Genomic DNA, 288358 nt, shown 5'->3' on the forward strand with positions numbered 1-288358 from the left:
AATTAATAGTTAAATGCCTCCAAATTGTGAAAGCTTTAACCCTTTGGTCCCTAAAACCCCAGTTCCCATTGGTGCTAACTTGCCTTTCATTGCAAGATAACAAACCTTCGCTTCTCTTCTGTGTCCTCACCTTCAGCGTGGGTTCTCTGCATAGCTCCCGTCGTGGTCAATTATCTGGCAGGAGAGGCCCCCAGCAGCAGAGACTCTTGCTTAATTGTTGTTGTGGGATCCTTGTGCAATGTGCAGTCACTGGGGCTCATTTACAATTCTGACACATCCAGTGTGCCCTGCATCAGGAGCCCTGTGAACTGGACAAAAGTCAGAAAGTGGCAGTGCTGTTCCTGGCCAAGAGCTCATTAAGGTAGACATCTCCTGCTAGTGAACATCACACAGATGACACAGACAGCTCACTACAAATGAGGAATGTTCTTTTGTTCTGCCTTACTAGGGCTTTCTGATAAAAAGAATTTGAAGCTACTCAAAGGACCAGCTGTGATATGAAGAGAACAGGTTTAAAATAGCTCTCAGGGGCAGTAAATGCTTAATGATCAGATCTTTCATTGCTCTTGGAACATTTGAGGAAACTCAGCCAGCTAAAATTTTTGTTGATTACTTTAACAGAGGCCCTTTGTTCATATTATCATGCAGAATAATTAAGCCAATGCAAGCAAGTCTGCTTAGCTATATACATAATTAAAATGTTAGGCTGTGATTAAACAGACTGTGTTGGCACAGGGAGCACCTATTCACTCCACAGAAGAGTTCCCTTGCTGCCTTAAGCTAGTTTTCACCCTCTTTTATTTGTTATTATTTTGGAAAAAGGAGTTTTACACAAGATAGGTAGTAGAAGATTATATGCTTCCAGTGAGGAATTAATGAGATTTTGCAATGGAGAAAACGATATGAGTATATCCAACACAGTTAGATTATAGGGCAAAATTTAAGATGCAAAAAAAAGAGCAAATCAATCTTTTTTTTATCTTATTTAAAAGCTCATTTTAAAGGGGTTATGTCAAATTTGCTCATTTCCTCCCTGATTTTGGCATCTCCCATGCCGTAGCCAAACCTTCAAATGGAAAAGTTTATGATTATGTGGCACCTGAAGCTTTGTGAGAAAGGAAACCCCTTTGATCTGTGAAATATTTTAATTAAATGCACTTTCAACTTGCGGGACTACCTGGTTTAAGTCAAAAGCTTATTGTCAAACATTCTGAGGTCTATCAAGTATAATGACCAGCTTTCTTTTGGGATCCTCTCTTAGCTGGCAATTAGTGATAGTAGCAGTTATGCTGTTGGTAGGGGTTGACTGGCTTTTCACAAGAATTTGCAGAAATAGGCCAGGATCTTTTCTGATTTCCAGGGCAGCAGAGCGGGAATTTTACAGTTTCCCTCAGCTAAAGCACCGAGAGTTCTTAGGAAGCATATTTTGGCTCTCCTTCTTTTTTCATCACAGAATCTTGCAAGGGTTTTTCTCAGAGAAGAATAGGTACAACAAGAAAGTGTTCTTAGCTCTAGGACTGGAAGGATGCTGGTAGAGAAGAGACACCTGGGAGAAATGAGGTTATTTTGATACAAGGGAGAAGTCTATTTTTTTTTACTATTATTTTGTTAATATATGTTAGGTAACATTATAGACTCTTAGCAGTGGCTTTGAGATACGTTAGCTGATGGAGGCAGGAGAGGTCCTGGGGTTTCCCTTGACTACCTTTCATGTTTTAGACCAGAGCAATCTTTATTATACACATCTTTGGATGCATAGCCAGAGATGGAAATACAAGCTAGTCTGCTGAGTTCATCCCATTGCCCTGAAGTAGAGCTCAGTGACCACTATTCTACATTTCTCTTCTCTACTCTAGTCTCTACTAATCGTCAAGATGAGCAGTCCCCTGGAAACCTCTGTTTGGAAATCTGTTAAGATTTCACAGGTTGTTCAGCAGGAGGAGGAATTAATAGTTTGCAAAGGCTCTGAAAACTGCAATTTCTAAAGAATATGTGAAGGCAAGAAAAATCTTTCTCCATGCATTTATAACAGACAATGTCATATTTTTCCTATTTTTTGCCTGTGCCTTCTGTCCAGATTGAAGTGTTTATTCATTGATTGGATCAGGTGTCCTTCTAATGTGCAAACAGGCAGATTTACACAGAATTTGACCTGATAGTTTCCTGTGAAATCCTACCAGATGAGTCTTTTGAGTTTCATGAGTTCAGAGTTCATCGTGACTATTATGAAGGTTTATAGGGGAACAGTGGCAAGTGGTGAGTTTCTGGTATGCCTGAGCTGAGTAATCCAAAATCTGGACAAACCCTTTGCCTGTTAATGAATTTTTGGCTTCAAGAATCTTTCAGCATATTGATTTTGATTGAGCTTCATTCTAGAGGTACTGTTCTAGCAAATGTTCCTTTCAGTATTTTAGTCGTAGGCAAAAAGATACAGTGTCTCTTAAGAAAGATACTACTTGATGGAGAGGAAGAAGATCTCCAGCTTTCAACATCTGATATTCAAATGCACTTTTGCAGTTGTCAAAAGTTTCTCTGCTCCTCTATTTCTCTCAGGTTTGCTTAACTTCTTGCTTGAAAAGTAAATTAGTGACTACATTTTCTTAGGCACTCTATGCATTAACATGAGCTATGGTCATCATGAGCATGATAGTTATGATAGCTCTGTTTTACTAAATGTGATCTCATCGTGGACATCATTTGGATGGGGTAAATAATTCCCAGCACATGCTGACTATAAAGAAATTGGGAGCTTGTTATAAGCTGATGTCATGGGAAGAGCCCAGTCTCTTCAGCAGGGACTCATCAGTGCACAGACTCAAAAAACTGTCTAACTTTGAATTAAGAAGAAAAATCAGGGAGGGAAGGGCTGTTGTAAGCTCTTAAGTCCCTGTAGGCGTTAGCCATTATTATCAATGGAATCTTTTGGTTACTTATGGTTGCAAAAGAAAAGAGGCTTGAGGCTGAATGTTCTTTGAATTCATCAAAAAATCTGCAGTTTTCCAATCTGTAATTTATTTACTAAGTCTTTCAAACAAAATAGCAGCAGGGGGGTTATTTCCAGAAAAATAGCATGTTTGCTGAAGCTCAAAATAACTTTTTTTGATGCAGACTTGGTTATAGCAATTTACATAGTGTGAAGTGAGTGATGAGGGCTACTGGTAGGAGTTGGTTGCAACTGGTTTGCAGTAATATAAATGACAAAGTTACACTTAATGGATAATCAGTTCTGATTCTGAAAATCCTCTGGTGGTTTTTAATGCTGTCATTGGACTCTCTGGCTATATATAAACCCAAAAAACATCGTGAGACTTAGCTTAGGTGAATATATATTATGACATTCAGAGCGAGGAAGTATTTTCTAGTAGCACATAATTGAGAACATGATCTCAGGTACCAAGACACAGCTTTCTGGAACATATAATCACTTGGAGCTGTACAGGTGTCTCTAAGAATACTCTTTTTATTTTAACTTTTTTTTTTTTTTTTAAATCTAAATAGCTGTGTTTACAATTTAATCTGCATTTTTCTGGAAAGAACTTTGTGAGGACTAGTTACTTGGTGATTATTGTCCATTTATGAGATAGTTATGCATCTGCAACATACTTCTATGTAAAATCTTTTCATTTCACTAGTGAAATGACTGGCCCAAGAGCTCACTTTTCCTGTTTGATGTTTCTCCAGAATGAGAAATGCTGAGTACCTGAGTACCACCCTGAGTACTGTACTAAAAGTTTCTGTAGGAGCTAGTTCATTCTTGATTGAACTTCAGCTACCTCAAGGTGCATATTTAACAGTGTACAACCTGGCCATGCTGCATGGCACTTTATACAGGAAATGACAACAAGTATCACATTAATTTTAAGCTAGATTTTTAATGGGAAAGTATGAGTCTTCCCATTTAGAGATATGGAACAAAAGTACCCCAGTACATAAACCTTAGACGCCACTTGACTCTATTTATGCCTCTAAAATTAGGACTCTAATTCATTGTCCCATCCTAGCTGTTGGCAGGGGAAACAATTGGTCTGGGACAGAACAGACAAGAGGAGTAGTGCTGACTGAGGGACAGTAAATGGCTGGCAATCTGTCTGTGAAAAGTATAAAATGTGCCCTTGGTTCACACTGAATACTAGAGGACACTAAAATGTATCTAATTCCAGTACAGCACATACTAGTATGAGTTCTTCAGGGAGTACTTCTTAAAGGGATTAGGAGTTTTACTTCAGTGGGAACAGAATGAAGTTCTAGTTTATTGTGGCCTTGACACACCTTATTTTGTGGTGGTGTGATCCTGACATAATAAATAAATAAACAAATAAACCAGAGAGGAACAGAAGTAGATCTATAGGAGATAGAATTGATTTTGGTGGAGACAACAACTCACTATGCGTGCTGTTTGAGAAGCAGTTAGCTACACTTAAAGCTTAGTGTGATGTACTCTCTCCTGAGCTCAGGTCACATGAGAGCAGATTGGGAGTTTTCACTTTGGGTAGTATGGAAATCAGGCTCACTGCCCTCTCTGAACATGCTGAACTGTCATCCAGTGTGTCTACATTAAAACTGTTTTGCTGGGTTAAAACCAATTATTTGTTTTTGCTTTGGATGCTTTGCATTCTTGCTCACAGTTGGGTTGGTGTTATGTGAGAAGGGCAGGGTTGTGGGTTCAGGCTCATATAGTCATGTAGCTGCAGACATACTTTACCCAAGAAGTAAACCAGTCCAAAACCTCAGATCAGAAGATGAAGATATTTTTCAAACCCCAAACAAAGGTAATAAATAGAAATAAGGATTAACTGTGTTAATTTTCACCCCTCCTACAGTAAATCTCCAAAATCTTGGCTTTTATTGTAACGGATAACACAATAGGCACCAGAGCACACCAATATTACGCAAGTACTTCATGTGCTATCAATTAATTTGGAAGTATTCATCATCTGAATTGTGAAATGGTTTGACCTTTTTTTTAATGGAGAGTGTGTGAAGATGAGAGTGTTAGACTAACATGCTCTTTCTCTCATACTTGAGTAGGTATTTTTGTAAGTAATTTCAGAGGAACATAGCAGTGAATTGGTGCTTCTTGATGCCCAGCCCCTCTTGACTGACGGAGTTAAGTGGAGTCAGAGATGTTCTCTTACATCAGAGGGGAATAGAAATGAAGCAAGAAATAAGATTTAGCATGCTGCTAAAAAGTGTTTGGATGTTACCAAATCAAGAGAATACATTCAACTGGGATGCAACTGTGCAACCCTGACTGTAACTACTAGGAAGGCTGATGTCCCTAGATGGTTAAGCGTGGAGAAGGAGGCTGGTACAGGAAGGGATCAGGGCAGAGCAGGTATGCATGTCCTCATGGAAAGAATTCTTGTAACAGATGCCTTGCTAGAAGGTAGCCAAGATGAATATGCAGGCTGTGATGAAATAACAGAAATTAAATTCATGGAGACTTTCCAGAGACATCTTAAATTTCTGATTTGGTGTACTTACTGGTTCAGTGATTCAGTGGTGTGGAACCACTTCCAAAAATCATCTTTCCCAAGGCTGCTACTCTCCATTTTAGCTACACTGCTAGCCATGTGACAGTTCATGTTTTATACTTTTTTCCTTATGTTTCTTAAGGCAATCTCTTTTTAGTCATTGGCACAGATTGATTCCATCAACGTTTTCCCAATTATTTTGTTCTTCCAGAATATGCATTTCCTAGAAAGCAGTATGTCCTGTACTATTCTCACAGTTGTCAATGCTTGATTTTTAATTTACTTGGTTTCCATTATATAATCATGCTGAGTGAAAGCTAAATTAAACTGGGTATTTCCCAAAGGTCACACATACCTCTCAGCAAAAAATCTCTATATTGTAGGTCCTACGCTGTCTCCCCAGCATATGACTGTTACCCAGCTTTCGAGTCCTGAAAGCAAAGTCATGGCTCTTGAGATGAAACAATTTAAATGAGCTCCTAGTTTCAGCGTCCTGCTGATCCTTTGAAACTGTGTTACCCAGGTTGTGGTAATTTCTTCAGCTTTTTCAGTTTAGCTTAAATGAGTGCTAGTGTAAGTGGGTTTGCAAAATTATGCAGAAGTTATTCCTGAGAAAAGACCTAAAAGAATGAACTGCTTCAACTCTAGGGATGCAAGCTTCACATGTCTGATTTTCAGATATGATGAGCAGTCAGAGCTCTGCCCTGGTCTGAAATGGACTTAAATGGGAGCAGCATCACCATCCCTATGGATTAAACACTGCAGCATCTTGCAACAGTTAAATAATTGAAGCAAACTTATTTGTGGCGGTCCACACAATCCTATGACTTCACTGGGACACCCATGAGTGCACTTCACTGAGCTTCTCAGGCTCAGTTATAAGTGATGATGGTTAAGTCAGAACTGCATATAACCTATGAATATCTCTTAGTTTTTTTTTATAAACTGGCATCTTAGGTGCAATGCTGAAGCCCTTGTGGTTCAAGATCACACCTGAAAGGATGTAGGTTGAGTGCTGAAGCCTTACTTTGCACCCTGCTAAGCAGTTTTGACCGTGACTCTCTCATAATTCACTGCCTGATTCCACAGCAGACAGCCATGCACTGCACCCAGCTGGGTGTAGGGGGGCAGGCCCTCGTTGAGCTAGCAGGAGCAGGACTGCAAACATCTTGACCAAACAGGATCATACACAAAACATCTTGTTTTATTATCAATGTCAGAGTTTATTAATTTATCAAACCAAGTCAAAGTGATACAAGTACATAAATAAGTACCGTAACAGATGTACATCCCATGAAGAGAATGAAAAACATGACACTGTGAATCTTGTTGCCTTAAGTGACCAGAAACTACGTTTTACTAAATGATGCTTATGACTCTTTTTTTTCTTTTCTTAAAAAGTGTTTTTTATAAAATAAATACACAATCTGGATTCCACCTGTCCTGTTACAAATACAAAAAGCAGATTGCCTTCTTCTTCTTAAAAAAAAAAATTACAAACACTGTACACTTTCCACTTAGTCTTCTTCCACCAGCTACTGCTACAAACTGCTGATGCCCATGAGGTGAGAAATCAACTGCTGGTCTTCTCAACAGTTCACTCCAGTTCCTCAGAACCTCTTCCTTACAACGTCTTCACCAAAGGAATAAGGTTAATCCGTGACTTATTAGAACATTTATAATAAAATTTTGCACTTCTGCAGCAGTCTCAGGACCTCAGTTAGGATACACTGCACCCTATCAAACACCAGGACAGGATTAATGGAGGCAGAGGCTACAGTCTGTGGTACAGTGGTGGAACAGTTCACTTGGCTCACAGTGAGTCAGGACTTTTAAGGGCTAGGTGCTAGTTAAGCCTGTGCACCACAGCTGATATCAGGGCTACAGGTGCCTGTGCTGAGGTGCTGGCAATGGGGCTGCAGGACCCTCTGAGGAGATCTGCAGAATGCTGCTGGGCAGCAAGGGGTGAGGGGAAAAATGTGAGGAAGAGCCCCAGACACCGAGAGCCAGGCAGGAGAAGGGAAAAGGCTCCAGGCCCTGAGCTGAGATTCCTGTGTGGACCATGTAGGGACCCGTGGGATTTTCCCTCCTTGCAGGGGAGGCTTGGAAAGAGACCCTCATGGTTCTTACTGATATCAAGTAAGACTATTTAATTCTTTCAAATCCATGCAGTTGCAGGAGCAGCTCCATTTTTAGTGTGTTTTCCTGTTATGCAGTGGATTGTGTGGAGTGCTTGGTAGGGAGGGAATTATTCCTAAGTATCTGCTCTCTGTGCAGGCTAGTGACAGTGGGGTGGTTATATACAAGCAAGATTGCTAAAGACCTGAGATCAACCTGAAGCATTCTGCTTCAGCCTTCCTTCCACCTCTGTCTTCCTGACCTGCTCCTCTGCATGGAGAGCCCTGCATTACTTCCTTTTGAAGCTACAGGCAGCACAGGCAGGGCCTGGGCAGCATGAATAAGCCTGGCCCTGAAGCCTGCACTGCACAGGGAAGCTGCCAGGGTTTGCTGCTCAAGACAAGGATCCCCTCAGGATGGTGAAACTCTGCCTGACACGGGCATTTGGCGTTCAGCACTGAGCTCTGCCACACCTCATGCCTTCAGAAAGGGGTACACCCTGCAGTGTTGTCCCTGGCAGAATGACAAGCCTCAAAATCCTTGCTGTCACTGTTAATTTCACTCCCTGTGAAGACCCAGCCCCTGGCTCAAACCATTTTCATAAAGGTTTGTTTCCTAGCGTGTGTTTGAACAGCAGTAGAGTAGAAAATGGGAGCAAAAGCAGGCAGAGTCCCTTGCTTCTTGGGATTTAATCTAACATTGCAGCTGTGAGGCAGTGCGGTATTTTTGGTGACACTTCAGAGAAAAGGTTTTTCAACTTTCTGCAGATGAAAGCCACCTTTCTTAAACACTCTGTAGACATGCAACAGCAAAGTTAACAGAATTTCTCAGGGTTGATTTTCACAAAGACAACTGTTTTCACAGAGCTGCTGTGCTCTCAAGGCTTGCTGTAGCTGTTTGGTGTTGGTCATGGGAGGGAGATGTCCCTGAAGCATGAGAATTCAGAGGTCACCCTCAGAAAAATGCACAAGGCAAGGTTTGTTACAAATCCCAACATATAAATTAAGTGCTGTCACAACTCTTAAGGAGTTATTAATCGGGAGGCTTAAGCCTCTAAGTGTTTTGAAAGTCCTGCAAGTACTTTACCACCTTCTGCCACGCCACTTTAGAAGGCTGTTTATCAGCTAAGACCATGTGTTAATAGGGCCCAGAAGAATAAAGTTATTAAGGCTGTGATAGGGAGCTAACACTTCACATTTTGTAGAAGAGTGGGTGGAGGAAACAGTGAAAACCACTCATAAACGAACATTTGCTCAAATTGCTACAAAAATATACTGACTGCCACTAACACCTGCTGCTCAGTTTATGGACTCAGTTTGCTGTACTACAAAACATCATCCCAAAGGCAGGCTGCTTAGGAATTTGTTAGGTCAAACCTGTTTTTTTATGTCTCCAACTCAAGTAGTATATCACTTGTATTCTTCCTCCACTACCAAAAAAAATGTGCAAGTCATTTCAACACCAGAAATGATACAAATTCAGCACAGGAAGTATTGATCTCCATAGCTCCTGCACATTAGGTGTCCTTCTTTTCATTAGTTTAAATAACTTGCCAAATAATAATAACAAAAATGTTCTGTTCTCTCTTTTTAACTTGTAAAGCAATGCAACTCTGTGAAAGTTCAGTCTTTCTTTCTCCTTCCCCCACCAGTAATACAGAGCCTCCTAGTCTTTTGGAGGAGATACTTTAATGGTTGACACAGACCACTACATATAAAGCAGCAAATTTGCTGTGCATGATGTGAATAATTACTGCATTATAGTTTTGGGTTTTAGGGCAACTGCTGACTTAAGCAAAATAAGCCTGCAGTCCAGCTGCAGATCCAAGTTTTCATAAGTTTTCTTGTGTTTCTCCCTCCAGTGCTGCCTCCCTTAACAGTGACCCTTTTCAGACTTTTCGAGGTACAAAACCTTTACCAAATCCTCAAGCTCAGTCCTGCACACTCTGCTTTCACACATTTGGCTGATCTGAGCTTCTCCCTCGCTAAATATTTTCCACTGGCCTGAAAACAAAAACACAAAGGAGACAGATACTTAGAAAAGGGCACTCTGCAGACCAAATGATTCACAATGGTCAAAGAGAGAATGTCCAGTCCTCCCATGGAAAATATTCTGAGTATCTTACAATCATGTAACATATTCCATGCAAAATGACTTTGTTAAAAATAATAAACAAAGACCAGAATATTATTCCTTTCTTTAATAAAGTAGTACTGTAAGTTGGCCTTATTTATCCAGCCATTTGTGATGCTGGATACTCTGCTTTATGACAGTGTGATAAATTTTACTCTGATAGTAAACCAAAGTATTTAAAAGTTGGCAAGCAACAAGTGTAAATGTTTCAGGCACTGTGAACTCTGCCTGGGTGTGCATAATACAAACTCTTTTTGCTGGATATTAATATTTCAATACATTTTTGATAATGTTAGTAGAAATAAATGCCTGCTGTCCTGGTAACTAGAATACTGTATTACAGAGAACAATGATAAGCTTATGCAAGGTTGACAGCAAAAACTTAGAAAACTTTATATATAATAAAGGTGTCTGCTTCACACTAAGGCTGTATTATCAAGAATATATTATTCCCAGGAAAAAGAATTCCTTGACCTAATTAGATACCTTAGAAAAAATGACATCTTGTAATGCCAAAGAACTGGGAACTAAAAATGTCTATAGCTCAGTTCAGCTATCAAATTAGGTGTCATGTCCCAAGCTGCATAAAATACAAAAAAACCCCCAAACAACCAGAAATTGAATCCAGAGTGAGAAAATAATCAGATGTCCTTTCAAAACATGTATTTTAATACTGAAGATATTGCTAAGAACACAGGAAAGGCTTCTTTCAAATTTTAACACGTATGTATGTAGGATTATTTTCCCTTCTAAATGGCGAAAAAATTTGGGGTAACTTGATAGGTTACTTAAACCTGAACTGTGCTGCTGTGCTAACATCAATCATAACTCAGACATGGTAGCATGAGCAGAAAACAGCCAATCATGTATTTAAATAAAATACAGGAGACTAAGACAGCACAGACATGAACTATGTATGTATTTTAAATTGCTGTATTTTGATATTGGAGACATACTGAAGGAAAAGTGAGTGCATCTGTTTGATTGTGTTGGGTAAAATAGTATGTTTTTCAAGGCTATGATTGTATGGAGAACAGAAACCTGAAGAGGTCAGAATTTTACTTACTGGGGGTTGTCCTTGTTATCTGCTTGAAGTAAGGAAGTTCTTCAAATTCTCTCTTGGACATTTTTTCAACATAGTAGTGATGCAGAATCCCTTCAGCAAAGAAATGAGAAGTGCATGTTACTGGAAATGTACCTGTTGTTTTCAGCCTGGGTTGTTTCCTGCCTTTATGTACAACTACTGCCATGTTCAGTCACCTTGTGAAATCATTCTTACTGATTGCATGGATTTTCAGCCTATTCTTTTTCATTGCTTGCTGTCCCCCTGTTGCCACCACCATTCCCCCACCCCATTTGCCAGCCATTCCCCCTGGAAATATTTCTGTGGATTTACAACTGCAGAGAATTTGTGAGGAGTGTAAGAATTAGTCAATTCTTTCCAGCACAGCTAAACCCTTCCTTAGTATGAGTAAATCTAAGATTACAACAGAAGCCAAAATCCCAGTGTCTTGGAGGAAAACCCAATGCCTGTCGTGAGCTAGTAGGCAACATCACGGTCATATCATCACAAGGCTTTGTGGCTTCTTGAACAGAGATGGTAGTTACTGTCTAATCCTCTCTGACTCCTCTACTTATGCTTTGGGCTTGGCTTTGTGCTTTATAGTGCATCCTAGTCTCTTCTCCCAGGCAACCAGTACCAGAACAAGAGGACACAGTCTCAGGCTGCGTCAGGGGAGGTTTAGGCTGGAGGTTAGGAGGAAGTTTTACACAGAGAGAGTGATTGCCCACTGGAATGGGCTGCCTGAGGAGGTGGTGGGGTCGCCGTCGCTGGGGGTGTTCAGGGCGAGGCTTGACAGGATGCTTGGTTGTATGGTTTAGTTGATTGGGTAGTGTTGGATGATAGGTTGGACACGATGATCTCGAAGGTCTCTTCCAACCTGGTTAATTCTATTCTATTCTATTCTATTCTATTCTATTCTATTCTATTCTATTCTATTCTATTCTATTCTATTCTATTCTATTCTAGAAATGTATTGTTTCCATGTAAAGGGCTGCACTATCTGAGGGTTTCCTGTGAGATTTACATGCTTTTTGCTTAAAGTAGATTAAGTAGGGAGGCTGGAGGTAATGTTTATTATACTAAAAGTTCAGAATTTTACAAGTGCTGGGGCTTGTGAATGCTCTCCTATTTTTACCAGTTAGTCTAGTAAAAGATGTTGTTTCCACCCTTAACAAGTTTTTTTCCCATATTCTAGACCATGATGAGAGTAATATCACTAAGGCCGACTGATTTCAATGGAAAGCTTTAGTCCATCATAAAAAAGAACCTCTAGGTACTTGATTCAAACCCTGATACCCATTTCTCTGCAGTAAATTACACAGGGTAGTACCAACAACTTGTTGGTTGTTGTGCTTTTGCTCACCATGAGAGGTAAGAGTTTGCAGAATTAGAGCTTTGTGTTATTGATGGGTTTTGTACATCAAAACTTGAGTATGCTGGAAGTGGCTGTAACAGTCATATGCTACAGAGCCAGACGAACAGCGATCTCAGGGTGCTTGGGTTTACAAATTGGCCTGGGATTTCAATGGAAAATGATACACTGTTCAAAGGAAAAACAGGCCCAACTCACCTTTTCTAATTGTCCACACATGTATTTCTATTTGAGGTGGCTTTTCAGTCTCTACTGCAAATTTTCTGATGGTTTCTCCTTCCTTTGTGAAAATGGATTCATAGACAGGAAATGTCTCTTTCCCACAGAAGTAATCCTTGTTGTCAAAGGTTTGACTTGGCACTTCTTCTATTTAAAAAAAGACCAAAACACATACTAGAGCTGTAATCAAGTCCTCTAGAACTTATTTGGCACCAATAGCCACACACGTTTAGTTTAAAAGCAGAAGTTTTATTTGTATGGCCACACAGATCTGTCCCCAGTTAAGCTCCAGATTGTTCTACTCTGCTGGGTTATGATGGTCTGTCCATGGTGGCAAGGCATTATACATATTTATAATCCACTTTCATAAGGAAATAAGCTGTGTAAAACCACCTGGTCTCCAAGACTCCCACCCACCATTTTTAACTTGTTGTCCACTTTTCAAGCATATTTGAAATAACAGTAGAAGTCTCAGAGTTAATTAACTGAATGAAAATCGGTGGTTGGGCAGTGAAGAGACCCAAGTTAATGCTTGCTGGGGAGAAGGGCACGTAGAACCTGCAAGGTTTGCATTTTGCTCAGCAGCAGCCAGCTGGCCAGGGCAACCCTGGGCGAGCCACAATGCACACTCTCTATTGTCCACCTGGAAAGGTTGTAGAAATTTCAATTATTCTGTTGGTAAATGGAAGTTGGACAACAATGTGAGAGAGATGATGCCACTCAGAAACTCTGACTGCTGTTTGTGGAAAAGCCTAAGAATTAATACATCTCCACAGGCCAAGACAAACTGCAGGAGGAGCTTCACCTTTCTTTAAAATGGCACCTAGAACCCCAAAGAAAAGAGACAGTAACTTTCTTTTTGCTATTCAGTTTTCTGTTGAAGCCTGTTAGCCAGGTTTTTCTGACTATTCTTGTCTCAACTGAGCCAAATAAGAGCTGTGGATCTCTTATTCACAAGTATCCGAAAGGATCTAGATGCATACCCATTGCCTGCTTACTGCCACTGCATGGAGCTTATTCCCAGTAAGTGTGCATCTGATGAAGGACTTCTAAATACAAATGAACAACTCATTTCCTCGGAGTATTTTTGCCCAATGCACCTCCAAACAAACATAGAAATGGGCCATACAGATTGGAAAAGAAGTTTAAAGGCATGAGAGGCAACTGGACACCCTTTAGCCTTTAGATCATATGCAATATAGCTGATCATTTGGCAGATTCACATTAGCAGAAGCTTCACTAGCCATAGGCACTGATTTTAGGGAGTAATGCCTGTGTAAGTTTAATCATTAGTGTAGCACACAGACAATGCTAAATTTGTGGTAAGTTAGTATTTATTTTAAGGATTAAGCTAACTAACTCACACCAATCAATTTATAATTAGGGCTTTTGAATCCTTCTGATAAATTTTAGAAAGAAGAAATTATATTAATGCAAAATTCACAAGCTAGAAAATTATTTGAAGGTTCTGTGGGCACTTCAGTCAGGGAAGGATGGGAAAATCTTTTGACAGTAATGAACTTCATGTGTATGTTTCTGTAATAATTCTCTTTGGAAATGAGTGTCAGGAAGTCATGCTAACAGGAGAAAGAAAGGCTGGGCAGAACACATGCCCACAACAGCAAGCCCCCCAGCTGCGAAGGAGTAGTGAATAGCTCTGCCAGTCTCACACAGAGACTCCTGCACACACATTGGCACAGCAGGCACAGCTATTGCTGGTTTCATCAGGTCTTCCTGTGACCAGATGGCTTGAACCAAGCCCCTTAACATGCACAGCAAAAAGGTGGTCTGTGATCAACTTTATTTTACCTGGGCAGACTTTACAGCATTTTCCTTCTACTTTCTGAGGGTATTTGCAGGGATATTGTTCTGGACAATGAATTTTCTTACATTCTTGTTTGGTGATGTTGCAGGTGCACAACACACACTCTACAATCCCAAAGGCCCGGAGATTAGGATGCCAAGATTCACCATGTGAATACGTTTTGCCATTTGAAACACAAACTACGAAAGAAAAGAACAAGAAGCACAAAGTTCATTTGATTCATGCACATTTGTTTAAAGCAGTGTCTCAGTGTCTCTGGCCCTGCTGGTCTCTGCTTGTTAACTTTAACTTGGAGTTCCACTGCTTAAAATGAGTCTGAGCCTGTGATTACCCTCTTCTGGGCAGTTTTGCTTTGATTCTGACTCCTCTGACTCTGGAGGAGAACAGTGAAGGTGGCCAAGTCAAGTATTTGACTTGCTTCTGCCCAGTGTACACATTTCATTTGTGCATCACTAAGCAGCTTATAGAACTCACTCCTCCTCCTCATCTCAGTCCACACACAGGACACAACCTGTTACACTGTCTCTGGCTTCTAGAATAGAATCTGTAGGTGAGAAGATCATGACATTTGCTGCTGAGTCATCTGCACAGCTTTTCTTGCCACTAGCTGAACATAGCTTTTGCTGGGAGACCCCTGCTAGCAGTGGGGTGGGTTAGTGTCACCTATGGGCTTTTACAGCTTTTGCATGGGAGTTCCTTTTACACAGCACACAGAACAAAGAAAGGGAACATTGCCAAATGAAGTTTAATGTCCTTTGTGGAAATACCTATGTCTATAGGTACATAGAGACATTTGGCTTTGGGAATCACAAGAAAGCATTAACAAGACATGGAAGGGTGCACATGGGGCTGAAATTCCATTCCAACAGCATCTAAACACCTCAGAGTATTTATCTATCACTGCCCTTGAGAGACAGAGAAATATAGCTGCCAGGAGGAGAGTGGAAAAATCCATGTCTGGTGGAAGCCAGTTTGGGTCACACAGCAGTTAATGGGAATTATATCACTTTACACCATGTTTGCATTTGTCCTATAAACCTTACTTCTTTCTTTTAAAATATTTTATAAACACAAAGAAAAATGCAAACTAATCCTAACAAGGCAAAAGAAAGGGCACTGCCTGATTCCTAAAAGCAACTAAAGCAAAGCTGGGCTATGTTGTAAATATTTCCAATTCTTCTAATATGCCATCATTTTTATTAATGCTTTTATTTGTAAAATATGTTCTTCTTTTGCCTGTAACTTTCAAAAGCAATTTAATTTTTATCTGTAATCTGAAATTTACATCTAACTGGTACCAGATGTGACCAACTGGCTTATACTGTACTGAGTTACTGAGATTTATGAGGAGTGGGTTTTGCCATGTATTGTCTTTCATGGGGTTATGCTATCATTTTGTTTATAATTAGCTACTTTTTAACTCTTTCTTAAGACACATTTTTATTTTAGAGGTAGGGACCAGTTTTTCTCAAAAGAAACAAGTAAAGTGTTATCTGTAGACTTAAAAACATGGGAAAAAATATAAATGAGAAAATTGGAAAGTACTCAGCTGCTCAGCAGGCCTCTTACGTGCTTAAACACTGTTATTATCAGTTACATTTATGCTTATATGGATTTATTTTTCCCAACTAGAGTTCTCCAGATCCTTTATGGACATAAATATTTCATGATTTCTCCTTGACAGTGGAAGGGATAACACAAGACATTGTGTAGATACATATTCTCTCTGGTTTAAGGGTTTGTTTAGCACAGAACAGTTAAATAATTACTCTGCGGTAGCAGATGAACCTCCAGTTGAAGCCAAAACATGGCAAATAACTTCTAGTTCCCTGATGCCCTGTTTTTTAGTGCTCTGCATGTTTCAAATGATAAATCTGTATCCATGCAACTGCATGGTGTTTGCATGTCAGGAGAGGTTTGGGGTTTTCTTTAAACTTGTTAAAATTCGTCTCAAGGGGCTTGTGCATTAATTAGTAAAACACTTGTTAACTGCACAAGAACAAAAGAAAATACATGGTCAGCATTCCTGTTTCCATCATGAGGATCTCTCAGACACTCTCCGGGCAGTGAGTGTCTGAAGTTGAGGCAGTTACTATATACTGCATCTAGAAATATGCTGTTCATCTGTATGCCCTTTATTTGCTGAAACAAATCAGTTAGAAATTGCTTTGATGATGTCTTCTTGGGTGAACTGCATGTCAAAGATGTTGCACTGCATGGAGATTCCTGCTCCTAGAGTCAGCATCAAACACTGGCATGATCTGAATGTTTTTTCATGCTTGTTCAGGTGGATAATAAAGATCCTATAGCCAACATTCCTTCTGTTAGTTAATACCTTAAAAGATTAGTTGGCCCTAATACAAGGGCTTTTAACTCTTTGTGGGGAGTTTCAAGGGTATACTGATGGGTATTTGTGGATAGATGCTCTTCTGAAAATGCATTTTTACAGCTATTTCGTTCATGGCTTCTTAGGCCTGTTTCTGCAGCACTCTGCTCACTTTAGTACACCCACTGTGGGAACTAAGTATGTTGCCCTTTTTATTGCACAAAACTTGCTGTCCCACAAACTGAAAGGCTTGCCATACGGGCTCAAAGTTCTGCTGTCCCCATAATGGAGTATGTCCCTTTGGAAGGCACTTCGAAGATTCTTAGAGTGAGATTCATTACCTTGGTTACCTTTGCCTCTTTGCAGGTCAGGCATCCAGTATAAACCAATGCCTAGCCTGCTTCAATAATAGTCATGGAGGAGGAAAAGCTCCCCTTGCATCCCACTGTCTCAGACAACCAGCCTAAGCTGTAGGAAATCATAATATTGTCTTTCTTGAGAATAATTTGCTAAGCCTTGGAGGCAGAAAAACTCTTGATACTGTGGAAAGCCTTATGGTAAGATATTTGTGGGCCAGTTTAAACATGCACTGTTTACAGTTAGTAAAGGTACAAAATAGGAGACAGTGGAAGAAAATAACCACAAACAATTCCCTAGAGGACAAGTTACTGTCTGAATGAGTTAGTGAATCTAAATGGTGGTGTCCCTTGTGGCACAAAGCACTCATCTCTCTGGTGATGATGTGTGGTGCCTTTGCAGACTGAAATGCACTCCTGTATCTGTAGGCACCAATGACCTCAGTCAAGAGCTGATTTCATATCCTTTGTAGCTTAATGTTATTTCTCTCCCTGATTTGCTTTAGGTCTGTTGGTACCAGTGTGCACTTCATAGATTCTGCGGGATGTTTTGAGAAGTCTTTCTGAGCTACGAGTGATGGATTCCTTACCCAGCGCCACACTGTAAGAATATTTGTCTTTACCTCGTCCATGCTTGTGCTTGTTGTTGATGACAATTTGTACTATTGTTCCTGAAGCTTGCTGGGGATCTGGTAGGACTCCACGGTTACTCCTGGAACTGGGAAATCGTGGAATGTTGACTACCTGCCTTGCAGAGCTGGGTGACAGGTCATAATGGGAGCGATGGTATGAGTGTCTCTGGAGGCAGAAAGAGACCAGGAAAGTAAATGTCTCATTCCAGTGAGCATGGGGAAAGAGGCTGTACTAGAGGCTGAACACAGTGAGAAGGGTGTTGTCACTATCATCAAACATCATTAGATAATTCATTTGACGCATCAATGAATGGCATCACATTAAATAAAGGCCATTGAGGTTTCGTGGATAGTTAACGTGGTAACAAAGTCATCTGTGCATGTGGCTTACTCACCTGGCTGTGAATGTTAGTGTAGGTGTCTTTGTCTAAGTTGGTCATCTGAAGTCCTTAAACAAGTCAATGTACAGAGAGGCAATTTTAGAACCTGACCTGTTATGGATCTCTGTATCATGAGGAGATGAATCACCACCCTGAAGTGCCCATTTCCCTCCACGTTGTAAAAATGGTGTTCATAGCTAGATATCTGCTTTACTGGTCCCTCTTCTAAGATTAGAATTGTGAGCCAGTTCAGTTTTCCTCATGGAAATTGTTTTCTACTATGGCTCCAGCGGCAGAGCACATCCAGAATGACTGTTCAGCTTCTTGTCTGCTTGCAGCTTTAAAGCAGCTTTAAGGCCAGGATCAGCCTTGCACAGACTGAGCAAAACCTTACTAGTCTTACAGACTGAGAAGCCTCATTTTATTTACAAATGAAAGTAGTAGTATTATGCAATATGTTTTACAGAGAAAAAAACACTGCTTGTTGTCAGAGTATTAGTTTCCAAAATACCCATGGGCATGAAAGAATAGTTTATATTACATCAGTTATTTTATAAAGGCTAATTCTTCTCACTCATCCAAAGACCTGTTGGTTCATGTATGTAGTTAGTGCACCTAACACTTAAGAGCTTTTCATGGTCTCTTCAAATGCTGTTATAAAAATAATCTCTTGAGAGTACGTTGTTAACAGTTGGCATTAGCCCCAGAGGTAGTGAAGGCCCTAAAGTAAATATATAATGTCTGTATGTTTGCAGTTATGTTTTAAAAGCTATGTTTGCAGAGCACACAAAAGGCAGTCAGATTTTATTCTTACAGAACATATATAACCAAAACCAAGTCCAGAGCCCAAAGGGGCTCATGGGAGTTTATAATTCAGCCCTATCCATGAATTCGGGTTGAGTTTATTAAGGGGTGTGCACAAATAGAAGGAGCCTATTTTGGGCTATATTCACAGAATCCAGGATGAAGCAGTAGATACTCAGACCTCTTATCATCCTTTACTATTTTCCCCCATGTACTAGCACACACTGCACAGCAGGAAAACATATCTTTAAATTGTAAGTCAGACTTACAGCCTCTCTGTTGGCTGGCTGCCGGAAGATATCTCCATCAGAATGTTCCCATGACAATTCTCCATCTCCTGTACATGAAGCAGAGCAATATCAGTTAGGGGGGGAATTAAGCAGCATGTGGGGAGATACTTAGGGGAAAAGTCTCACGCATCTTTAAAAGTAACTTGAGGGTGGAGGTATAGAAGTCAGTCTGTAGTCTGACCGTATCATGCCAGACCCTGTAGAGACCAAAAGGAAGATGCCTTCTCAAATGTTATGGAAACTCAGGATGAAGACTTGTTACCAGATTTATGAGGTTTAATGATACTATAGGCAAAGTAATTTCCAGCAACCATTTGCTATTTGATCTCATGCAAAGGTGAGGAGATGTGACTTAGCTAATCTCTCACCAAAAGGCTAAATTGTGTGACCTCCCATCTACTGTTGGCTGAGGGAGACCTCAACTACAATGCTGCATTTGCTCAGCTGACACGTAACTTGGATGAGAATTGAATCCCGAGTTATTTTTTGCAGTCAGATCCAAGTGTAGCCACTAATAAATAGCACTGTATTATACATATGAAGAAAAACTGAGCCATCTTTTGTCCTGCAAATTCCCTGTCCCCATATCTAGATGGTTGGGCTTTTCCCTCTTATTTATGCTTCATTTAATAAAAATGGAGAAGTCATGATTCATCCCAGGTACGATTAGGAAACAAGGAGGTGCTTTTGTCTTTGTCAAAGACAGACTGTTCCATACTTCTGTGATGCTTCCAAGAATCAATGCAAGAGCCTTGTGGAGCCAGGCTCTGGTTCCTCATAGCCAAATATGTGATTTTTGGAAAGTTGGACAGAAGAAACCCTCAGTTTCTATTGCTATTCAGGAGCAGTCTTCAGTTAGGGTTTTTTGTTTGGTTGTTTTTTTTTTCACAGACAACATCATAAATATAAAGGTAAATAAGAATAAGCTATGGTGGAAATCACACCAGGGAAAAATCAGTTGAGGCTACAGAGATAATGCAGCTTTAAGAAGTTTTTAGGGCTGTGTTTAGAGGTGTTCCTTGATAAGACAAGCAATGGAACCTGATTCTTGGAAAACTTGTACAAGAACAGGAGAAATCATTTAGTGTAGAGCTGATCTGGGAATTTATCCTAGTCTTGGAATTCAGATACAGGTGCATATAAAACCACTTTGTTAGTGGCTCAAAGCCTCACTCTAGATGTGTCAAGCACTGCACTAGAATGCAGAGCAGTGCCACCACATAAGGAGCCTTACATTAATGGCACAGATTAGGGGCTTGTGTCTTCAAAACAGGATAGCTGCTGCAGCAGTAGTAGTGAGTGACACAGCCCTGGGAGATCCATGGTGCTGATGCAAGTATGCAACCAGTTCTGGAGTTACCTCACCCAGATTTAACTCAGATCCAGCATGGATCCACTACCTTAGAGCATAACATGTATTAGCATTTTACCCTTTATGCGGTTTATGGTAACTTTCCCCTGAACTTAAGGGGATCCTGACATAAATCACCATCTGAACCTTAGTGCTTGGAGCCTTCTCTAGTCAGTAGTAGATGAATGAATAGGAAAATCAGTACACTTTAGTATATTATGTTAATGTATTTGGCCATGCAGGGAGCAGAAACTGACTCACAGTTTCTTCCCCATGAGCTGTGCTAGATCTTGTTTAGGTTTGCATTTCCTAAGAATGGCAGTGGGGACATAAAGCAGCTTGTGCCATGTTGAAAAGGACAAAGCTGCTTATGAGATAAATCATGATTTTAGAATAAGAGTAACAGACAGTAGAATACATTAAAAACCCCTGCATAAGTGGAGACACTGGGTTCTCTCTACTGCATAAACTGATTTAAACTCACCTCTCATATGGAATGAACTTGCTTCTCATAATCACTCTCTGGCTGAAGTAACTGATTTCTCCAGTGCAAGGTTTGTTTACAGCATAGCTACCATCTGACACTTTGCACTTTAAATTCAGTATGATTTTTGTAACTGGAAGAAGTTGGTTTGAAATACAGCTCAAGAAATGATCAGGGAACAGATACCAGGAATAGGATGATTAGCAAGGGTTTACTTTAATTGACCATCTGTGTATTACATTTAAAACAGCATGTCACTGAGCTTCACCTTGGGAAGCAAGGACTATCGCCTTGCCTGCCTGAGATAAGAAAGCTTTATAAGCAGCTTGCCTGGCAAAATGTTTCAAGACTTTTAAAGATACTCTGGAGTAACATGGCAAAGCAGTACAGAATGAGGAACAATCTCCATGCAAAGGAGTACTGCACAGGGATCCTTATCCTTGCTGTGATTGAGCTGATGTGTTTAAGCAGCACACAGCCAAGAGATTAGTTCAGGTCCTACATGGTGCCACAATTCAGTTAATTACCACTGCATCTCTGCAGGTTAAGTAGCTTAGACAGCTTGCTACACTGACATGACATCACAGTTGCTACCCAGGAACTTGTTCCTTCAGCATGTGCTGCACTCTTTCTGTACCAGGTTGCATTATTAAGCACTACTGCACTCTGAGGTACCCTCTTTTTGGCTCAGACCCTTCACTGCTCAGAGCTTCTGGTCCAGTTTGTCTACTCAGTAAACTCTGAGGATGGGGACTGTGGGATTGTGCTGGTTTATGTTTCACAACACCATATGCAAAATTATGCAACTAACAATATAATAGTCTTTATTTGTACCATGCAACAGTACTGAGTTCAGGCAAGCAGAATCTCAGAAGGATATAGCTGCACACATCTGCAAGCTGAAGAGTTTTTCAAAGCATCTTGGCATTGCTGGTATCAATAGAGTGGCCCTTCTGAAACCCATGGGTACCTTTAAGATCTGGCCATAGGTGTTTAGATAGCCTAGAAGAGGCAATTCAAATGCCTCAATACTGAGATAAAATACATGTATAATTACTCAGACATTATATAGGAGTTTAGGCAGGCAATTAGGTTTAGACATTTAGAAAGCCTGGAAAGGCCCCTAGAATCAAGTTTCCTGTGTGTACAAGATCTAAGATGGAATTGCTAGTCAAAGCCACCTCAGTATGGACTGACAACTGATTTAAACTGCAGTAATTGGCCTTATCTGCTGAATTGGAATTGCCGTGTCTTTCATAACTGGGCCAGGTTTTGGTAACCTATCAGTTAGAAGCTCTCCTTTTACTGCAAAGCTTTTCTATCCAGAGCAAAGCCTTGATTTACCTTGTTACAGGGATGCAACTTTATCATCAGTGCAACCTCTCCCTGCTTCAGTTTAGGAGAATAAAGGTAGCAATGTCCCCCTGCTGGAATTTAAGGTTTAATTTCCCAACATGCACTGGATGGGAAGCTTGCAGACAGTGTCCTGAGTGACAGTGCGGGTGCACAGACAGGGCAAGGAGTAAATTAAGAGCCTGTCCTTCTGCGGTGGTACTCAAACTTACCTCTGCAAACTGGACAGCAGGACTCTGGAACAGACACTGGGAAAGAGCAGGTTAATTTGGGACACGTCTTCAGCCCACAGTACACATTTCCTTCCTGATGGTCAAACACAAGGAGAATTTAGGAGTCATTCATTTGCCTAGCATATGCAGTTTTTATGGGCATGCTTAAATCTAGTACATGTGTTTATATAAATACCACTCTCATATGCAAAGGCAGAGTACCAGAGCAATGAAAAGTCTGAACAGACTCTTTAAAGCAATATGGAAAAAGGGAAGAGGTGAAAGTGTGTGGGGAGAACTGCAATTACTGTAGGCTGTAAATGCACCTGATGTTGTTGGTACTAAGATCATCCAGTGTAAATTCTGCCCCCTGCTCTTCCTCTGTTGTGTCTTACCACAAACTGGAGGAATAGCTTAGCAGGAACTAAAGGTCATAAAGTCTGCTCGGTATTTGGCCTGTTAAATTTGTAGGTTATGTAGAACACAAAGATGATTTGATCAGAGGAAGTCTGGAGTTGCCAGTACTTGAAGTACATACTGAAGAAGTGGCTGGATTGAGAGCGTTACTTTGGTTCAGACACTAGGTCTGAGGAGTCATGGGATGACTGACCAAACATACTGGATTTGAACTGGTGACATCTCAGGAATGGCTCTGTGGCCCAGTGCCACTTTACAGAGCTGTCCCTTCCCATCCTGTGGGATCTTATTTATCAGTTCAGTCCAAATGAATTCAGTTTCAGTCAGTGACTTAGTACCACATTTTCCAGTCAGGTTGAAGTGAAATGTTCTATATATGCACATACATGGCAATATTTTACCTGATGCCTTAGCACCGTAAGCTCACTCACAGCCGATGCTTGGCAGGGTAAGTTTTGTCCACTGTGTTTGAGTAAGCAGTCACCCAGCAATTCCTGGGTGCTGCAAACTGGCCCTGAACACTCTCATGAGTTTCAGCATTAGTTCTCAATTCCCAGCCCTTGATATGTATTGCTTATATTTCAGTGCCTTGTCTTCTAGAAAAGAGAAATAAAGCACAGACAGATCAGAGCTCTGTCAAATCATGTTACTTACTGAGCAGCTGCACTGGGCACACTGGTTTGCTTGCCTGTTTTGGAAAAGCCCTTCTGCCACAAACATTTCACCATGGTGGTAGGTGGTGCCGTTGTATTCACAGGATTTCCCAGTGATTTTACTGCTTACTGAGAACAGGGAGTCCTCTGGAAGCAATGGGAAAGGAACACTTGATGCAAATGTTCTTGGCAATACACAGTATCACAAATACAAGGGAGGAAAACCTTCCCTTCTCCCTCATTTCCCTTTATTATACAAGGACAAGCGTTGTCATATTACAAAGTAGAAGAGATACTCTAATGCTGCTATTTTGCTGAACTCAGTAATTCACACAGTCAAGTCAAGATGTCCCAACTAATCTTAGGATATTGATGATCCACTGCAATGCCAGCAGTGATGGCCATGTTTCATGCTGCTGGCTTTTCTCTTGCTCTACCTGCTGTAGCTTTTGGTATTAGGACAGACAGGTGGAGTTTTGTGCCCACCTGTTCTGTTTACCTGACTTTTTCATGCTCCAATGTAGAAAACATCAGATCCTGCATACATACAGGATCCCACTATCAATAGCACTGTTCTAGCATGGTTTCCCCTTCTTAGTGCTGGTATAATTTTATCAATGATTTGGAATTGTGCAGCCCACAGAAGAAAGTGCTGCAGGTTGGCCATCCACAGTCACAAACCTGCTGGCAGAGGGGCAGAGATACTAGTGGTGGAACTGGGTGTCAAGAGAAAATTATGGACTATGCAAGTGTTTCTTCCTAGTGGCCTTCACAATTCATTGCTACTGGTTTCAAAAAGGGCAAAACTTGTCAAAGAACAGTTCAAAAGCCACCCAAAAGCTGATTTTTCTGACATGCATTTTAGTATCGGATATGCAAATGAGTGCAAGATGACAGTCTCAGTTCAACACTGAAACCTGTTTCAACTCAAAAGCATGCCAAATTCAGCACCAAATGGGTTAAATGTTTTTGTAAGACACAAAGCTATCCATAACCTTATGGTAAAGCATCCCCTAGATTGTTTAACAATTAGTAGTTGACAAACTGTGCAGAGGGATTATACTTTACCCGTGCAATGTACATCACTTGATACCTGTTGGGCAGTGGATCTGGAACTCTACAATTACATTCACATGAATTTAGCATCTCAGCATGGGAAAAACATTTCAAACAAGAGCTGGAAGTAACAGTGAAGTGTTTGTTCTCTGCAGCCTGAATCCCTGCAAATTTCTAGGAATGCAGCTGAAATTTCATTCAGTGGGTTTGGGTTTTCATGTAAAAGAAACCTGACCTGAAAATTCAGGTTTTGCTCTAGCCCCTTTCATTATCTATCAGATAAACCTGGGGAGATTTTTGTGAAACTGTGCCACCATAGAAGCACATTTTTCAGCTGAGAGCTCAACTGAAAGAGCAGTTTTCTGCTGGAATGCACTGGCATTAAACATTGACATGTGGAGTTTTCCATAAAAGCATATATTTAGTTACATTGGTCCATGAGATACTAATAATATTTGGAATGGTAAATGTCTAATCTGGCTGTGAAACATATATGTGCTACAGCATTTGAGAGTGAGTGGGTCAGCAAAGAACATTCTGTAGGAGAATGGCAGGAGTCAGCCATTTAGAATACATACATAGAATAGAATACATACATAGAATAAACCAGGTTGGAAGAGACCTTCAAGATCACTGCGTCCAACCCATCAACCAATCCAACACCACCCAAACAACTAACCCATGGCACCAAGCACCCCGTCAAGTCTTCTCCTGAAAACCTCCAGTGATGGCGACTCCACCACCTCCCCAGGCAGCCCATTCCAATGGGCAATCACTCTTTCTGTATAGAACTTTTTCCTAACATCTAGCCTGAACCTCCCCTGGTGCAGCCTGAGACTGTGTCCTCTTGTTCTGGTACTGGCCGCCTGGTTCCTTGCCTGACGTTTCCTTTCTCTTCAAGAGAAAGACATGGTATCTGCACTTGCTCCTTTAAAGCACCAAATGCATCGTTAGAATTAGAATTAATCAGGTTGGAAAAGACCTTTGAGATCATCGAGTCCAACTTATCATTCAACACTATCTAATCAACTAAACCATGGCACCAAGCACCCCATCCAGTCTCTTCCTAAACACCACCAGTGATAGTGACTCCACCACCTCCCTGGGCAGCCCATTCTAATGGCCAATCTCTCTTTCGATGAAGAGCTTCTTCCTAAGATCCAGCCTAAACCTCCCTTGGTGCAGCCTGAGACTGTGTCCTCTTGTTCTGGTGCTGGTTGCCTGGGAGAAGAGACCAACCCCCACCTGGCTACAACCTCCCTTCAGGGAGTTGTAGAGAGCAGTAAGGTTTCCCCTGAGCCTACTCTTCTCCAAGCTAAGCAACCCCAGCTCCCTCAGCCTCTCCTCATAAGGCTTGTGCTCCAAACCCCTCACCAGCTTTATTGTCCTTCTCTGGACACGTTCCAGCAAGTCAACATCTTTCCTAAACTGAGAAGCCCAGAACTGGACACCTTACTCCAGGTGTGGCCTAAACAGTGCTGAGTACATGGGTAGAATGACCTCCCTGCTCCTGCTGGCCATGCTATTCCTGATACAGGCCAGGATGCCATTGGCCTTCTTGGCCACCTGGACACACTACTGACTCATGTTCAGCCTACTATTGACCAGTACCCCCAGGTCCCTTTCTGCCTGGCCACTCTCCAGCCACTCTGACCCCAGCCTGTAGCTCTGCATGGGGTTGTTGTGGCCAATGTGTAGAACTCGGCACTTAGATGTGTTCAATCTCATGCCGTTGGATTCTGCCCATCTGTCCAGCCTGTCAAGGTCCCTCTGCAGAGCTCTCCTATCCTCTAACAGATCAACACCTGCCCCCAGCTTTGTGTCATCTGCAGACTTACTGATGATGGACTCAATACCCTCATCCAGATCATTAATAAAGATATTAAAGAGCATGGGGCCCAGCACTGATCCCTGGGGGAATTATTTCAGTGCAATCAAGAGTGCCTAATGATACCTTTCCAAAATCTTCTCCATAGTACAGACCTTTCACAACACCTGTGCATGGCAGAGAAATACAGTGTTGTTGGCACTTTGTGTATGTTTTGCTAGTAATACATATTCTGGAATGGCAAAATAGATGCTCCAATGAAGACACATGGCTTTGAAAGTCATCAGCAAAAGATTCAAATGACAAATCCAGCTACTGTTCTGTTAGGCACAAATATTGGAAACCATGAATACAGAGGTACTTCTTAGAACTATGCCTCATTCTAAAACTTCTGTCACCATAGTTCCTTGGGCTTTCCAAGAGTTATCTCATGGAAAGCAGACAAAGAGATTACCAAACCCTTAGTTATCTTATCCCTTGGGCAATTGAAAGAGCAGTAGAACTGGAAAGAAATGAAAATAAAAGGAGAAATTCAAGGAGAATACACATGATTCTTTCCTGGATATGAGGCCCTGCTCTTGTAGCCACTGCAGAATATTGCTGTGCCCATGTGGGATGCCTGGCCAAAAGCTGAATTTTCAAAGACCAATATTTGAATTACTCATTGTGACTCTTTAGAGTACTAGATGAATAGAGTAAATTTTACTGCACTTTTATCTTGGTTTATGCCACATTGCTCCGATCCTTATGAAATCACTGAATGCCTTTAAACTGTGGCTTCTAAATAAGGGAAAGAAGATGGTGATATTTTTATTGCTTGGAAAATGTCAGTGGATAGTTGCAGTAGGTCATTGTTTTCATCTACATTTCTTTTAAGCTGATCATAAACGTTAGGCCTGTAATAGCTAAGTCATAACATGAAGCCTAAAACACGTGTGCATCTGCCTCTCTCTGGAATATGGGATGGAATTATATTGATATTTTGAAGTCTTATTGGGTGAAATAATTGTAAGTAAAGTCAGTTTCAATTACAGAGAATATGACCATGGTTTAGGTTCTATATTGCATGTACCTGTGGATATGATTATCTTTTAGCTGAGTGAATGAGGCTACTTGGTTGTATACAGTAAGACTTAGAAAGTTTCCAGATCAAGACCATATTACAGTTATTGCATAAAATATATACAGTCATATATGGGAGACAGCATATTGGAGAGCACAACTGATTCTCTCCAAACACAGCATCTGTCTAAGGCTGCAAGGAAGCTTTGTTTATACTACATGTCTAAATATAACTTCTGTCTGGTGCAGCTTCTCCCTCTGTCTTTGCTAGTGTGTGACACTTTCTACAGCTAGGACTTGCCTTGGTTTCTTTTTAAATGCTCTTTAAATCATATCTAATTAGAAGAGTTCAGACTCCCTCATGATACCATATTATCCTGTAGCATGTGAAATTAGAATCATTGTGGGTTGTTTTAATAAGTGCCAGGTTTGAACTCTGAAAAATCCTAGCATTAATACTGATATCAGCATATATTATATTGTGCCTTAGTTAAGATATATTAGAATTAATTAAATGCAAATATGCTGCATTGCTCAAAGCTCTATTTGTAAACCTTGCCTCTTAATCAGGATTGTTCCCAAAGCTTTATCTGGCATTTTAATGGTGCTGACTAACATTGCTTTAATTAGCTGCCTCTGTAAAGTACCAGGCAAACCATCTGTGTGAATCCTTTTAATTAACTGGGTTCAATCTGAGCTTTTTCTCTCTGGCATTGATAGTGTGTCAGTGGAAGCAATATAAAAATAGAGGCTGAAGATGTTATAGCATCAATTGAAAAGGAAGCATCTTTCTTCTGTGGTTGGCATTTATGCTCAAAGGGCCCAGACTTCATTGTAGAAGTTGACAGATCATGCTTACATTTGCCGGCAATTTTAGTGTCATCCAGCCAAGGCCATGAGTGAGTGGTATGGATAGCACTGATCTATCACCAACAGTAGCATCAGGTAATGTTAAGGGGCTAAGGTGTACAACCTAGGCTTCAGGTGACCTGACACAGATTTGAACTTTTCCTGTAAGTAGCTTTAGAGGTTGAATCTGGCTGAAGGAATCTTTCAGGTTTAATAAACAAACAGAATACAGCTGTATCAAAGTGGATTGGCTTCAAGATGATTTTTTAAAGCAGCCGGAGACTATGGTGGCTATGCTTGAATTCTTACATCCAAGTGTTCCTCACTCAAATACATGATTGTGTCCAGCTTCTGTTGTCTATCCAGCTTCTGTCTTTTACTGGTGTACCACATTCACAAGGTAAATCCTGCCTTCAGTAAAGCCTATTGAGAGGTTTCCTTCAGGGTTCGGTCTGGATGCCAGCTTGAACATTGATTTTTAAGATTACATTTGAGATTGATGCTTGTACTAGGAGGAACTGTTGATTTATACAAACAAGATCTGTATCAGTTTAGATCTGTAGTACAGCCTGGTATAGAAGTTCACTCTGAACTAGAACTGCATGTTCCAGTATTCCATGAACTGTAGTTCAACTGACAGGGTGTGTGAAGAAACAGCACGGTAAAAAGTTGCCATGAGGGGATGCCAACTAGCACTTTCCTGATAGTCTGGCAAAAGAGTTAGGTATTAATTTGATAAACCACAGACATTTTATGGAAATTTTCTGGGTCGGTGAAAATCTATTCCAATCACAGATTTTTCATGGAAACCTGGCTGGGTTCCTGATGGTCTGCCCATGGCTTGAGGTTTACAACAGCCAAGGACTGAGGGCAGCCATACTTTGTACACAAACCAGGGGCTTTCTGGCTTCTGGGGCTTTCCAGTATCCTGGGAGAAACAGATTGTGTGTCTCATGGATCACAGTCAGTTTTGGAAACACTACCTTTTAGCTTTTTCTATTTACAACTGTTCCTTCCTAGACTGTTATAAAACTTGGTCCTGAGATGCTTTACCCTTACTTGGATATGGAACAGAAGAGCATCAGTTATCTACAACTAATCCCTTGAGTAACTTAGACAAATTCCATGGGCAGTTACTGATGTTTAGAACAGTGAACACTTCTGTAAAAGTGTCTATGTGCAGAGAGTGAAAAGCAGGAACCAGCTGTGAGCAAACTCATCTCTTGGGAAATGTTAACTGCAGGGTGACTAACCTGAGGAAGGGCTTTGGGATCCAGGCATTACTACAGTCTATTTTTCACTTCAATCCTTGTGGAAAAGTCAGGATCTACAGGCATAGTTGCTAACAAAGAATTTTAGGACACTAATAAAGTAGCAAACCCACCTCAAAATCAGTGCAGTCATGGCATGATCATCAGTACTAAGTATTTATGTGTGGCAACTGACCTTCACAACAAGAAAATCAATTGCTTTTAAGTGGTCTTTGCCATTGTGGACAATGAGATCAAGCATCTTGGCGTTCTGAAAGTCACTGTGCTGAGCTTTACTGATCTGCACCAGAAGCAGGTTGAAGTGGCAACTGAGTGTACTCCTGAAATGGAGGTTGTGCAGATTAGAGGACAAACGCGTGCAGGCAAAGTTTATGCTGCTGCACACCTCAGTAGGCTCTGTTAGGACCCTGCACAGCACCTCAGTCAGGGTCTGTGGGGGTTTATTTCATCTCTATGAGATACTTTGTTGTACAATATTCTGGCCATTCTTGTGAAGACTTTACTTTCACCCTCACTATTGCTTATTTTAGTATCAGAACATCTGGCAAAGATCATTTTTTAAAAATCTTGCAGACTCCTGGCTTGCTGACTTGGGAACTATTTTTAAACTGCCACATTCAGAATCACCTAGTGTCATTTACTGAAAAAGACAGGCTTTTAGCATCCAGCAGGAACATGAGGCGCTCACCCTGGCTTGGGTTTTGCAGTTTGTCTGTTTTATTAACCACCCTTGTAAAAACAATCAAGTGCTAAACAATATGAAGTTAATCATGAGATCTAATGCCTTCAGAAACTTACCATACTGGGAGCTGTTCTGCAGATAGTCTCTCTAGTCTTTTGTAAGTAGTCAGATGATAGACTATGAATTTGATTCCAGAGAGGGTTTTATGAAATGCATTTCCTCAATCAACATGGAGCGTAAGCATGTACAGACCGAGAGTCTGATGGCTTGTTTGGGAACCCTATTCACTAGACAAGCAACTGAATTCTGCTGTAACTCTGGGACTACGGTTTGCACTGACAGCTCTCCTGCATATTCACTTATACTCCCAGCGAGTTTTGCTACTTACTGAACACTTGGGAGAGTCAGTTTATTTGCAATAGGTACTTCAGAGCTGGTGCAGGACACTGGTTTTGGACATCAGATGACCAGTTAGCTGCTGTTTCTGTAGAGAAATCAGCACACCCCAAGTTGTAACATAATGTTGTCTGAGGCTGCATTACTTAACATTTAAAATTGGCATAGGAACTGCAGGTTACCTATTCAGAAGCAACACAAAGAGCTGGTGAAGGTCAAAATAAAACACAGTTCCAGGAAATATGTGCCCATGAGCATTTCTAATGCCAAAGAGGAACAAGACTAGAGAAGGAGTAGTTCTCCCCACTTTGCTTACCGAACGTTTTATGAAACCAAAATCATCTTAGGTGCCCTCGCTGTCCAACACAAGCAGGCAGCACTTTGATGACCTAACATCAAGTTTTGGAAAGCTGTTTGCTTGGGTAGGACTTGCACATACCTCTAGGTCTCCTTGATAAAAAAAAAGGTTAATGCTCCTCCTTCATGGAGTCCAGCTCTTTTCTCTACAAGCAAATTTATTCACTAAGTCAGCAGAGAGGTAACTGGGGGTGACTCTCACTTATTGTTTTTACTGGTGTTTTTCATAGCAAGGTGAAAGGCTGACAAGCTGGGCTTCCACTGTGAAGGGGTAGTTCTAGGAGCCCCCAAATACTAAATGAAGTAGTCTGGAATAACAGTAATGGGATAACTTATTCATGTGCAGAAAATTACACTTCTAGTTAAAAACCTGCAGGTGGAGGTACAATTTACAAAGTGAGTTGAAAAACATCCAGGCAGCAATGTAGAATAAAATGCTAACTTGCACTGACTGCAGTTCATGCAAGGAGCTGCAAGCATGAAGGTGGGGGAGAGGGAGTTGCATTAAGACGATGGGAGCTTCCTTTATATTATGCACCTTGTTACCTCTCTAGTTTTATTGAGCTGTTCCCAGAATGCAGGTTGCAATTGCCCAAGGCCAACTATGTAAAAAATGCTGTGTTTTCCTCCACCACTGCAATGTGCTCTTAACATGAAACAGGTTGTCACCCGCAGGAGCTGTACATCTCTCTTAGAATGGAAATCACTGCGTATTTGTATATGGGGCAACACCTCCCCAGATTACCCAGCCTGAGTATTGCTGTTCATAGGAATAGCTCTATCCCAAGCCAGACACATGCAGAGTAGGAACTGTGCCTCCCACTCCAATTTTCAGCTTTTATTTGAAAGCAGAGTTGGGACTGGCAGCAGCAAAAGCAGTTCTTGTCATTTTTCTGCCAAACCACCATGACAATGGGCTGACTCCTGGATCTTTCCTCTTGTCTCTCTTTTTTAATTAATTCCTGGTGCAGAATCCTTAAAGTTTTAAAGGGTAACTACATGCCCTAGGGTCCCACCTTGAATGTGGTGAAAAGCATCTTTTATATCACAGTATAGGTTAGTCCATTTATTTCAAGTGGGTCCCAGTGAAGCCAGGGAATGACTTCTGGAAGGAAACAGTGAGTAACTCTAGAGACAGGATCTTAAGTAAACAAGGTGTAACACTTTCATTTCAATTTTGGGGCAGCAATATTGCAAATTAACTCAAAGCACATGAGCTGTGCTTTGGTTCAAAATGTTCCCTTCAGCAAGTAATGCTTTTGCACCTTGTGCAGGAGAAACTAAACTAAAAGGAAGCTCCTGACAAATGGTGTGCTTCATTCTCTATGGTGTGTGCTAGTAATGCCCTGTGTCGCTGGTACATGGGGAAAGCAAAAAGTGATATGTTTAGTGTCAGACTGGTTGGCAGCATGTGTGGACTGTCCTCTCTAAGCTGTGGATGATTGCTGCCTGCTAACTCACATACTTGTCCTTCTGTGTCACCAAAGCCATAAGTAAAATACTTGAGAATCTGAAGCTCCTTTGCAGGTCCTACTGAATGCAAGACACAGGCTTCAGTCTGACATCTTATAGAAGCAGGCCCAAAGTGAGTGACTGCAATTAACTTTTACAGCCAGATGGAACATGTTTGAATCCTCTGTCACCCTGACGTACAGGAAAGAAGCACAGAAAATGTAATGACCTTGAAATTGGCTTTGTGAGGGGACCTGAGCTAAACTCCCCTTTCTACCTGTAAAATGCTGTGTGCCTCCTCCTGTTGCTGGAACAGCCATTTTGACAGTGAGATAAGCACATGTAGATGTGAGCAGTCATGGAGCTGCTCTGATGAACAGTATCTGCACTAGCCTCCTTTCACCTAAGGAGTAAGAACTCTGTAAAAGTGGTAATGAGTCCTTTGACCTCTGCTGCCTTGGTATCTGTGCTCCAAGGGGTTCAGCCAAAGCTCTTCCCAGTCCTGGCAAACCCTAAATATGCTGGTAAAAGATAAGAAGCCTGCCTCTAGGCAGAAATGCTCTGTTAGGCTCTTCCTTCTACTACTCAATGGAAAAGGGTTATTATATATAAGAAACAGCTATACAGTATGAGACACATATTTGGAATGGAGGAATAAGCATGTTGATAATCTGATCCTTACAAATTCAAAACAGAGCAGCCTAAGACTTTAAGAGGTGAGAGAAGTATCCTGCAGAAAGAGATTATGTAGCTTGCTAGGACAGTGACAGTCAGCAAGATTTTGATCATACTTATATTGAATAAATTTGGAACAACTCTGTTAACTGAACTAACCTTGATGTTATGTGTCCAAACCAGGCTGTATTTTTTAAAACATACTTTCAAAAAACATACTTTGAAAATTGATCCTCATGTTTATATGGGAAAAAGATCACATAAATAATACTCTTTAGTGTTTATGCAGTACACTTATATAACACTGAGCACTTGCCTATTTTCCTGCATTTCCAGTGAAACTAAAGTACAGCGACAACAGTAGGTTTACCTTGTACCCAGAGATCCAATTAATGCTTATCTGCTGATCCATTTGTACCAGAAGGGCCAGTGCAAATAAGCAGATAGCCAGGAATCTGGATTTCCTTCCCCAAAAAGTCCTTCAGTGCCTGTGTCATGCTGGGGCTACTTGGTAAGAAAGGCCCAACACAGAGAGTATAAAGAAAGCAGAGAAGGCAGGACATCTCTCTATTGTAGATAGCAAGGGACATGGTGGAACGCAAGTGTCATGATGATGTGGGGTAATGCATGCTTTGTTTTTTCCATAAATCTGACAAACTTCCCTCAGTGTTTGTGGAAGCCTCTTGCACACATTTGCCTCAGAAAGGCAGGAAACCTATCAGAGCCATTGACTTAGTTACCACATATTCCTGACTTGCTCCCAGCACAGCTTCAGGGCTGGACAACTAAATTGAGCCATTAGTGCCATCAGCATATGGTGGGACAAAGTGCTACCGCAGACTGGCTGTTGCAGGTCAAAACCACCAGCTGATGAAAGGATGAATGTTTTTACCACTAGCACGTGAAGAAGAGTAAACCCTTCATCATCGGAGCTAAAGGCTGATTCACTATCTCCAGAGAATACAGGAACCTCAGATAAACAAAACCCTACTGCACTGTTTTGGTGCAAGATTATCTTCTGGGGTCACCTAGTATTATTTTACATAACCTTTGTGGCTGGAAGTCCTTGGGGGACTCTATGTAAGCTCTATGTAAGAAAGCACATGGATTTTTTTCCTATTAAAAATTGGTTTGTTTAATTTCTTCCCTCTACTTTTGTTTCCACTCTACATGAATGTGTCACCTCAAGGTCTGATCTGAAGTCCATTGAACTAAATAGATTTGGAGCCTGGCCCAAACACCTACTCGGTGTGGTACAGCATAAAGGCAGTTTTCTCTTTCATCTTCTGTCTCGTATTTCTACCATACTGCTTAGCATTTCTGGAGAGGGGACTATATCACAGTCAATTACTGCATCTGTTTTCATCGAAGGCTGAATAGAAATCTTTTGATTGACTGCAGTAGACTGTAGATCAACCTTCAGTCCATCTGCATTTAGCCTCTTCCCTCAGTCACACATCACAGTTGAACTTACTGTAAATCTCTGATTAATAGAAACACAGATGATGTGTGAAGTGCAGTGATGTTGTTTTTAAAGCAGTAGCTGAGGCTGCCAATAAATTTGGATTGAAAATTTGTGCACTATCCAAAAACTCCAACCACAACCTCTAAACAAAATCCATATGGGTCTCTCAGAGGTGCAGGTGTCAAAGATATTAAGCCACAAAATGCTTCATATTGAAATAACTTCAAGGACAAAGTTAAGCTCCAAAACCTCCAATGTAATTCAGAGTTAATCACAACAGCTAGTCTTTAATATGGCAGGCAGTAGAAAGTGTATGAACTTCATTGCTTGAAGGAACTAGTAGCACCTTATCTTGAGAATATGAACTTTCATACAGATTCAAAGCAAAGATGTAGTTTCAGTTTAAACATTCAAAATGCTGTTGGTTGTTTTTTAGCTTTTTAGGGCTGAAGTTGAGCTCTTCACATTATTTTACTGTATTTTCTGCACCTTAATTTCCTGTGTTTTCTTTTATAGTGGCATAAAAAAACTGCCCAGCAAAACTCTGAAGGAGTCATAAAACACTTTCTAGGTTGCTTCACGTTTAATCCTGCTCTAAAGCTGAACTATTGTATGAATCAACCACTCACTCTCCCAGCCAAGGAAAGAGTGAATCTTTGGTGCATTCCAAATCCCCTCTGAAGCACCTTTGAAGCTCTTGGAAGTTATCTTGGAAAAAATCTGAGCAGTCTATCCTATCATGTCAGTCCAAAGAATGGAAGTTCTAATACTGTCATCCAAGGGGGAAGATACATATATTTTCAGTGCATTTTGGATGATGTTATACAGATCTATTGTTTGAATTTTTATGCTCAAAAAAGCAGAAATGGAAACAAGTGATAAACTCAGTCTGGCTGTGATAGCAGACATTCCTTATGAAGCTAGTAACAAAGGCAGATCACAAAATAAACTGAATTATCTGAGAACATCTCAACAGGAAAAAATTAGACATCTCCCAAGAACACCTATATAATTGTATTTCCAAATCAAGCTTACTTCCAAATAAACAATTTGTTTGATCTATCTGACAGTATTGGGACTATATAAAAACCAGAGCACCTCAATAATCTCTGGTGCTGTGTAACATGCTGTGAGTCTTTCATATTCCAGATAGGAATGTCCACTTTGTTTGTGTATGTGAAGGAACCATAAAAAAGCACAGTTCTGTAATTCTATGGTACATGGAACTCTAGTGTGGAGGTGGGCAGTGAAGGAACAGCTGCTGGACCTGAAGTTCTCAAGAGATTCAGATGCTAAGGTAAAGTAACAAGGGAAGGTAGATTAGCGGTGAATAATAAAGAGGAGCTGAGCATGCAGAATTTCTTCCATGAATTGAGGCTTATATCAGATGTGACAAATTGGACAGGATGCTGAGAATGTGGCCACTTTTGTTCTAAAATCTGAGATATGCCTATAGCTCAAATATCTTGTTTCTATCAAGGGACTATTATTTAAGTGCTAGCTGTCTATTCCTTTGCATCAAGAAGATGGACCTTGTAGGACTCATTACTAAGGTGGTTATGAACTTAGACCATACATCAGTTACAGAATACATAGATTTTATTCTCTGAGTGAGAATAAAATGGTTTCAAATGGTCAAGATTTTCTGGAGTCCAGCTTTCTATACTGTCTCTCAGACAATTCAACTGCTTCCCAGAGTGTAAGTAATCTTGTATAAATGAAGAATAAAACCAGCTGTCACTGCTTTCTTGTTTAAAACATCTCACATCTAGGCCTTTAGGAGACACCTCTGTAAGATGCCCTTTTTAATATATCGTCTCAAAATACAGCATGTATCAACTTTCAGTAGTTGCAATATTTGCTACTGTCACATTCAAATTTTAGTAAGAATCATGAAAGAAAGAAATACTATCTGCATATAATTCTTCTTATGAAATTTTTTCTGTGGCCTTCTTCCTTAATCCTTTCACCATTATATAACAGAAAGGAAATCTCAAACTCAAGAGATTGTTTACACTGCTGTATGACCAATGGTCTCAAATCTTTTTATGGGGTAACATGGAAAGTGGGTGTTTTGGCAACACAGTTCATGGAGAAATTCTGCTGCCTGGGACTTATGCAACAGAGGGACAGATTAACATACAGGATTTCTGTGTTTGCAACCTGTCAGGGTTGACAACCTTGAAGATTTTTCATGGTAGGGCAGAGACCTGATCCTGTGGACAGTAGAGAGTCCTGAAGTCTTGCAAGTCATATGTGAGGTCTGGATCCATCTCCAAATTCTCATGAAATGTTAGCTGTTTGAACCATGCATAGTGCTGCAGGCCCCTCTTTTAGAAAGATGGTATGTGCCCTTTGCAAGGTTGCTTATAAAAAATATTCATCTTGAGCATTGCTATAATGGTATGTTTTCAGCCTGGAATTCACAAGTGTTTCTGACTTCAATTTCAAGATGTAGCATCAATCATCAGAATTTTATATGGGAGGTAACTGTTGTTTTACTAATAGCATGGAAAGGAGCATCTGCTCAGTAAGAGACCACCTGAACATCTCTTAAGATTACCATGCTGATATGTTTTTGGCTCTTTTCTACTCAGGCCTCCATCTATTTAAGGCAACTAAAACTCCTTGCAACTTCTGTGAGATCTGGGCTGTGAGTTTCTCACTTGGTGGTACGAGAAGCATAGGTGGTAGCAAAAAGAAATGTATAAAGAATGGAAGAGTTTGGCACAATATGCCTTCCTCCATCCCACAAAATATTTGTGAGATAGATTGGGTTTTTCTGAATGGAAAGGTGAGACAACTAGAACTAAGAGCCTGGGAGCTCTGGTGTGTCAGCTGGGTAGAACCCAACACCTCTTCAGCAAATGGTTTATTGTATATGCATTCTGCAGTGGAAAATCATTCCACCAGAGCATTCCAACTGCCCAGGTGGAAAATGTTGGTTGTAAAATCAGTGCAAGATGCATTGTATTAGACATGTGCTTCTGCGTTTACATGTAGGATGTGTGTCATGTCAGGTGGTGTGCATACTTAACACCTCACAAGGCAGAGTCTAAGAGTGCAGTGTGTTACCTGGACTAACCCTGTTACTGGAAGGTACTGAAGTTACTGGGAATGCACTGAAGGTGCATTTTTCCTGCTTCTTTAAGCAAGTCAACCAGCTAGTTCAAAGATACAGGGACTCCTAAGTCATGCTGCAATCTACTGTGCAGACATAGCCTTATTTATTTTTAGATGATGTTCTCAGACCACTATGGTGAGATACCTGATCTGGTCCATCTTTGTATTTAGTCCAGCTACCTATATAGGTACAACCTGGGCTTTTTGCTATCATTTCAATACCCAAAGATCAACAAAGAGTACAGCAGAAAAGTGGTTTCAATATGATACAAAAAAATCATAGTACCAAAGGAGCTTAAACTTAAATGTGTTACTAATCATGAACATTCTTGGAAGCCAGTGTGTTTAGTAAAGGCAGCAAGCTTAAAAAATACTTGAGCCAGATGGGCTGATTTGTTTATCAGTGTGCAGCCTTATCGGCTGAGAAATCAAACCAACAAGTGGAATATGGAAACCCTTTCTAAATCCTGCAACTGTGCAGTTTTCCTTCTGATATAGCTTCCCCCATCTTGATTTACATATTCCAGAGTGTACTCAACAATGTTAGATCTTTAACTAGACTCTGAATGTTTTGATTCACAATCATTCCATGTAGAAATTATCCAATCTGCAATAAATGTTCCACTTAAAAGGCACTGTCCATAGTAGTGCTATAAAAGACAGCTGCAGCTACATTTTCGAAGAACTTGTACATGAAGTGTATTTTCATGACAGAAGGAAGAGAGTGTGAAGCCCACTCTATTTCAAGAGCTTATCCAGCTCTAAGAGTGAGAGTGAATTTTCTCCCTGACTCTCTGAATCACCTCTCACTCTGACAATGGCCGCAGCATCCTCAGGAGTTCAAGCTCAGAAACACGTGATAGCCTTTTGGGTCTCACTAATGTGTATCCAAAGTCCCAGTGAATATGAACTTAGTATTTTTAGTTACATATCTGTGATGATAAGAATCTAATTCAGAGAGCAAAATACTTTCCAGAGCTGCAAAAGGAAGGAATGTCTAGTGCTGTATAAGGCACAAGGTCTAGAAAGAACAAGAGTTTAAAAGCCCAAAAATTTATCAGTGAATCTGTGGTAGAAGTTGGTGGGACAGAACCACTGGTGAAAAGCAGAAGATACTTCATAACCTGTGTCTGACAACTTTTTAAGATTCATGGTAGCCAGTGCCAGGGAGACAGGATACAAACACTGCATCTCTTTGTGTCAGCAAGTCCAGTGTCACTATGGATCCAAGGAGACATTAACTCCAAGGGGAGAGTGATGCCAACTTCTCTCAAAAGAATCCCTTCAACAGCTCCTCCACTTAGGTAGTTATGAAGTTCAGTTTCCAATGAAAGTTGTGCTGCCTCTTGGCATTACCTCTGCTTTATTAAATAAGGAGACTGTAATTTGGGCAGTTAGACTATACAAGGCCTGCACAAAGGCAGGAGGAAGAGCCCCAAGTCACTGTGACTGACACTGCTCAGTTCTGAAATGCAGCTCAAGAAGCTGAGGGGGCACACATGTAACAGAATATAATGATTAATTATGAGAGTAGCTCAAATGGATGGCTAATGGCCAGAGCTCTGGCATGTTCCATTAGAAAATAACCAGGGAAACCAGAGAAGTGATTTCCTGCATATCATGGGATGCTGCACAAAAGACATTCTATGTCAAGACAAGGGAATGGAAAGCTGGCATAAGATGTGCAAGAATGCTTGAGATTCCTATGCATATCAGGCATGAACCAAGATACGCAGAATCACTGCAGGAAGCAGAATGCTAATAACCCCTGAAATCACAGGAGAGTCCTTATCCTTTTTCGCCTGACACTGGGACAGATCTATCTGAATTACAGATCCAATTAGGGGAAAAAAACCAACCTTCATCAGACTCTCATTTTAACAAGATGCTTCCCAGCTAGCAATTTATTGGCCTACCATATGCAGCAGATAGACTCTAGGAGCAGTTAGGAGAAGATAATGGAGCACAACTCAGGAAAGGGTCATTCTTCTAGGTGTGTATCAGTTTAAACACACAGTACAAAATTATAGTTGGAGACTGTGAATAAATAGGAAAGGTTTGAGAGTTTACAGGGGCCCTTACTCTTCCTTCTAGATTATTGCAGAGTCTTTGAAAATCTTTTTTAGGTATCACAACATTTACAGCCTCAGGAACAGGAAAAAACCAAACAGTTCACTGCCAAATCTAGAAGCAAAACCAGTCAGTCTAGAAGCATTTCTGTTTCTATACTAAATACTGTACAGAGATATTAAAAAAAAGGGACAACAAAAAACTCCTGATCCCAAATGCCTATTACATACCAAGAGGGGGATTTCTGTGACTTAAGATGTCAAAGAAGAAAAAGAAGAAAGCACCTAATGTAAGCTATCTGCCTGTGCTTCTTTAATAATCTGTGGAGAGAGACAGGCACCTCCAGGGAAAAATTCTTCTCATTCTGGGTAACAGGATGAATCACCCTCTGGGGACAGCATGTTTTCAACAGCTATAAAGGGTATCTAGATGAATCCCTTGCCAACTGAAGTTTAGATTAGCTGGAAAAACAGACCAGATTTTGGGCACACTGGCACAACAGTCCTTCTTTTGATCTGAAAACACAAAAGGGCTTTGTGTTCCCAGCAACTTACCACTTAATCTAACAGTATTAGCTGGTCAAATAAAGCACACTACCTTACGATCTACCTTTCCTATATATTAGACCATCACAGGTAAAGCTCTACCATCAACTAGCTGGCAAAGTGCTAGATCTAAAGCTGCATGGGATGAATTCCATCCCAGGACACAAGAAAAGTGTCATCATGGCATCAGATGAGTTACCCACTTGAAATGCTTCTTCCTCATCACAGATTGAAAAATGATTCTAAATACTTAGACTGGATATGGCTACACATATCTGACAGACAGATGTATATAATTATCAGAAGGACAAATGAATTCTACCAAAAGTTGATGGGTGGGTGCCATTTATCCTCCAGTAAGTGCAATGAACTCACTCCAACCCCAGTTTAACAGCAAACTGACTTGTGCACTCGTGTCCCTCCACCACTGCATACTGCCTCCTGCTCACAGGTCTTGGTCAGAGACCAGATGTTTTCCTCAGACAATGAAACTCTCTGGAGAAAGTGAAATAAAACCCCTTTCTATGATGCTGCATGAATGCTCTTTTATAAGTGGAAATGAGGGGTGCCACTAAGACGGACATTTAGGGTAAAGCTCCAGTCAAATCTACCAGCCATTAGGCCATGTCGGGAATGTTGTAACAGCCTTGTGAAAGATCCTGCTTAGTCTCTTTCATACAGTGGCTCTTAATAATGAGCATATAATAAATGTACAGTCTGGAAGAATTTACTATACAGTATCCAATTGGATTTATATAGTCATAAACTTCTACAGGACTGCTTCTATGATTTACAACAGTCTGCACTAATTATGAAGCTATGCCTGGGTTTGAGATGTAAAAGGCAAATGTTACCAGGCTGCTTGTACAGTGATACTGCACAAAAGTACATTTGCCACTGCAGTTCTGAATTGCTTGTTAACAGAGAACCGTTGCAAATAACCATGTATTTTAGCCTGCTCCTACAGAAAACACTAAAGTACAAGCATAGGAAGATGGGAGTTTATTGTGATGGAGATTAAAGATAAGGGAAGAAATGGGAAGCAGACAGTCCATATACTGCATCAATGAAACTGGTGCTACTTGCTGCCTGGATTATAGGGGACTAGATTTGGTAGCTTATCCAATCCCTTCCCAAAGCTATACTTCTGATTTCTTTTTAGAAATCACCATAGGAAACACTGTAGCTTACTGTAGGACAAACCTAAATGGATATACAAGGACATTTACTTCACAGAATTTTTCCAGCACAGACATTTAATGCTGCTGTTACTCTGCACATTAAGTAACTATTTCAGAAAGGACTGTGTAATAGGAATTACCTGGGCATCGTGGGCAGCAGAGCTGTGGTACATGCACAGGGGAAGGACAGTGTAGACTTGGGCATCTTATCCTGCTGCACAGTACATTTCCATTCTGCAGGGGAACACAATACAATACTTCAATGAGATGGGCTGTCTTACCAGTTTCCACATTCTTTATTCTGCATCTGGGTATTTTAAAAACATGCCTTTTTACAACATCCTCATGTTACTCACACCAGGGTAAGACCAGACTACTTTCACTTCCTCTGAATTTATGCTGGAGATCAGAATGCAGCAGAAATCCATACAAACCTTAAATCAGAGGAAGTGCCTAAGAATGGACTGTAACAATCTTCATTTGTGTTTTTCTTTTGAGCAGATTACACTTAAGAATTGCATTTCCAAAGCTATGACACAAATAATGAATGGTAGGTCTCTGAGATATCCCCTACTGAGGGTTAGTTCAAGACCGCAACAGACAATAGCATCTGTAATTGCTCCTGAAAACTGTGGAGAGCCTTTTGTTTGCATTTTATGGGTTCCCCAGCAGACAAAATCCGGCAGTTGGTAAGCAGCCATTTTTCTAAGAAATACAAGCAAGTCTTGGGAATACTGTTCATTATTCATGTCATTAACATAATATGCTATTTGACCACATCTAAGTTTGATTTATAATTAAAACACAGGGAATTTTCATTCTCCAGTGTCTGTAACCAGAAAAGACTATCCATTTAAAATTCCCATTTCCCATCTATAATTCATCCTCCTAATTTAGTTCTGAGTTCTTCATGTTTATGGCAAGAAAGATCTTTCAGCATGAACACTGATACTATGCTATGACAGTAGCTTTAAGTGGTGTCAGGAATAAGCCCACTATGTTTTCATATGCCTTCTGGAGCACTGAAATGTTTCCAGTGGAGGTGCAGACTTCCTTAGCTAGCACATGTATAGGTGTTTCTAGCTATCTCCTTCAAAATAGCCCATTGACTCCTAATTATCGATCTGCAGATCACAGGCTGGAACCACTGTTAGATCATTACTACCCACAAACTACATCTGTGCATCTGCTTTGGAAAGAGACACCAAAAATGATATTACCATCTGTTTCTAATGATGCTTGAAATGAAATATATTGATTTTATAAGGGAGGAGCAAATTTTAGGCTATAGACCCTTTTCAGGATAGGAACTATTACTGATCTGCACAACTCCTTGCCCAGTAAACAATGATCTGAGAGCCTGTAAAGCACTACCATAGGAGAAAGGCTGGCCTGGCTCCACGTTGCTAACCTGACCACTTCCATGGCATCACTCTCTTTTTCATTACTAGTCCTGTAAAATCTCCTGAGGTGGATGTTTACTTTCTGTGCATGATCAGCTGAAGTGGGCCCACAGGAAATCTGGGGAGGGACATCTCCCCCTCAACTCTGCTCTCATGAGATCCCACCTGGAGTCCTGTGTCCAATTCTGGAGCCCCTATTACAAGAAAGATATGGACATGCTGGTACACATCCAGAGAAGGGCCATGAGAATGAGCAGAGGGCTGGAGCACCTCTCCTATGATGACAGGCTGAGAGTTAGGGTTGTTCAGTTTGGAGAAGAGAAGGCTCCAAGGAGACCTTCTAGTATCTGAAGCGGGCCTACAAGAAAGCTGGGGAGGGACTTCCTAGGGTGTCGGGTAGTGATAGGACCAGGGGGAATGGAGCAAAACTAGAAGTGGGTAGATTCAGATTGGATGTTAGGAAGAAGTTCTTCCCCATGAGGGTGGTGAGACACTGGAACAGGTTGCCCAGGGAGGTGGTCAAAGCCCCATCCCTGGATGTTTTTTAAGCCAAGCTGGATGTGGCTCTGGGCAACCTGATCTAGTGGAAAGTGTCCCTGCCCATGGCAGGGGGGTTGGAACTAGATGATCCTTGAGGTCCCTTTCAGCCCTGACAATTCTGTGGTGCTAGGACAAGGAGTAACAGTTTTAAACTTGAGCAGATGAGATTTAGACTGGACATTAGAAAGAAGTTCTTTACCTAGGAGGGTGATGAGACACTGGAACAGGTTGCCCAGAGAGGCTGTAGATGCTTCATCCCTGGAAGTGTTTAAGACCAGCCTGGATGAGGCTTTGAGAGACCTGGTCTAGTAGGAGGTGTCTGTCCACAAGAGGCAGGTTTGAACTAGATGATCTTTAAAGTCCCTTCCCACTCAAGTCATTCTACAATTCTATGATATGAATTCCACAGGCCTACTTCCCTCCTCAGTGCTGCCGGCACTACTCCAGTTTGTAGCAAGACAGAATTATTATAACTGATCTTGTCCCTGGTAAGACTGATCTTATGCTCCGACTCACAGTGAGATTTGGGAGACCAAGCCCTGCTTAATTCCCGAGAACAGGTCTTCAGCTCCTGTAGGCCTCTGTGAGTCAGAAGTGAGCACTTCTGAATCAGACTCTTCCTAGCTGTGTTAGCAGTGCTGAGTGTGAAGAGCATTCATTCTAGTCCCTGAAGTCTGCAGACTGACTATGAACACAAGCAAAAAGCTGCTATTTAGAGAATAAAATAATGATCTAGCAAATTGTGAGCGCTCCAGTTTACCTGATAGTAAACAGTCTCTACTGTGTATTAGTGGGGAGGAGGAGTTGTAAAAGCAAGGGGGAACCGGGTGAGAACACTGAATGATGTTTAGTTTTATTCTGGTTTAAGTATGTAAATTATAACTTACAAACATACATTACTATATGCACACAAAACCAGGAAGGGGCTGGTTGGTTTGTTTTTCTCTAATCTCAAGTTGTGTTTAGAGATGGAGCAGAGAACTCTGCCTGTTGCCTGGCTCATACGACTTGTTTTGTGCAGAGATCACATGGATCATGATGTCTGAGGCCAGCAAAGAAATTCTGGTCACACTGGTCCCCAGGGAATCTTTTGCTTTTCTTTGTAGTATGAGGGTCTCAGTTGCCCCTTCAGACTGTCCGTATCCATTGCCTTACTAATTTAATGCCAGGGAATCATAGGCAGGTTGCACTTATGTCTCTCTTATTTGCTGTCTGTGGCACACTTAACTTTCACTTCTTACACTGGGACATTTGGTTTAAGACCTGTGCTTGTGCACATCAAGGCATGTGTTCTAATACTTTATCTGTTGAGGGTTTCTTGATGATCTGGAGCTTTTACTGTATGTCAGTGTTCTGAGGGCATTTCTTATGGCCAAAATAAAGCTCAAATGAACAGCTGGATGCTGCAGTTGTTATATGGGGTCCTCCTTCCAGGCAACAAGAATCACATCCCAGAAATCCCTCAGCATCATCACTGCTGAATTAACCCCAAGGTACATTTTGCACCCTCACAATACAACAAAGACAAACCAGAACAAACAACGAAGTGGAGGAGTGCAGAATCACATTCAAGATGCATGAACTGATAATTAACACCAGCAGTTTCCTTCTCTACTGACCTTGTTGCCCTGAACTGTCACTCCAGTCTTCCATGCCCATGTGTGAAGCAAAGAAGTAAAATATACTCATTTGTTGGAGACTTACAGTGAATGGGGATGCCTGGATCACAGCAGTGTTCTTTAGAAGAGCATTCTACGCACTTTCCCATCCCTACAGACTAATATATTCCTAAAAATCATTGAGCATTGATTTGTATCCAGATCTCCAGGGTTTCCAGTGAATTTCATCCCCACCCAAGACAGCCTTCCAGCAATGTAGTGAATGTTTTACCACACACAGACTGAAGGAGTTCTCAGTTCTGCATATAGATCAGAAAATGTGAGTGGAAACTCCTTTCTGCTATAATCAGGGGCTTTTCCATTTCTTCTACACTGCTTTTTCTCTTATAAATGCATTCTGCTGCACACATCTGAGATCAAGCCAAACTTGTGGGACTACTGTTTGTGCATCTCTGCACTAAATTGTAGTAGCAGATCCCTCGGAGCAAATGCTGCACAAAGGCCTGATATTTTACACTTACATGGGGGAAAATGGCCAAGAAAACCTTATTCTGCATTAAACACAGCAGACAAAACTCAGCATCTGGAGTGCCTCATGTGTTAGTGATTAAGATCCCATATTGTTTAGTCATTTTAAAGTACTCCAAGGGATATATCCTGCCCTAATTTTCCTGCCCTCCTCAGCTGTATATGACATACTTAGGGGACCTGTGACTGCTGTGTCTTTGTATCAGGCATCAATTGTTGGTAGCCAAGGACCTGTCCTTTCACATCCTACCCAATTCTTTTGTGCTTCCCATACTATTTTCTCATTTTGCACTCTCTCATTCTTCTTTCATAGATGTTTCCAAATGGCAATATCCAAGCCTGTTTTTTCAGCACTACAGGGCAGCAGATGCTTTGACTAGAAATGCTTCTGAAGGTGTGAGCACTGTACATACATCAAAACACTACCAAGTTCAGGTTCAGCATAATCCTCCATATTGGTGGAGCCACAAAGATTTAGTTAGTGAGGTCCAATTATTCAAGATGTAATGCTCAGCACTGTCAAAGCTTCTGGGCTAGTTGAGAAGCTGTTTTGTCTACCATTCAAGTACTATTTGCTAATATTGTTCTTCTCGGTTAATGTTTTCCCTTTGCTAGAATCACCTGCCTCTATTTCCTGCAGGATCCACTACTGAATATAGGTCTAGGCTTCGCTGAATTGTAGGTACATCAGAAAGGATTCTAGTCAGTTAAGCAAGTAGAAGTAACTGTAGGATCAGTAAATCAGCAGTCCTACCTCTGAGCAGAGACAGTTAACACAGTACACAAGGCCATAAGGTTCTAGATAAGGATGCCATCTTTCTCCTACACGATACTTCTTATCTTGAAACACACAGTATGTATCTGAATCTGTAAAACAGTAAAGAATTGAGAGTGCTATGAATCAACGGCCCCATTCGACCCTTAAAAAAATGGCTTCAGGTGTGCAGTGTTTTTTGTACACCACATTTGTAAACAGTACATAACATTTTGTAAATAATTACTACTTTTTCTTTCCCTGGATAATCAAGCAGCAGAAGTATCCATAATTTCATGTGCTGTTGTTTCTAGCCTCTCAAACCAAAACACGTAACACAGCTTCCTATCTTTTCCACAATGTATCTCCTGCACTGACAAAATGTCTTTCATACAGACTAAGTTTATCCTTTCACTTGCTAAACCACAGGGTAAGATCCTGTTAGGTAACAAAATTAAAGTGCTTGATTGCTTAGGCAGGTCTATAGGAAGTTAAGCATTTTCACTGTAAAACCCAAAGCAAATAGCTTGGGACAGGAAACCCCCAGGTTGTACAGCAGAGAGATTTTGAAGAAGGGGACCACAGAAGGAAGGTAAGTGCACAGCATTTACACGTCACGATCAATATATCAGTAGCTCCACGTTTTAACAACCTAATAAAAAAGTTTGTCACAGTATTTCAGAACAATTTGTGCTGGCCTACAGATGCATCAGCACTGAAAATATTTTAAGATCTTTCTGCTCATTAAGCACTTTGAATCTTACAGGTGCAATTTTGCAGATATCCATCTAGCTGTCAGGCATTGCTGCCCTGTCTCTCTGTCATGTTACAGTTTCATGCTGAAAACTCAACTCTCTCCAATAAAGGGCATTTCTCATCTATTTCTATGAGATAGTATCTTCCTGTTATGTTAATTATGTCCAAATTGAGAATAATTCATTACCCTTGGTATAGATGTCAATTCAGGTATCAAACCTGAATCAAAATACCAGTCTTCCAAGTGATAATCTAAGCAAGGGACATTCCTCAGATTTACTGGGCTAAAAGCAGGTAGCAAGAGGGAGGGATTATTAGTAGCAACTGTGAAGTGATCTGCTTTCACTTCACACAACAGCATGACAAATGAATTGCAGGAAATAAAAAAGCAGATGGCTGAAGTGGAGTTTGGTTAACTTCTCACACTGTGCTTTCTCTGAGCAGGGATGCCTGCATATTGTTTTCTTGTACGTTTGACAGAGAAGATGGCCTCCTTTGGGACTCTATTTTATTTTATTTTAATCTACTTCCTCAGAAGCAGAAGCTGCTGATTCTGAAGATTTTAACTACTTCTCAAGGGCAAATGATATCTTTTGTAAGAAGGCAGCCAAAATCCAGCCTGTGCAGGTGGAGAAAGTATTCCAGACAGCTAGAAGCAAGGCTGTAGCAGTGAACTACACCAATAACTCCTAGACTGTTTCTGCAGTTATTCCTCCTTGCCATGCTTTCTGAAATGTGTTAACATCTCCCACGGATGACAGACTTTGTAGAAACATCCCCTTTGTTTTGTTTGTATTCTTTTTAGTTCTTCTCATCAAGTTTTTGACAGTGCTTACACTCTTAATTTTCTCCAAGGATGTATCTAATCCAGTTCATATGAGGTTGTTTTTGGAACACAACAGACGAGTCTTGGACGAGCTTTACACTAACTGAAAACTTCAGCACAATAGTCTTACACATGGGACAAAATCCAGATAATCCCTCAGATGTTTACAGAGGTCACTGAAATGGAATTAAGCACTCTTGATTCAGGATATGTGAAATAAAACAGATTCTCCAACTGATCTCTTATGTTCTTTATGATACGATGGAACCTGTACAGCTCTAGGAAAATGTGCCCCAAACATGGGTGTGCCCTCATTCTACTAAATGGCAGATCAGGAGGAGGAAGAATGTTAGAAGGTTTTGAACTCAGATCCACAGTTTAGGACATTCTTGTTGGAAGACCTTTTCTGAACCACCTCTGTCAGAAGTAAAATGTCAGAAGTGGGTGATTGTGACAGCTTTGCTTGAAGGCTACTTACGTTTTACTTGTTCTAGTTTACCTCCATCTATGAAAAGGAGACAGAGCACACCAAAAAAGATAAAATTGAAATCTTCCAATATCCACTTCTTTCTCATCTTTAGCGACAAAAGGAAAAGTTAGGAGCCTCCAAAGTAGAGAATGTTGCACTGTTGGGAAGAAAAGATTAAATTAATTAAAGTCAAGTCTTATAAGATAGTTATCTTCTCTGACATGATTTCACCCAGCACACAGAAATCCTAAACTGCAGATCCAAAAAAATTGTGTCTATCATGGATCTTCACTTCACGGAAACAGCTTTGGCTTCAGATCATTTCATTTTTGGAAAAGGGACCACATTCCCACTCATGAAAGCTGAAAACTTTATTACTTCTAATAAAGTCCTTATTTTACTCCAAAGCAGAGCAATCTGGCAAGCAAGCAATCCAAATCATTCTCTTTCACAAGAAACTAGTTTGGGAGATGTTCCTGCAGAGTGGCTCTTTTGGATGTACCTTAGGAAACAGAGGTGCCAGTTGTAGTGTCTTCGCATCATCACAAAATTAAGCTGGGGTGGACCTGGTGTCTTGGTGGCCCTGTGCGGTAGAGATCCAACGCTCATGGTTCGGTGCTGGCCACACTGTAGTCACTGGGAATTTTCCTCACTGCATCCAACAGGCTTCCACCATTACTCAGTTCACCCCTCCTCCCCTCACCCAGCTACCATTGTTCTGGGATTGTGGATAATTAATTTTTCTAGAGTTAACCCTTCTGTTGCCTTGATGTCTGAATGTAGAATAGGGGAATGGCATGTCATCTTTGTTCTTGTGGATCTATAACGTTAAAATTCCACACATGGAGCAAATCTGAACTTATTCTCTGTGTGGTACAGAGATGGTATCAGACCTGCTGCATGTGCCATTCTGTCTATCTTGTCCTGGCCTTTATAAGATGACTTGTTTTATAATGCAAAATGCAAGGGAGGAAATACTTAGAGAAGAATGTATTTAATTTTGATAGCCAACCTAGGATTCTAAATTAAGAGATATGTTAATGCCCTACTGCTTACCAGAAATCATTGCAAAAGTGTTATCTCCCTAGAGCACACTTGTCCATAATTACAGTTTTGGAAGTATTTGGGCTGATTTCAAGAGCCTTGATGTTGACTCACAATTAGCTTTACAAAGTGAAAAAACAAAAAGAGATTCACTATTGGAAAAATAAACAATCTGCTCTGTAAACTACTTTGATCTCTTCAGATTTCACGGAAATAATAGATGTGTGCTTCAACTCACAGATAACCAAAGCAGAAAGAATACTTGCATACCTACCATCAGAATAAAGTGGTGGATGACTTAGAGAATTTAACCAAAGAGTAAGTTAACAAGCACTTAACAAGAAAATCTTCCTATTAAGACTGTTGATCCAGGGTATTGTAACAAAGGGTGGGTGATCTGATTTTATCAATGTTTTTATTGCCGCTATTGTTTAAGGGTTCCCTGCTCTCTGAAACCACAACTAAAGTGGACATCTTCCTTAATTAATCAAAGCTGTACAACTGTTCTGTCTATACTCGGTAAGCTCATTCAAAATAATACAAGTTGCATCTGAAAACATTCCAAAACCCCCACTACTTTAAAAGCACACTCCCTGTGCAGTAACAAAATACAACCTTCCATGTATTTTGGAAGCCGAGAATATTCCAATTTCAGAAGAAAAGTTTAAGTCATTTTTTCCTTTCAACATGTTCAAATCACACAGGACACTTTTAAGCCAAACAACCTTTTAAACACTTGTTTAGAATTAAAACCTCATCATTTTTAGTCCCACACTTTGAGAACAACAGTAGCACATCCCTGAGACTAGCAAAAATGTGAATGTTTAAATATTTTGGCCTTCTTGGGGGTTGCTTAAGCAAACAATATTTCTAAATGGAGCACAGTTATCCTTTGTGCAGCACTTTACCTGTCCTTTAGACTGGCTAAAACTCAGACTGAAAGGCTCAGACATCATCCACTTCACATGTCAGGCCTTCAAAAGGAAGCACACTTTAAAACCTGTACTGCTTAGGCTCAGAAATGCCGCACGATTATGTGAAATGGAGGAGTTAATAACAGGAACGGATAGAGACTTTTGATGTCTTTCTTAATTCTCTTTAATTTCTGTATTGTTGTTACCCCAAATATAAACGCATACTTCTATTAGCACACTCCCTTCATTTCCCCAAAGGGCAATGTCCTAAAAATATTCCTGAATTTAAATAATATCAGTTAGGATTAACCTGTTAATTATTGGTGTGTCTTCTGCTTAAGCAGAAACAATGAAAGCGCTCCACTCCTAACACCAACCGCTCCCTGAAATCAGGCACATCAGGAACAAGTGGCAACGCCCGGCCTCACCACGTTTTCCCATGAATGCAAAAAAACCCACCCTCAAACAGCAAGGGAGACTTTGCCGGACGACGCTGTGCCCTGACCGGTGCCACCATCCGCCGCCGGCTGACACACAGCCAGGACCGGCAGGCCCGGGTGGGCTGGCCCTGCACCGCACGGAGCGGGCACACGCACCTCCAGCCGCTCTCCCTGAGCCGTTATTCCCGCAGGCCACGCTGCGAGCCCTTACCGTCGGGGGGTGGTTTTGAAGCAAGCGAGTCTCCAAGCAAGCCGTGGCCAGAGGCTCCTGGCTCCGCCGCTTTAGCAGCGCAGCCGGCCCCCGGGCGCCGAGCCCGAGGAGCGCCCCGTAGCCCCTCCCGGAGTCGGGAGGGAAGCTGAGGTCGCGGGTTGCCGTCGGCGGAGTCCCAGTCCGAGCCGCCGGGCTTTCCCGACCTAGGTGCTGGCGGTGGGCGGCAGGATACCGCTCCCCGCCATGGCAAGGCGAGACAAGCCGCGCTGACCGCACGGGAGGCGGCGCGGTACCACCGTGGGGCTGCCTGTGCCGGGACCCCGGCCCCCAGGGCAGCGCCTCCGGCAGCTAGACTGCGTCTTCTTCGGGTCTTGCCTACGAAAGAAGAGCTCACAAACCTGGGACAGGGCTGGAGGTCGTTCTGCTTAGCCGCGGGCCCGAGACACCGCCGACAGCGGCTTCGGCTGCGGGAGCCGCGCGGCTCCGCTCGTTCCGCTGCACCGGGGTACGGGGGCGCTCCGACTAGACCACTCTGTTCCCCGCTCACGTTGCCATAATCTCCTCCCGCCGCTCGCACGGTCTTTTAGGTCTTCCCTTCTCTCCTGTAGTGGTGGTGATGAGAGGGCAAGAAGGAAACCGACGGGTCCTCCAGTAGCCGCCACCAGCAGCTCCCCGATGGACGGGAGGATCCGCTAAACCCCAGCTCCGGGGACGCTATGGGGCGGGCGCTCCGGAAGGTCCCGGGCTGTCCGGCCTGGGACACCTGCCACTCCTGCCCCAGCGGGGAGCGCAGCGAGGCCCCGCGGCCGGAGGATGCTCGGCAGCGGGTCCTGCCCCGCAGCCCCGCCGGCACTGGAGCGGCGGGAGGAGCACTGGAGCAGCCCGCGGTCCGCCTACCGCCCCGGCCCCCTCCTCTCCCGCGCCCCGCTCCCGCCGCCCGGCACGGCAGCGTGACTGACACGGCCCGGGGTGGAGTTTGCGCCGCGATGGGGGGCCGGGGGAGAGGAGCTCTCTTCGGGGCGGGGGGCTCGGTGCCTGCCCTGCCGTCTCCCCTCCCACCGTGCGGGAACCACCTGCGGGCGGTAGGATCAGCGCCCGGCGGACGGGAGCTTGCTCAAGCAGAGCACGGCTCTCTCCCCGGTAACCCAGCCCCACGGGCAGTTTTCCTGGGGAGAGTACTCTACATCGAGATGGCTCTTTAATGGTCTTTCCACCGGCGCGGTGCCCTCTGGAGCGGACCCGACGAAGTTAGCGTCTCCAGCGGGATTTGTCAGACACCCTCTTCTGATACACTTCGCTCTGATTTATTGTCTTAGAAGGTTTCAAGGTCACATTGAGATTCTGGTGGAACTAAATTAAACCCATGACTCATGACATTATATGCTTGGTCAAACATTCTTTTTCTGTCTTCGTGTAGCCCCTGTAACTAATAAGAAGAGATCAGTGAACCCTTGATAAATGATCTGAGAAAAAGGGTGAGGTATGAAAAGACATCATGCAGAGAAACAAATTACAACCTATTTCCCCTAGTTTGGGATCAGGGTGTTTGGGGAGCACTGCTGGGAGGTCATACACCTCCCAGGCTTGGTAGGTATTTTCAGAAGGCTGAAAATTGAGCAGAACTTTCATTTCTTCCATTGTAACTCAGCTTGATGAAATACTGAAAATACAGTGTATGGTGAAACCTTATACAAGCATGAGGAAAGGATAGTTGACTTACTAAGAGTTTTGTAATGTGACTTTATGACTAACTAGGGTTAAATATTAGTAAAATGCAACTTTATAGCTCTTAATATTAAAAAAAGGAAAAGAGAAAGAAACTTTGTTCTGTAGCGAAGTGTTTTGAAAACACTGCTCCATGCCTGCTTCAGTGTCACAGACCCTTTCCTTGCTATGCAGAGGCAGTAACCCGTGTTCCTAAGGAAAGAGCATCAGTAAAGCTCTTAGTCTTGGATGTGGTGGCTGCTGGTTCAGGCTGATAGCTTTGGAAGAAACTGTATGAAAGAGGTTTTAAACAAATGGTTTTAAACAAATGGTAACTCTGAATCAGGATAGTAAACTTGCAACTGAAGGCAGAGAATCTGAGCTGTGCATTCTCTGGTCCTGCAGAGGTATATCCATGCTCATGGAGAGGAGAATTAAGCATGTACACATGTGCTTCTAAATTGTGGGGCCATAGTAATGCTGTTCCTTTATATGTTTTGTAGAGTTAGATTGTGCAGGCTCAGATTGAAAACTGAACCAACCCTGTCCCAGTCTGCAAACAGCTAAACCCATAGCAAGTAAGAGTCTTTCCACTGACATAGGGTGAAGGGACTTTCCTAGGAGCTGCCTTTGCCTGTCTGGGAGCAGTAGTAAATCTCACCCTAGTACCACTTCACTAGTGCCACTGATCTTGTCTCAGAAACTGAGTTCAAACACCACAAGGAAATGTAGAAGTGAAAGGTGTAACACCCAAGGGAAATGAAGTCAAATGAAATCAGGATTTGATGATTCTATGATACTGTGAAAGGAAAGGAGTTTGTTACTGGAACAGTTCGGCAAGATGTGGTAGTTTGTGCACATCCTTTGATAGCTCTAAATTTAAACCAGATTGCATCATCAGGGATGCTGCTTGGATTTAGTGCAGCTATACTCTTCACTTTTGTCTCACTGTCCTTACAGGATGTTGAGTGACGCTCCATGTGGTAGTGTTTCCTCTAAATCAAAGGTTAATCAATTCCCTACAGTGTTGGAGCTAAACTGATATGATATCACATTTTAGAGGAGTTATGAGATATTAAAATGTCCTTAGTAACGTCATTTCTTTACAGAGAAGGAGCATTGCACAGGCTCTCAAAAATACAGTAGAATGTTTTGATTTTCTGAATTCCCATATTACCATTGGATCTTCATCCATGTGGATCTTTAGTCTGTGAGGATTTTGTTCTGTTGTGGATGTCATTGATTAGAAGCTGTATTCTCTTTATGGCTAGTAGTGGCCAAAATGAACATTGGGATGGTGTCATTTTCACCATCCTGGGGAAGATGAGTTGCTCAAAACCAAATACAGAATTTGCAATTCTGATGAGAAAAGAGTTTGCAAATTTTTGAGAGTAGGAATCCACAGATACTGATGGGCAAGCTTGATAGTTTGGGTTTATCACACATATGATTTTGGTAGGTGCAGCTTTAGGCCTGAGCAGAGCTTAGTTTTACTCTGCAGACATCCTCCACAACAACTTACCCAACACAGCTCAGCTCCCCATCTCTGTCAAACCTCTTCTAGACAGCAGTCTTCACATGTATTTGCTTCTCTGTGGTGATACAAAGTCCAGAATGTGCAGATGAAGACAACAGTAAACATTGCAGTACTCTTCAGAAATAGTGTAGTAGTAACGAGAGGTGAAATATTTTCTATAGACTCTGTGACCTGAATTCTTTTACAGAAAGAAATTCCTTTTTTGGTCTGAAAAGTGCCTTGGGAAAGTTGCTACAGATGCCAGCACTTTCCACTGCATCTGTTAGAATGTTCAGAAGTTGATGGTGTCTGAAGGCTCAGGTGTAAGACCTTTGCTGAACATAGAGATATACAAAATGGAGCCCCTTTCCTACTCTTTGGCAGATTTAGATTGCAGAGGATTGGCTGAGAGAAGCTTTTTCCCAGGTGTGGGCTTAGGATTCACTGAATGGGCAACATGGTGGACACCCAGACTTCCAAGGGCAAGGGTGTGCTAGTGTTACTCTCAGTCCCGATCTTGCTTCTCAGGCCATGCTGTTCATCAGTTGCTGTCCCTGAGGGCTTTTGAGTGGTGACACAGTTTAAAGTTGTCAGGGTCTGCTTCTTCCTTGATTATGTACAAAGGCTGCATCTGTTTCTTGTCATACCTCTTCACATGGTATGCTGCCACAGCAAGTATTAACTGTTGTTAGCTCAAAGGACAATATAACACATGCTGGACATGGTGCATGAATGAAATGCTCACAGATGGTGTCTTGGTGAGTGACCCTTGCTGAGCTTGCAGGGTTTGCTAGTGCCTGTGCATCCTGCTGGTGCTGCACCTATGCCCAAGCTGTTTCTCTTCTCCCAGCTGTAAGTATCCCTGAGGAGTAAATGCAATTAAAAGCTTGTACTCCTTGTGTCTTTCCACAGTCCACTGTGCTTTGCCTTGTCCCACAGCTAATACAGCCCCGTGTGAGGGAGTGTGTCTCATTCCCCTTTGACCATAGCACTGATAAGACTTAGCAAACACGTTGCTCTGTGCCCTTCTCAGTTACTATAATTTGTGAAGTTCAGGGCTGCTGCACATGTGCGACACGGAGAGCTTCAGAGAAGCATCAGATAGGTGGTTGTTACTCTTCATGCTACCACACAGAACTGACTGCTCAAATATGCTGTGTGCTGGTGTCTAGAGAGGAAAGAATTGCTCCCTATAGAGTGAGTGCTAGAGATTGCCCTAATAGGATGCCCCAAGTTTTTAAGAGCACAGAGATTTAGCCATGTAATTCTCATTAAAGGTAATGGAAGTTAAGTAGATAATAAACTGTGACACTGACAGCAGAAGTCTATCTCCTTGTGCCGTGTCACAGGATCTGAGCAGTATGTAGGTATCCTGCCATTATTTCTCAGTTTTCGTGAGGGGAAAGGGGAAAAAAAAAAAGCTAAAGCATGCATGCCAGCTTGTTTATACACCATGTGGATTTTCCTTAATTGAAACAGACATTGAGCTGTGAGAGATGTTAGACACATGACACAACTTCCACTTACCTCACTGTCTTCTTTTTTATTCTCTTTGCTTTCAAGAAAAAATATTATCTATGGTCAAATTTTCACTTCTGAAAAAGTATCAAAGGAAGTTCTTAAACTAATGAATTCCTTTATTCTTGCATTCAGTGGAGCCTTTTGGAAAATAAATCTTAAGATGATAAATTTTTTCCCCAGGATTTTATAAAAATCTCTAAATTACTTTTTGTGGTTTGGATCAATCCTCCAACCATCATACTGGGAATATGCTCTGGGTGTTCATCAAGCAATCTTCACATGTACTTTTAAACAACAAGGGCTTCAGATGTGCATGATTTTGTGATTATGGCATAGGAGGGTCATGAGCATTCTCCACCCTCCTGTTCACTCTGTAGCACTGACTTCATCTGTGGTGGAGTTTCAGTCCTTTAGCACTAGAAATTAATTTACTTGTTTAGCAGTGAGACAGATGGATGTGTAAATCTGAGATTGCAGTACAATTTGCTAAATAAAAATAGCACACAAAGGCCCAGTTCCTCATTACCTTGATGTGGACATATTCATCTGAGACTGAAGAGTGGCTGAAAATCTTTCATTGGTCCTTCAAAGAAAGCAAATGTCACTCAATTTCACTTCCAGATACACAGGCGAGAATTCACTTGCCAGAGCTGCCAGGAGCAAGCATGAAGGTAAAGAAGAAGGGAACCACACAGTTATTCATTCCAGCCTAGAGCAAATGACACTTTGTTTGGTGTCAAGAATATCAATGCATAGGTATAGGAAAAATATACATGCAGGCAGAGGTGAGGCCCTCCTGAAATTTGCAGTGATTTTAAGGTGGTTATCAGCAGCTGTTTCTAATCTAATGTAATCTAATCTAAATAAATCAGTTTCAGATAATTGATAGCTATCGCCACTACAGCGTGTGTGATCCTGTGATTCTCTCTCATACCTGTAATGTCAATTTTTGTGAGACAGTTTTTAGGAATACAGAAGGTTTTGCTGCCTGAGCTTTCCCATGGTGTGTCAAAACACCAGTACTCAGTGCATTACTGAGAGTGAAATAGTAATGAGGTGTCATTGCCAAGATACGTAGAAACAATTATTGCTCAAACTTCCAAAAGAACCCAAGGAATCTACACAAGCTACAATGAAGATGTGAAAGGACTGATCTTTGTGACGTTCCCACAAAGTTTTCCTGCCTGTCTTGTCTTTCCATGTACCTTCTTAGAGAGCTGAATTTCCAATTCAGTTACATCTTGCTGTCAGTGGTGCATTGTAATCTTTGACAGAAACCACTGATTTCTAATTTATTCCCTTTTAAAAGAATAACATTATATCACCATGACAGATTTGGCCTTTTGCCTTTTTTGTTTCAGTATTAATACTTGTAATTAATTTCTTCTGCATTATTTCATCTTATATTGAAGTGTGATGGGTGTCGTAAGCACAACGTCAATAAAATAGTTGAAAATCGAGCTGTAAATCCCTAGCAGATGCCACATGTTTGAAGAAACTTGAAAAGGACATTTTTTTTCCTTGAGATATCATGTCCAAATCTTCATTCTGAATTCTCACCTCTAGACTCTTGTATGAACAGCATTTTGTGGACTGGAAGCTGCACAACACACAGTTACTGCTTCTAGCACTTTACTTCTAGTACTCTAGAGTGTGGTACTACAGAGTGTGCAACAGCATCTTAGTGACTGTTTCCAACAAATGAAAAGCAGCATTAAACATTCCTTATAAGTGATTATTTCAGAGTGCTTGGAGGAGCTTCACCTTCTATATTTTTGCAGTACCATACATTGTTAGCCATTGGAATGTGCTGCCCAGGGAGGTGGTGGAGTCACCATCCCTGGAGGTGTTCAAGAGGTGATTGGACGTGGCACTTGGTGCCATGGTTTAGTCATGAGGTCTGTGGTGACAGGTTGGACTTGATGATCTTTGAGGTCTCTTCCAACCTTGGTGATACGGTGATTCTAGAAAAGAGCAGAAGATGGCATTGTTCACACAAACCCAGCAGAGGTTCTTCCCTGCCATTGGAATTGTTGGGTGGGGTCAGGCTTGGTAGAAATATGCAGGAGTTTAAAAGAGCCGTGGTGATTTGCACTTGCTGAGGCTGTAGTTCTGCAGAAGGAAAGCCTTGACAAATCTTACAGATTCATCGCACCAGGATAAAGAGCCACTTCTTTACAGCTGAGATCCACCAGATAAACCCAGTCAGTCCTGTCTTCCGAGGCATGACAAGAGGAGTCGAGGCAGACTGGAGGAGGCTCCAATTGCAATTCAAACAGACTTTTATAAAGCTGTGATTAGTGCTGCTAATCTCATTTTGGTGAGCCAAAGACAATAACAAGGAGGTTACTGAACACCTCGGGTATTATGTAATTCTTTTGCTCAGAAACTTGCTGGTGTGAGATTGCTTTTGAAACCCATTAGTAAAACTGAACTTGCCAAATGAGCCTTCTCTAGGGAGAACAAAGTCAAATGTGTGCCAGCATGGAGCCAGAGCCTGCCAGGGACTGAGCACTCACAAATCCCATTGCTACCAGCAAGAGCTGAGGACCAGCAAGAGCTGAGGACCAGCAAGAGCTGAGGACACAAAGTCCTTCATGTAACTGAGTCCAGTTGTAAAATAGACTCATAGCTGTGGACTTGTCTTCACATTGACAACAACATTGTGTATTTGTAGCAGACCTCAACACATTGCACTGAACTGTGATGCCAGTCTTCTTGGTTGTGACTGCACACCAAGGAAAAGCTGTGTAATCCTCTGGATCCAGCATCCAACTGACTGTGAGTGGTACTCACCAGCAGTGCACTCAGGCCAGACTGTGGGACCATTTGTCTCTCTGGTTGAGTTCATAGAGCCAGTCTTGATCTTTTCTTCAGCAGAAGGTGGTGATCTTTTCATATGAATAAAGTTGTAGGGAGGCAAAAAATAGCTGAGCTGTGTCAAAAAGCCACAATGAATTTTCAGCACAGGATGGGAACAGTGGAAATTTCCAAGGGGATACTGCTGAAATTAGAAATGGCTCTTTGAGAATAACTATCTACAGAAAAAAAAAGGTTTAAAATAAGGAGAGGGGAGGGATTTTCTTTTGTCATTAAAAATATCAGTATGAAACACATGGAGAAAAACAAACAGTGAAGACACTGTTGCTAGTGGGCTGGCTTTTTAAGTATTAAGGAACCTCACAGAACAAGCGTTTCTTTTATTCTTTTCATCCCTGCTCCCTGCTTGCAAGGTTCTTGTGTGAACATGCAGCAGTTTCCAAGGCTGTGAAATTATCAGACCTGGACCAATGCCAGTACAAACCAATTTATTGGGGTCCAGCAATTAACTAAAACCTAGAAAGCTTGATTAATTGTGGCACTGCTCAGCAGGGAACATTGAGGGAAAAAAAAAATCAGACTAAACTTGATGCAGTGTCTCTGCGCTGTATGTAAAGCAAAGTTTCCTCTCTCTAAGTACTCTTAGTATATTATTTTGCACCCTGTACGAAGAATAATTGCAATGCCATTTGAGAAAATGCTTGTCGATTGCTTTCTGGATAATCTTTTCACAATAGCTCTTATCCTGTTCCCATTTTTTGCTGTTGGATTTGTATCTTCTCGTAAGGCAAACAATTGGATATATTATTTTAAAACGTTGTTTTGTTAAGCTTCTCTCTGGAAGAACATCTTCAGAATTCAGCTCTGATCTGTTTCTTTATATTTCCTTAAACATTGATGTGTTCAAGAAAGGTGAGGTTTTGGTAAAAGTTCAGAATTATTTAAGATAGAAAAAAAAAAAGGCAAACAAAAAAAGCTGAGCTAAGAACCATTTTACTGGGGTAGAATATGTTGACTTAAATGAAATTCCGTAGTTTAAGTAGATAGACAGGAACTTATGCAATTAGGATATTTAAAGGCTGATGTAGAAATGTCTTATGAGAAGCAATTACAAGGTGCAGTGAAGGTGTTATATGATTTCATTATGATAGTGTTAACAAATAGTGTCCACATTGGTTGTTTTATTGTAGGGCTTGTCACAAAGCCCTGTGTAAAACCCAGAGTTTTAAAATCTCATTTCTAGTTGCCTTATTGGTATAGTAATCACTTGTAGTAGAGATTACTGAGAAGAAAGTAAATATTCCAACTCAGTGTAATGCAGGGTTGCTGTGTATGTAATGGGGAGTACAAAACACTGGACCCAGAAGTTTGTCTTAGTTCCTCTTACTTCAAAGTAATTCAGTGGCTAGTAATGGAAAAAAATAAGCTGACCAAGGATAAAAAACTAGTGGTAACAGAGTAGTCACACTGCCCAACGAAAAGGAAAAGAAAGATACATGCAAATTTTTTTACCTTTTCAACATCATTTTGCATCCTAATCTGCATCCAGCTGCAACACTGTCACATTCCCGGATTTTAAAGAGTGCAGTCCACAGACAATGCTAAATCACATTAGGCAGCGGTGATAACAGAGTCCCTGCATGCATAATGTCCAGACTGGACATCTAGCTGAGGGTGTAGCATGATTTAGGGCATTCAGTGAGGAAGGAAGGGCTGTGTTTATTTGGAATTTAATGTATTTTTAAATAAGATATTTGCAGTGGAAATCAGTTTGTCAGAGGTCATCTGATTGAATCTACAGCCCTGGCAACCCTTCACAAAGGCTGCCAGAAATGACCGAGTTGCTAATGTTTAACTGTGAATACCCAGCGGGGGTCTTCCACAGGGCTGAATACAGTCAATTATGTTATTTTTCTAAATATTAGTGACTCAGCTGTCTCTGCTTGTGAAGAGTTGCCAGGGTCACAGATACAATCAGACAGATCCTCCCCCCTTTCGCTTCTAAGAGATGGGGGAGAATCTTTTAAATCTCAGTCCTGAATTAGAGGGAAGGGCTCTTGCAAGGCTGTCCTTTTCCTCCAGACTGGCTGTGAATGGTCTTGTGGTTACAGTGTCCAGACACGGCAATGTGTAATTGCTTGAGGGGAGCACTGTTGTGTGTAAGCAGCTCCACTGAGGTCATTGAAATAAGTACAAATTTCACAGTTTAGCTCAATAGGTACTGTGGCTGAGATCTCCCCTTTAATACTTTTTATTGTTCTTTCTGTCTTCTCTCCCCAGCACCTCCCTATCTGCTTTTGAAGATCCAAATATCTCTTTGGAAGGAATGTTTTTATGTACCATAGCAATTCAGGTTTCCATTTTCCCCTGGAGATCTGTCAGTGAGGAGCACAGTGGTGGTTAAAGAGAGCTCGGCAGAGGCAGATTCTAAGTAACATCCCCCGTCCAGAATGTTATTCAGCTGAGACCTGTAGATGCCCCAACCCAGCGGCCCCACTCCTATTCCCTTGCCACAAAAGCTTTTCCAAAGCTCAGCCTTCTCCAGCAACAGCATCCCTATCCCTGTGGTCCACAGCCCAGTGTTTCTTATCTGATCCACAGCTTTTGGCAGAAGGAAAAAAATCCTTCTAGAGCATGTTGAATGCCAGTGCATCGTTTTGGCCCAAGTTTGAGGTAGTGCTTTGGAGTTGGCAAAGTTTCTTAATTTACTGCTGTTAAATTTTATCCGACTTCAGGAATATTATGTGGATGTGGCCAATTGCCAGCTGTTCTGAATCCACTGCAAATACTTTGCCAGCATGTATCCAAGTATAATCCAATTTTGATGTTTTAGCGCTGATATAATTTCCCTATAAGTACCTTCAGGCATGGCATGTGAGCTGTAGTGGACAGGAGTCCAGCAAACAGTTGTCAGGAGCCCAGCTCCTAGGAGGTGAGACCTTTATTCCTTTGGGTTTCTGTCTCTCCTAGCAATGGAAAGCCCAGACTTGGTTTCTGGGGACCACAGATGTTGAACATTTGACTTGTTGAACATTTACACTATTGTGTTTGTGAGGGAGGACCTCAATGTTTCTTCGGAATACACAGAGAATCAATAAATGTAATTTGGTCTTTGGTGTCAGCACACTTCAGACTGAGGTACCAGTGTTCCTGGCCTGCTAGAAATACAGTAGCTAGATAAAACTGCAGTAAAAGCAGAACTGGAGTTTCAAATGCTTCAGTACTGCAGAGAACTTGACTTTGAAGAATTGGCCTTTGTGGAAAGGGTACCTTTGTAGCTCACTCTTGATAAAAAAATAGGGGGGAGACCAAGCCACCTTCTAGAGTGGAGCTGGAGTTTCCCTTGGCTGGAGCTCCTCTAGGGAGAAAGAAAATAACCCAGTAAGGCAGAGGAGGCTCACTGTGTTTAGACAGCCTGTCCTCTTCTGATCTGCATGTACCCCTCAGGAGGGAGAATTCCCTAGGAAGGTTTTGATGCCTGGCTGATTACCAAAGCCAACATCTCCCTCCTGTAGGAGGATATAAGTTGGGACAGCATCTGTGGTACTCTAAATCAGAGGAGATGAGCTCAGAGCTCAGCTCCTCAGAGCTCTCATTTTCTAATTGTTTGCCTTCTCCCTAGATTGCTATCATAATGGGCACATACTGAGTGTAAAACTCTGTCCTTGGGCAGTACCTGAGGACTCCGTTGTGTAAAACTGGAATCTGGGTATCTCTAGCTTTGCAAAGTTATGTGTGGTCACACATATTTTGGTCACAGAAATGATCAGGTCAACAGCCCTATCTTGCACTCCAGCTCATCCAAGTATTCATCAGTGAGAACTGATGCAGATGATGATGTTCATTGCTATAAGCAGCTGAGCCCTTACCCCCCAAAGAGAGAAAGGAAGATATTTCTATCTTCTGTTCCAGCAAACACAGTTTATTGGTCTGTTGACACTGGCACCTGTTTCTGTTCATAAGGCTTCAAGTGCTTGTGCTTATTATTCTCTATTAGTCAATAACTTAAATTGTTAGCATAATTGTATAAGCAACAAAATTTTTTTGCCAGTGTGTTCAACTTGGTTTGGGAGGGCAGAATTCCCTGCTGATTCTGTCACCAAGGAGCTCCACCCTCTTCTGTGCCTTCAGAAACACAAATACTATACTAATCATTGTGAGATGTTTTGCAGCCAAAATCATGGCAATTAATTGCTTTTTGGTTCTTCTGTGCCACAGGTTTTGACTATCTGACAGAACTGGCTTAAGGAATGTTTAACAGTATCTGATTGCATGATTTAAGAACAAGGAAATAACCATGTGAGGGTACCATGAGAGCAAAATTAGTACTGCTGTAGCATCCTCAAAATCCTTATCATTTAGATCCAGACACATTATTAAGAGGGAGAAGGAAGGGAGGAGTTCCATCAGTTCAGGGTTATATGTTGCACTGCCAAAAATGTATCTGCCCCATCTGATGGTGGGGCATCATGCCTTAGCTCATCTGGTGATTTCAGGGCTACGGTGCTGATTTCAGGGCTGTTAAACTGCAGTATCTTACCTTCAAAAATGTGTACATTTCAGGTGATATTTTTTAGAAACAGAGAAACAACAAAGAGGAAATGTTTGGTGTGGAGGTACCTACACATTAGCCTCAGAGCAGAATTACGGTAGACCTTGTTTCCTGAGTTCCAGCTTGGTGTACGACCAACTGAGTGATATTTCTACTTGATAAACATGGTCTTTCATGTATTTATGCATACCTTCAGGTACTAAGGGTCTCAGAAGGATCCAAACCTCCAAACCTCCCTATTCCTGAGTTAAGAAATGGGAGAACAACATATGAGGTCACAGCCTTATTTATTCTTCTACTGTGACCCTGTAACAGAGAAAGGAGAAGCTGCTGATATTAAAAAAAACCACCCAACAACCAACAAAAAACCACCAAAACAAAACCCCTCAGAAGCTGGGGAAAAGTTTTAAAAAGATCCAGTCCTTTATTTGCTTTTCCTTTTACAGGCTACCTTCCAAATTTACACAAGGCTAACTCTATTACAAGGAGTGGATTAACACAGAAAGGTTCTCTAAAGCAGACCTGTTGGAGTTATCTTTAATATTGAAAGCAGAGCGTTTGTTTTCTTTAATATGGAGGGCAGTACCAATAAAAACACCAGTGAAAGAGGCCAGTATTACTAGATCACATGTCTGCTTTTATCTCACAGTGGAGTTATAGTAGAATGATTTTTGCTTGGAAACTTTAAAGCTGGACTGCATCCTTTCATGCTGAAATCATATCTCCTGCAAGGATTATTGGAGGATATAATGTTTCTTTCAGCTTCTTATTTTCTCCACTCCTGAACTTGGACTCCTGACCTCAGCTTTTCTCTGGTTATGACCAAGCATTGGCCTTCAGTTGAATAGCTGAGCTTTTTACAGTCAGATCAGCTCCTGCTCTTGTAATTTCAGCCTCATTTTGTGACATCGATATTGTAGATCTTAATTAAAAGTCAAACATTTTATATCTTGGGTAATGACCATACAGGAACTGCCAGGTTTTTCTCCCATGTGCATAACCATCCACAACACTCAATATGTGTGACTGAAGTCGGAGGAGTTGTGCAGACTTTTTGTGCAGGCCCATGTCCTGCTTTGTGCTGCCTCTACAGCACCCTTCTGCACCTGTGGCTTGCTCTGTGCCCTCACAAAGACCAGTCCATGAGTGGCAAGTTAGCTGACTCTGGAGCCTCACTTTAGTTGAAGCAGCTAATCAGGCAGAAATCTTTGGGACTCTGCAGTTAATTAAGGACAGGGTTAGATTTTGGGTAGGAAAAATACCTGGGTAGCAAAGCGGCTGTGCCATTGTCTCTTGCTAGCACCAGTTGGGGCTAATTGCTCTGGATTATCTCTGTAGATAAGGTTAGATGTACAGCAGAGCACTGAATCTAGACAGCTTCTGTTCATAGGACTTATGATTATTTTTTTTTACCTTTAAATTCTTTGTTAATTGAATATGATGTACCTTGTGAGTTTTCTCACTGAAGAGATGCCAGGGAAATTGGTTGTGCAGCAACAGTATTAGCTCAACTGTACAACTACTGATCTTGTGGCCAACAAATTTGAATGTCTTTGAATGTCTGAGACACCAAACAAGATGTTGGAATAGGGTCTTATAATCCTACATCTGAGTTTGATTTGATCATAAGTTATCACTGTAACAGCTACTTCATGGACATTTCTTACCTGCTTTGAGTGTCAATGTAAGCATCACTAGATACCTCTGCTGTATTGTGCTATAAAAGCTTCACCTTTTGTAAATAAGCCACAGCCTTACAGTATATGAATTGCTTTCTGGTGAGAGTGGGACTTGCAGAGTATTTTTTAGAAACACAGATCAAGAGGTTGTTATTTCTGGAGCCTTTCAGGTTGATTAAACTATTCTCACAGAATCACAGAATATAAAGGGCTGTATGGAACCTCAAAAGATCATACAGTCCAACCCCCCTGCCAGAGCAGGATCACCTATACCAGATCATACAGGAATACATCCAGGCAGTTTTGAGCATCTCCAGAGAGGGAGACTCCATAACCCCCCTGGGCAGCCTGTTCTAGTATTCCATCACCTTCACTGTGAAAAAGTTTTTCCAGAACACAAAATATACCTGAAGATATGGGACCAGTAATGAAGTTTTTGCCTCTGAATACAGCAGACATTATCTTCATCCTGAGTGAATTGTCTGAAGTGTTTCTGGTATAAATGGAACCTGAATCGGTAGCCATCAAAGAGCGTCAGGTTGCAGATGTTATCAATATTCGAATTGCCAAGGATGAGGACAGTTTGTGGAGTTTTCACAGATACAAATTATGCATTTTGGGGAAAAAACCAAACCAAACCAAAACAAAAAGAGATGTGCTTTGCAAAGCCATTTATGCCTTTTGATTGAAACCTGACTGTAAACTTCTTAGCCACCATCTTAGGCTTACAAGTTCATAGGAGGAATTACCTTCACTAATACACTTGTTTGATTTATTAGTGTAGCCTGCTGGTGGCAGTGAAAGTACAGTAAATGGGCCTGTAATTCACTGTGTCATGAAGAAGTAACTTATTAAACAAACATAACATAGAATATAAACCACTTCAAGCACTAAAAGGAGGCATTAACCGTTGCTAATGAAAATTGAACTTGCAGCGCTGCCATTCTTATGAGGGGAGATGTACAAACACTGCCCCCTTGTGGTGCTGAGCAAGTATTGCCCAGGAAATAAATAGTGCCGCCATTACTTGTCCATCTTACGTGTAGGTTGTGGTGAACGTTCCTTGCAATTAACAGCAGCACAGAGCGTGCAAAGCCTTGAGTTATGCCCCACCATTGTACAATAACGAATGGAGTCTGATAAAAGCAAGCCAGCAGTAGGCAGAGCGGGTTTATTTTCCGAGCACACTGAACGGTACAGAACTTGATCCCGACATTATTGGTACCCCAGTGAGTGCCTTACTTTTACACCAGTGCTACTGAACTCACAGTCTGACACCCTCATAATGTTAGAAAATAATGAACACTTTCAATTCCCATTGCAGATGGGAAAATCTGGAGTGCCTCTGTGCAGGTGTGACAGAGGCAGACAAAACCAAACCATTTTTCCTTACGCCTTGGCACCTGGACTTCCATGCTGCCTTTGGGAGAAGACTTTCCTGGGTTTCAGGCACTGCTCTGGAAAAACCTGCTTCTTTTTCTCTGTGCTGTCATGCTTTATGGGCAGTCTGAGGGTTCAGTCTGCAGGGCTATGTAGTTTGCCTGCAAGAAACATTAATTATAATTTAAAAAATGAAGACTCATCACTGTGCACTCCTCAGCCTAACAAATGTAATTGCCTTGTGAGGATAATAAGACTATTTATGCATGTATTTGTGTGGCTCCTTTTAAATGCTTTAAAAATCATTATTCTGTCAAGACATTATATTTTGCTTGTAGGGTTTTGTTTGTTTGTTTGTTTTGGGGGGTTTTGTTTTGTTTTGCTTTGTTTTGTTTCAATCCCGGTGTGTGATAATTGAATACCAACAATATAAAAAGAAGGACATTTGGCGGGAATGCTGCTGGAGACTGGCTATGTAATGAGGCTGGTTTTGTACCTGCTCCTAGAGGGACACTTCTCAACGACACTGGCACAGCATGTGGAGAGAAGGTAACCCAAGGGACCTGGGAGACTTGCTGAGGATTGCCTGGATTGTATCTTCTTGGACAGTAGGCTCTTTGGGGATTTGTCTCTTAAATCCTGGATATAGAGGATTCCATCTGTTGGGGTGTGTTTGGTGAAGCTAGTTTGCCTGCTAAGAATTTTTCTAGTATAGAGATGGATCACGTGTTAGCAGGAACAGGCTCAGAATGTGTAACCATAATAACCATGACTAATTTTCTTCTGCTGCTCTCTAAAGATAGAAGGGAAAGGAAGGAATCCTTTGAGTAGTGAAGTGCCTACTACCTCACCATTGGTTTTAGCCTCATTTCCTGAGCTCATAGCTTTCTTCAGTCACAGGGGCATGTTCAGTGTGAAGCTTGCACTTTGAGCTTCGGAATACCTCCGGCTGAAAACTAACCATGGAGGCTTTTTTAGGAGAGGAGCCCAACCTCTCCAAACATTCACATGAATGCTCTGTCTGCAGCTTTCTGTTTCTTCAGTCTTTTCCCCTTCTAAGTGTGTCCTTACAAAGTTCTAGAGAGGGTCTTCCTTTGGAAATGTCTGTGGAGATGATCTTTGGAAAATCCTGAGTTACTAACCATCAATTTACTCTGCTAATGTAACAAGCAGATGTTTGGCTGAAGCATTGGCCAAAGTAAAAGAAGTGGCAGTGAATAAAAGCACCATTTTTCATTAAGAATATCAGTAGCATGATACAAAAAGTGCCAAGTTTTGAGGAGAAACAGTCTTCATCATTTTTCTCTTGTAATTACTTCAAATACAGCAGAGTGGTTTTTTACTTCAAGTTTGTGGGTTTTAAGAGCATTTATTTCCTTTGGGAGTTTGTCTCTGTTTTATTAACAGCAGATTGTTTTTTCATATTGTAGCATTTATGGGGAGAAATATGTACTTTTTATGCACACTGGCAGTATATTATTAATAAAATACTGCTAATGACAGTGAGATACCAATTATCAAATTCTAGAAGAAAAACTTGAACAACAACAAAGAGAATAGAAGAGTGTGTTAAAATAGTAACCTAGACATGATCTGCAGAAATGACCAGCTCCCTCTCTCATTACATCATCCATGATGCCCATAAGCCTTGTGTTCTCTATGGAATGCTCTATGTGTACTGGTCAGGACTGTGTTACGGGCTATGGGAATGATTGCTTGTTATATAGTTTCACTTGTCTCCCAGAAAGTAATGGAACATAGTGAGTCGTACAGCTGCAGCCTGTGTAATGGGTCATGCTGTTGGATGTGCATGTTTTGATAGCTTCCTGAGGCCTGTGGGTATCTCTGTACTTTAACTGAGGACATTTTTCAGCACTCAGCCTGGCATATCTCCTCCGCTGCCTGTTTCTCAGACTCATGCCCTCGGCTTGCGCTCTGAGCGCAGAGGTTTACCCAAAGAAAGATCATAGCATGTCTGTGAAATAAATCACACTGAAGTTGAGCATGTGCTTGTACTGAAGAGGAGAGGGAAGGGAGGAAGCATAACCTTCTTGTACATGTAATGGGAAACACTTCCCAGGGTGTCCCACTGGCCTGGTACAGCTTGCTGGCTAGTGCACATTTGTTTTCCCACTTTCCAGACTGACCTGCTTTGCTGGAAGGTCTCAGGGCACACACCAATATGCCTGTGAGATGCTGGCTGATAACACTAAGCACTTATGCAGTGACTCCCTTCCTGTATGTTTTGTAGGATTCCCTTCCCTGATGTATGGAAACCTTTATCTGCTTCCCATACCTGTCACCTGGCTGTACCAAAATATGAACATTTGAAACCAACAAAAGCTATTGTGAATTCACAGTATTTTCACAAGTTCTGTTCCATAGCTGCAATGTGGCTCTTCAGACACAGAACTGAGAAAAGGCATCACTCACTGGGATGAAGCAAAACACAGGTTTTTTTTGCCCTTCTCTGCCTGTAAAGCTGTCAGTGGATTGCTCAGTGCAGTCTTTAAAAGAACAACTTTCTCTAATTACAAGCAGACTTGTACTGGAAATGCTATCTAGTAGTAAGAGTGAGGCATATGTGCAGATAGGACACCTACGTCTTTCTGGACATTTAAATACATCCTGTTAGTCAATAAGCAAATCTCTGTGCCTCTTGGCTTCCCCTGTGGAGAAATGGAATGGAGGTGTTGTAAGGCTTCATTTAGGCACCATCTGTGAAATGCTTTGAGATCCCTGGGATGGAAGAAGGGTCGTAGTGGATGTGTGTGCTGATATATCATGGAAACCAGGAATGTATTTCGGGGTGTGAGGAGGGATTTATGATAGTCTGCATTAGATCATTAACTACAATTTGCTGTAATTACAATGTGGATTTGTTTGCATCAGTTTCATGCACAGTCTTGTTCCTTTTCTATTAGTTTCAGGAGTCCAACAGGGGATGGTTCATTTCCTACACTCATACACATTGAAGAATTTTCAAAACTCAAAGAGTACCAACAGTGCTTTAGTGATTTCATGAAACTGTAATCTTTTTTCCCATTGGTTTTATGAAACTGTTGAATTACGACAGATGGATTCATTTATCTCAAATGTGTCTTTATATATATATTTAGATGGCTCTCATCTCTGTGGGACTTGTGTGCCTCCCAAGTATTTCAAAATAGAAAAAAGCTGTTTCCTTCTCTGCTTTGCTTTCTGTCTCACCCATAAGAGGAATAGTTTGATTAGTTTATGGGGCTTGGATTTGTTGGGCTGGGTTCTAGCATTCTCTGCATGTTTCTGTGTGAAAGAGATGAGGCTGAGGGGAGAAGTTGTGCATTTACTTCTGAAGCTCTGGGTTATTTGTATCTCCATGAGGTGAAATAAGTTCCACAGTGCAAAAATATTGCCTGGGAAAGGTGAAACTCTCACAGTCAAGTCTTACCTCTTTGTCAGTGGCTGCAGTGCTGCAGCTGGATATGGAGGGAGATGATGAAGGATTTTGAGTATCAGAAGACCAAATCCTGTACTTAGTAAGAAACAAGGGTGAGTGAAGCATCAGGCTGCTCTCCATTGCCAAGCAGACATCTGCTGTATTTCACACTGGCTGTGGTTTATTTCAAAGCACAGGGAGTTGCAGTAATTAAGCTACAAGACACAAATTCATGCATCAGTGTCTCCAGGCATGTACTCATGAAGGTGAGTTGCAGTCTTCTGGCCAGTCCCACCTGAAAAAGCAAATTTCTGCTGACATGGCTGTTCATCCATCTACCCACTAGCAAAAAAGAGTCTGCAGATGACCTGAGGCTGTGGGACAGATGCAGCCAGCTGACTAAGCAACTCCCTTGCTGCTGGGATGTGAAGGAAATGTTTAAGACAAACCTGAGCACAGAGCTGAAACTGCACAGTCCAGAACAGCAGGTCCTAACATGCCACCAGACAAATGTCAGCATCATTGTCCATTTCCCCTTGCCCTGAACGAATAGAGGGCAGCACCAGAGTATTACAGGGCTGAAGTTCCACCATGATGCTGTGAGCAAGTGCCTTCTGGGGACAAAAGATCTTGTTTAGGAGTGTCTTGTGAACATTTACATCATCTGATAGGACTTTCTTATGGAGTTTAGAAGAGCCTTTTCCAACCCATCTACCACCAATACCTACATGCCTTCAAACTATTATCGGGACTTTCAGCTGCTGTGTGTTGAGGCCCACCCAGGCTAGCTTTAAGCTTTTTGATCAGGGCAATGTGAACATTATAAACAGGGTGGCATGGATGTTATCAAGCTTGCCAGGGACTGTGGTGGAATTTTGAGGTTGATGCCACCAAATCCTCATTGTTAGTGGCATCCCTGTAAGGTGGAATCCAGTTAGCTCAGTAATGCCTGTTAAATGCTGACTTCACACTTTCCTCCTGTCTGTTTTGGTCCGTTTGCCCAGTTCATTCACCACCTTTTCTCTTCTTGCCTCTTCTGCTGCAGGTTGGAGGAGCACCACAGTGTGCTGGGTGACAGAGGAGATGGATAGAGTTCTCTGAAGTAGCTAAGACCTAGGAAGAGGTAGGGCCTCATCTCTGCTGCTGCGCTTCTTGGCTGGGGGAGATGTTCTGTGAGTCTATTTCAACATGATGACACATGCTAAATTAAGAAATTAGCACTTGCCTTAGTTTACTGGATGTTCATTTGGTGTCCTCACTCTCTGCTCCTCAGGCAGGGCACAGGGCCAGCTGCAGTGTTCAGATCTGAGCCCTCTCTGCTCTGTAATGCACCGTGGAAGGTGCTACACATAGACAGGGCACACACATCCCCACACTGCCCGAGAGTAGTTAAAGCATATACCAGAAACACTGGTCTAGGAACAACCCCCGCGACACTGCACCGTGCTGGGTACTCAGCCGCTCACGCCCAAGGTAGGGGACAAGGCAGAACTGGCACCAGTGCTCGTCTGGTCCTCGGTAAGGCGAGAGCTGAGTTGGCAATGAACAGTGGTGCCCCCGCACCACAGGATGTCACTAAGGAGCTGGAGACACTGCTATATTTAACTGCTTGTTACAGCTTCTCACTTGTGTCCGTTACTGCCCGTCACCGCAGCAACCGCTGCCAGCCTGTGCCTTCAGGGTTCTCCTGGGCGTGCGAGGCCACTGATCCCACCGGCGACTCCCCTCAACCGCTTCCTCAGGAGCCCAGCTACTCTCCCGCACCCGCCGCAGCCGCTCCTGTGCATTCTCCGCCCCACCCCGCACAAGCGGCGCGGAGCCCGGCACCAGCATCAGCCGGTCGCGGGCAGATCCCCCCGCAGCGGAGTGAAGACAATGACTTCCCTCTTTTTAGTTATTTATTTCCCCGCCTCCTCCAAACCAACCTCTACCTTTCGGGAACGGCACTGCCCCTCATCCCACCTGGGCATCGGGACAGCCTGGGATGTCGCTGCCGCCCGGGGGACCTGCGGGCAGCTGGGGGCCGGGAGTGGCCGGGCTGCGGGGGCCGTGGCCGCGCCCCGCCAGCCCCAGGCTGCATCCAGCCCCGGAGCATCGCGGAAGGAGGAGGGGGGCGAAGCCGGGTTTCACTTCCGCCTGGCTGCAGGAACCACAAGCCCCCAGAATATATTAGAATAATAATAATAGAAAGGTTCCCCCCTACACCCTTTTTTTTTGTGCCCCGCCGAACAGAGGGGCTGGAGGGAGGAGGGGGGCAGAACACAGGGGAGGCTGGCGGCAGGCAGGGCACTGCGGGGCGGTGAGCGCCGCGGCTGGGCCCCCAGCATCCAGCTGGCAGCCGCGGCCCGCGGGACGAGCGCAGCCTCCCTAGCGCAGAAGAGGCCGGAGACAAGGTCTGTCCTTTGCTTTTCTACCTTGCGAACCCAGGCTCAGCTTTGTCCTGCCCGGAAAGGCGGAGGCAGATTCCTCGCAGACGGCTTGCTCAGCCTGCAGCCTGCCGGCCGCGGCAACAAAGCCCGGGCAGGGGCTCCGTGTGGGATGCAGGGAGGGAGGGCCAATGGAGAGCCCCTGAGGAGTTAGTTCCCCGGTTCTCCTTGACAGGTTCCAAATCTGTGCCGTCCAATCAGCCCTAACCCTCTCTTCTGGGGGATCTGGTTAGTGTGAGGCTTCAGGGAGGATTGTCTACGTGGAAAATGTTCCTGCGTGTGCTGGGTGGTGCTGGCTGGGCCTGGCTGCTGTGGGGAGGAACAGGGCGCAGTGGTGATGGCTGCCTCCAGCTCGTAGGTGCTGGGAGCCTGGCAGGGTGCAGGAAGGGAGGGTGTGAAGCCAAGGGCTGTGTATCTCCCTCATGGTGTGCTGCCCGGCAGCACAGCTGCCAGCCCCTGGGGCTGGGCTGGTTTATTCCCATGCCAGATGGACCTGAAGTGGTTCCCCTTTCCAGTACCTTAAGACCAGTTGCTTTTCATGGGTGAAACATTTCCCAGCTTTTGCCTTGTTATTTTTAAGGTGAGGATGCAGTGGCATGTCTTGACCATCTTTGAGTGAGTCACTTCCAGACTCACAGCCAAAGCTGTAATCCCTCTGTCTGCCTAACCATTCTGGTATAAGGTGTGATGCTGTGGTTTAAGGAACCATCACCAAATGGCTGAGAGCTTTGAGATTGGAAACGGTGAACAGCATACTGGAAATGGGGACAAGCATTGTGATCTGCTGCTGATACAAGAGGGAAGGTTAGATTGGCCCACTCCCCTTGGATGAGGTGCAAAATCCCCCCTTGCCCTTGTTATTGTCACTTCGGTGCAGCATTTAGGTTTTCTCTTCTGGCAACTCTGCACACACTGTCCAACAGAGAAAGTGAGTACTGAGGTCATGCAAAAACTTTGTTGCTGCAAAATTACCCACACTTAATCTCAGCAGGAATGACTGGAGCACATACCATCTTTTTAGCTTTTTTTACAGAAGTTATCTGCTCTAACAAACTATTGTTCCCCTAGTTTTCTTCACTAAGGTGAAACTTGTGGTCTGGGTGCCTTCAAGTAATTCTCATTTGAATGAGAATTGTCAGGATCATAGTGTGTAGCTCATAAAACAGATGTATTGCCTGCTGTGCTCTCTGGAATATGTTTTGAAAGACACTGTATCAGAATGAGGAGGGCTATGCCAACGGCTCTCATGGAGAAGGCAGCTTCTTAACTAGTGATCACAAATGTGCTGATTCTGTTTGTATTTATCTTCATTTGCCTTGTAAAACTTGTTTGAGAATACCTTGAGTTCCAGAGTGCTTTGATGCTTCAAACCTGTATAACTGCAGATGAGCCTTGTACTTGTATGTCTTGGCAGAGGCCTGCTCAGTTTAATATTACTTAGGTGTACAGCAAAGTATGAGGAAAGGCTATTGCTTAAGGCTTAAGGCTACCGAAAGATTGTGGAGAAGACCCTGGCCTATCACTGCCATGTGGCTGCATTACCTCTTTGCATTAATTTCTTTTTGCCAGGCACCAGAGTGATAGCTGGTGGTTTTTAGGCACTGCTTGCCCTCCTTTCTTAATCTTTTACAGAAACTACAGTCACATGAGGGAAAAGAAACTGCAAGTTGTTCACTCTACATAGATTTACAGAACTGAAAGAATGGCACAGAAGAAATAAGAATCAGTGAGATAATGCATCCTGAGAGCTGTGTGTGAAAAAACGAAAACCAATTACTCCATCAGTCATCTTGGTTATTTCCTTCCATGAAGTCTGAAGGTGTGCTGGAAACAATTTAAAAGTTTGTGTTCTGGAACATGCGTAATCAGGCTTCTGACAGAGCTGAGAGAGTGAAGTGCCTTATCAGTGGTGCCACACTCATCCTCGGCAGGCATCCAGCTGCTGAGAGAGACTGATGTGGGGTTAGTTTCAGAGAGTTTTAATATTGGTCTGTAGAGCAGTTAACCTTTTGTGCGTGGATGTGTGAAGGAAGGAAAATAATTTTCTTTCATTCTGCTTCCCTCTGAATAACTGCTGCTGAGATCCCTTCTGCCCATGGTGTGACTAGAATTTGTGGTAGAGAAAGGTTGTAACTATCACTTCTCGGTCAGCTGGAGAGGAAAGCCCTGCTTATGCCTAGTTAGGTGGTTATGTAGATTTGCTGCTGTAATGTGGTTAACAGCTGTGACAGTATAATTAGGTCTAACTCAGTTATATCTTTTGTGTAAACTGAGTCTTGTGAAGGTAACATCACACTCATCTGTGAGCCTGGGGTTTATATCGCCTCCTACAAGACCCTTGCAGCAGTGGCAATGCTGCTTGAATGGTATTGTGTGGATTTCTCTTTTAAACTGGGTTTAGTCTACAGAAGCCAAGTAAATCTGACTATTTACATCCATTAGCATTAAATTCAAGATCCTTAGCTGCCATGAATATTTATTTGTGTCTTATCTGGCTGTAAACTGCCGTTCGTGACGGTTATTTTCACAGAGGTTGTGCAGTGGACACTCACACACCAATACACCTCCAGATTTCACATTCCCTGGTATTTCTAAACAAATTGTCAGTAGTTGGCAAAACAGCTACATGAAAGCAATCAATGAAGAAAGCGTGGGCCCAAAAATGCCTTTAGGCATCAATAGATACCACTTTAAATCATCAGAACTATTACAGTATATGTAGGTACTCCCAGTCTCTCACTGTGCTCCCTAAGATTAAGCAAGTGCTTTAAAATTGTCATCCCCATCAAAGCCTTGGTCTTTCAGATAGAATGAGATTCATCTTGAGATCCTACAGGATTTTTCATCTCATTTTTCTCTCCAGTAATCTTTCTTCCAGTGCATGATGTTCTAGAAGGTTGAGGAAGTGACCTATGAAGGTTATTTAGTCCAACCCACTGCTCAGCAGAGGACTGATATATAGCAGGTTGCTCAGGACTACTTGGTTCAGTTAAGAGTATCTCCACAAATGGAGATCCTACAGCCTCTCTGATGCCATTTTACCTTTTGACCATCCTCTGCAAAACTAATATCTAACAAGAATTCCCTGTGTTTCACATTGTGTCTGTTACCTTTCACCGTACACCTGTTAGAACAGTCTGTCTTGTCATCTCTGTAACTTTTTGTTAGATACGTACGTATTTAGATAGAGAGTGAGAGCAGCAGAGATGTGAAAGGGGTCCTTTCTCATAGATGCTGCTGGTTGCAGAGCTTGTAGAGACAGTTTTGGAAAGTGGTAGTAAGAGTGTAAGAGCATATGTCATGCTCCAAGATCTTCATGTGTCTTGCTCTGCTGTGAAGATTGGCACAGTTACAGCCTTGCAATGAACCTGTCACAGTCTCCTAAATCCTGCCTTCAAATCCAGTGTTACGTGACAATCTGTGGTCTGTGTTGCAGGACTGGATTAAGTGCTGAATTTACATGTCTTCTTCCACCTCTGGGGTTTTCTGAGCCTCTTGCAGTTTCAAGTGCTTGGAACCATTTGTTGGCATGTTTTTCCTCTAAGGGATTAGTTTCATTTTGGAGTGTATCCATCCAGCAATATTTGTGAGGCGTAAGACATTTTCTTCCCTGATACTGCGCTGTCTGAGTGTGCCCCAAGCAAAGTCACAGACCAGTGTATCAGCAGTTTCCCAAACTTCAGACCTTGGATACTATCAATTGGCAGCTTTTTTTCTGTAAGGCTATGTGTCACCATGAGCATGAAACACTGCAGAAGTGATTTGTTTGTGTGGGGAAAGGTTTGGATCACCTGCTTTGGCCTTGCATTGTCACTGGCACCTTTGGAATGTATTAGCCAGAGTGGAGATGAAACCCTGTATAAGCTAAAACCTTCTTTGTAGGTGAAATAAATAACACTGCTGAAGTTGGGATGTCTAGACTTAATTTTCACCATCCCTCCCATCTCCTGGACCACAGCTCCTGTTCTATAATGTCATTGTTGGAGTTGGTTAATGAAGTCCTTTCTAATAGGCTCAAGCAGATTAATGCACTTTGACCTACACATGATGATGGATTAAAAATTGGTTAAACACTGATTGACTTCTCAGTAATAATTCCTGTTCTAGTCCTTAATGGCTAATTTATGCAGAGGTTAGCAGAGAGCAATAATCAGACATTATGTCCTCCATAGTATGACAGAGGATCATCTGGAAAAACTGACCTGCTGTCTGGCAAATGGTGTGAACTTTCTGCTATTATAGTAGCCTAAGAACTGCCATGTGAGAGTAAGTCTGAAGGTCACTTACTTTGCTGTTCTAGACTGATAGGACTCATCCTGGGTGACCTGGGCACGGTCTAAAGACCATGCCATTGCAACTTGCTGACTAGTCCGTTTTCCCCCAGGACAGCTCACTTTTGATTTCAGCACATATATTAAGCACACAGCTTAATATATTTGTCAGAAGATTGTAATTATAAATTGAAGAACACTTTCCAGCAGTAGTGATATGACATCCTGGAATAGGCTGCGTAGGGAGCTTGCAGCATTTTCAGTGCTGAAGGTTTTGGGAGTAAGAAAGCAGTATTGCCAAGGATGTGAGTATTCAAGCTGGGGACTCAGGTTTGCGCCATCAGCTAAACATTGTTGAGAGCTTCCATTTCCCACACAGGTGGTAACTTCTGCATGCTAGCAGCACAACCTCTCTTCCTTGCCCATCTCCCAGCTTGTGCACTGATATGGGAGGGGCTAGCATGGAGATGTCCTGGCTTCCAGCATGCTAGGGTTCTTTGGAAGACTGTATGCATTTCTCATCGCTTTTTGAATCTTAACTAGGTTCTTAGTCTAGGTGACTGCCTGGTTGATGAGTTCCAGGTTTTAGTTGTCTATGGCGCAGGCAGAAAACATGTCCAGTTGCTTTCATCTGCCAGCCTCTCAGTGGAAGCTATGATTCTGTAGCCTGATGAAGCACCAGTGTAAGGGGTACTGCAGTGAGACAGAGAAATGTGTTTCCTTCAGAGCGATGCTGGCAAAGGTAGTTGCACAAATACATTAGAATATGAGTAAGTGTAGCAGGAAATTTTGCCTAACCTGGAGAAAAGGAGGCTGAGGGGAGACTGTTGTTCTTTATAACTCCCTGCAAGGAGGTAGGGGTCAGTCTCTTCTCCCAAGGAACAAGCAATAGGATGAGGGGAAATATCCTCAAATTGTGGAAGGGGAGGTTTAGGTTGGACACTAGGAAAAATTCCTTCTCCAAAAGGGAACAGGTTGTGCAGGGAAATGTTAGCATCACCATCCCTGGAGGGATTAAAAAGGCATATACATGTGGTGCTGAGGGACATGGTTTACTGGTGACCTGACAGTGCTGGGTTAATGGTTGGACTCAACTATCTTGAAGGTCTTTTCCAACCAAAATGATCTTATGATTCTGTAATTCCTTTGAACTCAGTAGGAGGTTTTGCCCTTCAGTTTTGCTCCACACCTAGCCTTTAATGTATCTCATCAATCTTTCCATTGCACAAGGGCCTCATCAAAGTTTGATTAGCTCTTCTAAGGAAAACAGTTTATTGCTGAGAAACAATGAATCAAATCCTTCAGATTAAATTAAAAGTCAGGAAGAACCCAAAACCAAACAAGGCAGCAAGATGCTTCACATCTGAAAGAAGCCCTGAAAAGGCTGTCACTAAAACAACATCTCTCACATCCGCACGGGCCGCTGCAGCAGGGACTCCCAGACCAGTTTGGTCACTCTTTGGAGTATACATTGGCTGGACAAACTTCTCTGAGAAAGAGGACTGTAAATACATTTAGTGCTGAGATCACAGGACTGTAATAATCTGATTTGGATTGTGTCCCTTACTCTCCCATTGCCTTGCTGTGAGAGGCAGGAGGGTTCAGTTTGCCTGGTCCAGATAGAAAATTATTTTTATTTATCAGTTTGAGATCTTTGTAAAAAGGATGCTAAGTAACATCCTCAGACAGCTAGAGGCAAATAGTACTAAGGCTTTATAAGTGCAGCACATTTTGGCCTAACAGCTCTTTAATTGCTATTTCACTGCAACTCCTTAATAGTTGCAGGGACTGAAATGGAAAATCCTCCCCTTTCCTATTCAGAAAAGCACTTCAGGGAGGCTCCTGCCCAGCCAGTTGTCCACCACAGAGTGCACTGGGAGAGCACATGTCCACGACAGATGACATGAGGTTTCGTCACAGTGTGGGATTTCATTTCTGCCATACCACCCGCAAATCATGGCAAGCGTGTGACAAATGGGACAGCAGCCTTATGCCTGTATTCTGGGGTTTTCCTGTGGGGTCAAAGGAAGTGTCCATTTTCATTTGCAGGTTATTGCTCATATTATTAATTAATGAGGGGGAGAGATAAAGAGGTCACTTGGTTTTGTGCCTCTTTAATTTTTATCGGGGGAAGGTTATGCCTTTAAGAATTGTTTACGTTGAAAATTTTCCTCTGCTAACAGCTAACGATATTTACCACTGATCTCAGCTGTGGCTGGACTATCTTTGGCTCTGAGCCTGCACAGGAAGAATAAGGGAATAATAAGCTGAAGGGCTGGTTTTAGGGGATGTTTGCCTAGTTGTTTTCTTCATGATGTGTTTGGTGCTTGTTTCCGTGAGAAAACTCTAGGTAACCACAGGACAGAGGAAATTCTAGTATCTTGGGAACCGAGGAGTGAAAGATGAGAAATCAGAGGGAGAGATTTGCAGGCAAGGAACTGTTTGTGTTTTTACAGAACATTCAGCACTTGCCTGCAGTGCTTTAACTACAGTGTATGTTTGTGTTGGTTTTGTGTTGTGTTTTTTTTTTTTCCTTTCTTCTGTAGACCACCCCAAATTGGCTGCCTAGCAGAATCTGAGAACAATTAAATGATATAGTAGAAATAAATTAAAAATAACACTCTTATGGACATCATCCCAACTCTGTGGCTATAAATATACAGCACAAATGCAGCATAATATCTTCACACAGTGTTTTACTGTAATGTTTGTGTTTGTCGTCTTCTCTCATTTTCTGACGAGTGTGAGAAGTCTTAGCACTGACAGGAGGTGATGACACTTCCCCTCCAGCAAGCGTTATCACCTCTCTGCATCTGCTCACCTTCTGGAGCCACTTACAAGGAGACACCTGCAAAAGTGGAAAGAGCTTTCCCCAAAGGTAGTGTCAAGAAACACTGCTAGCTTAACATTTTTCTCTGTTAAACAATGCTGAGTATTGAGCGGTGGGTCTTTTCAGTGGGCTGCAATCCAGTGGCAAGGTTGCAAATTCTCATTTGGTATAATTTTTAGGGTATCTGTGCTCTGAAGTGTCTAATTGGAAGGAAGCTGAGTGAAAATTGGAATTCTTGAAACTCAACAGTTCTAAAAAGCGATCCCTAAGCAACTCTGATTGAGGTTATGTAGGGAACCCACTTTCAGTCCTCGGCCCTGGGGTTTTTTCACATTTCATCTGTCAATCACAAAATCCTTAGCTTTGCTCTGAACTCCTCTTCCAGGAAAGGACACTCATAATTCAGTGGAGTTCAGTGGTTTTGTGACCCAAAGCATTCTTCAGTTTATTTCACAGTTTTCCCCAATTCCAAAATGTTTCTGGAGAACTTCTTGTTTTCAAGCAGTTCATTTAGAAGAAAATATGCTGAGCAAGATTCAGAAATAATTATTTGCTTTCTCTGCCCAGATATGGTTTCTTGAATTTTCCATTGAGGCTCAGAAACTATTGGTATTTATTCAAGTAAGATGATGAGATGACTTATTTTCAGTTGGCAATTAGTACATTGGCTTTAGGGAATGAAAACTGTGTTCTGTGGGAAACAAGAACAGCAACATCAACAAAGATTTTTGTCTGTTCCTTGTGCCAGTTTGTGTTTTGTGTAAATCTGTAATTCTCAGCTGCCTTACCATCATCCATGTCTGGAATCTGGGATGTGTCTGTGGTGTGGAGTGACTTGCCTTTGCTTAACTGTTTGTCAGGATTGTTTCAGCATACGGTTTAGGCTACTAAGGGCTTATTTAGCCTGCCAAGATCCATTCTGGTGAATCCATGGCACTGTCCTCCCTAGATTTTTGCACTTTTGCCTTGTAATGACATGAACCATCTGTTTGAAACCCAGAAGATTTTTTTGTACTGGTCTTTGCTTTCTATGTTCCTATCCTGGGGACCTCAAGGGGGTTTCAAGTGGATGAAACCATGACTGCAATTTTCTAGCATAAATGCAGTGATAAGGAAGAGGTACATGGGCACATGGTATCTGTGTAGATTGGATTAACTCCTCTTTTCAATCCCTTTGGGTTTGGAGGTAGAAATAATGCCCCTTCCCCCCTTTCCCCACCCTGTTTCTAGGATGGAAAAAAAACAAGCCCTTCTCTGCCTTTCTTGAAGAGAGCTTGTGAGGTAGCAGGCAATCCTTCATGTAATGTGCCTTATGGTTTTTGATAAACTGACTTCTTGTAGCTTTTTCAGATTAGATTTGACTGATGTATGTGATGAGTGGAGTAGAAACATTCTCTTGATGGTTAATAACCAGCCAGGAAACAAAACTCAGCTTAGCATCCCTGTCCAGGGGGCACAAAGTGTGAACTAGAAAATGTCTGCAAAGGCATATATCCAGAGATTGGGGATTAATTATTAATTAATTAATTCAGAAATCTTAATTAAATCAGCTAGGAAGACAGACATCCAAACACTTTGTTCATTATTGATGTAAAGATACCAAATACACATTCAGTGAAACACCTTAGTTAACGTGGAAGTAACCTATGTTTACTAGAAAGGGCAAAATGTCTCCTGAGATACTGCATAAGATACCCTAAGTCTCCATCTGAACTTCTCTCTGGAGAGTCCAGTCTTTGACTGCTTTTTACTTAACTCTGAGGCCAAAATTAGGAATGGGGTGAAGTTTTGCCTCCTGAGATCAGGACAGTCTTTTTTTTGAGTCCAGGTAAGCATGTAGATTTTATGCTTTTTTAAAACAAATTGAACCACAGCTTCTGGATTTCTATTTGAACTCTGTTCTGGATCTCCATGAGAGAGTCGAGTTGACTACCAATGGATATACCATTTGTGCTTACAAATGATTACAGCTGCAATTGATTGCATGCGAAATTAGAAGCAATTTAAGGGAAAAAAAAAAAAGAGTCTAATTTTAAGAACTTAAAGTCATTTGTCCAGGAGTGTTTTAATGCCTCTGAAGAAGGATTGTTCGTTTCCTTTTGTTGTGTGACTGAAGTTTGAATAAGGTGCTTAGGGAGTGCAGGTTGTTACAAAGGAGATGGATTTTTTTATTGCTTGAATTGCTGGTGAAGTACATTTTGTGTAATGAAGCAATGATTACCTAAATTAGAAAATGAAAAAAATGCTGTTGTGTCATTTGGTAGGAGGCTGAGATTGTGCGGACAACTGAAAGCTTGCTTAAAGGCAATCTGTGACCCACTCCGTACTATTCTTATGCTAATGTGAGAATGGGTATCCTGGGCACCATCTGCTGTCCCTGAGGTCCTGGCCTTGGGCATACAAAATTGGTTTGCTTTATTAATGCTAGGCCATCCAGAACAGCAGTGGTGCATTTATTATAGTCTATGAAATCAGAATTTCCAACTATAAACATACAGTGATAATTGTCACTTTTAATAATACACTCAAACATGATAGCTACTACTTTTTTTCAGCCTCTTCGGGAAAGATGCTGTTTCTCAAGCTGTAGCTACATTCAGTAAACCCAAGAGAGGCCTCTCTGGCTATTCAGGGAGATGGGTTTTACTTCCATTTCTTTATATACAGGATGGGTTCATTGGCTGTTGCTGTGTTTCAACTTTTGGAAATGCCCCCTAGAGAAACAGGATTGTCTTCATAGAAATCAAAAGTAACAAATAGGACACACGAGGTGATTACTTTTAGAGGTGTATCAAATGTCCTCAACTAGTCTAATTAAGCCAGCTGAGGTTTAAAGGATACCAGGCATCAGTTTTGCCTATGCTTATTGGCAGAACAAATGGTTAAAATGTCAGTTCTAAGTACCTTAATAAAGGCTTCTCTAATGATGATTCTGTTTGTGCTTATTAGCTATATAGTCCTTTTGCTGTCCATGGTTATAATTAGATAGCAATTCCTCCTTCTGTTAAGTATGCAAGTACTTAGATTGCTCATTATCAAGTACCCATGAAATACAAGTCAGCATAGTCCAACTGGTAGCCAAGCAAGCTAGGTCCATCTGACCTGCTGCCTTGGGTGTGTGGTCTTGAACAAAGCAGAGCACATGAAGCTCAAACTGCTTGTCTCCTGCTTCATCCTTGTCAGCAGTATGAGCAGGATAAGCTGACACCTAGTCTCATGCCTTCTATAGAAAATAGCATCCTCGCTCCCATTTTACTGGTGAATAAAGTGAGGCATGGCTAATGCTGTGCCTTGCACCCCCAGGCCTGAATTGCTACTGGGAGTGTTAAAGCTGTGCCAGATTCAGCCCCAAAGTGCTCACAGTGGGAGTGTAAGAGGAATGGAAGATGTGAGAAGTGTGGGCAAACGGTGAGGCGATGGTAAAGCAATGTGACAGGCAGTGGGCTCAGCTGGTGTCAAGCTTTTTGTGGTGTCCTGGTGAAAGGACAGAATAGCAGAATGGGCAAGTAGCAGGTCGCCGAAGGCTGCTGGGTGATCCAGTGAGCGTGTAATTTTGGGTTTGTGAGCTTGACTCTCAATTTCAACATGATGTGTGTGCAGAATTTATTTATGGTGACCTCTGTGATGAAAAAAAATAGCCAATGAACCAATCATCTCCTGTTACCTAAACAAGCAACAGGGAGAACAACTTTCAGTAGCTGCTTTTGCCCCCTCCCTTGCCTCCAGAGGTTTCTGTTGTTTCTTTCAGTTATGGGTGAAGGATACTAGCACTCCAGGGCTAGGGAAAATGAGAGTTAATTGCACCGTGGAAGAGGATTGTTGTGCAATGCTTGTTCTTTCCCATTACTGCCTGAAGTGCTTGAGAGTAGAACAGAGTGAGCAGAGGTTTTCTTCAGTACCATCCTTTCTTATTTTGAAAGCACTGGAAGTTAAAATCTGGAATGCTTTCCCTTAAATAAGGAGAAGGTGGCTCTTCGGTCGCAGTGTTCATGTACATTTTGCCAAGGCCAAGTGAAATTCAGCAGAGGTGGATCTAATACTGCATCTATTTTAGAAAAGAGAATAATATTTAACAGTATATGAATGCAGTTCTTCAAGTGCATGAAGCTGTTTATCAAAAAAATCTAAAACCCACTGGTTTTTACTTTAGTCTCCTTGATGTAAAAACTAGAGGGAAGTCCGTGGGACATGCATAGAGAAGAAAGTATTTTTATCTGGAGGACTAAGTCAAACAGTGGGATATGGATGATTGTTATAGAAATCACTCTGGGTTATACACATCCTTGAATCCATCTCTCACTTTCTGGACTTACTTATGTCCTGCATTTGGAAAAGAGTTCTTGTTTAAGAAACTCTTGTCTTAGTGGAGTGCTGGTGTAAAACAGAGGTGAAGAAAGGGAAGATGTGGCATTCTACAGAGTAAGGAGGGGGAAGCTGGCAAAAATGCCTCCTTCAGTTTTTCTCATCTGAGGCCCTGAGCTTGTCCTGAGATCAGGACATGCTTACAGACTGCTGATTGCTCTGAAATTTCCCAGCGATTTGAGAATTGTGAAGTAGGGCACTTACTGGCAGGAGATACGATGTTGGTCTGTTTGCTGAGGCCAGGTGTTCAGCACATAGTTGCACCTGCTTGGGAATGTGGCCCTATAGACTCATATGCAGACTTAGCACAAGCACCAAAGCAGGTATTGCAGATTCAAGATCCCTAATCTATCAGGGCAATTTCATCTTGCATCAGGGACTAGTATTTGAATCTGTGATGTCTCAGCTCTGTACAGCAATCACTGGGTTTGCATGTCCTGATTGAAAAGACTCCCATTTAAATGTGGATGATGCTTCAAATTGATTCTGCTGTATTAAAACACTGGAATAGGTTTGTTTTCAACTCATTGTAGGAGGTACTGAAATAGCAAAACCTCAGAAAGTGCCATGAAGCAAAATAATTGTCTTCTTATCAGATGTGTATACTACCTTCAGCTCACACACAGCTGGCACCAAAAAGTATCTGCAGGGGGTGTTTATATATATGCACAGTGGAGAGGGCTTAAATAAATGCGTATTATGATCTGGGATGCAAGTCTTCTTCAGTTCTTGACCAAAAAAATTCTCTGCAAAGATAATAATTATGGCAGTACATGGTGTGAACAGTAAAACATCCAAGTTAAATTCTGGTATTCCTAGTTTGTTCTCTTGCCAGATGTTATACTGACAGGGTTGATTGAGCACTTTTGAAATTGGTTTTTAGCTTCTTCCCTTGCAATAACATGTGCCACTCCATTGGCAGAGTGCTAGAAATCAGAAATGGCCAGAAGCAGCTATTGCTAGAGATTAGGAGTTGGTGCCTGCACATGTCAGTGCTGTGTTCCTTATGCTTTTCATTGTTGGTTGGATAGGAAAAACAGTCCTCTTAGCATGCTGGTGCTTACATGAGGCATAGGGATATCGTGTCAACATTTATTGAGGTGCTTTGAAAAGTTGTGAAATAACATTTCTGCAAAGGACACAGAAGCTCCTGGAGACGCTGCAGGGGTGCCAGACAACTTTTCAAGCATTCAGCACAGCCTTGAAGACTTCCATCTTCAGGAAGACCACACGTGCACATGTGTGCAGAGAACAGCCTGGGAAAGTCTGTGTCCAAAGAAGTTAAAATGAAATTGGGAAGAGAGATATACTTAGAGGTGGTAGGGCTGCAATGAGCAAGGCTCATTCTGTACAAGGCTTTCTAAAGTGACAGTTTTAGTTAGGGATAGTGTAATTATTTGCTTTTGGAATGCCTAATATTGTTCCCTTCAAGCTGAGTTAACCTAATGCCACCACATATTTCATTTGTTCCCTTGTCAGCAACTACTGGATGTCTTCTGTTCTCCTTGTTATAGAAAGCACAGTTGAAGAGGGCAGAGGACAAGGATGTCTCTCAGAGACACTGGATGCTGACTAGAATAGAATAGAATAGAATAGAATAGAATAGAATAGAATAGAATAGAATAGAATAGAATAGAATAAACCAGGTTGGAAAAGACCTTCGAGAGCATCAGGTCCAACCCATTACCCAGCATCATCTAATCAACTAAACCATGGCACCAAGTGCCTCATCCAGTCTCTTCTTAGAAAACACCTCCAGTGATGGTGACTCCACCACCTCCCTGGGCAGCCCATTCCAATGGGCAATCACTCTTTCTGTGAAGAACTTCTTCCTAACATCCAGGCTAAACCTCCCCTGGCGCAGCTTGAGACTGTGTCCTCTTGTTCTGTTGGTGGTTGTCTGGGAGAAGAGACCAACCCCCACCTGGCTACAACCTCCCTTCGGGTAGTTGTAGACAGCAATAAGGTTGGCCTTGATTGTCTTTGTGTGTCTGACTTGATCTAAACTGAGCCATGAACTTGGTTCCTAGGTAGGAGTTTCAAGATGCTGAGGTCAGTATTACACCAGTATTTTGGAAAACAGACCTTTTCTCCTTCTCCATAAACATTTGCTGCTGCTTGGTGTGATGACTCAGGTAGGAATCAAAGCCTCATGGTTAACCAGGGACTGGCACAAGGAAGTTAGAGCTCGTCCTTGCATCCATTTTCAGACTTAACATAACAGTTATATATGGTGGATACGCTCTGAAAGCCATTAATGATAACAGCATAGGAATCCAGGAGGATGCTGAGCAAAAGTCCTTCTGTTAGAGTACCTGAGATGAGTACCTGGCCATGTTGGGAAGACTGTTGGTAGAAAGGAAGAGCTGCAGAATGTTCTTTCCGATCACCAGCTTCTCTTGTCCCAAGATTTATGAGAGCACTCACCATCTACCTGCAGATTAAAACATCTTTCAACCTTAATAAACACCCTGTAGCATGATTTACATCCTTCCATTCATGGTTCTTTTGTAAGCAGTAGTTTATAGCAGAAAACAGACAAAAAGAAGAAGAAAGCTGAAGAAATCAGTAACAGCAAAGGAGATGGGAAGAGCCAGTCTGCTGTTTTCCTCCTGCTGGGTCTGTTCATCTCCTGGTGCTGCTGGGACACCTTCTGCTTACAGGCCCATACTACATGTACTCAGCAAGAACACTTTCTCAGCTCTGTGTGTGTACCAGGCAACTGATTAGCAAGGCCTAATTTAAACTGGTAGATGAAAATGCTTGCAACTCTGCATATGCTTCCTCAGGAGAAAGGAATGTTTTCTTATTCCTGTCTTACTTTATATTTCACAGCTGCAGTTTGTCTTGTTTTTCCCCTGCCTAAGGCCCAGCAAGTGCTGCAATGCACAAGGGTTTAAAGTATTATTTATTCTAGGGCATCAATGCCTGCTTTGAAAAAGCTCTGTGTGTTTAGTTTGTTTTACCAGATACTCTTATTAGAGCATCATGGGGAGTTTGCAGGGAGAAAAGGGAGGCACTAAGTATCACTATCTCTTCCAAACTCTGTTATATAAAGATAAGCCTCTCAAATTATCTTAAGCAGGGTGGATTGTGATGGTCTTTGCTTCTGTGTTCATTTTTCTTTCGCAGTGGCTGTCCATCCCACTTTCTCCACCTTAGTGTAACTCCATCTCTGATTGCACTGCTAACTGAATGTCCTGAAGTTACCCAGCACAGGTGAAAGTGGTAGGAAAATTACCTTCCGTTCATTTCAGTAGGAATATGATTAGTCCTTAGCTGCACCACCTCCAGGCAAAACTGATTCTGGTTATAGTGTAGGCAGTGAACCACCAACAAACAACTACCAAATTCTCATCTCTGGCTTATGGTCCTCTGCATCATTATGGCAATGGCATGTTGCTGCTCTACATCTAAGGAAGCTTCTTAGAAAAGGAAGTAGACATAGACCTTGGATCAAAGTCTCCTGAGAAGCCAGACTTCAGGCTACTTGATTATCTCATCTTGAACCTGAGGAAGTATTGATGGGTTTAGTAGAGCCTTGATGTCCCTGTCACACAAGCAAAGGGTGCTAGGTCTCCTGCAGTTATCTCAGTCTGCAGGAAGTGAGTGTGACAATTCCAACAACATGAGAGGTTTCCTCTGAAATGCATTTTGTATAGATCTGTAAGTCTGAGCTTGATTACAGAAGGTGGGTCTCCCTTTTGTGATAATTGGGAGAGACTGGGTAGTAGGCTGACTGTCTCAACAGCATTGTCAAGGGGAGAAAACATTTCTAATACCTTTTTTATTTGGAAGAAACCTGTACAAGAAAATTTATTTCTAATGGGGATATGCACTATTGAGTCCCTTCTGTGAGTTACCATCAGTCTGATGAGATTGTGTGTTTTTCCTAAAATCCTAGCTCCAGAAGTTAGGTGATTTATGGGAAGATTCTCTGTTCTCATTTAGAAGAAAGTTTCTAGTTTTCCTTGCTGTGAAGGGAAAAAAAAATAAGGCTCAAATACATAGCTGCAAAAGGCAGAAACACCATAAGGCAAATAAAACATAAAATATCTAAACTGATCTTGTTTCCCAAGCCAATCTCATTATTTTTTAAGGTCTGAATAATGATATTTGAATGCCCAGGTTGGCTTTGGAGACAAGAGACACGATTTTCACAAGTGCTAAGTACCTTACTCCAGCTGTCACACCTATAAAAATCATCCATTAAAACCATGCCTGGGGTCTGGTAGCCAGACATAGCCAGTTTGGGGGGTGGAGGGAAGCCATGCAGCTAGCATGGTGTATCCAGGGCTTTACTGTACCTGCAGTGTGGTGTGGTAAGTGTGAGCGGTGCAAAGCAAGGTTGTCTTCTCTGAAGGCAGAAACAAGAGATAACAGTAGAGGCTTCTTTGCAGAGTCTTTTTGGATTTTTAGGATGTAAAATATTAATGTAAAAATATTTTGAACTAGTTATGAAATCAGCATAGCTGAGGTTTACATCTAAGGAGCAAATTAGGTTAAAGGGAGGGGGAAGTGGAGAAAACCATGCAATAGCAAAGGGAGGCCAGAAAGGATCTTCCTCTGGGGAATATCCTGAAGTAAAACTGAGGAAATTGGGAATTTTGTTTTCATTGGAAAAAAAGAGGTGTGTGGTTACTGGTGCAAAGTCTTAATGAAGACAAATCCCATCTTGCAGTGTTATTTTATTACCAATTTTGCTGTTTTGAAGTTTTGCTTAAGAGCCCAGCTCTTGGATTCAGGGGAGACTCTCAGCTTCCCATAAGGAATTAATTTCCTATGTTTCCCCATCCATGGAAGGGCAACTGGAAATCTGAGCCAGCTGCATGTTCAAGAGGAGAAACCTCCCTTGGTCCCCACCTCCAAGATTGATGTTTGTTTGTGTGCATTTATTTGGAGGCCTGACTCTTGATTTTCAGGTGCTGGGGGTTAGTGATATTCAGCTTGTACCCCAAGGCCACTAATGGAACCTCCTTCTGCACTTCCCAGTGGAATTTACCTCATGTGGCACTCTCAAGGTCAGGAAGGCAGTGCTGCATCTCTGCTAGGTTTTCATCTAAGGATAACAGCTTCCCTGTAAATACACTTTTGGGTCTTTGTGCAGTGAAGGCAGGCTTTTTTTGAAAGTGCAGGTTCTAGGCCAGCAAATTAGCAGAGATTATAGAAGCATTCAAAGCTTTGAATGTGTCGTAGCTTTAAAATAGCCTAAAATTTTATAAGAGAAATAAAAGGAGAGAAATTGCCTGACAGTATTTTAGGAATCAGTATATTTTGTTTGTCAGTTTGGATTATTTTTATAAGCAGGTCTGGCATGAAGCATGGGAATCTCTGTTTGAGTTATTTGCAACAAATCAGTAAGTCACAGGTTCAATCTTTACTTTGATATACCCTCTATGTTTAAAAGATGCTATAGAAGAAATCGTTTTTTTCAGCAGGTCCTCTGGGCTTTGCAGGTCTTTTGAAGAGGAAATAAGATGACTTGGCTTTTGACTAAAGATGATAGAAAGTTGTGTGTGTGAACAGCAGTAAAAAAAAGAGAATCCTTAACATGAGTGATGAGTGCATGAATATATTGTACCTGCTCATTTTCCCAATAAATACATATACATCAAGCCCAAATGTCTCTCTGTGAACAGTGCCAAGCCAAACCTTCCTGACAGAGAGCTCTGAATAAGCTCCTTTCATTCCACCATTCTACTTGTGCTTTTCAGTGAAATAAGCTGATATTTCCATCTACATGTTCTGCTGTTACAGGAGGCCTTTCTCTGTCTACTGGGGATCTTCCTGAATGAGGAGGGCACACAAATCCCTCTCCCTGCAAGTAAGAAAAGAGAGCTGGCAGATGAAGCTGTGTCCCCACAGAAAGAAAAGTATTCTTTTTTCTGTATAAAGGGGCTTAAAATGGGTTAATTAACACTGACCCCATTTAAAGTGATGGCTTCTATGCCAGCTTGAGGGAGGGGAAGTTAAGAGTCTCCCATGTGTTGGTGAAAATCTCTTTCAGTGTATTTCTAACCCGGTGCTGGGCTGGACAGGCAATGAAGCCTGACAAATCCAGCAGCTGTTTTGCCCCACAATGAGCCAGCTGGTTTAAAATCCAGGCTGTGTCACTGAGTCCCTTGCATATTCAAAACCAGAGTGTATTTGCTTCTCTAATTAGTGTTTCCCCTGATCCTTGGAGTATGGGTTTGTGACAGGGGGCTTGCTAACAGAAGATGAAGAAAGGTTTTGTGCTTCCCCAGGCTCTCGGAGGAGAAGGAGAGCTGCATGGCAGTGTTGCTGGGTGGCTGAGGCTGAGTTTCAGGGATGGAGAGAAGCTGCTCCTGCTGGTTGCAGACAGGGTTTGTGTCAAACCAGAACTGTGTGTTCTGAGCTGAACTACAGCAATGTTTGAACTCAGTGGAGGATTCTGGTTTAGAGATGTGGACTTTCAGGCTAAGCTTTTCCTTGGGCCCATCTCTCATCAGGTGTGTCAAGGAGGCTACAAAATTGTGACCTCAGTGGTTATGTCTGTAATGTGGGGGTCCAGCCTCTGTGATTGCAGCAGAGATCCCACACAGGTGTGTCCTCCACCTCCTCCAGGAGGGAGATGGAAACCTCTTGTGTGACAAATGTAATGCAGCTAAGTGTCCTTGTGTTTAATGACTGACTTAGCTGAGCCCTGGTGATTCAGTTGTCTTTTGCCCCTGTCTTTTCCTGACAAGGTAACTCAGTCTTCCTAACCTTGCTGATAAGCCTTGGACACTTAAGAACAACACAATGAAGGAATTGACCTGATTCTCCCAATCTCCACAAGGGATATTGCCTCTTGGTGTCCTTTATCGGTAACTTCTTCTGGCGATACAATCAGTGAGCTGCTCATACTGAAGTATTATTAGTAACTCTGAGAGGTGTCACATTGCTTTGGGTGGATTTGCTCTCTCTTCTGCCTTACTGTAGGAGAGGCAAGGCAAACCCTACATTTCCAGGGAAACAAAAAGTATTAAACTTCCAAGAAAGCTTCTTTTTAAAATGAAGAATGATAAATGAGGGAACTGCTGAGTGGGGCAATTTGTTCCATGGAAACAAAGCATTGATCCTTCCAAGACTCACCTTTTTTTTTTCTTCTTTTTACCTAATTTCAGCAATATAAGTGGGAGTGGATTAAACAGTGACTCAGTTTAACCCCTTGTTTGTAGGGAAGGTGTTAGTGTCTCAGAAAAGTGCAGCAGATTAACAATAGTTTGCTAATATTTCATATTATCATTGCCTGCTTTTAAAGTTTGAGAGAATTAGAGAAGTGAAGACTCCCATTAGAAAGCCTGATCACTTCTTTCCTTCCCGCTTTTACTTTGAGACAGAAAGGGGGAATTCAAACAAGGAGCTATGAATAATAGCTGAAAGACCTTACTGCATACAAAGCAACAGGCTGGACAGTAAGAATTATGTGTCAAGAGGTGTCTTCAAGGAAAAACCACACAGCAGGATTTGAAGAGGTAGAAAACTTTTACCAATGCTGACAGCTTTGGCAGCTCTGAAGCAAAGGCCATGTGGAGTGCAGTCAGTTGCGAGGCTTCTGGGCTAAAGCATCTGCTCTTTGAGAAGATCCCCTTTTGCACATCATTATTCTATGTGATCAAAAAAGCTATAGTAGGGGGTGAGGAAAGGGCTGTTTTTCTGCCCAGAAACTTCAGAGCTTCTTGTAAGTGACACTGAAGTAAGCAAGAACATGGCAGATCACTTTTATCTGTGCTGCATTAGCTGCTGAAAAGAAATTGTACATGTTGTTTAATTAATTAAATTTCCAATCTGTGTAATGGATTGTTTTCTGGAGAGATACTGTAATGGCACCACAAAGTGTCCTTGAGCAAATTAAAAAGACATTACTTTGAAAGGTAACTGCTCTGAGCCACACTGGGATTTCTGGGAAATGCCTGGGATGTCTCAGGCAGAAAGGCAAGTCCTTGTTATCAGGAGGGTAGTCTATGCTCCTGAGACACGGAAGATCTGCCATTCCCAGGAGAGCCCTGTAATGTGGCTTTTGGTGGGGAATTCTTCACCCAGCCCTCCGGAAGGGAAATGGGAGAAGTTCACAAGGCTCAGCTGCTCCCAAAATCAGAGAACGGTCTTGCCCACACACTCAGGGAAATCCATATATATGCTGCCTTGTGGACCTGAACCTTGAAACCCTGTGAGATGATTCCCTCTACTCTTGGTAGCTTTGGAGTAGGCCTGTAAATGCCGTGTTGCTGTATTGAGGATTTGTAGGGACAGCCAGCTGGGGCGGAGACTCTAAAATGTCTGTCATGCGTCCCACAGCTTCCTTCTTCCTATCTTTCTATGTTTTCCTTCCAGTTGACTTTTGTTTCCCTTTGTCCAGGGCCTTGTTTTCTGGCCAGCTGACCTCCTGCAAACCCACTCTCATTAGTGGTGTAAGGGTAAGTTCCCAGAGTGGCTCCTTAGAATTGTGGACTCTTCATGTACAGCAGCAGGAGAGCTACCAAGATAGCCTGAACCCAAACAGCTCCTCACACACCTGAATGCTGGCCACGCTGCCAAGGTGTTTTGGACCTGAATTTGGGTGTTAATTTGCCTGTGTAGAAGAGCATTTGGATCAGACCTTTGGTTCAAGAATCTTGGAGAATGGAAGCCATAGCCTGTTTCCATAGCCAGAGGAGGTTTGTCTGAGACACTCGATGCTTTGGATCAGCCCAGAGTTAGAGTATGAAGCCCCAGGAGAAGCTGAAAGATAGTGCTAGGGCTAACTAAAGCTTATTTCTTTTGATTTCATACCTTCTCTTCTGTGGATGCTGGAGGGAGGTTTTTTATGTGAGGCTACATTGCTTGAATGCATCTGGGACATGCCCCAACTGCCATGCCAGCTGTGCTCTGCCCCTTGCAAATGGGGCAGGACCTGTATGTGGGGGGTGAATGTGAAAACTGAACATGGGCCCTGAAACAGCAGGAACCACAGGATATCTCCATAGTGATTTTTTGTTTTGCTCTTGTGCTTGTGCACTCTGCCAGGTGAATTCAGTTCATAGTTGTCTGTCAGCAGGTGTGCTTCTGTCCTTCTGCTTCCTCACTGATGGAGGACCTGCACATCCTGGGGAATACACATTTATTGCTGAAGTGTTTAGGGGTTTAGAAATTACTTTCTAATTCTGTAGCTCTCAAATTCCTTGGGTACCCACACCTGTCCCCCTCCTTCCCTGCCCGCTCAGATTTGCTTTGATGAAAGCGGCAGCACGTGCCTTCAGAGCGCCGGCAAAAGGGAATTTCCTAACTGAAGGTGAACTGCTGGGGCGTGTGTGGTCTCACTTTAGCAAAGAGAGTCTGTTTGTAATAAAATTGTTCCTGTGTAGTTCAAGATGTTTTGATCTAAAAGTTCAAGCTGCTTTATGGCTTCCATTCCAGCTCCCTGGATTGTTAGAAAATCTTGACATGTTTACAAAGCCTGGTGTAACGTGAACACAGAGCAGTCCAGAGCAGAACGTACCCCTCATTTAACTGGGATGCAGGGGCTCAGGGGAAGACTGGCAGTGCGCTTGAAAGATTTTCACTGTCTGTAGGTGATGTTGCTGGTCATACAAAGAGAGACAGGGATATCTTGAAGGTTGTTAGCCCTGTAATTTTCACAAGATGCTGGAAAACTGGAACCAGTCTTTGGAGAGGAGTGCACTGGGTGGACATTCAGCGTATGGTCCAGTGGACTGTGGTAGCAATAGCACATCAGGCAGCTTTGATGGTGCATGTCAAACTACTGGTCTTAGAATTAAAATGATTTTTCGTTACCCCCCAAAAGGTTTTGGTAGAAAATGATGCATAATTGAAAGAAAATAACTTCTCTATTCTTTTCCTGAGTGCTCCTTTCCACCACACCCAGCATTTTTAAACTCCTGATGCAGTTGCATGAATAAAGCTTATGGTTTTTTTAGGGATGTTTTCTTTTGCATTTTTATTTCCTGACTCTCATTGGGGAAAAAACCCAACCAACTTCTCTGTAAAATTTCCAAGGCAAAATGAGCAAAAGGCAACAGTGGAATTTTGCCATTCTGTAAGTTTTCCAAAATTGGTGATGCTCAGAAAGGTAGAAAATAAAGAGGAGACAGTAAAGAAGAAGAGATTAATTCTCCTTACAACAGTATTTGTATTTAGGAGTAGAAAAGAGAAGAAGCTTTGAAAAGTTTTAGTTGTAGAAACTTTAACTTTCACTCCTCTCCCTCCTCCTGTCTCCCCATGTGCTTTTCATAGGTTTTAGTGTTGGGGATGTTTTCAAGAAGGGAAGCTGGAAGACGAAAGCGGTGTGAGTTTCAGTAAGCTCTAATGAGAAGCACCTTGGGTGTGTTTGTCTTCCGGTAGGGCAGCTTGCTGTGCGCTTTTGCGCTGGCTCCTCCTGCATCTGGCAGCACCAAGGGGAAGCACAGCATCCAGGCTGGTGACGCCATCAGGGAACATGCTGTTTGGATTTAATCTGTATGCTGGACATGACTGACAAACAGTGGTTAACCAGAGCTAAAGAGAGCATTGCAGACATAGTTGAGCTAAGGGAGAAGCAATGTGAATCTAATTTGACTGGATTGCCTATCACAAGGAATATTTCTCAAACTCTTTCTGAATCATTATGGGGCAGAGGGGTGTAAAAGTTGGGTGAAGGATTGCTATAAGAAGAAAAGTCTCTTCTCCTGAGGAATAGAATAGAATAGAATAGAATAGAATAGAATAGAATAGAATAGAATAGAATTAACCAGGTTGGAAAAGACCTTTGAGATCATCGAGTCCAACCTATCATCCAACACCATCTAATCCACTAAACCATGGCACCAAGTGCCCCATCCAGTCTCTTCCTAAACACCTCCAGTGATGGTGACTCCACCACCTCCCTGGGCAGCACATTGCAATGACTGTGGAGAACTTCTTCCTAACGTCCAGGCTAAACCTCCTCTGGCACAGCTTGAGACTGTGTCCTCTTGTTCTGTTGGTGGTTGCCTGGGAGAAGAGACCAACCCCCACCTGGCTACAACCTCCCTTCAGGTAGTTTGGTCACTGTTGAAAGGAGATATGGGAAGGGTTCAAGGTGCACTGCATTGTCTGATACCAAAGAAGTGGTCAAAATGTTCGACTTTGCAAAAGATCAGTGCAAAATAGGTTTTGTTTCTTAATGCTGTGGTGAGACAATCACCATTTTGAATCTAAAGGCCACTCCTTCTCTAAAAGCTTACTTTATATTGTGATGTGTCCTACACTATAGACTGTTTAGGACTTCCATGTAATGCCATAGATTAGCAAGAAGAGAATTATCATCTCTTTTGGCATTGTCCTAGGCTTTTCCAAAAAAACCACTACCATCACCACCAAAAAAAACACCCCAAACCAGGAAAAGCACTAGTGAGAAGAGGGGCTCCCTGCTGAACTCCCTGATGAGGATTTTGCATTTTATTACACTTACGTTGTGAAAAGTAAATTTACCCTAAATAGGGAGAACGAATAGGCTGATTAGATTTTGTCCCATCTCTTATCCACATGATTTGCCTGACATATACGAAGCTGTGACTGGAGCAAGTTGAACAACTCCTAGGGAACTCTTATTGAAGAAATGAGTTTTCTATCCTCTTTTTCCCCCCTCTCTGTAGTTGTTGTTGTTTTGCTTTGTTTTCTGTTTCTGTAGGAAGAGTAATTTTCCTCTCTTTTACTTTGGTTTGGAAATGTGGAGGAGCTATACCTTGTGACAAAGCCCTAAGGATTTGAAATCTGAACTGCACTGCATCCAGAAAAAAGCACTCTATTTTTTTAAAAAGCAGGTTTATTTTCATGGTCTGGTTGACACTATCTGTCCAGTTGTTTTGCTGCTGTGTTATTTGGATAGTAACGGTTGCCATCATGTGTGGTTTTGACCCATGAGGGGCTATTTCTTGTTTGGGCCTTCTAATTTCAGGAAAGAGACCTCATGTTGCCAGCTTCTTGTACTGAAAGCTGTGGAATACATTGGCTAAGAAAATTCCTTAGGCCTCGCAACGGTTTGTTTCACTTCATTAATTGGATGAAGATTGCTTCAGGAGCTAGTTCTGCAAGGAAATGCTCATCCTTGCAGATGCAATGCTTACTCTCTGATACTATTACAATCTGGTTCCAGCAAACATTCTGAGTTTTCTGCTTTCAGCAAACTCCTTTGCCTGTAGACATAAAGCGGAAGGTGGAAGAAACGTCAGCACAATTCAAGTGTGGACATCTGTCTGCAGTGTCCTGTTATGATGGAGATACTGAAGCCAGGGCCTGGATTGAGAGTTGCTCTCACAATACCAATTTTGCTGGCATCTGCTATGGTTTGGGGTGATTTACTGTATTTACTGTGTGGTGCATTTGTAAGCAGGATATGCCAAAATTAGCACCATTATCTTCCTGCCTTTTCCATTCCTCAAATGTATTACTTTCAGCTACAGCAGGGCCTTGACCAAAACTGGTTCTGAATTTTTTCCTTTTCTGGTAAGAAGGGTCAAAGAAGAGGGTGAATTTTTGCTCTTTCACATCCTGTATCTCTCTTTTGTTGCAGTTTTTGTGGGACGACTTTGTTTTGCAGATTGGGATTTGAGAGGCAGAGTTGATTTTTCAGTTCCAGGAACTGGCAAGACAATCCTAGGGAGATTTGACCTTACGGTGCCCATGTGCAGAAAGCTCCATCGCTACTGTTGCTGAATTGGGTGCACAGACAGTCCATGCGGGCACGGGGTTTGTGGGTGGTGAAGAAGAGGTGGAGTTATTTTGTCCCTTTTAACAACCCCCCAAAATTGGGAGCAGACAGAGCAGGGGCACTCCTCATGCCAAAGAGAGGTGAGGTGTGGCAGTAACTTGTCATTCTCTGTGGTTGTTACTGCATGTGACTGTACCGTGGATGTCAGCCTTGTCAGGGGCTAAATGCACGCCTCACTAACTTGTAGTGTATTTGGACTGACAGGGTTTTCCCAGTTTATTAGAGTCATTTGAAGAGGAAGCTGAATGCATTTTGCTAGTACAGTGTTTTGGAAACCTCTGTGATCCTCAGCCACACTCTTACACCTATGAGTAAATTCCCATTTAATACAGGCCTTCCTTTTCCTTTCCCAAGTGAGTAAGCACAGAGCTGATGAAGAGGGCTATCTTGGACTCTCAGGCTGGCTTGTCATTTCTAACAGATGAAAGGGTTGCAAAGTGTGCTCTTCCTTCAAGCTCCAACAGCAGCTTCTCTCTTCTCCTGACTTCCTGTGCCATAAGCAGCTTCCTAGGTGGACTCGTGAGCCACCCACCTCGTTCACCTGTGGACCTGTGAGCCACCTACCCAGCCAGTTCAGGTGTCCATGAACTGAGGAGATGAGATCCGACAGAGCCATATTTTCAGATGAGTCCCACTAGAAGGCATCCCAAAGAGCTCCAACATGGGCAAAATGTTGCGAGTTCCTTGGGGAAGGGTTTTTTATAGCATGTAGAGGAGTAGGACAGTGAGTCAAATTTCTGCTCTTGAGCTAGACAGATGTTAAAATGTTCTGTTTTGTTTCTTGTACTTAGGAGAAGGGGAGGTAATTAGATGCTGCTTTGGAGGGACATGATGGGCAGTGATTGAGTGGAGGAGAAGGTTCCTGCACCTTCACCCAATCTAGAGTCTGCATGACAGAAACAATAGTTTGGCTTTAAATTCTCTGAGAAAAATTCCCAAACACTCAAGGTAGGTTCTTTGGACTGCCTACTTGCTCTGTCTGCAGTGATTATCTAAATAGATCTGTCCAGACATTTCTAGAGTTTCTTTTTCCCTGGGTGTGCTGTGCACAGTGCTCAGCTCGGCTGTTCACAGCTGACTAAATCCTTTTAAGAATGAGTCACTCCTAAATGAGAGGTGACAATGGATATGCAGACAGCAAGAAGTCAGGAGTGAGATAATGAATATTAGAGAAAGGCTAAACTAAATAGGGAATGAGCAGCATAAACTTGCAGCTCTTATAAATAGCACTGCAATGCAAGGAAGGGTTTTATTTAGAAATGAGGTTCCCAGGGAGAATTTAGATTTCTTGACCCATTAGGTTATGTTGTTGAACTTGTCCTGCCTTACCAGCTCTTAACAGAGAAACAGGTTGGCACAGGTTAGTATTCAGTGGGGAGGTTCCCAAGGCAACATCTCCCTCCATATTGATTTAAGATGTGACATTAGTGACTGATGAAATGATGCTTTTCCCTCCCAGTCAACCCTGATGGACTGGTGCAGAGTAAGATAGATGGGATGGGGCTGCTTGTCTCAGGCACTTGGCGTTAACGTTTTGTGTGGCGAAATCCCCTGTTGGCTTGTGGCTAAGCAGAGCACTCCTGCTTTGTGTGCTAGCTACTGTGATGGGCCAGCAGTGGCTGGTTTTCAGTTCAGAGGTGGCTCTGCTTCAGTAGAGATGTAAGTCACCCTGGAGTTTGTTTTAGACATTGGTTTGGGGTGGACATTGGCACAAGGTTATTGCCTAAGGCAGAGATTTGCAAAGAGCTGAAGGGAGTTAATTATCCAGATCCCATTAAAATGCAATATAATTATAAAGCCCCATTAAAATGCCATATAAGTGTATAGCTTCATTTTATTTTAGTTATTTATATTTTGTGCAATGCACAATGTTGGTATTTTTTTTGCATGCATCACTGTTAGAAGCACTCAGCAAGACTAATGTCCCTCCTGGTGCTGAAATTTAACCATTTACTTTTTCCAGTTTAACAGTATAAAAAGCAAATGTTTGACATTTAAGAAAAATAGTATCTCAACCCTTCATTTATCTCTACCTACATCCCAGAATCTTTGACATGACTAACAGGACAAATCACTGCTTTTGCCTTAAAATTAGCAGATCAGATTGTGAGGCATTTGGGAATCTTGAAGTAAAATGAGAAAAGGACCTTATGGATGAAATCACAGCAGATAAGTGGATGATTATCTGCTGGAGTTGTCATACTTGCTTCCTGTGGCTTTCACTCATAATTGAATTAAATGAAATGTAGCTGTACATGGATAGCACAAGCAGAAAGGTATCTGAGCATTGGTGGCTATGGGAGAAGCAGTGAAGGAACTGAGAGAATTTTGCCCGTTAGTAACTAAAATGGCCCATGGAGATCAGGATTATTCATTTCTTCTCTGTAGAAATCCAACGCCAGAAGCAGAAGGGTGATGGGAGGGAAAGAAGTTACTTGAGTGTGTAAAAGGCATTGGAACCTCAACTGGTAATTTGGGCTAAAGGTTATCCTTGGACATTTTTTTGGCTCTTTGGTGAAATATTATTTTCAAGCTGGTCCCAAACAGTACTTCACAACACTGTGAACCATCAGCATCCCAGACCAGCTTCCCTTTGGGGAGTGATTCATTGTGACAGATTGTCAGGGGGATGCTAGCAGAACAAACAATTGCAGGAGCTGGGATCATATTTTCCTTTTTCTCTTCTTGCTACTGGTATTTTTACCTCTGCTTTCACTCAATTTAGAAAAAAAATGTGCTGGTGTAAGGAAGATGTGGAGGGGGAGGACTGAACTCATGAAAGCCAGTAGGGAAGGTGTTCACTCCCATTACAAACAACAGTAGCTTGTGACATGATGATTTATTCATTGAGGAAAACATATGGTATTAAAAGGAGGTAGTAGAGCTAAGTTTTTCATGTGTTCTGATCTCACTGACCTCTGACCAAATGGCTTTGATTTTCTTTGCTAATTATGGTGTTTTGTCTGATGAAACGTAGAGCTTTGGAGTTACCTGAATCATTGATACTGTCTTAGACTAAATTATGGTCTGTACCTGGATTATTTTTTTAGTTTGATGTTTTCCTCAGGTGCATGCAGAGTTTATGGAGAGGCAGCTGCTGGTTTGTTATTTTTTTCCCCCTTCAGTTTTGTTTGTTGGTTGTGTTTGTTTGTTTTTGTGTTAAAGCCTAGGTACAGATAAAGTTCTTCCATGCAGGTCCTCTGTATCTTCTGGCTCAGCTCCATGCATCATCCTTCGCAGAGAGCAATGAAAGTTTGCACATCTCATTTTATCTAACTTCTGTTGATACTGCAAAGGTCATCCCTTCCGACTCTCTGAAGTTTTCTCTACCACCCTTCACCTTCTCCCTTCTGTCATACACAGGATGCTCATCTTCCTTTTCCTGATTCCTGACCATCCACTCTCCTGAAGCTGCTTCCAGCCAACCCACCTGATACTAGGAAGTCAAAGCCAGCTAGGAGGCAATGAGGAACCACTACACTCTCATTATCTGACCTGAATTAACCAGAAAAGCTGTTTAGCCTTTGAGGGGTCTTTGACCATTGACCGTTGGTTTTTGACTCTCATATGGGAGATTATTCCTTCAAGATCCCCAGTAAAACTTTGCTTTCTTCCTTCTTACCCTGCTCCAAAACTCCATTTACCACAGCAGCATTTATTAAAGATCATTCTTCAGCTTCTCTAAACAGTGGACAGCATTATTCCCATGTTTGACCTAAATCCTCCTCAAACTTCCTTACACATCTTTAGCTGTACCCGCATGTTAGTTCACGCTCTGTATTTTGTTTATCAGCTCACTGGGGAAAGGTGCTTGTGCTTATTCCATCCTCTGGTGTCCTGGCTTGGGAGATGAGTCTTGCAGGCCCCACAGCAATGCTGCTGCTGCTGTTTATTTCAGAGTTGGCTGACAAAGGCAGTGGACTCTTCAGTTATTTGGGACACACAGATAAATGCTGGTTCTTCCTGTGCAACAGCATCTCAGCTCTTCTGGAATGGGCACTTACTTCTGTTGCATGTTCTGTACTGCTAATTTCCCTCTGCTACAATCCATCTTTCAATATTAACAAACATTAAATATTGACCCATATTTCGTTTCACCTCTGTAAAATTACTGAAAATGTGTGAGCCATGGGGTAGATCTTTGAACAGTATAAATGGGCATAAGTGGCCTACATCCCTTTATGATCATTTGACAATTGGGACTGGAGCTCATGGGACTGATGCAGAAGTCACCTGAGAAATGGAGGCAGAGGGAACTGTTTCATCCTCACCACATGGTGAAGAGCAAAATCCCACTGCTGTGCTGACCAGTGACACAAGATGGGTTCTGTCCTGCTTCAAAGTGATTAGCGAGTCCTGCTGTTGTCAGCGCTTGAAGAGAGCTGTTGCCAGGCTACTTGACCAGTCAATAATGAGTGCTCATTAATCTATTTTCCTCTTCTTGGTGACAGTTGTTTGATAGCCTGATCAATTTTATGTTTATCATTTGTGTGGTGACCTCCTGCTGCTTTACTGTCTTTTTGTTTTAAGGAAGAGAGAGCAAAAATCTGAGACCTTCTGTTTGTCCCCCAGCTTTGGGGAAACACCACACTTGCTTTTAAATTTTCAAGATCAAGATTTCTTGCAGTGTTTTCTGTGACAGCCCTGGAAGTATAAATACAGAAACCACAGACAGTTCCCTGGAGACTGAAGGCCTAATATGTGAATAATCTCACCTCCTACCTCATAGTAATATCATAGTGGGGGAAAGAGGTGTATTATACATACCAACAGCTCTGCTTAAACAGTGTCTAGTCGGGTGTGTGAAGTGTGTGTGTAAACATTTGAAGGGTAGGTCTCAAGTCATCATTGTGGGAGAGATGACACAAGTAAGGTGATAGAACATTGTGCTAGCACTCACTAGGGTTTTGAAAATGCCCTAAAGCCAAAGCACACTGCAGATGGGCTTGTAGCTCATGCAGTTAATGCAAGGCATGGGTCTTGCCAGAGCTCAGAAGCATTGCAGTTGCTCTATGTGCTGATAGTCATGCAGTATACCTAAAGTACAAGTTATCTAATCAGCTAATATCTAAAATGGCACTCTCGTTCTGCTTTGTCCTCAGCAAGTGTCTCTGGACTGTGAAATCATTCTGAAAGTGGCAAAGTCCAACTAGATTGCCAAATTGTTAAAATAATTAAGGACACCTCAGCAAAGCGATTGTGCTGTTAAAGCATCATCTTGGCAGTGTCGTGTTTTCTCTGCTGGCATAGCTGGAGCAGTGAGGGAAGAAACAGCCAGGTACTCTGGGCTTGGAAGGTCTGAGACTAAAGCACTTGACCTTGTGTCCTTAGGTCTTTCAGTTCATACAGTCGTGTCCATCATATATTTATGTGTGTATGTCTGTGTACGCACAGGGGTGTGAACAAAGTGTATATGTATGTGTATATAGAAATGTGTATTTGTGTGTGTGTGTCTATGCATAGGTACAGCAGTCAGAGCACTGTTGAGTGAAGTTATACTCATTCCCTTACTCTGGGCAGGGTGAGGAAGGGAACAGGGGTGCTTCTGTCAGGGCAATGGGGGTGCTTGTCCCCTCTCAGTCTGTGACTTCAGCTCTGGATTTATCTGGCGTGGAGGGAAACATCCTGCTCGGCTTGCAGGATGCAACTGCATGCACCCCTGGGAGAGGCCTGATGTTGCAGTGTGCTGCCTCTTCTAAGGTGGCTGGGGCATTCCGCTGTCTGGAGTGATTCCCTCTGACATCTGCTGGACCAAACCACTCCCAAACCCAACCAAATACCTTCTAGAGTCAGTTTTAATTTTCTGGTGTTGCTTGTCCAGACAGGACTTTGTGCATGGCTTCCTGAAGAGCACTTGGTGTGTTGTTTTGTACAGGAGCTACGTAAGAGCTAGTTACATCAGTGTAATGACATTTCAGAAAGCAGCTCCTTCAGATCAATTCTAATGAGTATTTCTTCTGAAATAACTGGATGCAGAGGTCAGACAGTGATACACATTCAGTGCTGGCCAGCTTCCTGTCTGCTGAACTGCACTTTACTCTCCTATCGCTTCCTAAGTGCCACATGACAACGTGGAAGCTGAAGCAGAAGGTTAGTCAAACAGGACAGTAGTTTTTAATGTGAAAAGCAGTAGCCACCAAGGCCTAATTGTCGAGAAAGGATCTTTTTGTAGATGGAAGCCTAGGGAGGTGCACCTCATTCTCCTGTTTGGATTCTGACTAACTTGGAATGCTTTTGTGATGGAGAAGTTATCATAGCAAATTTGTTGGTTTCTGGGAGGAGGAAATACTCCTGAGTCTGTGCTCTTCTAGGTCACTCAGTCTTACATCTGTCCTTATGACAAGTGATCTCTCTGTCACCTTGAGGGTCACCATGGCTTCTTCTTGTGGCTTTGTGGCATGGTCTGATTGCCTTGCAGTGTATGCTCTTCTAAAGTTGTTTATTGTCATGAACCAACCCACAGAAGGACATGCACAGGGGTATAAACCGAGGAATTGTAGAACAAGACAGGAGAGTTTCACTTCTAGATTGTATAAGGAGTCCCAGAGTACAAGGAACTGAACCCAGCTACCTTGTCACCCATTCCAACCAAACCATCCCTCCTCACCATAAACCTGATTGGTTTTGCCCCAAGGCTTGAGTTATGGCCTTGCCCCCTGAGTCTGGGATTTAGTGATGTAATTTCAAAAAGTTCTGATTGATGGAAAACCAGGGAAATATTAGAAGATCCTGCCATGTACTAACAAATCACTCTGTTGATTTATCTGCAATGTAAATCACTCTAAATAAAATGCTCTGATTTATCTATCTTTACTTCATACTTGTAGAAGGAGAAACTGATTTAGTGATGCTGAGCCCAGCCATAAACCTATAACGTTCATAAATCCTGGTGCACATGTGTTAAACTGGGATTTACAAACCCCAGCCAGACTTTCTGATCTCACCCCATAGCTCTGATAACAGACACCTCGGAAGTTTTGTCAGTTGTACCAAGTCTTGCCAGATGGAGGACACTATTGACATGACCTGACCAGGGATTTGCTTTCTTGGAGCCTGGGGATGCTCAGCACTTTTGCATTTGGAGATGAGATCAATAATCATTGCATTCCCGTCCTTGATAATGAGTCTGTAGAAAGAACAGGAGGATGGATATGGAGAGTCATTTCTGATGGGTGCATGGGGAAAAGGGGAGAGCGGAGCTTTATGCAGCTGTCTGCAGTAATGGCTGGTTCTTTTATTGCCTGCTGCTTTATATTTGGGCGAGTCACAGGAGATCACGACAGGGAAGAGTGAGACAGGATTTAAAGTGAGAAGGTATTGCTACCGTTCTTCAAGCTGACATCCCGAGTTATTCAAGATGTGGTATCTCGCCTTGTGGTTCTCAGAGTGAGGCTAATCACTTTGTAACTGAACTAGGCAACTGTGAAGAGAATTTAGTATCCTCCCCTAAACCCGCCCCAACAATTTACTTTCAAGTCTGTGCCACACAGGGTAAGTTTTGTGAGGTATGAAATACAGCCATGCCTTTGCCTTGCAAAGCTGTGAGCTCTCCTTTGGTTTTACAGCAGTACTGGGATGTAAGGAGCCAGAATTAGCAAGTTCTGTGTTAGAGATGTGCAGTTCATGGTCTTCCATGAGGACATCCAAGGTGCAGGAGTTTCTTGTATGTAGCAGTTGCTTTTAAATTAAATTACTTAATTAATAATTGCAGGTATGTATTGTTGTGCTTTAAAAAGGAAGATGACTTTGGCTGCTTGAACAAAATAGAATTTTAATTAGATTAGGAATTAAATGACACTCCCCCTAGCCCCCCCTACACTCTTCTCAGTGCTAGGTAATGTCAGATGAGGCTTGATTATAATTATGGTGTCATAAGTGTTAAAGCTTTCTAATGCACATAATGGTGCTTTAAAAATTACCTCCTGCAAACTGAGATTTACCAAGTTATTATGGTTTCTGTGTGTTTAGATTAATCAATCATAAACACAGCTTCAGGAGGGTTGAGGAAACTATCTAAATAGAATGTTCTCCTGAGACTCATATCTGGACAGGTTGACTGAATTTCTGTGACTTAACGACCCACTTTCCCTCTTGCCTGCGGTCTGATCCTGCCTGTGTGACATGCAGCAGTTGCTGTACGAACTGCTCTGTGTGTGTGAATACAAATGAACTTTTCATTCCCCTCCACAGGAGTATTCGTTCTGAAAAGACTGCTAAATATTTGCCTATCTTTTGGACTTGGTGCTTGCTCACCCACCAGCCAGGCAAAGCAGCCCTGTGATGGAGAAGGACTTGCTGAGATCTGGGCAGGTTTTCAGCAGATGGTGAGGATCTTGATCTCAAGGCTAGTGCCTCAAACTCTCTGCTCCACTGGGGTAGGCTGTTTGGCTTCCAAATTGCAGAGGGCCAGAGCAGAAATGTTGTAAAATAATGGCTAAAGAGGTAAAAAAAAATAGGAGAAAGTCTTCTGTGAACATTAAGCTGTGTCTGTCACTGATCATTGTTGTCATTTCTGGTATTTGCTAGGAACATTCAGTGCTGCAGAGAAATACTGAATCTTTTCTTACTCCAACTATCATCATCACTGCAAGAGGCACTGTTTACAGTTCTGCTTTTGTCTCTAGAACTGATAACTCTCTTGCTTAACAGTTGTTGGGAAACCTAGGACACTGCCACTTTTACTTATCAAATGTTGGAATGAAATCCTGGTTTTCATGAAATCAGTACCAAAATTTTTGCTGATGTCAGAAGAGGCAGTGTGTGTCTGTGGATGCTTTCTCTTTTTTCCTGAAAAAGCCAAACTTAAGACTAGTTTGATCTCAATTGTTGTAATTTAAATCACATAATTATTATACAACAGCTCTTAGATCCCAGAGGAGACAGGATCATCGTGTAAAGGGCTGGACAAGTCGGTATTGAGCTGTGGACTGTGCCTCACAGACATTATGATCTGAAGTCACGATTCAGGAGGATGCTTAATGCATGTCTAACTTCTGAGCCCACAGATAGCTCCTGTGACTTCAGTGAGAGGCCTGGCATGCCTAACCTTAAGTCAGTGATGAAATACCCAAACCACTTCTAAATTAAGACCTAATACACAGACAGTCATTCTTGAATTTTAAGTTCCTGTCTGGCTGCTCTGACCTTCTGCAAGCCTGTGGTTGGCTGATAACTATGATTTTGTAGATAAGACTCAGCCAGTTCAGTTTTAATCTATTGGTGATTGTGGCCTCAAAATTCAAAATACAGAACATCCTTAAACCTCACAGATTGTGTCTTACTCTTGAGGATTTAAGAGGGAGAATGATGTTGAGAAGAGCACCATATGTGAGTGTAAAATATACCTTGGTCACTTTCTAACATATCTAGCAAAACCAGGGCAGAGTAGAGGGTCTGGTGGAGCCTTACCAAAGTGCCTGAGGCACGTCAGGGTGTGTGGGGCTGCTCTGTGTTGTACCTTGCCAGCTCTTGGGAGTCATCTGCTTGTGGCTGTGGAGAAGGAGGCAGAGAAGTGTGTGGAGGGAAAATATATGCATACTGCAATCTTGCAGAAACTCTTTTTCATTTTGTCTTTAATTTCTTCTTGTTTTGTTGCTTACAATCAGTCTTGAGATCAAAGCCATTTTGGTGGGACTGACAAGCACCTTCATTTTTGTGGGAAAGAAGAGAAAGAATTCCTATAAGTTATTATAAATAACTTTATACTGTGCCATCCCTTTTAACTGAGCTTGCTCCAGTGGTTAAACTGAAGTTGATCATAATTTTGGACAGGCTTTTGCCTTCTGTTCTTTGAAAAATTAAAGGAACTGCCTCCTTTAAGTGAGAGTCTTTAGGGCTCTTCACCAGGCAGCATCTCAGTGGTCTCATTTATGACTGGATTAAGATACTGACACCATGTATTTCAATACCTAATGAAATTCTAGGTGATTCCCAACAGGTTTCTAAAATGTCACAGGAAATTGCCAGTTTGTGGCTGTATCATAGACAGAGCCCTGTTGCTACAGTGTACAGAAGGTGGGAGCTTGTACTGCACCAGTTGCCTTCAGCCACCCTGATGTTGCCCTTTATGGCACTGACACGTCTCCCAACAAATCCCCTTCTAGGTTGGCTGCAGGTGAGGTGGAAGGGGAGTGTGAAAGGAGAGGTAAACTGGCATTTCTTTCACTGTGTCTGTGTCAGAAAGGCTTCTGTTTATTTTTGAAATGTTTACAAATAGAAAGCTTATATTAAAGATGGACATGGATAAAGTTTGGAGATGGTAAAGGTGGAGGTGTTCTTGTCTCCCACACTGAGTTTCTTTCTGCTGTGTCCCTTCCCACATATTTTTTATCCATTTTCTTGATTTCCCTCTCCTTTCATTTTCCTTTTATATTTTCATCTCATGACAAGTAAAAGTTATCAACTCGAAGCACTGTGCATACAAGGAAACAAGAATGAGTTCACTGGTTTTTTGGTCATGATCAGTAGGCATTCAGTGTCACTGCCAGGCTTTCAGAGGAGGGTAGATCTACAGGCAAGGATATCACTGTTTCCTTAATGAGAATGTCTATACAAAGCATCATATAACCCAGCACATAATCCTGCCAGGTCAAAGGTGGACATCTGAATCCTCAGCTGAGATACTGAATGAGTGAGGGTGTTGTGGCCTTTTAGAAAACCACTGTGCTAGAACTCTCTCAGCTTTGAAAATAAACCCTTAAAAATGATTTTGCCTATTTCAGGCCAGCTGAGTTTCCTTCTTTCTTTCTTTCCACAGTATGTTGTGATATGTTATAAAAGATTTTAAGAAGTAGGTGCTCTGCTTCCTTTTATGTGTTTGCCCAGTTTCTGCATTCCATGTCTCTTGGGACCATAAATTTCAAATACTGAGGGAGAGTGTTTCTTGGGAAAAAAAGAGCAAAATTCCTTTGAAGAGTTACAACTAGAGATGGAAGCATTTCTATTCCTTTTTGATTCCTCCAAGTTCTGTTTACAGAGACTAAATAGAGACCAGAAGAAGACTTGACCACTTTTCTTATTAATAGTTTGTTTCACTGCAAGAGAGTGCATTTGGGTAGGGTTATTCTGATACCTTTTATAGAGAGTGTCCTGATGCCTCACTTTAGATGTGCTACAGAAAAATCCCAACTGGCAATTCATACTGAGAGCAAGCATGGGTCAGGTGTCTGTGTTTGTGATGGAGGGGCACAAATGATCAGGGAGCCTGGATTCACTGAGATGCCATTTTTCTCCTCTGGGCATTCCTCTTTGCAGAGCTTGCTGCATTTGTGGCCTAGTTTTAATGAGAGATTTTTGACAGCAGTGGTGGATGTTGACATTTTCTGCTATTATTTTTTCCCTTCTTTGGGTTTGAGCTGAGCACCCGGTATAGCCAGGAAGCTTGAGACTGCCTGATTCAGTCCCTCTGACTGTAGGTACCATGTCCTAGAGCCTGCTTTATAAACTCCCCAAGTTGATGAATGGTTTCTTTCCCCCATTATTTCTGTTAAAAAGTAGCTTCTGCCTCATTCTTGTTGTAATGGTAACATTACAATTTCCAGTCCAAATTTACTTATTACCTTTTTATTCTTCTTTGTTTATTTCTAGTCACTGATCCTGACTATCTACTTTTCTTCTTTGGTGTTTGCCTTTGAGTTATTTCTGGACTGGAGTGGTGACCCCTCTCAGTCTCTGTTTGGTTGAGCTAAAAAAAGCTGGCTACTCTGGTCTCCCAAAGAGGAATCTCCTTTATTCTGATTCTCCTAACAGTCTTCATCAGTCCCTGGCTTCTCTGGAGTTCAGTATGTGTGTTGACGAGGGGCCCACACAACACCCTCTGTTCACTCTGGTTCCTCAGTTTGTGGACTGTTTAAAATGGCTTTGCTGATCTCAAGAGTCACATGGGATTTTCAGTAAATACACAAATTTGGTTTTCAAACCAAAACCCCAACCAGCATTCACCAAATGCAAAAGCAAATCCTTGTCTATGCAGAGTAAGGAATGGTAAGTAATTATTTGAAGAGCTAAAGGATGGAATATTTATTGGGACAGTTTGGAAACTGAAGGTATATAAATAGTCTGCTTCTGTTGCTCAGTGAAAGTGGGACCAGTTATTGCCACCAGTCCTTTATACCTGTTTGCTCTACCTCAGGTTTAGGGGTCTGCTTCTTTAGGTAGGATGCTTTCATGTGAAAATGAGCAGAACATTTAAATACACTATTTATGGGTTCTGTCTAAACTTTGATTATTTTCAAATCACAGCAAAAGCTCCCAAATCTGGTGCAATCCATATCAGAGCAGGATCTGCCAGGCAGCTTGGGTGTGCACAAGGTGGCCATAGTGAGTCCAGTGCAGCAGGTATTTGTGCTGTGCTGCAATGGCACTTCCAGAAAGCATCTGATTTTACTTAAAACTGTTCAGCAAAGTGTGCAGACAGGGTGGGGAGCTAAAAGGGCAAGCCTAGCAGGAGTATCCAGCTAGCAAGAAAACCATAACCAAGGTATGAAAAAAAAAAAGGTGAGGTCTGGGAAAATCTGTCCCTGATCTGCAAAAGATAGTGAGCAGAGTTACAGTGCCATTGAAAGGTTTGGGAGGTGCAGGTAACAAAAGCAGAGCTTTGATGCAGCTGGAAGCCATAGGTCAAAATTTCAGTGACGGTAGCAGAGAATTTGATGGTACTGTGTGGCTTTCTGCCAGCTGGAAATCGGGCCTAATATTTGTTTGCCCAAGTAAAAGGGTTCAGTCAGTCTTGCAGCCTGCCTGCAGAACAAAGGAGAGAGACAGATTTAATGCTCATTCTGTTAATTGCCCAATGGCTATTCTTTCAGCACAGATCTGTGTTTATGTGCCAGAATAATTTGGGTTTGTGTCTGACACAGGAGATCTGACTTGTGGAAGGACTTCAGTCTGAGCTGTTGTTCTTGGAGGACTGGGGAAATGAGGGCACATCCTCCCTGCCCTTACAGTCTGCAACTGAAGACACCTTTCAGGTAGGAGCTGTTTCCTATTGGTGACCAGAGAGGTGAGTGACATGTAAGTCAAATTTTAAAGCAAAGTGAGAGGGGAAGAAAGAGAGAAAAAAGGGACAGAAAGGTCCTGAAGGGTTTTCTTCAGCCTGACTTAATTTGGAGGTGACACTTCATATGTCAATTTAAATTAAGCCATTTCAAAAAGCACCCATCCCAGAACCTCTGATGCACTCGGAAGATGGCATCTGTGGGGCATGTTGGGTGACTGACACATTTGAGGACAGAGAAGGAGGGAGCTGCAGGAGGAGCTGAAATGAAGTGCTTCATGGCAGAGCTGCTTTGTCCCCTGACGTGTATGATCACGTGTAATTAGCAGGATGTAGTTCAACCCTGTTTTCTTTATCACGTGTTGGTGCCTGGTGTTTTGGTGTGTTAAACTCAGGCATTTTGTACTTATGTCATGGTTTTCAGCAACAATCCTGATCTGAGGATGGTTTAAGTAAGACTCTTATCTGGGTGTTGAACGGTTAATGTAATAGAAAGCTTACACTGGCATCTGCAGCCCTGTCCCCTCCAATGCAGCTGAATAGCATTTCATGATGGCAGGGAAATAATTCAGCAAAACCAGGCCTTACTCCTTGGGCGATGAATGAAGCTCAAGTGAAGCAGAGGTCACTTGTGTTAATCTGAAGCAAATAGGATTGTGGGACTGGGGGAAGAGGGTGAACCTCCTTTTATGTACAAATTCTATGGCTCAGAGGCTTAGGAAACACTTCATAGTAAACATTTGCAAAGTCTCCATGCCATTAGCCTTATTTGAGAGGAGAGACAAATGGTTTTCCTGCTTCGTTTTGTGCAGGTCTCACATTTTGGTATGTATGCAAATTGTGCTGGGTGGCAGTGTCTCATACAAATAAGCTTGAAATGCAGAGGCAGCCGTGCAAGCAAAATGGCTTGCTGTTCCCTGCAGCTGCAACGAGGACCAGGCAGGGAGAGAGCTTAATTTGTGAGGAGGCATCAGGAAGAGAAAAGCAGGAATCCTCCTAAAATGCTGGCACAGTAGCAGAAAGTGCTGCATCCATGCTACAGTGCTGCCCTGTGTTTCTGATGGCCTGAGGAGAACATTCAGCACTGTTTTATTTTTCTTTGGGTTTTGGAGCATCCTGACTTCTGAAGGCATGGGAATACACAAGCAGCTCCAGGGTGTGCAGAACTGGGATGAGGAGATGAACAGCACCTCTTTGAGATCAGGACCAAAATGAGGATGGAAGATGATACAGATATGAAGCGCAAGCAAGGAAGTTTTGCAGGGATAGTGACTGTCTGTTGTAAAGACTGTGCAAAGGCTAGAGGTTCCCTTGTGCTGCTAATGTTCTCTGTCCCAGATCCTGTGTGGGGCTGTGAATCAGGTTTTTCCATGCTGTTTAACAGCAGTTACTGATATGCCTGTATAGGATCATCCCAACTGTAAGTCTTCTGTATCTTAACCCCTTTGCAATGTTTCTTTTATGAGTTGAGTAGGCATCAAAAACTTTAATTTCCAAGTGACGAGTCCCCTAGTTCTCTCCTTCTTAGGCTGTGCTTTCCCATCAAATGTACCAGGAGTGAATATGCAGCAAGTTAGACTGAGTTTGGCTTTCTGAATCTGCAATATCTCTTTGTTAACATAGTGACAAGACCAAACGCTATTTAGTTGTAGTGGTGGGTGACAGCAAAACAGAAAAGGAACTGGAAGCTGATAAAAATTCTTAAAGACATGAACTTTCCTGGATTTTGTTTGCAGCCATACCTTTCTGGAGTTTGACCCTTACGTGCTGGAGTAAACCGGCAGTGCTGTGTGCCCATGGAAGTGTGACAGGGACTCTCAGAAAGTGTGTGTAGTGTGGTCCATCAGGCAGAGGACAGGGGGACTTGGCATTACTGACTTCTCTGTGTAGGGGCAGACAGCCACAGCTTGCACAGACTCCCTGCTTTCAGCTAGGTGAGCTGTGAGAAGAGCGCAGCTGCAGATCTGCACTGTGCCTCACTGAATCCATTCCCTTTTGCTCTTTGATCTCTTTTCACACTGAGAAACAGGCAGTATGACTGCAATGTGATGCTCTGGCTGTAGACTGCATTGTCATGTTGGAGAATGAATTGCCTCAGAGCCCTCAGTCTGTCTCCTGGTCTATTTCCTGCTAAAACCAGGAAGGCTGGGATTGCCATGTGATTTTGAAGCTTAGATCTCTGTTGTATGGAGAAATTCTGTCTCTGTGTTCATTCTTTGCGTCTTCTGATTCCTCTTTTCATCCATTATCTCAAATGCTTTTGGAAACTTCATTTTCAAAGCACTGTACTGTCTCATGGGCTGCAGCTCACATGAGCTTCCTTGTGTGGGCATCATGGTTTAGTAGGAAATGCGACACTGGTTTGAAATGTTTGGCAGACAAGATAGGGAGAAACACATCTGTGAGTTATTGAGGGCACAAGTAATATCTTTTACCTTCAAAGACTACAGATATTTTTTCCCTTCTCATCTGCCAAACACTTCGCTTTTCAGCATTGTCTGTGTCCAGAGGGTGTTTCTCTTGGCTGGGAATTATCTTGGACATGTGGCCTGTGTGAAGCTGCCTTGGGCATCTCCTGAACTCCATGGCTTCGTGGCTCAGTCCTTCCGCACGTGCTAGCTCGTATCGACTTTAACATTTCACCTCTGGTCACTCATAAACGGATTCTGCAGTGGGAGACATTGGTATTTCATTTTGTAACTGTTCACTATCCTCATGTGAACTGCAGGTTTCAATAAGAACCTGGGCTGCACTCCTCCTTTGGTGTCTGAAACTCTCCTTTCCCCAGAGGTGGTGGGCTGCTGCCTGTGCTTGTGATACCTCTGCCCATGCAGAACAGATGAGTAATGACAGTACTGGTTTTTTTTCTAGGGAATTCTTGATCAAACCCTCAAACCTCACTGAAGATGAAGCAAGTTAAGCCCAGCTTTTCTCCTGATTGGACCACTGCCCTCTAAAAAACAACCTTTAGAGCAAAAAATTCTTCTACTGTAGTACAGCATTCCCAGTAGCTGGGTACTGTTAGGTTTTGTGTGTGGAGGTCAGATCTTGGGTTAATCCTTCATTTGCAGCATCTCTAAGTCAGAGAAACTCTACTGCTCCAGTTACTAAATTATTTTGGTGCTGCATTGCTTTGGTCTAAAAATGCTCCCCTTACTTATTTCCAGCCTCCAGTCTTTGTTGTGCTTCTCACAGAATCATAGAATTGTTAGGACCTCAAGGATCATCTAGTTCCAACCTCCCTGCCATGGGCAGGGACTTCTCACACTAGATCAGGTTTCCCAGAGCCACATCCAGCCTGGCCTTAAAAACCTCCAGGGACAGGGCTTTACCACCTCCCTGGGCAACCTGTTCTGGTGTCTCACCACCCTCATGGTGAAGAACTTCTTCCTAACATCCAATCTGAATCTACCCATTTCTAGTTTTATTCTATTCCCCCTAGTCCTATCATTTCCTGACACCCTAAAAGGTCCCTCTCCAGCTTTCTTGTAGGCTCCCTTCAGATACTGGAAGGCCACAATTAGGTCTCCTCAGAGCCTTCTCTTCTCCAGACTGAATAGCCCCAACTCTCTCAATCTGTCCGTATAGGAGAGGTGCTCCAGCCCTCTAATCATCCTCGTGGCCCTTCTCTGGACATGATCCAGCACCTCCAGATCCTTCCTGTAACAGGGGCTCCAAAACTGGATGCAGTACTCCAGGTGGGGTCTCACCAGCGTGGAATAGAGGGGGAGAATCACCTTCCTCTACCTGCTGGCTATACTTATCTTGATGCAGCCCAGGATGTGATTGGCTTTCTGGGCTGCAAGTGCATACTGGCATCAGCACCCCCAGGTCCTTTTCTTCAGGGCTGCTCTCAAGCCAGTCGCTGGCCAACCTGTATCAGTGCTTGGGATTGTCCTGACCCAGATGCAGGACCTTGCACTTGGTCTTGTTGAACCTCATGAGGTTGTCATAGCCTCACCCCTCCAGCCTGTCAAGGTCCCTCTGGATGGCCTCTCTTTGCTCTAGCATGTCTGCTTCACCACACAGCATGGTGTCGTCAGCAAACCTGCTGAGGGTGCACTCAATGCCACTGTCTGTGTCACCAACAAAGATGTTAATGCTTTAGTTTCAAAATAAAAAAGACTCAAGCACCCACCACTCTCAGAATTTTTCACTGCAGTGGTACACAGTGACCAAGATTGAGATGCATCTCAACCTTCTCATTACTATGTTGCAGGCACTGGTCTCATTTCAGCTCCTTTTGCAAGATGGATTATTGGAACTTTAAATTCTGGGGTTTTATTTTGTTTGCTGAACTCTCTGCCACCAAACATTGCCCTTTATAGAGTGAGCACCAGAACTGACACTGCAGCAACCTGGTAATGTTGGTTAGTCACTTTTATCATCAGGAATGCACATAACTCAAATGTCATGGTGAGAGAGTTTGGAATATAAGCCTCCTGCTTTGAGGTGGCTCTTTGCAGGATGAGTATCTGTTGCAGGCTCAAATTATAAGATTGTTTCCAGTGTGAAGGTGAAAAAATGAGCAGGAGGAGTGGGCAGAGAGGACAGAACAAGGAAGCGGGGCACTGGGTGCTGTGATCTCAGTGAAGGCTAATGTATATCTCTGTACAAGGCAATAAGAAGAACTTGTCCTACAGGCCATTAATTATGAGTGTAAAAGGATGAGTTTGGCTTCATGTCAGGGACAGCCACAGAAGGTGAGCACAAATCTTAAACCTGTGTGGCTCAGAGATGAAGTGGCTCTGCTCTTTCCAGAGATTGTGTCAAGGAGACTTTATCTGAGTGTGATTTTGTTGCACTTTTGGATGTTTTTCATCCACTGTACTCCCCAGTCCTTTGCTCTTCATCTCTCAGCAGCCTTCATATCACTTGTCACTTAGATTGACATGTTCCCACTGCTTCTTCTTCATGGAGCTTCTGTGTGTGTAACTGTTGCCCCAATGAGGGTAGGTACTGCATGGCTTGCTTTCAGTGGGCAAAGCAGAGGCTCTGCTAAGTCTCCTTGATATTTTGGGGAGCAAAGTAAACAATGGTGTCCATCAAATGCTTTTGACTTGGGCTTCTCTAATGAAATAGTCCTTCGTGCAACGTGTGCAGGCTTGGGATCCTCTGGCTTCTCTCTTGCAGAACTGGATAAATTACCCATGCTTGTCCCACAGTGGCTTTCACTACAAGTGTGGTGATTAGGGGTGAGATCACTCATGGTAGAACCATTCTTTCTTGCTCTCTGCAGGATAACTGGGAATCTGAGCCTTGGGGCATTCTTTGCAGCTGCAGTCCTTAGAAACTGACATTCCAGGGGGCCAGAACATCTTTTGAGGATGAAGCCAAGATATGTATGTGCTGGATGTGTGGGGTTTTTTGCACTCATATCTTCATACCCAGCTATCAGAGGCATCACGAAGAATCTCCTAAGATCCCAAGTGTTTCCTTAACTGTTATCTTTTCCCTACCAGGAAAACATGTTCATTTTACTAGACAATCCTTGTAGCAGATTGCAGAATGAATGCACCTGATTTATTTCCTGCAGCTGCTGAGAATGGAGAAGTTGGGGTATCAGAGAAGGCACAGACTTCCCCTGCTAGGGAGGGAAGAGGAGTCAGTTGTACCTATGTGCTTTGGGTCTGGAGAGCTGCACGCCAAACAGTGGCTTTGTAAAGGTTAATTAAAGGAGAAGGTGCCAGCAGGTGGCACTCATGAATGCGCAACATTGTGTCAGGGTTTTGCAGGGTCACGATCACTTCTTTAGGGCAAGTGTAGGAAAAAGTGCAAAATAGTGCAGCATTCACATGTTGAATTCACAGACAGGTGGCCAGTGCTGCAGTAAGGAGGTAGCCCTCAGGCTGGTGTGCCCAGGAGGTGGGGAGGAGGAATTGCTGTCTGTTTAGAGAGAAAACTGATGGTGCCCCTGGATTTGATGGCTATCCTCATTTTATCCCTCACATCCAGCCTCTTTCCATTCAGAGCAGCTCACCCTTCCAGGTCTTGTCAGCATAACGACACTGTAAGGGAGGTGTAGTGACATAGACCTGTCAGTTCAGTGGTGGCAGTTCTGGACAGACAGGTTACTGCAGGGTCAGAATGATTTTTGTGTGGAAAATTACAAAGTACAGCAGTTAGTAGAGGAAAGTGGAGTCTGAAGCACAGTGAGTTATTCTGCAGTGCTAATGTGTATGGGACTGGCCTCTCCTTTTCCCTTAAGCTGGATAAGATTGGTCTGTTTCTGTTTGTCTTATTTACATAAGGTTAGGGTAGCTCATGGAGTGGAATTACTACAGATCAGACATTGCTTCTGGGCCAGCACTCCTGAAGATGAAGGTGGAACAGCACAGGACAGGGCAGAAGCAAATGTCACCCTGCAGCTCTCTTGAGTTAGAATTTGGTTTTGTATTTCTGGAAACAATTGAGGTAGGAAAATTCCTACATCATACGTGAGCTTTTTTGAGTTGGAGTCGGCCTTTTTGAACCACAACCAAAAGAATTCCAAGGCTGTGAAGGTGGAGATGCTTTTTGACATTAAACCACTAAACAGCTCCTGAGTGGCCTGCCTTAGCTGATCCTGATTTGTCAGAGGAGTAGGACTTGATGATCTCTTAGGTCCCTTCCAGTCTCTACCATTCTATGATTCTATGAAACAGGTAAGACTTTGCTTCTCCTGTCTTCTGAATCCATCCATCTGGTCCTGGATAGACCACTTGGGTGAAAGTGAAGCACATTTTCTTACTCTCTTTCCATGAGGACTGGTGTTGGCATCATGACTCTCCACCTCTCCAAGAAGTCCTGAGGGTGGCAGTGCCAGGAGACAGGAGCTGGAGTGTACAAGACTGCCTGTCTGTGACAGCTGTAGCTCCGTGGGCTCTGTCAGGCACTGGCACTGCCCACCCTGGGACTTGCAGTCTGCCCAGTGCCCCTCTCCTTGGACAGACCTGTTCAGCTGCTGTCTGGTGCAACAAGTGGCCAGAACTGGGGCTTCATACTGCCAGCTTTAATTCCTGATGGAGAAAGCAGGAACATTCAGCTTCCATTAGAAGACAAAAATGGCATCACAGGCCATTTGAGGGCACATTTTCAGCAGAGTGAAGACAAGGTATGGGTTCTATTTCTGAGCCAGAAGAGCAGTCTATTCCTGGTCCGTGGGACTTGTCAGCCCTGCAGTGATTTGTGAGGCAAAAGAAAGGCTGCAGAGCTCCTGCTGCCCAGCTCTGGTGAGAGAAGGTGATAAGGAATTCATTGTGCAACCAGGAGATAATTGGCAGCAGTAGGATGAAGCAATGCCAGTCCCTTTTGCCATAGCAATTGTCTAGACTGCAGGTGACTTTGCTGTGCAGTCAGTCTCTCCTGTACCATGCACCACCTCGAAAGGACTGCAGCTGCCATGTGGGGTGGCACAAAGCCTGTGTGTGGGATTAAGTGTGAAAATCCATTTTGTTGGTGCAAGGAGGAGACAGGTGGTGAAGAAACTGAACCTCCAAAGGGCAAGTCAGTCTCCTCTCCCCTCACAGCAGACACTGGTAAGTGTAGCTGAGACTGTACACTTAACTACTTGTGAGGAGGAGGATCTGTGCTCTTCATGCCTCAGCCTGAACGGACAAAGAAGATATTTTATGGGAGGTGGAGCCCATGTCCTATGTGATAACAAGCTTCTTATGTGATAACAAGCTTCTTATGTGATAACAAGCTTGAAGGAACAGGGCCCAGGTTCCTCTGATGACATCTGTGCAGATAAGTGAACAGAGCTTTTGGTTTAGTTAAAGCTGTACTGCCTATGTCTTTCTCAGCTTCTTTTGCATTTCATCCTGCAGCCCAGGTTTCATGTGTCTGTCCTGTGCACAGGGAGAGTAGAATGAGGCTGGCTGTTGATGCCTCCACTGTAGCTTGACCTGCAGTTTTTAGCTACAAGGAGACAGTTTGGTTAGGGTGACTGGGCTTTGATAAGGTGGTCCCTTGAGACCTTCAGCCCAAGTTAATGGGAGCTGAAGTGTTAGTGATAGGTAAACCCATCTTGCTGGGCAACAAAGGTCTTTCTTCTCCAGCTTTGAGTCTCTAGCCATGTGTCACATAGTCCTGTAAGGAGTGTGTCCTGCAGCTGTCCAGCCTAAACTGTGCCCCAAGGAGTTGCTGTCTCCAGAGATGGCTGCAGGGCTGTGTGCAGCCCTCTGAGGTGCAACAAGGAGCATTGCCAGAAGGATGATGCTTCTCTTCCTCTCATGATGAAGAATTTTTCTGACAGTTTCTCCCCTGCTTTGCTGAACTTCTGGGATTTTCTCTCCTCGCCATGGGACAGCTGTGATTCCCAGAGGGGCTCTCTCTATGGCTGTGCAAGATAACTGGCCAGTTTCCCTGGTCTGGAACCAAGGACTGTGCCAGACAGAGAACGAGGAGAAGCCAGGGTAGCAACAAGATTAAAAATATATATGAGCAAACATCTTGTTTTGACTTCAAGGATGCACTGAAGCAGAAGAGTCTGGGTCCTGCAGAAAGCCAGAGGCAGGCTGGATTGGCATTCAGACTGGCAGTCACACAGCATACAATGCTGGTAGCACAGGAAAAGTGAGGGCAGGAGCCCAGTCTTATTTACACTGGTGTAAACTGGAGCAATGTAATGGAATCACCGATTACATTTGACTGCATCCTGTTGTATGGAGTCCAGCATGGATACTCAGCATCAGGACAGTAGGATGCCACTAAATCCAGTGCCAGTTTGCCTCTATTCTTTTGCCAGTGGCCTCAACGCAGATGATAGCTTTCATTGTAAAGACTGTTGGTATGGAGCCATTATCTACCATATGACACCAGGAGCAGGGAGGTGGATACTGAGTATGATGACCCCATCCTCGTGGATTCCATGGGGCACCAGCAGAAGCTAAATGTGATTGTCAGTGAAGGTGTCAGTGTGATACAAAGGTGAAATGGGTGCTCCAGTGAACCATGTTGCTTTTTCTTTCATGAAAAAAATAAAGGTATTGAATTTGGATTTCTATTTTAAGGGTGATTGTTCTTGGCTGGGTGGGGTCCCGCTTCACAAAGTGATTTCAGATAGTTGAAGGCTGTCAACACACCACAGTCATTTTCCTCTTATGCTGTGAAGGATTTTTTGGGAGGAAGGTTTATGATACATCCTTGCATTGAAGCAGTTCAAACTGGCAAGGCAACTTATCAGCTAACTGCAAAGGCACTTTCATGACAAGGAAACCTATCTTGTTGCATTGGCACATGTGCAAGCTGAAGAGATGAAGACCTGTTGTGAAACTCATTCACTCATGGAGGAAGACAGTTTCATTGTACATAGGCTAGGTTTACTAGGGACCATAAATCCCTGAGCACTGTATTTCACAGGTACCAGGAGAAGGAAATAACTCATGAAACATGGGGATTAGTGGAATAATTGGGCAGCTGTGCAGGTTTGTAGCTGCTGTGATGCATGAGAGCACCTCAACACCATTGCTGGGACAGGGATTCCCTCACCCCATGGGACCTTCTCATCTGCCTGGGTGTGAGCAGGCCTGGGGTGATAGGAGTCACTGACCTGGCACAGCAGCAGAGCGGAACAGGTCAAAAGCTTCAATCAGTCCCTGTCTCCATTGGCACTGATGTCACGTGTTTGTCTTGGAAATCAAGCTCTCCAGCACCATCCCATATATTAGCAATTCCAATAACAATAATAATTGGATTCAGTCCATTGCATTTAACATTTTAATGTCAGCTGGGGATTTCTTCCTGATCCCAGCTCCTGATTAGGTGACATCTTTAAGCACCAGATTAATAAGCCTGACTGTACTCTGAACACCCGACTGGCGCATCCAGGGGTGAGGGCTGCAGTGTAACGCTCTGCACTGTTGTGCTTTATATATGTGACCGAAGCTGGCCAGCAGGCCACAGGCAGTGTTCTTGAAATGTTTGTCTACATTTGTGTCTCATCTGAACTGGATGGAGAACAAATCTTTCCTAAATTTGCTGTGAGTGTCCTCCTATCCTGTGGGTGCATGCTAGAATCAATGCTTTCTTGAGTTTTTTTAACAAGTCAGTCACTGGAAGTGGTATGAAAAGGTCTCCACATCTAAGACTGGTCTCACCCTATGGACCATCTTGGGTTCAGCATCTCATGAACATATCTTTCCTTAATCTTAGGATTAGATTCTTAGTAGAATCTAAGTAGAACACTCCTGCCCCCCAACTTTTGCCAGAAAACACATACTCCGCTGCCTTCTGGACTCTGAACTTAGGATAAAGAGATTTTTTTCTTCTGGGATTGTGGACTTCTGTTTTCAAACTAATGCTTGGTCCTGTCTGTACTATGTCAGACCAGACCTTAGCTTCCTCAGTAACATGAAAAATAAGTCTATGGAATGAATTTTTCCTTGTGCTTAGCTGTGCAAACAGCCTTCGCTGTTCCTTAGAGAGTTCTCTCTGTGGCCAAACAAAACCCAGAGTTTGGGAACAAATACTACTGAAACATCATTTCTCAGGAGCACTTCTAAAAGCTGTCATATTTTACTGGCAGTGTCCTGATGAATAGTGAGCTACAAGTGTGTACAGTTACAGGGGAGAAAGGGAAGGGAGATGCTGGGAGGGTTCATAGGCAAGGAAAAGAGAAGAAGGATGTGTTCTCTGAAGAAGGAGTTGCACTGAGGATGTGTTAGAGGCAAGGTTGTATTTTAAGCTCTAGTAGTGCCTCTCAGTACATGTAAATTTGTTTCTGGCATGGTCTCCATTTACTGTCATGATTTGGTCAGTCTCACAGAGGTAAGTCCTTCAGTCCTTCCTCTGAACAGCTTCCTGAAATCATGTGTGAAGTGCCTCACTAGATGGGGTTTTGGAGGAATCTTTTTCTTCAACTGTTGTATCACAAAGACAGTCTCAGTCCTGCTGCTTTCACTGGTATTAGGCACACTAAAGAGAAAAGAGGCACTTTTCCAGCTGGTGCAGTTGATGCCTATCTGCTATTGCTGAGACCTGTTGATTCTTTCACCTAATATCAAATGCTTTCCCTGGTCAGCAGCGAGAGAGTTTCTTGCATTTTAACTGTCTGGGTCACAGCCCCAGTAAGTTTGGGAAGGTTATTTTCTAGGTCAAGGTACACATTCTGTATCACGATTTTTCTCATTGTAAGGTTTCAGTCTAGCAGGCTGGTATGGAAATGCTGTGAGATCACAGACAACCCTTGTCTCTAGCCTTCCCGCTCCTGGAAGGACACTGCTTTGAGCCAGCATGGTAGTAACATCTAACTGTCATGAGATATTCGCCAGGCAATGAAGTCTTCCTTCATGGAATGGGAATTGCATAAAGGCCTTTTTCTTCTCCATGCCCTCTGGGCTGATGTTATCTTGATGCCTACAGTACCTCTGCATTGCAACATACGGGTAACCCAGCATTCTTTAGTACTCACAAGCCATCATGCAGTGCTGTGTGCGTGCCATCCATAGCACCTTTGTTCATATTCACCCATGACATCACTGGAGTTGCTGTACCTGTGAAATCAAAGTTCATACTGATCTAGTATGAGGTTAATTCTTAGATTCACAACATTTGTGGAGGCATCCACTTCAAGAGAGAAATGAATGAAGAGAAATAAAGATCTGCTTTCATTTGTGGGGACAGGGGAAGGAACCACTAAAGATGAAAGCAGTCACAGCTGTCCCATCTGTTTGAAGAACTAATTCAGACCCTCCCCTGTGATACCATAGCTGAGAGTCTAGGAGCTCCATGGGGTGCAAACCATTATGATTTTTTCTGTGCTGTAGGCCAACCAGAGGTAGGTCAGCCCAGACTTGGAGGCTGTGTGACAGGGTTATCATATGAGGATGTCCAAGCTGCCAGAATTGTTTGCATGGATACAAATTTGGGGACCCCCTGATAGATTTGCTGTTCTCACACCCTTGGGTGATGCCTTTGTCATAGCTTCTGGTAGCTGTTATACTAAAGGAATGATGACAGTTCAGAGGGGTGAAAACAGGATAGAGAGGATAGAGAGCCTTCTTCAGGATGTGAACTTGTATCTTCAGCCTGTTTTGCATTGCATTGCTGCTCCAACAGGTTATCTTCCTCCCTGCCCTCATGGAGCCTGTCTTGGGGCAATAGGAAAATTCTGGACTTCAGTGGCATCAAGCTTTCCTCCTTTCTCCAGAATACTCTGAAGGTAGCTGGAGATGAGGGATGGCAAAGTTTTCCTGGCAGCTGCTCAGCATTGCTTCTCTTCCACATCAGACAACACTCATCTCCTATATCTTCAGTCCAGAATCACCCCCGACCTGAAACCCTCTGGTGATGGGAGTGCAAAAAAGAGGTCTGAAAGGTCTTAGCCTATTCTGTTCCCAAAGAACAACTGCATTGAGTGGGGAAGAGCTAGAGAGGAAAATTTTTTATTGTAAACATGTCTGACCAAGAGACAGGCATCCAACAGTGGCTTCAGTTTAAAAGCTGTTAGTGCCATTTCATTGTCTAACAGCCTTATTGGCTTTAATCAGTTCATGTTCATAACTCAGGTTGGGAGCATTTGGATATTATCTTCATCTGGTTTGGTCTGGGATGCTGAGATGCTGTGAACAGTCACACATTATATATTAGCCTCCATATTCAGCATCCCTAAAACCTTAAAACGTGAGGTACCAGCAGTGGTTTACCCATTTCAAATATGTACATGGAGGTGGGAGCTGAGGTCGCCTTGCTGACATGTTGAGGATGCCCCTTCTTACTGCACCTGAGGGAGTTGGAGTAGATGACCTTTGGAGGTCCCTTCCAATCCAGACCATTCTCTGATTCTGTGATGTGTCCTCAGCACAGAGCTGAGCTCAGGTGTCAAAAGCAGAGGACTGTGCAGGCAGGGCTGCTTCATGTTGCCTCGGTGCTGCAGTAATTAGTCTTAATGATTACATAGAGGTGAATGTAAATTAAAACCCCAGATCCTGGGGGAAAAAAAGTGGAGAATGACTTTTGTAAAAATCTAATGTGTTGGCAAATGCTTTTTACAAAACGATAAACATCTTGGAGAATGGTTTCTGTATGTCTCACCTAGACACCTAGACCTAGCTCTAGACCCTACAGATTGGAAACTGAGGCACAGTGATTTGTGACTGTGCCAGTGAGGAATTGGTGTTGAATGACAACTGTTTTTTGAGAAGATAAATTTGCTGCATTTGCCCATCTTGCTGTGGTGGTTTTACTGTCAGAACGTGCCCTTAAAGCATACAGCAGCATAGCTTGGTGTAGCTGTTCCTAAATGAGAAGTAATTTCTCTCCTCTGCTGAGATACAGTGCAGGGTATTGTGCATGGTCACTTACCAGTAAATCTGGTGTTTGTGCTAGGCCATAGCAGCTTGCTCACACTCCCCTAGGTCTGAGGCAATCACTGCCTCTCACAGTCTTGTTCTGTGACACCAGAAAGGGATGGAAATCTTTCTATGCTGTTTAGATACACAGGATGAATCTTGGTTTTCTCAGGCCTGAGAGCTGACTGAGTTCAACATCTTCAGCAGATAAGATCCATCAGGCTGGTGGGTCATCTTTGCTTGTGTTCAGTCAGATGTGATGGAGGATAGGAGATGTTTAAGTGCAAACCAGACAGGATTGGACTTTGCAGGGGTCTCCTGAAAAATTCAGAGTTGTGTTCCTGTTTCTGCAGGAAACTGGTGTGTTCTGTTTACAGGCTGGGTTTAGGTTGGGCTTCTTATGTTTAAGCTGTTAGTCCTGATACTCCTGTTGGAAGGTGATTTAAATTGCAGTTTACAGAGAAGAAAATCCCAGAGCAACAGCCTGGGAGTAACACTGGGGATCTGTGGGAGGTTAGTGCACAGCTGCCACTTTGCCTCAGTTCCCCCTCTGCCTAAACTGGAGGAGCAGTGCTGTTGGGCTGGATGGCCTCTCGTGGGGAAGAGTGGCTAATTACAGCTGGGGTAGGGTTCAGAGCACAGGCTTAAGCAGGATCTGCTTGAATTGTTTCCCTCTTGCAAAACCCTATTCCGGGATAGGGATCTCCTGGCAGACATTCCTGTCCCTTTGTTCCTTCCTGAGAGAGGAAGGATTTGTGAACCCACTGCCTAATATTAATCTGAGAGTGTTTCTGTTGTATGTAATCAACTATATCTCTGTCTTAGCTTTGAATTTTACACCACATACATCCCTATAGTAGGAGAGCACTACATTCAGCTTTACCAGTTCCTGGAGGTGGATTATATCCCACTTGATTGTTTATAACAGTTGTGAAAATTCAACAACATTTTAATGAGGTGTAGCAGTGATATATTAAGAAATATATCTATGAAATGGAGTCTTTAGAAGTTGATAGGAATTTAATTGTCATGTGTTAATATTCTTGTTACATCTCAGTTAAACCCACAGTTTAAACATTCATTTGAGTAGGTAAAATATGATTTGGGTAAAAATATAAACCAAAATAAAAGTACAGCTGCCTTCAGTATGAGGATTTTATTAATGAAGTCTTACACTGACTTAAGCAAGTGTTTACAGTAGGTATTTTTAAAACAGATGAAGATGACATAAAAGAAATGTTCTGTCAGTTACTGCTGTAAGATAAAGAGTTATCTGTGGATGTAATTTTCATCTCCTCTTAGGAATGATTCAGATTTCATTGTTCTGCAGAGAAGTTTTTTCCAGAAGTGTGTTCCTTCACATGAACATGGTCATTCCTCTCCAAGGACCTGCTCTCAAGGATTGGTAGTTTGCTGTCTGAGATTCACCATCCATGAAGGTTTCAGACTGCAGCACCCAAATCTGCTATTGTTGCAGCCAGTGGTAGATAGTTTGTTGAGAACAGGATGAAACCCATGCTTCAAAAGGACAAGGTAAAGGACACAAAGTTTCCTGGGGTCAGAGGACAGTGTATGTGTAGATCTTGGGGGAAGACACTGTGTTCGATGATCCCCCAGGCTCAGTCTTCATTAGTGACAAGAGGACATCTGTGTCCTGCTGTGTCATTCTTGGCACCTGAGCTGAGAGGATTCTCAGGACAGTGCAGTCATGCAGGAATTCTCTTGGAATGAGCTGCAATTGCTTCCAGTCCCTGCCCTGCGCAAGGCTTGCAGTAGGTGTACTTCCCAGTGCCCTATGGCATGGTGATGGGAAGGCACCTGCAAATGTGGGATACTAAGACACAGAGTGATTCAGTGACTTACTCTGTAAAAGACAGCATGTGAAACCAGAGGCATGGTGGGAAGGCCTCTGTGTGCCAGCCTCACTGTATCACTTCTCCCAGGCTGTTACTGCCCTGTTCACCTTCACTATTTGAGTTATTCCTCAGGACCACTCATGTGTCCTCCTTGCTCCATCCTTGCCTGGGTCTCTGCAGGTACCAGATCCCACAGCTGAGCAGTTGAGACCCCCTTGCTGCTGGCAGGCAGCCTGCCTGGTTCCCATCGCTACGTGTCAGTAGGTGGTTCCTGTCTAATGAAGCTCCTTTCTGAGGGAGGCTGTCGACGTGCTCCAGAATCGCCAGATGGTCCCCTTAGTTCTTCTGCTCTCATGCTCCCTCAGAAACATTAATGATCCCTAAACGTCACTCTTGGAGGGGTTCCTTTTTGTGACAACCTCATTACATGGTTATCAGGAGCTGCCACTATCCAGGTTGTCACGACAACCTGCCTGATTCAGAGCTGCTGGGAAAGGTCTGAACCTCAGGCAAATAACCAGGCCCAGCTCCCAGGAGATGCTCACCCGCAGCCAATCACTGGGGTGCTGGGAAACCATGATCATGGGCCCCAAAATGTAACTGTTAGCTTTCAGTGTCCCTCTGTGTTGCTCTCCCCCTGGTAATCCCCAAATCAGGTAAGGCAGTCCTGCTGTACTACCAGTTCAGCCCACTCTGGAGCTTGCCTGGGCTGAGCATGGCTGGGGGAAGGGCCCCCCAAGCCCCTAGCCTGAGACAGCCTTGGTCAGGTGGTCAGGAGCAGGAGCCATGATGGCCTTGGAGGTCCAGCACAGGCAGAAAGCTGCAGGGTGCTGTAACACCACAGAACTGTTAGGAGGCAGAATAGGTTGCTTCTTACTGGGGTTTTGTTAATGGGGATGGGAGTTAGTTGTTAGTGTTAATTTTATCCTCAGGACAAGCTCTCTGGCAGCTACCACTACCAGTGGGAGATTAATAGGGTCCTTAGCCCCTGTTCCCATTAAAATCTGATCTCCAATTACCAGTCATGCCATATTGCTCAGACTGTGTCATATTTGCCAGCAAGGTGTGAAAAATGCAGCAGAACCAGCTCTGTCCAGATGGAGAATGTGTCCATCTTCCTGCCCTCCTGAAGCACAGAGGGGTTTGTTCAGTGGCCTCATGCCCCCACTAAGGTATAACTGAACCACCTCTGGAACTGTGTACCCCATTAAGTAACCTTAATGGCTGCTTAATGATCAGTATTGCATAGGATTGGCCAAGGCATCCTGCAGATGTGCAGCTGTAGAGCTTTCCTGAATTCCTGCCCTGCTTGAGCACATTTCCCAAGAAAGCAGGATCAAGGCAGCTCTTTGAAGGGATTCTTTTTGCTTGAGAAGGACTTTTCCTTTTTAAACTTCCTGGCTAACTGTACATTTGGTTTCTGAAAATCATAGAATCAAAGAATCATTAAAGTTGGGAAAGACCTTTCAGATCAGGAAGTCCAACCGTCAACCCAGTATTACCATGACTACTAAATCATGTCCTGAAGTGAAATGCTTTGCCTCTCTTACTGAGATGTTTAGCCTTGCACACCCCTCTGCTACAGGGAAAGGTGCTGGTAGTTTCAGTCAGTGTGAGTCTGCAGCACTGCAATCAGTTTGGGAGAGTCTAACTAATCATAGATCTAAGTGGTGAGGTCACATGGCTTTTGGCTTCTGAAGTCCTCAGGCATCTTTTGAAGGAACAGAGGCTATGTGTTGCTCATAGCTAAGACTTCTTTCTCTTGATTTGCTGCCTTGGCTACCTGGCCCTTTATTTCCATGAGGCTGCATCTTCAGGAAGGAGTTGTCCCTGGGCCACTCTTGGCTGGAGATGGCCAACAGAGGGGCTTGGGAGCTTGTGCACAGCCTGGCAGAGGCATTCCAGCACGGATGGCACTGATACAGACAGCCCTGTCTTTTTTAGCACATAAAGAAAAGTTGTTTGAGCTGGTGATGGACCTGATCCAGCCAGGTCCCTCTGCCTGCTTCTTCAACTCTTAAAGCACTGGGCATTAGGGCTCAAATTAGGGCAGCTTCTGAGGTTGCTTTTGCAGGATGAGACCCTTGTTTGGAGACCTATCTGGCTCCTGAAGAAACAGGGTTCAGGCATGCCCTGCGACTTTGGAGGCCAAACCCTGTGGGTGTGCAGATTCTCGAAGCATTTCCGACTAGCTTTGGCACCCATGTGGTAGTCACACAGGACTGACATCCAGCAGGGACTGCCTTGCTTTCCCATGCCTTATGAGGACAAAGCCAGCACCCTGTCCACATCTGGGTCAGGTCAAGCTCAGCTCAGCAAGACTCTGCAGATCTGGCCCAGCCCAGCCTGACCCAGGCTACAGCCCCACGGGGCTAGTCCAGCTTGTGCTACTGATCCTTGTGCCTCAGGACTATGTGGGTGCTCTGGCCATACAGTCACTTGGCTTTTATCCTCTCTAAGCAGTGTGCCCATTGCCTGCACACCTGGCTGCTCACAGTGTGAGGAGGAGTCCTCCAGCTCTGACAGAACTCCTCCTGGGGTAAAGGCCAAGAAAATGCTGTGGTTTGGATAATTTCCCCTTTCTGGCCATTGCCTTTGCTTTCTCTCTCTGTGTCCTTTCCCAGGAAGGCATGGGACAGGCATGGGGCATCAGCTTCCTATCAGGCATGGAAGACTTGGCTTCCACCCATCAGCTTAAAGGTAGCTGGAGAGTCCAGGAAGGCTAAAATAACATAGGTTCAGGGGCTTTGTGGTCTCCAAAGGCCAACCTGGAAGGCACAGACTTTTAAACCTCCTGCTGTGATTTTGAAGAAAAGCTTCACCAGGCGCAGTCAATGTTTGCAAGGTTTCCTGAGTTCCCTAGAGAGTCATAACTTTGGACTAGGCTGAGAGTAAGGGATCTATCTTGCTTTTTCACTGCATGCAGTCATGGAGTCAAGTTTCTGCTCTTTCACAGGGGAAAGGAAGCTGAAACTCCTCACCTGCTCTCGCTCAGCCTTTGGCAAAGTCAGACAGAAGCCATGGCAGCAGGCTTGGTGTCTCAGGGCATCTGCAGTTTTCTTACAGTGCTAGGAGTGCTAGTATAGTGCTAGTAGTTTATGCAAGAACTATGTTTTAGTTGGACTTTTTAAAATGAATGAAAGTGACCCACAGGTTCAGTCCTAACATCTGAAATTGCCTGACTTGGTGCTCTGTCTGCAACTTTTCCTTCTTCAGAAGCCCAAGAGCAGGGCACATACCTCATGCTGCATATGGGACTGGTCAATAACCAACCCTTCTGTGGCTGGAGATAGCTGGATACTGCATGTCCACTGCTTGTCCACTACCTGCTCAGTCTTTTCCAACTCCTTAGGCTGTTTATAAAGAGCAGTTTTCAGGGGCTAGGGTGGTTTGCAGGGTACAGCCCTGCAGGGCTAGGTGAGCCTCTGGGGACCTCTGACAGCTTCTTCAGCTGCGTTCCCATCATCACTGCAGGTGGGGGATATCCTCCCTATATATTTGCACAGACTTTGAAGGGGGAAAAGCTGGGCCAAAGCCTTCAGCCCTCTGTAAACTACCCCATTTTGGATCAACAAGGGGTGCATGTCCTCTGTAGGGGTTGCCCCTTTGGCTTGTCCCAAGCCCCATGGATGCACACCATGCTGTCACCAGGGTGGACACTACAAGTAGCAAAAGCACCTCTTCCACTCTCAAGAGACAGTGGCCTCACCTTGGAGGATCCTGAGAGTCCTCTGTCCACAGTGATATTTCTCTACAGGGATGGAAACAGCACTGACAGCAGACTCCACAGCTTAACTGTGATCACTGCAGAGCCAGCTAGCTAAATGATAGATTTGAGTCATACTAGAGAAGTTAACCTTGGTGAGACCTTAATGTACAGCAGGAAGGGACAGCAGTGATTCAGTAGGGGCTGCTCATCATGTTGGTCTTGACTGGGTGACTCAGTGTGCTTTTGCTTCTGGAGCACCTGTCCTTTGAATGAGCTGTAAGATGGTAGTGTGACCACTCATGGTCAGAGAAGATCACATGCTGTGTGGTGGGGCTGAGAGGGTTTGCTATCTTCTCTTGGGTAGTTACATGACCTCCTTTACCTTTGGCAATAGCAGCCTGCAGGAATGTTCATTTCTTGCCTGTAGCTGCTGGATAGCACTTTATGAAACATACTATCATGTGCCTCTCAGGAAAAAACAAGAGGAAGGTCAAAGATGTCCCCATCTTGGGATGTAACAGCTGGTGGCACATGGGCAGGAGAATGGCTGGCAGAGCTTTCTGCTGGCCCCAGGACCAGTCACAACCCAGGTGAGGGGCTGAGCTCAGAGCAAGGCTCCTGCTCCCCGCCAGGGCCACAGGCACTGGGGCTCTGCTGGGAGGTTGTAAAATCAGTCACATTTATCTGTGAATTGTTGGGGTTTTTTTTGGAAATACTGTAAATGCGAGGTCATCCTCCTCAAAACAGGATCTGTTTCGACTCTTCGGGGAGAACAGGGAGACCTTACTGCAGCCCTTCAGTACCTAAGTATTCTTAAAGAAGAAAGATGGGACCAGTCTTCTCAGCAGGAACTGTTGAGATAGGATGTGGGGTGATGGTTTTAAACTAAAAGAGGAGATTTAGGCTAAATCTAACTAAGAAATTTTTCAATTTTTTTTTTCTTTTTATGCTGAGAGTGGTGAGACACAGGCCCAGGTTGCCCAGAGAGGTAGTCCATTCCAGGTCAGGTTGTTTGCGGCTCAGAGCCTCTGAGCAACCTGCTGTAGCTGAAGATGCTCACTGCAGCAGGGTAGGACTAGATGATCTTTAAAGGTCCCAGCAGGAGCAGGGCCACGCTCTGCTTGGGGAAGCCATATTCTAAGTGAAAGAAGGGAAAAACACACGTTGTGAAGGAGATTTTTCTCCTGGTGCAATTACGGTTTTTTGCAGGGAAGCGTCCACTGTGTCACAGTAGTAGCTGCAGCTGGTTGCTCAAAACTTGCGCCTGGTGGTTTCTCCCACATTGGGATGCTGACAGGAGAAGCCCACAGGCTGTCACAGGGCACACGTCATTCGGGAGAACCCGACATTTCACGGTGCATTTCCTGCTCCCCGCGGACGAGAACCAAGAAACAATCTGATGGCCTTCAGGAGGTAGCAGGCGGATGCTTGTGCCCGCCTCCCAGGTGCCCGCACACCTCTGCCGCGGCCCAGCAGCCGGAGGTGGCGGGGGGGACCGTGGCAGCTGGGGGTGTCGGACGCGCAGGCGGGACCCCCCCACGCCCCCGCGTCGCGCTCGCCCCACGCAGCCGCCTTACAGCACAAGATTTGCCCCCGCGCCTCGAGGGCCCGCCGCAGCCGTGCGGGCGCAGCCAATGGCGGGCGGCGGGTGACGACACGGGCTCGGGGCGCGGCGGCGCGTCCCGGCGGCGCGCGCGGCGATTGGCGTGCGGCGGCGGCGGCGCGGTGGGGCCGGGCGCGCGGCAGATGGGCTGCGCCCGGGGGGGGCCCTCGGCGGCGGCGGCGCGGGGCCGCGGCGGGGGACGGCCGGTGCAGCATGACAGCGGCAGCTCCAGGTAAGGCCGTCCGCCGGCACGGCCTCGCGGCGGGCTGCCAGCGGCCTGCGGAGATTCCGCCCGCCGCAGCCGTCTGCGGAATGCGGTGACCGTGGCTATGTGTGCAGCTCCCCGTCTCCTCCCGGTGGGGGAGGCGGGGGGCCTTTCGTCGGGCTCGAGGAGCCGAGCGGGGTGTGCGGCTGCAGGGAGGGCCGGGCTGCTTCGGTGCAGGGGTCTTCTGCGGCTGTGGGTTTCATCCGCCGGCGGTGACACCTGTGTTACCGGGCAGCCTCTGCGTCGTCTGTAAATGGAGACCGGTGTCCTGCGGGAGGGAGCCCCCGGCGTGGCCGCCAGCCGCAGAGTCTCTGCCGGCTCTGAAGTTATGTCAGCGCCGGCACCGGCCATAGAGGCTGCCGTGGTGCTCCCCATCTCCCAACAATGCAGCCTGGGCTGTGCGGCAGCAGATGAGCAAGTGATCCCCGGCTATAAATAACTCCCACGTTTCTGGTTTTGGTTTTTTGTTTTGGTTTGGTCTGGTGTTTTTTTTTAAAACACTTTTTATGGGCAACACGCATCAATCCCACTGACCTCTTTAAGTATGCCGGCCAAGTTCTTCCCGAAATCTGGTGAGGAAAGGATCGTCTCTCCCCAGCACATGCACGGTGGTGCCTGATGCTACAGCGAAGCTGGTCCCTGTGCTGGGTTGTCCCTTTGTCCCAGACTTGTACACCAGCCAGGCGAGGAAGTGCTCCAGCATGATGTCTGGCTGCTTCAGGGTCCCTCATCTGATGGAGGATGTTCTGGGCACGAGTGCCCCCTTTTTGGTCGGTCAGGCAGTTTTGAGATCCAGTTTGCACCAGTACCAGAAATGATCCCTCCTTTAAATACAGTGGTGTATTTAATGTAGACAGTTGAGGGAATTCAGGCAGGAAAAGCTGTGGCTTCAGAGTGAACAACATCTGACACAGATGGTGGGCCTGGGCTGGGAAGAGCAGGGCTATTTCTGGACTTGCAACCCCAAAGGGGTTGAATCTTGTCTCTCAAAGTCGGGATCATGTCTCTCCCCACCTGGCTCCATTTGCTGGGGTGACAAAATTTGCATTAGGGGTGAACAGCCTGGATATCTGTGTGGAGAGTTCAGCAGGAGCCCATGAAGGCTTCCTTGCTCTCATCTCCCTGATGCCCCAACTGCCCAAATTTGATGCTGGGCAGAGGTTTCAGTAGAAGTGAGCCAGATTTTTGTTTTCCTTCTGGGCACTGTCGGTGATGTTCAGCACAGGGAACCAGAAGCCTGGAGATCAAAGTGGGGTTTGCTGAGCCACTTGAATCACCCAGTCAGGAGGAGGAGGAGGAGGGCTGTCAGGAGAGCCAAGGAGGCCAAAGGACTGGAGCCAGGCTGCTACCTGCCTCCCTGAGAGGAAGAGGGAGGGAAATGCTGCAGCTGAAGGGGATGATGAGCTCTTCTCCCCAGCTCCTCCTCTAGTGTGAATCCACCTTCTCTGTGTCTGTCAGGAGGGGGGCTGGGGACAGCTGTGAGGGGCAGGAACAGCGTGGTGGTGAGATCCCTGTTCCAAAGCCCCTGGGGGACACCGGGGCTGGCCAGGATCCCACAGTAGGGGTGGGAATGTAACCTTGGCCAGCACGACTGCCTGGAGTAGCTTGCAGTGGTAGGACATGGTGGAGGGGACCACAATGTCTCCTGAGCAGGAGCTGGTGGGTCCTGCTGGCTGGGAGCAGGCCATCCATGCAGAAGTGGCACTGGGGATTCTTGAGCACTTTTGCCCCATCTCTGAGGCATATGCCTGCAGAGGAATCACATGCATCAAGGAAAGGTGTTTAGTCACAGGATACCCAATAGTGTGAGTGGAAAATAAATCAGGAATCGAGGGTAATTCATTTTAGGCCTGGGACATGGGCTGATGGGCTCTTCAAGGCCAGGAAGTGAAGGCTGCTTTCACAGGTTGTGTGTGTGGAGGGGAAGGATTGCCCTGAGCCTGGGTTTTCTGTGGTTAGCACAGGGCTGGCAAGGGACAGCAGAGCTTGTGGCTGCATTGGTTGGAGCTGCCCTCCTGCAGTGCGAGACTGGGCAGAGGAGCTGGTGGCAGGCACAGTATAGGGGGCTGGGTTTGTGGGGTGGCTGGTTTCATGGGTGGAGGGCTCCAGGCAGCTGCCTCTGTGCTGCAGAGGAGTTTGTGCTCTGAACTGAGACCTGCATGGATGGCATTTCTTCACTGAGTGACTCTGGATAACTAAAAGTAAGTCATAGTAGCTCCTGCGAGCCTGGTGATCCTGTTACAGGATTAAGTTTCCAGCCTTATAGGCCACCACTTGCAGCAGCAACAGTTTGGGAGGCAGCTGTGGCAGTAGTGCTGCAGGAAGCAATAGCCAGGATGAGCTGCTTCGGTTGTCATAGGCCCTCTGCTTGGACCTTGTTCACCTCAGGGCTTTAGCACAAGCTTGTCAGCTTCTTGTAGAGTATCTGACAGGGGCTTTTTGCCCTTTAAACAAACAAGCCCAATGAGACTGTGTATTGCAGACTGGGTATTGCAGAAGTTGGGAAGTGTTTTGCTTTTTGAGTACAGTGAAAAGGATTCACTGGGCATTTTCTCTGTAAGGATCTGACCAAAACTCTGTATTTAAAAGTATGTGGAAGTTGGAGTCCAAATTATGTGTCCCGACCCAGCTCACAAGGTCTGGAAAAACAAAACTTGGCACAAGAGGTTGTCTTCCTCTACACCCCATATTTTGTTGCAACTTTTGTGCATACAGTTACAGGGATAGGTGAGACAAATTCAGTTCTGCAACATATTGTTTACCATAACAAATGCAGCTGCTGTGTTAGCCATCTCCTGGCTTGGCAGTATTTGCTCCTACAGGAGAACTGGCTCGTGGTGTTAAGTCCCACTTCAGTCCTGTTCCCTCTGCCTGGAAATTTTCTCCTTTGTCTTATAAAACTTTGTGGATTCAGTGTTCTGGGATCAAAAACAACCTGGAAGCTGGGGTTCTTTTAGATCTGCCTTCAACTTCTCCTTCATTTTAGTCATGTCTGCACAGAACTGGTCACAGGAGACACATTGCCAGATTTGGCTTCTGCTCCGGTTGGACTCCCTGTGACTGGGACATTAATGCTGCTGTCAGTTTGTGCCTAGCTGGTTCGAGTACTAATTTCTGTTCCTTGCTGTGTTGTACAGTGGACAGGCAGGAGCCCACTGTGATCTTCCTCTTTCATTACGTGCCTTAGCTCTGGCAGAAGGTGCTTGAAGCTTTTCTTCCAAGAACTTAATGGGCAGGGGGAACAGAGTGAGTGGGTGGGAGAGAAAGAAACATGAATAAACTTTCACCTCCTTTCTACTCACCAGTACTGTTTTGTGATTAGCTACCATTTCCTATTTTGCTTTTTACCTTTCAGACACAAGTAGTTGAACTTATGTATCTTCTGTTTCCTCTATTTGCTTTGATTTGCCTGATCCTTGAGAAACAATATTAGGCTGGGTGGTAATTGCTAGGTCTCAACGGGCTGGGTCAGCACAGGTGGAGATGCTGATGTGATTGTCTTGTCTCAGACCTTCTGTTGCTGGTGTGTCTCCTGCTCCTACTGGTAATTCTGTAATGGAAAAACAGGACAAAAGTATCTGTGGTTTGTTAGTGGCTTGGGCTTTTGGAGATCCTTTCCAGGTGAATGTCAGCATCTGCAGCTGACAGCAAATGTAGGGTGTGCTTCGTTTGGGATAGACATTGGACTTTTCATTTTGCATCTTTAATTGGACAGATGCAACTTAGCTCTGACAGTGCCCTGTTTATGAGCTGGCCTGCTGGATTTCCTGGGACAGGAGGTTGGGCTGCAGTGTAGCCTTTGCCTCCTCAGTCAAGCAATGTGGGACATGGCGAGTGGGTATCCCTTGCTCTGGGAAAGCAGCGTGACATCCACCCAGTCATTCTGACTGACTATCATCCAAGAAGCTTGTGATCTTACTGATGTGGTCTCATGGCCCTAGCTACTGGAGCTCTTGACCCCAGGAAGCCCTGGGCCAGGGACAGGCGGGCCTGCAAGTTTCTAGGTCTTCTGGCTCCTGGGCTGGGAAGCTTTTCTTCTTAGCTTACACCACCAGCCATACCTGCAAGTCTGGTTCTTGGAGCTCTGGGCTCGGTGCACCTCTGGGTACTCTGATGTCCAGTCTTTTCTGGAGGCAGACTTCCAAATCATGTCCCTCTTAAAACAGGGGCATGTCCTGCTCACCTAAGATCTGCCACAAATGTTGCTTAGCATGAGCAGGTGTTACCTGTTGGTTTGTCTTGTTCTAATGACTTACCATCACAACTGTGTGCATCAAGAATTCAAGGGTAAAACAATGTTGTTATATATTCAGTGGGCTAATTTCCCAATGTTACTTTTTTTATTATCAGTTGTTTATCTGGTAGTATATTGACAGATGCAACTGACTCTTGACTGATCCAGAACAAAGCATTTCTCTGCCCTGGAGTCTGTTGTCAGTGACACACTTGGAGTACTTTGCACTGTTTCCATGTGGCAGCACTGGGTTTGGGGCTCTCTGAGCAGTATAGGTGCAAGACCCTTCAGTACAGTACTGTATAAGGCTTGCCAAGATGGGAAGGACAGAGTCTGTTGGCTACACCTCCTTTCCTCTGTCTGCTCAGGTCTTGTGTATTTTTTCATTGCCATCAGAAGCAAATTAAGGCAGTTTCGATCCCAGAATACGTGTTCAAGGAATCCTTGGGAAAGTGTTACATGTTTCTTCATAATTCTAAGGCAAAAGTGTGCTTTCTCAGAGAAATGAAAACAAAGATTGTGATACAAACCCTTCTGAAAGTGATACCTTGCACATGTACCAGTGATAGCTGAGCTTTGATCCAGCTTGCTGTGCACACATGTGCTTCCCTTTCCCACAAGACAATGTACTGCAGTGTCGTTTTTGGCCAGCCTTCGATCCCCTGTAAGCCTGGAACAAACTGCCATTTCAACGTGGCAGTGCAGACTCCAGAGACAGACCTTTCTCATTTTCTTTCTAATGCTCAAGTGTTGAAATTGCTCTGGCACCTTAGCAGGCCCACCATTGCTTTGCAGGGTGTATGCACAGCTGGCTGCACATGACTAAGGGTGTACTAAAACATTTTCCTGTCATGTCACCTGAGCGTGCTCATTGATCCACATAGTGCAGTTGAAGGGGCAGCAGCCCCCCTGTTCCTGTCCCTTTGCTGGCACAAATAAATTGCTGTTTGCTTTATTTGAGAAGGGCACTGGGAAGTGCTTTTGTGTGTCTCTCATAGGGACCGAAAGGCGTAATGTTTTCCATTTCCTCTCTTCTCCTTCTCTATTCCCTATTATGAAGGAGACGGTCTTCCAGATCAGAAATTTTCCAGGCTCTTCCCTGCAGAGAATTTTGATCTGACCTGCAGTGTCCAGATGCCAGCTCATATTTATCAGGTTCACCCAGCCACTCCCTACATGAAACATGGGGGTGCTGGTGCATGGTAAACCTGAGAAGGAAGAACAGGAGCCACACGTTTAAAATCCTGGGCATTAACTAAAACTGGTTTTAGTGTCTTCTGCTTCCACAGGCAGAAGATGGTGGACTCGGATTTGGGATGCTCTTGAAGTATCACCAGAAAAGCCATCAAATGTGTGCATGCAGAAATGGAGGCTTGGAAAACGCCTTTAATTGCAATTCCATTCTGCACGACACAGATTGTCATGCTTTGAGCTCAGGTTTGTTTGTACTGGGGACAGACATTGATGCAGCAGTTCCTATCAGGGCATGAATATTTCAACAAGTGAAACGATGCCTGCCTGCTCCAGAAAAGGGATGCTGAAATCCTTGTTTGATCTTTTTAGTGAGCCTAGCCAGCTCAGGCTGGCATCCTGGTTATTTATTACCTACAGATTTGGTCTCTATTAGCTGTGCTGTGCTATGACTCTCTTCATTCTGAGGCTCTGAGAGCTCAAGTTGGGAAGAGTGGAAATTTCTATCAACAAAAATGGCAAAAGCAGGCAGAATTTTCTGCCTTTTTGAGGAGGCATCATGCACTTCATTGGATGTGTATACTAGAATGAGGTGGGGTGATATTTGAAAGTATGTAGAGTGGCAATCTGTGGAGACAGATGCCCCACATCCTGCACCACATCTTCTCTCCATGCTTTTGTTCTCTCTTTACTTCTGCTTGCACTAAGGCAATTCATAATTCTTTCTAGTAACTTTGATGGGTAGTACTAAGCACTTTAGAAAGAGTAAGTTGAGAGTGGTTTCTTATTCTTTTCTGTAGTATATTGACAGTTCATGCACAGAGATTGAGCCCTGAACCTTTCTTTTTAACACCTGTAATGATATCAAAACTCTGGAACACCTGGAACCATTGCATTGTTTTCAAGTAAAATGTCTCCAAAGCATATACTTTGAGCAGACTTCCTGCACCTGCAATCCATAATGCAAATACCTGTGAGCTTCTGAGCAACTAGTTCCTCAGGACGAACTTCTATGGTTCTGTATGGTCTGTAGTGTACTCTGGACACTGGTGAATGCCAGTCTTGTTAATGTGGTAAGGAAAAGCAGCATGAGTCTGGGTATGAGACAGTTTTCCAGTTAAGGTAAGATCTCTGTTGTCTTACTTAGCCAGCAACAGCATGTGGATGAAGTTTCCAGGCCTGTAGATAGAATCATCTACCCCATTCTTGAGTATTTTGGTTTATCTGTGTTTCATGGTGTTTTCATTGCTGATCCCAGCAGAATGACAGAGCCTGGCCTCATGGGTACAGCTCAGTGTATGTGATCTGTGTTTGAGGAGCACATCTACTGGAGTGGTTATCCTGGGTATAACTGATTGTGTGCCAGGACAGAAATTACTTATTGAGAGTTATAGCTGTGTATGTACCCCGGGAAGCAGTCCAGTAAACATCATGTCAAAATCAACCCACAACCCCCGTTTGGGCAAAGAGAGGAAAACGTTTTGCTCTTAAATATTCCCAACAGCCTCTAAAGCCTAAGCTCTCCTTAGACTGATGCCTTTTTTTGCTGGGTTCATTGGGCAGAAGATGCTTTGCACTGTCAGTCTTGCGGTGTTAATGAGACGCTACATTGCGATCTGTGGACCTGCCTTTTTCTGACCACCAGTCTCCTGTTGCACAGAGAGGGCAGGTCAGGTTGGCCTCAGGCTCCCTCCCAGTGTTGCTTATTTGGATTGTGAATGCTGATGCCAGAAAGCAATGAGCAGGTGCATGCTTCAAGGATTTCTCTGCACTCCAAGGTCCTCAAAGTATATTTTAATCTGAAAACTGTTTTAAAGGTTTACAATAAGTGGTTGAAAGTCAGGCCTGGAGAAAAAGCAGAGATGTTTAGAAAGGCAGAGGCTGACTGCTCTCAGGGGCTGAGTGCCAGGTTGACTTGTGTCAGACATGCTGAGAACATAAGGATGGCATCAGATGTCCAAGGTCATCAGTAGGGTGCTGGCAGAGCAATGGAAGATGGCAGTTAAAAGTAAACATGGTTGAATTTCTGTGTTCTGAATTCAGTGTGGGTAACACTGATGTTGGTGTGGCCAGGGACCCTGCAAACCTAGGCCAGTAGGTACCTAAATGATAGAATTTGGGTCTGCAGTGAGTGGTGAGGACAGTTTACAGTGGAACTTTACTTCATGTGTCCTTTTCCACAGTAGGCCTGTGGTGCTTCAGTCTGGCAGTAGTAGGGAGAGAAGAGCCGTGGCAGCCTGAGGCTGCTTATTGGAAACATACACTGAAGGAGGGACACACTGGATGAAGAATTGCTACTTATGAGATATTAAGTGCTAATTGTATCCACTGCAAGGAGCTTGTGAAAGGATCTGGATTTAGGATGTGCTTGTGCATAGCAGAAATGTCCTATTTTGTGACTGGAGTCTAAAGACAAGACCTCCTTACCCAGCCCCTGCTGCAGGCTGGTTGCTGAGCTGAGTATTGTGAGGTGGCCATTACATGTCACACAGGTGACCACATACCACAGCAGGATTTGTCGTGGAAGATGTGGAGCTCTCTGGGGACTGGGGATTTGAAGGCTTTTTGGACACTTTGCATTGCATTTTGCTCGTGCATGTTTGGGAAGGGTGCCCTTGTGGGCATATATATCATGTGAAAACGTATTTTGAGTTGCTCTGTGTTTTGTCTGAATTTGGAAAAGGAGTGATGTGGAGAAAGAACCCTCCAGGAAATACTGTTTTCGCAAGCACAGGCCTCTTAACTGTGATTTGGGGGGAGGATGCAGTGGGAATGAGGGGGAGGTTCGGTGAGGTTTTCTTCTTTCCTTACAGCATTTTGGGAAAACTCCAGCCAAGGCCCACGTACACTCAAATGAATCAGCCTCTCTTTCTGCCATAAGTAATTGGCAGCTTGAGCTGCAATGCAGTTTCGATGTATGGCTAATACACTTCTTTTTGATTAATTGAGAAGGAAGGCTGCAGCAGACGCATGGTGTTGAGTTGGCCTTTATATGGAGTCTTTGAGCTGGTAGGGAGATACTGTAGGCCTCTTCTTGAGAGGATGGAATTTGCTGCAAATTATACTCCATACTGTGGTCTGAAGGCTGTTGTTGGTGTTCATCTGCTATAGAAAATCAATTTCTTGTTACATACAAATGTAGAGGGCACGGTAAGCTGGCACACAGCTTACGCTATTGCTTAGTGCAGGGTTTCCTTGGAGGAGTTTCATTTTTATAACAACTTCAACAGAATATTCAAGTTCTGAGATGAGTGACTGTTCCCATGCTGACAAATAAAGCGTATTGGCCTTCTCATATTCCTGTAACAAAATGAAATTCACTTGTTTTTTAAAGCATCTGGTGCCAATTCAGACTCAGAGCTTTCTGTGTCTGCTGTAGGATTTCCACTGGGCTCGGAAAACTTACCAGACAAGCTCAGTATTCACCACTGGAAGTATCTGGGATAACTGGAGGGCTTTCTTGTCCTGGAAACAGGACATGTAGCAGTTGCCCTTGGCAGGTCAAGATTTGCCAAATGCTTTTTATTTCCTGTTGGAAGCCTAGTTTTACATGGAAGCAGTATATTACTTATACAGCTGTAGTATCTGTTGGTAAATGTTGGCTTCAATAACATTGGCTTCACTTTAGCAGAATAACAGTGGTGCGAGATAAATGTGAGCAGTGAAATAAGCTTGCTGTACTGGGACAGTTACATCACTGCTCCTTTACAGTGTTTTAAGTAGTAAATACCATACCTATTACTTTTGTAGCATTTGAAAGTTCATAAGAAACAAGTCCCTTTGAAGACCCTGCAGTCATAAATGTGATTAACTTGACTTTGGAGTTACAGTCATGGCCAAGGCTTCACTGAATGCTGTCTGAACAGAGAAAACAAGTTGTTCTTTCATGGAATTGCTTCATTTACAGGCAGCATATGTCTTTCCTACCTCCACTAGTTCTGTGGGGAAGAAAGTACAAATGTCAGGTTTCCACAGGGGGGTGCAAATAAATGTTTGGCTTTGTAGCACTTTGCACCTGAAAGTTAAACCCAAAGTCCCCATTTTTGTCCTGTACATTTGTAGGGGGTGGAGGTGACTCTTGGATGTTTGTGAACACTTAGAAAGTAGAAGGGCATCTTCCTTTCTTTGTCTATTTAGCTGAATGTATTTCTGCTTGTTTGGTTCAATGTGTAATGTGTATCTGGAGAGAGACAGTGTCAGGCCAGTTGGGCTCAAGTTTGCTCTTTCTCTCTCCAGTTCACTGGACAAGTGTTTTACGTTTTCTTCAGCATATCTTTAAATGGACATTGTTCTGTCCTGTTCTGGAAAGGAGCTGATATTTCTACAACTTCTGCTGTCATGTAAGTAACCTTTTTCTTTTCTGAACAAGGTCATTACATCATGATGCAGTAATCCTCTGCCGACAGGATAAACCATCCTCTGTCTACTGCTCCTATCTGTGTTTGTGCTTTCTTAAAAGTGTGCATGGGGGGAGCAGACATGAGGAGAGAGAGGGAGAGAAGAAGTTTTGATTCTGGCCTCCTAAACTATGTTTAGAGAGAATAATGCATGGGTTGTGAGATGCAAAGGGCTGTTGTCTCACAGAACTATTGCTTTGATACTTTATCCATAAAGAGAAGCTACAAAGCCTCAAGTCAAAAGAGCCTAGGGATGAAATTACACCTTTGCCAGACTCTGACAGGTTAAACTTTATGGAGGTGCAGGTAGCAAATTATCCACAAACTGAATTGTAAAGGAGAGCTTTAAAGTTGGCTTTAAAAACCTGCTGGGGAGTTTGTGTGGATATAAAATAGTTACTTCTTTTATCCCTCTCTTTGTCTGTAGAGCTAAAATAATCTGTAAAGGAAGGACAACATCATTCTCTTTGTTTCATCCCAGAGGAATCTGAGGGATGCAGCGATGCTTCTGTGGGTGGAAGGGGTCAGCATGGGAACCTGAAGCAAGACAGAGCTATCTTGCTGCCTTTCCCATTGCCTTCCTGCTCAGGGTGGTTTCTAATTAGCCTTGCATGTGTCTGTGTGCTTTTTCTTAAGTCAGTTCACACCACATTATGTGGTTCGTGGCAGCCCGGGGAGTGCCTGATGAAATATGGTTCATAACTATTTTGATTCATTTATGAAGGGATTAGGTGATGTGGTTGCCTGGACAGCAGGGACTGTATTTGGTAACCTGGCAGGTCCCTCCAGTCCTGTATTCCTATGTAACCTGAGGTGATGCCATCTAAGCTGCATCAAGATGCCAGTGATGTAATTTCAAACTGTCTGGTCTGAGCGCCAGTGAAGTCAGGGAGGCTGCACATGTGTGAGATAGGCTTGGCTTTGAGCCTTTCTCTTTTGCCCAAAGAATAAGTAGCAGAGAAGCATGCTTCGATTCAAAATGGAATCAGCTAACAGAGCAGAGAAAGTAGAGCAGATGTGTTAGTGGTTGATTCCATCTTTCACCTGCTCTGAGAGGAAATAGCCTGTCGTGTTTTACTGTGCAGTTCTGAGGTCTGTTGCAGATTAAGACAAATAACTAAGTTGAGTCATCAGGTTGTGGTGTCTCAAGAAACTACTTAAAAAGATGTCAGGCCCTCACTGTGGGTGGATGTTAAAGTGGCAAAGCTATTGAAGAAACACATCTAGAATCACATGAAGACTTCACTGTTACTGTCATGCCATACTTGATAGCTGCTCAGAGCGTTGCAGTGATAGAGCACGTGTCCTCCAGGCTGGAAGTGCTAGACTCCCGTGGCTGTCAGCAGGACAGGACTGTGATGGACACTTTGCAGGGCGTGCTGGTGTGGGCACAGTTCTGTGCTCACATGCCTTTACAGCTATCAAAACAGACATGTGCATCAAGTTGCTTGGAGGGCAAGCAGATTGGGCTGTGCTCATTCGTGGAGACTTAGCTGTGACTGAGGAGTCCCTGTTCTTGTCACAAGGGGCACTAGTAACGGCAACTGTATCCTCGTGATAATATTTTTATGCCTAATACTTGTCCATAATTTATTCTATCCCCAAATCCAAGCGTCTACTCATAGAGATTGCATTGTGGACAGCATTTTCCTCCATGTTTCAGTTGTGCTGCCTCTGTGGATGAGAATAGACTTGATGTAGTTTGGTCCAGTATCCGAGTGTGTTAATGGAGGAAGGGGGATATCTAAATCAGATTAATTCATTGTGCTGTTTTATCACTGTGTTTTATGAGAAAAACCTCCAGCAAATAACTTTGTACTACTTCATTTGCATTATTGGTTTGCTTCTGTTTAATTCCAGCAGAAATTTTGGAGTTAGATTCCAAGGGGATGACTGTTGTTGGAACAATATGATCACAGCAGAACTTCCCAGCCATTAGTTATGATAGCTTTGATTTTTACCAGGCTGCATTTCAGAGCAACATCGATTTTTTTTTTTCCTTTTTATATTTTATTTGATTTCTTGGTGTAACTTGTGATTTGCTGAGTTATAGCTGACAGCCGCTTTTCCCTGTCCTTAAGGGGTCATTCTGCATATGTGTGTGTTTGAAAACTGCAGAATGACATCTTAAAATAAAAGTCCTCTAAACATGCTTAGCTGAGTGTAATACCTTTCCCTTTGCACTCAGTTTTAAAGCCAAATGTCATGAAACCAACCCTCAGTGCTTTGACGTGGGCTCATAATTTTCTCATTGCTGCTATTAATATTGTATGCCCACTTGCTCTGTGGTGGGTGTCAGTGCTCACTAACAGCAGCCATCTGTGAGAAAGGAGCTGCTTCCTGATGTGGAGTAAAATTTAGGCCAGCTGTGGATGCTGGAACCACATCTTAGAGACTTCTCTCTGGGCTTTCTCTTCCCTGTGCTTTGCCTGTGACGCTGTAATGAATGGAATTTTTGGTACCCAAGATCCCACAGCCTGTGGATCTTGATAACTTGTTCATGTCAGAATCTAGGGCCTGAATTAGTACTGCATTGGGCTTGTGCTGTTCATGTTCCAGAAAGCTAATATCCCTCAACTCAAGCAAGTTGCCTATTTCAATCCATTAACTGTGAAGAAGTTACTAACAAGTGATGCTCTTGTTTAATTTGGGCAGTACTTGAAACTTGACACCTCCCCCTGCACCCATTCAACACAAGTGCTACTTTATGGCTCCAGTGAAACAAGTGAGCAGTTGCAACTCTGGCCTGATAGTTTGTGAAAAGCCAGTTTTCCTCTGATGTTGGAAAAGTCTTGTAACTACCTTTTAGCTTTGGTTCCTGGAAATATAAATGGGTTAGGATTGAGAGATCAGCAGAAAACAAACAAGCTCCAGGTAGTATCCCAGATGAGTCTTGATCTCTAGAGGGTGTGTGGTTCTGCCACATGTTGGATTGTTTGGAGCCGGCCTTCTTGCATCTGAATGGATTTTCAAACCTGTGTCAGACCTCAGTGGTGGGATTACTTTCAGCAAAACATAACCTGTCAGTACTCTTTGCTTAGTCTGTATTAACTGTCTCACTGGGGTTCACACCTGTCATCCCAGAAGACAGTTCTTTTGAAATATCAAGGCCTTTGGCCAAATTCTGCCTCCAATTACATGGTCTGATCTCAAGTTTTCATTTGGTTTACAGAACTGAGGTTTATAATATAGCTGTGTTTTAATAACTCTGTCAGTTCTCATCTTAATGTGACACCTAAATAGTATTTGCTATAGGAACATGGTCTTAAGATTTCTGCTGTTTTCCAGCACATGTTCATTCTTTCAGTAGTTCCCTTTCAAAGTCCTTTTCCTCTCACAAGATTCCATTTCTCAGAGGTCTTGGGGCAGGCACTTTGCAGACAGCTGCAGGTATAGGTCAGTCACTCAGAAAGGAGCTTTCTACTCTGGAGGTGCTTCCTTACAGACAAGGAAAAGAATGCAGGGTTCTGCTGTCCAGCCATCCTTTATTTGAGGGCAAACAAACATCCTGCAAAGACTTAGGAAGTGATTCATCTTTACATACTCAGTTTGCAGTATCAGCTTGTCAGACTAGGATCATGTGTTGCACTTTATGATATAATGCTCCTGGTTGTAAATCAGATCAAGACACTCACAGTTTGTGGCAACCAAAGTTATATTAGTGCTGGTGGTAATTGCTAAAAGAATACAAAGATCTACCTGGGCAATCATGACTGAGTTCTGTCAGTAACACTGCACACTCACCTTCTGACTAAGTCCATGGCTTTTAACTGTTGTGAAGCTTTGCAGAGCTGGGAATGGTACAAGCACAGAGAACTTGCACAGAATCTGCCTTGGTGGCTGGTCATACTGGCCATATGTAAATGTGTGTGGGATCAAAAGGCAAATTAGGGTTGGACTGAGTTTACGCTTTTCTTCCTCAAACAGCCCTGTCATAGGAGTTGGTGGAACTAGTCAAAGGCAAAGGGGCAGAGAATCTTCCATCTTCAACTCACAAATCATCAGAGATTTGTGTTATCTGGTATGAATCCTGTTTCACAATTAAAGTAATGCAGTCCCAGATCCTTCAATCAGCTCCCAATTTTTCTGTTGCACCAGAACCAGTGTTTAACCCCTACTGTGGTGATCTCTGTGAAAAGGTCAGGACCTGAATGGGCTGTAGAAGCTGTCTCATATATATAGGTGGGTTCTTGATACTGATGATGTTAATTTTGGCCAAGCCCCAAAGGTGATGTGAGGAATATGTGCTTGATAAATCTAAGGAACTCCTTGCTCTCCACAGGGATGGTGAGATGTGCAACCAGAGCTGGATTCTCATGGGAGCTGAGCGCTGCCTTCCACATGCATCTCAAACAGGCAGCAATTTCTCTGCTGTATTACTGAGTCCCATATTCTTTGAAAGCAAATTAATGAAGTTTTGATCAGGGTTGAACTTTGTGTCAGGGAAATCCAGGGAATAAATAGAGGAATGTTACAGGTTCAGGTGGAGGCCCTGCATGAGGAGCAAATGCACTGTGTAATGAAGCCAGGTAGTGTTTTCTGAACAGGCTGGCATTTTATTCTGAGTGGAGACTAAGATTTTCTTTGCTAAAGAGTATGTGAAGGCTTTCTGTTTCATTGGTAGATGCTGTTATCTCCTTTGTAAAACCCTTGATGGAAGAAAGAATTCTTTATGGTGAGAAGTGCTCATGCGAAGTAAAACAAGAGGTGGTGTCGTCAAATAGAGTTAAGTATTTCTAGGAGAAGCACAGAATGTATTGTGTTTTCAGTCTGTACCTTAATGCTGCATCTTAGATTTGCCTTGATAGCATTTCTAATCAACAGGCCCTTATCCATTCTCTACCAGTATTGCAACTTAATGACATATAATTATATTAGTTCTTTATCACTCAACTTGCCAAGTTGTTTATCTCCTGGAAGGAGATGGAGAAGAGAATTTATTTCCTCTCTCTCCTGATGTTCTGCAGTGCAAGTGCCTATTTTGCCAAAGCCTTGGGGAGGGTGCATTATCTGAAACTGCAGGTGACAGCACACCTAGAAATGGAGGTGCTGCACGCTGCCCACACTAATAATCTAGCCAGGTCCTTTTAATGCCATGTTCCCCTGTATCCACAGAGTTTAGTAAATAGAGATGGGGGAGATAACTAGCTGATAAACAGTAATTTCTGATATGTGTCCATACAGTACTCACAGGAACGTGAACTGGATTTTTGACAGCTGCTGCCAGCAAGTTATCAAAGCAGGTGAAGAGTAAGGTTGTGTAATTCCTGAGCAGCAGAACAACTGCAGTGTTCTCCTTCCAGGGCATAAGGTGATGACACATAAGCTGTCCCATGCCAACCTCCATGCTGAAGCTAGAGAGCAGAAGTTGGTTAGAGGGTGAGTATTTCTGCTCTCTATCTCCTCCAGGAAAGTCAGCATGGGTCAGCTACTCAACAAGACACTTGTTGCTAGGAGGGAGCTGCATCCTGTGCTGATGGGCCTGCTGGAAAAGCAAACTTGGGTGCATCTTTTAAGAGCTGCAAGTACAGCTTTAGTGTGGAGTAGACACTTCTTTGGTCTTTTGGCTTGCAAAGGAATTATCTGTCCTGTCAGTCTGGGAGGAGGAAAGTCTGGGCTTGTCAGAGATGTGGCAGCAACTTAACTGATATGGTGATAAATCACCTGTTTCAGGTGCTGCGGACAGCTAGAGTAAATGTGCTTGTACAAATTCTCTCCTGTGCTTTGATCCATTTTGTGTGTTGGATTGTCAAGTTAAGTAATACTGGCTGCTGGAGGAGTTAGGCCTGCTTTGAATGTGTTTGCATTGAAATTCAGATTGACCAGACTCTCCTTAGTAAAACAATTTATTACAGTGTCTTCAGTGTTATCTGTTTGGGGTGAAGAAGTTGAAGGAAATGCTGATGAGTTCCAGTAGATCCAAGACCTGGTGGTCCTCTTTTCTCCCCTCTGGTGAGAGTTACTGTTCTTAGAGTCAAGCTGTGAGAATGTGAGTTTCAGCCTTTGTCGCTGTGGAGTTGGAAAGTCAGCCCAAATCCCTTCAGTAGCACTTTAGGCTCAGTCAGCAAATGCTGCATACAAATAGCTTAGTACAGACACATCTTCCTTTCTGCCAGCTTTTCTGGGTGAACAGTGGCTTTTGGCAGAAGGGCTTCTTCAGATAGTCTCATGGGGCAGAGTGATGTCACATGGTTAGATTTACACATTAACAGCATGTGGCCCTGTGCCCATCTCCTGAGCTCTCTTAAAAGGTTCTAGGCTGAGACTGGAGTTTGATTAGAACTCATCTGCTGTGCAAGAGAACTGTTTTGTGGTGAGTCCAGCATCACGGATTCATAGGAAGGACGGACTAAAGTTGCCTGTGGCATGTGTGTCAGAGAGCAACCTTTTCTAAGCACTCTCCAGCCATTAACTGATAATAATCTGCACTGAACTCCTGGAAAGTGGCCACCAGGTTGTTTTTTTGGTGGGTGGTTGAGTGGAGATTCTGACATCTTTGGACTCTGCAGAGCTTATCTCTTGATACCTAGGTCACTGTATGTGGCAGGCATGGTAGGAAATGGTTTTATCTTCTCTATCTCCCTCATACTAAGACCTTTCAAAGCTTTCCAGAAAAGAGTGGGAGTGGAAGAAATGCTATTAAGAAGTTTTCACAAAGGAGTGGAAAGACTGTTCTGAGTAATCTGGATCCCTTGCCAGGATACCAAACAGGCTGATGCCTGGGTTTCCCACTCCTGCTAATAGTTCCAAATTCATAGTTTCTTCAGCTGCTCTCACTCACTAATGTTATTCCCTTTCTGTTTCATCTGTTGATGTTCTTCTGATGAAGCCTTCCAGAACAGTGGCATATTCCCATGGAAAGATTCTCTTTCAAGCCACTGTCATGTTACTTGCTGAAAAATTCATGGCCAGCTCTATTCAGAGACCTTGGTTCTCTCAGGAGCATGGCCTGTGCCTGTTTGATTGTGGCGTGCCTGCAGGGAGGCAGAATCCTAAGCACAGGATCTGTCCCAGGTGATCAGGGATTTGTTACAGCATAATTGTAGCCACTGAGAAATGAGGGAATTGAGACCATTGTAATTATGCAACTGGCCAGAATGCCCATGATAAGTCAGAAACAGAGCAGGAGAGACCATCAGATTCCTGGCACTTCCTCCTGTGTTTCTTGCACAGGGGAGCTGGATGGGAAAAGCCCTTCTGATTTTGGATTTGATGTGGGTATTGAAAGGTCTATTCTTAAAAGACCTTAGCTCCCCTTGAGAACAGCAGAAATTACAGGAATGTCAATAGCAGAATGAATCAATTTTTTGAAAGAAGTCAGCTGCTAAGTGACATAGCTGAAGGGGATCAATGGCTGCAAACATGGAGAGGGGATGTGTCCAGTGCATCTAACAGAAGAGTATTCACTAGGTGATGTGACCAGGTACACCTGCCCCTGTAGCTGTGGGCAGGGGTTGGAATGTTAAAACATCAAGGTAAACGTAGCAGAAGGAATACACCTTTACAAGAATACAGCTTTGTGGTGGGTAAGGCTTAGTGCTGCAAGCCACCTGATGGCTGAGGGGTAAAGGGATGCTAAAGCCGACTTACCAAAGCCCTTTGTCTGGACTAGACTGGTCAGGGTGGTGGGCAGCTAAGAAGTGCAGTAGCACACTAGGGCAAAAGATGATTTTGCCGTCATTGTCTTCAACTGGCAGTGACTGGTATTCCTCTGAGTACAGGAGATGCTTTGTACAATTTAATTCAGAATATAGATTACAGATATTTTAGGTGTTGGGTGTACAGGGAACAGAACACAGGGACTCTGGTTTCATTTCTTGGCTGGAGAGCTTACAACTGCTGCTGGCGAGTGCTAGACAGCATGAGGAGGAGCCCTTGGGGTATATATCAGGGACAGGTGGTGGCATGTTTGTTAATTTATCTTGGGTTTACATCCATAGATTTATTAGGGCAATTTGGCATGGTAATTTAATCTCTCTGCATTGATTTCCCAATTTGTAAGCTCTTTGCAGGCTGGTGCCTGTGTTCTGGCCAGCTCAGGTAAGCTCTGTTCAGCTTTCAGTGCTGAGGGTGAGCTTTGCCTGGCACAGGTTGCATGGTGAACAGGCTGCAGTATCTGGCTTCGGTGCTTGTTCTCATCCTGGCTGAAAGGCTGAGACTTTTGGCAGTGGGAAGCCCAAGATTTTGGCCCTGGCTTTGCAGACAAGTGTGTCATTTGTCTAGTAAGAATTCACTAATCACTCCTGAGGTACTTTGAGATTATCAGTTGAGGGGTGGGTGTTACTGAAATGTACCTATATGATGTCAGGAGGTTTAATTACTTTAGCTGGTGAAGGGCTTTGTAAACTTGAGTTAAATGACTCTTCAGGTACAGAAGTTGTTATCGTTCTGTATGAACATTTTCTGGATAGTGAAACACAGAAAGTAATACAGGAACAAGAACTGTTAAGTGTGGCATTTATTTAGGAGCTTTTGCAGGATGAATTGAATCTGAAGATATAGAAATAGTAATAAACCCTGATGTGATGGCCCACATTTTCCAGTGGAGGATCACTGAAGTGTGCGAATCATTCGGCTTCACACCATGCTGCATCAGCCCAAATTAGACTCTGAGGTTCCGGGATGAAATGAGGAAGTGTGACCACTGGTACAGCAGGACTTCCCTGTGCCTGGCACACACAAAATGATACAGAGCTGCCTGTTCTGAGCCATGGGCTTTGCCTTCACTTTCTTTCTTCCCAGGGTTTGTGCATTTCCTAGCTGGTGCCTTGGCGTTTGGCCCCAGTGTGGCAGGCAGCCTGGCCGTGGGCATGCTGAGCCTTAGAGATGCTTTCGCTGGGAGCAGGGGGAACTCGGTCCTTTGCGGGCTGGGCCAAGTGTGTCTGACTCAGAAAGGGCAAGGAGCCAGGGCGTTTTCCTCACAAAGGCAAAGAAGCTGAATTCATTCAGTGCTTAAAGGAGCATTTAGCTCCTCAGATTGGAAGGGCCCATGGAAACCTGATACAGCATTACTGGAGTCTCTTCGGTGACATCAGTGGGAATTGAATAAGGCTCTGTATGTGTTAAATTCTTTGCACTTTTAGATGTAATGATGATGCTGATAAACAGAATTGAATTAAAGATAATAGAGGAAAGAACCATCTTACCTGTTTCTCTTGATAGAAATGTCTGCATCTAGGTTATTTTAGGTTTTGTTTTGTTTCCCTGTGGTATCATACTCTCTTTAATAAATAATTTGTGGTTCTTTGTGACAATTTTCTTTACTCCTGAAGAATGGAGATCCAGTTTCGTATCCCGTCTAGCTTTGAGGTGTGTAGTTGCAAACAGCTTCTACCCTCTCTTTTATTCTTAGCATTTCTTCCTGTTTACAGTTGTGCCTGCACCTTGGGAAAAGTTTGCTTAATGCAAGGTAAATATTTTCTCTTCTCTGGTACACCAAGGTTTTATTGTCTTATTTTGTGTCTAATGGCAAATAAGAGCTGTCTGAGCTGCTAGAAATTATTAATTTTGCAAAAGAATTTTGGTCTCTTGGAAGTGAGAGGATGCTTGCCTTCAGCTGTGGGGGCTAAGCAAATAGGATGCATGGTCACTGCCTTTTTGTAGAGGCTGCTCTCAAGATTTCTCCCTGAAATTTATCATGAGGGGAAAAACACCCTGGACATTTACACTGTAGTTCTTTGGCTAGTTTTCTAGTGTAGCTTTCTGCTAGCCCAGGTCTTTGTGTCTTGGTGGTGGGGGTTGAATTGTGAGCTGCGCCAGGGGAGGTTTAGGCTGGAGGCTAGGAAGAAATTCTACCCAGAGAGAGTGATTGCCCATTGGAATGGGCTGCCGGGGGAGGTGGTGGAGTCACCATCATTGGAGGTGTTTAGGAGGAGACTTGATAGGGTGCTTGGTTGCATGGTTTAGTTGATTAGGTGGGTTGGATAATAGGTTGGACTCGATGATCTTGACGGTCTCTTCCAACCTGGTTTGTTCTGTTCTGTTCTGCTGAGCCCTGCTAGCAAAGATTGGGTTATATTTTTTGTTGCTCTAACTCGTTTCACCCAGTAAAGTGGCTGGCAGAGTGCATGTTATCAGCTGAAGTCTTGATGATGTTGCTGGTTGGTATATCATGAGATGCGCATCTCACAAGGAGAAGGTGGTACTGTTTTCTGGTGATCTGGCCTGTCAAGGAGCCAGTATTGCACCACTTTCTGTGGTGCTTTGACATTGTGTGGAGTCTCCCATTAGAGATGGGTAGCAACTCGGTGTGTTAGTCTGCTGTTTTCTCTTCCGCTGAGACATGCACGTTGCAGTCTGTAGTTTCCCTTTCTGTGTAAGTTTGCTGCCGTTAGTGACCAACTGAGAAGCGCTGTATGCTGACACTGCTGCTTGCTGAAGAACACGGGCAATTATCTTTGGATGTACTCCACAGGGTTGTTTTTTGTGGTGCTTTCTCCTGGATTGTTACCCAGACAATACTGGTGACTTAAAGTGTGAATGGAAATGTCACATTCCAGGGAGCATAGCTGATGGCTCCTTTTATGTCTTAGCAGAGGTACTCTGTGGCCTGGGAGGCATCAGCTGGTAAATGGGATGGGTCACTGGCTTTCCATACTTGCTGTTCCTAGGTTTGCTTCTGAGTCATCTTGGTGTTGCTCCAAGCTGCTACATAGGACCTTGGTACCTCAGGCAAGGAAGAGCAGGCATCTGCCTAAGGCTGTAAATTAGGGAGGAGCTGAAAAAATCATGCTAGGAGCAGGGCAACTTCTTGTATACCAGCTTTGTTGAATGGCTCAAAAGAAAGGGATTGATCCAGGTCTCCAGCTCAGTAGAAGGCAGCTGGGCTGTGCTACTTGTGTTCCCAGCTCCTGGCCATGACTGCCTCCAGCCTTGCCTGGCTTAATAGAGACAGCAGGCTCATGAGCCCTTGCAGCTGGGGTGGGGCCTGCTGTCTGGCCATACTCCCTGAGGTGCCCCTGACCCCACTGGCTGCTGCTGTGGGCCTTGAACCACAGAAGGAAGGTTCTTGGTCCCTTGGTAGTGCCTATCACTCCAATGTGTGCTGATGGCCTTGGATGTTCCCAGACTTCAAAATGATGGTGCAGAGTCTGCAGAGCTCCTCCTCTGTTTTAGTTTTAAATCAAAGTCTCTTGTCTTCTAAGACCTTCTAGGAACATAAGTTGTTATGAAAATTACAATATTTCTTTATCAAATATGTTTATCATTTCATGTTTGCATGGCCCTGCTGCTAACTGGTTTTAGGAGGTCTTTGTCTATCAGTGGCTTGTATTTGCCCACTGACCTCAGAACTTTTCTTTTAATTCTATGTTTTCAAGGTTTGGTGGCATTTCTCCAGTCTAAGATTGCCTCTTACCATTGCAGCTGGTTCTACCATCAGCTGGCATCAAATTGGTCTTTGATTTAATGGCACAGCAGCAAACATAGCTGTAGAATGGCTGGCAGCTTCCTTCACAGAGCCTGACTATTGAGAGTCTGTTGTCTGCTGAGGCCGTACTGCAGAGATCCTTCTTCTCACAGGAGCATCTTCAGTCACTGCATTCAGTCCTGTTTTTTGCTTTCTGGACAAACTGCATCATCGGTGTGTTTACCCTGCTGCTCTGAGCTGAACACTTTTTGCCTGTCTGTACTCTGCTCCAGACCATAAAGCCTGTGTTTTCACGCACCCTCTCACCGTCCTTTCTGGATTCCCTTAACCCAGATGTAAGAGCTCCAGCTCTTTGGGCCTGTCTCAGTTCCATCTATTCCAGGCACTTCAGGTGGCCATGCTGTTGGGAGACGTTCCTCTGGAGCTGGATTGGAAGCCTCTCAGGCTCCTCTGTATACTACAGTGATGAGCATCTCAGGCTGTTGCCTGTTTCACTGGGAGACCTCTAGTATCTCTAGAGTTACATGTAGACACGGTGACGCACAGTTCTGTAACCAAAGCAGATAATCTTTCCTCTGCTTCATGATTTTGCCTAAACAGTAGTGTCTTTAGACAGGTTCATTGCATCTGAGATCAGACAATGTATCAGCTGTTCTGGGCTTTTTTAAGACACTGTTCCTGGCAACAGTGTCTTGCTCATTTTTCATAGTTTTGTGCCACTTTGTGGAGTCATTTCACCTCCTTTTTTTTTTCCTTCACTTTTCCTCCCAAAGGATGGATCAGCCTACAGACTCTGTCCTTGCTTTGGTTGACTTTTGTTTTCCTAGCAATCCAGCATTTCCAGAGGTTTGATGTCTGCCCCAAGTGCTTCCTGTTTTTTCCATTCCTTGGAGGTATTCTGTGGGTCATTTACTCTGTCATCTTCACTTGCTGCATGTGTTGTTGACAGTCTTGCATGTACTGTGTGCTGGGTAACAACACAATTGCTGTCAGGTTTTTAAAATGAAACTGGCTCTTTATTAGTTTATTTTGGAGTCTGATACATCTTCTGAAATAGAGGCAACCTTCCATCTACATCAACAGCCAGGGAGAGAAACAACTTCCTCACAAAGGCAGCTGAGTAACTTGTCTGTGATAATTTCTGTGGCATGTGTTCCATGCCTGTACCTTCAGCATGTGACTGCCTCTCAGTGTATTCTTCAAGGAAACAACAGGCAGAGCTCTGCTCTTGTCCTCTGGTGAACACAGCTCCAGACTGGTTTGTACTGAGGCAGAGCTGTGGGTACTGTGAGTCTGGAGGCCAGCAGTATGCTGCCAGCTCCCTCATTTCCCATCATCTTGCCATAGCTTCTACTGTTCCTGCTGGGAGGGGTCCTGGATAGGAATATGCTGACATCAGTCACTATGGACATGGGCATCTTGTAGCCAGGTACCTACTTGAGGTGGCAGTTGCTGCTCGCTGTGTTGAAGAGCAGCAGTTTCCTGTTGTGTGTACACATGGAAATAAATGCTCTTTACAGCTTCCAAAGGGGCAGGATGGGCACAGACCCACTGAAGGCTGCTAGGAGGGAATTGCAAGATTCTGCAGCTCTGCATGGAGACATTCTTCTTCTGTCAGCTCTCCCAGTTGGCTTGTGGTGAGCCCTCTCTACACTGATGCTATGTCTGTATAAAGATGCGTCTGCTGAGGCATGAGGCTGTGTTGATGCAGCTGGACCTGCCTCCTCACTGCCATCTGAGTGCCCTTGGCCATTGTTTGTAATGACTGAAGGATAAGGGTAGGAAGAGGAAGTGTTAAGATTTTCTTGGAGATCTTCTGTCCTTGCATACTGCTTCTCTGTTGTCTTCCCCAGTTCTCAGCCTGCTTCATTTCTTATAGAAAGCAGCTGTCATTTTGTGTCTCATGAAATTCTCAATTAATATACTTCAGTTTTCCTTTAAGGCCTGAAGTTGTTGTAAATAGAAAGTAGTAGGCTTCAGCCAGCAGTGGGGTAAATGTTCTTAAAACAGCTCACTGAAGAAGTTTCTTTGCAAAGCTTTTATGCTATAAATCTGACGTGTGCCTGGCATAAGGAATCTATTTATGGTCCTGTTATTGTCCTCTTTCCTCTTCCCTTGCTTTTTTTGTTTGTTTACTTGTTTCTGTGCCTTTTTGACTGTTCTTTATTTTTGGTGCTTGCTTTGACCTGATACAAGATTGCATTAGTGTCAGCTGCTCCTCAGCTGCTCCTCTGGGTGTTTGTACTTTTGTAGGGTTTTGCATTAGGACTTCAGGCTGCTGCCTGGATGGAGGCACTTCCCTTTTAAAGAAAAGAGTGTGTGGAGACAGCTTTGCAAGTTCTGGGCAGAGGCCTTCAGAGATGGGAACAGACGTGGCTTGGCTCTTGTCTGCCTGTATCAAAAGATTTGTGTCCTTTTGCATCAGTGACTTGCAAATGTTTTCCCAGGTTCTTCAGACATGGCATTTGTAGTTGCATGGAGAAGCTAAGTGGTATGTCCTAGTGAAAAATGGCAGGAAACAGAGATGAAAACCAGAAGTGTGAGACGCCTACCAGTGTCTCTGACTAGTATTTGTAGTATGGACACAGAGCCATTTCCAAAACTGGAATGGTCCCTGCTGGCTCAAGCACTTTCCCTTAGCGTGACTGAGGCTGCAATGTCCTTATTCCTGGGTGCCATCACCTTTTGGGGAAGTTGTTTTGCCTTGCACTCAGCTCTGTGTTCTAAGCCATGGTGTTTGCAAGCTTCTTGCAGGAGGCTGTGGACAAGTGCAGAGGAATTGTGAGTAGTTTGCTGAAAACTCTTATTTTTTCATTCAGTTTGTAAGAGGACGGTGAACTGTTTTGCCATTGTGGTGTGGAGTCAGGCAAGGAATAGTAGAGCACTGCTGGGGAGCAGAAGATTGTCTTTGTTTTTCTGACCAATGAGGCATTAATTACTGAATCCTTGTTTTAGCAGCTTAAAAATACCAGACCATTGTGGTAGCTGAGAAAACAGCAGATTTAGTGTGTGGAGCTTGTTTTGCTTTCTGCACATAAGTGTCATTTCTTTCCTGACTTATTTAAGAACAGCATTTGTACAATTGCTCTCCTAATCTTCCCATCTTGCTGCTCTGCAGCCAGAGTCTAGCTGGCAACTGGAAAGAAATAAGTGTGCACAGCAACTGCTCCATTTCCCCCCTCTGACTGCTCCAGATCCATAATACCCCCAAGGTAGATATGCCATTACGCACGATAAGATCACTAACATAGCAGGTGAGTATTAGATATATGAAGCTAGTCAGCTGTAAATAAAAGGCCTGCCAAAGAATAAAAGGCAAAACGTTGTCCCTGAGGAAGTAAATGGGGATATGAATACCTTCCTGCCCTAGTGCCCTAAAGAGATGATGCAGAATCTGGAACGCATCTACCTCATGGGTGAGAGACATGTGGCAGCCTGGACTTTGCCCTTCCCATACCTGAAGGCAAGAGCCATTTCCTTCCAAATGTACCATTATGTCTTGGGAAGAGAAGAACAGCAAATCTTCTCATGTGGTCTTGGTCTCTGTCTCTGCTTGTTGCATTTGGAGGCCTGAAGTCCATCCCATACTCTCCTGATTAAAGGTTCTTGTCTTCAGCCTCAGTAGCAGGGCTGGAAGCATCCAGAGCACTACATGTTCTTTGAGTGGGGTTTCCCTGTCAATTCTGCCTGGAAATCCTGGGGTGACCTTGAGTGAAGTCTTCCAAATGTCAGATTCACCCTTCTCCTCTGTCACAGGGGTGTAGTGTTTATTACAGCAATTTTCTCAGCTCGCCGACTAAGGATTGCAAGGCAGTATGGGCTAAAAGGTGACTGGGGAGTGCTGGAAAATGGCAGCTGTCTATAATTTTCAGTTACTGGTATGTTACTGCTGCTTCCTCATCTCTTACACAGTTGTGTAGTGGTTGTTGGCTTGGTCTGCATGTGTCTAGTGGGGCATGGGCCAGTGCTTCAGCAGAGGGGAGTTGTCAGCACGGTGTAACCTCCCTCTTGCTGGCTTCCTGGAGAGCTGCACGCGCGTGTCTGGAAGCCAAACCAGCTCTTGGGCTGCCCTTGGGGACTGCTGCAGGGAAAGGACCATGCACATTTCTTTGGTGAGTATTGTTACTGTGGGTTGGAATGGTGCTAGGCTGGGGAGATTCAGCTGGTTGTGTTTATCGTGGCACATCTTCTGAGAGAATAAACTGTGGAAGAGCAAAGAAAGCACCACCACCTGCAGAGAATATGAGGGACAGGGAAACGGGTCCTTTTCTTTTTTTCATTCCCCCCTCTTCAAACCATATTTGATTCTTTTTATGTAAACAAAAGGAAAAAAATAGTAGGAATAGTAGGCAAGGTGCCAAATGATTTATTAAAAGCAGTCTTAATGCACCAGATGGAGTTCAGTAGGAGTTTAGGGTACCCAAAAAATAGGAACTCAAGGACTTTTTTTTTATATACAGAATTTTTGTTCTGTAATCCAAGTAAGAAGAGGCTTCTTTTGGCATTGTTTACATATCAAGAGAGAACAGTGATGAGGACAAGCTTCTATCTGCCAAACCTTGTGACTGCTGAGTGCTCTGCCCAGATCACTGGATTTTAACCTGAGTATAGCTGGGGGTCAAAACTCTGCTTGAGAGTGGCCACATCCAAGCCTCTACACTGGTGGTTTGTAGTGCTGCCAGGCTTTCCTCTGGTGCAGCAGACTCTGAAACAGCCCCTGGGTCTGTGCCTCGGGATGCTCCCAGTCCATTTTAAGATGATGCAGATGGTGGGGTTGATGGGTGAATATTTATTGCTCTGCTGAAAGTGTAGACACAGTGGTCTGTGTGATGCATGCATGTAAGTTGGACACAAAGCCTGCACCCAAGTGCATGTGCACTAGAGAGGCACAGGAAGTGAGGAAAGGAGGATAAAAGGTAGGAGAATATGGTAAAAAGACTCCCAAATTGTACAGAGGCAGTGGAAGAATTGGCAGTTCCACCTACATGCCTTGAAGCTGTGTCAACAAGCAAGCAGTGTATTCCTGGCAGCATGAAGCAATGACATTGCCCTTTAGGTGGTTCCAGATGCATTGGTATGAGGGAGCTTTGTGTCTTTCTGCAAAGAGGAACACTTGTGACGGGTAAAATAAGAGACATTTGCATGGGTGCAATGCCACAGCTTATTTTATTCTGGGGTATTTCTTGGGTATGGGTGAAGCATGTGTGATAGCCTGGTATCTTACTAGGCTAGTGTAGACTCACCTGTAACATGTCTTCACCAGAGGAAATGAGAGAAGGGCTGAAATTCTTGTGCTGAGTTGCAGCAGTTGTGATCTTGGAACACAACAGTATGCTTCCCATCGTATAGTATGGATGATTTAGTTGTTGCTGAGCAGTTCTTGACACTAAGTCAAGTCCTTTTCAACTTCTACTGCCCTGCCAGCAAGTAGGCTGCGGATGCACAAGTTGTTGGGAGAGGACACAGCTGGGACAGCTGTCCCCAGTTGACCAGAGGGATATTCCAGATTGTATGACCTCAAGCTCAGCAATAAAACTGAGGGGAGTTGGCCAGGCGGTGGTGGCCTGCTGCTCAAAGACTGCCTGGGCATCAGTCAGTTGCTGGTCACAATGTTACTTATTTGCACGTGGAGTTGTTGTGCTCATTCTCGAAGTTAGATTATATAACACCTCGCTTGCTGTATATGTGCCCTGTTGTCTGTTTCTCATCTCTGGGGGCTGGATTAAGGTTATCATTTTGATGCATTGTGTAACACTGGTTTATGATAAAATTCCTTGTCGGAGTAATCTGGTATCAGCACTGAGTATTGCCATCATCTCCCTACTTTGGGAACCATCTTCCAGAAACTATCAATAACTATATTCTTTCTCTTTTCTCCTTGGAGAACCAATCTATGAGGGAGACACCTTCCTTCACCTCCTCCAGGCTACTCACAGTAACTCTTAAGAACTTTGAATATCTTTGGGATGTTAAGCCAGCATGCTCCTATTGCTGTATCTCCTGAATGTGTTTCAGACCTGGTTTAAGGTGCCCTGAGGCTGGATAGTTATGAGGTGCAGGGTGTGTGGGAGAACATGGGCAAGTGCCTAGGAATGACAGTGGGCACCTCCTGTGTTTTGGAACATCAGCCCTGAACAGAAGCAGAATTTTGACAAACAATTAAATTTATTGTTTTTTAAATCATGCTGCCAGCCTGGCAGTTCCAGGGGAGCACAAATCCCTGCAAGGTGCTGAGGCCTGGCCCATGCCTTCTGAGCCCTGTTCAACACAATTCAGTGTCCTCAGGGGAAGAGAAGGTCTCTGAATCTGATAACAAAGTGCGGGCTCTGTGGCCACTCCAACAGCCATGACAGGCACTCCAGCTGAACCAGAGATCCAGCCTGTGTCAGTATCAGTTGTCCCTATACATAAGAAGAAATATTGGATATGAAGTCAGCTTATTTAGTAGGGGAAGATACTGCCACCAAGAAGGGGAAGGAGAAAGAAGGCAGGCTACTCTGAAGGAAAGCCACCTCAAGAAGAGAAGAGAAAGAACTCACAAAGGTGGCAGTAACCCCCCAATCCTTATCCCAGAGTGAGCTGTGAGGTATGTGCAGAGATTTCAGCTATGATCCAGGTGAGCATGTGGTCACCTCGCTGCTCTGACATTGTGATTATGGGGCTAATAGCCTGAAACTGGAGAATAAGGAAGCCAGGCAGCTGGAATCCCTGTCTAAGAACAGTGCATCAACAAAGTGATTGTCATGTCCCCAGCTTCTGGAAGCAACTCCTACCAGGAGTGGAGAAAAGGTACTCCTTCAAGGAAGATGGTCAAGTGGACCATTGTGGAGAGAGGTATCCAGTAGCTGAAGAAATTAGCCATGCTGTAGGTGACTGGAGAAGCCTCTGGGAAAATTAAACGATGCACTGGTTTGCTGAAGACTACAGAAAGCAATGGGAGGTGGGGCCTTTGAACACTGGGATACGCATTTAGCACAAACTGTGTGGTTAATCAATGCTAGATCTGCCAGTTGAGCTTTTAGGTACTGTAGAAGGTAATAAAATCCCTTTAGTGCACATAAAAATATGCTAGGGAGACAGTCTGGGTTAGTCCTGCCTCTGGCAAAGGCAAATCCATCTGTGGGACTGCTTTTACTCAAGAAATTGGGTTAGCTTAGTGAGTAACATGGAAGAATGGAGAAAGTTTGAAGTGTGTACCTCAAAAGGATTTTATTTTGGGTGAGAACAGCCAATGATTTAAATTGTATGATGTTAATTGATATGTAAAACTGCATGTCACCACTCCTGTGGTTGCTGTTTGCTGTATCAGTGATGTTGCAGTAAGAACTACCCAGCTCAACAACGAATGAATTCTGATGAAGTCAAGCAAAGAGCAGCTATGATGGAGCTGGGCAAGCACAGCAGTGACAGAACCATGCAACAGTGGAAGACCATACACCATCTCTCTTGCCCTGAAAGACTATTTATGGACCCCGAAGTCATGGACTAAATGAACTCAATTGGGGTGTTATAAGAATAGGTCATAGATGAAGGGGGAATGATATCTTTGTGTGTCTGTCAAAAGGTGCTGATTATTTGGGATGTATTGGAAAGCCTGGGGCCTGGAGTCGTTAAATCACAGCGATTACTTGTACCATATGCTGGCATCTCATACCTGGTCTTGAACACTCTTCAGGATTGACTTCAAGTTGCTGAATCAAATTAGGACTCCAACAATTTGTCTTGGCTATTTCAATCCAAATTAAGTTAATAAAATATTTATTGCTGACATTATTATGTTGGTGTCTCCAGGAAGTAGCTTTTCTTGGTTTACATTTGACTTCTAGAGAACAAAAGTGAACCTGAGGTTTAAGCTCTGAACTGGGAGTAACGAAGTCCATATGGAGAATTATTTCCATCTATCTGCGGTGGTTTAAATCCACACTTTGTTTCACACATGCTTTCAAGGGTAGACAAGGGCACAGGATGCAGTCCTGTGGAATGTGGGATAATTGGTAGGAACAGTTGATTTCGAGACATCCTTTTTGGCTTTGTGGAGCTCTTCAGCTGTGCAAATAAAAAGGCAAAAGAGAGAGGGATAAGATTTTTGAGTTTTCCTCTTGTGTATGAAGGTAGGTGGTACTTCATCATTTATTTTCAGTCCCAGAGAACTGTTTTGCATTACATTAAAAGGAGGGGGGCAAAAAAAGGGACTGTGGACTCATAGAGGTAGTTCTGGAAGCTGTGCTTCACTTTTTCTTCTTTTGGCTCCTTCTGAAGTGTCCATTGCTCTGGCAGTCTAAGCACGTCTCCATGGCTTAGAGCACAACCTTTCTGATTCAAACCATGATTCAAAAACACGTGACAAAAATACCCATGTAGCTGTCTGGGAATGGGTACAAGGAGATGGGAGATGCTGGTGGCTATTCCCAAGGCAGCCAACGGGGTGGAAGCTCTCTGCCTTCCCACTCTGGTTGGCAGGAGTGTCCTAATGACCCAGGTGGCTATTCTGCCTTGTCAGGGTATGATGTGTCCATACCTTTTTCACATGAAGTTAAGTCACTTTGCCTATAAAAACTAATTACCTAAAAGTATGTTTCATAATGATTTAAAATTGATATCTCAACAATGTTTAAAAAATATTAATGACCAGCAGGCTTCTTTGTCTAGAATTACCACAGTGGCTTTCCTGAGGGCCAAGCTTTGAACATGTGCTTCCTACCCCTGCTCCCCCTTTCTCCATTTCATTCGCTCGATTCTCTTACGTGACTCTGCACGAGGCGGTTTTGCAGCTGCCGTGGAGGTCATATAATGATGCTGTGATACCGTGAGGTGCTCACGTCATGTAACCCGTAGGAGTACATTTCCTCTTCTTGCTGTGCTCTTACAAGGCTTAATTGCTGAATGCCTAGACAAGGATTGGTGTGGGAAGCTGTTTCACTCCCCCACACCCTCTGTGCACACACTTTTTTCCCCTCCCAGGTCATGTAACCATCCCGAAGCTTAAGTGATTTAGTAAGTGGCCAGTATCCCAGCAAGAGCACAGTTTTAAGAGATTGCTTTTGTTTTGATGTGATTCCAAAACACCCACAAAGAAAATACCTTATGCTAGGGGTGTGCTCCAGAGCCCAGCCCCATCCCAGCAGGATGGAGAGGGGCTCTTCCTCTCTTCAGTTTTCTTCCAGTGTCTCACAGCTATGCTGAAGCCTCAGTATCTACATTCATGTTATCTCATCCATTTAAGCACAGCCTGTAATCCACCTAACACTAGTATTGCTGACTTTCATGATGCAAAACTAATCCTATGTGTTGTTTTTAGGGACCATAGCCTGAAGAGCCATAGCTTTGTACAGAGGGAAGGCAAGAGGTGTTGTACTGAAACCTGGGCAAGTTCCAATACTTGTACTTGGAAAGGTTGAACCTGCCTGAGAAGCTATGAGGCTTTTGTAGTGGGAGCAGGTCCTGGGAACTGGGAGTCTGCAGAGCAGCAGTGAGTTTTCACTGTGTGGGAAGAGGTGCATGAAGTGGGTGTTGTGAGATGATAGTCAGATGCATTTTGTAGTGCTGCATTGGCAGTTTGCAGAGGGAGTGGAAAGAGTTGTGGAAAGAACTAGAGAGGTAGAGTAAGTGTTGGAAGAGGAGAGATCTTGAAGGCCATTCACTGAAAAATACTGTCAAATGTAAATTAAGCAGGGAGAGAAAAAATACATATTTACAGGTTCCTCTCATCAGTTGCACCAAGCTCCACTGCTTCAGTCCATTCCCAGCATTTAGCAATTCAACTGGATGACTCTTAAGGTCCAGAAAAGGGACATAGTAATTTAAATGTGAAGAGATGCCTAGTCAATACCATTAAATTCACAGCTACTGCATTCACATAGTTTCTTTATGCTTTCATTTGTTTTTTTTACACTGTTGCTGCAAGTGCACTGTCAAGAGTGACTTTTAAACCGGTATTAGTAAGTCACTTAGTAAAACCTCTTAATGCTGCAATTCCTAACAGAAGCTTATTTATCCCATCTCAGAAACAGTTGCAAGTCTTTGTGACCCAAGTGGTTTTGCTTGGATACAACCTGAATTCAAAATAGCCCCTCCACACAAGGAGCTGCTTATGAACAGCTAGTTCAGAGGCCAGAAGTTACTTGTACCAAGTTTCAGAGGATAACTTCTGAATAAATGAATATGTTGGAGGAAATCATAAGCTGCTTACAGGGTGTTTGCAAACAGAAACAGAGAGTACATTCATCAAAGAAATTACTCAATTTGAATAATTTGTTGAGCTCAAAGCTTATTTACCTGCCTGTGGGGGGAATGGGGAGGCTTAATTGGCAAATGTTTGTATTGTGCTTTGAGACTGTATGAAATTGAAGCATTATTGTTATGATTTCTAGCATTATAATTCCTTCTGTAGTTTGTATGAATGCTGCCTTTCTTTGGGTTGTGTAAAAAGGGGGGGTTCAGTGGTTGTTTTGCCACACGTGCATGTGGTGGAGGTCCCAGAAAGATCTCTTCACTCCCAAAAGCACTGAGACAGGCTGGCTGCATCTGTCCTCCCTGTAGAGCCAGCCCCAAGAGCCCACCTCCCAGCCTGCAGCACCCAGGGTGGAAGCAGCTGAGCACAGACAGCCCTCGGGGGCATTCCAGACCTTGAGTGGCCAGGCAGAGTTGTGTCTGCTTTGGCTGAATATGACCCTTTTTCAAATCAAAAAAGCATCAGTGTTGTGTTTTATTTTGAACTTGTATTTTAGCATATTTCACACGGGTAGTGAAGCCAGGACTGCGTCCCTTCTGTGCAGCTCCCCAGCTGCTTCTTCACACGAACTTTTAAGAGAATTGCAAGCAGACATGCAGATGTGGAAAAGCAGATAGAGTTCTGCAGCTGAGCTGGGCAGTACTGTACAAACACCTTCAGATAGCACATAAGAAACAGTGTCTCAGTACTCAATATCTAGAGAGAATCTTTCTCAGTTACATCATCATTGATTTCTGGGAACAGGATGAGTATCTCTGGGAGCAGAATTTGGCCCTTATAACTAAGTAATAAAGTATCTTTTTGCAGGAAGTATATTTATAAACAAAGAGGGAGCATTACCTCTTCAGGTTACATTTGCACTGCTACTGCCTGAAAATTGGCATGGCTCCTTCCAGCCAAGGCATGGTAGAAGCAGTTTTGCAGCATCACAAGCCGCAATAGTATCTCTGTGGCTTTGAAAATGAACACCAGTGTCTCTGCAAACAGGATACTCTTTGTGAGTTTTAATTGGAACCAGTCATGTCTGAATGCTGCAGACTTTGAAATAACGTGACTAACCTAAGAAAGCTATTCAGGGCCTATCTGCATACAGTATTCCCCAGATACACAGGGGTGAAGGGCTTGCTGGGATAAAGGCCCAGCATGAGATTCTGCTCTGAACTTGAACTGTATTGAACCAGTTTCTTGTGTGTGTGTGTTGTTTTGAAGACATTCGGGTGCCTCAAATGTCTTCCTTCCTTTCCTCTCCCTATCTTGGCAAGAACTGGATGCAAAAATATTATAAGACAAGCTTTTGCAAAGGGAGAATTGAGTCATGAAGAAGCTGAATGCTGTATATTTGAAGTCAGTGTTTGTCTTTGCACTTGACAAAACTGATGTTTGGAAGAGGTGGAGAGGAAGGGAAGGGATGTTGGATCATATTCTGTAACTGTGTAATAGTCACATAGAAGCAACTGACCTGGCTGAGAATTTAATTTCAGCTGTTAATTAATTAAATTTCAGATGTGAATTTCACTTGGCCATGAAGCCTTCACTAGCATATTCAATTACACTTCTGTATTTTGGTACAACAGTCTGTTTCTTTCAATGCTTCCTTCAAGCCAGTGGGTGTAATAGATGTTGAGAGGAATGATTTCTGGAAGTAGGTAGTTATTGGGTGCCTGTCTTCTGCTCCACACATGGTATTGTCTTATGAATTTCTTTAAAAAGGGTTACTGGTTCTGGCTTGGTTCCACTACTGGGGTCTTTGAGGACAAAGATGAGGAAAATCCTGTTGTTGATTATCCATCCTCTTGGTGAGCACAGACTGGCTTCTTCCAAAAGTTGTCCCAGCTTACAGCTTGGATGGTGCTCATGGCTCTAGTGAGATGTGGTAAAGAGCTCTGGTAGCTCAGGACAGGGCATTGCTTCACAGGTGTACATTCCAGGTTTACTAGGATCTCATCTCTGCTGCAGAAATATTCTGCAGCCTCAGGTCTGTGCACACCAGTGCTCAGGGCTGCAAGAAGAGTCTACAGAATAAGATAGGAGTGTAAACCAATGCCACACTGTCTCCCTGAGCTTGCAACAGCCATGGAATGTTAACTCAGAGACCCTGGAACTGCTCCTTATCCTTCAGTCAGAGTCCTGTGGATTTTGTGATCCTTTGGAAGTGGAGTATGTCACTTTGGTCGTGTTCTCTTCAAATTTGCAGTTCCTGTGGAATTTGAGCTTTTTTTGATGGTGTTGAGGGCTTGCTCTAATGGCTTCTTTGGGAGAAGGTCTTCATGGATTGCATGCTTCTTGAAATACTGCATAGAAACTAAGTCAGCATGAACTCAGAGACTTGGGAATTCATTTTACAGCTAAGAAATGGAAGTTTTGTGACCATTTCTTTCTAGGGAAAAAAAACAACATCTCACATGTTGAGTTGAGATGGTGTTATAGGGAGCAAAGCTGCCTGGGAGCTTGCCAGGAGGCATAGCAAAAGCTCATGAAACCAACGTCTGTTTTGAGTGGAGAGACTTGTGGCTGCGTGAACAAGGGGTGTGTGACAGGGATGAGGTAGTGGAGATTAATTCTGGGAGGCAGGAATTAGTGCTGCTGCAACACTTAAGGATTCTTAACAAGGCAGTAGTTATCATTTCTGGGCATGGAAAAAAGGGTACAAATCTCATGTTAGTGCAGCAGTCCATTCAGCCTCCTGATTTTAGGAGTTTCCTAGGAGTTCTTCATTGTGTGCTTGCTGGTTTGTCAGATGATTAGAGCAGTGAAAGCATTTTGGTTTGAAAGGCAGTCTCCAAAGAATAAAATTCTTGGTGAACCTCACATTTGTAAGAAATTAAGATAATTTGCTTTTAGCATAGAATAGACTATTTCAGTTGGAAGGGACCTGCAATGATCATCTAGTCCAGCTGGCTGACCAGTTCAGGGCTGAGCAAAAGTTAAAGCATGATATTAAGGGCATTGTCTTTTAAACACTGATGGGCTTGGGGCACCAACTATCTCTTAAGGAAGCCTATTCCAGTGTTAGACCACCACTCCAGTCTTTATTTTATTTTACTCTAATTCATTTTGTTCTTTTTTTTTTTTTTTAGTTTCTTCTAGTTTTAATTTTGTTCTAGCTTTTATTTTGTCCCTTTTTATATTTTATTTTTGTAATAAAAGACAAAACAACAAAGCCCTGAAGAAAAAGACACAACACCAGAACCTGGCTGTTGGACTGGATGCGTGGCACGATCATTTTCAATAGACAGAAGGTGGTTTTGGGTGGGGTTGTCCTATGAAGAACAAGTCTAGCAGGAGCATGGGCTTGTTATTACGCAGGGAAACCTGGCCCCAGGATAGAGTTTAACTTGGGCTGTCATGCTGTTGACATTTCTTTGCAATGTAAACCTGAGAGCTGACTGCACCTTGTTGGGCCTCCATTCTTTACAGGTTTTCTCTAAGCTGAAGTTGGAGTGAATCAATACAAACCGCTTAAAAGACGAAGTCTCACGTGACAGTGAATATTCTCTTGTGGTGCAGCGGTATATGGAAATTCTCAAAATCATAATAAGTGGAAGAGCAGATGGGCTCTGATAAGGGAAACTATAAATTGTAAACCTCTCAGTGTGTATTGCCTTGTGGTTTGCTTTAGGTTTCATTTAGACCAGCTTTAGCAAGTTAATATCAACTGATAAAACCTTTTAGGCCATCTTCCTCCCTCCTTTTTTTCTTTCCTTCCCCCCCCCCCCCCCCCCCCTTTTCTTTCCCTTCCCTGCTTTAGAAATGAATAAAAGAGCTTTGTACAGTTCTTGAAACTGAGCCTGAAACAGCTCTGAACAAAATATAGTGTTCCTTTCAAAATCTTGGAAATAATTACATCATAGGCAAATTGGGCCAGAAACCGTTAATAGTATTCTTTGTGGAATGAAATCTCATGGGAGGACCTATTTCAGCAAACTGGCATTGTTTACAAATAGATACAGTGGCAGATACAGTTGTCCCTTGCTGAGGGACAGCTGAAACGTTGTGTGTTGTAATGGACTTCACAGAATAACCGTCTTCCTTTTGATAGAAGCTGAGAAGTGCCTTGGTGCTTCTGTGGTCAGCCTCGTGCCAAGGAGGAGGGAAGGCTGTTTTTGGCACTGGAAAAGTATTTGTAGGTGGGTTAGAGAGAAAATAAAAGTCTCTGTTGCCATAAGGTCCTAGTCTGGAGGGACAGGAAGCCGTGTCCAGATGCTCTGTTGGACTTCATGAGCTGGGAGCTGCCTCACACTTCCCTGTGCAGAAATTCCTTGTTATCGTGTGCATCCCTTCACTGGAATAACCCACACAGTAGAGATCTCCCTCTTACCTCATGATGGTTTTCATCACTGGCTCCTGGAAAACCTGCATTTCAGGACAGAAATCACAAGGATTAGTGATGTTAATAGTTTGACCTAAATCTACCAAAGCATGTAGTTCTTTAGGTAAATGGGAAGCTCTGTGCTTCAAAGTTCCAGCAGCACAAGCCCTCGCCTGGGTACAATTACTCCTATTCCTTGGTGAAGTAAAGGAGGTTGCTGCCTAAAGATGAGCTTCCGTCGGATGGCGAGCCCTGTCCCTCCATCGCCAGCGCAGGTCGCCCCGTAGCTTCCAGCCTGGCCAGCTGGGCTGTGTCAGCAGAGCCCTCTTGTGGGCACTGGGCGCATGGCAGGGACCGCGCTTCGCTGTGAGGGTCACCGTGCTTTCCCGGGTGGTGTGTTCCACATGACAGAAACATCTCAAAAGAGTAGATTAGATTAGACATTAGGAGGACGTTCTTCCGTTTGAGGATCGCGAGGCACTGGGACAGATTGCCCAGAGAAGTTGTGGATTCCCTTTCCCTAGAAGTGTCCAAGGCTGGTTGCTTGAGCTGAAGTAGTGGGAGGTGTCTCTGCTCATCACAGAGGGGCTTGGGACTAGGTGATCAGTAAGGTCCCTTCCAATCCAAACTGTTCTAAGATTCTGTGATATTTCAGTCTCATAACCACCCCCAATACACAACTTAATCAGTTAAGAGCAATGATCTTTTCCACGCATCTAGGCCTGAGGGCAAGGCTATAGGGAACAGCACCTGGTCAGTGGCTTCCTGTGATTCAGTATTACCTATATACCTGTGGAGGTGAGCAACTCTGTGGTGTAGGGAAGGTCTAACAGTTCATATAGGGCTTAGGCCTACAAGCAGACGTCCTCTTTCACTTGTAGACACCCTATGGATCTGCCAGTGGAGCCATTGTTTGAGCTCTCTATTATGTGCTGCAGACAAAATATGCCAAAATAGTTCAGATCACTAATTTAACACAAACCAGTTGACTGAGTCAGCTGGGAAGGGTACTCATACAAACTGTTCCCCTGACAGTGGTGAGCAAGTGGGGTCAGTGACATCTTTAAGTGCATGTTTGTGAATCAAGATCTCCAGGATCCACACTTCATGGTGTACATACTGGGGTGAGGGCTGGGACCAGCTGTTGCCAGGATTTTCAACTGTGACTCTAGGGTGAGTCTCTGGGATCTCTTAGGTATCCCGATATTCAGGACTTCACTTTGTAGACTCAGGGGCTGGTGCAGAACAGAGAGGTGATAGTATATCCCTGCTGAGGTACCATACTTGGGGCTTCGTGGCGCTGTGATTCAAAGTTGTGTCACAAACAACCCTGTGGTAGCAGGGCAGATGAAGATGTGAATTGTTGTCAGGGTATGATCATTTTCCTGCTTAAGTTTTGATGGATTTTTAAGCAAACTTAATGCTCATTTTTACATGAAAAAGAGTTTTTAATTGGTTCTTCTGAATAAATTTCCTTTGGGAAGATTGTTCCTTTTTAAGCCCACCTTCTCTCCAAACAGAGTAGGGAGGGAACAGAGATCTTAATGCTATCCATGTGCCCCCAGCGTGTACCTTGTTTCTTACATGATAAAAATGGTTCCCTGCAATTCCAGGTAGTTTCAGTAAATCATTTCAGGTTTGCTTTGGAAGTGTGTTTTTAGATGAACATTCAGACTGTAAACAACTACAGAAAAAAGGTTGTAAATAAAAATGTAAAAAGTCTCGATGAGCCCCAGCTGTTTTATTAAGAATACAGTGACATTGCAGAATTGGCCACTGCATTTTTTTATAGCAAACTCCTAATAGAGTGGCTTCCTTATTCCACCAGAAGGCTTTCCCTGCCCTCTTTCTTCCCTAGAACACCAGCCTTGCATCCTGACTTGACAGACATGCTTTCTGTTCTGCTTCTGCAGGAGGCTGTGAGGGCTGCTGAAGATGTCCGATAGTCTGGATATTGAAGAGAAACCTCCAGCTCCACCGTTGAGAATGAACAGCAACAATCGCGATTCTTCAGCACTAAACCACAGCTCCAAACCGCTCCCCATGGCCCCTGAGGAGAAGAACAAGAAGGCCAGGCTTCGCTCCATCTTCCCAGGAGGAGGGGACAAAAGTAAAGTATCAGCAGGGCAAATGGGTGGCCACCCTCTCTCTTTGCACTGTGTTGGTTTGGGCTTGGTGTGTTTCATTTCCACTGCTGTTTTCTTCCTGTTTCAACTGAAGAACATGGTAAAGTCCTTCCAAAGCCTTCTATTCCAATTGCTCTAGGAAGATGTTTCAAAAGAGGAGGAGGTGTTTAGTCAGTGACACTCTTTTCTTTGAAAAGCCAGTAAAACATGCACACGTTGTGCAACTTGCTTTGTAAAAATAACCTCTTGTTTAAGCTGGGAAATCCTTTCCTTTTGGATTTTGCTTTGCATTTGCACTCAAACCAGAGATGAGGTTGTGTATTTTTTTGCAGAATTGAGAAGAACTGACCCCTACCATGACACTTCAGTGTTTAGTTTTGGGTGGTTTTTTGAATGCACTTACCTTCCAGGAGCAGGATCAAGGCTCTTGTTGCTTTTGCAGGGAGAGGGGATGCAGAATGGCTTCATTTAAAACCTGATAGGTGTGGTTACAGCAAGAAACAGCTGTTCTGATGCATTCTTTGAAATACATTTGCAGAAAGGGGGGTGTTTTCAGGTGGTGTATTTACAGGATTGAGGTAAGGGCTCATGGTTTGGCTGGTTTTTTTTGTAAAGGATCTGGGGAACTACAGGCCAGTCAGCCTCCTCTTGATTCCTGGGAAGCTAGTGGAGTAAATCCTCCTGGAAACCATTTCCACACAAATGAAGGATAAGAATGTGATCAGGACTAGTCAGTGGGGATTTACAAAAGGGAATTTGTGCTGAACCATGCTGACAGCCTTCTTCCAGAAGGTGACAGGCTTGGTGGTAAAGGGAGAACAGTGTGTGTTATTTCTTAGTAAGATGTTCAACAGATTCCCATAGCATCCTCACACACCGTGTGCAGCTGCCCTCAAGGGCAGCTCAGACCTATGGAACTGAGGTCATTTGCTCAGAGCTTCAGCTCGCCTCAACTGCCTTGTTCCTGAATCTTTTCCAGATTCCAGGTCATGTGGAGCAGTTGGAAGTAATCTGGCAGTTAAAACTCCTCATAGACAGTAGAAGGCAGTTTCAGCCCCATTCCTCCCCTTAGTCAGGGGCAGTCCTGATGACTCCTCTCATGTAAAGGCTGTGGCCCATTTCTGAGGCATTCTTTGGGTTCACTCTGCAGAGTGCTTCCCAAAATGTCCCCTTTGGCCATAAAGTTATTTTTCAATTGATTCTTTTTAAAGGCCAAAATTAACATCTCTCCTGGCTCATTTAATTCCTGGAGGGACATAGGTCACTTCTTCCCCCTGCCTACCATCAGGATGGTATTATCCCTTTTGGAGAGAATGTTTAAGTGGAAGGTGCTGCGTGAAATAGATGCAAAAATGGGGAGATGTCTCCTGGAAAAGATCAGTGACATTAAAAATGTAATTCACTCCCAGTCATAGCAGTCTTAGGAAGCATCCAAGTGTCATGATATTAAATGTGACTGTGAGGGAAAGTAAGGTAATGTTTATAGCTTAATTTTGTTGGGTGATATAAATGGAGGAAGCTTTGTTTCGCTGTCCATGCCCCTTGAGGTGGTTTGATCTCAAGGTTAGTTTGTGGGTCAGGGTATCATCTAGCCTGTGCGTGCTTCACAGACACATTTTTGAGAATCCTGCTTATAAAACAGAAGGTGATTGATGTGGCAGCTCTCATCTAGTGCAGTGCTTTGCACAACTTCTTATTAATAGTCCACCACTGGTGCTGGTAAACATGATGTGAGGAAAGTACCATGGCAGGTGTTTCTGCCTGAACTTTCACAGAATCACACAGAATCCCAGCATGGTGGGAGTTGGAAAGGATCTCTGGAAATCATCTAGTCCAACCTCCCTGCTAAAGCAATGCCACCCAGAGCAGGTAGAGCAGGTTGCGCAGGATCCTGTCCAGGTGGGTTTTGAAAGTCTCAAGAGAAGGAGACTCCACAATCTCTCAGGGCAGCCTCCTCCAGTACTCTGTCAGTCTCGAAGTAAAGCTCTGTGGTAAGGTATCCCTTTTCGTGGGGCCAGGAAGGCAAAGCAGACAACTGAAATACATTTCCAGCATCATGTGGGAAACCTGTGTGGCACAATGAGTCCATGCTGAGGCTGTGAAATCACCATCCTCAGAGGTGTGATGATGATGATACAGAAGAAGAAGAGGGAAGGAGAAAAGCCAGGGCAGAGTTAAGATTAATGGAGGGAGAAAAAAAGGACACGGCTGATAGAGTAGGATAGGAGGAGCAAAGGAAAGAGGATGGGAGGACAGCATAAGTGATAGTGGAAGGGAGATGGGAGGAAGGAAAGAAGAGAATGAGATGAAGAGTTGGTGAGCAAACAGGAGGGCATAAGCATGAAGTAAACCCTTCCTTCCTCTCTGGGGAAAAGCTGCCACTCAGCTGAGTCACGTTTTGCTGCCAAACCACTACTTTTTTAACATAATAACAGTGGTGGTGATGCAGACTGTGAAAGACAGAAAATTCTTTCCTTGTTCTCTTTTATTCTGTAACAGTTGGTGTGGGTGGCCCTCGTGGCTGGCTGCTGTGCAGCAGAAGTGCATTGTCAGGGGGAGTCATAAGAAAATCAAACAGGAATGTCCAGTATAAACCCCTCGAACCTAGTCAGTTGTTGCTTCCAAGCGTTCATGCTTTCTCCCATCATTTTTCCAACTCACTTAAAAGATAAGTGATTTTAATTGCAAGGCACATGCAGAAGTGTCAAAGGTTTTTGACTGGGGAGGGGTGAGGGTGTGTCAAGGAGATGTTTAATTCTGTTTTGAATTTATAGTTTCTCAGCATTTGGATCATAGGTGTTGTACCCATAGTCTGATAGACAGAGGTCTGTGAAGCAAATGAGCCAAATCTTGGGGCATGAGCTGGAACACTTGTCCCTGGGCAGGAGAGGCCTAGCATGGACAAGTGCTGCTTCTGATGGAATGTTTTCTGTAATGCCTTATTACACTTCTAGATTTGACTGTAGCTTTGAACTGAATGTGATGATCCTTTAAATCTAATTTTCAATGCATTTGCTATCAAGTTATGAGGTAAGAGAAGCCAGTTTTGTTATCGACAATAAAAAGTTACAGGTGCTGAGGAGAGATGACAACTGGCAGCATCTATCCTGAAAGTTAAACATAATCTTGGAGGTAAAAGAAAGGGGAGAAGCCTTTGCATTTGTATTTGATATATTGCTGCCTTCTTTACTGAATGCTAAGTGAAAAGAATGAATCATCAATAATTAATAATTAATCATAATTAATATTGTGTAGGGGTACGCTGTACAGACAACAAGCGGCTGTTACTTTATGAGGATAAATGCAACAAGGCAGAGAAATTGTTACAAACATCCAAAGTATAATTATAAAAAGCAGAGCATCTTCCAGCTAAAGGGGACTATAAGGTACAGTGAGAGAAGATATGCAAAGAGAGGCCTTGTGGAGCTACTGCCTGTGAGCAAAGACAGACCCAGCCTGGGAGGGTGCTGATGTATAGCGAGTTCAGCCTCTGTATGAGACAGACCCTTAGGTAAACTTAGGAAACTGGCAGAAGTACTAAAACACTGAAGGAAAATGTTAATTTCAAGTCCCTGTGCATAGCAGTGCTTTATGTTAGAAGGCTAATTTCATAAAACTCCATCCTGAATGATATTGGTAGAAGGGGACACATGCCTTTGAAATAAGACACACACAAAACTGTCTTCATCCATCTGATGTGCATAGCATGGCTGTCCCTGGGAATATGGAAGGCAAAGACAGGACCCAGAAAACTGCTCCTTTCCTGCTGATATGTAACTATGGCATGTGTATTCACTTTCATTTTATCATTAATAACTGGTGATACACTGGCCTTTAGGGATCCTGATACCAAGTCCCACTGTGATAGGCACAGTATAAACCTCTTGCATGTCTCTGGGTTTCTTAGAATGGTTAGCATGAAGTCACATCACATCAGATCTACAGAGCAAGCCAACTCAGGACCACTGTGATGGTAGGTAAAGCAGTCAAGCATTGAACTGTTAAGATGGGCAGCAGAGGAGAGGTGGGATCTCAGGGTGCAGAGTCCTTCTTTAAAGATGTGAGATGATGTGGCTTTTTTGTATTCTGCATGAGAGCTTTATGCCCCTCTTATTTCCTGAGGTTTTGTTAATGACTCTTACGTACTGCAAGTGGGCACTGTAATATTTGTTCTGTCCCAGCCACTGGCATGTCATTTTTCCACTGAAATGATAAATGTCTTGGTATAATGGCAGTTTCCCTCGTGACTGTTACAGATAGACCACTGGCACTAGAGAAGCTCCTACAGATAGCTCTGCACTATTTAGATATGTGGTAGTTAGTCTTGGAGCACACTGGTGCTCCAGAGAAGCCAAGTATTTGAGGTACCTGCCAGCAGGATAGATGCTTGAGCGTGGGTTTGTGCTGTGTTTATCTGGGTGTTTGGCAGTCATCCAGAAATGGCATTATTGTCACCATTTTTCAGAGAAATCTCTGTTGAACATGGATTCTTGAGGCATCAGAGTGAAAACAGTTTCTCTCAACCTTTATTACACTCATTCTTTATCAGGGTCAATAAAAGTGGGCTGAAGTGGGATTTGTCAATAGTAAAACGTACAGGAGATGGATGACCACAAGGGATGTTACTTTCAAAAGGTGTTGAAACAGGAGGAAGATAAGAAACAGACTGACTGACTCTTAAGTCTGTCTCCTTCACTAAGATGCACAAAGAATTCCTGGAGACTAATAAAACCTGGGGTTTAGGGTTGTATGTCTTAGTTAACTGAGAGCTCAAGTGAAGCTTTTCCAATGGCATTTGGGGATCTTGTTGCTGTGCAGATTCTGTGGGGTTTAATACAGGGACACTGCTTTAGCCTTTTACTCAGAGAAGAAGCAGGAACAGGTCCTTCATCTTCTCCTGAGCTGCCTGTTTCCACACACCTTTTATGAACCTGGTTATCTAAAAATGTCTCCTCAGATTTGCTTGAGTTTGACAACAGGCTCAGAGCATGTTGGAGACAAGGCACATACAAACAGACATGGACATGCATGTCCTGGGTGCTTCAACTTCTGCAGGAACCCACAGAGCAAAGTCTAACATTAGTTAGTTGCTAGATATAAAAACTTGATGAAGAAAAGAACTGGTAATAGAAATCATACTGGGTAGGGGTAGCCTAACAAGGCTACTTCACAAAAAGCTTGCTTTGGCAGCTGTGAAACTGACCAGGAGAAAACCAAAATGAAACACCACCTTTTAGACCTTCCCAAATGGGGGTTAACAGTCAGGCTGCTGTTGTGTTAGCTTGGATCTCTTTGTCAAGTAAGATGGATGTTGATTGATTTGTTTTCCACTTATAAACTTGGAAACTATTTTGAGTACACCTGATTGAAAATTTCTGAATGAAAAGCTGTGCAGAAAATAAATGCATGTTAACCTTTTGCCTCTAGCCAACAAGAAAAAGGAGAAAGAACGTCCAGAGATCTCTCTTCCTTCAGACTTTGAACATACCATTCATGTGGGATTTGATGCTGTCACTGGAGAATTCACAGTAAGTAGGCCTTGTATTGTGTGCTTACCAGAGCTGCTAGTTTATTGATGGTAAAATAACCTCCTGTTACCAGAAATGTCAGATGACGGCACCCAGGCTGTGAAGAAAGAGACTTTTATTTGTTGGGCTTAGGATTTGGAGTGTTTTACTTCTGATTCAGGCTGCTTTTTTGTTTCTCCAAGGATTGTCAACGGAGTGTCTGTGGAAAATGAAAACTAGGAAGAACGTAGGTGTATGCTTTTATCAGTCCCACAGGCTGCTACAGGAGCTGGTTATTCCATGTCTTTGGCAAACCATAAACCCCCCCCACACATGGGCACAATGTATGTCTTGCTGTAGATGATCAACCCCAAGGTGTGAAGTCCAGCTGCTCTGCAGGCGGCCCTTGGAAAATGCCCAGAAAGCAGCAGTAGTGTGGAAGTTCATTCATTTTAATTTAATATCCTTCAAAATATATTTACAGAAGAGGTGGTTAAACACTTTCTAGCCTCTGTGTATTAATAAACCAGCAGTCAGCCTTTTGTACTTCCATCCCAACAAAGTGTATGAAGCGTTAGGAAAAATGAGTCTGAGTGAAGCTTCTGAAGATGTGCAGGGGGCTTCAAGGCATTTTCTCTCAGACTACCACTTATGTGCTGAAACCATTAATCCTTAAAGCTAAGATGGCAGTAAGCTTACATTTGGTTGAGCCATGGATGCGAGAGGAAACATTAGCAACTCGGTGTACTATCCCTAGTACCCTCTGAGCTGAGTGGTCAGACTGTGTTATCACCATGTGTCAGATTGTGAAATGTGCTAGTGCTGACGGGCTGCATACACCAAACAGGATGGGACAAATCATTTGCCTGCACAAAGGATGCTTGATGTTCAGAATTTGAACCCAAAATGATGGCTTTTCATAACTTTTTACTTTGCTAGTTTAGTTTCTCAAAAACACTTCAGAAAACTGGAACCTTTCTGTATGCCACAGTAGCAGTAGTGCCAGTGACAGAAGAAAACAAAGACACATTTAATGACAGCATGCCTTCAGAGGAGTAGTGAAAATTCATTATCCCTAGTAATGAGGAAATACAGCTACATTTCAAATACATGGACTAGTTAATTAGCTTTTTAAAATAAATGCCACTTTAAAAATCTTACTTCAACTTTCATTCTGTGGGTTTGATTAAATGATCATTTTAAAAGCCTAAATGTGGTCATTTTTTATGAGAAGGTTAGCATAAAACTTTTTTAATGGTGCTATCTATCCTGGTTTTCCTCTTTTTCTCCCTCTCTGTAGCCACTTTATTGTTCAGGTTAATCTCCAGTGCCATTCTGGTGTCATGTTATATATTCTGTTACTTTCAACGGGCTGCTTTTTGTTGTTGTTTGTTTGGGTGGGTTTTTTTGTGTTTCCCTGCCCTTTATTTCACTGCTTTTCCCTCTGAATGTACAGCTGTTTGTATTCTATATTGCTTCTTCCTTTCAGCCTTCTGCCTTTATTTCTGCCCCATGCTTCAGACTTTTTCCTTCTGGTTCTGTGCAAATGCAGTGGGTCACAATCATGTTCACTTGTAGACTTGACTGCTGGTGAGGATCCTGGTTAGTTTCATGTCCCTGCCAGTTGGAACATAAAGGAGGGACGTAGAAGTTAACGCAGTTCAGTTCTGTGCAGAAGCACTCTCTATCAGTACTTAAGAGATCACAGTTTGGATGTTATTTTTATCATCTGATATGTCAAGACAGTCTCTAGCATCAGAATTTCTTTATTATTGGGTGGGTTTGGGGGGGGGGGTCATTTGCCACCAGCACAGGTCCTGGCCTTGCAGAACGAAATGATTGCACATGACTAAATCCATCCACCTTTATTGTTGTAGTACAGTTTATTTTTTTAATATCTTTTTTTATTTTCAAAGTAGTGGACATCAGATGGCTGCTGTTCACATTTACATAATACTTCTACAGTAATACTTGTTCCCAAGGCAGGAGGTGCAGCAACTTGTTTCCAAAGCATGGAGGTGTAGCACTGCAGTTTGAGAAGGCTCTAACCACTTCAAGCCAAATTAAAGGGACAGGTGACTTTCCCCATGCCACTTGCTAGCACAGGATTTAACACTTCAGTCCTTAGTTGAATAAAATGGCAGGCAGAGCAAAGGGATTTTTGCACCATGAAGCACTAACTATCAACTTCCAGCTACTCTCAGAGGCAAGCATTATGTTACACAGTAGATTAGGCACCTTTGATTTGTCCCAACCTGGATATAACTCGTGTATCAGCTGGGAAGTCCTGTGGTAAGTATGTCCTGCTGAGGAGACTACCACCAGCCATATCATGTGAAAATACTCCCACTGTCTAGTGATCATGCTGTCATGTCTCTTTCAAAAGTTTGGAAGTGCCACGGGAATGTCCAGTAGACATCCAAATATATGGGTTGGGGTTTTTGTTTGGAATTATTACAGTTGTCATGCCAATAGTGTCTGCTCTGCTGGTTATGTGCAACGCATTGGGCCATTTTCTGACCCCTAACAGTCACCCCCAGCTGCATTCCTTACCTGACTGCTGATAGTTACATCTCAAATCAAAGTTGCATGGGCTTCTGAGTTCCAGCTTTCTGGCTCAAGCACCAAGCTGTGTTGTTGCGCATCTCCATTTCACTGTGCTTGGAGCAACCACTTTTGCTGAGAAGTAGGGCTTTTGAAGCTCAAAAGAAAATTGGTTGGAAACTCTTGGGCTGGAGCATGATGCTAGAGATTTGTGTTGTTTTATTTTGAAGAAAGAGTTGCATTTTCTGAGTGTAGGAGGAAGTGTGGTTTGCAGGGCTTTGGGGAGTGTATTTTGTAAGGCATGCATTTCTGAAACAGTTTCCTCATCCCCAGTCTAGAATAAAATGTGGTCGCCCACCAAACTTTAAACGTTTCAAGATTACTTCAAGCAACTGAGAGAAAGTTGTGGCTATAAATCCAAAGATGTTGTGCATTATTAATGTAATAAATACTAGTCCATTAATTCTTTAGTATTGTCCTGATTTTCAGTCTGACGTGGATTATTTGTGTTAATACACAGCCTCCCGATATGGAGGAGTTTACCCAGCTGCTTTCTCTACTAGAATTTCCTGACTTTTGCACTAGCCAATTCTGATCTTGAGACTGGAGAACTGTTAGAAAAAACTTGTGTAGAGCCATTCAAAACTGCTCACCTGGCTTTCAAAACTGGAAAACCAGCAATAGCCCATATCTTTCTCTATTAGTTTGGGGTTTTTTTAACTAAAGAGAGCCATTACAGGTAGCTTGTCCAGTCACTTACTGTTAATCCTCAGTAATGTATTTTTATGAGGGAGAGAGAAAATTATTTAAAAGAATGAGAAGGGGGAATGATGCTTCCAAACTTTGGAACACTTGTGATTTTTCTGTTTTCCTAAGCCTGCCTTCCTGTAGCCTGTCCACCACCTAATCTATTTGATATCTACCACATAACTCCCATTTTAGATGGGACGTTCCCATTTTGGCCCATTGGTTTCCTCCCACCACCTTCTAAGTTGTCCCACATTCTGTTTTAACTTTCTTTTCTTTCTTTATTTACATCCATTACAGCCAGATCTCTATGGCTCACAGATGTGCACAGGGAAGCTCCCAGAGGTGCGTCACAGGCCCAAAAGAATCTTGCATCCAAATGCCTCTTTGAGATGTCATAGCACTGCAGCAGCAGGTTGATGTGTGTGCAGTAGATTTGTTGCTTGGCTTATCCCACTTTTTTTCCCATTAGTCTAAACTTTGGAGGCCCATGTCACACATTGTTTTGTGGAGAACTTCTTAGGAAGAAGCTGTGTTAAGTGTTTATCTAGATTGGGGTGGCACCAAGGCTAAGTTTAAATGTGCTTCAGATGTAGTTTCTCATCCGGTAAGCCCTACAATTCGCTGGTAGGTGGTGGCTGTTCAGTAAGTGGGGAAAACTACAGGCTTTCAAATTTAGGAAATTATACTGGATATTTAAAGCAATTTTTCATCAATATAATTTCAAGGCAGAGCTGTGGCCTTCAACAATTGGTTCAATATACAAATGCTACCTTCTCTTGTAAGATGTCCAAGAATTCCTGCAAGGCTTTGTCACTCTTGGCATGTATTATGATTCCCAGGTTTCTGTATATTTACAACCTACAGAGCTTCAGGAGCTCAAGGAAAGAGATGTCCTTAGCAGCAGTGGTACAACTCAATGTTAAGATTTTGAGAATTTAAATCCAGATTCTTAACCCTGCAGTGTTCCCTGGAACGCTGAAAACTAATTGTATCAGGGTGGGGTTTGCCTTTTAATCAGACAGCAGAAATCATTTCAGTATAATGTGTTTGTGTTATGAAGCATTAAAAATCCAGTGTAAGGATCCTAAAATGCACTGTGTTGTCCACAAATATAGAATAGTCTTGTTATGTCTGCACTGAATCACCAGGAAAACAAGCTAAGCTTTAAATCATTATTCCATGGAAGAGCAGAGCTGATTTAAAGATGAGTTTCATGCACTTTTTTCCCTATCACAGTCATAACTTTCTTTTCTTTCTAAAGATGGATCCTGGTTTTAGCTCTATATTTTTAAAGAGAAGAGAAAGATTGCATCTAATGTATAAGTGACTACTTTTAATTGTAAAGTGTCAATCAAAATTTCTGAAAGTAATCTTACAGGCAGCATGGGATCATGGTAAAGATCTGTCAGGCTGTGGCTGTTAAATGTTCTAAACCTGCATTCTTTACACTTGGCATCTACAGGGCATTCCAGAGCAATGGGCCAGGCTACTACAGACCTCCAACATAACAAAACTAGAGCAGAAGAAGAACCCACAAGCTGTTCTAGATGTTCTCAAATTTTATGATTCCAAAGAAACAGTTAACAACCAGAAATATATGAGCTTTACATCAGGAGGTAAGTTGACATCTCACTGTGAAAAAGGGAGTGGCAGGCCCCAAAATGAGCCAGAGCGACGTTCAACCTTAAAGTTGTCAAGAAACAGCCTCAAAAAATTCCAGTTTGTGGAATACTCCTGAAATTAATAAGATTTCTCCTTTTATCTCCTAAATGTCAGTGAAATGGTGACTTTTCTGTGTCATTTCTTTGTAGAACAAAGTAAGATACTAGATGGATCAGTGTTGTGGTATTTAAGCCCACCCAGTGGCAGCTAACCACCATGTAGCTGCTTGCTCGCTCTTACTCCCCTCAGCTCAGTGATGTGGGGAGGAGAAAAATACAATAAAAGGCTGAAGAGTCAAGACAAAGATGAGAAGGGCTCACTCAGCAGTCACGGTCATTGACAAAAACCAGACTTGGGAGAAAAATATCCACTGAATTTAAAATAAAGATCTGACAAACGCCTGTCCCCACCTCTCCCTTCTTCCTGGGCTCAGCTCTTCTCCAGAATTTCTATGCTTTCTTCTTCTGAGCCATGCAGGAGGATGAGGAACACGGGGGCCAGTTCATCACATGTTGTTCCTGCCACTCCATCCTCCCACTTCTCACACTCTTCCCCTGCTCCAGTGTGGGCTCCTTCCCACAGGAGACAGTCCTTCATGAACTTCTACAACACTAATCCATCTCATGAGGCTGCAGCACTTGGCAAACTGCTCCAGAGTGGGTCCTTTCTGTGGAGTGTAGTCCTCCCACCAATGGACTGCTCCAGCACTGGCATGCCTTGGAATCATGGCCTCCTTCAGGCAGCCCATCTGCTCTCACGTGCAGCTGGATATTACCTTCTTCATGGACCTCACTGGGTTGTGGAGGAACAGTTTGCTTAACCATGGTCTTTCCCATGGGCTGCAGGGGAATCTCTGCTCCAGCATGCATCCCTGCCTCCTTCTGGACTGACCTTGGTGTTCCTCTCACAGAACTTGGTGTTCCTCTCCAAAACCTTGTCCAGAAAGGTTTTTTTTAATCTCCTTAAATATGTGATTGCAGAAGTGCTTCCACCGTTGTTGATTGGCTTAGCCTTGGCGCCAGGCAGGTCCATCTTGGACATGGTGTATCTCCTGACCTCAGAAGCTGTTACTGTGCTGTGTCAGAAAAGAGCTGCCATGGCTAATGGGGATTCTGGGGAAGCTTTCTTGGGGATACATTTTCAACAGCTAAAGAGAGTCAATGCATGTAAGTTATTTAAAAGAAAAAAATCAAAACAAACAAAAAAGGGAAAAAAAGCTGCTTTATTAGCTCAGGCAGAATAGAAGCATGGGCTGTTAAAGAACAGTTTGCATTTGATTGGACTGGATTTACTTGCAAAACCAGGGCAAAAAGTAGATACAAGGAACTGTAGAAAAAGACTCCCCTAGTATAGCATTGCCCTGTTATGTTGCTTGCTCTGTAAAATAATGGTCCGGAGGGATGTTGTGAAAAAAAAGATGCCATCTATTTGGATTTACTTGTTCTGTGGGATTCCCCACCCCAGGCAGTTTTATAACAGCATCTGGTTAATTCTCCCTTTCACTTTGCAGATAAAAGCGCCCATGGATACATAGAAGCCCATCCTTCGGTGAGTGTGAAAATAGCCTTTTATTTTCATAGTGTTTAAGAACTGTGGAGCAAGCTATGAGCTTTGACTGCCAGTCTTGAAGGTTGAAAGAACACACATTTTAGTGTCTGTGCATCAGCAGAAAGGGATCACTGGCTTTTTGCTGACACTTCTGTTTAGGAACTTTAAACAGATGAAAGTGTGGTTTTGCAGACAGAAGATTGTTTGCTGTTTTCTGCCACGGTGGAATACATAATGGCAACAATATGTAGTTCTGTCTAATTAGCCCATTTTAGTTTATTTTTAACAACTGAGAATCCACTTGTATTGAATTTTATGATTTATCCTTAGTACAGATGGATATGCAGCTGAATATAAATAGGGTTATAATTGATATGTAACTCACTGGAACCATTGAAAGAAAGTTTTAGTTAATCATCCCCTCTAATTAATGCTGGTTTGCTATAGCAATCCCAGAGGTGTAGCCAGGATGTTCACATTAATACTGACCATATATATTAGTGTTAATATTAGTGCATTGAGTAGCAAATGGCTGAATGGGGATTTGGCCTTTATTTCCAAGTGTAAAATTACTTAATTTTAGGTTTGTGATTATGCATCAGAGAGTGTGTATAATGAAAGGAAAATCACACTTGAATATTCACACTTCAGATTTTCATCCATGCCACTTTCATTATCTTTAATCAAACACACTTTTATAAGGATGTCACCAGGGCACAGTAAGCCCTCCTTGCAGCTTTTCCAGTGGATATGGAGACACTAGCAGATGCTGTGGTATTTTCCTTTAGCAGACATAGACAGTGGTGGGGCAGTCAAGATGTCAGCATTCAAAAGTTACCAACCCAGAGGATAGCTAGGTGAAGGCTGTAGTAGAGGGAAAAGAGCTGACAGGACTGGGCAGACATTGGAATTGTTTTCATTTAAGTTCACTCTTTAATGGGAGTCTGGCATTAAATAACAGGACATTGTATATGTTTGAGCTTCCCAGTTCAGTGCTCTTAGGCCAAGCATGGAGCACAGGGATAAAACTAATTCTAAGAATGTGAGATAACAGAAGTGTAATTATTCTCCTCTTTATTTTCCCCTTCCTCATCTTCTATCCCCATGTAAGCAAAATGCTAACAATGAATAGAAAGCTATATGCTGGTCTAGTCTGTGACAATGTAACACTGACCTTTCCCATTAGGACACCCCTTGCTTGACAGGATTGGCCCTTAAACAGCTATTTAAAATGTCTGACCTGTCATTCCCTGCTTTGGCAAAATCAGTAGTCTCTTTCACCACTTCAGTGCTGTAGAAACAGGCAATATGATTACCCCACAGGTAAAAGAGTAAAGAAACAACCAGCCTTTATCTCTACAGCCAAATTCCCATCCAGACAGCCGAGGAGGTTTTGCGCTAGCCAGTAGGCACCTTTAGCTTAAGGAATTGTTACCGTTTCTGTAGACACAATGCCAAAGCAGTTAACCAGCAACTGGAAGTGACTTCCAGTGATCTATTTTGTGAACTACATTTTGTGAAATGAGACTCTGACCGAGCACAGGAATGATTTAGCTGCTTTGAGCAGAGATGAAAGCCCCCAAGATGAATTAACAAAACTACACGGAGCTCCCTTCCCGTTGCACTGCGCTGAGTGTAACTTGGGGAAGGGGCCTGTAGGACTACAGGCACGGCCAGGGGGGTTTCTGATGTTTAAGCAGGCTGGAGTTGTGTGTAATTACCAAACCCTCCAAGTGCCAGAATGATCATCATCACTCATGCTTTTGTCTGTCCACAGAGCACAAAAACAGCATCAGAACCCCCACTAGCTCCCTCTGTTTCTGAAGAAGAGGATGAAGATGAAGAAGATGAGGAAGATGACAATGAACCTCCGCCTGTTATCGCACCACGGCCCGAACACACAAAATCAGTAAGTCTCAGTTTTGGTCAGCACTGTAGCTGGTGTAAATCATAGTAGCATGTTTCTGACCAGACAGCACTTGCATGAAGACTTTGAGAGCTGGAGTGCTACCATGACATAGTGCTTCAACCAAGCCACTGACGCCAGGAAAATTTGCTTTGACCTTTCTGGGGCATCTCCACAAGCCACCTTTCTGACCCAAGTCAATTTCTTGTCACAGATCTACACCCGCTCCGTAATCGAACCTGCTGCTGCACCAGCACCAGCTAAAGAAGCCACCACTCCTCAGCCTGAAAACTCAAACACAAACACTTTGTACAGAAACACAGACCGGCAGCGAAAGAAATCCAAGATGACAGATGAGGAGATCCTGGAGAAACTGAGTACGTATTGTGTGCGGTGTCTGACCAAGCAGTGCACGGCCTGCATGTCTCAGGACAAATGTTCACCCTCAGTTGAGTGTCAGAAGGCATCTACAACTCCCTGCAGAAACTGTGACTGTGCTTGGAGGCAGTAAAGAGCACTCTGGGTATCCCTTCTGCCTCTGAGGGCAGCTGTGACTGGGCTGGATTTGCCTGAGCTTCCTTCTACACCAAAGGCAAAAGCAGAGATTGTTTCTGGTTGAGCCGAAGACTCTGTGAGTGACATAGTGAACTCTGTGCTAATGGTCAAATTGAACATAGTATTTGGGTTCCTAAATTCTCTTTATACTCCTGACTTCTCACCAGTCACTGCAGCCTGAATATTTTGTAGAAATAGCTCAGTTTAGTCTATCTACCATCAACGGTTAGGACAAAAAGTGAGTTGTCCTAACACCTCCATGTGTTTGATACCTAAGCCAGTAACATTCTGTCTCTAATGGGAGCAGTGTTTGTAAAGGGTGCAGTCTGGTGGTGGTTTCATCACAGTGGTGATCAATGCTTTTTCTTGGTTTACACCAACTTTTCTGTTGTACCTGTCCTGCCAGTGATAGCTGCTTTGACTGCTGAAGCCTTCCTTGGCTGTGAGTTCTGAGCTGCTTCTGCAGAGTTCTCTGCACCCTGAGCAGGTTGGTAGGACTACAAAGAACTGAATCGTGGTGCCATTAGGAAGTATCCAAGGGCTAAGATCAATGACATCAGCCGAGGACAAAATGACATAAATTCCAGAGCAGATAGTTACCTGCAGGTATGTTAGCTTATAAAGGGAGGAATTCTGGCTGCTTCAGCTGATGCTAAGTGTTTAAGGCAGGCTTCCTTCCACCATGAGATCTGCAGTTACCCTGCACACGTGAGCCTAAGTATGCGTATCATTTATCCAAGCTTCTATGTATGCAAGATCAGGACTGAGCCCTTGAGTTATTGTGGCTTATAGCTTTATAATGTTGCATGCTTTCATGCTTTCTCTTTAAGAATTTGATACCAAGTGAGCAAGGTCTGAAGGTCTGCCTTGGGCAAACTGTGATATGGACAATGAACATCTTTTTGTGCTTTCGTGAAGCCATCTGAAAACAAGCGTGGTGTCTTTTTGTTATGGTGCTGGGCTAAGTATATTTAAGCATGTGCCGTAGTTGTTTTTTGGTGTTTTTTTTCTGTTTTGTCTTGTTTTAGCTTGTATGGCTTCTCCACCTTGCCTACTTCCCCCACAGCTGATTTTATGCTACCTTTAGGATGGTGGCCCCTTCCCTATTTTATTGCAAATTGCTTTCATAATTCTCTTCTGCTTGAAATAACTTGAGTTTCTTTCGAGCCACTTTCATTTCAAGTTTTACTAGGGAGTAAAGCCTGTTGTATTGAGATAGAATTAAACAAAATTCTGTCTGTAATGAAATCAGGAATATATTCCACTGTAATTATGAAACAGAAGTGGCCCAGTTCTGCTTTCTTATCCACTTAATTAAGCACTTTCCTTTATTAAGTCCTAAAAGATGTCAGAATAGCTGATATGTGTGTCTTTTGTCCAGAGCAGGGAGTGCCTCTCTGAACTGGAGCAGCATACCAGTCACTTCATTTATTTTAGTGATGTCATATTGATGTCTGTTGGCTTAAGCACAGGAGACCAGCCACAAGCAACTAACATGTGAAAGCAGCTACTCAAGTTTTGAGAGAAAACTCCAGAATTCTGAACTGTAAAATCAGTAGCAAATTTGGAAGATTCTTTTAAAAAATATCTGTTCTGTTATTTTTCCCTTTATACTTTACTAACATGAACTTCTGACAGATGCACAGTTCCATTACCGAGCTGAAAGTAGCACTGCAGAGTCTCATGGGGATCCCTGTCTGGGGGATGGTGGAGCTCAGCAGTGTGAGTGGGAGGGTGAGACTTTCTCATCTCACATCCCTCTTTCCAGACAGTTAGAAGGGAGTCCCAGAGTCCTCTAGTCATACTCCTTTTCACTGAAGACTTATTTTGTAGTGGAGACCCAGGATGAAAGCTTCATCTTACACTGTATGTTTTAGTGAGATGAAATTAGACAGCTCAGTTACTGTAACTCCTGCAGGCTGTGCGCAAGGCAGGGCATGGCCACTTCGGGCTACTTGAGATTGTTGTCATCCTCAGCCAGCAGCAAGCAGGCACTGGCTGGCATTCCTGGAGTGCTGGGTGAGGGGAGCAAGTACCACGGGGTAAAAGGTATCCTCTTCTCCTGCAGCTCCCATTAGCCATCTTGCCAAGGCCAGCAATATTATTTTAGCAGGGAGTGTAACCAGATGGTGCTGATGCCCCATCTTCTGTGTTGGCAGGCTGGGTTCCTGGCTAGGCATCCAGTCAGATGCCCATATGGATGCTACAGTGCTCTGCCCCAGAGGAACAGCCTGGATAGGGGGAAAGGTGTTCTGTTCTGGATGCACAGGTGAACAAATAAGTACCTGTTTGTGATGCTGGAATATTGCCAGATCAGTCAGAAAAATATGCTGCAAAGCACTGGAAGGCTTTCCTCCTGAACTAATCTGCTTAAAGTATTTCAGTGATGTATGTTCCAAGTTAAACCTTTAGAAGTTGTTTGCACTGAGCCATCATCTGTAGGCTTCATTTTTTATTTTTATCTGGGAAACTGCCAGACCAGAAAAAAACAATGTTTGGTTTTTTTTTTTTAATTATTGCTTCAGATTTGTTGGAATTTATCAGGTTTTGGCTCTCACTCGACGAAAACACAGTATCCTAATTACCGCTTGCTTTCCTTTCCATTTGGACTGCCCGACACCTCTGAGGGAGCTCCACCATGGGTGATTTCCCCGGACTGTCCCAGGCTGGTCCTGCCTTCCTGCCGCTGCAGCACAGAGCTGCCGCCAGGCGGCAGCATCCCCTCTGGTCCGGCCTCTCGGTCGCATCACCTGTACCCATGAAATTACTAGCACCTTGTGTTACCCTGGTGGCCGAGGAGCACTGCTGGTCTTGTCAGCTATCATGGCTGCACCAGCAATGCTGCAGATCAGCATCTGTGCAGTGCTGAGAGTGCTAGTCAAATGCTCGCTACTGATCTGAGTCAGGCTGAAGACAAGCAGTGTGATTCTTAAAGTGGCACAAACAGGAACTTATCCTAGCAATTAATTATGAGGGTTACTAGTTCTTAAGAAAGCATTATTGCTGGTAACATGAGATGCTGTTCTTCAAAAAACTAAATGTGTTCTTCTAGCAAACTTCTGCAAGTTTAGAAGATCCTCTCCCAGAAATATTTTGCAGTATTCTTTGTGTTGGGAAAATGGCATCTGTTCACAGAGACTGACTCCAGAAGCCAAGGGCCGTTTATCTTCAGAAGTGTTGAACCTCTTGTTGGATCACAGAGTAATTATTCCTGAGAAAGGCTCTGTTGTTCGAGCTCTCATTAATGTTTACAGACAACAAACACTTGCATTGCTGCTTGTTCTTTTCAAGTTTCTGTCTCCTGTGACTGTTTCTCCATGTTCTTAGTTTCCTGTCAAGGTAACTCTCCAAGGGAATGTAGAAAATCAGTCTTTGTGAAGGCCATCTGTGCTATGGAGCTGCCTCTGTTATCATTATTACCTGAGTACAAACAGCTCACAGCCCACACACACTGGGGCTGCATTTCTGATCTGCTCCATTTTTGAAGTGAGCATCTTTGCTTTTGTTTCTTTCAGGGAGCATTGTGAGTGTGGGAGATCCCAAGAAGAAATACACCCGATTTGAAAAAATTGGCCAAGGGTAAGTCTGACCACAGTTACTTACACAAAAACAAGGGCAGGGGCTTTTGCTGGTGTAGTATGAAGCATGAGCTTGGGCAAGCTCCACACATTTCAGACACTGGCTTTAGATTCTCCTGTCTCTCAGTACTGGTCAGATTTCACAGCTGTGGTCAGAAGGTATCATCAAAGACAGCTTGATGTTGACAATGTCTTGTCAGCAGCAAGGAGCAGGATCTGGAAATTCTAGTGTCCAGTGATCAGGACAGTAACTCCCTAGTTTAGAAGCCAACATCAGAGATAACACAGTAAGCTCTCATTTCTAACTGAGGGAGTAAAAACCCCCAAATTCAGTCATAAACACTATTGATGCACAAAGTGCTTCATGAGAAAATGCATCATCTGCCTAGGGTGCTGCCTAGGATCATCTGCCTTTTGAAACCCAACTTTGCTTAATGTAAATAGGATTGATTGGAAATACTTCCTGTGAGGAATCAAGAACAAAGGAAATTACATCAAAATTAGGTCTCTGACTTACATTTTAAGTACAGACAGACTCCCTGCTTGGCTCAGTCAGAGTTTCCTTGGCTGTGTTGCAGTCCCAGGAGGGCAAGTACCATTTGTGTAACACCAGAATCATGTTGCTGTCAGTGTATGACAGAAGCTGTTTACTGACATCAGGAGATAACTTAGTTAACTAGTGCTTGATGAAATAGCTGCACTTCCTCAGGCAGTGCTAGCTCTCGCTAGAAAGACAAATTGGCATGAAGCCACGAGCAGCCAAGGTCTGAGTTGGTTTGCTAAACTTGTACTGTAGTGCATCACAGATCTAACTGTGGGCCCTGGTACTTAACTGCATTAAACCCAAAACACAACAGAAGCATTTAAAAGTTAGCTACAGATGAGAATTCTAGTTGCTTAGAAATAAAAGTTGGTAATACAGAATCACAGAGCTCTTGCAATTAATTCACAGCTTTACTTGAATTACTCACCTTTATCTAAACTCCTCACAGATGGCTTGGAGCATACAAAACCCACCCTAATTTAAATATTTGTTTTTAAATAAACCCTGACAGGACTTTGCTGAGGAGGTAGAGCACAGAGTTTGCAAGGCTGAATAAATGATGTTGGCTTTTTATGAAAACAAATTGGATTAATCTTGACAATTAGTCACAGGAAAATGCATTTGCATTTATATTGAAAGAATTCATAGCATGGCAAAAAACACCATTCTCAACACAGACATACAGTCTCTGGTGCCTGCTGAATTAAAATACCTCAGAAATATTTCAGCCTGCTGGCTTAAAGAAAACATACCACCACCACCGAAAAAAACCAAGCTTGGGGATCATGTCAAAATGAGTAAATGGATTTTGTCCTTTTCAGTCATTGGGACACTTGCTGAGTATGTGTTCCCACTTCTTAGGATTCCTGCCTGGCTCTCCCTTGCCTCACTGCCCATGCAGACAAGGGCTTCTTAAATGATGGCAGCATAAACCTGTGATTTAGCTCAGAAGAAAGTCCCAGTAGGGTTCACATGTCAGCAGTTGCTTTTAAACCCGGAGAGTTTCCTCTGATTGTGGCCTTCCCAGCCTCTCTCAGAGTTACAAGGGAATAACCCCTTTCAAGGAGAGGAAGGTGGCAAACAAGACCCTGCCCTGTCAGTCTGTGCTGAACATGTCATTTATTTCTGGTAGCTTTACAACACAACCTATGTCTGCACAGAGGCAAAACAGAGACACCATGAAGAGTCCTTCAGCCATCTGGTGCATCTAACAGAAGCAGCTGCTGATGGCTCTTGAGACACAAAAAAGCTGTCTAAGGATCTTCTGTTTTGAGTAGTTCTCCATTTGTGTGTGGAACAATATGGAACTTAACCTGATCTAGCTGTGACCTCACAGAGATAAGTTCAGGGGGAGAAGAGTTTCCTTGCATGCTGGAGAAAAGTATCTAGATTCTGTTCTCATGTGGCTGTGACATATTGAGGGCTCTCAGAGTGACTGCATGGTTGAATTTTGAAGATAGATTAAAACTAGATGTCTCAGAAGGCACAACTAGACTATGTTACATTCCTTGGGAAAAAAATCCACATGCACACATGTACAAGGAAAAAAAGAAAAAAGAGGAAGGAAAACATTAAAAAAACACCCCAACAAAGTAAAACTGGATAAAATGGAAAAAGAAGTAAATATATTCTTTTCCAGTTTTTGCAGATAATCCCACTTAGGTGTTGAACTTACACATGTACATTTGGTATTTGCACCAGCCTTTTTTCTTTGTGTTGGAATTAGGTTTTGGATACCCTGCAAAGCAGGGCTGGTGGGGTGCTGCACAGTGCACTGCTGGCTGAGGGAGTGGATATACAAAGCTGGTTTAGAAGCACTACAGGCAGCAGAGATCTATCTCCAGCCTGGGCTTGCTTTCACTCAGAGGGACTAAACCTCTTCTCATTGCTGCTGCTTTGTTTCTAGGGCATCAGGAACTGTTTATACAGCAATCGACATTGCCACAGGACAAGAGGTAAGTGTCAACAGTCCAGCAAATTCTGCAGATCTTTAGAGCTTTCCTCTTGGGTGTGAACTGGGTATGGGGCTTTCAGGCCACCAGTAGACCTTTACTGCAAACACTGCTGCTTTGAAAAACAAGGTAGTGTCAGCTGGCAAAATCCCTCATCTTGCTGTCTTCAGCATCTCAGAGAAGGCTCTTTAGGGCAGTTTCTCATCCACCTGCAGTGCTGCACTTTGTAACTTCTCTTAGATAGTCTACAGAGGATATAAAAGCCCTAATTAGGCCCAGCTTGTAACCCTGAGTCTGTCCATCAGATACCACAGAATGGAGTATTTTGTTTAAATCTATAATATGTAATGCACATAGGTGTTTTCCTTCTGTCCAGCACTCGAGTCAAGAATAACAGCAGGTGCTCAATAATGATCAGAAATTGTAAAACTGCCAAAGTTGGGTTTATGTATTTTGATAATGACAGAATCTTGTCCTGCTTGCAAACAGTGCATGAGTAATAACAGTGATGATAAACTACCATCAGTTAAGAAGAATGTAGGTCCAGAGGGTGTTGATAAGACAATTGTGGCTGAACAATTAAAGAGCACATTTACAGATTTTCCAAGACAAAACGTACATGGCCGTGTGGCCTGTAACCAGCACCCAGGGCAGCAGAGAAATACACTGTTGTAATGCAAGGCACTGAGCTCCTGTGCCTGACAGCGTGACAGTTTGGCACAGCTTGGCTGTGACATCCACAGACACTCACTGCATGTTCATTCAGACCTCATGCTATAGACTGCTCAAGTGCATGGTTTTCAATGTCATTTCAGGTGGCCATAAAGCAAATGAATCTTCAACAACAGCCCAAAAAGGAACTAATTATTAATGAAATCCTGGTCATGAGGGAAAATAAGAATGCCAATATTGTGAACTATTTAGACAGGTAAGTAGTTCTTTTGTGTCTGTGTTCATCTACATACTGCAGGTTTTAAGATTTACAACAAGGTCATCTCTTAGTGGTTGAGGGAAAAGCTGTGGATGTTGTTTACCTGGACTTCAGCAAAGTATTTGGCACTTTGTTCCACAGCATCCCCCTGGATCCTTATGGCTTGGATGGGTGGATGCTTTGCTGTGTAAAAAACTGGCTGTTGGCTGGGCCCAAAGAGTAGTGGGAAATGGAGTTAAATCCAGTTGGTGGTTGGTTACAAATGGTGTCACTGGCAGAAAATTGACCTCTTTATTATTTGTCTCCTCATAAAATGTATGGGAGGAGATGGCATTTTGTCTACATTAATCTTTTCTAGCATATATATAGTTTGAAGACTCTCTTCAAAAACCTGGATCAGCCATATCTTTTTAAAACAGCAGCCTCTGAGTTCATGACCTCAACGCTGTTTTGTTGTGGTGGGTTTTTTCATGTTGATTATATTTTCTTTCTTGCAATAAGTGCTGATAAATCATCATGGAAATTACTTCTCTTGAGCTGTTCCAAATATTTGCCATTGCTGTGGGTTCCAGGGAGACTAGATTCATATTTCCAGAAACACATAATCTGCCAGTTGTAAATTGTTTTTCCTCTTTCTGAATGTATTTTAGGTAAAGTTTTCCAATCTGTTGACCAATTTCCGTCCTCAGTGGTACACACCCTGCTGCTACCATGGACAGCTATGAAAGTTGTGTTGCCTTGTTCCTGAAGCTATTCATGGAATTTGTCTGTAAAGATGATGAACCAGATGATCTGATACAGATCTTTGCTGTTACCAATCTGCCTTTGTCACGTGTTTGCTAAGTCATCTGATTTTTCACTTCCGTGACTTTCACATTTAGACTGCACAGATTCCAAGTACTGTGTAGCCTGGAAGGAATGTCTGCCCAGTTAATTCTGTCCTCATATAACAATGATCTGAAAACAAAAATCCACTGTAGTCTTTTCCTTAAGGTAGTTCAGCTCTGTGCATTCATCTCCATGCCGTTGTTTCCTTCCTTCAGCTACCTAGTCGGTGATGAACTCTGGGTCGTTATGGAATACTTGGCTGGAGGCTCTTTAACTGATGTTGTTACTGAGACATGTATGGATGAAGGACAGATAGCAGCTGTCTGTAGGGAGGTAAGGGATTCTCTGTGTGATTCTGGTTATTTGAACAGTGTGGGACTTCTCAACAGGTGGTAAGAACACGAGCAATGTCATCCTCGGAAGCTTTGTTTCTTTGTTGCTTTTTACATGAGAAGAAAGAGCATTGTAAGTGAATTACCTGCCAGTATTGCTGCACTTCTCAAACTCTGTGGTTGCATTCTTTTATACTCTTATTGTAGTATCTCTTTGGTTTACTTTTACTATTCTCAGCTTTGCCTCTTTCATTACTCACAATTAATCTAGAAATTAAATATTCTAGAACCATGTCCTTTCTTGTGTGATGAAATCAGGTCATTAATCTTTACCCTCCTGTTTCTTTTTTATCTTGTCAGTGCCTGCAAGCCCTGGATTTCCTTCATTCAAACCAAGTGATTCACAGAGACATCAAAAGTGACAATATTCTCCTTGGAATGGATGGATCTGTCAAATTGAGTAGGTATTCTTGGTCAGGAACAGCATTCCCAGGATGTGGTGTGGGGTAACTGACTGCCAGATACCCAAAACTGATGCCTGTGGTCATGTACTGACCATTGGTGCAGGCTGAGGGCAGTTCCTTCATGCAGAAAAGGATAGAAATTAGAAACATGTAAAAAGTGGCTTTGGTTTGGGTAGGTCCCTTCCAGAGTGAGGGAAGAGTGGTCTTTTGCTTGGTTTCACCCTTCTAGCTGGCTTTAACAATATTGTTTTTCTTCTCAGCTGATTTTGGCTTCTGTGCTCAGATCACCCCTGAACAGAGTAAACGGAGCACAATGGTTGGGACACCTTACTGGATGGCACCAGAAGTGGTGACAAGGAAAGCATACGGCCCCAAAGTGGACATCTGGTCGCTTGGGATCATGGCAATAGAAATGGTGGAAGGAGAACCTCCTTATCTTAATGAAAATCCTCTCAGGGTAAGGTGCAGATAAAACCAGATACCACTGTCATGAAACAAAACTCCTGTCACATCGGCTTAAACTAAGTTCCACCAAGGCCTGCTTCTAAAAATGCCTCTGGAGCACATCAGCATATCCTATAGCTTTGGTCTCTTTTGCAGAGGTTGCAAGGACTCGACTCACTCAGCTATGTGAACACTGTCAGCTGCACAGAAGTGAGCCTCCTTGGCTTTGCTGAAGAAAGTTAGGCTTAGCTTAGGCTAGATGGTCTTGAGGAAGAGAAAGGCTGGAATGTTCAGGTGTCTGGGTAGGCCCTTTATCCACAGAAAGACTGTGCATGCAGATAAGCATCAGGACCTTTATGCATATCATGGAAGGGATTCACAGAGGAGTCAACCCAGACAGATATTCTGAGTCCTCAACTAACACTGATGTTGTTCCAGCTGTTTTGCCTGTGAAGATGACCATGAAAATATGAACCAAGTGTAACAGATTTAATGCTGTCTTTCCTAAGGAAAAGAAAAACCAAACCCCAATCTTTTCTAAAACAGTGGTTTTGAGTGATGGACTAGCCCCCAGTTCTTTCTCATGGGGCAGCCTGCCCAAACCGTGAAGATCATAGCTTAGGGGCAACACGATCTGTTCTGCTTCTTGTCCATTTTTGCTGAAATACTGAGTGCACATAATTTTGTCATAGTCTAAGTGGTTTACTCTATGTCATCAAGCCTGAGCTCTCAATACCCCAACAGTCAAAACTTTCAATTTCTTCCCTGGCAATTTCTGTGGCTGCATTAGGAGGGTTATTTGGGGGTACAGAAACATCACCTCTAACCCTCTGCCAGGGAAGAAGCTGCCACTGGAGACCGGACCTTAAAAACCAGAGAGGGGCCTGTATGAGCGCTTGTGGATATGAAAGAAACAGGTGGAGTCTCATGTTTCCTTTTTTATGTAGGCACTGTATCTGATAGCTACAAATGGGACACCAGAGCTTCAGAACCCTGAGCGACTTTCTGCTGTGTTTCGTGACTTTCTGAACTGCTGTCTGGAGATGGATGTGGACAGGCGAGGGTCTGCCAAGGAACTTCTGCAGGTACCTTTAAAGGTCATATTGTCCCCCTGCCGTGAGCAGACATCTTCAACTAAACCATCCTGACCTGGAAAGTCTCCAGGCATGGGTTATTGTGGTGGGTTGAGACCTCAAACGGTCACAGTTATGTACCATCTGTTTCTAAACAATCTGGACCAGTGACTCATCACTTGAGCATAAAATTGTCTCCCAGAGCACAGGCAGGGCCAAAATCCCATGTAGCTGAGCCCACCTTGAGAAATGGATTAATGGGATGATGGGCTGTGTCCTACCTGCGGTATCAAGGTGCTGGACAGGAAGGCACGGGTGCAGATGGTCCCCTCAGTCCGGTTTGTGCATATTGCTGGTAACCAGAGGAACACTGTGAGTAACTGGGTTTGGGAAGTAATGGTTGCTTTCTTTTTCTTCCTCTGACAGCATCCATTTTTAAAATTAGCCAAGCCACTCTCCAGCTTGACTCCCCTCATCATCGCAGCAAAAGAGGCAATTAAGAACAGCAGCCGCTAATGCTTGCGGCCAACTTTCTCCTGTGGCAGCTCAGAGCAGGACTGAGAACAGAAACTTGATCAAAACCTCAACTCTTGTGCTGCAGGACAGATGGAGGGATGAACAAACCAGCGGTCACAGTCCTGGTGGTAGGAGGGAAAACAAATCAGTCCCTCAAGGAGTAAAATATGATCATTTGTCTTCTTCCTGCTTTCTGGCTCCTTTATTTATTTTTAAGATGAAATAGGGGTTAAGACAGACAGGTAATGACCGAAAATGCTTTGCTGCCTCAACCATTTCTGAGGTAAAGCAAAATCAGTTGGAAGAATCCCTTCCTTCTCACCCTGTGAATAAGCTGTACATTCACTTTTAAATTGTTAGTTGTTTCTTAAAGATGGAAAGTCCCTTTTATGGTTTGGTTTTTTTGGTACAGTTTGGAATTGGAAAAGGGTCTCCTTCATTCATAAACTCCAGACTGCACTGCATTTGGAATGCAGCCCACTCGCTGGTATTTGCCCAGTCATGGTACGTTGAGTTGAGGAAGAAAGTGAAACTAATTTCCAGCTCAAACTGCATCAAGAGTGGGGCAGAAAGACATGCTGTTGAGGTATAGGCTGTGAATATAGAGTGTTTTGGTTCTTGACCATTTAAATGACTTGTAGAACTAATTGTAATCTGTTTGCCTGGATGAGAGTCTTACTCAAATGAAAAAGCAGAAAGTCAGTGTGCTCCAGAAGGGCTTGTCTGCTGCAAAGCTGTAAGAGATATGTGAGGTTTTATAGCAGGCACAGCCTTGCCTGGTGCTGAGCCCCAGCAGAACCCTTGCAGAGCACAGCACCCAGAGACCTAGGCTAGAGGTGGCAGCAGACCAGCTCTGGGTGCTTGTCTCTTCCTGAGACCAGATTAATCATCCCAAGTCAGAGCAAAGCTGGCAGCAGGCTGCTCCCGGGGTGAATCATAGCTGGGCTGTGAAGTGCACAGACTTTTGGAGTTAACCATTTTGAGTTTGTGCAGGAGTAGAGAAGGTCAGAACAGAGGTGAGTGTTGGTCGCCTCAGAGGGTGCCTTCTCCTGGTTATCTTCTATCTCCTGTGGAAGGTCAGTTGCATCTGTGCCACTCTTGGCAGAGAAGAAAGGAGTTGGGCTGCTCCGCAGGCTTGTGTGCAGGTGAGTGTCCTTTAGGCACTGGGTTCTGCTGTGGAGACTGAGGCCAGCACGAGTGAGTGACAGCTTCCTCCGTTCAGATCTGCATGAGCCAGTGCAGCAGACAGCTCTGGAAGAAAAGAGCCTTAAAACCTGGGAGTTCCACACCAAGCCAGAGAAAACATGTGAAATGCAGAGTGGATTGCAAAAATATTTAGAGGCATCAAGCCAGGCTGCTTTCTGCTGTCCTGCTGAATGCAACTCTGAGCTGCTGGGAGGGAGGAAAACCTGGATATGACTGAGAATTGTGCTTGACTAGTCAACAGATTTGTAAAGGAGCTGAATAGTTGAAGTATGCAAATTGTTTCATTTATTCATTTCTGAACAAAAGGCGCAATGTGGCTTCACTCAGAAAAAGCATTTGCATGAAATATTTGTTGCTCTGTTTTAGTAGTACAGCTAATCAAAGGCCTTCAAAACAGCGATTGAAGCAACACCCATCTAGTGAGAAAAAAAAACAACAAACCAAAACAGAGTAAAAGAGCTTTCTGCTGTAGAAATCTTCGTGTTTAGGTCTGGTCCTGCAAAGGGCTAAGCAGCCTTTTGGATACTATCCACCTTCATTTTATGCCAGCCGGAATGAAGGATGCTTGGGCTGTTCTTGAATTAGGCCATTGCCTTGTTTGGCTTTGGCATTGTACTTAGTTACAGTCTTTGTGTTGCAGGTGTCATTAACACTGCCTCCTAACTTACCCTCGGTCACCCTGTCTGTCCAGGTGTCTTTGAGGCAACAGAGAGAGGCAATGCTCACTGAGTTACCACAGCTAAGCATGAATTAACCTTTCCTGATTTCCTGGGGAGGACAACAGGTCTGGCTTTCAGATGCTCAAATAACAGCCCAAGGCCAGAGCTCCAGTTTTGTGAAGTGGAGAAACCTCAGGGGGAGCCAAGAGACTTGCCAGGGGCTGCAGCTTCTGTAACCATGGCTGAGGAGACCTACAGGCAGGGCCAGGAGCATTGTTGGGATGTTGAGAAATACCAGGGAGTGTGAGAGTGAGACTGACTACTGGAGTACCACCTTACCTTCCCTGAGATGGGCCTGACAGGCAGACAGGATGCATGGTGTAGAGCATTGCCTATCCTGTCTACACCTGGCTGACTCAGTGGAGAGAAGGCAATGGTGACAAGTTTCTGCCTGGCATGGGAGGCCCATCTGCTCTGTAACCATCCCACTTTCCAAGGTACCTTTGCATAATAGGTATGAGGATCTGCAAGTGGAACCAAACAAGGTGGGGATGTCTGCTGGAGATACAATACAGTGGAGGCAAAACTGTCCATATGGTTCCTGAAGTGTATGAAAGAAACCTTCCTGACACAGCTGATCAGGCAACCAACTAGGAAAGTTGTGCCACTGGACCTGCTGTTTGTGAAGAGGACTTGTGGGTGATGTGATGGTTGGAGGTCATCTGGGCACATCGATCACAAAATGACAGTTTTCAGTTCTTGGAGAAGTAAGGAAGGGAGTCAGCAGAATTGCCACCTTTGACTTCCAGAGGGCAGACTTCGGTGTGTTCAGGAGCCCGGTGACTGAGTCCCTTGAGAGGAGTTCTGAAGGGCAAAGGACTTGAGGAAGGCTGGACATTCTTTGAGGAGGAGAGCTTGAAAGCACAGGAGCAGGCCCTCCCTGTGAGCCAGAAGATGAGCTAGCAGGGAAGACGACTTGCCTGGCTGAACAGAGAGCTTTGGCTGGCACTCAGAGGGAAAGAAAAAAAAAAAAGAGTTCCTGGCTTTTGGAGGAAGGAGGACTACAAGGATGTTGTGAGGTTATGCAGGGAAGAAATGCGAAGGACCCAAGGCCAACAAGAACTTAATTTGGCTGCTGCTATGACAGTAAAAGTATAAGTGTTTCTATAAAAATATTAGCCACAAAAGGAGGACTAAGGAGAAAACTCTGACCATGGATGAGGAAAAGGCTGAGGTACTTATTGCCTTCTTTGCCTCAGTTTTTTAAAGTAACACTAGTTGTTCTCTAGATATACAACTCCCTGAGCTGAAAGACGGGGATAGGGAGTAAAGCAGAGCTGCTGTAGTCCAAGGGAGATAGTTAGCAGCCTGCTGCACCACTTAAACACGCACAAGTCTATGGCACTGGGTGGTATACACCTGAGGGTACTGAGGGAGCTGGTGGAAGTGCTCACCAAGCCTCTTTCCATCATTTACCAGCAGTCCTGGCTAACTGGGAAGGTCCCAGTTGGTAGGAGATTGGCAAACATGATGCCCATCTACAAGGAGGGCTAGAAGGAGGATCTGGGAAACTACAGACCTGTCAGTCTTGACTTGGATTCCAGGGAAGGCTATGGAGCAGATCATCTTGGGTGCCATCACACAGCATGCACAGGACAACCAGGCGCTCAGGCCTAGTCAGCATAAATTTATGAAAGGCTGGTCCTGCTTGACTCATTCTCCTTCTGTGACAAGGTGGCCTGCTTAGTGGATGAGAGAAAGACTGTTGATTGTATCTACCTGGATTTTAGTGACGCTTTTGACACTGTTTCCCACAGCATTCTCCTGGAGAAACTGTCTGCTCATGGCTTGGATGGGCCCACTCATTGCTGGTAAAACACTGGCTGGACAGCTGGACCCAAAGAATGGTGAGGAAATGGAGTTAAGTCCAGCCGCTGGACAGTCACAAGTGGTGTTCCCAAGGGCTCAGTACTGAGGCCTGATTTCCTTAATATCTTTATCAAATGTCTGGATGAAGGGACTGAGTGAAGCCTCAGTGGGGTTGCAGGCAACACTAGATTGGGTGGAAATGTTGAATTACTTGAAGGCAGGGAGTCACGACAGAAGGATCTGGAAAGGCTGGGTGGTAACAGGTCCAAAAAGGCTAAGTTTTGGATTTTCCACTTGGGTCATAGCATCCCCATGCAACACTAGAGGCTTGGGAAAGAGTGGCTGGAAAGCTGCCCATCAGAAAAGGACTTGGAAGTGTTGGCCAACGACTGGCTGAACATGAGCCAGTGTGTGCCCAGGTGGCCTGTAGCAGGAATGGCTTAGCTGACAGGATCAGGGCAGTGATTGTCCCCCTGTATTCAGCACTAGTGAGGCTGTACCTCAAATACTGTGTTCATTTTTTGGCCCTTCACTAGAGCACATCCACAGAAGGGCAACAAAACTAGCAGAGGGTCCAGAGAACAAGTCTTACAATGAGTGACTGAGGGAGCTGGGGTTGTTTAGCCTTGAGAAAGAGGCTGAGAGGCGTCCTTCCTCTCTACAGCTCCCTGAAAGGAGGCTGTAGTGATGTGGGGTCAGTCTTCTCACAAGTAACAAGTGATAGGACAAGAGGAAATGGCCTCTGGTTGCTGTGGGGAGGCTCAGGTTGTACATGAGTAACAATTGCCCAAAAGCATTGTCAAGCCCTGAACCAGGTGACCCAGAGGCTCCCCCATCCCTGGAGGGATTTAAAGGCTGTGTAGATGTGGTGCGAGGTACATGATTTGTTGGTGGACTTGGCAGTGTTGGATTAACAGTTGGATTTGACTGTCTTGAAAGGTCTTTTCCAACCTAAATGATTCTGTTCTGTTCAAAAGGTTCTGCTTCTTTTGTGAGGTCCCAGTTTTCTCTGTCAACTCAAGCTATCTATTTAGGAGTGAAATAGAAGAATTCAGGGTCAGGATGGGCTGCCCTTGATTGGTAAAGCATTCACCTGAGCAAAGCAGGTTTGTATTCCATGTGAGAAGCGAAGAGACCAGGGACAGGTTGTTTCCAGTAGAGTTGTGGTTTTTTTCTTTCCCACAGAAGAGCCAGCCATCCTTTACAGGGAAAGCACTTCTTAATAGCACATGTATGCTGGCCATACAATATACTTATGTTGACAGGTGACACTATTTGATTGGGGTTTTTTTCCTATTTATTTTCATGATCTATATATTTTCCAGTGTCTCTACTATAAAAGGAGCTGCCACCATAACCTCCCAGAAGATAAGAGAGATGAAAAATAATGGTATCATCATTTCAAAATTGTTCTGATCCTTGTTTTCTGACTGCTATTCTTGGATTAAGCAATTAGTTATGACTTTGGAAGTATTTGAAATAGGAATTTTTGTTGTGAAATACATAGGAAAAGAGGTTTCAAACACTTTCATTCCAAGATTTTAGAAGATTGGTTTAATTTTCTTCATTTTAAAATTTGTTAAATGGTAAGAATTCTTACCCAGTACTTGCCTGATTCCCATTCCTGCAATGAAGAAAATGTGTGAAAATGACCTGATGACTTGCTGTGGTTTTGATGTGCTTTAGGATATCACCATGACAGCAGTAAAGTCAGGGAAGTTTGAGAAGCACAGAAACGTTTGTTTATTTAAGAAAGAACAAAACAAACTAAAAAACCCACAAACCAAAACCATGCCTGTGTAAAATTCCACACATGGCTCCTGCATGCATGCCTGGGAACCTGCACAGGGGTGGCTCTTAGAGTGCTCTCTGATTTTGATCACAAGCTTGGGCTGGGGTTGTACTCTCACTTCTCTGAGTAGGTTGTGTGTTCATTCTCCCTCTTTGGCTACTGCTGGCAACTCATGGACTCTTTAGCTGTTTGTGCTGAGTTTCTCTGAGGCCAGTGGCTGCACCTTGGCAGGTCTGTCGGTCAGTCTTCCTCCTGATCTTGCCACCAAAAATGAAGCACATTCCAGTCACCACAAGAAGGGAAGTAAGTACCTGCCTCTTGTCCTCTAGTTGTAGGCAATGTCACCATACCCTGCTGTCTGTATGACAGTTATTTCCAGTATATAGTCAGCGGTGTGGCTACTGAACATTCCTCACACTGAGCATGTAAATACATTATTTCTTAGTCCAGTCTTGAGCAAATCCAGTGAGCCAGAGTGCTGTAACACCTACCATCAAGGGCAGGAGCCAGTGTTTCTTTGCTTGGCATCCAGGGCATGCACGCTAGTGCCAGCTTCACCATGCTAAACATTAACAAGATAGTGGTTCACACGCCTTCCTGGTGGACTGCTGTTCATCCTTGTTTAGATGTGTAGCAGCTTCATGATGGGGCCAGCTGGAAGATCCATAAATATAAGTGTGTGACTTTTTACCTGAGCAGGTAAATGTCTTAAATTTTGGTCCCCAGTTTTCAGGGAGCAGGCAAATGACAACCCTTGTGTTTCAACAGAAACCATTCAAGGTTCCTTTGAGTGTGATTTGCAATTCAGGGATCTTTAAAACTTCTCTTTGCTTGTGTCTTGTCCTTGAGCAGACATGGTAGTTTCTGGCTGAAGTGCAAAGAATTTTGCTTACACATCCTGCCTTAGGACACAGTTTAGAGATGATTGCCATAATCCTAGGCGTGCATCATGTGTAAACCATCACAGGCCTGAGTCTACCAATGGCTGGATGCACCTTTGGTGATGAGCTGTCTCAAAAGATACACTAGTGTTACAGGAGAGAGGAGGGAGGGAGGCTTACGTGCTCTGCACAGGTCCCCGTTGGACTGCCATGTGGGTATGAGCCAGCAAACTTTGTTCTCACCACTCTGCAATTCTCCCAAGAAAGTGCTTGCATTCTGCTAAGATTTGGCCCTGCCTGGAGAAACTGTGGGCAGTATCATTAGTTGAAGTCTATAATATGGAAATTGCTAATCATTTCAATAGCCTGTGAGCACAGTGGCTTTGCATGGGACAGTTTCCCAGCAAATCACACAGCAGCTTTAGCAGGTACCTCTTGCTCTAAAGGAGTGGTACCACTGGCAATCACTTGGGGATCATGCTTGGTTTCTGCAAAGCTTACTTAGCAACTTTTGCCTTACCCAGCTTATGTACAAAGCCAAAAGGACTACATTTGGGTGCAGTGGCCTTGACTGGCAGGTCTGAATGTGTCAGAAGGGCTGTTGGGCACATGCAGACACCCCTTTGAATCACTTGCTAATGCTGTAGATTTATGCACACTGACCACTGAAACAGAGTCCAACCCTAAGATCCTGCTGATTAATGAAAGGTCCAAGTGAAGATTTCCAGTTCCTCTGTTAATAGTTCTCAGTTGACAACTTGAGCTGGATGCTTCCAGAGAGGGACTCCTGCCTGAATTATACCTTTACCACTCCTCACCTGATCCTCAAGACCAATCACTTGGTAGTCTCTTGATTTCCTCTCGGGTTTTGCTGTCACTAGGCTGGCCTTCTGGAGTTACATCATTCTCTTGGAATTATCTCCTTGGCCCTTACCATCTTCTTTCCCCTCCTATCTGCTGTAAAAGGATCTGGGGTGTTAGTCAACAACCAGCTAAATATGAGCCAGCAGTGTGACCAAGAAGGCCAACAGCATCCTGGCCTGTATTGACCACAGTGTGACCAGCACCGCTAGGGCAGTGATCGTGCACCTGTACTGGGCACTGGTGAGGCCACAGCTCCAATAGTGGCTGCAGTTTTGGGCTTCTCACTACAAGAAGGAAATTATGATGCTGGAGCACATCCAAAGAGCAATGAAGCTGGTGAAGGGTCTGGAGAATAGGTCTGGTGAGAAGTAGCTGAAGGAACCGAGGTTGTTTAGCCACAAGAAAGTGAGGCTGAGGCGAGACCTCACTCCATACACGTCCCTGAAAGAAGGTTGGAGCCAGGTGGAGGTTGGTCTGTTCTCCGATGTAACAAGTGCTAGGACAAGAGGAAATGGCCTGAAGTTGCACCAGAGGAGATTGAGATTGGACAGCTCTTCCTGGAATGTGTTGTCAAGGCCTGGAACAGGCTGCCTAGGACAGTGGTGGAGTCCCCATCCTTGGAAGGATTTACAGGCCATGTATATGTGGTGCTGAGAAACCTGGTTTAGTGGTAGACTTGATAGTGCTGGTTTAACTGTTGGACTCAACTATCTTAAGTGTCTTTTCCAACCTAAATTGTTCTGATTCTGTCTGCTGGATTCAGCTATTGTGTGTTAGCAGCATTAGTTTTATCAAAAAGTTTACTCTTGGTCGGCTCTTGAAGCCTAAGGCCTCAACTGCTTTAGCTGCTAGTGCTAAACTGCTAATGCTAACTGAGAGCTCTCTCAGAGAATTCAGGTAAATCGAATCTCTTCTTTAACACAGAGAGGAACTGAGAACATGAGTGTGGTTTGTGTGGCATCTTTTTCTCTGTCCTTCATTCCTTTCAGGGCCTTGAAACAAAGCAGAGTTTTCCTCAAGAGGAAGGCAGCGTGTTGCTTCTCGCAGGTCTTGCTCTTCCTGTTCTCTGTGCTTGATCAATTTTGCCTCTTTTTGTTCTCCCATTCTTTCTGGGCTTTGTGGCTGCTAGCAGACTGTAACTGGCTCAGATACAGTGCGTGAGAGCCTGATTTCCCTGCCCTTTGAATTGTCTGGTCACAACAGCCTTTTGACTCTGTAAGCTTGGCTGAGGGCCTGCCATCTGAAGTCCATGCTTGCACTGAGGGGTCCCCAGTGCCTCAGGCTGGTGTGGCACTGTTGCAAATGTGCGGGAACAGTGGCAAGTTGTTTTTAAAGTGAGATCCTTTGCTTCTTCATGTCTTGTGTGTCATTTGTCCAGTCCAGACATAGACTTAGGGATCATGTATACAGGCACTGCTGTTAACTCCCAGCAAAGTCAGTGAGAATTTGGTTGTTTGCCTTAGTGACAGCCAAACTGGTTCCTTAATAAGCGGGTGTCGATACTGCCCTTGGGTACCAGGGGCTGAAGAAGTCCCCTCAGCTGAGTGAGTGGGAGGGAGCTGCCCTTTGTTCGTGTTCTCCTGGTTATAAGTGGGTCAACATTGCAAATATGAAGAATGCATGTCTCCTACATCCATGTCTGCTGAGATTGTTGACCTTTGAGCTTAATGAGCACAAAGACAATTGCTTTTTGTCACGCTGTTTATATTAGTGTTAAGCAATGCTGCTAAATTAGTCTGTAGCACAGAGACAGGGAAAAAAAAGCCCCTCAGCTGTTCAGGTGCAGCTCTGGTAAGCTGCTGGCATCTGCCTTAGTGGGCCAGCAAGTGCAAGGGGAACTGCTCAAGAAGGGAACTAGTTGCAGAAAATGGCACATGGGGCAGCCCTCATTGAAGAGAACACACCACCTCCTCCTTGGGCAGAGCCCGGGATCAGGGGGAAACAGCTAAGAGTTACTCTGGTGCTGGTGCTGCATCTGCACTGCAGGTGCTGTGTGTACGCACATGTGTTTCTGCAAAAGAATTCTACAACTCTTGACTGGATCAGGATATAACCAATGCTAAACTCCAGTTTAGTCTGAAGCAACCAGTTTACATCTACACTGGTGTCTGCTAGATTTTATTTTTTTTTCCTTCAGGGTATCCGGACAAAAGTAAAGAGAGGAGAGGTCTACATTTTCACTGCTTATCAGAAATGTATCTCATTTTACTGTACATTCCTTTTTTAGGACGTGTTATCTGTTTAAAAAAAGAAAAAAGACAAGAAAAAAAGAGGAAAAAAAGAAAAGAAAACCAGAAAACAAATGTGTAGTGAAAAAATCTTCTGTAACTTTGGATTAAGAGGTAACCGACCTTTTTAAAACGAGCACTAAGTTATTTCCTTTGTAAATGTGCTGATGGCATGGCTCCATCTTACTGACCTCAGCATCCTTTTTTTGAAAGACTTTGGGTTTTGTTTCCAATATTAAGTTATTTTAAATGTGGTTGAAGCAATAGAAAATTGAAATATGGATTGTGCATGACTGTGTCTTGAGTGTAAAAATATTGCAGTTTGAAACTTGGACCTAACGTATTGCAAATAAAAGTTATAAATACCAATGGATTGTGTGCCTGCAACTTCTGCTGCTGTTGTCAAAGTATTGTCAGTGCTGGCTGAAGAGTCACCAGCCTTGACCATCGACAGAGTCAGACAGACTTGATCTGCGCAGCTGTGTGTGCTTGTAAGCTTTGTGCTATGCCACTAGCATGTCATGAAACAGGAATTAATCTGCCACAAGCCCAATTTACCCTCTGCTACTGGAGTTCCTTGTATCTTGTGTGTCTGCAGAAGCAGCCATTCTGCTTTCCTACTGCTCCCTAGTTTGCACTGATCCAGAGTGCTGTGACAGGAGAAAAGGGTTGTGTTGCCACTGCTCCCTATGTAATTTATAAAGAACCAGTGTCCCCTCCTGATCAGTATAACAAGTTACGCAGATGGTGATGAGCCACAGGAAGTGAGGGCTTCGGTCAGCTGTGTAGGTGAGTGTACATCCCTCATTCTATTGCATGTCAGCCTGACCTCCATGCCAGGTCCTCACAGTTCAGTGTCTTGATGTGAGTCCAGCTACTTGCTACCACCAGCCTGGAGCTCCACTGAGGCTGCCTGACCTCCTGCCCCCTCAAGTGCCTCTCCGAGCCTATGTCCAGCTCTCACTGTTGCAGCCTCTGGTGAAACCTGCTCTGCAGTGGCCCTGGGGCTCCCACTCTGCTGGTCCTCCTGGGAACCTGCAAGAAAAAGTGGCTTAGGGAAGATCTTGCCACTGTGCTCCCATACTTAAAGGGTGGCTACAAAACAGGTGGAGACACCGTTGTTTTTTTTTACAAGCAGTCACACAGAAAAGACAAGGAGTAATGGGAGCAAGTTAGCCCTTGGGAGATGCCAGCTGGAAACAAGGACAATTGTTCACAATAAGAACAACCAGCCATTGGCATAATCTCCCCAGGGAAGTGGTGGAGTCCCCAGTATATGATGCTCCAGCACCTCAATGTCCTCCTTGTAGAGAGGGGCCCAAAACTGAAAATGCCAAGTATGGAGGCACAATCACTTTTCTACTCCTGCTTGACTCAATATTCCTGATACAGGTGGACAGGTTGCTGAATGGAGAATTGATTCTGTTCTAGCTCAAACCAGGATGCTTGCCTAAAGAGGTCATGCTCCTGTGGGAGCAGCCTGGACCAGCTGAAGACCCAGCTCAGCCTTTGGAGTTTTTTCCAGTGCAGCATCTCCTACATCCAAGCCATCATGACATGGTGCTCCTGGGACAAGCAGAAGGAGAAATGCAAAGGTATGTGCTGCAGCTCCTAGCACAGCACCTGCCAGGCCATGTCAGGTGTAATGCTGATCGCTTTGGAGTAGAAAAGGCCTTCAGCCTTCATAACTCATAGCCAGTAGGAGCGGTACTGACCCAGCAATACCAACAGTCAGTTCTTTTCCCCAGAAGTTGTAGGAGATGGTAACATGACTGGCAAACACTGGCTGCAAGCTACAGCTCTGACTGCTCACCATTTATGTCTGCACCCCAACCAGGAGGTGATGCTGTGGGAACCAGGTGCTCTATCGACCCTGCAGTCATCCCAGAGTTCAAACTAGCAAGGATTTAATTGAGACAAGCAGCAACAACAGGGGTTGGCTGGAGCTCTTCTAGCCTCAACAGCTATGCTGTGCCCTGTGGTCAGCAAAGGCAGTCTGTTATTCCCCACAGGAGTGACCGGGCTGGTATGCTGGAGTAGACAGACAAATGTCACCCTAAGCCTAATGAGGGTGAGTGGCAGGGATTCAGAGAGCTCATCCTGGTGGGAGGAGGGAAAGGGAATGGGAACACAGCAGTCAGGACAGAAACTGTGCTTCACTAAAATAAATAACTAAAGAATACAAATAGTACTCTGCTGAAGGCTGGCAAGTGGGCCTGAACCACACTGTAGAATCCAGGACTGCTGAGACAGTGCTGTTGTGCAGCCAGGGACAGGATGAGTCCCCAGATCAGGGGCTTGATGTTTCTCATGGTGAGGGACAGCAGGGAAGGCTAAAGTACAATGGAGACTGCAATGAGCTGGAAAATCATTGTGGGGAAAAGTGAGGAGCAGTTGTGATCTTGAAGGCAGAGAGAATGAAGTGTTTAGTGAACAGCAGAGAGGTGAGACATGGACAGGAAGGGCTCACTGACCAATGAGAATCATGGGCAAAAGATATCCATTTAATTTACACAACAAAACCACCACCCACTGACCAACCAGATCAGCGTTAAGATAATGAAAAACACTACCAGCTCTGCTCCCAGCTGTCATGACCTTCTGCTGAGTGGTGCAGGGGAACAAGGGATTGGGAGATGCAGTCAGCTCATCGGATGCTGTCTCTGCAGCTTCTTCCTCCTCATGGGGAGGACTTCTTCCCCTGCTCCAGCACAAGGTTCTCTTCCACAGGAGACAGTCCTTCTAGTCATGAGGTCTGTGGTGACAGGTTGGACTCGATGATCCTTGAGGTCTCTTCCAACCTTGGTGATACTGTGATACTGTGAACTTCTCCAAAGGAGTCCATCTCTTTTGGTTGCAGTTTTTCACAAATATTCCAGTGTGGGTGCAGACATCTGTTCAGGAGCAGCCATTGTGGGTCCCTTCTGCAGTTTGTAGTCCTCCCAGTGATGATCTGCTCCAGTGCAGGCATCCCTTGGATTCATGGCCATTTTCAAGTGGAGCTACCTGCACTGGCATGGAGTCCTCCATGAGCTGCAGGTGGGTATCCACTCCACAGTGGACCTCCATGAGTTCTAGGGGGACAGCCTGGCTTGCGCTGGTCTTCACCATGGGCTGCAGGCAGGCATCTGCTTCACCATTAATCTTCACGGGCAGAGGAATCTCTGCTCCAGCACACCACCTTCTCCACTGATCCCAGCACCCACATAGCTGTTCCTCTCATAGCCTCCTCCTCTCTAACAATTTCTCTAGAGGATGTCTCCCTCCCCTTAATTATGACTCAGGAGCTTCCATGGTCACTGATTGGCGCAGCCTTGGCCACAGGCAGATCTGACTTGCAGACAGGAGCTTCTAGAAGCTTCTTACAGGGGGCCACCCCTGTAGCCCCTCTCCCATTACCAAACCCTGGCACACACCAAGCCAGCACAAACAATTGTTACCATTCTTAGTCAGAAGCATTAGTGGCCAAAAGTTGTGTTGACTTTTGTTTCTTTGCATCCTTGTTCTCTCCCAGTCTTTGGACTGACATATGTGGTACACCTAGCTCCTTCATGTATGAGTTACTCCTGGATCCTTTGATCAAGAGGTTATGGAATATGAGGATTCGTGGTGATGCTTTGTGATACAGGACTATCTTCAAGGACATCTGTGTGCCAGCTGTAGAGAATATTAGGTCACTATGCAACAGGCAAGGGCAACAAAGCTACTGAGCAGTATGGGGAGACTGAGGGGAGACCTCGTTGGTCTCTACAACCCTGAGAGGATGTTGAAATGAGGTGGGGATTGGTCTTTCAAGAAACTAGTGACAGAACAAGAGGCAACAGCCTCAAGCTGTGCCAATGGAGGTTTAGGTTGGATATTAGGAAAAATGTCCTTATTGCAACAGTGGTCAGGCATTGGAACATGCTCCCCAGGGAGGTGGTGGAGTCACTATCCCTGGAGGTGTTAAAAAAATGTGTAGACACAGCACTTCAGGGCGTGGTTTAGTGACCATGGTAACGTTGGACTGACAGCTGGACTCGATCTTACTGGCTTTTCCAACCTTGGTTACTCTATGACTACATGGCAACTATTGTGATGTAACAGTCATGCTACCACTATATAAGGCCTCAGTGCTCTAAGCAGGCTCCACTGGTGTTCAGAGCAGTCTGTGAGTACAGAGCAGTCTCGGACGCCGGCTCTTTCCCGGAAGAGCATCCGGATTTCGGCACTTTTCCCCTGACTGTAGAGTCTGGAAAATTGCCGTGTGGTCCCGCAAACATGGCAGCCGCATTCGCCAATGCAGCTTGCTTTCTTTTCGATTTCGCACATGCTTTCAATCTGCTGCTAGACGACAAGCCCTGGGCAATGACAGAGCTGTTAGCAAGTAAGTAGAGGCTCTTACTGATACAGCAGCAAATCTGGCTTCTGTGTCGATGTCCTCTTTTGGTGTTCCTTAAAAATTAGTTGGTTCTTATGGAAATTGAATTTGCAGTGGTGCAGTTCCCTACATGTGGAACCACCATGTCTGTGGCAGGGGAGTCTGTCAGTTTCTCAGTTTGCTGGCTCAGCCAGCCCAACAACTTCCCCAATGCAAATGGGGAGAGCTCCTCAGAGGTCCTTCCAAAACCCATGCTGTAATCTCCAGCGCTTACTAACAGTGCTCTTCTCTAGAGAGGAAGCATCTTTTTTTCTGAATACCATAATGAAGACTTGACTGTCTAACCTGACACTGTGCTCACTAAGCCAGCCATTACTCCAGCGAGGAAATGCAAACTTCCAAACCTGGGGTATGTGCTCCTGACCTTGGGAGCTGTTACTGTGCTATATCAGAACACAACTGCCATGGAGAAAGGGGATTTGGGGAAAGCTTTCTTGGGGGGAAACATTTTCAGCACCTGAAAGAATCAATGCATGTAAGTTACTTAGAAAACAACAACAACAAACCCCACCAAAACCCAACTCCCCTCAAAAAAAAAGCTGCTTTACTATCACTTGGGCACAGCAGCAGCAGTGACTGTTGAAGAACAATTTGCATTTTCTTGACCCAGATTTCTATGGATTGCATTTAGTGGCAAAATGGGGCAGAAAAAGACACAAGAAACTGTAGCAAAATAATCCTCTAGTATAATATTGCCCTGTTATGTTGCTTGTTGTGTAAAATAATGGTTGCTACTGGAGAGATGTTTTAAAGAAAGATGCCATCTATTTTTTCTGGGCGATTCCCCACCCCAGGTATCTTTATTGCAACATATGGTTAATTCTCCCTTTCACTTTGCAGGTAAAATCACCCGTGTGTTCAGAGGACTCCAGCATTCAGTGAGTGTGGAAATGACATTTTACTTTCTGAGCATTTAAGAACAGTGGAGCATGCTATCTGTTTCTGTTCAGAATGTCTGATATACCTTTGCCTACTTTGGCCAGACTAGTAGCCTCTTTAGAAGTTGGCTATCAATCAGAACTGAATGTCATAGGAACTACAATGCTCTGTTTTGAGACGTAGGACAGTGTGCTCAGGTCCTGGTGGAGTAGGGCAGTGATACAGTCCACACAGTAAAACACAGGCATGAAGATGAGATCTTCTGTTTCCTGTGGATTGTCCCTTACTCATATTCATGCTGGACCATATGGATGTGTGATGAGGAGGTCATTAATTTATTAATATGAAATACGAATTATATAAATATTTTATAATTAAAATTATCAATAACCAAATAATCAGTATTTAATATAGAGATTCTAGTGCAAGATTGTGAAATACATCCCATAAGTAGTTTAGTATTTACAATTTGGACCCAACTAGAATATTTACAGAATTAATTTCTATTAATGGAACGAAGGGTGCAATTCTGCCGCTTGTCCACGAGGCGGCAACTCGACGGGACTCTGGCGGCTGCTTAACTATATACAGAGAGTATTACAATGTGTTAGAGGCTTGAACTGGAAATGTTATGCTGCTACGCGCGGGTGCTTTCAACTGAATGTTAGTGAGTGGAAAACACAGGGAAGGTACACTGCGTCCTTTGCTTGTAGCAAGCTTAGTTGTTAGGCTGCGGCAGAGCGGCTGGCGGGCAACCTTGTCCCTCCAGTGGCAGAGGAGAGGGGGCAGAACGTAGGCTCCCTCTAGATGGCAGGGAGCAGTCCTGCGGGGTCGACCCTGCAGGGCCGATAGGGCTGGTCCCTGGACGGGGTCGGTCCTGCAGCAACGGGCTTCGAGGCCGCCGTGGACGGCCTCGGGGAAGAGGCGCGGCTGCGCAGAGCGGCGGCTTTCCCTTCGCTTGGCTCGAAGGAGCAGGCGGGACCCTTCTCGGAGTGGTCCTGGCTTTGGAGCACAGGCACTGGTGGTGCTCTGGATTTCCCTGGGGTTCACAGGGACTTCCTGTGATCTATTCAAACACTACATTTTGTGAAATGAGGCTTTGACCAAGCATAGGAATGATTTAGCTGTTTTGAGCAGAACTGAAAGCCACCAAGATGAATTAACAAAACTACACGGAGCTCCCTTTCTGTTGCACTGTGCTGAGGAAAGGGACCTGTAGGGCTACAGGCATATCTAGGCTGGTTTCTGATGTCTAAGCAGACTGAAGTTGTGTGTAATTACCAAAACTCCCAAGTGTCAGAATGGTGACCATCACTCATGCTCCTGTCTGTCCACAGAGCGCACAACCAGCACCAGAATGCCCGCAAGGTCCCTCTGTTTCTCAAGAAGCAGATGGAGATCAAGAAAATGAGGAAGAGGACAATGAAATTCCAGCTGTGCAACAGCCTGAATCTACACAATCAGTAAGTCCCAGCTTTGGTCAGCACTGTAGCTGGTGTAACTCTGGTCAGACAGCACTTGGATGAAGACTACTGTATGTGCCAAGTGTAACTTAGAGGCCTGTAGGACTACAGGCACGGCTAGGCTGGTTTCTCATGTCTAAGCAGATTGATTACCAACCTCCCAAGTGCCAGAGTGGTGACCATTCTTTGTGCTCCTGTCTGTCCACAGAGCAGTACAGAAACATCATCAGAAACATCACCAGAAACATCATCAGAAACATCATCAGAAGCATCATCAGAAGCATCATTTAAAACGGCTTCAGAAACAGTACCAGGAACAACATGGGAAACAGCACCGGAAACGGCATCAGGAACAACGTCAGAAACCTCATCAGGAAGGACATCAGAATCCCAACTATCTTCCTCTGTTTCTGTTGAAGAAAGTGAAGAGGATGATGAGGATGATGATGAGGAGGATGAGGATGATGATGATGACGAGGAGGATAATGAGAGAGATAATAATGAGCCTCCATCTGTTATGGGAAGTCGGCCCAAAGATGCAAAAGCAGTAAGTCCCAGCTTTGGTCAGCTACACCAGCTACAGCTGGTGTAATTCAGATCTGGCAACACCTGGAGTTGTTGCCAGAGTCCTACCCTGACTTAATAGTGCTTCAGCCAAGCCACTGACACAAGCAAAATCTGCACTGACCTTTCACGTTTAGTCATGAGTTTGCTGTGGTGCAGCAACTGGGGGGCAGTTTTGTTTGTATCATACAATATAGTGGGCTCGATCCTGCCGGTCCCACCACAGTGAGCTGAAACACAAGCTGGTAGCCCAGTTGTGGAGAGGTGGCCAGTGCCCTAGGTGGGCCAGATGACCCCAACCTGCTGAATAGAAAGCTATTTATTGAGATATTTGTACCCATTTTTCTTCACTTTCCTACCACCTACCAGTCCTTGATCCCACTGTTTACACTCTCATTCTAGCAGACAGTTTCCCCCCAACTGCTCTCCCATTGGTTTCAGCGATACAGCATTTCCTTATCCCCATGCTCCCATCCTTTCTCCCACAGTTCTGAGGCACAACAGGTCCTATCACTTATCACCCCTGTGTTCCTGCACAGATGTGAAGGCCAGCTAAACATCCTGTTAACTGCTCCCTTGGGTTCCAACACTGTGGTTCTGACTGGGACTGTGAATTAAGCACAGCATTAGCTGTGGTGGTGGTGTCTTTGAATGTTGCTGGTGTAAAAGGGAGCAACTTTGTCCAAAGTATCTGTGTAGGCTCTTTGCCATCAGTGAGAGAGCGGTTGTCAGTAGCAGATCACAACCTTGCAGGATCCATGGAAGTATGTGTCCCCTGGAGGTACACGTCCCAACCTGTCCCTCTCCACAGCCTCTCTAAGTAGCTAAATGAACAGCTGAGATCACACCCCTAACTTTTAGAAGGCTGAAGACTGGTGTGAAGAATCCTACACAGCTCTGCATTGTAAAGCAAAGGAAGGTCTCTGAAGGACTGGAATGCAGTTCCTCAAGCCTGCAATACTGACGAGAAAGTAATTTCAACAGTTCTGATCAGAAAGGAGAGATGTTCCCTACTTCTGATCAGACACTTTATGTAGCAACAAGGCTGTGGATTCCAGGACAGATCTATTTCTGTATCCTTGCTACTAGGTACATTCATGGTTTCCGTTATCCTTCAGAAAATCAGTGAAAATTGAATGTGAAACCAGCCATGGATGTGTGTAAAACTAGCCTTTAATTTTCACCTGTTCAGTTTGAGAAGTGAACACTAAATCTAAACCTTTTAAGAGCTCTGGATATGACAAACAAGACCTTCCTAAGGGTTTGCATTTGAAATGTCACTCCTGGGGCATCTCTACAAACCAACTTTCTGACCCAGATCAATTTCTTGTCACAGAAAAAAATCAAAGCTAAAGCCATCGCTCCTCAGCCTGAAGACTCAACAAGAAAGACTTCATGCGGAAAGTCAGACAGGCAGAAGAAGAAATCCATGCTCCGAAAAAAGGCGCGCCTCCTCCTAGAGCAACTGAGTACGTATTCTGTGTGTGTGTCTGACCAAGCAGTGCATGGTCTGCATGTCTCAAGACTACATGCACCAAACGTTCATCCTCTCTGCGGAAACTGACATTGTACTTGGAGACAGTAAGGAACACTCTGGGTATCCCTTCTGCCTCTGAGGGCAGCTGTGACCGGGCTGGATTTCCCTGAGCTTCCCTCTACATATACCAAAAGCAAAACCAGTGACTGTTTCTGGTTGAACAGAAGACTGTGATGTGATCTGCTCCATTTTGAAGTGAAGCATCTTTAATTTGGTTTCTTTCAGGGAGTCTTGTGAGCAAGGAAGATCCTAACAAGAAATACAGGCGACTGCAAAAAATTGGTGAAGGGTAAGTCCCATCACAGTTACTTACATAGAAGCACACAAGAGCTGCCATAACCAGCTCATAACTGTGATGCTGCAAGTCAGTTTTGAGTAATGGGGAAAGATCCTTCAGAAAAATAATCACCAAGGTAATCAAAGAGGATAATCAGGAGGAACTGGACTGCTGCACTGGCCCTTTTTCTTTATGTTGGAATTAGATTTTGGATACCCTGCAAAGCAGGGCTGGTTGGGTGCTCTACTGTGTACTGCTGGCTGAGGGAGTGGATATACAAAGCTGGTTTAGAAGCACTACAGGCAGCAGAGATCTATCTCCAGCCTGGGCTTGCTTTCACTCAGAGGGACTAAACCTCTTCTCATTGCTGCTGCTTTGTTTCTAGGGCATCAGGAAGAGTTTATCGCGCACTTGAGTTTGCCTCAGGACGAGAGGTAAGTGTCAACAGTCCAGCAGATTCTGCAGGTCTTCAGCACTCCCCATGGGTGTGAGCTGGGGATGGAGCTTTCAGGTCGCCAGTAGACCTTTACTGCAAAGGCTGTTCCTCTGCATCTTAACATTCATTTCCTTTTTCAAGATAGAATTTTTGAATGTATGCAAACCCTGCCCCAAAATCTTGCTACAGAAAAGTAGAAACGAGAGAGAGCAAAAGGGGTGGTCTGTCTCCTCTGTGCCATGTCAAGAGCAAGACTACACAGAGGAGACACGAGGCAACTGCCCAAATGGGTAGGGAGGGACAAGAGGCAGACTTTAAATAGCACAGACCACATCTCCATGTGGCCACGTATCCTGTAACTAGCAGCCAAGGCAGCAGAGAAATACACTGTTGTAATGCAAGGCACTGAGCGCCTGTGCCTAACAACAAGACAGTTTGGCACAGCTTGGCTGTGACATCCACAGATGCTCACTGCATGTTCATTCAGATCTTGTGTAACAGATTGCTTCTGCATGGTTTTTAATGTCATTTCAGGTGGCCATAAAGCTAATGAAAATCACGGACACGCCAATAAAACAATTAATAGGAGAAATCCTGGTCCTGAAGGAAAAGAAGAATGCCAATATTGTGAACTATTTAGACAGGTAAGTAGTTATGTTAGTATCATGTCTGTGTTCATACTGCAAGCCAAAGAGTCACTTGCAGAAAATTATCTCTTTATCTACTCTGACATTGTTGTCTTTTCAGCTACCTAGTCCGTGATGAGCTCTGGCTGGTGACAGAATACATGCCTGGAGGCTCTTTGGCCGATCTCATTAGTGTCATATGTCTGGATGAAGGACAGATAGCAACTGTCTGCAGGGAGGTAAGGAATCTTCACCTGGACAGGATGGGACTCCTCAACAAGTGGTAGGAACATGAGCAATGTCATCGACAGAGGCTTTTGTGTCTCTGTTGCAATTACACTATGGAGAGGAAAGGATATCTTCAGTGAACTGTCTGCCAGTATCTTCTGAAACTCTGCTGTTACATGCTTACGTACTCCCATTGTACTATCTCCTTTTTTGTTTTACTGTTTCTCGTCTTTGCCTCTCTTTCCCTGGAAAAGCAAACATGCTGGTGGCAGAATTTTAAATTAACTGCCAAGAAAAACAGAGACTTGTTTACCACAGCACTCAGCTTGGAAGGATAGCTAGCATTCCACCCAAACACCGCTGCTGCCTTCTGACAAAAATGTGAGACTGTGCAGATGACTGCCCTGTGGAATGGGTCTGGTTGGCAAACTGGGCCCTCAGAAGAGAATCACCAATGACAGTTACTCTTTCTCCTTAAGAGAAACACGTGTCTGTTGGTTACTTCCTCTAGGCACACCCCCCTTCACCTACATTGTCATTTGCCTTTTTTGAGAGCCCCAGATCTGTTGTGTAAGGGCACTTCAGAAGGTGAGGGAGGCGTGGCAAGGATTCGCCCGATGCCCTGAGCAGGGACCTGTTTCCATTCGTGCCCCCCACTTCTGCCCTGTGACAAGAGGTCACAGCAGGTCCTCTGCTTATTGTGGAGCTTGCACCTGTTGTCATTACCTCAGGGTGTGGCCCTCCCACTCTCTCTCCCTCTCACACTCCCCCATACTCCTTAGCCTTCCCAGCTCCTCTTTCAGCCCTGACACCAGGCTCAGCAGTTCTTTTCCCTGAGGGCACTGCACACAGGTATTGTTTCTGCTGCCCTCTGGCACTCCCTGCAGCCTGACAGCTTTAGGTTTGCGTGCACGCTCCGTTTGGGTCTTCACAGCCCTTCTGGAGATAGTTTTTTGGGGTAGAATCCACCCCTTCCCTCTGGGAGGGCGGGGAGCACCTGTTGAGCGGCCCGCCCTGCGCCAACTGCCCTAACTGCCCTGCGCCAACTGCCTTGCCCCGGGCGCTCGTACGAGAGCTTTGGCGCCGCCGGCGCTGAGGCACAGCCGGTGCTGCTCAAGCGCTCGCGCTTCCCGCTCTTGGGGTCGGCGGCGGGCGCCCGCTCCCCCTGCGCTGTTTGGCGCCCGAGTAAAGGCTCCTCCTGCGAGATCCTGCGCTCTGCTGCCTCTGCTGCTGTCGGCAGGGCAGTGCAGGGCTGTGCGCATTCGGGAAGCCAGCAGGGTGCTCTCCACCCATATGGTGGCGCTGCTGAGAAGCACCTACCACGGCATAAACTGTGCGGAAAAGCGAGGCAAACAGGGCATCAATAATTTTAGAAGCCTATATGTGCAAAAAATAGTAATCAAAGTATAAAAATTCTCCCACTCAAATACATTACGGCCGTGAAAAAGGAATAAACCTCCAACACAGCCTGCTAGGAGGTGACCATGGTGAGGCAGCTTGGAAGGATAGCTAGCATTCCACCCAAACACCACTGCTGCCCTCTGACAAACAAAAATGTCAGACTCTGCAGATCACTGCCCTGTGGAATGGGTCTGGTCGGCAGACTGGGCCCTCAGAAGAGAATCACCAATGACAGTTAACGCTTTCTCCTTGAGAGAAACATGTGTCTGTTGGTAACTTCCTCTAGGCACCCCACCCCCCCCCCCCCCCCCCCCCCCCCCTTCACCTACATCTTCATTTGCCTTTTTTGAGAGCCCCAGATCTTTTGTGTAAGGGCACTTGAGAAGGTGAGGGAGGCCTGGCAAGGATTTCCCCCGATGCCCTGAGCAGGGACCTGTTTCCATTTGTGCCCCTCCCCACCAAGTTGGTGGCTTTGGGCAGAAAACTAAGCTTAAGGACATGCATTTATACCCCAATGGTCGTTTACATGCTCGACCATGTCCCACAGGCATCCTGACCATCCCCAGCTTCATGTGGTTTCAAAAATCTTTTTAACATGCCATTTGTTCTTTCTGCTATCCCATTTGCCTGAGGATAGTGTGGAGTGTGGAATACTCACTGAATTCCTTCTTCATCTTTAGCCCAGTCTTGGACTGCTGCTGCTGCTTTAAAGAGCCGTTGTCTGATTGACTAGACCTTGGTTAGGCAAGAAGCAGCAGCAAGCTATGCCTCTTGACAGCACAGTATTCTGGTCCTGCTCACATTCATCTAGAAATTAAATCTTCTAGAACCATTTCCTTTCTTGTGTGATGAAATCAGGTCATTAATCTTTACCCTCATGTTTCTTTTTTTTACCTGTCAGTGCCTGCAAGCTCTGAATTTCCTTCATTCAAACAACATCATTCATAGAGACATCAAAAGTGACAATATCCTCCTTGGACTGAATGGATCTGTCAAACTGGGTAGGTATTCTTGGTCAAGAACAGCATTCCCCGGATGTGGTGTGGGGCTGCCAGTTTGGGTAACTGGCTGCCAGATACCCAAAACTGATGCCTGTGGTTGTGCACTGACCACTGGTGAAGGCTGAGGGTAGCTCTTTCATGCAGAGGAGGATAGAAGTAGAAAGGTGTAATGAGTGGTTTGGGTAGGTCCCTTCAAGAGTGAGTGAGTGACATTCTAAAGCTTCAAGTGAATGAAAGCCACTGCATGCAACTTGAGGGATTTTCTTAAAAGTGGCCTATTCAGTAGTTCACTGGCTACAGCACTAAGTAACCAGTTCATGGCTGCTGCTCCGGATAGGTTCAACCACGTGTTCTCAAGACAAATAAGTAGTGGGCATTGCTTTTGCTTGGTTTCATCTTTCTAGCTGACTTTAACAATACTTGTTTTTCTTCTTAGCTGATTTTGGCATCTGTGCTCAGCTCACCCCTGACAAGAGTAGGAGGAAAACACTAGTCGGGACTTTTCACTGGATGGCACCAGAAGTGGCCAGACGAGAAGCATATGGTCCTAAAGTGGACATCTGGTCACTTGGCATCACAATAATGGAAATGGTGGAAGGAGAACCTCCTTACTATGACGAAAGTCCTCGCAGGGTAAGCAGCAAATAAAGAGATACCACTGTCTTTCTAATCTGTAGCATGCTTTGTCTCCCATGAGCCAAAGTCTGAAGTCACATCAGTGTGAACTAGTTCTCCAAAGGTCTCCCTTTAGAAGGGAATCCCCTGCTAGTTGCACCTTTCTTTCTTGATAGCACTAGTCCTTAGTTGTGGGACTGGCTGATATGTTGTGGGCAACTGCATTGATGGACTTCCATCTCCATCCTCGTTCACCCAGACCTCTGTTTCTAGAGTCCCATACCTGTTGAGTATGGGCAAGTGCAAAGATGAGGGAGATTGGGAGGGGACTCGCCTGCCTCTCCTGGAAGGGAGCAGCCTCCATTCTCCCCCATCTCTTAGGTCTCCTTTTTCTGGGTGGCAGGAGAACATGGGATCCCCTGCTTCCTATGCAGTCTGTACCTGCTGGCCCTCCCTCAGGGATGGCAGAGCCTGGCTCCCTGAGTCTATCTCCCTTTTACCTTGCCTTATAGTCCTTAGTCTTGCCACCTCCTCCTTCAGTTCAGCCACCATGCTGAGCAGATCATTCAAGTGTTCACATCTAACACAGGTGTTTTCTCCTCCACCCTCCACTGCAAGTGCCAGCTTGTGGCACTCTCTGCAGCCATGGAGCCCTGGTCTGCTTACATGTTTTCATGTCTGGTGTGTCTTGGTGCCCACTGTTTTCCTAACAGCAGCCTTTGGCCAGGTTGCAACCTTGGCAGGGTCTCCACAGGCAATTGCTTGCTTGCTACTTCCATTCCACTGGGATGGAATTAATTACTCATTGTTCTGATTGGACCACTGCAATTTTTTCTTTCACCACATAAGTGAAGGTGACCTGGAATTTGGAGACTGCTGAAAGGCACAGCTACAGGTGGCTGCTGTCTGCCCAGTTAAGCCTTTTCTCAGTAATATATTTGTGTGTGAAGCTTACATGTCTATGTTAAAAATGAGGTTACAAGTGGTTCTATTTCTTTATCCAAGGAATAAGATAATCAGATTAGTTTATGAGGTTGGTTACCATTTTTATGCAGAACAGAGAAAAAAAATGGATTACTCTTATGAACGTAAAATGTGCTTTTGCTGGTATAGTTCATAACTAAGGATCCAATGCAATCACCTGTCATGGCAATGTCATTTTGATGTTGGAATAGCTGTGGCTTCATTCGAAGGGTTATTTGTTGGTAGAGAAACATCATCTCTAACTCTCTGCCAGGGAAGAAACTGCTACTGGAGACTGGACCATAAAAATCAGAGGGTTGTATTATGAGCACTTGTGGATATGAAAGAAACAGGTGGAGTCTCATGTTTCCTTTCTCTATAGGTATTAAAACTGATAGCCCGAAACAGAGTACCAAAGCTGCAGGACCCCAGGAAGCAGTCCCCACTCCTCTGTGACTTTCTGAACTGCTGCCTGGAGGTGGACGCGAATAGGAGATGGTCTGCCAACGAGCTTCTGCAGGTAATGCGCAAAGCAGCTGCAAGTGAAACAGCTACACTGTGGATGGCTTTCTCATCAGCTAAACTTGAAGGCATCTACAGACACACACCCCCCCTGCTCCCCCATTTAGTGCTCTCTAGTCATGGTGCTTTTCAAATGAAAAGTAGAATCACAGACTGGTTTGGGTTGCAAGAGACCTTTAAAGGTCATCTAGTCCACTCTCCCTTGCAGAAAGCAGGCACATCTTCAAGTACACCTGGTGGCTGAGAGCCCTTTCCAACCTGACCTGGACTGTGTCCAGAGATGGGGCATTTAGCACTTCCCTGGGCTACCTGTGCCAGTATTTCACCACCCTCAGCATAAAGATTTTCTCCCTCATTTAGTCTAAATTTTCTCTCTTTTATTTTAAAATCATCATCCCTTGTTCTATCTCGGCATATGTTGCTAAAAAGTTCCTCCCCATCATTCTTACAGCACCTTTAAGTATTAGAAGGCCACCATAAGGAAGAATGTGCTGCCTGGGAAGGTGGTTGAGTCACCAACCCTGGATGTGTTTAAAGGTCATTTGGATGTAGTGCTTGGGGATATGTTTAAGGGTGAACTTTGCAGAGTAGGGTTATTGGCTGGACTTGATGATCCTGAGGGGCTTTTCCAACATGAATGTTTCTGTGATTCTGTAATCTCCTTGGAGCCTTCTCCAAGCTGAACAAGCCTAGCTCTCAGCCTTCCTTCACAGAAGAGGTACTCCTGCCCTCTCATTTTTTTGTGGCTCTTTTGTATGTTGGCAGTATAGGCAGTTTTACCTGGGGGCAAAATAATTCGTGTGCAATGCCAGGCAGGTGCTACTTTCATTGCAACCCAGATCAGAATTCATCATATCTGTCACTTGTCTCCCTGCTCCCATCTTGGTGCTGGAGACATGTCCCTCAGTGGCCTTCAGACCAGCACAAGGGTCTAGATGCTACTGGGATAACACTTCCTGGAGGTATTGGGGTTCCCTGAGGAATGGCTGATGCCCCTCAGCTTTTCTGATGCCTACAATAGCCCATGATTCTAGAAAACAGGGACCTAAGTAAGTGTTTTGAGTTTCTTGAAAGGAGCAAGGAAAGCCCTGGGACAGCAAGCAGCAATTCCAGAGCACAGGCAGGGCCAAAATCCCATCTAGCTGAGCCCACTGTGAGAAATGGATTAATGGGATGATGGGCTGTGTCCTACCTGTGGTATCAAGGTACTGGACAGGAAGGCACAGGTGCAGATGGTCCCCTCAGTCCGGTTTGTGCATATTGCTGGTAACCAGAGGAACACTGTTTGAGCCTGTGAGTTTGGGTTTGGGAAGTAATGGTTCCTTTCTTTTTCTTCCTCTGACAGCATCCATTTTTAAAATTAGCCAAGCCACGCTGCAGCTTGACTCCCCTTATCATCACAGCGAAGGAATTGAGAAAGAGGAGCAAGCGCTAGTGCTTGCGGCCAACTTTCGTCCGTGGCAGCTCAGACCAGGACTGAGACAAAAACCCTCAACTACTGTGCTGCAAGGCAGATGGAGGGATGAAGAAACCAGCAGTCACAGTCCTGGTGATGATCCAAGAACTGAGAAGCTGCCATACGAGGAAACCCTGGAATATCAGGTATTGATCAGCATTGAGAAGAGGTGGCATAGGGGAGGCCTTAGCACCATGGTTCAGTAGTTAAAGGGTGACTATCAGGAGGTATAGGGTGGCTACAGAGAAAGTGGAGACTCCCTTTTTCCAAGGATTCCCACAAAAAGACATGGGGTAATGCAACCAAGGTAGCCCTGGGGAGATTCCAGCTACTCTGGCTTATGCCTGTAGTGGTCATGGTGGTTTTTTGATCCAAGTGCAGAATCTGGCACCTGGCCTTATTCAACTTCATACAGTTGACCACATCCCACTGATCCTTTCCCCTTTGAACCTAGTTTAAAGTCCTCTTGATGAGCCCTGCCAACTTCATGAGTGAGAATCTATTTTCCCCTTTCAGATTGCTGGAGTCCATCTGTCAGCAGCCAGCCTAGGGCTATACAAACATCCCCATAATCAAAAACCTCTTCTCATTCCTTTGCTGCTATTACGATGTAACAGTCATGCTACCACTATATAAGGCCTCAGTGCTCTAAGCAGGCTCCACTGGTGTTCAGAGCAGTCTGTGAGTACAGAGCAGTCTCGGACGCCGGCTCTTTCCCGGAAGAGCATCCGGATTTCGGCACTTTTCCCCTGACTGTAGAGTCTGGAAAATTGCCGTGTGGTCCCGCAAACATGGCAGCCGCATTTGCCAATGCAGCTTGCTTTCTTTTCGATTTCGCACATGCTTTCAATCTGCTGCTAGACGACAAGCCCTGGGCAATGACAGAGCTGTTAGCAAGTAAGTAGAGGCTCTTACTGATACAGCAGCAAATCTGGCTTCTGTGTCGATGTCCTCTTTTGGTGTTCCTTAAAAATTAGTTGGTTCTTATGGAAATTGAATTTGCAGTGGTGCAGTTCCCTACATGTGGAACCACCATGTCTGTGGCAGGGGAGTCTGTCAGTTTCTCAGTTTGCTGGCTCAGCCAGCCCAACAACTTCCCCAATGCAAATGGGGAGAGCTCCTCAGAGGTCCTTCCAAAACCCATGCTGTAATCTCCAGCGCTTACTAACAGTGCTCTTCTCTAGAGAGGAAGCATCTTTTTTTCTGAATACCATAATGAAGACTTGACTGTCTAACCTGACACTGAGGGCTCACTAAGCCAGCCATTACTCCAGCGAGGAAATGCAAACTTCCAAACCTGGGGTGTGTGCTCCTGACCTTGGGAGCTGTTACTGTGCTATATCAGAACACAACTGCCATGGAGAAAGGGGATTTGGGGAAAGCTTTCTTGGGGGGAAACATTTTCAGCACCTGAAAGAATCAATGCATGTAAGTTATTTAGAAAACAACAACAACAAACCCCACCAAAACCCAACTCCCCTCAAAAAAAAAGCTGCTTTACTATCACTTGGGCACAGCAGCAGCAGTGACTGTTGAAGAACAATTTGCATTTTCTTGACCCAGATTTCTATGGATTGCATTTAGTGGCAAAATTGGTGAAGGGTAAGTCCCATCACAGTTACTTACATAGAAGCACACAAGAGCTGCCATAACCAGCTCATAACTGTGACGCTGCAAGTCAATTTTGAGTAATGGGGAAAGATCCTTCAGAAAAATAATCACCAAGGTAATCAAAGAGGATAATCAGGAGGAACTGGACTGCTGCACTGGCCCTTTTTCTTTATGTTGGAATTAGATTTTGGATACCCTGCAAAGCAGGGCTGGTTGGGTGCTCTACTGTGTACTGCTGGCTGAGGGAGTGGATATACAAAGCTGGTTTAGAAGCACTACAGGCAGCAGAGATCTATCTCCAGCCTGGGCTTGCTTTCACTCAGAGGGACTAAACCTCTTCTCATTACTGCTGCTTTGTTTCTAGGGCATCAGGAAGAGTTTATCGCGCACTTGAGTTTGCCTCAGGACGAGAGGTAAGTGTCAACAGTCCAGCAGATTCTGCAGGTCTTCAGCACTCCCCATGGGTGTGAACTGGGGATGGAGCTTTCAGGTCGCCAGTAGACCTTTACTGCAAAGGCTGTTCCTCTGCATCTTAACATTCATTTCCTTTTTCAAGATAGAATTTTTGAATGTATGCAAACCCTGCCCCAAAATCTTGCTACAGAAAAGTAGAAACGAGAGAGAGCAAAAGGGGTGGTCTGTCTCCTCTGTGCCATGTCAAGAGCAAGACTACACAGAGGAGACACGAGGCAACTGCCCAAATGGGTAGGGAGGGACAAGAGGCAGACTTTAAATAGCACAGACCACATCTCCATGTGGCCACGTATCCTGTAACTAGCAGCCAAGGCAGCAGAGAAATACACTGTTGTAATGCAAGGCACTGAGCGCCTGTGCCTAACAACAAGACAGTTTGGCACAGCTTGGCTGTGACATCCACAGATGCTCACTGCATGTTCATTCAGATCTTGTGTAACAGATTGCTTCTGCATGGTTTTTAATGTCATTTCAGGTGGCCATAAAGCTAATGAAAATCACGGACACGCCAATAAAACAATTAATAGGAGAAATCCTGGTCCTGAAGGAAAAGAAGAATGCCAATATTGTGAACTATTTAGACAAGTAAGTAGTTATGTTAGTATCATGTCTGTGTTCATACTGCAAGCCAAAGAGTCACTTGCAGAAAATTATCTCTTTATCTACTCTGACATTGTTGTCATTTCAGCTACCTAGTCGGTGAGGGAGGCTTGGCAAGGATTCGCCCGATGCCCTGAGCAGGGACCTGTTTCCATTCGTGCCCCCCACTTCTGCCCTGTGACAAGAGGTCACAGCAGGTCCTCTGCTTATTGTGGAGCTTGCACCTGTTGTCATTACCTCAGGGTGTGGCCCTCCCACTCTCTCTCCCTCTCACACTCCCCCATACTCCTTAGCCTTCCCAGCTCCTCTTTCAGCCCTGACACCAGGCTCAGCAGTTCTTTTCCCTGAGGGCACTGCACACAGGTATTGTTTCTGCTGCCCTCTGGCACTCCCTGCAGCCTGACAGCTTTAGGTTTGCGTGCACGCTCCGTTTGGGTCTTCACAGCCCTTCTGGAGATAGTTTTTTGGAGTAGAATCCACCCCTTCCCTCTGGGAGGGCGGGGAGCACCTGTTGAGCGGCCCGCCCTGCGCCAACTGCCCTAACTGCCCTGCGCCAACTGCCCTGCGCCAACTGCCTTGCCCCGGGCGCTCGTACGAGAGCTTTGGCGCCGCCGGCGCTGAGGCACAGCCGGTGCTGCTCAAGCGCTCGCGCTTCCCGCTCTTGGGGTCGGCGGCGGGCGCCCGCTCCCCCTGCGCTGTTTGGCGCCCGCGTAAAGGCTCCTCCTGCGAGATCCTGCGCTCTGCTGCCTTTGCTGCTGTCGGCAGGGCAGTGCAGGGCTGTGCGCATTCGGGAAGCCAGCAGGGTGCTCTCCACCCATATGGTGGCGCTGCTGAGAAGCACCTACCACGGCATAAACTGTGCGGAAAAGCGAGGCAAACAGGGCATCAATAATTTTAGAAGCCTATATGTGCAAAAAATAGTAATCAAAGTATAAAAATTCTCCCACTCAAATACATTACGGCCGTGAAAAAGGAATAAACCTCCAACACAGCCTGCTAGGAGGTGACCATGGTGAGGCAGCTTGGAAGGATAGCTAGCATTCCACCCAAACACCACTGCTGCCCTCTGACAAACAAAAATGTCAGACTCTGCAGATCACTGCCCTGTGGAATGGGTCTGGTCGGCAGACTGGGCCCTCAGAAGAGAATCACCAATGACAGTTAACGCTTTCTCCTTGAGAGAAACATGTGTCTGTTGGTAACTTCCTCTAGGCACACCACCCCCACCCCCCACCCCCCCTTCACCTACATCTTCATTTGCCTTTTTTGAGAGCCCCAGATCTGTTGTGTAAGGGCACTTGAGAAGGTGAGGGAGGCCTGGCAAGGATTTCCCCCGATGCCCTGAGCAGGGACCTGTTTCCATTTGTGCCCCTCCCCACCAAGTTGGTGGCTTTGGGCAGAAAACTAAGCTTAAGGGCATGCATTTATACCCCAATGGTCGTTTACATGCTCGACCATGTCCCACAGGCATCCTGACCATCCCCAGCTTCATGTGGTTTCAAAAATCTTTTTAACATGCCATTTGTTCTTTCTGCTATCCCATTTGCCTGAGGATAGTGTGGAGTGTGGAATACTCACTGAATTCCTTCTTCATCTTTAGCCCAGTCTTGGACTGCTGCTGCTGCTTTAAAGAGCCGTTGTCTGATTGACTAGACCTTGGTTAGGCAAGAAGCAGCAGCAAGCTATGCCTCTTGACAGCACAGTATTCTGGTCCTGCTCACATTCATCTAGAAATTAAATCTTCTAGAACCATTTCCTTTCTTGTGTGATGAAATCAGGTCATTAATCTTTACCCTCATGTTTCTTTTTTTTACCTGTCAGTGCCTGCAAGCTCTGAATTTCCTTCATTCAAACAACATCATTCATAGAGACATCAAAAGTGACAATATCCTCCTTGGACTGAATGGATCTGTCAAACTGGGTAGGTATTCTTGGTCAAGAACAGCATTCCCCGGATGTGGTGTGGGGCTGCCAGTTTGGGATACCCAAAACTGATGCCTGTGGTTGTGCACTGACCACTGGTGAAGGCTGAGGGTAGCTCTTTCATGCAGAGGAGGATAGAAGTAGAAAGGTGTAATGAGTGGTTTGGGTAGGTCCCTTCAAGAGTGAGTGAGTGACATTCTAAAGCTTCAAGTGAATGAAAGCCACTGCATGCAACTTGAGGGATTTTCTTAAAAGTGGCCTATTCAGTAGTTCACTGGCTACAGCACTAAGTAACCAGTTCATGGCTGCTGCTCCGGATAGGTTCAACCACGTGTTCTCAAGACAAATAAGTAGTGGGCATTGCTTTTGCTTGGTTTCATCCTTCTAGCTGACTTTAACAATACTTGTTTTTCTTCTTAGCTGATTTTGGCATCTGTGCTCAGCTCACCCCTGACAAGAGTAGGAGGAAAACACTAATCGGGACTTTTCACTGGATGGCACCAGAAGTGACAAGAAGCATATGGACCCCAAATCAATGAAACTGGGTGATACGTTCTGGGCAACTGCATGGACGGCCTTCCATCTCCATCCTCGTTCACCCACACCTCTGTTTCTAGAGTCCCATACCTGTTGTATATGGGCAAGGGGAAAGATGAGGGAGATAGGGAGGGGACTCGCCTGCCTCTCCAGGGAGGGACCAGCCTCCATTCCCTCCCAACTCTTCGGTCTCCTTCTTTTTCTGGATAGCAGGAGAACATAGGATCCACTAATTCCTGTGCAGTCTATAGCTGCTGCCCCTCCCTTGAAGGCCTCCATAAGGAAGAATGTGGTGCTCAGGGAGGTGGTTGAGTCACCAACCCTGGATGTGTTTAAAGGTCGTTTGGATGTGGTGCTTTGGGATATGGTTTAAGAGTGGACACTGCAGAGTAGGGTTATTGGCTGGACTTGATGATCCTGAGGGTCTTTTCCAATGTGAATATTTCTGTGATTCTGTGATCTCCTTGAAGCCTTCTCCAAGGAGTTTCTTGAAAGGAGAAAGGAAAGCCCTGGGACAGCAAGCAGCAATCCCAGAGCACAGGCAGGGCCAAAATCCCATCTAGCTGAGCCCACTGTGAGAAATGGATTAATGGGATGATGGGCTGTGTCCTACCTGTGCTTCCTTTCTTTTTCTTCCTCTGACAGTATCTATTTTTTAAATTAGCCAAGCCACTCTCCAGCCTGACTCCCCTCATCGTCGCAGGAAAAGAACTGAGTAAGAAGAGCAAGCACTAGTGCTTGCACCAGCTTTTGTCTGTGGCAGCTCCGAGCAGGACTGAGGACAAAAACTTCAACTATTGTGCTGCAGGGCAGATGGAGGGATGAAGAAACCAGGTGGGGTAGGGTAGCGATACAGTCAACACAGTAAAACACAGGCGTGAAGATGAGGTCTTCCTGTTTCCTGTGGATTGTCCCTTACTGGTATTCATGCTGGGCCATATGGATGCCTTTCAAAGACAAAGTGAAGGAGATGTGAATGTGTAGAACAGCGTCTTTATTTGCCTCAGTTGTTGTAAGCGGCTTCTTGGAGCCTGCTTTAAAGCAATTGGTAAAAACTTAACAAGGCAACTGGAAGTGACTTCCTGTGATCTATTCAAACACTACATTTTGTGAAATGAGGCTTTGACCAAGCATAGGAATGATTTAGCTGTTTTGAGCAGAACTGAAAGCCACCAAGATGAATTAACAAAACTACATGGAGCTCCTTTTCTGTTGCACTGTGCTGAGGAAAGGGACCTGTAGGGCTACAGGCATATCTAGGCTGGTTTCTGATGTCTAAGCAGACTGAAGTTGTGTGTAATTACCAAAACTCCCAAGTGTCAGAATGGTGACCATCACTCATGCTCCTGTCTGTCCACAGAGCGCACAACCAGCACCAGAATGCCCGCAAGGTCCCTCTGTTTCTCAAGAAGCAGATGGAGATCAAGAAAATGAGGAAGAGGACAATGAAATTCCAGCTGTGCAACAGCCTGAATCTACACAATCAGTAAGTCCCAGCTTTGGTCAGCACTGTAGCTGGTGTAACTCTGGTCAGACAGCACTTGGATGAAGACTACTGTATGTGCCAAGTGTAACTTAGAGGCCTGTAGGACTACAGGCACGGCTAGGCTGGTTTCTCATGTCTAAGCAGATTGATTACCAACCTCCCAAGTGCCAGAGTGGTGACCATTCTTCGTGCTCCTGTCTGTCCACAGAGCAGTACAGAAATATCATCAGAAACATCACCAGAAACATCATTTAAAACGTCTTCAGAAACAGTACCAGGAACAACATGGGAAACAGCACCGGAAACGGCATCAGGAACAACATCAGGAACAACGTCAGAAGCCTCATCAGGAACAATGTCAGGAACAACATCAGGAACAACGTCAGAAACCTCATCAGGAACAATGTCAGGAACAGCATCAGAAACAACGTCAGGAACAGCATCAGGAACAATGTCAGAAACAGCGTCAGGAACGCCATCAGAATCCCAACTATCTTCCTCTGTTTCTGATGAAGAAAGTGAAGAGGATGAGGATGATGATGAGGAGGATGAGGATGATGATGATGACGAGGAGGATAATGAGAGAGATAATAATGAGCCTCCATCTGTTATGGGAAGTCGGCCCAAAGATGCAAAAGCAGTAAGTCCCAGCTTTGGTCAGCACTGTAGCTGGTGTAACTCTGGTCAGACAGCACTTGGATGAAGACTACTGTGACATATGTGCCAAGTGTAACTTAGAACAGAGGCCTGTAGGACTACAGGCACGGCTAGGCTGGTTTCTCATGTCTAAGCAGATTGATTACCAATCTCCCAAGTGCCAGAGTGGTGACCATTCTTCATGCTCCTGTCTGTCCACAGAGCAGTACAGAAACATCATCAGAAACATCATTTAAAACATCTTCAGAAACAGTATCAGGAACAATGTCAGAAACAGCGTCAGGAACGCCATCAGAATCCCAACTATCTTCCACTGTTTCTGATGAAGAAAGTGAAGAGGATGAGGATGAGGATGATGGTCATGAGGAGGAGGATAATGAGAGAGATAATAATGAGCCTCCATCTGTTATGGGAAGTCGGCCCAAAGATGCAAAAGCAGTAAGTCCCAGCTTTGGTCAGCTACACCAGCTACAGCTGGTGTAATTCAGATCTGGCAACACCTGACATAATAGTGCTTCAGCCAAGCCACTGACACAAGCAAAATCTGCACTGACCTTTCACGTTTAGTCATGAGTTTGCTGTGGTGCAGCAACTGTGGTGCAGTTTTGTTTGTATCATACAATATAGTGGGCTCGATCCTGCCGGTCCCACCACAGTGAGCTGAAACACAAGCTGGTAGCCCAGTTGTGGAGAGGTGGCCAGTGCCCTAGGTGTGCCAGATGACCCCAACCTGCTGAATAGAAAGCTATTTATTGAGATGTTTGTACCCATTTTTCTTCACTTTCCCACTGCCTACCAGTCCTTGACCCTACTGTTTACACTCTCTTCTAGCAGTTCGGGAAAATATCAGAAACAGCATCAGGACCAGCATCAGAAACAGCATGAAGAAAGTGAAGAGAGAACCTCCTTATTCTGATTAAAGTCCTCACAGGGTGAGGGACAAATAAAGAGATACCATTATCTTTATAATCTGTAGCATGTTTTGTCTCCCATGAGCCAAAGTCTGAAGTCACATCAGTGTGAACTAATTCTCCAAAGGTCTCCCTTGAGAAGGGAATCCCCTGCTAGTTGCACCTTTCTTTCTTGATAGCACTAGTCCTTAGTTGTGGGACTGGCTGATATGTTGTGGGCAACTGTATTGATGGACTTCCATCTCCATCCTCGTTCACCCAGACCTCTGTTTCTAGAGTCCCATACCTGTTGAGTATGGGCAAGTGCAAAGATGAGGGAGATTGGGAGGGGACTCGCCTGCCTCTCCAGGAAGGGACCAACCTACATTCTCCCCCATCCCTTAGGTCTCCTTTTTCTGGGTGGCAGGAGAACATGGGATCCCCTGCTTCCTGTGCAGTCTGTACCTTCTGGCCCTCCCTCAGGGATGGCAGAGCCTGGCTCCCTGAGTCTGTCTCCCTTTCACATTGCCTTATAGTCCTTAGTCTTGCCACCTCCTCCTTCAGTTCAGCCACCATGCTGAGCAGATCATTCAAGTGTTCACATCTAACACTAGTCAATAAAACATTTAATATGGGAAATCCTGGTCCTGAAGGAAAATAAGAATGCTAATATTGTGGACTATTTAGAGAGGTAGGTGACCATGGAGATGCAGCCATAGCTGCCTGCATCCAGTACTGCTGCTAAGAACAGCTGACAATGTACTGGGAATGTGTGAGAACAGTCACATGTGCTTCTATACATGCCAGGAGGTCCTGAAAGGTGCCGCTGGGGCAGATGGTGACATCACTGAGCTTGTCTATTTGTTGTATCATGGACATATATATGTATAAATGTATTTTTTTCCCTCTTTCAAAAGCACCTCTCCCCATTATCCATGATAGTGGGGAGAGGCAGAGGGCTTTTTCTTTTTAAAGCCATTATGATTATATGCAACCTTTGCCTCCCGAGTCTTTCACACAGAGAGCACAGACAAGCCCCCTTGCTGCGAGGTGACAGCTCTGTGTAGCTCTGTGGGGCTTTGGTATTCATAATTCCACAAGGTCATCACTGGAAAAAACCTTGATGGTGATGTGACCTGGCACCTCGGCAGCTTCTCGGCTGCTTCTCCCTCGGAGCTGCAGAGTCTGCTGTTCTCTGGGGTCACTGGGTGAAGCTGCCAGCACCACCTGCCCAAGGAACTGGTCACACAAGACATTGCTGTTCCAGACCTAGAGATAAGAGAATAGAAATAAACGCAACTAAAGCAGTGCTTCTGTTGCACTCCACCTGAAAGGGTTGTACTGGAGGAAGGGTCACCCCCATTAACCCCTCGAAGAAACAGTGAGGAGGGGGCCTGCATCTATATTTAGCTAACTATCCAGAGAGCATGTGGGAGATTTTAGATTTGCATGTTCATTTACATACACTATGCAAATAAGGAGCTAAATGCAGCTTTTTTCTAGGTCACATCTTGTCTAGAAAAGGAATAAAAATTACCTGTTTGAACTCCTCAGGCATAAAAATCTACATGCAGTCAGCCTATCTGTGCCCTGCAGCCTCCTTGGGCTGAGCTCTGCAGGGTCTTCAAGTGCTTTTCCCCTGACTCTGTTAGCACCTCCACAGTAATGGGAGCAGAGATTCTCACTGCTCCTTCATATGCCTTGGCTATCAGGCAAATGAAGGAAGAAATCAGCACACAGAAAGCCCAGTGATGCTGTTGTGCTCTCCCCTACCTGTCCTTAGCAGCCCATCCTGCATAGCTTATCTCACCTGGATGATGATAGGACTGTCAATGTTCTTTCTGTAGAAAATCGCTTGTGTGTTGAAGATGGCACTGGTTGTATTATGTTGCACAGGGGAGCGCGTGGTTTGGTTCTCACACTTGATAAGAACATATGGATCTGCCCCTGAAAGACATCATCAGCTATTAGGACACAGAATGGCAGCTGACACCTGCCTAGAAACCCAGCAGAAGCAATTATTTTGTGTACCTGGCAGCTCCACTGCTACCGAGCACAGACACAGCACACCAATGCACATCATACCCACTGCTAGCTGCCCATCACCAGCAGAGATGGAATCCCCCACTCTTGTAACAACAGAATGCTCAGAGCTAGAAACCAAGCACCATTTTCCCATCTTAATCCCGGACGGGGATTGTGATCTTTCCACATTCCTTTGCATCCTCCTGGCTCATCTAACAGAAAGTCTTCAAAGTATCATAGTATCAGTCAGGGTTGGAAGGGACCACAAGGATCATCTAGTTCCAACCCCCCCTGCCATGGGCAGGGACACCCCACACTAGATCAGGCTGGCCAGAGCCTCGTCCAGCCTGGTCTTAAACACTTCCAGGGACGGCGCCCCAACCAGCTCCCTGGACAACCCATTCCAGTGAAACTAAACTTCCTGACCCTGCTCCATATGTGAGAGCCAAAACACATCTGTGCATCTGACACGTAGTTCTGGGCCCCTGGGCCAAAATGGAAAGTAAAGAACTGTTGACCATCCACAGTTCCTGTGGAGGAAGAGCAAGGATGGGAACTGCACAGAACTGCTTATAGATCACTGAATGCAATCCTAATGCCCACATTTGAAACCCCTAGCTTGAAAGTGCTGTCTGCTGTATTCTGATATAGATATTAGTGTTCAGAGGTAGTTTTCATGAAGCACTTTTTCTTCCAGAAAGTAAAATACTGTCTGTAACAATTTGAGGCTGCGCCTTTAAGGAACAAACAGTGCTGGGACACACTGGCTAAATGTTTTCGGTACTAGAACAAAAACATTCTGATATTCTAAATGAATTTCATTGGTGGATGGATAAAATGCAACTTTAAATTGTAGAGCAGTTGGAATTTTTTCGGAATTTGGTTTGGGAGTTGGGGAGTTTGGGTTTCAGCCTGTTCTCCCTGCCTGCTTTCTCCGCGAACTGCTGGACCTGGCCTTGAGATAAGCAAAAACTAATCCTGCATGGGCTTTTGAAGCTTACTAACAACTCTTTTTCCTTAATAACTTGCCTTTCTTTCTCTCTAACCCCTTTTTGGGGAAAAAGGGAGGTAGGGAGGGAGAGAGGTGGTTATAGGGAGGGGATCCCTCCTCGGGAAGGGATTTTTGTTGTGTTATTTCTCTTTGCTGTATATTTCTGTGTATATATTGTAAATACCTGTATATATTGTGTTATATATAACCTGCTTTCCACATATGCTTGTAAATACATAGCTTTGCTCCTCCGACTAGGTTAGCTGTGGTTTTTTTACTCTGTGGGGGAGAGAGAGCTAGGCCCTCTCTCAACCTTCCACACTGTCAAAATGCAGAAGATTTTTTTGAAGGGGTACACAGGCTTCAATGAAGTTTTCTGCGGGAAACTGTAAAAGGAAGCCCTTCCCACTTCCTCATTTCATTCACATGAAGCTGAGACAGTGTCTTTGGTTCTATCGTTTGGATCAATGCACATTTAAAGTCTCATTATCACAACACATTTGTATCCTAGTTACTGTTTCAAATTACATTTTAATCATATGTAACCCCCTGAGATTATCAACATTCTGAAAATGTTTTATTGTTTTTACACTGAACATTTTTATGTTTTATAAATATTACTAAATTTTTCCCATTCCAGTAGGGTGCAAGAGCCCATCTGGAAACTCCTTTTCTTATCCCCAAATACAACAGAGCACTCCACTTCCTAATTATTTTTCAATTAAACACAGGCACTATCTTTTTGTTTTCTATTTCAACACAACTATTTCTATTGATTCCTGTAGTTAGTGATAGCATATCTGTTTTTCCACACTTTGCTACCTTCTAGATATAGGTTTTAAATAAACCCATTCACTGTGTGTAACTAAGTCAGACCCCTGATCATTCCTTACACACTTTTGTCATCATCTACTTGACAATGCTGCTGCTGCTGTAATGACAGCCATAAGGCACTGTAGTTTTAAGGCAGCTTTAGATTTTTTAACTGTTCATACCCGGGATGATTTTTCTCAAACACATCGTTCATTTTCAGGACTGGATGCCAACATCTCGTGCAAACAAAACATGTGAAACAGGAGGTAATTCCACTTCTGTGAAAAAAAAATCTCCCCACGTGCTGCAGTCTGAGTATACCTGTCCAGAGATGTGACAGGGCTGTTACCCTGTCATCACCTCACACTTTCTGTAGCAGGTACCAACCTATTGTCTTTTCTGGGAGAAAATGACTTCCTGTCACTGAGCATGTGGATTTAGCTCTGGGACATGGGACTGCACCATTCTGTGTGATTACTGATGGAAAACCTTTCCCCCCTCCTTCAGAGAGATTTGGAAAATGGATCTGAATAAAATGGGACTTGTATGAAATGGTGTCAACTACTTTGGCTAAAGGCAAAGAGCAAAGGGACACCTGATCATTTAGAGTAATTAAGTAATTAAGGGCATAAGAGGAGGTAAGAAAGGGACACAGAGCTTGAAGAGGTGACAGGCCTATCTACTGGATGAGGGAGTCGTTAATGAAGGGACTTGCTAAATGCAGAGAAAAGGAAACTTAACATTTGAAAGAAACAGATTTGCATTCTGAGAAAGAACTAGGAAAAAAGATGGAGGGAGAAGAAAACATGAAAGGCATCTGCACAGCATGACCTCACGGTGGCAGTGAGTGGTCAGTTATGACAGGAGGCCCCACTCCAGTTCAGAACGAAGGAAAGAAATGGAAGAGCTGCACATACGGCATTGATGAGACAAGGGATCTTCTGAGCTACATTTGGTCCAGTTCTTTGCAACTCTGGGACTGGTTTATTTCCAGTACAAAGACAATGCAGAAAGGGTTATGAACATGGAAAAGCAACATCCTAATACTCATACTGAGCTGAGAATTGAAACAACTGGAGCTGCTGCTCTGGCAGTTGCAGGAGGACTGAGCTCAGTTCTCAAGCACACACAAGACTCAACTACGTGCTGAACACTGCTGTGTATAAACAGCTGCTTAATCTAGGCACAGCAGTCTACAGAAGTGTGTGTTCTGGTTTTGGGGAGGTTTTTTGAGAACTGGGCTGTGGACCTAACCTTCACATCCTTTCTAGAAAATGCTCTTAAGAAAAAGTTCTCAGAGACATTCCCAGTCTTCTCCAGCTAGACCACTCTTACAACAAACTCACTCACTGGAAGAAGGTATGGGCCACACAGAGCAGACAGTGCTGAGACACAAACTTCCTTAGGAAGTAAACCAGAAATTTGCAAAAGGCAAAAAAACCCTTTCTTCTCTGTATCCTAAGGGATGATTGTAATGATGGGATTAAAAGTAATCAGTGTCTTTACAAAGGAAAAATTGTCTGAAGGAGGTTGGAAGAGGAAGGGGAGAACCAGACAGTCCCCCATATCTATGTGCACAAACAACAAAGGGGCATCTGCAAAATAGCCTTGTCTTACAAATCATGGTAAATCAGTGGGAGTCTGTCAGAGCATGACATGACACCAAACATAGCCTAAACTCTTGAACTTTCAGACCAGAGCACAGGCCTACTAGATTACTAAATATTAGCTTCTTGAGAGCTGAGATGCTGCAAATGAGGATGTGAAGAAGTCAGGAAACCCTTGTGAAATGCAGCAGGGCTAAGCAGACACCGCAGCTCACATAAAACCAAGATGCTAACAACCTTATCACCAGAAAATGAGTGACCTTTGTGTGAGGTCCACTTAGCAGTAGGCAAACACAACCACTTAATTTACCTATTTTCTACATGAATAAACATATTGGTTGTGCCTAATCTAAAAGGAAACCCTTACTTGTCAGTCCCAATGCCAGCTGCTGCATGGCCTCTTCTCTCATCTCAGTATTGATTAGACAGGAGGCTGCTGTTGGCTTTTAAATCTAGTTCACATCAGGAAATGCTCCAGGAGCAGCAGGTAAAACATATTCCAGTGACTGCCCATGTGGCTGAGGTCTGCGCTCACTTCTGAGAAAGCTGGTCTTTTTCTAGTGCCTGGCTGCTATTTCTTCTTGAGAGAGGCATGGGAGAAGGACCAGACATTGATCCAGAGAAGCCAGAGAGGACACCAGAAATAAGGAGTTGGAAGCAATTATTAGGAAGTAATGGTAAAACATGGGTTATTTAATGCCCTTGGGCATGTTAATTTCTAATGTAACTTTACAATCCAACCAGACCATAGGCTTTAAGGAATTTCTACATCCACTCTTTTAATCTACAGAAAAAAACAGCCCCCCAAATGTAAGAAACATGTACAATATGGAGTCTTTTATGTTACCAAAAATGGACTCTAGTATCAGTCAGGAGCTTTCCCAGGAAGGTGCCCTTAGAAGGCAGATGCCAGCTATGGAAGTTATCCTGGTCATCACACAGCTTGATTTTACTGTGTAGCACAACTACCTGCACTGCACATCTGGCTTCATGGTGGTTTTATTTACACACACTGCCTGATTTGTCTGAAACTGCTATATGATATGGCATTTTTCAAGATAATCTATGAATGTGAACTCTGTGAGCTGAAGGTACTTAGAAGGGAAAAAAGAAAGATACAAACAGGTATTTCACAGCAGAATTCAAGATATTGGGGAAGCTACTGAAGGGAAGTAGCTCAGGTCTCTATCAGTGACCCCTGAATGGATGACATGTGGAACTACAGGCTGAAAAAAGACAATGGCTTTTTCCTGAAAGCTTTGTGTTGATACAAAAGGAAGATTGTGGGTTTTTTAGACGTTTTATTCAAAGACAAGCAGTAATATTCTTATAGGCTTTCTATTCAAATCCCCCTGTGCTTTTGATGAATTCACAAATGGCATCTTGTTTCAAACAGGAAAAAAAAATTGGCAATGATAGAATCCTCTTTTTTTTTTCTCAGCCACTTGATTAATTCAGTACCAATTCACAAATAGTATGACTTGACCTAATTATAAATTATTTTTAGCAGATAAAATAAACAAGCAGCAGTTCTGCTCAGGTTGAAACATAAAATCAGTGAGTCCATTTCCTATAGACTCTTCTACCCACAATAGTTTTCATTTCTGTCAGGGTAATCATCAGCCCAACACTGGGTGCTGCAATCAAAATAGAAGAAGATGCTTCAACTCAGCCTGACCATGTGTGGTAGTACTGGGTCCTGTTTGGGTTTTGCTGTAGTTACTAGTATTTATTACACATTGGTTCTAAGTCCTGTTTGTATATTCCTGAGGGAGTGTGTCAAAATGTTCCAAATCCCACTATGCCCTCTGAGCTCAAGCCTGGTCTTTGGCAGCTGCAGACAACTGCTTTTAATGATCTTGTTAAGAGTCTAATTGTGCTAAGGATTTCAAAATGTTAAGGGTGGAGAATTGGCTTTTATTGCTTTACTGTAGGGAATGTTAAGAGAAAAATATTTATGGAATTTTAAAAGCAAAAAACCACCCCAAAACACTTTTAGATGAATCACAGAGCAAGAAGAAGGACATGCTGCCTCCTTCCAATGCACTGCACATATAGCCCCTTCAGTCTGAGCCACCTGTCCTGCCTTGCTGAGAACATGAAGCCATACCACTTGGCTGACTGAGGTGTTTGTGGCTCCTGTTTTTCAAGAAAAGCACCAAGAAAAATTATCTGAATCAATTTTCTGTATCTCTTCCCACCAACATTCCTGTCCCCTGAAGAGACAACCAGACTTAACAGAAAGCAGCTTTCACAGTGCAAGTCACATTCAGTCACTACTCTGTGGGTGCCAGGAATAACTATGAAAAGGGGACTGGAATAAAATTGTAACCAGCTGGTGGCAGAAATTTTACAGCTACTTAGTAAAACTGCAGAGGAACTGTACTACAGGTCTTAGTCTACTACCTTCTCTGCCAGAAAAAGTAAATGCAATAAAGCTCCACATCTTAAACTGCAGAGAGCTGAAGAGTTATCTGGAGCAAACAGAACAGATATTTCATGATCCTCTTTAATTTCCCATTTCATATTCACCATGGTATCACCTTTGCTTTCTCACTACCAACCTCTCAGTGTTGGGTGTATCTACCTTTTTCTTTTCCACTATTCATGGGAAATGAAGGCTGACAGATGGAGAGTAGGAGTAGAAAACGACTATGTAAATAACAACTGGACAAGTCTCTTAATTAGTTGTCAACATCAGGTGCCAGAAAGACATTTCTGTGTCCTTCAGGACAATTCTTTTGACATGTAGATACCCAGCCCTGTAGAAATCTTTTCACCTCTCTCTGTGCTAGTTTAAACCAGCTGAAAATAGTTGTTTGAAAACCATAATTTCCTCCCTGAAGTGCTATTAAGCTTGTGGTAATGAATAACAAAGTGCTTTGAAGGCCCTGAATGACATTGCTGAGGTAAGCGTAATGCACTACATGAGTCTGTGTGATTCAGCTGTTTCCCTGGATATTTTCCATTTAGGAAACACATAACCCTGAAAGGTGAATTTCTTACTAATCCCAACAAAAAGCTTCTCAAGAGGATCTGGCTACTACTGCCCATCTGGACCAGCATAGATGACAAAACTCTTGCTATTTTGCATCACCTAATTCATCTGATGTCTTCTGTTGAGCAGATTTTACTGCTCAAAAAAACCCCACACCAAACAACAACAAAATCAGTTTGTTAGGATAGCTTCTCACTGCTTACATACCACTGCAGATCACCTTTGGAAGACTGAAGACACCCCTTCCACTCTTCCAGGCTTGATTTATACTTACCGCCTGATCTGTCTTGCTTCTGTAAGCCCTCTGCAGAGTGGATTTTGACTTGGGTGACTCTGCATGGGTAGCCACAAAGAAGACTCCAACATGTAATTTTAGGCTTATCTGCCTTCAGCTCCCTGAAAAATCATGGAAAAAGCAATGGAAGCAACGAATGTCAAGCAAGCAGCTGATAGTTGTGGAAATTTGGCATTTTCAGAACATAAGATTTATTCTCTTTCCCCAGCTGCCATTTTGGAAGCTTGTGGGACAGAAATGACAGACTTAAGAAATAAAAAGAGCAGAGCAACCCAAATCTGTGGCATCTTTCACACAACAGCAAGAGTGGTGAAAATAACCCACTTCAAGTCCTGCGAAATAATACCAAAGCAAAGAAAAATTCAGTGGGTCTGATTTCAATTAACACTAGTTTTGCCCTTGCAGATGACCAACAGTTTCAAAGGAGATGGCCAAAGATATAAACAGTATCAACTGTAGCTGCAAGCACCTGTGCTCAGTGTTCTGACCTAGGACTGGAAACAACTACAAAAGCCAAACTAAATGGTCAAAAGACTGGAACTGAATTTGCCCAAAAGACTTTGTAAGTAAAAATGTCCTGACCATGCACAAATCCCAGGGAGCCATCTGAAAATTTTGGGGGGTGACCTTCATCATCTGAAGGGCCTAGTTCTGGAGCAGTATGAGCTAGTCTTATTTGAAGGCAACCAGACAACCATTTCCAAGGGGGTGCAGCCAGTGTGGGCAACGGAGGATCTCATGTAGCTCTAAGTGCAACATACCTGAGTTTTGATGGCACATCTGTGAAGAGCCTCAGGATAAACTTTGTAATGATACCAGGATGATAGGTAGTTGGGATGAGGATGTAGCGGCCTTGCTTAAGGATCCTCCTCAAGAACACAGTGCGTGTGTTGATGTAGGGAGATGTGGCCACTCTCTCCTGTACAGTGAGCTTGTGTAGTCGATAGTTTCTGTTATCCTCCACCTACAGCCACAGAGCAATATGGGATTAATGCAGGGACGGATATCAGAGCAAACAGTCATGAGTTTCTCTGCTCATCACACAACCTTTCATGGGCAGAAAAGACAATGTGTAACAAAGGCAAATACTTTTTTCCCCACTGGAGCTGTAGCAAAGATAGTCCTCATAGGCTTCCAAGCAGTGCTGTTCTGCACTTCACTGCATCAGCATATGTATGTATACCCCTAAGTGGAGGTAAAAGGCTGGGACTGGCAAAGACATGCATCCTAACAGAGATATAATGTTGCTGTGGAGGTTTGAATACTGTGAGAGATACTCCAAGGACTCCACCTGCTGAGCTATGCTGCCATCTTACATGAGGCTAAAATTCATTTGCCTCCTTCACTATGGTGAGAGAGCATACCAGCCTTGCAGAGCAAGCTCTCAACCCAGATGCACACAACTGTAGTTAAATTGCCCTTTCCTGAATACAAAAGCCACAGAATTAACTGTTTATGTTTTATTCTATGCCTTGAAGCTGTTCTTAACTATTAACACGCTCTTCAGGGACTGATATTTGCCACATCACTGTTAAAATATAAATCTATTTCTTAAGCAACTCCTGCAGGCACAGAGAGCCCTGCATTCCTCTAGTAGTTCTCTTTTATCTTCAGATAATTCAGACCTCTTCCAGAGGCCTTTAGTCATGATAATGAGCCTGGTGGGTTAGAACATTTCTGAAATAGAAAAAAAACCCCACAAATGGAAATAGAGATAGAGCACTGATGTTCTTCTGAAGGTATGATTTGCTTTTCCAAGCCTTTCCAAATTAGATATACAGGCATGAACAAGGCAAGGTGAATTATGCTGCTTTCTGAAATGACACTTTTGAACATGTGATTAGCAGGTGCTGTCAAAGGAATAGGTGTGATACCAATGTCAGCAGCTATATCTGTTAAAAACTGGCTGTTCCTTAGGGTAGGGCCATAGACTAAATGTAGTCCCACTAGTTATAGCAACAGATGATGAGATAATCCCAGTCCTCAGTGAAAAAAGAGCTGTAGAGCTGTTTCTTGCTTTCCTCCTTCTTTCAGTTCCTATGCTTTCAATTTGCCCTGGGAGTGCAATTACATTACTGTTTGAGATCCCTTTGCTTCCTTTTTACATAGGGTCATTTCCTGACTCTTTTTCCTAAGTGACAAAAGAAAAACTGCAGACTTTTCAAACTCATTCACTTGGCTATATTTGCTGATGAAATGGAAGCAGGAGCCTCCAGTGAGAAGAAAAAAATCACTCTGTGTTACAAGTGCTAACAATTTTTTCCCCCTTTCTCTTCAAAGCTTGGGGTAGGAAAAGCACTGAAAAGCACTTAAAAGCACTTCTTTTGCAATAGGGAAAAATGACATATGCTCCTTTAGTTCAAACAGAGTTTTGCTGAACTAAATTCAGGTAAGTTCAAATAGTCTGTCAAATGTCAACTCTGGTGCCTGAGTGCAGTACACACTCAAAGCTCACCTTGAGAGGAGAGCCAGACTCTGCCAGGATAATAATTCCTCTAAATGCCATAGATTTTATTGCCAGGCTAAAGCAAAACTGCTGGACAAACTCTAAACCAGGAGTGCAGATGGCTACCTACCTTGAATATTTCAAAGCCAATTGGAATGATGTCTCCTTTCCCTTCTTTCTTGTATTTGCGGCGATCCTCCTGTTGTAATGAGACCAACACTTTGTCCTCAGTCTTCTTAACATCAAAGATGTACTAGTAGAAGAGGGAAGAAGGTAAGCTGTTAGAAATGCTTTAGGATACTGAGGGCAAAGACATCACCAAGAAAATATGTGCATACAAAGGAAGCACATGAAAATACATTAGGGATAAGTGTTCTCTGTGTAACAGACATTTCTAGCATAATAAGCATCTTTAAATCAAAAGAATCAGAGACGCTAAACCAGGTAATTCACACACAGGATTGTGTGAAACAGTATTACAAAACAACTGTTGAGGCAGCAGAAGAGAACATTTCCTCTGAAAACAAAAGAGAAAGGATTAATTTTTTTAAATAGCTGTATAAAAATAATGAGCAAGATCAAAAAATTGAACTGACAGATTCCAGATGGGGTCTTGGATAGTTTTTGGTTCTTCTTGTGACTTGAATATCTAAACAGGACCTGCAAATTAAGCAACCTTCCAAATCTTAGTTTAAATAGCCCCAAACCCACACTTACAATTTCTGTTTAATGAAAGAATGATAGAAATACTAATTTTGGACTTCCTCAGTTTTCCTGAAAGTCATAGGAATATTGAGTAAAAAGCTAAGAAGGAGTTCTGCATCTTTAACATGCAAATCTATTATTGAAACTGTTTAAACTTGAGTGAACTTCAGCTTAAAACCAATCAAAGGAGTTAATTTCCAGATAGGCAGGAGTTTCCATCTCAACAGCTCAGAGTTGCATTGCTTGTGTTACTATCACTACCAGGGCAGTTCATGGGTATGTAGCCTTTCAGCAGAGAAAAAGGCCAGATAGGTGTTTCTTTTTATGACAAAGAATGAAACAGTGAAAGTCATTCACTGTAAGAGACTCCTTTAAATTTTGTGGGGTTTTTTTCCATGTATATAGTGGGCAAACCTGAGCTGTCAGAACCAGCAGAGGGGAAGAAGATGCTATGCTGTTGCAACCACTGTTCTGAGGGCAACTGCTGGACACGTGCAGAGTACATGATTTCTTAGCTGACCAATTCCTTATCATGCTGCATAGAGCAAAACAATAACATTCTATGTATGCCAAGAGCAACATCCTCACGTTGGCACCCTTTGATTGGAACATGCTGCAGAAGCCCCCCCCTTGACATGCTGGCCCCTCTTATTGGGAAAAGATTTCAGCTTACATATATGGTTGCATTTTACTGGTTAATCGATTAGTAACAAAGACAAAACACAACCACACTGAGAAATAGACACTTAGGTTAGGGCTGTTACAGACTTCTGTTGGTTAGTTGATTCTGGCTAGGGCTTTGGTGTAGGGATGCTGCTAGGGATATGCTCGGGACATCTGTTAGCTGCTTTGTCATTAAGGCCTTCCAGGACTTCCTCTGTAAGTGGGATAAGTAATAATGAATAAGTAACAGAATACTACAGGTTAGAATGGTATAATATAGGATGATTGCAATTAATAAGAATAGATAATGAGAATAGACAAAAACAACAGGAGTAAGATTAATAATTTAAGCTCATAGGTTAATAGTTCTCTTCTAGGTTGAGTGATTTAGAATTTTTTGTGTGTGCCATGGCATTTCAAAAGTGTGCTATATACTACAGAATCTTTTTGTTTTCTTTTTCAGAGGTTAATTCAATCATTTGATTTTAATATAGTTCTTTTGGTTGAGCATAGATTTCTAGTATTAGTAAGGCCAAGGGATATTACAGAATGGTTTTTAGTCTTTTCTTTATATTCATGATAGGATAGTGCTTTAAGATAAGGATTATGTTGAGATTTAACCAAAAAAAAAGGGGGGGAGGTGGGGAATTTTCTAACCCATCACCTAGAGAGAGATTTAGCCTAGAAAGGCCAGTAGATTTGTTAGTGTAGGAAAGAGATGTGTGTGTGTTTTATTACCTACAGGGATACCAGCAAGAAAAGTCAAGCCATGTCACGAGCTGGAGAGATCAGTTCTACAACTTGGTACTGCAGACATCTCCGCTGACAACACAGGAATCAACACATAGGTAAAACACCACTAGAAACACCACAGCTGAATGAAGGCTGAGACTGATGCCATTGATCTGAGGCTGACTACATGTAAATAAAACCAGAAGACATCCAAATTTGGACTGAATACCACAACTGATTAATTATTGTGTGATTAGGTAACATGTTTACATGGGTTTGTGTGTTAACTCACCAGAATATCATAGTTAAGTAGCAATCTGCAATGGTTAAATCTAAAATGTTGGTTGAGTGGCTTAAATTTAAGAGGCTGGATTTTTATAGCTCTAGGGATAGTGATAACTTTGTTGCTTGTGTCTGTCTTTTGAAAGTTTTGGTTGATGATTATAAATATGCAAAAAGCAGAAGGCATGTATCATTGCTTGGGACTTCTGTTAGCTGCTTCATCTGTTAAGGGCTTCTGGGACTACTTCTGTAAGTGGCCCTTTAAGACTCTGTAATACAATGCAGCAATAAATGACTTCAGAGGTTCTCTCTCTCCACATTTCTGGAATCTTGTTGCTATATGGCAACAGGGTTCGTGCCTTCATTCATCACCCAATGGCCCCCGAATCGGGGGAAGAACAACACTATGCCAAGTTTAGACAGATGCCATGTTCTTCCATACTCAAAAACTTTTAAATGTGAAGCAAGCACATAAAAGCATAAAACTGCCGCTGTGCACAGCTGGGTATGAAGTGCACCACTTATTCCAATTTAAGCCAAAATTCTATGACAGCATGGAGAGGAATGTCATCAGTGGTTAAGTTCCCCTCCCTGCTCCTTCAAAAGCTGCTATAAATGCAGATCTTCTCAGCTCTGCTCTGAGGTAGGTACTGAGATTGCCTTGGGTTACTGCTGTGGAACTGTTCCCTGTAATAACTTCACATGCCTCTGCAGCTAGAGCTCTGCAAAATAGTGCACCATCCCATTTCTCGTCCCTTACCCTCACTGTTCTAGCAGTCACACCCACACAGAGGAAGCACCAACCTCTAGCAGAGTTGGCTGAGGCACAGCAGTACTGGAATGAAAAGCAATACATTTCCAAGCCCCTGGGCTTCATTAGTTATTCATAGTATTTACAATCCAGATTGACCCCCTACAGAACTACTTCTTGCTGGCTGGGCCGCCTGGCTTTTGGTGTAAATTCAGTGCTTCTCTGTACTCTTATTTGTGTGGTGCACAGGACCCTGAGGGAGAGTCCTAGGGGCTATAAAAAGCCTCCGCAGGAAGGATCTAAAAAGCAAGATATAAATATGCAGTAATGCCTATTAAGGCACATTTTGATTCCTGTCCTTGTTGAACCATGTGCAGTGTTACCTTGTCAGAGAGCCTGGAGTGTTCCAGGGCAAATGCAGGTGTGGAAGGGGAACTATGAGAGTGCAAGAGAGCTCCCTTGGTCTGATGAGAGCTATGCAACTGTTGCAGTCTTTCATCTGTGATATTTCAGCTCTCCTAATGGGTAACAATCTGGAGATCAATAGGTGGCTGCAGGAATATGTTTAGACTTGGCTTGAATGATTTCATTTTTAAGGGACTGCAAGTGTCACAATCCTTCTGTGTACAGATGAACTTCACAGGAGGCCTCAGTGCGCGGCATTTCACTCAGGGAGACCAGACAGATTATTTCTGTGCTATGATAGTATGTGCCACAGTATTTTATAATGGCCCTAAGCTAACATAAATGTGTTCTAGTGTTGCTATTAAGAGATGTAATCAACTAGCCCCGAGATAACACTGGAATAAAAAGAACTTCCATTGCATCAGGCATTGCACTCAACTGTATATTCTGTATATTACATATATGTATGTTTTGTTCTCTGTGGCAGCTAAGCACTTACAAATGAATCCCAGACAAGCCCTTGGAACACATCCAGCAACATACAGAGGAATATCTGAATAAAATCACCTGCTGGAAATGAGGCAGACAGAAGACAGAGCAATGAAGAACTGCTGCTCCATCTACACCTGTATGACTGGATGAGCTGGCAGCTTGAGTTTCACTGCTAGTCTGAACAGCAAAGGCTGCATTTCAGTATCCTGATACGAGAACTGAGGGGTGCAAACAAACCTCCCATACAAGTGCAGAGAAGCAAGCAGAACATCATCTTTAATTGAAGTATGTGGTGAATGGCAAGAAAACAGAATGTCAGTTTACTGCATACTAACTAAAGCAGTCAGTGCCCAGATCTCATTGACAGTAATGGAAGTTTTACAACTGAATTTGTATGTGTGCACTGGGATGAAAATGTGGAACACTGAGAAGGGCAGGGCGTGAGAAATGGAGTAAGAATGGATGAACACATGACTGCATCTCTTGAGAGTAATCAGGTAGTATGAGACAAGGAAAATTCTGCAAAGCCAGTGAGAGGATGAGCTTGGGGAAGAGACTTTCAGAATCTGAGATTAATGCAAAAGGATACTAACTACAGTGAACCAAATCCTCAAGCTGCTTGAGGATGTTAATTGAATGGAGCTCTGTCATTAGAAAAATCAGACTTGCAGCCTTTCTACAACTGGGAAACTAAATGAAGTCCAGGCAGGACTTCACTAATCCTAGTGTGTCTAACTCATGGGCCCCAAACATGATCAGTCCTAAACTCTTCTAAGAGATTTCACAGAAATCATTGAAACATGCTGAACCAGCATAGTCCCAGAGGACAGACACTGGCAGTGAGACTTCTGTGAAGTAGTCACTGTTCATGCCTAAACAGGGTGGATACTTCCAAAGCCCTAGCTAACAGGGATACGCTTCAAAACCTCACAAAATACAGGGACTCCCACCTGGGGATTCTGAAGGAAGGTGTCTTCGTTATCAAAGCATCCACCAGAGCGATTTAGCAGGGGCTCTGAATTCTTTGCCCAAGCCCCATGCATCATTTTCTTCTCCCAGGTCTTGTGGATGCTGAAGTAGGAGGTATTCACAATCCGGCAGATGTCCACATCAGTGAAATTCTTACACCAGTCCTCAAATGTCATCCTATTCCATGGGACACCAGGAAAGTCATGGTTTATTTAAAAATAACAGTGATGCTTACACAAAGAGAGCCAAAATAACAGGCAAAATCTTCCAGTATTTTAAGAAGAAACTGTCCAGAGAACAAACTGATTCACTGGAAAGCTCTCCACGTGGAAATACTTGTGAAGCCACAATCATCCTATCTTACAACTTAATTTGGAGAAATACCACCTCAGTGTTATTTGGTCAGTATATTCTGCTGCAGCACCTAAGCCTAAATGATAGTTGTTTCTACCAGGATGGATTTGATAACTTTAATTTTGCAAAAGCAAGAGACTACCTGCAAGCAAAGCACTATCCATTCCTCATTATTGTTGTCCTGAGCATGATTCAAACCTCTGTACTCTGGACATATCTTTTATTTAGCACTGTCTCAGTGCTATAACCTGCACCTGCTGAAGTGACAAACTGGACTGCAGAGCAGTTAAAAGACATTCACCTCCCCTAACAGCTTGGTATCTCTGAACTACCATCATGTCCTGGCTTATTAATGACCCAGAACTAAACCCTACTTACTTCCTTCCTAAACCTTACTTCCAGTTGCTGGTTCTGACAAAGCCAAACACATAGAAAGTATTTCATACTGAGCCCTACTAATACCCTTGATGCAATGCTGATGATCTGCTGACGAAGTTGCTGGACTGGCTCAGCATATTTAAGCTCTAAGCAGAGTTAAAGCTATTAATTTTAGAGATTCTGTAGATGGACAGTTCTCATGCTGGAAAATGCCAACAAAAATCAAACTTCATTGGCTGCAATTGTATTTACAGATAACTCAATCATGGCTGACCCAGAAATCCTACAGATAAGCATAGTAGTCAGTAAATAGGATTGACAGTGTGTTCAGTATTTGTCATTCTGTCATGTAAACCAACATGCATTGTCTTGGATTCTGAGTGAATATCCTAAATGTAGATAAAAGATTGAGGGAGGTTGAAGCTTATATTTATAGGAGTTACTAATTCTATTTTACTAGATCTTAATCCATTTTTTTCCTGTTATTTCTTGTCATCTCTTGAGAGTTTACAAGAAACAGACCTTGTGCCAGGACTGGATAACTTTAGAAATATAGGATTTATCAAATGCATTTATAAATATAAAATGTAATAGATGCATTTGGAGAAGTTGGTTTTAAATGTATTAAGTGGCACAATGAATGACAATTACTCAGTGTAGACAGTATCTCCAAACCTTTCATGACTCGCACTCACCAGAACTCTCCATCATTCTCAAGAGTGAGTCCCAAGCTCTTACGTTCTGAATTGCTGACTTTCTTCCACTCCTCAGAACTAAGTGGGGAGAAAAAAAAAAGGGGGGGGGGGAAGACCAACAAAGATGATTAAGTATCCTCACTAGGAAAAAAAACCTGCAAGTACAATTCTTTCATGGTCCCTTGTTATAAAGGTAACATCAGAGTACTAAAAAGACAGATGATGTTTAGGAAGAAAGTGTGGGGCTTACAGGAGGAGTTATAAAAATGGGAAACTGGTTGGCACAGAGCAGAACCTTATTGTTTTCCTTTGTCACATCCTCCCTTAGGACACTTCAGCAGCTAGTTTAGAAGGTCATATGAGATTGGCTTCATTCCCTGAAGGCGCTTCAAGAGAAGCCTGGATTTCCTCCTCAGGATCTTATTGAACACTTCACTTAGATGACAGTATTCTCTATCTTCCAGTCTCCTTAAATAAAACAGGCATTAAGTCTGAGATTTCCCCAAAATGCCTTTGAGAAGAAACTGTTGCAGCCTAGAGTCTAGTTTCCACTGTCTGCAGGAGAAACCAGACAACATCAAAGAGAGCATGACCCCCTTCCCTAATGTGTTACAGCAGGCCAGCAGAGCCGCAATTCCTCACTCCCTTTCCAAAAGGACTTGCAGGATAAAGTTGAAGGTGTTTGGCAGGAGGGAAGGGAGGTTGTTTGTCATAACAGTGTCATAGATCCACTTGACATGATTATAATTTAAGAGCAACTCACAGTTTATTAATAAGATAAACCTAAAGGTTGAATTTTAGCAGCAATTAATGATTAACCAACTTAAAGACTAACAAGTGACTCAGTAAAATGTTGCAATAAGACAGTGACTTGATGACAGATTCAAGATTCATGCTACCTCAGTGCAGGGAATCCTAGACCAAAGTGTGTATATAAGCACAAAATGTACAAGTGCACACAGACAGAAATATTTATATCTAATGTGCCCACCCTCATGAATGTGTATAATCACACACATAGGTAGGGAGGTAGGTAGAAGAGGCTGTCAGAAGGGTGATTGTCATTAATGTTCTCAGGCAATGAGGAGAGGAGTAGGAACCAGGTGTGTTGAGGGGGTGCCTCAACACTCTGATCCTCTGCTTATGATTTATACTGGGTTGTCACCATCATTGTTATCCCCAAATACAGAGGAAACAGGAGCCAGGTACATTAAGGGGGTGTCTCAACATTCTGCTCCACTGCCTTTCATAATGCATACCTGACTTTGAAATGGATTGCTGTGTGACCCAGGGAAGGAGAGTCATACCATGCAGTGGTCCAAGAGTGGAGGTGAATTGTACCACCACAAACAGCAATTTTCTAAACCTATTTGGAAGATTCTCAATATAATTTTGTAAGCCAAAAAGCCACGGGCCAAGCTCATAGTTGTCCTTTCTTCTGCTGGAATGAGTGACAGTTGTGCCAAGACAAGGGCTAGTGGGGAATCACATGTTCAACAAGACACAGTAGCTCTTCTCTGCATTCTTTGCATTTCACCTGAAACAAACTCTTTGAAAGTAATAGATTTTTGGCAGCTAAAGTATGGAAAGTAAGAACTTACTATGCTGTTGTTAAGAACACTGCATTATTGAATGGTAGCAGTGGCTGATAAACACAGTGTTCAACTGAAATATCCCAGTTAAACGTTTTTCATGTGTAAATTGCCAGTGATGGAATACATCCCCTCCAGCAATCATTTCTGTCTCTGTAGGGGTGCCTGGTAAGCTCATAGGCCACATTAAAATTCATTAGAAAAGAATTCAAGAAATCACAAATGTGCCAATTTCACATCATTTTCCAAGAGTTACTCAGTTTCTGATCTGCAATTGCTAGCTGCTGAGAATGGCACAAGTCTCTTATTCTTAGATAATTTAAGCCACAAGACAAAATTCAGTGGTGAAGCTGGGAAGAAACCTCACATTTTTGATTCATCACCTTAATTGCAGAAAGTTTTCCTGCTCCAGCATGCCAGAACAATAATGCTTATAGTAAACTAAGGTCCAGGAAGACATAACCTCCAGGCTTCTCCAGGTTGTGTTCATTTGCTCAGAGAACACTCTCTTTGGGAAGAGATGGCACACGTAGGCAGACATTGTGCCTCACTGTTTAACTATGCATGTAGTGTCCAGCAGCCCTAATCACTGTTTCATTCCTTAGACACTGGATTTGAGGCACTTACTTGTCGCTCCAGGCACCATTCCACTCTCTCTTTCCCCAGGGATTCCTCAGTCTGATCATGAACAGCTTTTCTGCATTATAAGATAATATGGCCCTTTCTCCAAGGCGCAGTTTCCGAATTGCAGTCACAGAGTAGGCATGGCCGATGACAAGGCCCATCTCTGTCTCCACTTCATTGGTTCTGCTAGAGGAAGCCTTTAGCACCAAGAATGATAATTAAAAACAAACCAGAATTCACATCACTGAGGGATCTGGCAGCTACATGTTCAAGGGGCAGGATGGGGAAGGCTAGTTTTCTTTCACAGAGCTGTACAGTCTTTTCCCAAATGACTTGACTATGAAGGAAAACAACAGCACTGGGGCTTAAAACTAGTGGCTCACTAGTCTGGTCTTTTGTGTGATAGTGCCTTACAAGTCCTAGAAGACAGAAGTTCAGAACATAGGAGAACACTGCCTGCTACAGTCATTTTGTCTCCTTCCCAGCCTCAGAGTTAAGAACCGGACTGATGGTCAGCCCTTCCAAATCTTTACAAAATGACTCCTGGATATTGATGACTGTACTCAGACATAGCATGGTCTAGTGGTGTCCTTGACTGAAGACTTTGCAGGGCCTAAGGATTTACCGTGTGAGTCCAATGCCTTTTTCTTCATTGGGGTAAATTTGATATCCAGGAAGAACTACTGGCAGTAGGTAAGAAGAGAGCACAGAGAAGAAAGCTTCATAGCTATTTGTCAAACCCGTCCTGTACCTCACTCATGACCTGGCAGGCCTCTTTTGCATGCCAACAGGCAGATCTACAGGCTTTCTTAGGAACTACATTTGCCTCATAGACCTCACATAAGAAGCCTAATTACCAGCAGCAATCAGGCAGTAAACTATCCTGCTGTATGACATAGGCCTGATCAGGTGCTGACCTAAGAATATGTTCAAATTGTCAGGCTCTGAAAAAAAGATCAAAATTTCATATAATGTCCAGATCAAAATCTCCTAAGTACATCTAAAACCAGAAAAGCAGTGTCATATGCTAGAGTTGCTCTGAATGACTGGCCTATAACCCATTGGGCCTTAAGACACTCCTTTGCACAGCCAGGAAGGAAGCTCTGACTCAGTGCATCTCCCTGCATATAAATTTGTAATAATTAAGAGATAATAATCAAACAAGCCTTTGCTCTTGGACTTCTTATAGTTATAAAAAACATACAGTACTTTCCCAGGCATTTTTATCCATTTCAAAATGTCTCTGGTCTAAACAGTCAGGGTCCTTTTCCTTAGGCAGCTGTTGCACTGGTGCAACAATGTTCAGCCCCCAAAGATATCAGAAATTTAAAAAAATTAAAATATCTAATGGATCTGGCAGATGGGCTGCCAACTGAGAAACTTTTGCTAAGACTCCTAAAGAATTGGCTCATATTATACCAGGAGTGGCTGACATTTCCAATGGGTTTGGGCTTTCTCCAGTGTAACACTTTCACTTGCATCCTTCACAACTAAAAGCAAACAAGAGCCCTTGGCAGCAAAGGAGCCTGTAAGCTCTCCTGCTACTTTTATAATCACCCAGGCTTTTCTCACTGTTGGGCTGTCTTTCCCACCTCATTCTGAAGACATTTATTTACTTAAATATCTACTGTCTGTTCAAATGTCTAAACGGTGCAGCTTGGGGCAGTTTTGTAATCCAGGGAAAATGATAACATGTTTGTAAGTCAGCAATGAAGCCACTTGAGTATTAAATATTCTATACATAGCAAGCTTTGTTGTGTATATAATACACCTACCAAAAAAATCATAAATGCAGCTGAATCAAACAAACCCAAGAGGAACAGCCTCTGTGTGATCAGTGGTTAGAAAAATCTGTGTTTATTTTGACAGGCAGAAATACAATGCTAGGAAGAAGTGAAAGTGGTACAACTAATTAATTGCTTTTTAAAATATAGCTCCCTCTGCTTACCCCATCTCCTCATCAGATCCACATTAAGAAACTGAGCTGCCTTGGCATTTGGGAGCTACCTATCACCTCAGAAACAGTCTTCACAAAAACAGTTCACACTAGGAAATCTCATCTGCCAGCCTGGTCTGAGCAAACCAGATAAACCTTTCTAAATAAAAAAGCATACCTTGTGAAATAGGTAAAACAAACACCAAAGATCTAGACAGTTTTGTTTCTGAGTTGTTGCCTGATTTTGCTGGGAGGAATAGTTCAGGAGTCCTGTGCTATGCCAGCTGAGTTCTTATGTTCAAATTTACCTCACGCAAGATACCAGGCGTTCCTCTTTGGCACCATGGCACAGGGCAGGGCATATCCAGGGCCAGCTAAACAGCATCTCCCAATAAGATTTTCTGTTATTCTAGACAATTGCACAACTACCATGGTACTTGCCAGAATTTCTGAATGAACAGATGCTTGTGGATCCACCAGTTTACACTATGGGTATGAAATAGTTAAGTGCTACAGTAATATGATCTTCATTTCACAGACAGGGAATATAAAGCAAAGCATTTAAGTGATTTAACTAAATCCATGTAAGATTAGCCTTAGCTAAGGTCTTAAATTGGAAGCAGAGGGCATGGCAGTAAGATGCAAAAATGTACCTAGATACCAACCCTGCAACTTGCAGAGTATCAGAATGGCTTGGGCTGGAAGGGACCTTAGAGATCATCTAGTTCTAATTACCCTTCCATGGGCAGGGACACCTCCTACTAGACCAGCTTGCTCAAGGCCCCATCCAACCTGGCTTTGAAAACTTCCAGGACTGGAGCCCCACAGCTTCTCTGGGCAACCTGTTCCAGTGCCTCATCACCCTCATGCTGATGGATTTCTTTCTAATACGTAATCTAAATTGATCTTCTTCCAGTTTGAAGCCATTGCCCCTCATCCTGTCACTCCATGCCTTTGTAAAAAGTCCCTCTCCCACTCTCGTGTAGGCTCCCTCCAAATACTGGAAGGCTGCTATAAGGTCTGATCCCGTTTTTTGTAGGCTGCACTTTAAAAATCGTTTAAAAGTGATCTTTTAGGAAATCTTCAGGTGCCATGGCAGTTTGTTGGCCCTTCATATCTGGAAACAGCTTCAGGCAAGGTGAGAATGTCAGTGCTACCATGTCACAGCCTGACATTTCAGACTTCAACATATGGCAACTTAAGCCTACTTACCTCTGGTTTCCCCTCCTGTGGCAAGGGGGTGTGAGAGGCCCTTGTCTGTCTGCTTTGTGAGGTATACAGCACCATTTGAGAGCTGCTACTCATCTGCCTTTTAGCACCTCATGTGAATAGAAAGAGGTAAAGCTTATACAGAAGGCAACCCTGTATCACCCTTGGGGGATGCCATCCCCTTTCTACTAAGGGAACTTCATGGCCTCCTAATGTAGGCTTCTGAGTTAGATGCCTCATACTGGCCAGCAAAGGCAAGTTTGTTGGTCAGTTTTAATGAGGAGTCTTACTAACAAACACCACCATCTGAATTACCAGTTGAGCTCAGTCTTTCATTTCAGCTCCAGTGCTGAACTGCACAGATGACTGTTTCACAAAACCCCACATCCAGAAGTCTAAGTAGCTCAGGCCAGCAGAACTGCTTTCTGTAAACCGTTTCCCAACAGAATTGAAAACTGCCTTCTGGCCTGTAAATTAGGGCAGAAGGATTAACCTCGGGTCAGTACAGAACTGTGACCATTCAGAAAGAATCCATTTCAGATCCACAATGAGGAAGCAGCACCAATGGCTTTGTGGTTTTGTGACTGTATTTAGTAGCTCATGGAGTTGCATTTAGCAGACAGCACTGCCAACTTGCTAGCTTTCTATACACAAAGCTTTTCCAAAGCATACAAATGAAGGAAAGAGTCAACACACCAATAATGGTATTTTCCCCATGTTTTTCTTTGAAATGAACTAAAATCCATCTCTCCATACGTACCGCAATGTAACAGCTGATCAACCCGCCTCTTTTATGTACTTTCATCAAGTCTTCAAACAGCTTCATCTGCTCAGAAATTATCTCACCATATTTGCCCTGTACCAAATCAACAGATTCTGCCACTGCTCCAGTGAAATCCACAATTGCATCCGCAGCACTGCCTCCATCTAGGGCTTCATAAGATCCAGCCAGCCTGGAGGCAACACAGAACATTCTCAGGCACTAAGTGGTGGTTAGAAGTGCTGCAATTTGGCTCGAATGAAGGTTAAATATTTGTGTCTCACCAAGAGAAGAAAAAAACACAATAACAAAACAGAAGACTGAAGATGAACCTTTGCTTGGTTTCTAGAAAAGGGCCGCTGAAGTACAGTGTATTGCAGACTTTTGTGATTAATCTGTATGGGGGAGTTGAAAGGAGGAGTTTTCAATCTTTTTTTAGGTTTAGCAAACCTAAAACTATGGAAAGCATGATAGAATTAGAAGACAAAACAGACAGATGAATAGAAAGGACAGCACTGAGGACTACAAGGACAATGAACTAGCTCATACTTTGCATAAGCTTTCTCCAGCAATGCACTCCAGAATTCATTTTTCATATTGGAATGGCAGTAGATCAACTTCCCATCCATTGTTGGCAGCAGATCATCAACCACCACCTCTGTCCATTCTCCAAAGCACCAGAAACGGAAACGGAAAATCCCAGCATATTTCTCTGGGAATTTAGGGTCCCATTCCTGTTCACTGACATCTGGAATCACCTGAAAAACCATGCAAGAGAAAATTCACCAAATACATGATGTTAAGATTTATTCAGAGGGCAGAGTACCCTGGAGCATGCACTGTGCAGGTGTTCAGCTTCATGAGCAGGTGACTTTAAATAGATGAAGCAGTGAAGTGTGCGTGTGTGGCGGGGGCGGGAAGGTGAATTTGGTACAAAGTCAAATACAGTCCCACTTCAATGAATCTTGAGGAAAGTAAAATTAAAAATCGCCTGCAAAGACAAACAGAACCTATTGCATTCTTTGACTTTACTGTATCTCTTTGATGCTCAGTGGGACTGTGTAGTGGAGAGATCTCTTAACATGAAAAATTAACTTCTAAAGAAAAGGAGAATTTAATCCACCAGAATTCACCACCCATTAGAGGCACCTTAGCTAGAGAGGTAAACCCCTTGGCTAGTAACAGGTCTGGACACAAGTCTCCCGAGGAGCGGCTGAGGGAACTGGGATTGTTTAGCCTGGATAAAAGGAGGTTCAGGGACGGCCACCTTGGTTTCCACAGCTCCCTGAAAGGAGACTACAGTGAGGTGGGTCTTGGTCTCCACTCCCAAGTAACAAGTGACAGGACATGAGAAAATGGCCTCAAGTTGTGGCAGGGGAGATTTGAGTTTGACATTAGGAAAACTTTCTTCCCTGAAAGGGCTGTCAAGCCCTGAAACAGGCTGCCTAGGGAAGCGGTGGAGTCCACATCCCTGGAGAGATTGAAAAGCCCTACAGATGTGGTGCTGAGAGACATGGTTTAATGGTGGACTTAGCAGTGCTGGCTTAACAGTTGGAGTCTATGATCTTCAAGGTCTTTTCCAACCTAACCCATCCTACAGGTAAGGAAACAACCAATGCTTATTAGCTTTATTTCATGCACCAAACACATTGATCACCTTACCTGCTGCCAGAGGGTCTTCCTCAGAGCCAAGCAGGAGCATGCAGCTACAAACCAGCAGTTCCCCAGGATGCCTTGATGTAAGTCATGGGAGCTGATTCCATTCACAAACAGGTGGGGGTCTTCACAGAGGTCCTAACAAAGCCAACCAGAGATTATTAGAGACTTCACTCCAGAAACGATCACAGCATCCTTCCAGCTATTCCTCTCCAGACCTGTTCTGAATCATGTTCCCATGAACTGTGGAGTTCCTGTAGTGAGAGTTTCATCAGAAGCCCTCTGGCACTAAGTACATTTCAAAGTCAGGGTATGCAGGATTGTTTACATTCTTACAAGTGGACTGTGTCACCATATCTAAACACCAGGATTTATGGTTTGCTTTGGTTTTTTTTCCCAGAGATCCTCTGCCTTCAGCTGAAAGTGATCTTGGAGGAGTGGAATGAATTCAACATTTGGAAGACTGATGTGGCATTGGGGCAGTTAATGAACTGAAAGCAAGGAAAGGAAAAGTATTAATGGGAAATGATTTGCCTCCCTCCCCCCAAAAAAACCCACCCAAAACACCAACAAACAAAACAAAACAAAATCACTCACCAAAAAACCCAACAACTAACCAAAACCCAAACCAAAACACACACACACCCCCAAATTCCAAAACACAAACCATAAAGCAGCAGGAAATTACATTACTGACACCAGAACTCTATATGCTTCTCTTCCATCATCAACACTCTTTTGACTGACATAGTGGAAAGCCTCCTTCATCAACAGCATAAGTTACTGCAATGACCCCTGCCACTCAGCACCAAAGAAGGTAGAGAACACACGTCTGTGAAATACACCTCTCATTCTCTGGGTCTCATCTTTCTCATTTATCATCTCTTATTAGAACCACTCATTCCCCCTCTCCCACTGCTTTCCTGGCTCCATTTCTCTTTACATGCAGATTAACAAAGCATAGTTGCCTCTTCCTGTGATGTCTCCCTGTTCTTCACCAGCTTGCTCCATGCTGTGTCTTTATAGCCTTAAGATCAGGGTATTAAAACAAGCACCTCTACTTATCACTGGACACGGGAAAGCCACAGGGGTACATTTTGAAGCACTAACGTGTTTGTTACCAAGAAATTCATGGTAGAGTGTTGTGCTGAATGGATACACATGTGGCCTCACAGTCCCAGAGAAAACCTTCCAAGCAACACTTCAGAAAACAGGTAATCTGACTGTCCCATAATTGACACAGAACCTATTGGCTTTGACCCAGTGACTGCTCAGGACACTTTCATGTGACTTATTGCCTTTCGTGACTGGTTGAGAGGACGGAACAGCAGATAGCAGTAAGAGATTGTGCTCTTCCACACTATAAGAATAATCCTGATTTTCAACACTGTGCAAATTATATCAAGATATTTGAAATGCAGAATAAATAACTCCCTCTCACCTCAGAATGGCCAGAGTCTCCAGATTTACTGCAGTCTTTCCAATTTGTCAGCAGCAGAAGCATAACAAGCTGTGCTCCTTACATCTTAGATTCTCACTGCATTTTGATAATTATAGATAATGATCCCAAAATACCAAGACTGCAATCCAAGCCTGGCTACACACCACAAAACCTCTCAGTCATCCCTTTGATGGGACTGTAACAAATCAGTGCCAGCTGAACATACTTTCAGAGAAAAGAACCACCTCAGTGCTGAGCTGAAAGCCTGTTTTCCTGGGCTGGTTTAGCAGACAGTAGTCCGAAATCAGCTCACAGTACGGAATGCGTGGAGCTGCTGATGTTTTCTTTAAGAAAATGATGGTTTTGGCATGAGGCTTTTCTCATTAAATAACAATTGGTAGAAGTTTTAAGTGCCTCTGGGGAAACAAGTATCTGATCACTGTATGTCACTGCTCTTCTGTCAGTATTTCTTACATGTGTCTTCATTTAAAGAAATTTCAAAGCCTCTTAAAAGACCTTAATAAAATTATGAATACCAAAATGGTGCCTATAAGGAAAGCTGAACAGAGATGAGATACTCATCTGCATCATGGATAGGGTCATTCAATCTGCCTGGATGCTCTGGTATAGAATGCCAGCAGGAACTTCAGGCTGGCACTTTGGCTGATGTCAATCAACCTGGCTGCTTGTTGCAGGGGTCGACATCTGGTGACTACTTAGCCTTAATAGTGGTAGTACACATTTCAAACCCAGCTTGGATGGACTCAAGTTTCATATCATGTTTCCATGCATCTATGGAAGTAATAATTACTAGTTTGTTTTTCCTTTAAAAATACAATTTTGTTAGTGTAATCAAAAAGGGATAAGTTAAACCTTCAAGGTTGAAACTGTCCAACCTTTTCTGTCACTAGAGGAAGCCAAAACTGTTACTGGTTTTGAAATAAATTCAGTACTACTATGTATTACAAATATCATCTCTTATTTGTTTTGATAAAAAATAACCATATTAACTTTTTTCTTTTTAAATGGAAGTGTGTCTTGCATCTCACGCAGTCCTCAGAGTAAAACCAGAGAGCAGCATGTGTCAACAGCCAGACATATGGATGAGATTAGCATTTGCTGACCACTGGGTTCCAAAGCAAACATGGAACAGCAGAACGTGGAAGCACCTCCCTGTTTGTACCATAGTCATGAAATTCTTCAGGACCCTGCTTGATAAACCCTTTATGTGAAACTGCCTAGGAGCCCTGGACTTCTGAGACAAAAGAATAATACAAACAAATGACATCAGTTCTCTTTCTCTTGTCATTAATTACAGCCATTATAACAGTTTCTATGATGATTGTCACTGTGTGGCTCAGAGGAGATGCACAGCAATACTCAGGAGCAGACTATAGCTAATTTCAGCTGTATGCTGTCTTCTGGACTTTCTGCTTTTCACCACTTAGGCAGCATAGCAAATTCTAAGGTATCATTTTGAGATGGAATTAGCTAGTTAAGCCCCAATTCTACCATCATTGTTAGAAATGTGCTATTTAAATACATGATTCTGCAGTCCTTGTGAGGATATTTAGGATTTTTGTTGTCCCAAACAGGTTACAAATATTAAAATTAAAAAACCCAATTGCTTCTCCAATAATGCAGTGATAACTTAGGATAGTTGAAGACTGAGCCAACCACCATCAGAGAAATTACAAGGAAGACAAACTGATGTCAGATATGGCCAAGCCATTTAGGAGATCTGATGTCTTCTCCTTTGCAATCTGTGAACCTAAGCACTTAGGTTCCGAGTTCCTCTAGAAGTACCTCCTTTGCGAACAAAGTGCTTTAACCCCAATCCCTTTTCTCAGGGTCAGCCTGCATCATCTGTGCTGTAAAAATAGGAAAGATCCTTGCATTTGCAAGAGAGTTTAAAGGATGTTACCGGTTGTCATTAACATATAACAGTCACACTATTTCTGATACAACACAGATAACAAAAGCAGTTGTATTATTTACGCCCACAGGGAGCATTCCATCAGCCAAGACAGAGCAGACAGAGCTCTACCCTTACACACGTGCATAATAAAATAAACACCATCTGCGGGACTATAATTAGGCTGTGCAGAGTCTGAAAGTGAGGTAAGAGGTTACATGGTTCTGCTGAAAACCCTGAAGCTCTTATTTTCATACCAGATTTTCATTTGCATGACAGAAAGCTATTTGTGTCACTTCCTATCCTTGCTGTACTATCTAGGCTCAAAATATCTGACATTTATCAGCCACTGATGGTGTGAGAAATAAAGTGGCTCACAAATGCCTCTTCTGGTTTTAATTGCTTCATCTCTTTGTAAAAGGGTAAGTAAATTAACTGATTAATGAGCAGACTGGGAGAACACTAAGCACCCTGGAGATAAGGAACTTAGTCTGGGATCTCAGGAAATCACAGTGTGAGATAGTAATTTAACCTTGACAGGTTAGTAAATCCCAATACTTACCTAGTATCCAAACTGGCTATCCCTAACCTACTGTGGTGGGTTGAGATAGCCACCTACTTGTGACTTCCCTAAACAGCATTGAAGTCCATATGCTTCCTCCACTGGTCAGCAAAGAAGCGCATCACTGAGCTGCACTACAAGCCCAAGACCTCTTTGAAGGCTGAGAACAGTCAATACCTTTCCTTTTGTACAGCAGCCCCTCATATAATCTACAGACCTCTAAAAAGTCTCTCTTCTGAATTCCTGATGACAGGTTCTTAATATTTTGTATCACTTGGTGAAGCGTGGTGCCCAAATCCAGGCACTATGCTCCAACTGAGACTTCAACAGTGCTAAGCAGAGCTCAGTGTTCTTGCTTACTGAACCAGAGGTGCCATTTTTGTCTTGACTTGACCTTCACATATTTAACTTGTGTTCAGATTGTGATCCACCTTCTCATCCTATTCTATGGACTTGCTGCCTCATCATTCTTCCTAAACGAGCCACAGTCACTTAATAGCAAAGCACTGTACTTGATTGCCTTGATAAAGTGATGCTGAATCCATCCTATTTGTTCCACACTATTTTCCCAAGTTTGAATTTTCAACTCTGTCAACTGCCCTGCAATATTATCCCAGTGTGTTCTGCAATATTCTCATATGTGCCTTTGTAACCTTTCATCCAAGTAATAATGAAAATACTGAAGTGCACCAGACTAAGGGAGATTTCTGTAGGAATCCATCGATACAATGCCAGATGAGTGTTCTCCCAGTTGTATTTCATCAGCTCTCCACCCTCATTATAGAAACTTGAACAAATCCAGATTTTCATACTTTGGAGAGATATATGAGATATTGCAAAAGTGTTGTGAAAGACAAACTATAGCAGATCTGCTGCTCCTCTCTCAGTCACAAGAACTGTCCCACCATATGTTGGAAGGAAATCAAGCTGGTACATCTTAGTGTATATGACACAACACTCTTTTGTAATACAATCTATAGCATGAGACTATCAGTCATCTGCCTAGATCTGATCAATTGCAGCCAGGAATTCAGCTGAGATACAAAATGTTTGGACTATAGGACAATTCTGAAAGATGGCAATGTAGCTTCACAATACATCTTCCTTAGGAAATTTCAAAACAACACAAACCATGGGAGACAACATACATCCATTTCCCTGGAGCTAGGAAATGGTTTGTACATTGCTCTGTAACAATTCCCTAAAAGCAAATAAATAAAAAGGATGGATTTTACTTGAGACCAGAAGCCCCACAGAAAAGTAGAGGAGATAACTGATTAACTACATACACTAATTTGTGGTGCTACTTTGAATCTTAGAGTAAATTAGGTAGAGGGAAAAGTTCCCCTTAGCTCTGAAGATATCTCTCTCAGCACAAGTAATACCAGTATTAGTGAACAAAAAAATGCACAATCCAGGTTATAAACAGGGGGAGAGACACTCAGAGGGTTAATTGACTTGTTATGCATCTTCGCAGACATTAACTGAACCTCCACTGTAAAACATTGTAAGAGATGTCTGAGAAAGCGAAAGATTATTTTTCAGTGGATCCATGTCTGTCAGCTGTCTCAGATAGAAAACCCAAGAGACTCAGGGATAGGGAAGAATGACGAATAAAATAAAATAACAATACTAATAAAATCAATAATGATGCTTGCAATTGCATTTTTAAAAAACAATTGAGCAGCATTTAGAGCTTACTTTCTGGAACACTTTTTAAAGAGCCAGTCCAGCCATAATATAAACAATAATCTACCTTTGCTTGCATTCAAGACCTATGGAGACAGGCTTGATTGCATCAGACCGATCTTAATCCCAGAGCACCATTCCCTTAACATTCTGAAGCAGTTTGAATTTTGTAAAAGCTCAGTATTCTTCCATTTTTTTCCCCCCTCTTCTTCCATCCTGAGATGATATTGAGTCAGTTTCTGCAAAGATGGAAGTCAGTGTGGGGAAGCAAGGGGAAAAGCAATTCTTGCTAACTACAAACCAAGCTCTTCTAAAGGAAGGCAGCAAAGACAGCACTTATTTTGAGGTTGTGTAGCGTACGAGGTAATAGAGATTGTCTATCCTATAATAAATCCCAGCTGTGCTGGCATCTTTGCAGGAACCCTCTCCAGATCAGGCTGTTTGCCAAAGCGATTGCACTAAGCTCCAAAAAGAAAAATAACCAAGTCCAGTTGTGCTAGATACTTCAAGGCATGCAAAATGCCTTTTGCAACCTCCTTATGCCTGGAAAAACTCTGCCTATGGAGTAAAAAAATGAGAAGTTTTCAGTTACAATCATGCCCTTTGGTATAGCTCTAACTCCCCTGAGGACAGTTCTCAGAGAAATCTCCATCAAAAGAAAAACAGGGTCAAATATGACCCTGACTAAAACAACCCTTGCTGAGATCATGAAAGGTCCTTATCAGCAGTGCTGTTGTGCCATGTAATCAACAAAAGAAAGATTTAGCCCTCAGGTTTCTGTCTGTAGACTCTGAAATCAGGATGTGCAATTGCTCTGTAAACTTCATGCCCATTGTCCAGCAACACCAGTTCCTGAAAGCAAGACAATGCCCAATACTGCTTCAAACAGAAACCCATGTACAAAAATAAACCATACATATGCAAGGAGAAGAGTGTGCCACTTTGCTCCAGCCTTGTGTAAAAGTTATTTAAGGATTGAGAAATGCTTCTTCCTCTCCTCCCTTTCCAAGAAATCCTGTTAAAAAACCAAATGCATCACAGACATTTTTATAGCCTTCTTTTTTTCCATTTCCAGTTTGGTGACTAATACTCATTGAAGATTGTGGGGTTCAGCCTTACCCTGCCTATGGGACATGTGTATTGGAGAGGATCTGAATCAATATTTTAGAAGGAAAAAACTCCAAACATTGGGCAACATGGCGTGTATCTTGGCTGCCTCTAGAGTTCACCTGACCCTTGGAGAGCTAGAGCTGCTCCCATCCAGAATACTGACAGTTGCTGCAAAGGGTACAGATGGTGTGCGCGAGGTATGACCTTTTCCTGAACCTCAGTAACAAAGTGTTCACTGCAGCTCTTAAGAATCATCTGCCATTTCATTCCAGAAATCACTCAAGGCAATGATGACTTACTGTTCTCCCAGGAGCCTCTTTGAGGTATATCATGCCATCTCTTGCAGCACTATCTTAGTTTGTGCTGTTTTATAGCAACACTTTACAGAACTGCAGCACCTTTATAATGCTTTACTTTTAGAGAAAAGCTGAACTCACTGAACTTGCAGGCAACAGCCTCTCTCTCTTGCCTTCTTCCCCTAAGACCTAACCCTTTCTCTAAACTCGGTTCTACAGTTGGTGTAACATTTCTTCATGAGTGGGAATCAGAGATGCTATTCTTAGGACAGGATTCACCTCAGGAAACAGTCACCTTCTCTCAGCCAGGTATCTAAACTCCCCAGTGCCCAGAAGACAATTTCAATTGGGTAGAATGTTATATATTTCAATTTTTGAGGGGGGGGAAAAACAAAACACAACAACAAACCAACCAAAAAACCCACAACTGTTTTCTATCAGAAAAGACAATTTCTGTGCCATTAACCTGAAGTTTTCATTTAAAATGGTTTTACAAGAATTTATCGTGATTTTGAGATGGTGATGCTCCATGAGAAACAGGTGTATATATAGGGGATATATTACTGGAGGCCTGACAATATTCAGCGCTTACTGCTGTGAGCATAGGCACCAAAAGATCTTTTGTTGGATGAGCTGCTCACCATCATAAATAAGGACATTATAAATCATAAATAAGTTCCAAATCATTGTTAGAGTTTGGAATGTGTTCGACAGCATAGGGGGAAGGGCCCCAGACAAGCCAGACTCATGGCACATGAGCTATGTCATTAGTCTGTATGTATGCTGTAACCATTGATTTGGGAAGGCTACTCAGCAAGTTGTAACTGCTCCAAACCAGCAGTCCAGGGATCTCAGACTGACTGACCATTTTTCTTCAAGTGAAAAGGAAAGTAATTGAGGGCATTTTCAAGAAAAACTGTTCAAGGAACGTACAGTTCTTTTGAGAAGCCGGAAATACAAGTCAGCTTAATGCTATCCTAACCCTATCTAGTTGAGGATGCCCCTGCTTACTACAGAGGGGGTTGGACTAGATGACCTTGGGAGGCCTCTTCCAACCCTGACCATTCTGTGAATCTATTTCTGCAAAGAGTAACCTACCAAAGCAGTGGAAATATCTCTGAATTAACTGCAAGTAACAGAGAGGTGGACAAGCTCAAAGACAAGATAATTTAGAGCATCACACATCCCCAACATCACTTCCAGGCACACACTAATGTAGCAGAGGTCAGGCACGGGCTGCAAGTCCACTCACAGTTCAGCAGACTGAAAGGCCACCCACTGTTTAACTGAGTTTTTTTACAGCTTCCTCAAAACATATTTTTCAGTCAAGTTCTTGAACTGGTTTCCTAAGATGGGAAATAAAAGCAATAAGCAAAAGAGGTTGAAAGACGTCACACAATTTTTCACAACACTGAACTATGCAGCGCTGGACCAGCACGGAACAAACAGTTCCCAGGTCTGCTTGCCTGCCTGCTCATCTCTGCCTGAGGAGGCAGCGATTTGCATTGCCTAATCATAAGCATCATTTTGGCTCCGTGGCCATGACCTTTCTAGGCTTGTCCAGTCTGACCTTGTGCTATGTCTCAAGGGGCTGGTAAGTGATGCAGACTGAATTCTTCATCCTTGCCCTTTATGAGGAAGGGAATATGCTGTTTACAAAAAAAAAAGTATTAGGTAGATTTCCACAAAGTCACTCTTGTTGTTGTTACATTGTGGATGTTCTGGGGCTTGGTTTTGTTATTATTACATCTAGCACTGTGTGTCAAAACCGGGTCATCTAAGAAACATTGTCTGGAGTGAAAACACAGGTTAGAGTAGATTTATTTTAGTTGAAAGGAGACGTATCTTCCTTGTCCAGTAGCAATACAGACTTTAAAAAGCATAAATCTAAACCACAACACTAAAAAGCAGAAACCTCTTTAAGCAAGAATTTCTGCCTTTCCCCATCCCTTTTCCAGCAGGCTTTGGTTTCAGCCTAGATTCCTCAGTCTACTAATAGTGGCATTTATCTCAGACACTTTCTTGAAGATAAAAATACTTTATATTCTTTTTCCAGTCTCATCATCTTTTTTCAGACAGCACCTTGAGGTGTTCTTCTCCACTTAGTTGCTTAAAACAAACAAAAAAACCCCCAAACACTTTAATGCCTGGGATAACAGTGCATTTGGGATTGTGGTATGTGTCACACCTTTCTTGAACAGATGTTTGTTTCACAACATAAAAAGAGGAACTGTAAACTTGGATATAAAATCCTAAACCAGAAGCTTCTTAAACTACTAGATGACTTGAGATATATAAAATTTTGGATAAATTACTGTTTTAAAATAGAAATGTTGTACTAGCAAGCACAACTCAACTTTTCTGAGTCTGGACATCCTTTCTAGCAAAAATCAACCTAAGGTCATGTAAAACAGAGTATTTGCCTTTCAGTAACACAGATATACAAGTCCAATACCTTGCAGAGCATCATGGTGCTTTCACACCAACAGAACTTTATCAGATCACTCATCTACAAGCTGGTATAGCTCACTTCTTCCCTTCATTGCCCAGACTGGGTGTGAGCTGCAGCCAGGAGACTGGCACCAGCATCTAGTGATGACCAGATGCTAGCAAATGTCAGGACAGCAAAGTGTTAGGAGTCACTGGAGTTGTCAATTACAGCCAAAGGGAGTAACACAGACAATGCTGCTAAGGAACAAAGCAAACAGATTAGTGAGGAGAGAGAGCCCACAATGTGTAATTTTGATAGTCTGAATAATCAACCCCCTGCTCACTTTAAGGAATTTCACTGCTTGCCTGAGTTCAAATTCTGAGCTATAAAAAAAAGGTTGCAGCAAAAATGATACCACAGAATTTGTTTTACTTTGAACACTAAAAGCACTTTTGTGACTCAGACAAATCAGCAGATCATCTCTCCTACTTCACAGAAACTACTAGAAAGGATTTTATTTACCCATCTTGAAAATAAACAGCAGCTTCTGTTTCTAAGTCATCTTTCACAGCCTTATCTTGGAAATGTATTCATTTAGCAATAAAGTTATCAACACAAGATAAATTTCTTCAGTTTTGAGTGATGAAAATGAAATACTCACAACAAGGATTTCCAAAGCCAGATGCTTAAACAAAGTCACAGTTGTCAAGCACATGTTTTCCCCTCCATGTAGGTTAGCTTTTATTTTTCCTAGGACAGATCACTGTTAGAGGACTGAAACTAATAATTTCTTTATAGACCCCTTTCCTACTAATTACATCAAAACTTCAGGAAGATTTTGAAATTTAAGGAACCATAATAGGAGCTAAAGAGCAAACTTATTAAGAGTAATTGTGTGACTAACACACCATTCAGCTGATGATGCCAAAAGATGGCCACTATTGTCTCTATATCCACAAATTCACTTAAGAATAGAATAAACCAGGTTGGAAGAGACCTTCAAGATAATCACGTCCAACCTATCATCCAACCCACCTAATCAACTAAACCATGCAACCAAGCACCCTATCAAGTCTCCTCCTGAACACCTCCAATGATTCACAGTTAACCAGGTAACCTCCTTTCTAGTTCTGACTCTTTTGTTATGTTCTCACATTTGCTTTTCTTCCCCACATTCTGTTACCAACTCATCACATTTCAAGAGGAATCAGTAAGAAAACTACTTTCATGTCTCACAGATCCAATTAAGAAACTTGCTTTCCAGTAGCTCTGATAGCTAAGCATTCTTCCAGAGTATCCTGCTCCCACTCAACTGTCTGTGCATGTGCAGTTTCACCAAGACATCTACTTATTTGCCAGGCTGGGCTGATACTGGTCAACAGTAAAGCAGTGGTGGGGTAAGAGGGCAACAGACAGACATGCACTAGGAGACAACATCAAGTATAATTGTGCTTCCTCAAAAAAACAGTGAAAGGAACAAGAACCTGCTGGTAAATTAGTACTTGCTCAATGCTCTCCATTGACACTGATCAGCCTTGCAGACCACAGAACATTCCCTAAACAACACTTTTCCAGAGAGTACAAACCGTTTTGTTTACAATTACAGAGTTGAAGTAACATTCTAGAAAAAATCAAGGAATCAAGACCTGCAGTTCCTCTTACAGTATGTTCAAAGCACTATAAAATATCCTTTAAAGGTTCTCAGTGAATATTTAGGAATTGTTATGAGAACTTTTTGCCTCCCATCATCTGAGAAGACAGAAACCTCCCAAAGTCTTCAGTTGTGATAAATGGTCTGCTTGTCTCCAAAGAAGAGAAATTTGAGACTTGTTGATAAGTCAAACATGAACTTGACTAGACATCAAATTCCAGCTAGTGTTAGAACACAGTGCTCCACCTCGGGTGCTGCAGAACCCCTCCAGCTCCAGCACTGCTCATCTCCTGTCAAGTTTCATTTCTGCCAGCTGGCACTCTACACCCCACCAGGGACACTGAAATCATTCTGGATCATTTGTGTCTCCACAGACCACTTCGAAGAGAACATCATTAGTCACCTCCTAACCCCACCTTCATGCTATCAATCACATTATTTTGTTCAATCAGGAGCTAACAGTCAAAATAGAATTGTGGAAAACCTAAGGAAACATCAACATACCTTAACTCTCAGAAGACAAGGAGAAGGGCCCGTTTCTAACAATGTTGAGGACTGCAAATGTTGCTTTTTCTTGCCATACAGTTAATTTAAGGTGCAGTTGTGTTCACTAGAGAGGATTTTGGGTTTTCTGGGACCTCTGGAAGTCATCTTGTCCAACCTCCCTACTTGGGCAGGGTCCCCTAGAGCAGGCTGTGCAGGACAATGCCCAGATGGCTTTCGAGTATCTCCTAGGACAGAGATTCCCTTTCCTGATACACATGAGTAGGCCAAGATGGCCTCTGACACCTGACCAAGGTTTCCAGTACATAAAACTCCAATGATAACATTTGCTCTTAACAAAGACTATTTTCCTGAGACAGAGCATTTTATTTCCTGCAAACCTGAACAGATGCAAATTCAAAGTGTTTTAGACTTTATGATTGTTTAGAAATAAAGTTAAGTTAGAAACTATTTCAGCTTTGATTTTTAAAAGCTTCTTTTCAGTCAGATAAACATGCATCTTTAACTTTTACATAGAATTAAACTTGAAGGAAAATCAGTGGGAAGCAGCAAATTCAAACAAATTATTCCACAAATTTAAGATAATCTTTACAAACCCTTGGATTCCAGGACTTTACTCATCCCAAATATGCTTTTAGACACAGAAATAAGAGAAGCATAAAGCTCTTCACAGACAAAGCACTTTTTGGGTGTAGATGCTTTGTGTTCTTGTGGAAGAACGTTGACAGAACAGTGCCTTAATTTCCTTTGTAACTGGCATGTTTGGGCTATAATTTTTCCAGACATTTAATTCTTTAGGATGACTAAATCAACGCACTAACAATTACTGTAAGATGACTTACACTGAGAATGTGATCCTTGGCTTTTTGTTCTATAGGCTCAAAATAATTCTTACCGTGTCATTTCTACCATCATCACATCGCTTCAGCACAAACAGAAGCTGACTCTGAGAAATCCATTTCCATCTAATGACAACTGAACCCAGTAAATAAAACCTGACACTTTAAAGAAACATTCAGACCTTTGGAACTGTGCTGTTTATGTTCTAGAAGTGACACTAAGGTCATTTAGTGGTTTTTTTTCTCCTTTAGAGGAAAACAACCACAAGCAACATAAGAAAGCCTCCATCTAATCTGAAGGAGGGAAATGTAAACTGGAAAAACTGCCAAGAGAGAAGATAACAAAATACTGGCATCTGGAGAGCTGTCTGCTTGGCAAGTGTGCATGTCATTTACAAATGTTTGCTCATAATTATATCCCTGGAAGACTTGAGTGAATAACACTGCTGAGGAAGATGCCACTTCAAAAATGCTGTCTCTCCACTGTATTTAAAGCACCCAAGACTCACTGAAGGGCAGCTGTATCTAGGGATATCAGCACAAAAAAGGGGAACCCACACCTCCCACTGCCCTGGTACCTGTGAGACATGGGGGATGAATGATGTAGCTGTGTAGTAAGACATCCATTGAACTCCCAACTCTTTGGCAAGCTTTCTGGAGGAATGAAGGCAGGATGCTGGCAAGGTGCCACCATGGTTTTTGCTTCCTGTCTTGACATAGCCAACAGAATGGCACAACTAAGAACAAAGAATTGTCTGAAGTGACACCAGGATTGAGTCATCAAGTTCATGTCATATAGAGTCCACACAGACTGTAACAGAGAGGTTAGACATAGGGTATTTGCTGATGGCAGAAGGCTTTATAGTTCCTTGCTCATGTCTTCTTCTGGGAAGCTCCATCTTTGCAAGATTTTCCAGACAAAATAAAAATAAGCATGAGCAACAGCTCCGTTCTGGGCACGTTTTGGCAATTTCAGAAGAAACATGTCACAACCTCCCCAGATGAAAACATTAAGGACAAAATATTCTGGGAGGAATAGTTTATTTAGTCAGAAACCAAGATGGAAACATGCCAAACAATGTCTTTATGATGCCTCCCATACATACACAGCCTGCCAGGAAAAGGCAAGGTGATAAACCAGACCTCAGAGAACACTCCAAGGATTTCACCTCTCCAGAACCTGTTTTCCTATTGAGGTGCATCACCTTATAGCATTGCTGGAAATGAGAGCAAGTTAAACTAAGTTCATAAAATCTTACTATTTAGAAAAATACACTTTCTAAAACTGGTGTGTTTTCCTAAGGATATTGTACCTGTTTAAATTCCAAGAGCACTTCTTAAACACATCTCAACAAAAGAGAGCCCCTCCCAAGTTCTGGAGCACTAAGTTCTCCCATTTTTGTCATTCTTCAAATTGATTATTACCCAGAAGTACAAGCAAGGCCTCACCAGGGCTAAGGATACTGCCAGAGCTGGGCATCACCAGGCTGCTACAGAAAGGTGAGGAGAAACACAAAAACCTAGAACAAAACAATGCTCCTTGGACATTAGGAAACATTTCTTCACTGAAAATGTTATCAGGCCCTGGAACAGACTGCCCAGGGAAGTGGTTGAACCATCATTTCTTGGAGGTATTTAGGAGATGTAAATGTGCTGCTGAAGTACATGGTTTAGCAATGAACTTGGTAGTGTTAGCTTAGTGGTTGGACTTGATCTCAAAGGTCTTGCCCCACCTAAAGAATTCTCTGATTCTGATCCTATTTCTGATGAAGCTTCTCAAACACAGAAACAGGGCCCATCCAAATGAAATTCCATGAAGTCTTCAGGCTCTTTATTTAGAGCATGTCTGGGCCACAGCACGCTTGACTTCCTGGTACACCACAGCCTTGATTTGAACTGCAGCTTCTGGTGTAGGAAAATGGGACATGAACAAGGGTCACACAGCTGCACCTACTCCTCCTAGACTCGAGTCCTGGCCACTTCCCATGATAACTGCCGGGTGGATTAAGGGAGTTAAGAGATCCCTCCTTGTTTGTTTGACTGTGTGAGAGGAGCCCTCAGGGCACCATACAGAGCTCTGCTCACCTCCTCACTACCAGAACAAAACAATTGGGAAAGCAAGCATTTAACAACACATCTGCAACAGCTCTTTGCTTCTGATGATTTGCTCTGTCCAATAACTTTCCCATACTTCTTGGACCCATCCTCTAGACAAGCAGATGGCTGTACTGCCCATCTGGAATATTAATATTTTCCTGTCACTACTCTTAGCTCATACAAACACTGACTCACCCCAATGAGAAAAAAAGATTTTTAAATCCCCATAACACCACTCCAATAATATAGCACAGCTTCTGGCTCTGTCTGCCTTCAAAATACTACAGATTTGCACTGCTTCATCTTTTGTCCCACTGCACCATTCTGCTTCCCAAGCTGCTGTCAGATGTCCACATCTGTACATCAGTGCTTGCCTGCTCTTGGTGAGGACCCATCAGCGTGAAGCACTTGCAGTTATTAACAGTCACTGGGACCAGACACAAAAACACAAAAATTCTTAATGTGTAGTGACTTTGGCACCCACAGATATATTTACATCACAGATGGAAATGCTATTGCAATTGAATCAAGATTTCAGGCTGCTGGAGATTCACATTTTTCACCAATACATTATTGTGAAATCATATTGCTTCAGCTTTAAGGTTCTCTCTCTAGCAAAATGTGACCAAATACAAAATATTTGCTGTTAACAAAATTCCTGCAGAGTTCAATGCACAGCAAACTTCCAGAGACAAGCCTATTAATAATTAATTTGACATTTTGGTGTTACTTTAGAAGAATAACAGGCCAAATCTGCAAAGTCAACTCGCGTTTTCCAATCCAAACCTCTGACAATAATCTCTAATTAGAGTGCCTGCCGGAAGAGGAGACAGGACTTGCAGCAGAGCACGTCACAGCCACTGTGAAAGGATCAGTGTCATGTTGAACACAAACTAGCACAGCAGCCATGGCCTGCACACTTCGACCCAGGACAGTTTCCCATCCGGGGTACTCCCCTTGCACTGTGATCAACATAATGAGACCTCAAGTATGTGAGAAGGGATATCCTGTGGCAGCTGTCTCTTTTGCTCTGGCAATAAAGGCCCTTCCCGTCACTCTACAGGACTTGACTTGATGAGAAATAGGCTAACAAGAACAGATGAATAATAATATTAAACAGGAGACTAAATTGTATGCTCCTCAGCATCTCCTTTGGGGTCTCTCTGTTTCCCCAGGCTGCTTTCAGATATTCTAAGCTGTCAACCATGTTTTACATGGCTGATGTAACAAAAATGGTCATATTTGTTTCTCCTTTTTCTAAACAGCTCCTCCCAGTAGTGAGACACACAAGCACATCCCACAACAGCCCCACTTTGCCATTTATCAGCCAGGTGAGGACTGTATGAAACAACTGTCTGTAGCTCTCTACCTTCCTCAGCCAGGGTGCTGCTCAAGGGTATCACACTGGTTCTGGTGTCTCCTCCTGCTCTTTTCTCATTTGGGCTACCCCAAGTTCCGAGGCAGCAGGACACAGCTTACCCCAGACAAGGAAGGAACAGCATCTTGATGCAAGTCACAGATATTCTTCTGCTGAAAAGGATGACCCTTATTTGATCTTCTACTTCCTTCCTCATCCTTTCCCTCTTCCTCAAACTCAAAGCAAATCACCATAATCAGAGCTAGAAACACACACAATGCACACTCTGGTACCCTCACCACATCAGACCTATTTATTGTGCAAGGCAATTATACTGATCAACTCCTAAAAATAGGTCCTGAAGCACAGAGTAAAAGAAAAGGGCTGGAAGAGCCCAGCATGACTCTCCTCAGTACCCCGATCACCACCACAAATAGCAGCAGTTTGGGTGATTTGCCCAGACAGTTTGCTCCCTTTATTTCTACAAATAACATAAGCAAAAAAAATGTCACATGGGGAGGAATACAGAAGAACAGCAATAAAGAGCAGACAGGGAGAGGAAGAACACGTGAAGGTGTGTTTCCTTGCAAAGGGAAATGTCATTTTCTGTCAAGAACAGGTTCAGAGAGAAAGAGAACACCTTAAAAACTCAGAGGAAAATAATAACAGGAGAAAGAAACAAACAAAATGAAGCCCATGATATTTTCAGGGAATTACTTGACTGGACACCACCAGAACATGCCCTTCCAAGTACCTTGGATCATCAGGGGATGTCCCTTCATAGCTGGAACATATTCCTTGCCTCCAAGAAAAGAATTCAAGAAACATCTCATTTTTGTTAGTGTTTGGTTTTGTTTGCTTGTGTGTGGTTTTGGGGTGGGTTGGTTTTGGTTTGGTTTTTTTTTTGGAGGGGTGGAAGTTGCAACATTAAAAAAAACAAAGATTGCTTCAACTGAGTATTCCCCCCAAATAAAACCCATTCTTCCCCTGTTTTCTTTCAAAAGGAGTTTGCTCCTGAAACAGACCAATTACTTGGGACAGGCAGGACTACTAATTTTACAATGGTTAAGGGATCATACCAGGGTAGCAATAGAAATGACGATGTTCTTCTGTGACAATCCTCTACATGAGAGCTTATGCTCACTTAAGAAAGAGACTATGCACAGAAGCACATCAATGTACTCTTCACAGCATTTCCCTGAGTCTGTCCTGTGTTCACAAATATTCTTCTCATAGGCATAAACTGAAATTCTCTCCAAGGACAAATCAGCAGATGAAATTATTAATACCTAAATCAGATGCTAAAGGCTGGACTCACCTTCATCCTTAATTTTTCTGTAACATTTAGATTTCAACATCATGTTCAAAACACAGGCAGATGGTTTGGTATTCATGCCTTTTTTATTTTTCCCCTCCAAGGAGCAGAAAAAACACCCAAGACAGTAATTTCTGATGCCATTTCTCCGATGTGTCTGGCACCCCACATTTACCTGGTTGTTCACATCACTTGAGTTCCACAAATAGAGTGCTTTACTGCCTATACTGATCATGAAGAGCCAGTTGGCTTGAAAACCATTTCTGAAGTGTAACTAGAGACCAGATCAGGACCTTGCAACTGACAGTGAATAAAACCAGTTGTATGAAACATTTTAAGCAATGATTGTTTAAGTGTTCTTGCATTTGATTAAGTGTTGCTGGGCTTTAAAAGCATGAGAAACATTAATCTCAGCAGACTGAAGACATGCCTGGGTGCTGCTAAGTGCTTTATGGTGGATTCAGTGGTACCCCCCTCACATCAAATCATAGTTGAACACCCCTGTCTCAGCCCTCCAGGGCAGAATGAGGTGAGAACCGTTCCACTTGAGCATTACGACATTACATTTCCCATTGCTGGTGAAAAGAATCCAAATCAATGGATTTCACCAAATAAGGCAAGAAGAAAGTAGGTTCTGAATCCAGCTGGTCTAGAATTACAGCCATAGAGTAAGGATTTGACCTAGATCTGAAAGGCCTTGTCCTCCACTTTTGGATGCCTCCTTCTAGTAGTCCAGTGCCACAATGCCATTGTAAACCCTCCTGCTCCAGTGTGGGTGGATGACCAGGATACAAGAACAGAGGTAGCTGAGGTGTGCAGAAGATTGCTAACTCTGCTAATCTACCCTCACTAAACTAATCAAGCCCCTCAAGCAGATTTTTCTAGTCTCTCCAACAAAAGAACAAGGTTCAGAAGCCAAGTGTCAGTACTCATTTTGCCCGTAATGAGACACACAATATGACGGAGCCCTGTCTACACCAGGATCTCAGATGGGTGACAGCTCATTGTTTATATCACTAATGTTCACCTATCATCCCACCCCATCTTCCCTAGCTCAAAATTAACAACCTGAAGACAATTTGACTTAATTGCAACTGCATCATCTTCCACAGGATCCAACTGCCATCTGAATGTGCAGTTGCTAGGGCAACGGGTGTGAAGAGCATTCTTTTGTGTTGGCACATGCATCTTCAGGAGCTGTGACAACATCTGAGTTCCCACAGCTGGAACAGATTTAACATCTCCCTCCCCAGGAGCAGCCTGTCCTTGCCTCAAGGATGGGAGCTACACAGCCAGCCCTTGGTAAGTAGCTACTTCTCTGCAGATTGGCACCTGTCTCAGAATGACAGATGGCTGCAGCCAAGCTCAGTATAATCAAGCACCAAGGATGCTGTAACACTTTATCAAATCAAACATTCAGCAGTGCTAGGCTCCATTTACAGAAGGTTATGTGGTACACAGTTCATCATGTACAGAGCTAATGAGGAAAGAGATAATTTACAATTATTTAACAATAATTTTCTGCTGGTGGTTTCCTGACTACCTGTTGTCCCCTCACCCACCCACTCAGCACTAACAGAAAGTTGCAACATATCTAGAGGTCTACATGGTCTTCTCTCTGCCTCTACCATTTTAACCTATAAAACGTGATTAATGTGTACAGAAACCTTCCCATCAACCTCTCAGACTATCTTCCAGGGCAGACTGCTTCCCAGAGTTTAGCTCTTCGTTTTACAGAAATTGGAAAGAAATTAAGGGTTTAAACTTAGGTCAGAACCCACTTTGCCTATGACCTTTTATACCTGATGTGATCCTTCAAGGCTTATGCTCTTCTGTAAGATTAAGGTGCACTCCAACCTGCCCCTTTACATATGCACATATGTATGTTTAGCAAAGAAACAACTGCATTAATGTTCTCCATAGCCAAGCAAGCTGGAGCTCCAGATCACAAGCTAAATCTTCTTTTAATGGCAAGTAAAGCTATTTGTAACAATGGCAAACAGCCTTCCTGCTACTGCATTGCTGCAATTACATCTAATTACAGCTTACAAACCTCCTGTTGAAATGATAAATAGTGTAATCTAGGAAGTTCTGTAATCCCAGGGAAGCCCAACACAGCACCAGTAATGGATCTATATCTGAAAGTTCACTCACTGAAGGTCACAGCTGGCAACTCAGACTCACTTGGTCTGTCTGTGGAGGACAGCATCCAAGGTGTGTTACCACCTAGGATGTGACAGATACAAAAGGAAGAGCCAGTTAAGGTTTATTTCACATTAGTGCAAAGTGTTTCAGAGTCCTTTTCACCTATGAACAGGTTGAAGAGAAACGTAACAAATAAACAAGCTGCAAGATGCTGGTGGGTGGCTCACACATCCTGCAACCTGAAACCACCTTTGTATTCCCATCAATGCCTACATATATTTGAGACACATAAAAGGGTTCATGAAATCCCTCAAAGTGAGCAGAGGCTCACTGTCATGCTTTGAAACACATTTCCTCACCTTTCAGATTCAGGCACTTGCCACACATGCCAGTGTTTCAAGTACAAACACAAATGTCCCAGCACACAGGGCTTTGCACCTTGTGCTCAGCTGTACTCAGCAAGAGTCAACAACCACCACCAAGAAAGACCTGAACAATTCCATGTGTAGACAGAGAAAACCAAACCCCCAAACTTTGGTTGTTTCAGGGTGTCAGCAGCTTTTGCAGAGTAAGTCATACTTTTCACAGAAGAACAATAATTGGATCCTGCAAAGCTAGAGGGGCAAGGAGAGAGAAGAGGGGTGTGTGGCAAGGGACCTCTATTCTGACGAAGCAAGAGCAATAGTGTTGCCTCATATTTTTAACTGGAAAGAGGAGGCTGAAAGGAGATAAAGCACATTCAGCTCTGGAAAAAAAATAATAATAAAAGAAATCATTAAATCAAGAGCTATACTCCAGAAGGGAGCTGGGGACATGGGGAGGGAACCTAGCAAACAGAGGCTGTTGCAATCACACCAGTTTGTCACACAGAAGGCAGCAATGTAACTACACTGTACTGCTAAGAGTTCACATCACTTTGTCATGACTGTTTATGGTATTCTCCTTTAATCTCCACTCTCCTCCTGCTCTGGATTGTCCCCAGGCCTCATTCTGGTAGATGTCCCAGGGTGCCTGAGCTGTCACTCCACTCCCTGCCCTGAAACTGTTCTTGCTGTTGGGCAACTGCTCAAATCCAGACACAGTGCCAGGACACCTCCCTCTCCAGTGCCCCTCCTGCAGGCATTACTGGACTCCAACATGCAGTCTCAAACATAAGCAGATGTCTCTGGTCTTGTTCACAGTCAAAACAGAAAAAGAGGGTCAGATTGCAGTCATGCAGTCCCGAAAAGGAATCCAATGAGGAATCCATGTATCGCCTCCGAGAGGCATGTAACCCAGGCGTGCCTGCACCTGACAGCTGACATTTACGAGCAGTGGGATCCTGCTGAACACTCTGGAGGACTACTTACCGTGACCACAAGTCCTGTAATTGAGAACATACATAGAATAAAGAACATTAATGCCCAATAGGCAAAACTAATGCAGCTTAAGTGCCCAGGCAGGTATGCCCTGAGTCTCCTCTGCCTTCCAAAGGAAAACAAAATCTTCTAAAATGTGTAGAGGTGGGAAAGCTTTCCAGGTTCAATCAGCACTTGCAAATACCAGATGTTTTAGTTCCTGAGACAGCTTATCATTTTCCACCAGTTAGAAGCAAACAAAAGCTAGTGCCTCCAGAAGCTGGAGCTGCTGACTTCTCTGGCACTTCAGTCCCTCATACTGCCCTAAATAAGGTCACCAACCTCCTTCTCCCACACTCTCCCATTTGGAAGTGACATTTGTTCTGTTTATTCCCATCAGTGTATCATCCTAGAACAAAGTTCCTTATTTCTTGAGCTGTTTCACTTGCATGGTGATAACCACCCCTGAAAGCACTAGAAAACTAGTGCAAAGAGTGGAGAATCAGGCTGTTGGCATGCAGTGTTTCTAAGAACATGAGTATGCAATTCTCCACTGCCAGTCTGTACCTGACTGTTGGCACTGGTGATTTTATCAATAACAGAGCAGTCCCTCCTGTGGCCTGGGACACAGGAGGGGTTTCTTGAGAAGCAGTACAGCAGTACTGTCAGTGTCTTTCTGTGCTGTCTTACTGAAAAAGAATTAGCTTGGTCTTTCCAGAACATAAGGGTTCAATCACAGTCCTTTCATAAAAGGAAGATGCAGACAACAGCAAAAAAACAGGGCTTATAAAACAGAGGGTCAAGCAGGGAAACCAGACAATAAAGACTCACTCTGTAGAATCAGGCTATGGTTTTCCTTTATGAATAACTGAAGAACAAAGCTTATCTCTGAAGCAAGCTTATCCACTCTTTCCCCACACAGATGCCTGCCCTGGTTGGGGAATCACTGCTGTTTGTTCAATGCTGACAAAGTTGTCTTTGGGATTTAACATGTTTTGCAGAGTCAGTGCTCAGTGATAAAACTGAGACAAACCTGAGGTTTAGTTAAAAATAAGACAGCCAAAACATCTGTTGTTCCTGAGTATTTTCACTAGTGCTGCTTGCTGCTAAAATACAATTCTGATCCTAAAAGCTGATGCTGACCAATACCACCATATAGAGGCAGTGTTCGTCCTCAGTGAAGGGTTAACCAGGACAGGTGGCCAAGGACATCCCAAGGCCAGCAGAGATAGCAGGGGGTAGAGAGGCTTCTCCGGCCTCTTGGCAGGACACAGCTGCCCCTAGCCACACTTCAGCCTGGGAGAGGGAAGAAACTGCAGGGAAATGACAGGAAAAGAGCGGGGTGGGCTTTGATGCTAATATCAGTGGGCAGAAAATGTGTCCACCAGTGGGGAGGATTCTTTCTTCTAACAAACCAGTGGGTCTTCCCCATAGAAAATGTCAGGTGGTTTGTGTCTTACCTTGCTCTTTTGCTCTAAATGATAGGTAGTTCTAAAAATGAGACTCATCAGTTCTGCATTAGGTTCTAAAATTGCTTATTCAAAATATCATTTATAAATCCTTGTTCACAGACTAAGCCCTTCTGTGAGCAGCCCCTGCATGAATTCCCCCACCAGAAGCAGAGAGATTGTCTCCCTGTGTGAAGCAAACAGAAGGGAGAGGGAAGGATATACTCAATTCTGATGTGATGCAAGAGGGGAGCAAGTGCAGGTGCTGCCACAGGAAGGTGGGGATACACTGACCCCACTCTCCCTGAGTGGCAGCCTGGAACAGCACAGAAGCACTAGGAGACACCTCCCTGTGTGGTGTCAGTAACAAAGGGAGGGGAGTAAGCTGTATAAAGACATGTTACAGCAGGGAGGCTTCCTGCACACTGAAGGGCTCTGGAAGATGCTGAGACTTTGAAATGATCATTCTCATCTCAGACATTATTTTGCAGAGGAACTGAGATATTAACAGAACCCAATGTCTTGAATCAGCAGCAAAGGATTACTACAAGCAGCAAACACTGGCATCAACACCTGAATGCACCCTCTGAGCTTCTGGTTCACAGAGACCAGGCACTTGTGTGGTATGAGTCATCTCAGCCTGAAGCAAACATCTCAGGTATATCAGTTAAATCACACCCCAAATACATTAATTCCTCTCCATTGCCTGTAATGGGAGCTGGTAGTGACTGCCCCACATCCATCAGACATGAATATCTGACATTGGGCAAGGCAAGTCCTGTCTGAAATGCCCATGAACTGCCTTGGGCTGATAACCAAAGGGCTGGCAGAACAGGTCCTCCCCTCCCCTGGGCTACAGCAGGCCAACAGGGCAGGGGACAAGACACTGACTGCCAGGGAAATCACAGCCAGCAGCCTGACATGAGGGTCATCTGTCAATAATTCTGTCAGAAAATGTCACTCTGACAAAGGTGATTTTGGAAATGCTGGACTTCATTTCATAGACAGACACTTTTTTCCCAGAAGTGAAAAGCAATTTGGCATTTTCATACTGTTTTTACTTTCCATAACCCATCACTGGTGCAGAATGTCACGAAGGAAGGCAATATAGAAGCAAAATAAAGTCCAAGCTCATTTTCAGACAAGTCTCCTGGCACATTCAGGCTTTTTCTTTTTCCTGCTTAGAATAAAATATGGAATTTTAGAGTGCTACAACTTGCCAATTCAGCCAGTTCTATCAGGTATCCCAGGTGGGGTCAGACCTTTTGAATACATTTACTACCCAGTACTGAAGTAGAGTATTATCAGCTCCTGCCTACAATCAAAACCCTCTAGCCTGGACTGCCAGCTGCACACTGTGCCACACTGCACCCAGAGAAACCAAGACCCAGTACTTCCCATAGCAGTGCACAGTGCCCTTATTTGTCGGATGATCTTTCTGTAACACTTCTCCTTTGGAAGTCACACTGTCCTAGGGAGACTGCCCAGTAATGACACAGTGCCTTTTGTGTTCACCAGTTCCTTAATACTGGGGTGCCACAGAAGTAACACTACCCTGTCTTTGTTCTCTTTCCCAAAGAGACTTTAAAAGCACAAAACAAGTAATTAATGTCAGATTGTTAATGATCTATCACTGAGAGTCTGACTGGAATGAGCAAACAGAACACATTTGGCAGTGCAGGTGCAGATCCAAGGACAAAACCAAAGTAGAACTCCTTTACCCCTCCTCCCCTTTTCTCTCTCACTTACACCCCTTTTTCCAATAGAGCAGAATAAACCCCATTTGGCCATAAAAATACTCTAAGTATTTGCTGTGTTTGACCACCACAAAGCATTTAGGGTAAGTGCAAAAAGCATGAGCATAGGTCTGTGGTGACAGGTTGGACTCGATGATCTTTGAGATCTCTTCCAACCTTGATGATACTGTGAAACTAAAATGCTAGCTTTCACCTCTCCTCACAAAACTTTTAGATTCACTGATCCCAAATGTACTTGTTTGGACACCACCAAAAGCAACGGCAGCAGCACTCCCAGCTCTGTGTGCACTGCACAAGTGCCAGCATCTGGAGACGTTATTCACCGCCTGTGTAGATGGTGAAGGATGGTGAACTGGGTAGCACCAGACAGGAAGACAGGTTTTATTTGCTGAATAAATAACACCTATTTTTTATTCCAATCGCTGTGTGTACACACCAGGCCCTCAGAAGCAACCAGAATCTGAAAAGAAACATCACTCATCTTAAAACCACTTCTGTCAACACAGCAGCTTCGACAGGCGCACATCCACAGACTGATGCAGGAAATTGAGTAACTGTTCTGTTACTGAGATTCTTAACTAATTACTGGAGTTCTGAATTAAATAGAAGGCTGATTTAAACATCACTACAGCTGAAGTCACCTCACACTGCTGCTTGTTATTAGCCATGAACACATGATTATTCTGCACAAAATGCTCCATTTTGGTCTTTTTACAGTAAGGCATTGTTTTAATATTGGACATCAGTGTGACACAGAGGCTGCTGTCTAAATCACACAGTGACAGCAATCAAAGGGAAAAAGGGAGGGAGAATATACTCAAATAACTGTGCTTTAGCACAGGGAAGGTAGTAGAAGTAGAACAATACAAACACAGCCTCTACCCAAGGAAAACATCAGTTACCTTTGGGCGCTTCCATTCAACTTTCCTTGGTGGTGCCGATTGATAGAAAATGGACTCATCTGAGGCTGGGAACTCAGGATCTTTAAAGAGCTTTTTCTGCTTGATACATTGCTCTTTCAGCTCGTGGTACTTCTGATCTCTGAAGAGTTGCACTGATGAAGACATCTCTATCTATCTAGATAAGAAGAATATTGGCATTTGCGTTAAGTTATGAAGGCCTTTGAAAGTCCATAGTCAATGCCACTCACTGGTCTTTAACAACAGAGCATTGTAACTTGTTCTAAGCAAGATTAATTACTTATTTCTGGTAAAAAACACAGGTTAAATTAGCAGGTTAGAAAAACCATAAACCCCAAGAAGATCTTATATATCAGAATGGCATTTTTGGCTGAAGATAACTCTTACCAGGAGAAACATTAGCATCTGGATCAGGCACACACCCAGTATTTTGTTTTGCCTAACTGATTGGAAAGGTAACAGAGGAGGTTTGTATCTCAGCCTGTACCCTGTCTGAAGGGCCTCTCAGTTTAGGAAGGATGTTGACTTGCTGGAACGAGTCCAGAGAAGAGCAACAAAGTTGGTGAGGGATTTGGAACATAAGCCCTACGAGGAGAGGCTGAGGGAGCTGGGGTTGCTTAGCCTGGAGAAGAGGAGACTCAGGGGTGACCTTATTACTCTCTACAACTACCTGAAGGGAGGTTGTAGACAGTCGGATGTTGGTCTCTTCTCCCAAGCAGCCAGTACCAGAACAAGAGGACACAGTCTCAGGCTGCACCAGGGGAGGTTCAAGCTAGATGTTAGGAAGAAGTTCTATACAGAGAGAGTGATTGCCCATTGGGGAGGTGGTGGAGTCGCCATCATTGGAGGTTTTCAGGAGAAGACTTGATGGGGTGCTTGGTGCCATGGGTTAGTTGTTTAGGTGGTGTTGGATTGGTTGATGGGTTGCATGCGATGATCTTGAAGGTCTCTTCCAACGTGGTTTATTCTATGTATGTATGTATTCTATGTAAGGGCTAGATCATCCTTCTATTCTACTTAACACCTAAAGAAAATGGAAACCAGATTTCCACAGTTTTCCATCTTAAGTGACACTACTTTGGCTGGTATTACTGTCTTTGAACTTTCCCTTACATTTCAGGGAACTGAATTCCCAGAGCAGCAAATATTCACAACAATTGATGAGAATTCAAACCAAACCGAAACAACAACAAAACCCCACCTCACAACAACAACAACAAAAAAAACCCAAACCCAAGCAACGTGATCTCAGGCCTTAGTTCCCAGAACTGTGACTAACTTGGCAAGTCTGTGGTCACAGACTTTAAAAATTCAATAAATCAGAAGTCAACTACAGAAATCATTCAGGATAGTCTAAAGTCTGAGGGACCTAAGGAATCCTACTGCTGTTTTAGGAGAGGCTGTGAAGAGAGGATCTGAACTTACTGTTTGGAAATCCTTGTGCATCAATTCTTCAACAAATGCAGGCTGTCCTGATGTAAGATCATAAAATTTAAACAACATGCATGCAAAGGAAGATGGCACCACATTGTCCTAGGAGCCTCCTTCTTGTGTCCTCCTGCAGTGATTTCAGCACACGAGCCACTTGAAGAACCAGCTGGATAAGATTCCACAAGTTTGGAGAAAACTAAACCAAGCTGGGCACAAATTCATGGCATGCAAGTGAGCACAATGGGAGAAATGCTGAAGAGTAACAAAGAGCATGTGGAAATGTCACATTTATTTTGGTCTTTTTTATTGTCAGTGGACCTACTGTACATGTAACAGTCCAGTGCTGGTTTTAACACCCTTTCTCTCTCCCCCTCCCCTCGCTCCTCTTCCCCCCACCTTAAAATAAATTAGATGGTCCTTCAAGGATGAGAAATGCTGCTCGAATGCATTCTCTCATGGGAGTGAGAAGAGTATTCAGGAGTGCTCTCCTGCCTTGTTGTCATTCTGTACTCATTACTGAGTGTGGTTAGGACACCTTGGAATCACCAGTAAGTGGAAGTACCACCTGATTTCTACCAGCAGAATGTCACACAACAAAGCACACAATTGGCTCACTGATAATATGTCAGTTTTGGCAGTTTCCTTTGTCTAAAGGGCTAATTTCTTGTTAATTGTCTCCCTTGAAAGAGAAAAGTCACAAAGCATCTCACTTGTCAGATAGCCTCCCAAGGCAAGGCAAGTACACTTGCTTCCTCCCATAAACCAGTTCTTCAAATGCAAGTGCAGAACAACTTGTCAATTATACAGCTCAGGGATAAAAAGGCTGGCTAATTTGGGTAGGATGTAGATGCTATCACAATAACTGGCATTCTTGCTTATTTAAAAATTCCTCATAAGCTAACTAACATTCTAACCTGAGCCTGTTCACAAGTTATGCTTGTTTTCAAAAGAGCCCCTGGGTGATAAGGTTTTCAGCTGTTACTGCCTAATTCATTGAGATAGGGCTTTAATGACTTCATCCCCCCACCCTTTCTCCCCTTCTATCTGCCAGACTGGCTTGAGTCCTTCCAGGATTAACAACCCATTACACAACAGCCAGTCTTGTAGCAATGCACAGAATGTGGTCAGATCACAGCACGTGAAATCAAGCTGCTGCCTGCCTCATCCTGGGCTCCATGGGGCAGTGCTCACCAACACTAAAGAGGTGTAGGACTCTTCTGCTAAGCTGTTGATCTGCCCATGTCCAGCTCTCTCTATCACCCTCAGAAAACAACCAAGTCCCTGTCTTAGAGCCTCAGACTCCGAGGGCTGCCCCAGCCTGGCTGCTAGCTGCTTCCCATCTGCTCAGGGCACACTGAGCTCTGGAGTCCCATCACCATCTGGTGACCCAGTAGGAGCCCACTTTCACAGGAACCCAAACCACCCTTTTGAAACACAACAGAAGCCTCTTTTTCATGTTGCAAACTCTACAACAAGGAATGCAAATGCAGCTTCTATACAGCAGCCTAGTGTTTTGAGCACTGAAGATGGAGGACCACAGCTGAGCCCCTCCTCTTCTGGGGTGTTCACCTACCTGGACATGACCTAACCCGGCTAAGACTGCAGGCACCAGGCTCCCACACCAAGGTTTATTTTCAAATAGCTCCTAGTGTTTGACCCTCAGCTGAACAGTGAAACCTTTGAACTAAGAACCTCACTCCCTCCTTCTTTCTTGAGCTCACAACACACTGTAGCAGAGCTTCCCCTACTCTGCACTCCTCTGGTTTGGCTGACACTTGTGAAGTCCAGCTGGGCTGAGCAAACACCAAGCAGTGCCTGGCAGCTGCTCTTTCCTGGGCTCCCTGCACTGTCATGTGATACAGAGTGAGCTGTGCACAGCATAACAGGGGCTAAGAAGCACAGTCCTAAAAATACCATGCCATAGTTCACCCACTACTGCTGTGTGGAGAGAAAGGGAGCACTCCAGAAGAGCAACAGAAGAGAGAGAAAGGAGGTGGGGGTGGAAGCCCCAACCAGCTTATGGTTTTGGTTTATTTCCCTAACCACAGAAACAAAACAAAGCAACCATCCACACACCCCAAAAAATCCCTTTGTGTCTTTTCCAGCCTCTGAGCTGAGCTCCCCAGCATTTCACCTTTCTGTTGTGAGCAGCCCCACAGCTCACCCCAAGGGTCTACAAAACCATGGCAAATAATCGCCCCCCACTCCGATATCAGCAGGAGTACAGGAGGTCCTACATCTCTCAGCTTGCAACCACTGAGCTTTTAAGTCTTTGTCTGAGTTGCTCTTTTTCTGGTGAGATCCCTGTTTTGATTGGAAAAAAGGATTTCAGCAGAACAGTGAAGATGAGCTGGTGCAGGTCCCCTTTGAAATCAAGCTCGGCAGAGTCCCCTCCTCAGCCTGAGCATTTCAATTTTACTTACAGTTAATCTCAGAGGTGCTTCCCGCTGTCAGAGCCAGCAAGAGCAGAGCTAAATCACATTCACCACAGTGGCAAATACCAGCTCCTGGCATTATTAGCAGCCTTCAATTAAAGAAACATTCACTTGAAATCCAGTTCTTCACAGGAGCATTAAGCTGAACTTCAAGTACTATTTCCACTATCCCTTATATTTCTCTATGTTCACATTTTGTTGCTTTGAACTTTTTCCTCCCCAGCTGCTACAGAATATCCCCAGCAAACAAGACTGACTCACTCTCCAGATGGGCACAAGAGGGAAAATTACACTCTCACTACCATCAAATTCATGCAACAAGCACACAAAAACTATCAGAAGTAATCTCAGCTCATTTCTGTTACTCCATGTAACTAAGCAGTACACAGGGTAAAATGCAGGGACACAGGGACAGCAAGCACTTCCAAGGCAAACACTGCCAAGCAGCTGCAGTGTGCTCTCCATCCTCAATGAAACTCCTCTTCTAGGAAAAGGCTTGGTGCATCGTAACACGGAAATTTTATCACTCACCCCACTTTTCTGTTCCAGGTGCAGGACTCAGGAATTTCCGTGCAAAGGACCAGGACTAAAAGAGCAAAGTGCATTTCTAGCCAGTATTTAACACCACAGTTAAACAGCTTAGAACACGAAGCTGCTTCTCCCAGCAAGTAGATCCTGAGATGAAACTGCCCAAGCTCAGTCACACCCCAGCCTCGGGACCACATTCCTGCAGTTCCAGGAGCCCCTGTCTAGAAGGGCCACAGAGGAATGCCAGAAAGCATACACACAGCATATGCCATGCTCTGGTTTAATCCATTTGCAGGTACCAGCTTGCTTTTGGTTCATGCAAACAGTAGCCTTAGCACTAAGAGTCAACACCTGGTTCTTGGGCTGCTCTTTCATAACTGCAGTTGGACCTCTACCTTGGCAATGTCCACACACACACGCACCCCTGGCCTCCAACTATGTTGTTTCAATAGTCACTTATCACCAAACCCCAGAGCTACTGTGACAGCAAAACAGGGACTCAGGTATGTCACTATTTGCAAACATTGCTTAGTGTGTTCCCAAACGTCTTTTTCAAAACTCAGAGCTTGCTTCAGAATACTGAGTGCTTCCACAAAAGTAGCCCTGCAGCCAAAAGCTTCAAATTACTGTTTTGGTTTAAACTAATTAAAGACATTTCCAGGGCTCCAGCTGGAAAAAGTTACTGCCTTCTCCTCCTGGACAGGAGACTCACAGGTCCTTACAAAGCAGTGACTTTGCAAATCTGTATGCAGAGTGCAGGAGAATTTAAAGCAGCAGACAAGCTGCCACTTCACATATGCTGCAGGTTCATGATCTTGACTGTTTCACTGTACTGGTGGATCAAAGCATCACTGCCCATAACATAAAGCCTTGTTACTGGTAAGATTTACTCATTCAAATTCTTTAAGTAGTTAAAACATGGTGACTGCCCTAGGAGTCTTTATGATGGATTGGGTAACTTCTCTTCTGTATAAGCCATATGGTGAGGGTGTGCAATTGCATTAGTGAGAGCGTATTCAGTTTGGATCAGGTTTGCAGCATAAGATAATTTAATAGCACCTAGTCTGGTATTAATGGATGTGGTCTCAGGGCTTTGTTTTAGTCTCAGTCATTTTGGATGGCAAGGCACTCCCTGCCAAGTTTTATTGCATGCTCTGAGGATACCATGATTGTGCAGCCTTAGCCCTCCTTTCACTGAGTTTTTGGGTTTTTCAACAAAATACGGTAAATTTTACTAGTTATGGCCTCTGTATAGGCATATAAAAGCTTGTCTAGCTCAGAGGCTTTACTCCCTCTCTCCTCTCCTTGCCTTTTCTGAGAGTTTAATCCCAGCATAGTTGCCTATGAAATAGCTTTTAACCATTGGGCAAAGATTTTAAAAGGAAGAGTCAGCAGCAAAGCACACTTCTGCCTCCACCTAATCAGTTTCCATGTGAAGCCTTCAATGGCTACAATGCTTCAAGGGCATTGGGAGCAGAGACAAAATTCCAGGGCTCCTTTCCTTCAAATCAGCTGAATGTTGCAAGGACCAGGATGCCAGGGCCTGAGCTCCCTGAGCTGGCATGCAGACCTACAGCAGGAAGGGTGCCTCAAGGGCAGCCCAACAGCCCAACTGCTCATGCGAAACAGAATTACTTCTCAGAGAAAGGGCAGAGGCCACTGATGTCAAAAAGCAGCACATGCTGCCCTGCTATCTCCAATCAAACTAGAAAAGTGGGCATTTGACCACTATTTTTGTGTGGCTTTTGGTTCTGTTCACACATAAATTGCTGGAAGGCTTCCAAGACCCCAAGGGGCTCAGCCAGAGGAACAATTTGTTTGACAGCCACAAATGGGAATCCATGGTGTATCAAGCAGCTCTGTGGTACTGAACACGTACTAAGTTAAAGGTACACAAAGTCCAAAAGATACAGGCATATGTGGCACTTAACAGTTTCAGCATTAAGCAGTAGCTTGAATCAAGTCTTTTAGAGTACTACATCTTAGCCTTGAGGCCCCAAGGTTTGTCTGTCCCCTCTGCAGATGCTCAAGCTCCTTGCTCAATCTCAGCCAGCACCCAGAAATCCAAACCTCTCCACACATCAGGACTCTGAGGATCTCTGACTCCTGGAGCACCCTGGGTGACAGTGCGAGGAGGAATATATGGAAGAGATCAACATATTCACATTTAACTGCAGCTGACATTCAAGATTAAAATGCTTTTCTAAACAGCCCTGCACCAGCACTGTGAGCACGTGCTACCTTTTCAACAGGTCTCTGAAGCAAGTACTCAGGGTGGACTTTTCTATTTCAGGACAGCAATTGCCACTTGCTCATTTTATGCTGCTGCTTTGTTTTCTTACTGAAAGGAGCACTGGTTTGGGCACTGTATATTGCAGCTTGAGGACACAAAGTGGCTATGGGAGACATTTATAAGGATATGCAGGCAGTCAAGAGTTTCCAAAGTGCAAGGGTGCCTGCATACTTCAAGAAACTTCCCCTCCAGTGTCTTCCACTATCTCCTCAAAACCAGAGGTATCTACAGCTAACAAGAAAGAGGTATAATGCCTGTGATTTCATACAGTAGATGTCAATTGTTAATCCAAATCAAGAGATCAATAACAAGCTCTAAAGAAAACCCTTAGAGCAGTATCTGTTGATTTGTAGAAGCACAGCTTTTCTGACAGAACCACGGGAAGAAAACTTTCATCAGAATTCCAGTATTTCCCAATTCTGCCTTTTCATAAATGTCAGTTTAATATAAAACCATGACGGAAAATTAATGGGTAACTCCCTGCCAGGCCACTCCATTATGTTATGTATCCACTTATACATTACTTTAGATGCAGTGTAAAAGTCTCTTCTTCCCATGAACAACAACAAAGTGAAATACCCACTTGAATTTCACAATGAAGAATCCACAGAGCTCAGAAACAGGATGGAGAATGGAATTATGAGCACTAAGATCAAATCACACTTTATCAGCCTGGCCCCCTTATTAAGTATAACTGTTAATGATGCCTGTCGAGAGAAGACCAGCTTTAGACTGGTTATCCCAGAAGAAATGAGAGCAACTGTGCTCTGCAATAAAACACAGTGAGTGCTTGGCTCAGGGTTAGCACACAGTCGAGATGTGACTTTCTGAAAGAAATGTGCATTACTGCAGGATACAAAAGCATTTCCTCAGCGTGCCAGCTGAACTACTGATTACAAGCAACACAGAGTTTTCACCCTGGTGGTAAAGGTGCAGATCAAGTAAATACCAGTTTACAGGCTACCTCTGGTACTTACCTGGCTGAGGTCTGTCCCTGCTCTCAGGCACACCAAACTCCAAAACGACTCCTGCAAACAAAGATCCCTTCGGCTTCTTAACCTGGACTCCTTGGACTGTACCAAGATCACATCACCAGAGGGGTGTGTTTTGGGATGACCCTTCAAGTGATGAGTCACAGGGACATCAGGAAACCCTCTGAGCTGACCCAAAATGCAGAGCCTTGTTTACTCCTGGTAAACTGTTCATTAGCAGTAACTGGGGCAGCAACTGTAAATGAACTCTTAAAGACGGAGATGAGGCGAGGCCATTTGGCAAGAGTTGCTGGCAATATTTGTGTGTGTAAGAAACAGTGCAGATTAATGTGCACCATGAAAAAAACTATATTCCTTATTAGGCTGCATGCTATTCCTCACTTGCATAAAGGCATCATCAATGCCTCTGCATGTCCCTTCCAGTAATAGCCTGTTGAGACTGTAGAAGAGAGTCACAGACAGCTTCTGTGAGATTCACAGGTGGATGAGGTTGGGTAGATCAGGAGGTGCAGCCAGACTCTGGCTGGCGCAGTGCCCCTGACTCTCAGCACTATGCTGAGCTTGTAGCACCTCAGGAACAGCTCTTGTTTGCTGCTGGGGACTTTCTCCTGGCTTGACTGTTTATGATCTAGAAATGCCTAATTATGCTGTTCCCATTTCACTTGTGGAGAGGGAATTGACCTGAATGAGGAAGAAGCCCTGTATGTATGGGAGAGCCACAGAAGAGGCTCCAGAGGTCCCCAGCCACAGCCCTAAGGAAACTGAGCTGCTCCTGGGCTCTGCACCACTGCAATTCAGCTATCCTTATCTCTGAGCCTCCATGAATCTGCCCATCCCTGTGCAAACACTCATCCCGTCTTGCTTCTCTGCCCCTGTGATAGTAAAGGAAGAGATACCACTTCATGAAGATAACAATGAAGGTTAGAACTCTAGAAGTAATACATTTGTCTGTCTATGGTAAAATAAGAGACAGGACAAAAATAAACTCCCATTAAGAAAACTTCTCTCAGTACTCTGCTCAGCCCCAGACTCATTATGTATAAATCCTAAGTAGTTGAATTTGACATGATTTTTTTCCTCCTTTGAGGATTATAACACTTTTATTTTACCATTATATAGCTTTTATTTGTATTTAGTAAACACAGTCCAATTTTTGAACAAGCAGGATTTCAGAGCAGGTTACCACATTTCATTTGTGCCAGTAGGTTTAAGTAGTCTCTTTAATTTTATCGTAACTGGTCTAAGTTTACAAACAGGTCCATTCCTTCTCTGAAACTTTGCTATTCAGCAAGTCTCCTACTTGCCTAAAGGAGTTTTGATCTCAGGGGATGAGTTACATCCAGAAAATACTTTGAAGATGAAATGTTAAGTAGTATCATACATTTTTGTACTGCAAGGGTCGCTGCAGGAATGTTTGTTCTCTTACAAAGCACTTACCCAACTTCCTTTTGAAGGCATGCTGAAATTTGGACAGAAAGTCCCTGAAAGCTGCCTGGAAGTTTTAACATTTAATGAGTAAAAAAGGCTTACATACTACAGGCATGTGTTTTCAATTTGTGACTGTGAAAGCAGCCCGGAGTTTAAATCATAATAAAAATTTCAACATTTGCTTATATATATACACACACACCACACACACTGTGATTCATTTGCACAGGTGAGGAAAGAACATGGAAAAACCACGAGTACAACAAAATTCTACTTTACATGAGCTGATGATAAATATTCACAGCTTATATAGACATGTATTCACAGTAGCTGCCTTTGATCCAGTGTGGAACAAAACCTTGAGAACTTTTCATACAAATATTAAATCTGGTGGCATAATCCCAGAATTTTATGTGATTTATCTAGGCTGAGGAGGAGCTCTTGCTGGAAGTCTTGTCAGAAACAGGAATTCCTTTAGACAGGCAGCAAGATGAGCCACTTCGGCAGCAATCAAAGACAGACAGCTCTGGTCTTGCTGCAGAACCATGGCAGAAAAAGCTTGTAATTCAGTGGGAAAAGCCAAAGCATTCAAGGAGACATTCTCACATATACTGCACAGTCTGGAAAGAGGTCTCACTTACAATGGACAGTTTCATCATCATCATACCTGAAATCCTTAGATGTTCCCAGTAGCTTTTAGCCTTCCTGTTGTCCTGAGCATGATCATCACATACTCCTTTAGGCTGGTTTACATCCATGACTGTGTTGCATCTCTAGGTGTCTCCAGTTTTCCCATTGCTGTCTCACACAGCCTGCTAAAACCCCCAGAGCAGTGCCCTACCACCCTCTGCTCTGCTGTAGACTTGCTGCTTTCCAAATTTGCCTTGGGCCTGCACCCTCAGCAGGCAAACAGAAGCCCAGAGCTGGTCCTTTGCACAAAGACACAGAAAAAGCAAACAAAAAAAACCTGTGCCTATGCTCAGAACTCATCCATATCCCCACAAATACATGCCCTTCCCTAAAAGGGGAAACCTTGCCATCTGCACCTCCTTCAAGGTCTTTTCCAACCTTAATGCTTCTCCGAGTTCTCCACAGAAACCACTCCTCACTCTCCTGTAGCAGGTGGTGCTGATGAATGCTGTCAGCTGTGCCTAGTACAGGATCACTCACCGCTGCAGAGAGGACTTTGCAACATCTCTTTGCTACAATCTGGCTGCATTGCAGCCTTGATATGGCTATAAGGAGCTGTTTTGACCCAAGCAGTGTCTTCTGGCTCTGCCCTCCTGTATAGTTACCAGAAAAATGGTACACAGAACAGCTATGGGTTTATCAAGGCAGAGAGCAGAATCTTTGAACAGTTACTAACGTGGTTAGAGGTGTCCCAAATGACAGTGCTAATGGGTATCAGTGTTACTTGTGGCTACTAGAATAAATAAGCTCTAATATTAAACAAAAAGCTGTTCCTTTAGGAGCAACTTGACCCTTTATCCCAAGTGGTAAATGCAGCACACTTCCCACTTCCCACAGAAGCCTGCAATTTGCAGGCTTGGGGAAAAACAAGGCCGCATTGACATCTCTCAGAATTCCTTGAGGAGCAAGATTAACAGCAGGCATTTGAAGTTATTTCTGAGGCAGACTGGTCATGGGGAAAAAAGAGACTAAAGATGATCAGAGGAACAGGGCTCCAGAGAAGACACAGCGTGAGCGAATGGGCCCAGGACTTCTCAGATACAAAGGTGGCTTGTCTATGAGCGCTTCAGAGCTTAGCTCTCCCTCCGCAGCGAAACAGTTGCTCAGCACAGCAAGGAAACCTGTGCTCACCATTGCAGCTCCATGGCTGTATCCTGTGAACTCGTGCAAGACCCTAAAGAGAGACACAGTCATCTCTGTGAGCAGGATAGGGCTAGTGGGACTTGTCTCCTCTGCAGAGACAAAGGCACATGGTGCATGCTGACCACTATGACTGGAAGCAGGATCATGGAGGGGTGAGCTGAAGAGCTATAAGGTTCAATGAACCTGAGTGCTGGATGCCGAGTGGTCACAACAACCTCCTTCCAGGCTTGGGGCACAGTGGCTGAAAAGTGCTTGGTGGAAAAGGCCATGGGGGTGTTAGTCAACA

General features: G+C 43.7%; 4 protein-coding genes across 9 annotated transcripts; 2 read left to right on the top strand and 2 right to left on the bottom strand.

The window, feature by feature from the left end:
- Nucleotides 1-9153: 9153 nt before the first annotated feature.
- CHRDL1 (chordin like 1) lies at nt 9154-48519 on the bottom strand. 2 transcript variants are annotated; one of them, XM_054169699.1, is made up of 11 exons: nt 48379-48519; nt 46319-46431; nt 41615-41708; nt 23464-23609; nt 22393-22486; nt 18972-19039; nt 17510-17684; nt 14189-14383; nt 12359-12523; nt 10792-10881; nt 9154-9595 (listed from the first exon to the last, which is right to left on the bottom strand). In XM_054169699.1, the coding sequence occupies exons 1-11, from the start codon at nt 48473-48475 to the stop codon at nt 9465-9467; spliced, it is 1368 nt and encodes a 455-aa protein (XP_054025674.1). In that variant the 5' UTR covers nt 48476-48519; the 3' UTR covers nt 9154-9464. The 2 variants fall into 2 exon arrangements, with proteins under 2 accessions (XP_054025674.1, XP_054025673.1); XM_054169698.1 differs by having other exon boundaries at nt 12359-12526.
- Nucleotides 48520-71726: 23207 nt separating this feature from the next.
- On the top strand, nt 71727-197372 carry PAK3 (p21 (RAC1) activated kinase 3). 5 transcript variants are annotated; one of them, XM_054169331.1, is made up of 17 exons: nt 71727-71961; nt 109045-109155; nt 167529-167725; nt 173169-173269; nt 176840-176884; nt 178005-178158; nt 179715-179752; nt 181530-181661; nt 181873-182035; nt 185729-185792; nt 188242-188290; nt 189103-189215; nt 190262-190379; nt 190739-190838; nt 191103-191299; nt 192234-192371; nt 192786-197372. In XM_054169331.1, exons 3-17 carry the CDS (start codon nt 167551-167553, stop codon nt 192873-192875), a joined length of 1677 nt encoding a protein of 558 aa, XP_054025306.1. In that variant the 5' UTR covers nt 71727-71961; nt 109045-109155; nt 167529-167550; the 3' UTR covers nt 192876-197372. The 5 variants fall into 5 exon arrangements, with proteins under 5 accessions (XP_054025306.1, XP_054025310.1, XP_054025308.1 ...); XM_054169333.1 differs by lacking the exon at nt 71727-71961 and adding an exon at nt 73763-73813; XM_054169335.1 differs by lacking the exon at nt 176840-176884 and having other exon boundaries at nt 71728-71961.
- An 11837-nt stretch (nt 197373-209209) lies between these two features.
- LOC104296276 (serine/threonine-protein kinase PAK 3) lies at nt 209210-218741 on the top strand. The gene is made up of 11 exons (XM_054169805.1): nt 209210-209218; nt 209345-209683; nt 211037-211169; nt 211463-211526; nt 211900-211948; nt 212485-212594; nt 212698-212815; nt 215107-215206; nt 215643-215839; nt 217167-217304; nt 218652-218741. The coding sequence occupies exons 1-11, from the start codon at nt 209210-209212 to the stop codon at nt 218739-218741; spliced, it is 1347 nt and encodes a 448-aa protein (XP_054025780.1).
- A 9130-nt stretch (nt 218742-227871) lies between these two features.
- CAPN6 (calpain 6) lies at nt 227872-277281 on the bottom strand. Its single transcript, XM_054169695.1, has 12 exons — nt 277115-277281; nt 252325-252456; nt 251212-251420; nt 250663-250855; nt 246761-246954; nt 244542-244619; nt 243096-243291; nt 238246-238368; nt 236431-236633; nt 235649-235770; nt 228751-228887; nt 227872-228209 (listed from the first exon to the last, which is right to left on the bottom strand). Exons 1-12 carry the CDS (start codon nt 277277-277279, stop codon nt 228027-228029), a joined length of 1935 nt encoding a protein of 644 aa, XP_054025670.1. The 5' UTR covers nt 277280-277281; the 3' UTR covers nt 227872-228026.
- Nucleotides 277282-288358: the final 11077 nt, after the last annotated feature.

Source organism: Dryobates pubescens, chromosome 18 (genome assembly GCF_014839835.1).
Source record: "Dryobates pubescens isolate bDryPub1 chromosome 18, bDryPub1.pri, whole genome shotgun sequence".
NCBI lineage: Eukaryota > Metazoa > Chordata > Aves > Piciformes > Picidae > Dryobates > Dryobates pubescens.

What these genes read in the sequence shown, in the direction of transcription:
- PAK3 (XM_054169331.1), top strand. Translation starts at nt 167,551, where the DNA reads ATGTCCGATAGTCTGGATATTGAAGAGAAACCTCCAGCTCCACCGTTG. An exon ending in GCACAGGGAAGCTCCCAGAG is followed by an intron (nt 176,885 to 178,004) that starts GTGCGTCACAGG and finishes TGGCATCTACAG; the next exon opens with GGCATTCCAGAGCAATGGGC. An exon ending in GGATGGATCTGTCAAATTGA is followed by an intron (nt 190,839 to 191,102) that starts GTAGGTATTCTT and finishes TTTTCTTCTCAG; the next exon opens with CTGATTTTGGCTTCTGTGCT.
- CHRDL1 (XM_054169698.1), bottom strand. Translation starts at nt 48,475, where the DNA reads ATGAGAAAGAAGTGGATATTGGAAGATTTCAATTTTATCTTTTTTGGT. An exon ending in CTGCTGCCCACGATGCCCAG is followed by an intron (nt 23,610 to 41,614) that starts GTAATTCCTATT and finishes CATTGCTTCCAG; the next exon opens with AGGACTCCCTGTTCTCAGTA. An exon ending in TGTGTGGACAATTAGAAAAG is followed by an intron (nt 10,882 to 12,358) that starts GTGAGTTGGGCC and finishes TCTTTGCTGAAG; the next exon opens with GGATTCTGCATCACTACTAT.
- CAPN6 (XM_054169695.1), bottom strand. Translation starts at nt 277,279, where the DNA reads ATGTCTTCATCAGTGCAACTCTTCAGAGATCAGAAGTACCACGAGCTG. An exon ending in CCTTCCTTCAGAATCCCCAG is followed by an intron (nt 238,369 to 243,095) that starts GTGGGAGTCCCT and finishes CTCTTCTACTAG; the next exon opens with TACATCTTTGATGTTAAGAA. An exon ending in TTGGCTTTGAAATATTCAAG is followed by an intron (nt 236,634 to 238,245) that starts GTAGGTAGCCAT and finishes CTGTGGCTGTAG; the next exon opens with GTGGAGGATAACAGAAACTA.
- LOC104296276 (XM_054169805.1), top strand. An exon ending in CTGCAAAAAATTGGTGAAGG is followed by an intron (nt 211,527 to 211,899) that starts GTAAGTCCCATC and finishes CTTTGTTTCTAG; the next exon opens with GGCATCAGGAAGAGTTTATC. An exon ending in CTGCCAACGAGCTTCTGCAG is followed by an intron (nt 217,305 to 218,651) that starts GTAATGCGCAAA and finishes TTCCTCTGACAG; the next exon opens with CATCCATTTTTAAAATTAGC.